We start from the raw sequence: 272,385 nt of genomic DNA on the forward strand, positions 1-272,385 counted from the left end.
TTCATACATACATCTACACATACATCTGTGTGCAAGGACACCAAATGTACAATTTAGATGTTTCCAATCACTTCTGTAGGTGAACTTACACATGCATAAAATACCAACAGGATTCCAGTCTTTGACTTTTTTTTTCTAGTCTGGTTCTGGTATTCCTCGTAGAAATAAATCTGTGAAAAGGGAAAGTAATTGTGCACATGTTCGGAAATTCTTGGCTGTGCAGAATTTGCAGACTTATGAGGGGAAAGGACTTCTAGTACATTAGAGAGCAATCAGTGGAAGATGCTCCCAGGAGGAGTGGGAATAAATTGTAATAGAACACAGGGTCTCCTTTTGAGAACTGTCTGAAGGATTTCATCAAAACGTAGAATTAACTTATGGCAACTCTAAGTTGAACTGTGCTTAAATTCTATTGGCCTTAATATCACTCCTTCAGTGTGCAGAACTATCATGGTCCTGCAGCTGTCCTACTTTCCCCCGTTACCTTGGCTCCCATTTTTATGCCATGAAGGCTGTCTGCATGGATATCCTTCTGGGCCACCAGGCATATTCATCATCACTGAGTGTCATGGGCCAGAATGGGGACATAGAGGAAGAGTCTGATGAGGAGGCTGAAGAAAGGACCCAGGCAAGTCTTCCAGACAGAGAACAGCCTGTAATCCCCCCCCCCCCCCCCGTTGCAGAGTAGCCTCAGGCAGCACTCCCCACTCAGACATCTCAGCCAGCTCATCTTGTTGCAATGCAGCTTCAGCCAGCAGGACAAAGGCAAGACTCGCCTGCTGATGAGGCAGAGGACACAGCTGAGGTCTCAAGTCCACAATCAAGGAGAAGGAGCAAAAGGGTACAGCAAAGGCACTCAGCCAGACTGCAGGCCAAGCAGCAACAGGGAAGCTCTAATTAGGACCAGTTGGTGCCACACCATTTAAGAGCTGAGTCTGCCTAAGGCTAGTGCTGAAAGCAACTTTTCTGTTTCTTGGCCAGCGTTCCTGTCCCTGATGCCTGTTTCCAGACTCCTGAACTTCATACCTTGGATTTCCTGGCTTCTTTAACCTTTGGACTATGCTGACCTTGATTCTTGTTGCCTTCCTCATCTTGGACAGCTTGACAAATACCTTTTTCTAACAGACTCCCACAGGCAAGGGCACTTTGTAGCTGCTGGTAATTTACTACCTCTGCCTGCACTGTCAGCTGATGGATCCCTCCAGCCAGTCTGTGTAGGTATTTCGTGAATCAGGACACTGTGGATCACTCATTTCTGAGGTCACAAAGAGACACCCAGTGATAGTCATATGCTGGACACATTGTTCTGACCTCAAAACAAGTGACTCATGGCAGCAGATGACATGTTCAGCAGTCCAATGGAGTGTCCATGTAAACAGCCACTGTAGTGTAGAACTGGAGGGCTCTAGACCTTCTCAGAAGATATAGAGCAACTGGTAAGTATATAAAATTAATGTTATCCATGTTGTGTCCCAGTTCTGGTGTCTGGCCAGCCCAGACATCATCTAGACTGACTACAGCAGAACCAAGAATTGGGCCATGTGTCATCCAAACAGGACAATACCAGAAGAGAGGTAGGGGAAACATACAAGTGAACATCTCAAAAAGACTTCTGACAACAGTGATCTTCCAGGTGGGTGGAGAAGAATGATGAGAAAGAGAAGTGAGTGTCAGGAAGGATGAAGAGGAAGAATGAGAAAAGGTAGAGATATTACCAATTTTAGCTCCAGCTCTTTCCTCAATTGATTTTTAGCTGTGGCTCAGCCCACAGTTGAGTTTTGGCTCTGGTTCCTCCCACTGTTGGTTTCACCCTATGCCCACCATTGAATTTCCAAGGAAAGGTGGCTGTTCACTATAAGGAGACTTTTCCCACCCCACAGGGAACAGATTACTGTCTAATTTGAAATGACGAGACCAGACACAAATGTGGGTTGAAATAGGACCACTTTATTTGAGGAATTAACTATTTAGAACTGTTTTTTTTTAAATACTTTCAAACTTGAGGGGAGCAACCTGATGTGGGAGCGGCTGTGGCAGGTGGTCTATCCCTCAGACCACCTCCTCAGCTTCCCCTGGGCGAAACACCTGAGCTCCGAGGATAACCCAATGACTGGGTTGTTCCCCGGCCAGCTCACATCTGGAATGCCAGCCTGAGATTTCCACAGTCAACTCGTCAGATTTGACTGAGGATTATATACCAGGTCAGCCCCAAGAAGGTCTCTTTTCCTCTCTCCTTACTCACAAGACCTAAAAAGGAAGTCTGTGGCCTGTTACAGACTGCCAAAATAAAGCTGCTTCGGGTCTCTTTGGAGGTATGCTGTTTAAATGATGCATGCATCCTAAGAATCCAGAAGCTGCACCAAAGCTGCACTCCAGTGCTTAGGAATGGAGTGTGGCTTTGGCACAGCCTCCAGACTCGTAGGACCCATGCATCGTTTAAACAGCATACCTCCAAAGAGACCCGAAGCAGCTTTATTTTGCCAGTCTGTAACAGGCCTAAGAGGCCTAACCTTCACACCAAGTGAGTGCCATAAGTGTTCACCAGACTACTACATCTTCCCCCATAACCACCAGTGACTGCCTATTTAAATCCACACATGAGCCAATTTCCTATGCCAAGAACAACAGTGTGAGGTTGGTGAAAAACCCTTAGAAAAAGAGGGGAAATTCTTACCTGGCCCATAAAGCGACCACCAAAGCCATACTGAAGTCGAGGCGGGAGGGTGGGACAACAATTCTTGGAAGAGGGAGAAGGGAGGGTGGAGCAGGCTTAAATAGCCTTAGCCCCGCCAATAACTGTTCCCCCGACATAGCACAATGCTCTATGTCCAATCAAGTTACTGGTCTCATTCAAATAGACCAGTAAACTCCCATCCCAGGCATACAGCCTGGGAACATGGATAAGTATAATTGTACCTTCTCTCACTTCAACTGCTAATTTAGTAATGCTAAAAGGATAGTCTTTATTATCAGTGATTGATGCTGTATGCAGTTACTTAATTGAATTGCCACAGACAGTGCCTTTTGGCTTTCATTTCCATTTCACCTCCGTATTTAGAGCTTTTTTTATTTATATACTTTATATCCTTTATATACTCATATATACAACCTACTACATAAGGATAAAACACCATGCTTTTTATCCAGTCTCTAGTCCACCACAACCTATGCCATGATAACAAGCTGTCCTGGCATTTCCCAACCTGGTAAATTACAGATGAGTTGCTTCCTAGCTCTCAATGGCTGTGATTCTATATGACTTACTTAGCTACATAACTACCCTAGTTATGTGTGTAAGTAGCATCTCTCAACCTAACCTCACTGCCACTCCCCACTTACTGGACAGGAGACATTATGAGTGAACGGAGTCTGCTCTTTTGTCAGTCCAGAAGCTGCTGACTAATGTTTCCATCTCCCTCCCACACCTGATGTCCTGAGTGATGGGGTCCTTGTCATAATTCCCGGTTTCACCAGAGGTTGCTCATGGGAGAGAGTGGGAACATCAATCACTTGCTTCACAAATCAATCACCTGCTTCACAAGAGGACAGACTCCTGTTGCTCACAGTGGCTGCTGACTGATAAGTGTGGATTGGGTGACTTTTATGATCCAGCATGGTGTAGCGTTTTGAGTGTTGAACTACAACCCTGGAGATGAGGGTTTGCTTCCCTGCTTGATCATAAAAACCTGCCTTAACCAGCCTTAGGCAGACACACACACTCAGCCTCAGAGGAGGTCAATGGCAACCCCCCTCTGAATAAACTGGCCAAGAAACCCCCATGATAGGTTCGCCTTAGGTTTGCGATAAGTCAAAAATGACTTGGAGGCAGACAACAAAAAAACAACAAATGACTAAACCAGATACAAGTGCCTTAAACTAGTGAACCAGTTGCAAATGCCTAACTTACATTATGCAATGGTAACTGAAATAGTAAATTCTAGTAATGTTCTTTAACAACATAGCCATACACTGCTGGATGGGAATGGTGAGGAAGGCTCTAAGTTGGTCTAAGTATTTTTGGAGACTGCTGATCTGATTCCCAGCATGCTGGACTTCAGTATTGCAGTTCTGACCTCTCCTTTAATATTGGTTCAAATGTCTGGTAGTGTCTTAATTTAATAACCTACCTTCCTTCTGGAATGGGACCTAAGACAGCTTACAAAAACAGACAAGAAAACAAGAAAAAGCTAAAAACCTGATAATAAGAGAGTGAGGACACAATGTAAAAAGTTATATTAAATTTTAAAAGGTATAAAATCATTGAGAAGCATAGCAATAAAGGCAAAAATAGAGTGCGCACACACCCCAGAAAAATTACTCCCTGCAGCCAATTAATCATTAAATGTTTGCTTGAATAGACAAGTTTTATCCTGCCAGAGAAAGGAGCATTCCACAGCCTGGGAGCAGCCATGGAAAAAATTCTCTCCTGTGTCCATACTGAATAGGCCTGTGAAGGTGGTGGAGTTGAGAAAAAGATTTCCATCAAGGATCTTATGAGCATACAGGGAGAAAATGATCTTTCAGATAGTCTGGACCTAAGCTGTATAGGGTTTTCAAAGACATAACCAGCCAACCATGCAGAACATTGCATAGTTTCATAAATTCCATGAGCAGCTTTAACAAACCAAAGTCTTCTTGTTATGTTATGTTATGTAGCACAACATAACTACATAAGGGTTACACAGAAGTTAATTAAGGTTGCCAAGAATAGCATTTTGCCCTCTGTTGTCCCCTCCATTTGCGGGCATGACAAAGCTCTTTCCAACACTCATCGATCCCATAAAACAGGCAGGGATCCAGTGAGGTCTCTTGACTCTGTCAGTTGACGTCCCAGTCAAAGATACAAGGACTGGCAAACATCAGAGCTGGAATGCTAAGGGGGAAAACCCATCTCCTACAGTTCTTGGTCAAAAAGAGCAATTAGACTTTCAACACTGCTGTATGAAATATATCTAGCTGTGAGAGGTTAATTGGAAACTCTCCCTCTTCCCGAATAACCAATGAAAAAAGGTCACAGCAAGTACAAGGGCATCATCTCTTTACTTCCTCTTTAGTTTAAATTTATTTTAAATATATCCTCCCCTTCAACCAAGATGAACTCCCTATGTGACTTACAATTAAATTTTGCACAGACATTGGCCTCCCATTGAATCCTATTATTCGTCTCAGTTAGAACACACCATTGACTCAGTGGGATTTATGTAAGGATTGACTCACCATGCAGTTATTGATTCAATGGGTCTACTCAAGTTGGGCTACCCAATGGGACAATATAATTAGGTCTGTGTTGATGTTTCTGCAGGTAAATTCTCCAGAGTGATGGTGATCAGAAAACATATTCATAAATAGCCGTGTTGACCATACAGCAAAATTCAACAAATGATAGCCTTTAGGGCTGAAGGATGGGGTATAAATACATAAATAAATAATAATAATACATTCCCAAATCCACAAAATAGCAATACCTGTACTGGGTCAACTAAAAATCATGAAATAAATCATGCAAGCTTTTGAAGCTCCCTCCACTGGCTTCTTCATCAAGCTAAGGTGTTGGAAATCATACAGGAGACGGGTAAAAATGACAGTGTTAGAGGCACAGACTTACATTTTGTCTTAAGATGTTTCTTTTGTTGTCAGTTAAAATGGTTTTGAGGGATAGCTACGTAGGTAGAAGCCACTCCAATCTTTGATCATGTGGGAACAGGGAAACAAAGAGCCATAAAATCCAGGTGCTAAATTCACAACTCAATTAGCAACAGAAAAAGTAACTTCCCTTGAGATCCAGGCTTTTTCAGTCCTATGTGAGGCTACCCACCCCTTTCTTAGGTAGGGAACACTGCATTTCTCAAGAAGCCTCTAAGTTTATACTGTTGCATCTGGAAAACTTTTAGGTTCTTTATAGGTAAAGCTTGCCAAATGTAGTCTCAATGAAAAATATTTACCTTTGTTGGAGACAGAAACCTCAGAGACCTAAGTTCCTAGTGATCCAAATTTCCTTCTAAAACTTGGGTAGGCACAACAGAAGCATATGTAGATCAGTACAGAGCTGGATACTCTTAAAATTGGCAGTCACAAAACCAGCTTTTTCATTTATCCATCTAGAGGATACAGAGGATAGTTCTGTCAATGACAATAAACTATGGCACCTAACTTATCCAGTTTCAGATACAATACATTTCTAGGTAGAGGTTACTGAGATTAAAGAAGAAAAGAAAACCATCAACAACAAGGGAGCTTCCTACAGACCATTGCAAGGCAAATGGTAAAAACTTGTGCTTTACCAGAATGTTTGACTCCATCTTCCAGCAGTCCCAGCAGCATGGTTAATGGTCAGGAATGAGGTAGTTAAACAATATCTGGAGGATCACAGGTTTAATTCCACTCCTTTGATCTAAATCAGGATTGGGAATCATACAATTCTCCACATGTTGTTACCTGTGCAAGAATGTATGAGAAGGAGATTGAGACAGGCAACATCAGCAATGCTGAAACCATTAGCAGCCAATCTAAAGAAACAAAGGATCTCTCTTATATCAGGGTTAGGAATCATGACATCCTCCAGAAATTGTGTGCTTGCTAATCCCATCAGCCTTATTTTACCTAGCAGTCAATGGACCCTACTTTTGTGGCCCCTGAACTCCCTAACCCATATTATTTTTTTAAAAAATCAGCATGATTTTGGGGCAACTTTTGTTCCCAAATCATGCTGAGAGCCCCCCAGCTCTTGAAAATAGACAAAAATACCCCCAGTGTCCCAAAAGCCTGTGTGCTCCCAATAGCTCTGTTTTCCTCTACAGTTCCTTCTAAAGGGGTGGCAAGACATGATGTGACATCATGTCCTGTTGCCATTTTGAGAGGGACTACAAGCAAGTTCTGACCACAGCAGAATAGAGTGGTACCTGTTACTTTGCTTGATCTAGAGACACTGTACTTCTCTTGATGCAGCCTAGAATCAGCATTGGTTCTTTGACCACAGCAGAGATCCTATGCTGAGGATGTGCAGCATAAATTTTTGGTTATGGAACTATGCATTGAGAGGGAGCGATCAGGCAGACCCAGCAACATCAGGGATTGCCTGAAGGAAGTGGCCCCTCCCTCCTTAACTGTCATCTTGGCCTCAGAGGGAGCGATCAGGCAGACCCAGCAACATCAGGGACTGCCTGAAGGAAGAGGCCCCTCCCTCCTCAACTGTCATCTCGGCCTCAGAGGGAGCGATCAGGCAGACACAGCAACATCAGGGACTGCCTGAAGGAAGTGGCCCCTCCCTCCTCAACTGTCATCTCGGCCTCAGAGGGAGCGATCAGGCAAACCCAGCTCCATCAGGGACAGCCTGAAGGAAGAGGCCCCTCCCTCCTCAACTGTCATCTTGGCCTCAGAGGGAGCGATCAGGCAGACCCAGCAACATCAGGGACAGCCTGAAGGAAGAGGCTCCTCCCTCTTGTAACTGTCATCTTGGCCTCAGAGGGAGCGATCAGGCAGACCTAGCAACATCAGGGACTGCCTGAAGGAAGAGGCCCCTCCCTCCTCAACTGTCATCTTGGCCTCAGAGGGAGCGATCAGGCAGACCCAGCAACATCAGGGACTGCCTGAAGGAAGAGGCCCCTCCCTCCTTAACTGTCATCTTGGCCTCAGAGGGAGCGATCAGGCAGACCCAGCAACATCAGGGACAGCCTGAAGGAAGAGGCTCCTCCCTCTTGTAACTGTCATCTTGGCCTCAGAGGGAGCGATCAGACAGACCCAGCAACATCAGGGACTGCCTGAAGGAAGTGGCCCCTCCCTCCTCAACTGTCATCTAGGCCTCAGAGGGAGCGATCAGGCAGACCCAGCAACATCAGGGACTGCCTGAAGGAAGTGGCCCCTCCCTCCTTAACTGTCATCTTGGCCTCAGAGGGAGCGATCAGGCAGACCCAGCAACATCAGGGACAGCCTAAAGGAAGAGGCCCCTCCCTCCTTTAACTGTCACCGTGTATTTTGTATTGTATTCTATTGCAATTTTTATTGTACACCGCTATGATCATTGTGGAATAGCGGTCTATAAATAAAACATATTATTATTATTGTGCTACAGAATGCTTGCACAAAATGGCAACACCACATGGCTTAATGTGCAACAAAACACACAGGCAAATGAGTAACTGGATGCCAACTGCTTGAGTCATGTACTAGGAGAAATGAGGGATAAATAAAATATAAATAATAACCAACTTTGCAACGAATGTTCAAGCGAATGTACAGTCACATGCATAAGTAAGGGATTCCTATTGGCACAGTGGCTAATGGTGCTACTCTATACTGCTCTGGTCAAGCCTCATCTGGAATACTGTGTACAGTTCTAGGCATCACAATTCAAAAAGGATGTTGACAAGCTGGGCCACCAAAATGGCGAAGGGTCTGGAAACCATGCCTTATAAGGAAAAACTGAGGGAGCTGTTTATTATTAGCCTGGTTAAGAGATGATATGATAGTCCTGTTTAACTTTTTGAAGGGGTGTCACAGTGAGGATGGAGCAAGCTTGTTTTCTGCTGCTCCATAGACTAGAACACAAAACAATGGATGCCAACTTCAGTAAAAGAGATTCCGGCTCAACATTAGGAGGAACTTCCTGAGAGTAAGAACTATTTGACAGTGGAACACAATCTCTCAGAGTGTGGTGGAGTCTCCTTCTTTGGAGGTCTTTAAGTAGACGCTGGATAGCCATGCTTTGATTGTGAGTTCCTGCATGGAAGAGGGTTGTGGTCTCTTCCAACTCTATGATTCTAATGCCAGTACTACAGCCACAATGTTGTGAGTTTGATAGGGCTCCAGGGTTAACTCAGCCTTCCATCCTTTTGTAGGTCAGTAAAATGAGTACCCAGCTTATTGGGGGTTATTGGCGTATAGATTATAAACCATTTATGCTTAGTTCACTATTAAGCAGTATACAGATCTAAATGCTATTGATAAAGGAATGCTACTGCCAGTTTAAGCAGGGACATATGGATACATATCAGCCTGGGATGTATGATGGCACCACATGCACAACTCACTTTCCATGAATGTGAAATGAATGAGGGTAATGCCTATCCGACAAAAACATCCAGCTTCTTTCACAGGGGAATTTACCCATGCATAAGATCATCAACATTAATTCAGACTAGAATGCCCTTGTTCCTGAATATTGGCCAAGCTGGTCAAGCCTGATGGGAGCTGCAGTCCAACATTACCTGCAGGACCACAGACAAAGCTAGAAATATTACTTTTAAAAACAATGACTATAATGGCATTCTTGGAGCACCCTTTACCAAGCAGTGATAGGATGATGCTCTTAAGTTTCCAAGTATTGTCTAACCACTGTTTGGTTATGAATGGCTTCACAGTGCTCTAATATTCATCCCATTTAAAAGTAACTTTCAAAACACTAGCCTAGGTTTCCCATCCCTAATCAAAAGCATTTATTTGTCAGTAAGCTTATTACAACATTCAAACCGGGCATGACAGTGGCAGGTGTATCTAGTGAAGACTGTAAGTAATGAAACGTAGAAGCTGAGAACTGTAAACTGTAGAAGAACTTTAGACAGAGGACACGGGGGATGTGGCAGGCTTTAAATATTTTCTTTTGCTGTCATGCTGGAGAAAAGAATCTATTAATATATGTCTAATAATAGTATTGTGCTTCTCTGTCCACCCTGGGAGATAGAGAAGTTACATCCATGTGTTATGTTGAATTGTGTAACACCACTTGTCTATATCTGCTTTTGAAAGACAAACCTGGCAGGAAAGTAACAAATGGGTTGCATATTAGCATCCGCTAATGTCTCAGAGTGGCATTGCATGTTGCTTTCCTCTTGTTTTCTTTCTTAATTTTTGTTGTTATTGTTGCTATTTGCAACAGAGAGCCAGGGTAGTGTAGTGGTTTGAGTGTTGGACTAGACTAGACATTGGGACATCATGGTTCGAATCTCTGCTCCACCATGGAAACCCACTGGGTGATCTTGAACAAGCCACACTCTCTCAATTTGAGAGGAAGGCAAAGGCAAACCTTCTCTGAATAAATACTGGCAAGAAAATCCCATGATAGATTTGCCTTAGAGCCATAATAATCAGGAATGACTTGAAGGAGCACAACCACATTTGCCATCAAGTGAACGTTGACTTATTGGTCCAGAATCGAGAGTAGAGGCGTCCAGAGCTTCCGTGGACTCAGTTGTACTGGATCATTTTGAGTCTGTTAGTACCGAGGATGTGGACAAGATCCTCAATAGTGTTAGGAAGACGACCTGCTCTCTCGATCTCTGCCCATCATGGCTGGCAGTTCAAGGAGGAACGGCGACAACTGAGATGTTGCGCCGTATTGTCAACTCATCTTTCAGGGAGGGCCGTTTTCCATCTAATCTTAAAATGGCCATCGTAAAACCTTTATTAAAAAAGCCCTCCCTTGACCCCCTAATTCGAAACAATTATCGGCCTGTGTCACTGCTGCCATTTTTAGGTAAGGTGATCGAGAGAGCGGTTGCCTTCCAGCTACAGAGGGTCTTGGAGGATACAGATTATCTGGACCCATTTCAAACCAGCTTCCGGGCGGGCTATGGGGTTGAGACTGCCATGGTCGCCTTAGTCGATGATCACCGTCTGGGCATGGACAGGGGTAGCGTGTCCCTGTTAGTGCTCTTGGGCATCTCTGCAGCCTTCGATACCATCGACCATGGTATCCTTCTGGATCGCCTGGGGGAGTTGGGTATCAGGGGCACTGCTCTGCAGTGGTTCTGTTCCTACCTCTCAGGCAGATTCCAGATGGTGGAGCTGGGGGACTGTCGCTCCGATAAGAGGGCCCTCACATCAGGGGTCCCTCAAGGAGCGATTCTGTCCCCTGTGCTATTCAACATTTACATGAAGCTGCTGGGAGAGATCATCCGGAGACACGGGGCGCGATGTTATCAATACGCTGATGACACTGAAATAGTCTTCTCTGTTTCTCTGACTGATGCAGTGACTAGGGATGGCATCTCTCCGCTCAATGCCTGTTTGGAGTTGGTAATGGGCTGGATGAGGGAAAATAGACTCAGCCTGAATCCAGAGAAAACGGAAGTACTTGTGATAGGCTCCCCCAGTCCCGGGAAGGAAATCTGTCCACCTGTCCTAAACGGGGTCACGCTCCCTGTGAAGGACACAGTTCGCAGTCTGGGGGTGCTTCTGGACTCGTCGCTTCACTTGACTTCTCAGGTGGATGCGACAATCAGAGGTGCCTGCTATCAGCTTCAGCTGATATGCCAGCTGCGACCCTACCTGGACCGGGGGGACCTTGAAACAGTGGTACACGCACTGGTAACCTCTCGACTTGATTTCTGTAATGCGCTCTACATGGGGCAACCCTTGTACCAAACCTGGAAGCTACAGTTGGTTCAGAATATGGCAGCAAGGCTGGTCACTGGTAGCTCCAGGGCCAGCCACATAACACCTACTTTGAAAGATCTGCATTGACTGCCTATTCGCTTCCGGGCGCAATACAAGGTGTTGGTCGCTACCTATAAAGCCCTAAATGGCTTGGGCCCAGAGTACTTGGGGGACCGCCTCTCCCCATATAATCCGCCCCGCACTCTCAGGTCAGGTGGGAGAAAACTCTTGAGAGTTCCTAAGATGAGATACGTTGCGACTGCACAAAGGGCTTTCTCTGCTGTTGCCCCGCAGTCTTGGAACTCTCTCCCTGATGAGCTCCGCTCAGCCCCCTCCCTTGAGTCTTTCAAGAAAAACCTTAAGACTCACCTATTTCGCCAAGCCTTCCCCCACATGTCCTGACTGCCATTCTCTCCTGTATACTGTGTGTAGACTGTGTGATTGTATTTTGGATTGTTCATTGATTTTAATTGCTTTTAATTACTAGGAATGAATGATGGATTTTAATGATGTTTTGTATTGGGGATTTATGCGATGTATCTTGTATTTTATCATATGATCACAGGAACGGCAGTATAAAAATAAAGATTCATTCATTCATTCATTCATTCATTCATTCATTCATTATGACAAACCTATGAATGAGACATCTCCAAGATTCCTGGTGATCAACTGTCCTGCTCTGGTCTTGCAAACTCAGAGCTGTGGTTTCTTTGACTGACTCAATCCACAGCTTCAGACCTCACTGGTAAGTAAATGCCATCAGGACCAAGATGTGGTAACATTGACGAAAAGATATCTCATCAGTATTCTCACAGGACTCTGGTGAGTGAGGATAAATGGTTCTAGCTTTAGGTTGCAGGTTATTGGTCATTTGATGAGAACCAGGGATTAACACAAGGCAGCTGTGGCTGGTTTTAACGTTAGGTGAGAAGGAGACAGGTTATAGATGATTGGTTGTGGAAAGAGAGAAGAGAGTTGGTATTTTGAGCACTGAGCAGGAGATGGGATACACTGAAGGATATAATGTTGAGTTTATTGGAAGCCCAGACAATGTGACTGGCCAACTGAAGTGAACTGTCACTTATTCTAGTTTGTTCTTGCATTTCTTTAAAAATAATTTGTGTGTGTGTGTGCAAACAGTTAAATTGCACAAGATTATGATAGCGACTATCATTTTGCAAGGACTTTTAAAATTCCAAATATCACTTTAATATAACTTTATTAGATTTATAGTATCGCATTAATTTACAAGATTACAAAATATACAAAAGTAAACAATATATCATTTACACCCGTTGTTTTTGGCGTCATTACTTCCTGTCTTGTTACCGAAAATAAATTTCTTTGTGTTGAAATCCTGATTTCTTACTGCTTCTTGCCTGTATACAATACACAATTTTTTTTTCTTTTTGAAAATGGGGAAGGAACGCGGAGGTCCCTACATATCTGGACCAAACCCAAAATACCCCAAATAAACTTACTCAAACAATTGTGTATATCTCTTTGATTTCTCCAACAATATCAAACCAAATAATCCCGTTTAGAACTATTATCACTTAATATAATATACCTGGGTTTTTTCCTTCTATTATATCTATTATATTTCCTTCATATAAAAAAATAAAATAAAATTCCAAATATCAGATGGGTTGTTTGCTTCTTTTATCAATGAACCCGTCTTTCTGTGTTTGACATGTGTACACTTTGTTTCATGGGGGGGGGGGGAGTAGTTTTACACAAAATCCATATCTTGGAGAGGTTGGAATGAACAAACTTGTAATGGACAGTTCTAATCTATTGCATATCATCAAAGTTTGTAGTTTGTTATTAATTCACTGGCATTATTTGATATTGGACTAGTCCGGAAATGAAAATTGAAAATTTGATGAAGCCAAGATGCGATGTGGAATGATTGGACCAACAACACTTTCAAAGATTTGAAATTCAATTAGGATGGATTATTTTCTTAAGCAGAGAGCACAGTTTATCCCCATGAAGGTCCAGTGGCCTCTACAGAGAGACCCTGCATTTCCATAGCCCTGATCCACATGCAGCACTAAAATGAGAGCTCACAAAATGTACTTTTTTGCAAATTATTTTTAATTTATTTTTACTATGACTTCCAGAATCTCCCAGCCTAAATGGCCATTCTAGAAACTGTAGTTTTAAAAATGGTGATGCACTAGAGCTTTCTGCGACTGGAGGCTTAGGCATGCTGTTCCTCTAAAGGGCAACTGTTTCAGGGGACAAGTGGATGCTTCATTATGATATTAGGACAGAGTTTCAGCTGAAACTCATGACTGGAAATTACTAGTGCTTGTGATTCTTAATTTTTCAAGGCCGTTGGGGAGGGAAGTTGAGTGTATTTGGAATAAAAGGGCTTGTGTGCTATATGTGTGCCTTTAAATCACCTATCAACTTAGTGTCCCTATCAATTTTATAGTTTTTTCTTAGGCAAGAAATACTCTGAGGTGGTTTTGCTAGTTCCTTACCTTGAAATATAGTCTACAACACCTGATATTCATTCATGGTCTCTTATCCAAGTACTAACTAGGGCTGACCCTGCATAGCCTCCAAGATCCAATGGGATCTGGTGCTTTTAGGGTATTAAGGCAAAATGGCTTACAATCTATTTAAGATCAATATAGGCTGGAATCCAGTTAGTATCATACTCATGATTAACTTGAGGGTGTGTGTGTGTGGGGGGGGGGGGGGGTTGGAAGAGGCACAAGAGATTATTCACTTGCTCCTTGAGCTCTATTTAAAAGCCCTTTCCAACCTGCAGAATTTCTCAAGACCTACTGTATCTGATGCTGCTGTGGGCCTTAGATGTCCAGAGAACTAAGAGGGGGAGGAGAAAGCATGAGAGAAGGGAACAGTCAGTAGAAACTGCCTCCAATTCTTGCTGGAGTTCTCCAGAAAGAAAGGAAGAAGATCTGCATTCCTCTCTTTTTGAAGAACCACAACAGGGATGGGAGGAAGTTCTTAGTGCTTAGTCATGTCTCCTTCTACCTCTCTCCATCTATTTAGTTAGCATAGCAACACTTAATGGGGATCTGGAAGATATGAATGTGTGGAGTCATACGCACAATGTAGGATCTCAGTCATGGTATTTTACTGTTACTGTAAACTGAATGAAAAAGAAAGTAGGTCATGTCGTGGGCAAAGGTGGACATATTGTTGCCTTTTAATGTCCTACTCCAACACATCTACTTTTTTGTTGCAATCTACATATGAATATTAAAAATTCATATCACATAGCCCTGAATCAGCAAATGCCACTCATGTGGTGCACCCATAGGAACACCAGCTCTACACATGGAAGGATGCATCTGCCACCAACTGTGCTCCTCCAATGCCTGGTCCCAGATCAGTGTTCTCTGGGTGTTAAACATGACGTCCCCATAAAGATTTCATGCCAGTAAACTGCTGGAGTGAAATAAACAACCACCAAGTGGAAAAGTAAGAAGCAGAGGAAAGGCTTGATTAAGGAACATGGAAGAGGTAATTCACCTCCAGAGCAAACAAGCCATGCTGGATTAAACAAGATTTATTAATAAAGTGCACTTTTATTGAAGCCGGGAAATTCTTAATTAAAGAAACCAAGGAGCATCCTATTTCAGTGCATAAACATGTGTTCCTTCCCTTGAAATATAGCCTACAACACCTGATATTCATCCATGGAGGCAATAGGATCGCTGCAGGGAGAAATAAAAAGCTGAGCCATTGTTCCCTCCCCAGTTTTCTCTTTTCTTTCAGGCCAAGATCTACGGAGGCAAAAGGTACTCACCAATTTCCTTGGCCTTAACAAGGAATGATGCCTTGACACACTGAGACATCTAGCTGAGGGTGGGGGAAAGAAAGAAACCAATCATTGTGAAATCCTTAACTTTTTTTTTTGGGGGGGGGAGTAGATGTTTGTGGGGAAAACATGGTCCAGCTTCTTCAACTGAGCAGAAGTAGTAGACTTTATGCTTATGGAGCTATGAGACAATTATGCACAAAACCACTTGGTTAGCAAAAATTTTTTAAAAAAGGACTTGCACATCAATTGTCTCTGCACATGTTCAGGAGGTGTCTTGCCTCTGGTTTTTTTAAAACAACAACAAAAAATCATCATATAATCATAGATTTGGAAGAGATCTCAAGGGCTATCCAGTTCAAACCCTTTCTGCCATGCAGGAAGACACCATCAAAGCACTCCCAACAGATGGTCATCCTCTTCTTAAAAATCTCCAAAGGAGATTCTACCACTCTCCAAGGCATTATATTCCACTTACAAACACTTGCAAACATTGGATCAACTATTGTCTTCCACACAGGTGTAGGGAAAGTGGGTTGAGCTTCAAAGGACTGAGAGTATTACGGCCATACCTAACTCACATGGCCTCCTCTAATATAGAATGACATTCCAGCAAACACTGCTTAGTTTTCTTTCAGTGAATATCTTTGATAGATTTTGCATTTCCATGAATGGCACCCTATTGCATTATGCATCTTTGCTGATGGCATTCAGAGCTTTAGCATTTTGTGCCACTATCCTTTAAGCACCTTTTGTATGGAGGCAGCTTTTGTCTCATCACATTGTTATCTAACAATAATAATAATAATAATAATTAAATTTATTTATATCCCGCCTCTCTCCAAAATGCAATCAGGGCAGCTTACAAGGTTAAAATATACAATCCAAAGCTTGCTTTGATATGTGATATTCAATGTTTTTAATTTGTTGCTTGCTTGTTTTATCTAATGCTATCTTGCATTATTATCTATTGTTTTATACATATTTTGTTATTATCCTGTGGAATGTAAATAAATATCCTGTAGAATAGAATAAATAAATAATAAATGAAATGTACGCCATTGGCAGGTTTCAATTTTATTGATTTTTTAATTGTACGTACAGCACTGTGTAAATCTACAGCACTATTTAGATAAAGTTCAATAATAATAATAATAATTGATGGTTAATGAGCATCCCTCATTTTGGACACAACCACTTCAAACCAGGAACATAGAGGTGCGGAAATGCTTTAAAAAATAGGCTAGGAGAAACAACAGTGCATCTAAGAGATGAGCCACTGTGATGACAGATAAATGATTGTTTGAAAAAAAAGGCAATTTATGTCTTATCTAAATAGGAAAGAAAACGATTCTGATGAGTCTTTTGTGGGTTTTTCGGGCTATGTGGCCATGTTCCAGAAAAGTTTCTTCCTGACGTTTCGCCAGCATCTGTGGCTGGGCCACAGATGCTGGCGAAACGTCAGGAAGAAACTTTTCTGGAACATGGCCAGCCCTAAAAACCCACAAAAAACTATGGATACCGGCCATGAAAGCTTTTGACTTTACATTAGATCCTCTAACCCTTGTGTGAAGAAAAAGAAAAAACAGGAGAAATAGTGCAATGGCTATTTAAGGCTGAGACTGTAGGAGGACTGAAAGAAACAAAAGGGGGAAACTGTGACACAAGAAAGACAAAACTGGGGAGGGGGGAAATCAGGTCAACATCAGTCCTCCTCAAATCAGGTGATCATGAAGTTTGAAGAATGAGAACACTGATATTAAGTCACAAAATACACTTAAAATTCAAACAGCACTGCAAGACATTCTTGCAAAATTTCAGAGGTCTTTTTCCCCCTATCTTTCTTTGTCGTTTGGTTGCCATTGCAGCAGTTGCTCTAGAGTAGACATAGAAAGAATATTCCCAAGCATTTATTTCCCAGTCACACAATGAAATTCCAGTTTATGGGGATCCTATGGAGTTTATCAGACAAGGGAAATTGGAAGTATAATCCAATGGCAATCTGAACGCAATCATGGGGTTTAACGTTACTGCGTGATAGACTGCCACATGCAAATTCAGGCAATGGCATGCTATTTTCTGGCAGTGGGAAGGCAATTCGTATTCACATAAATTCGCTGAACTAGCAAATTCACGTGAATGCATTCTGGCCCACTTTCTTTTCATTCGAAATTAAGAGAAATTCCTCACGTGTGATAAAGAATGAGAGACTTCTAATCCTGGTCACAACCTGCCTTGTTCAGATCTTGCAAACTCAAGACAGCTGTGATTTCTTGGATGAATCAATCCAACTGTACAGTGTTCTCTCTCTTTTTCTGTTGCCTTCCACTTTACCAAGCATCATTGTCTTTTGTAAATAAATGTGATCTATGGAAATAGCCAGTAAATCTACATCTAGCCACCATCCAGCATTATAATCTTTGTTGTTGTTATCTGTTGACCTTGACTTACAGTGATTCTATGAATGAAAGACCTCCAAAACTGCATTTGGACAGGAGAAATAATCTGTTTGAGACCACTTTAACTGCCATGGCTTAATGCTATGGAATCCTAGAATCTGTAGTTTTGTGATATATTTAGCCTTTTCTATTTCCATAGCACTGAGCCATCACAGTTAAAATGGTGTTAAACTGGATTATTTCTTTAGTGTGGATGCAGTCCAAGCAGCCTTATCCCTGTTTATCAGATCTTGCAGACTCAGAGCTTTGGCTTCTCTTATTGAGTCTATCCATCTGATATGTGGTCTCCCTCTTTTTCTACTGCCTTCTACCTTCCCAGACATTATGGTCTTTTCTGGTCAATCATGTTTGCTCATGATATGTCCAGAATATGACAGCCTCGGTTTAGTCATCTTGGCTTGTAGGGAGAATTCAGGCTTGATTTGCTCTAAGATTCATTCGTTTGTCTTTTAGCAGTCCGTGGTATCTGCAGAACTCTCCTCCAACACCACATTTCCAATGAGTTGATTTTCTTCCTGTCATCTTTCTTCATTGTCCAGCTTTCATAACCCTACATAGAAACTTTATCTTAGGGACTTCCTGACAGGAAAAAAAGAACACTTTGGGGGAAATATAATAGAGCACTGAAACTTGGAGGAAGTTTTCCGTCAGTATTTGAATGTTCCAAGGTGTTTCAGAGGATTATGTTACACAGATAAAAAAACAACAAACACATGATCCTGGAACCAACATAATTTTTATGGGTTTTTTCGAGCTATGTGGCCATGTTCTAGAAGAGTTTCTTCCTGATGTTTCACCAGCATCTGTGGCTGGCATCTTCAGAAAAACCAACATAATGCTTGCATAGTTTACTCTTATGTAATTAAGTGGTTGCAGTGTGCAGCCCTTCTGCTAAATATTGGCAATGTGCAACTGCATGTGCATGATATAATGTCCATATTCAGTATGGACTTAATTTGGAAATTATATAATGACTAACAAAGTGTAACCACATCCTAATGGAACCTATGCATACAAAACAAAAACAACAACAGGATATCATCCATTGTTTTGAGGGGAAGGGAACCATCATGCTTTTCTACACAATATAGTTCCTCAGAACACTTAGGTTTGCAGAAATATGGAGAGAATAACTGCAGAAATAGTCCTGTTTTCCATCAACAAAGAAATTATTGTTATTGTCTTTAAGGAGGCATTTGGTGACACCAGAGAGAGCTTTTAATGGGGAAGAGATGTAGGGTTTTTAAAATAATATACTTCATCTTGTTTTAAATACCTTTTAATGCTGTTTTAATTTGTATTTCTAAATTTATCTAATTGTATTTTAACATTTATAAATTTCAATTGTATAGTGTTTTTAAGGTGTTGTACATCATCCTGGGTCCCACACTAGGAAAAAGGAGGGATATAAATTAAGTAAATTAAACTAAAATAAATAAATCTTTGTATGAAATGTCTGAATAGTCCAGGATCTGCACCTCACTCCAAAGTAGTCAATTTAAGCTCCAGCTTGGCAGAGGGTTGAAACTTTTCATCAGCAGAGATCAAGAACAAAAGGAGCAAGAAGGAGCTGAGCAATTAATATTACAAAGCAGCACAGGCTAAGCCTGGCAAGAATAGATTTGTAATAACATTTCAATGACATCATCTTGAGTTAATGTTTGCTCTGGCAAGTAATGCTATTTAGACATATAGTGTGGCTATGTTCAGACTTGTCAACTTTCAGGCCTTTGCAAAATAATGAAAGGGGTGGGGGACCTGCTGAAAACAATCTGGAGAATAATAGAAAGAGGCTAACTAGAAGGCTGTGTGGGGAAAGTTCCCCAATAATGTTTGCCAGTTGTTCCTGTAGGAATTCCTGCAAATTCCACAAATATAGCCATTAAACTGGTTATGGATAGAGAAAATTATGGGAAAACTTTATCCTGATGAATTTTTTACCTGTTCCCCAATTTCCCAGCAGTTTTCTTAAACTATAAAAGAAGCTTCTGTGTTTTTACTTCATTCTCACAATGTTTTAGAGGTGTGGGATTTTTATACCAGCCTTAGCATGATCATGTGTCAAAGAGCGCAATGGTTTTTCATTTCCACTAGATGCTGCTCCATCTTTCTGCAACCTTCCCAATACTGAAGAACTGGGGTAGCGCTGTGCTATGATGTTTACACCTGGAATTAGGATTGCTAGATGTCACAGATCAACCTCACCTTGTCTTGTGAGCAGGAGGGAAGTTGGCCAAAATTAGTGTCTCCCCTCCTTTGCTGCAATTTAGGTGAGCTGAGGACTAAGGGAGAAGAAGAAGAAGAAGAAGAAGAAGAAGAGAGAAAATGGAACATTTTCAAAGGAGCTGAAAAAGTAGGCTGCCAGAGGATTAACTGAGACAGTTGGAAGGTATGCATATTTCATAAACGTTTGGAATCAGATCAGGCATGTATGCTGCACAACCAAGGATGAGTCTGCTCCACCAAAGAAAAACCCATATACAGTTTTGGAATGGAAAATGCCACAACTATTTATTGATTATTGCTGCAGTTAGTTGGCACGTGCATGGGATTGAATCCAGACATTGGCCAGCCAGCCTGCTACCCAATAAGACCAAATCTCTGGCCTCTGCTAGAGAATAGAAGTGGGACAATGCAAACTTGTCCGAATGGTAGTCCTCCCAGGCAAGAACCCCTGTGCCTTCCATTGAGTGGGGGTGCTGGATATGCAGCAAACTACAAATCCCAAGATTCCACAGGATGGTGCCATGCCATTTAAAGTGTTACCAAGCTGCTTTATTTCTGCAGTGTATTAATACCCTCTGTCTCTTGAAGTTTTCATTTTTCTTTTTCTCTCTCTTCCTTTGGCTAGTCCTGCAGGACATGCACTCCATCTTTCCCACATACACAGCCTCACATACATATGCACATATCTCCACAGATCCACATCCAAATTTCAAAGGTGATATGCATATTGTTTAGTTGTCATGACAACAATCTCTCTCAGCTGCTCTGCTTTGGGGTTAACCTTTTCCTTAAAAATGTAGAGAATCTTGCTTCCTTTGCTTACTTCACATATGCTAAAATGTCATCAATAGCAAAGTCTAAGTATATATTGCCAAGTGTTACATCTGTTACATAATAACATTTTATATAGCTCTTATCAACAACAAACCAAACCAAATTCTCACCCATCCCTCAATCTGAGGTCATCATTCCTCTACCACAGATTTCAACTGTCAGGTTTCAGTGTCCATATCATGACCAAATATAATAGTCCCATGGTGCAGTTCTGTATAAAGATCTGAAAGGTAGTCAGGTTGGTACATATCCTGTATTCTGTTGGTGTGGGCGGGTGGATATAGATGCATGCTTCATCCAGTTCAATAACTCCTTCCCCAGGCAACACATGCATAAAATTTCTATTCCTTTCCTTGTTTTTATGTGCCTTCAACTTGACTCCAGCTTATGATAATGCTATCATAGGGTTTTCTTGGCCACATTAATTCAGAGTTTTCTCACTGCCTTTTCACCATAGACTGAGAGAGGGTGACTTGCCCAAACTCACCAAGTGGATTTTCATGGCTGAATGAGTTTTTGAACCATGGTCTCCTGCAGTTCTAATCCAACACTCAGTGTACTCAGATCTTCCTCTTTTTCTTCATTGAGGCAAAATACTCTCTGATCTCAGCAGGTCCACCACTGCATACTTCAGGGGGTGGGTGTTTCAATGGGTTTCCTTCAAAATTGCATGAACAATAATTCAAGCCCCAGTCCAGATGAACCAGATGACCAAAACTGGATGGAAGTTCCTTTAGCTTGTTGTGGCCCAACCAGAGGGTACTCAATGACTTTAAAGAACAGATACCCCTTGGCAAATGCTTGAGGGAATTGAAAAGCAACAGGAGGGTCTCCAATTTCTGTAGCTGGTGGATGCGGTCAGGGATGGTGCTGATGTGGTTGTCGGCGGCATCTAAGAAGACCAAGTTCCACAACTGACAAAGAACTACTGGAAGCTCTGCCAGGCTGTTGTTAGCCAAATGGAGGCTGCGAAGTCTCTGGAGGCCTCCAATTTCCTCAGGCAGAGACGTTAAGCTGTTGTTACTGAGAGTAAGTCTTTCCAACTTGGTTAACAAGCCAATCTCAACAGGGACTTCTTTCAAGTTGTTGGAGTCCAGGTAGAGCAGGGTTAGGTTCCTCAAATGGCCAATTTCACAAGGGATGAGATCCAGCCTATACCTCAAGCAGCTCTCTCGTTCTGGGCTCATTTCTAAAACTTGCAATCCTTCTAGTGCAAAGAGCTGGCGAGGGACTGACATCAACTCCTTGCCTTCCAACTTGAGTTTTTTCCCACCTTCATGCTGAGGGTCACGTTCTAGCAGGTATTTCCACTGAAGATCCGAGCTGAGAGGTGGGAAAGTGCTGTAGGCTAGTTTCATTTTTCCAGTAGCAAGAACAGAGAAAAAAGGTCTCATTTCTCAATGTAAGCCTTTATTGTTGATTTTCATCACTTGAAACTCTGTCTGTCTGAGTTCTCCTCCTTGATCCTGCCCTCATAATATCAATGCACATACAGAAACTTTAGGTTGCTTGGCTACATCTGATTGGTAAACATGTCTCTAGAGAGCTAAAGTTCATCATCTTTAGTATAGCTTCTGACAGAAAGTACACAGCCAAGCCCTGAATGCTTTGTTGAAGTAAAATAAACTTCCATTTCACCCCCAGCCTGAAACTACTGTTCTGCTTTCTTCATTGTTTTCACCATGAGACACTGGTTGCTCACCTTTCACAATCTGTTTTGCCACAGGTCACAAGATAAGGCATAAGCCTTTCCCTGTATAAACAGGATGATGAGCCACAGGAATATCTGAAAAAAACTTTTGATTTTTGGAATATTTCGGATTTTGGAATTCTAGATAAGTAAGACTCAACCTGTATTTTACTATGCTGTACTGCTTTTAATGCAAATACATCTTAGTGTAAGAAGTTATGAGAGCGCAGATTTGGTAAAATGGACAATTTAAAGCACGAATAAATAAATATGACAGAAGATAAAACACAGACAAATTAACAGAATAGTCTTCCTAAACTGCACATTGGTGGCTTTGACTTTTGTGGATTTCAATATTTGCAGATTTCATTAATATGTTCCTTCTAGGAATTTCTAGGTCCTCCAGAACAGCTTTGCCAGAAGTTGACCATAGGGTCATGCTCTACTTCGAACCCCATCAAATGTAAAGGGCCCACTGTAATCTTTCCCAGGGCAACTGTAGCTCTGATGACTGTGGCAAGATAAATCCATTCTGAGTTTTAGTCCACAATTCTGAGGATCTATCCAAGGTGATAAACTTTGTTCCCAAGCCCCTGAACCCTATTCTCCAAATAGGGAGAGCACCTTGGATAGCTCTGTTTGAATCCGAATTAAATCCCAGAGTAAATTCACTGTCCCATAGACTGCCAGCTACCATTGCCAATAAGCTGGGCAGTGAGGGAAGAGGGAAGAGCTACAGAGGTTGCATAAACAGTGTCCAAAGTATATGCATAGTACATAGGATGGGGCATGTTTGCATGTTTCTCAATTTTGGGGCCTGTAAAGGTAAAGTTTGAAATAAACACACAGTTCCTCCTTGATCTTTTTTTGTCTCTATCAACTTTTCCTTCTTCTCTTGTCTTCCCTGTTTCAAATTTTAGACTGTAAGCTTTTTAGAGCACAACTCTGCCCTATTTATAAACTGTCTTGCCATTCATGAGAGTATATTCATTAATGTAGCAAAGTTTGTTCATTATTAAAGCAATGAAAAAGACTAAGGCAGAATTAAAACAGTTTGACACCACTTTAGCTGCCTTGACTCTATCATTCTGTGATATGTAATATGGTGAGATATTCAGTCTGCTGTGTCAGAGAGCTCTGGTGTCTCACCAAACTACAAATCCCAGGATTCTGTAGGATAGAGTCATGGCAGTTAAAGTGATGTCAAGCTGCCTAAATTCTGCAGTGAATATTTAAAAAGAGTGATCTTTTTAAAAATGCAAAAACTTTGTATTTCCTTGGAAAGCTGGTATTGAAAATGAAAATAAAAACAATGAAATAGGGTTTGACTTGACTAGATAACATCCAGATTCTGAAATTGATTTTTGCCATTTTCAGATCACAGTATTGGAAAAGTGGGTTGCATTATAGACTTGAGCTGCTGAACAATAATGGACAAATTAAATCCCTAATTTTCCTTGTGGAAAATTACCAGTGTGGCTTAAACACGTAGCCTGAAAGTAATCCTAGAAAGGAATAGTTTGAAGGACTTGTATTTACAATCAGAACAAAGGTGCAGCACAGACCACCTGCAGGCACTCATTTTAACTCTGGAGGGATGCCACAGCCGCTAGACCACATGACATCCCTCCGGAGTTAAAAGTAACTGTTTTTTCCAGGTTCTTTTCCCAGCGCCCTGGTGGATGGGATGCCGCCATTACTCCACCACCCAAAAGTACTAGGGCTTGGGACCGTGCAGGACGTCACATCCTGGTGGTGTATACCAGGCCCAAGACTTGGAACTTTTCATATTATATATGAAATAGGGCCACCATGGCATAATGGTTTGAGTGTTGGACTGCAACTGTGAAGACCAGGATTCAAGACCCAGCTTGGCTATGAAACCCACTGGGTGACGTTGGGCAAGTCACACTCTCTCAGCCTCAGGAGAAGCCAATGGCAAACCTCCTCTGAACAAATCTTGCCAGGAAAACCCTATGATAGATTGCTTTAGAATCACCTTAAGTCGGAAATGACTTAAAGGCACATAACAACAACAACAAGTAGATACAAATGTACTGGACAACTACATGGGAAATAATTTAATATGCTGTTAGAAAATGAAGCAGCAACTGCCTTTGTCAAATAGCACCACAAGACATGCTGCGAAAATAAACCGTTCACAAATGACAGCAGCAGAAACAATGCCAACAAAAACTGTCTTCTATTTTCAAAAGTGGGAGGCTGGGAGAGAACAATAATGCATCCAGCATGAAAAAGACAAAGCCACAAATCAAACGTCTTCAAATATTTTGGCAAAAGTCTTTATTTGCCAGCAAAATGCTTCAGGGATTTCTCCTTCAAAGGTGAAACAAAGCATCACACTTTTTTTTCCTTTTTCCTTTTGGAATACCATGTATTTGCTACAATCCCAATAATTTAGACACTTCATATTTATATTTTTAAAGGAAAGCACAGAAGGCATACAACACACATAGAAATAGCACCTTTTAAATATATATATATATATATATATAAATAATGCATATCTGTTGCACTAAAATGTAAACAGTGTTGCCTAAGAGTTTCACTGTTGAAATGATGGATTGTTGTGTGTAAATTGCTTTCAGCGTCCTCCCTGCCTAACCACAGCTGATGAAGATCGGGTTGAATCCATTGTACCTTACTGTTTCAGAACTTACAAAATTGAGATTGTTTTGCGGAGGAAAGAACAAATCATACCCAACTGTATGACTATCCCTGGACTAATTCTGACAAGGAACATTTTTATAAAAAAGATGACAATATGTGCTAAAAGGTATTTATGAGGCTTGCACAATTGTGCAACTAGGTGCACTCATACTTCAGTTTCAGAATGTTTGCTTTATATGCATAATGTCGCAGGTTCAGTCTCTGTTGCAGTTTCAGAACCCTCATTGTATTTAGTTACTTTCCCCAGTTACCTTTGAAAAAGTAATGTTTTACTTTCTTGTTATTCAAAGTAATTAAAATACATACTTTTGGATTATTTTTTTCCCAACGCACATCAGAATGCTAGAAGCCATTGGCCTATGGAACTTAACATAATTAAGTCCCTATAAAATGACTGGAAAATACAGTTATACTGCAAATATAGTGAAACTGTGTTATAAGTTTATAATACATTTAGAAGAGATACTCCTCAAGTTGTGAGAGACATCTGTTTGTCATAGCATGTGCTTTTCCACACCAGCATTTTGTGTGCTTTCTTTTGCCATGGTTCACTGGATCATAAACAGGGACTTAATTGGTAAGTCTCATTATTGAGACATACTTCTCCCATTGTTGGAGAGAAAGCTTGATATTGCCTTAATTTCTTATTTGACCCTTAGTTATGCCATGGATATTGCCAAAGTAGCTCAATATTTGTAATGAGTTGCTATCATGCTCTACTTTTGCATGTTTTTTAAAGAGTCTAAGGTCGTAGGACTGGGATTATTCTCTGCCTGAGGTCTTAATAAACTATGGCCATGTACATCAGACAATACTTGAACATATACAGAATTCTGCTTCTGCTTCAAAACTGAACTAGCAAAAAACAATGTTAGTGCTTTAGATTGTGTTTAAAAAAAGCAAAATTAAGGAAATAAAAAGGAAAGATTAAGGCAAGTGACACCCCGCTAATAAGTGCTTCAGCAAAATTCCTCCCCTTTAATTTCAGGAAGCTTTCAATTTGCCCACAGTCAACCACTGATGTTTCCAGCACATCCTCCATTTCCAACTAGTTGACCTCTTCAAGTCAACATTAGCCTTATTGCATGGCAGAAGAAAGCTGAGTCAGAGTCACACAGAGCTGATTTTCCCCTTGCCTCTCCGCATGATACCATAGCACTTCTGTTCTCTTCCTGAGGTAGATGGTTATAAAAGTGTGTCTTTTGAAGCAGCATGTTTAATATGGGTAAAAGAATGGCTTATTTTGAAAAATGAAAATCTACTACTACTAATAATAATAATATGTTTTATTTATATACCGCTATTCCAAAGATCATAGCGGTGAACAGCAAGTAAGCTAATTTGCCCCCAACAGTCTGGGTACTCACTTTAGCGACCTCGGAAGGATACAAGCCTGAGTCGAGCTTGGGCCCTTTTGCTGGTCTTGAACTCGCAACTAAATTTAGAAGGGGTAAATTTGAGATTTGGCTGTCACGCCTACTTGTTTTATGAAAAGATAAATGTCAACCAGGACTTTAACAATCATTTTGTAAGGTACCCTCTAATGAGAATATGGAAAAAATATAAAAAATGGATTTGTTCTAAAATCCCACTTTGGGTGTCTACTCAAGAAGCTTTTTTTAAATACAACTCAAAAAAAAGAAAGAAAGAAAGAAAGAAAGAAAGAAAGAAAGAAATGAATTGGCTAACTTATAAAGACATAACTCAATTAGAGGGTACTAGATATAGAATAAAAACATGTGAAGAACTTAATGAGCAATGCTATGATTTTACTTGGTTTCCCTACAGACAATTGAGAGAGCGTTTTCTTATGGATAATAAACAACCTGGGATAGGCCCAGCAGATTCAAAACTAGAGCAGGAATTAATGTCGGAAAGGAAATCTCCATTGGCAAGATTATATAAATGTATTCTTAAATATTATACAGAAGATGAATATATTAAAGACAACATGATTAGATGGTGTCAGAAGTTTGGGTTCAAAATTGAACTAGAACAATGGGAATTCACATGGAGAAAAAGATTAAGTTACACCTGCTGCCAAAATGTTAGAGAAAACTATTATAAGGTTTATTTCAGATGGTATCTAACGCCAGAAAAAAATGAGTAAAATGTTTAGCAACTGTAGTAATCAGTGTTGGAAATGTGGAAAGGAAAGGGGCTCGATTTACCATATGTGGTGGACATGTGAAAAAGCGAAGCAATTTTGGAAACTGATTATGTTTGAAATTAAAAAAGCAATATCCCTTTCTCTTAAATTCTCCCCAGAAATCTTTTTACTTAATATAATAGAGCAATCATTGGGGGAAAATATATGGTAAATTATTATTTTACATGTTATCGGCAGCACAAATAACTTATGCCCAGAAATGGAAGTCCAAAGGAATAGCAATGAAAGAGGATTGGATCTTCAAACTATTGGACATGATGGCCATGGATAAACTATCTAGAGGAGTCCAAAACGAGCCCCTGAGCACCTATGAAGAAGATTGGAATATTATAGAAGATTATTTTCAAAGACTGTGGGGGGAAAACGTATTTCCAAGTAATGTGCCAAATTAATGAGCACAATCTTTAATGTCCATAGACTCTGTCTAGCTGATAAATGTAATAGCGATATGATGTATTATCATTCTATGATATATGGAGTTATTTAATTAAAGCATTTTCTTAGCATTTAATTGGGAAATGAGGTCTATAGGATTTAGAAACAAGTAATATGTATAAAGAGAAATATGACGTGCTTATTAAATAGCAAATAACATAATAGACAAAGATTACGTCTATCAAGGTAGTTTGATAGCTAGGAAGTGGTATAAATGGAGTTGTGAATGAAGGAGTTTATGTTATGTCTTTTTATGTGAACTTTATGTAAGTTTTGTCTTATTATTTGTTATTTGTAGTTGGGTAGTAACTGTATTTGTAGTTATATTATGTTTTGAATTTTGAATGTGGAGGAATTTTATATATGTGTTTTAAAATTGAATTTAAAAATAAAGTAAAAGTGTGTCTTTTGTCACACTGGAAAAATCTATTTGGCAAAAGGCACCCTTTTGTGACCATTTCCCTCAGGAAGGAAAATGGAAGTGCTATGACAGCATGCGGAAAGGCAGGAAAGAAAACCACTTCTCTGCTGCTCTTTCCAGGCTTTCTTTTGTCATGCAATAAAGAGGTATGAGTCTATCCACAAGTTTCTCCTTGCTATATCTTGCAGATTAGTCATAAGATCATGATGTGAGGTCCGAAAGAGTGAACCTTCCCCCACCACCCAAAACATTTTTCCTGACAACTGAGAAATCTGGTTGGGAAGCACAACTTAAAAGTGAGCATTTTGCACAGTTTTCCCCTGATATTCACATGATTATTCTGCACAGAAATAACTGTGGGACCCTTTCCCACTATGCAGTTACAGCGTTATGATCCAGCATTAACTGCCAGAAGTCAATTTTATGAAGCGTTAGGATTTGTAGTTTTGGAGGATATTCAGAATTCTCTCCCAGAGAACTCTAGTGCTTCCCTAAACAAACCTCAGAATTACACAGGATGCACCTCTGGTCGTTAAATGTAATTTTAATTTTAAATAATTCAGTAAACAGTTAAGTAATTGTATTGTAATTGTTTGTTGCAAATGGGCCCAAGGTTTTCTTCTACAATTTGTTTTAGTTCATTGCAACTTCTTTTTTATTTATCTGCACAGATTGCTGCCTAGGCAGAGGAATTCTACAGAATACCTTGGGATATGTCAATATGGGGAAAATAATGTACAGGAATATTCATTTTCTCCCAGAGCAGGGAGAAAATTAATCAAATTATTTGTCATTGCTTGTGAGGATGAAATGGTTGGGGTTTATATCCCTGCATTGCAGAAAGCTGCATCTGGAGCCAATGGCTTTGTATATGAACCATAATGTGACCCTGACAAGTGAATTTTGCTGGTGTGGCAAATGGTGCTCCTTTTTCTTTCTACAAAACTGAATTATGGACATCCAGTTCTACAGAAACAAGAGTCAGTCCCCTAAACTGCATTCACACTGTAGAATTAATCCAGTTGGACACCACTTTAACTGCCATGGCTCATTGCTATGGAATTCTGGAATTTGTATTTTTGTGAGATATTTAACCTTCTCTGTCGGAGAGTTCTAGTACAACAACAAACTACATATCCCAAGATTCCACCTACTGAGCCATGACAGTTAAAGTGATGTCAAACTGCATTATTTCTACAGTGCACATGCAGCCCTAGTCTACATGAGATTCCGAAAAATATTTGCTAGATGCACAGCACAATGGAACACACACATAGGAAAACATGGGTAGGATGGCACTGCGAAAGGATTTTCTGATTAAAAATGAACTGTTTTAAAATGTTTCTGCCATACTGTGCTGGTAGGAATTGGGCCAAAGAAAAGGAGTAAGTGAACCAGGTTTACATTGACATATTTTACTTTAAAAGCAATTGCAACAATTTCCCCTTCTCTCTCTCTCTCTCTCTCTCTCTCTCTCTCTGTGTGTGTGTGTGTGTGTGTGTGTGAATGAATGAATGAATGAATGAATGAATGGGAGTGGTGGAATTCTGGATTAAAAGAAGAGTCAGTGTAGAATTTATAGTCACAGAACCAGTTCTGGAATAAGGAAAAGTGAAAAGGGAGTAGAGGAGCAGTAGCTATTGGGTGGAAATATACCTAACAGTTCCAGTTATCACTTTTTCTCCTGGCATCTCCCTTCACCATTAATTTTTCCCAAATGCAGTTTAGTGGTTTGAAAGCTGGTCTCCAGGGGCAGACCAGGGTTCAAATCCTTACTCAGCCATGGAAACCCATTGGGTGAACTTAGACAGGTCACACTCTCTCAACCCCAGAGGAAGACAAAGGCAAACACCGTTTGAATAAATCTTGGCAAGAAAGTCCATGATAGGTTCACCCTAGAGTTCACATAAGTCAGAAACAGCTTGGAGACAAACAACAACAAGGGCAGCCAGAGACATGTGTTGCTATTGTAAGATAAACAGCTGACCTGGAAAAGTGCACACAAAAAAAGTGTTAGAACAGAGCAATGGTGCAAAAATGCCCCTTCCTTTCTGCCGCCTTCCAATAGTTCTGTTCTTTGGAGACCTTGAGTATTCCTACTGGAACATCTAGCTTGGCCTTGAGAGACAAATAGTGCTGCTAGGTTTTGAAAATAATTATAAGGGACCATAAACATTCATGGCATGCGGACCATCAGAAAGTAACTGTTAGATTGCGTTCTACTGATATTCCAAATCATAGAATCGGAGAGTTAGAAGAGACTTCAAGGGCCATCCAGTCCAGCCCCCTGCCATGCAGATGTCAAAGCACCTATGACAGATGGCCATCCAGCCTCTGTTTAAAGACCTCCAAAGAAGGAGATTCCACCATATGCCAAGGAAGTGTGTTCCGCTGTTGAACAGGAAGTTCTTCCTAATATTTAGGTGGAATTGTCTTTTCCTGTAGCTTGCATCCATTGCTCCGTGTTCCATTCTCTGGAGCAGCAGAAAACAAGCTTGTTCCCTCTTCAGTATGACATCCCTTCAAATATTTAAATAAGGCTATCATATAATCTCTTACCCTTTTCTTCTCCAGGCAAAACATAGCCAGCTCCCTAAATCATTTCTCATAGGGTATGCTTTCCAAACAATTTCCCATTTTGTCCGCCCTCCTCTGGACACACTCCAGCTTGTCCACATCCTTTTGAATTGTGGTGCCCAGAACTGGACACAGTATTCTAGGTGAGGCCTGAACAAAGCAGAATAGAGTGGCACTATTACTTCCCTCAATCTGGGCAAAGAATTGCATTTGCTTTTTTAGCTGCAGCATCATACTGTTGACTCATGTTCCATTTGTGGTCTACCAGGACCCCTAGATCTCTTTCACATGTAGTCTTGTTAAACCAGCTGTCCCCCATCCTATAGCTGTGCATTTCATTGTTTCCCCTCCCGAAGTGTTGTACCTTACATTTCTCCCTGTTGAAGTTCATTTTGTTAGTTTTGGCCCAGCTTTCTAATCTATTAAGGTCATTGTGAATTTTGATCCTCTCCTCTGGGGTATTAGCTACTCCTCCTATGGAAGTATAGATTTCAGTTAAGTTAGCCGTGTGTTTCTCTGTCAAATGAACATATTGTCCCCACTCACAAACTGCATGATATAACCAGCCCTCCATATCCACTGATCTGCATCCATGGAATCAACCATCCAATGCTTGAAAATATTCCCCACTCCACCCCCCCCAAATCCCCCAAAGCAAATCTTGATTTTGCCATTTTATATAACAGATACCATTTTACTAATGCTAATGCATATGAGACATGAGAATCCACAGATTGTGGTATCCATGGGGGATCCTGGAACCAAACCCCAGCAGATACCAAGGGTCCACTGTACATATATTTTTGTTTTTATGTCTTATGTCTTTTCTGTCTTTCCAGCTCACACTGGAAAATACAGACACCCCCCCCCCCCATCTTGTTCAATCTTTATAAAAGGAAACACTTTCCAACCCTCAAATAGGGGACATCCCTTATGATAAGTGATGTATGTCAACCCAAGGGATAAAGCCAATTTTGCTTTCTTGTGCTAAGCTTAATTCTGTCCATATGTAGTTATACTTCATTGTCAGTATTTATATTGGGGGGGGGGGGACTCTCTCTTTTTTAAAGTCATTTAAAATTTGTCCCTGACATTACAGAACATAAAAACAACACAAAACAAAACAAAACAAAAAAGAAATGACTCATCACCTCTTAAAAGAATATCAATTAATAATTTCTTAATCATAACAAACTTGACCGACCGGCAGCATTGGATGGTTTTAATAGTCTAAAAGGCCTCTTGTAAAGAAACAAAAGCAAAACAGTTAGGTCTCCTAACGACTTCCATGTTTCATTCAAGTTTTCAGAAGGTCCATAAGAGGTCCACAGTTGGGTTTAAGGCCCCTTTACATTGCTGGGTCGAGCAGCTAGGCTTGCATAGTAAGCACACTGAGATGGGTCACATTGCCCATTGGCTCCCGGAGGACCTGCGGGCCCCATAAGTCCAGGCACACCTGCTTCACCTTGAGGGCCTTGTGCTCCTGGTACCCCATCTTTGCCATAGCCTGGTTCACCTGGGACACCTGCGGAAGAAAACATTATGGGTAAGGAGCATGGCACAAGGCTGATATTCTGAATATACATGATTGCACTAGGTTAGTGATTCCCAAAATTTAGTCCTCCAGATGTTTTGGACTTCAGCTCCCAGAATTCCTGACAGTTGGTCAACCTGGCTGTGGCTTCTTGAAGTCCAAAACACCTGGAGGACCAAAGTTTGGGAATCACTGCATTAGGTGGCCTCATCCACAGTATTTCCAAACAAGTTGTTGTCAAAAACCATTTGAAAACAAAATTAATCATGGCAGTGTAGACTATCATTCTTGGCAGTGTAATTTAAAAAAAAAAAAAACAATCTAGAAAATAAGCCTTTCCAAAAAAAATTTCAATCAAATGAAGAAAGAAGGAGGGACAGGAAATAAAGAAACAAAGGATTGGTTGAATAAGGGGCACCACAGATTAAATCCACTCCATATAGGAAAAAAAATCAGCCATTCCAAGATATTTCACTCTGTTGTTGTTGTCTTACTTGCCTCTCCCCATGGATCGAGGTGAGAACAGGGAACAACAATACATTAAAATACAACATATATCACTTAAAACCATAAAACATCAGTTTCAAAGAATATACAGCACACCCGTGTAATAAATGGGCATGCCATACATAGCTTTCAGCTTACGCTGAAAGCCGTGTGACATAGAGAAAATGGCATTGGTGCCTGCGCTGCACCGCATGCATGGGCTCAATTAGTTTCAATGGGGCTCAAGCACATGCAGAATTTGCTTTACACGGCGGGATCCGGAACGGATTCCCCCACATAAGACAAGGGTGCACTGTACAAAACTAATAGATATAAAACAATCAATTCATAGTTTAAAATTCATAATTTAACATCCATCTGGATAGGCCTGCCAAAAGAGTGGTCTTTAATGCTGCTTTCCATTCAGATAGCATATTCAGCTTTCAAAACTTTTCCAATAGGTTATTCCAGTGTAGGGGCAGATGAAAAAAAAGTTCTCTGGGTGAACGTTGCCAATTTATTCCTAACTGAATGGAGTGAATGACCCCCAGAGGACCTGAGTGTATGGGATAAATAATATTGGAGGAGGTGATCCCATGGGTAACCTGGACCCAATAATTTACTGCTTTAAAGGTAACAACCAACACTTTGTACCTTGAAGAAAGAATTATCTTTTGCAGACAGGAAAAAAAGAGGCAGACACAAAAGCTTGATTGAACTAGGACCACTATTGTTTATCAGCAGAGAGAAATTGAAGGGAGTAGCAACCTTTGTTGTTGTTGTGTCTTCAAGTCCCAAACTAACAATTTAGATCCTGTCAGATTAAGTCAAAAACCCCCAGCCTATCAAGAGAAGTGAAGCAACCATTCTACTTTTCTTCCCCAACCACACATAAGGTGTGAAGGGTGGTCTTTCAAAAAGCATCCTCTCCCAGTGCCTCACAGCTCTGGGTGGCTGGAAATGATGGGACATCAAGATTGAGCCATATCTTGCACAACAGTCCCATAGCCCTAGAACGCAGGTCTCTTCCTTGGCCAGTTTCTGCAAAGGAGTCTAGTGGAACACACTGACATGTCCCTAATCACCACCACTCAGATATCCCCATCAAATTGTGACCAAGACTGCATCTACACTGCAGAATTAATGCAGTTTGACACACCTTTAACTGCCATGGCTCAATGCTATGGAATGCTAGGATTTGTAGTTTGTTGAGGCACCAGAGCTTTCTGACAGAAGGTTGTTGTTTTCCTTATTTGTAAGGAACTGATTCTCCAAGTCTAAATTTCTATCTATTATGCCATGAAGAGTCACATTTCCTAAGAAAACATCCACTACTCACCTGGTATTCCTGGGGGACCTTTTTCACCCCGTTGACCAATGCCTGCATCTCCTTTTTCTCCTTTGTCTCCTCTTTCACCTGGTGGGGGAGATGCAACTGGGTTTGATTATCAGAATTTCAAGATCTTGCACAGAGCTGGCACATGACTCTTACAAAATATATTTGTTGTTGTTGTTAACCACTTTCGAGTCAATCTCAATCCATGGCGAGCCTGTGGATGAGATGTCTCCAAGACTCCCTGTCCTTCACTGTTCTGCTTAGTTCCTCCAAAATCATATCAAATATGACCTGCTTAATAGAGTCCATCCATCTAGCATGTGGCCTTCCTCTCCTCCTACTTCCCTCCACCATTCCTAGCATTATTGTTTTTTCCAGTGAGTTGCTCCTTCTCATGACGTATCTGAAGTACAACAGCCTATGTTTTATCAATGGAGCCCTGGTGGTGCAGTGGTTAAATGCCTGTAATGCAGCCATTCACTCAAAACCACAAGGTTGTGAGTTCAAGACCAGCAAAAGGGCCCAAGCTCAACTCAGGCTTGCATCCTTCCGAGGAGGGAGCTAAAATGAGTACCCAGACTGTTGGGGGCAAATTAGCTTACTTGCTAATTAGCTTACTTGCTGTTCACCGCTATGATCTTTGGAATAGCGGTATACAAATAAAACAAATTATTATTATTATTATTATTATTATTATTATTATTATCATCTTGGCTTCCAGGCAGATTTCTGACCTGATCTGCTCTGGGACCCATTTGTTTGTATTTTGTGTTATCCATGGAATCCTCAGCACTCTTTTCCAGCACCACATCATATGAACTGATTTTCTTCCTGTCTTGTTTCTTAAGTGACCAGCTCTCACATTCATACATGGTAATAGGGAATACAAAGGCTTGTATGATTCTAACTTTTGTGCTCAGTTGTATATCTTTGCATTTTAGGATCTTTTCTAGTTCTTTCATAACCGTTCTCCCCATTCTTAATCTTCTTCTGATTTCCTGGTTACAATCCTTGTTCCTGTCAATGTTTCTTTCGATTGTATTAATGATTCTATCAAAAATTCTATAACACTCACATTCTCCTTTAAAAACCCACCACTGTGTTCTATAAGTAGCTACACTCTTCTGAACTGTTCTTCGCTAATTCCTACTTATCTTTTTTCTGCTGATAACATATTCATAGACAGCATCAATTGAATCCTGTACATGTCTGCCCAGTCCGGTGGAACTAGTCTCATGTTCCTCTAAAAATATGACAGTAGCAACTGAAGCTGAAGATAGGACTGTGGATGTAGTCCTGCCCTAGTGCTCCTCATCAAATTTCCAATCTGGCCACATTTAGTAGAAAAGTCTTCAGGGGAATCCCTTTCATGTTCTTATGAATACAAGTAGCCTACCCAGGATTCCATGGAGAGTTCTATAAACTGCAAGGGAATGAAATTTTGCTTTTCAAAACAGCAAGCTTAGGAACTTGAGTTGACAGAATTGACATGCACTAGGACTAGTGTGTGAACAGCTTCCTAGTTTTAATTTTAACACATTTGGAAGAAATCATAAAGAGGTTGTGAGATCAAGTACTAGACCAGGAATGGCTGGGGCTCCCATGACAGTGGGATGATGAATCTATCCATCACTAACATCCTTCCTAACAGATTACTCCACATGCTGGAGAATGGATGGTTTCCCTCCTTACTTTCATGAGAAGCATGGGAAACAATTTTGGTCTTCATCAGAAAATGCTTAACATTTTCACAATACATCTGTGAGGATCCCCCCCCCCCCATGGAATTTACAGGATTTGTCAAGGATTTTCCATCAAATTCACATTACGATGGAAATATAAATACTTTGGGGCTACCATTCACTGTACAGTATATTCTGTACCTGCCAAGGAGATTCAAATGAATATGGCAAGATTTTGCTGAAAGCAGCATAATTTTTATTATGAAAATGCTATGGGGAACAGAGAAGAACCTAACTATTCACTAGGTTGCTGGTTTTAAAGACTGGTCTGGTTTTATAAGGTCAGCACCATGCTATTATTCCACACTCCATAAATTATCCATAATCTAAACAAGAGCCTCCCCCTCCCCCCCAAAAAGGGAGGAGGGAGCATTTTTCTAGATTACAGATCAATTTCTGCTCAATCATGTTTAAGGTTTCTCACCTTTCGGTCCCATTGGTCCTACAGGTCCTTCAGAACCTGGCTGTCCAGGTCTACCAGGTTCTCCTGGGGGTCCAGCTCTGCCTGGGGGACCTTCCTTTCCTGGTGATCCTGGAGGTCCTGGCCTACCTTGAGGTGCTTTGACATGTGCTGGTTGCATCTGACTCATGAGGTAAGGCAGCCTGGCTGCAGAAAAACAAACACACACACACACACACACAAATACAGAACATTATTATGTAGGTTGCAAACATAAAAGGGAACACTGGATCTGATTATAGATCCTTTTTGAAAGCATCTTTCTTTCCCTCAATTGTGTCAAGTATACTTAGTTTGAATTTATTTTGAGCTCATTGTCAGAACCTGATTTAATATTGTGTTTCTGCATCCTCTCCATTTACTGAAGCTCTCTGGGAACTGTGGCTATCCTCTTATTTTCTATAATCTGAGACCTCATTCCTCTATGTTTTAAACCAGTTTGCAACTTGGTATGAAGCTGTTCAAATGACCCTGGTTTGCACTTGAACCGAATTGCTGAAGTGTTTTGGAGGGGGGGGGGGCGAATGCTCTAGGCCCATTTAACCAGCAATCTTTTTTACACCAATTTTTTCCATGTCTTTTCTGATAAATTGATTCCACACAAATGTGAACCAGATGCAGGTCAGAAACAATTTCAAGAATCGATTTGAAGACTCAAATTGACAAATCGATTCAGCGTCAGTGTGAATGGGATGCAGATAGGAATGAATTTACTATGATGTGATAAGGGATCACTGGTGGGGAAGCAAAAATTAACAAATTAACTGTATTTGCCCACCCTTTGACCCTCCTCCTGCTCTCTTGGCCCAGTGAATGCAGTGACTGACAGAGGGGAAAAATATCGCTGAAAACGCTTCAAATTCATTTGTCAGTGTGAACTGCAAGTGGGTTATTTTCAGAGACTCCTAGAGGAAACAATTTAATAATAATAATAATAATAATAATAATAATAATAATTATATATATATATATATATATATATATATATATATATATATATAATCTCTCACTTCTCCCTGAGGATCGAGGTGGGAGTACAACAGTAAATTTAAAATTACAATTGAGTTAAAATTCATTTATATGACATAAAATTAAAAAAACAGAATAGATCAGTCCCATAAAAATTCCATATCAACATCTAACTTTTGACAGCTCTTTTGAACAATAAAGATGTTAAGACAACGGAAGAAGTTTGGTCACCTATAATTAAAATTTGTACCCAGAAGTTGGCTGAGAGATAGAAAGCAGAGACAGAAACATTAAAAAGCTTTTCTTTGACACTAAGATATTTCTAGGAAAAGGAAAAAGTATGGGGAAATATTGATATATTTTATGGAGTATATTACTTTAAATGATATGATCAATAGAATGTTTATGCTACATATATTAGGTTGGAGAATAAGACAAAATGCTGATTTATAGACAGGACCACCTACCAGGATGACTAGAGGAAGTAATTAAGTATAGATTAATAAGGATGATAATGCATAAGTAATGTAGAAATATATGTTGAATAGAGACTGGTAATGTAGATATATATTAAAATATAATATACATAAGGTTGGAGATGAAGAAAGACGGAATATGAAATATTGAAGATAATCTTAGATCTTGTTAGAATACAAAAAAATGTTCTTTTTCTTTATTTTTTAATTGTGATGGTGTGTGTGTATATATATGTGTGTGTGTGTGTGTGTGTGTGTGTGTGTGTGTGTATATATAGTTTTAAAAAGACAAGTGAATGAACATATATAACACATAGGAAGTTATCAGTATGCAAAGGGATGCACCTTTGAGACTAGCTATGCAAAAGAAGTTGTAGCATAAACATTCATAGAAGTGGTCTGCTTCCTCAGACGCATATTATAAAGGTCCTTCCTGGGCAACAGTTCACTCCATGCATCCTGATATTTCAGATTAAAATGGGATATGTCTCTGAATAGGAGGTTATGTTAGCCCTTTTGTGGGTGTCACCATAATAATTCTCACCATCAAGTTGTTTTCCTAGCTCTTCCTGGATAAGTCTTCGCAACGTTTCCATTGATGGAGAATCCCCCTGGAGGAGAAAGTGAGTACATATTTCAGTGCTCTTTTATGTAATGTCAGTGATCAAATGGTAGAACACGTTAGGGAGCAGAACAAATCATCTGGGGTCTGCTGTACTCTCTTCTTATAGCAATCCCAGGATAATTCCAGGCACTATTTTTTTTAAAAAAACAAAACACCATAAACAACAACAACAACAAAAACCCAATCAAACAAAATCTACAATGTTCTAATATTCTTCAGATACTATTTGCTTTCTAATATATTGCTAAATGTCGAGCTTCACTAATGAAATTGTCTGGTAGCAGCTTCAGGGCTCACAAAATGAAGTCCTTCAGCACTGCATAACTCTTTTTATAGACATGGTGATGGTGCCTAACTTAGATAGCTTCAAAGAGGGATTGCACATGTTTGTGCCACCCTGCTCTGTTCACCATGACAGATGTTTACATTCAGGGACAGGATATCTATGAAATAGTACCAGATGCTGGGGACAAAGAACAGGGACCATCACACTCATATTTTACTTGTGAAATTCCAGCTTAGCACTGATGAAGACAGAGCAGCAGACTAAGTGGAAGTTGCTCTACTCTGATAAAGAAACAAAGCTCTCATCCCTTATTTTAAAAATGACACCAGTTATGAGTCCTCTTTTTTTAACATCCAAGATCATGGCCAACTTGTGGTTGTCTCAAGATACTTTGGAGGGGAAGTAGTAAAATTACTTCGTGGCCATATTGAGCTTGAGTAACATCTAGGAACCACTTCCTATGTTTGTAGTCATTTTTACTCAGTTTTTATCTGTCTTAATTTCAGCTTAAAAAAAAACAAAATCAAGGCAAAACCATATATGCTACAATCCATTTTGCACTGATTCAAATAGAAAGAAGCCTATTCTTTCAATCCTCTCCTGAGTTCCCCAGTGCTTAAAATTGGTCCCCTTGTATCAAGGTGGACTGTATATGCGTGGGAAGCTTTTACATATATTATGCCTACAGCAGTTTCAGTTTGCAGAAAGCATTGGTAACCTTTCACAGTAAAAGATATAATTATTTCCCAACTGGCTGAAATAAGTGCAATTGCCTATCTCCTGGCATTCTCTGTGGCTAAAGATGTGCACACTAATACTCTGTGTGGGAGTGCATTTAAGCACAGGTACAGACATGAAAATAAATTCAATACATACATCATTGGCAGGGAGGCTTTTACACAGTGTGTGTTCTCTTTTTATGTTTTTAATTTTTGTATGTGTTATATAATTTTTATATAAATTTCAGAAAAATGATTTTAATTGTTTTCAAATTTTTATTGTAAAATTTTATAACTATTTTATCTATGAGCCAGTCCCTTTCTGGGAGAAGGGCAGCTTATAAATAAAATAAAATAAATAAAAAATACAGTAATGTAAAAAAAAAGTGACAAAGTTATACAGTTTTTTTGATGTTTACCCAGTTGCATGTGTTTAAATCCGGATCCAATTCTATCATTGAGATCCTACATGTGGGTTATGTTGCATAAATCTTTACATGTAGAGCAGTGATTCTCGAAGTTTGGTCTTCCAGGTATACTGGACTTCAACTCCCAGAAGCCTCAACCAGCTTGGCCAGAAGTCAGGAATTCTGGGAGCTGAAATCCAAAACACCTGGAGGACCAAAGTTTGGGAACCACTGATGTAGAGTTACACACTGATTGTGCTTTACAACCCTTATGATGATGGGTAATATTACACAACTGAACACATAACAGAATGCTTGTATGTATATACATCTCAGGTCCACACTTATCTGCATACATATCTACATATGAAATGGTTCCACAGGAGCAAGAACACCACACACATGACTTTGCCTCCACAATCTTGAATTTCTTGCACTGGACAAAAATGTCCAACCAATTCTATATGTAAGAAATTAACAGGATCCCGACATATCTATATTTACATGGTATTATGCTGTTTAGGTATTTGACAGAATTTGATTACTATGATTTGGTAACTACGATCATTCATATCTAACATGCAACAGTGTTTCACAGTTTAGATGTAGTTCATAGCTCATCTTCAGTGGAAAAACTATGTAACAAAATCTGTTGAAAAACACAGACCTTTTTTTTTAACCTTCCAAAATTCAATTTCTTTGGACTTACCCTAGGCCCTTGAAATCCAGGTTGTCCTGGAGGACCAGGGGGTCCAGTCTGCCCTGTATCTCCTGAAGGTCCCGGTGGACCCATCAATCCAGTGTGTCCTTTCCGACCTGGAAGTCCAGGTTCTCCAGGTGGGCCTTTTTCTCCTGCAGGTCCTTTTTCACCTTTTGTTCCAGGATCTCCCTGTAGGATAAAAGCAGCCTAATTAATGTATAAATTGGGGAAAGCATGGAACTGTCCTACTAGGCTGACTTCTTCCTTGTCTTTTCGCCAGCATGCAAGGGCTTTGCTGTTCAGGCAGGCTACTGGAATGTGAAGCTGATTGCTATAGAAGGAACTTTTAACTAGAGCAGTACAGGTACTGTCTCTTGTCCTCTTTTATTAGTGTTTTATAGTGTGTGTATGTGTGTTCAATTTAACATAAACTGAATAAAATTTATCAATTTGTTCTACTGTCTCTGCAAGGATGGGGGACCCCTTAAAGTGATCCACCCCAGGAGGCTTATGGATCTGGATGGATTCCTGATGGCAATGTGGAAGTTTCCTCCTGCATTGGTTGGTATGCTGTTGAAGCCCTAGTTGATCTCTGGAATGGAGAAATGACCAATGCAGTAGACAGAATCACTTAGAAGCTTTGAAAAGTGGCCTCCAAAGTGCAGCTAGGACATGGGATGCAGCTGGGTTGCACTCGCCCAGTAGAATCAGTGGCAAATTATGTGTGATAATTCCCACCTGCATCCCGCAATCCAGCTACTTTCCTGTTTGGGTGCAGTTGGGTTTTTTGTCCATGCGATAAGCTCCTTTGTAAGGGTAAGGCTGATACTTCCGATTAGTGCATTTCATCCCTATCTATCTGCCATGCCTTCCATGGTCAAGAGACTTCTGCTTCCTATGTCACTTGACAACATGGATCTGAGTTGTTTACAAGTCACTGTTGACTGTTAAACTGGGATGGAGGAGTATATACATTCAGATATACTCAGAAATGTCCAAATATTATAATATGTGTGCATATGTGTGTGCGTCTGAATGCATGTACACGTATGGCAGGAAATAGCTTGTCTTATTCTAAAGCAAATCCAATACAAAGGAATGCCCATCTCTTGCTATGGTAGACTTAGGGTTTTATTAAGGAAATGGCTACCCAAGCCACTCTTGGCATTTGTCAACTTTCCTTAAACCTCTTTGGCATGCTGGTTGTTCACTGATATTAAAGAAGCTTTCCAACTTACTCTGTCACCTTTGACTCCAAGTTCACCTGGTTTCCCTGGAGAGCCCTGCAAGGAAGGAAAGAGGGCAATGGAGAGCCAGTTATGAAATGAATTAATGGTAGGATGTTTATTCTTTGTAATCTTTATATATAATTTTAATATATAAAATACAGTGTGAAACAATATGTTGATACTGAACATATTAGAGAAAGCTGCCAAAGGTCTAAAATAGCTATTGTTGATACCAAACCAATTGTGATTAGCAGTCTCTGATTTCTTTTGTACAGCATCTCCCAGTTTGTAAAGAATGGCACATGTGAAATAAATGTTTGACAAAGTATATTCTTCTGCATGTTGCCACAAACATGTTTGAGGTCAGCTGATGGAGGATTGATGTCCAATCAGTTCCATTTTCAAAAATTCAAGTATTTCATGACTTTAAAAATCACATTGCAAAGTTTTTGTTGTGTTCACAATTTGTCCTAGTTTCACAACTGGAAGCTCAAATATATCATGACTGCCTAAACTATGTTTCAAGGATTTTGAGAGGGGTGTGTGTATGTCAAAATTTGCCCCAGTTTCACAACTGAAAATTCAAGTATATCATGATCTCAAATATATATTCCAAAATTGTTCTTGTTTCACAATTGTTTTCAAATATATTCCAGAAATTTTGTCTTTTCATAAATTGTCTCTGTTTCACAACTGAAAACCTAAATATGCTATGATATTTAAAATCAAGTTTCAGGAGTTTTTGAAGTATTCCCAATGACTTGTGGTCATTCTCTGTAAACAGAATATGAAGATCAAAGAAGGCAAGGCTGGTGAAATTTCAGACTTTAATGACAATTAATTTGAAGTTGATTCTTCCCTTCCCCAGTTATTTCTATTAAACATATATTATTTATATTACACAATCTGCTTGGATGAAGCTATTGAGAGGAACCTAATCTGCCCATTACTTTTTCCAGTACGGTCCCCATAGGTTTACATACAGTATATGCATATTTAACAAATATTATTATGGTAACTGAATTTTTAAGCATTAGTAAATTATGGACAATCCAGTGATAGGCATTAATGGGCAAGAAAAAGGCCTAGCCTCAAGAATTTCTATATTGGTAAGGAAAGTCTTCTGGCTTTCTTCTGAATGCACAAAACTATTTTGGCTCAGGAGAAACACAAACATTTTGTTTTTGTTTGCAAGTTATGCCTATGTGCTATCCTTGTTCAGCACCAGAGACAAGGTGAGGATGTAACAAAACATTCACCCTGATGTCTACTGAAACTCTGAATGTAGAGGAAAAAATGAGCTTTCGAGGATTGTGAAAAATGGGGCAAGGGAGAAGTTTTTGGAAGGAAACTGGGGAGATAATAGCTGTCAGAACAAGAGCTAATGATGGGACAAAACACTGAGAAAGGAGGACATTCTTGGAAGAAGAAAAATAGTTGATCAGTGGGAAATGTAGACAAATAATTGGTGGGTTGTGAAAAAGAATTGAATAGGAGGAAAGGCTGACTGGCTGGAGTTCCTTTAAGAAGGTGGGACAAAGGTCTTTAGAACATTTGCCAGAAGGTGGAGGTGTAAAGCTGTTTCCCCCTCTTCCTCTTTTTCCCTTGCACAGGTTCCAAAAGTAGAGGGCAAATTTATTAATGGTTCCCTATAATGACTAACACTATTCCACAATATTCCTGAGAAGATGAAGTATCTAACTCCAGGGAATTTTGTGTTCAATGAAAAGAGTTAAAATATCTCTGACACATGGTCTCTGTGTATGTGTGCTTGCATACACCTGTGTATTTGTTCTTGGCCTACAAATATGGCTGAAAAATGGGAAATCACAGCCCAATACTAGTCAGAGAATCTAATATGGAGAAGACTAGATGACTAACACAGTGAGCCTGCCATATTGGTGGGCTAATCATCTGCAGACTGGAAGTCTTGTGGATTGCCCTGCCACATATTAGCCAATGGTGACACATGCCCCTGAGCATGCACATGCCTCTGCATTTGACTAATATGGGGTTCAGTATATATATTTTTCCTATCCATGGGGGTCCCAGGGGGGGAAAACACCCATGGATAGGAAAGTAGAAAGTATTATGAAGTAGAATAAAACATTCACATAATAATATAGGCAAAATCACTGTTATGAAGTTGTAGGAGAGGATAATCACTGTACATTCCCATTATCCATAATAACAAGGGGGCCAGGGCCTTTCAGGGCCATGAATCTTCTGTGGGTTTTAGTCTAACTTTTAAAGGAGTTAGCTGAGCTCTAGAATCCCATGGTCAAAATAGCTTCGGCACTTTGGACAGCGCATTTTAAGTTTAGATTAACATTGAGAGTAGATTCAATAACCCATTGACATGGAAGCCACCTGGTACCATGGTATAATAACGTTTATTTTGTGGGTGTGTTTCTTCTTTTCAGTGAGAAACAGCTCTAGAGGAGATAATGCTATTACTGCTCTACATGCTGAAATGTACCATCACCAAAAGCTAAAGATATTTGAACACATACCTCTTTCCCTGGAGGGCCCTTTTCACCAGCTTCTCCCTTTGGAATAGAAAGCATGAAAAGAATTTAGCAACGCTGTCAGAAATGGTAACTCATATCCCAACTCTAGTCATTAAATTCCTCAGGACCTTTCCATCATGATTCTCATACAAGTCACACAAGTCAATGACTGACAGGTAAGACCACCAGTCCCGTGCTGGTTTGCTACTTACAGGGGGTCCACGTGGGCCAATGAATCCAGGAAGTCCTGGGCTGCCTGTTTCACCTTTACTTCCTTTTGGACCCTGAGAAGACAAACAGGAAAGAAATTCTACCCCATATTCTCAGCCATATCCCTAAGACCTCTTTTACACTGCACAATAGCACTTTAACTGCCATAGTGATGGCCTATAGAATCTTATGAATTGTTGTTTGGGGAGGCCATAGGGTTCTCTAGAAGAAAACTCTAAGAACCTTATGAAACTACAAAATCCAGTCTTGCAGTTAAAGTGGAATCAACGTGCTACAAGTGCCCTAAGAAAGTCTGCTTCAATAATGGCACTGACAATCAAGTTAATATTGATCTTTACAGTTAAAAATGTTCTCCTCCTCACTCCATCTTCCACTGTGCTACAATGCCAAGCTACTAACACAACATTAGTAAAAGCAAATATGAAGCAAAAAGTAAATTAGTAAAGGCAAATAAAAAGAGGAACTGCATATGCATTATCCTGATAGTTATCCAGCATACCAAAATTCCATGTATTATCAGGACTGAGTTGGAGAAGGACCCAGGGGATATATAAAAACCTCCCATTAAAGAAATGCAAGCTTTGTATGCCCTCCAGTTCTTCCCAACTTCTAATTAAAATCCAGGGTCATAGTTTCCATTCCTACCAAACCTCCCTCAAACCCAATGCCACCTTTGAACTGGTAATAAAATGTCTTTAGATAAACCTGTGGAAACCTGTGGCCTCAGGTGGTGCATTTGCTTGTCGGTTTAGGGGCTTCCTATTTAGTGTGCAAGAGATCCTGAAGCTGAATCCCAGACAAAATCTGCTCAGGGAAATGTTTGGTGGAAATATGATCACATCTTTAGAATTCATGCATTCTCATGTTTTAAATGAAGTATACTTTGCATGGATAAGTCTCCAGATTCAATCCTTGGCAGGCCCACGTGTGTCTGGGAAACACTCTTCTCTGAAATCCTGGAAGGTCAATGTATGTAATAAAGACCTAGATGTATGAAATAGCTTTCCAAACTTTTTCTTTTGTTGGAAAGTCCTGCACTATCAAGTGTATTCAGATCACTTCAGATGCATCCCCCTTCATGGCAGGTCTTTGGTATCTACAGGTAGGCCTAAAGATACTGAAGAGGAATGATAAATATGTTCCAGGCACCCTTAGTTAGACCACTTACTTATTACAACTGCCAATGTGGCAAAAAGAACATAGTTACAGAAACTGTCAATACTTGTATTAAGTGTTTCATGAAATAATAATGAATGATAGGTTTAGATGGTTTTCTGACAAATCTTTATTCTCAGTAGTTACCTTGTTCTGTTATCCTGAGATGTGAAAGTTTTATTTGCCACTTTCTTCTTAAAGATTTCATTTCTAAGAGTCTTATCCCTTGATAAGCCAAATAGTCCAGAATTCTATTAGTGACATACATAAATATAAGGATGTATTATATGTATGCAAATCTCTTTTTCGATGGAGCACAAGGTTCTGTTTTCTAGCCCCAGGCACAATGTCCAAAATGTTCCTCCCTCCACTGCTGATGCTTACCATGGGGAGGAAGTATCTGAGGAAGTTGACCAAGTCTATGGAAGCTTATGCTACAATGTCTTTTTCACAGTTAGTCTCAAAGGTGCTATAAGATTCCTTTGCATGTTGATATTCTCTCCATGTGGTAAGGAAGCATGGCTTGCAACTCACAGTCCATCCTGTCTATATATGTACATGTTTCTGACATACCAACAAATACAGTACTTACTGGGTTACCTGAAGGGCCAGTCTCTCCTGGTGGTCCTGGTGGCCCATTCTTGCCCTGAAAGAAAAGTATTAAAATAGCAATCAAAAAATTATTATAAAAAGGGCATTTTGAAATCACCCCAAAGGCCTCTGCTTCAGAAGAATGTTCACCCTTATTCCATAGAAATGATTCATTTTGAAATGGTTTGTTGACTTGCTTTTTTTTTCCAGTTACTTCGAATTTTTAAGTTGTAAGATTTAGGCCCCACAGTCAGACTCATTGGAATTTCCATCCTTTCCCCCCAGAATTCCTTTAGAGGAAAACTCACTGAAAGTCCTCTGAGTCCTCGTGGTCCTTGAGGGCCTGCAGGACCTGGATCTCCCTGAAAAACAAAAGGAACAATTTCAATACAACAGTAGAAGATAAAGCAGGCCCTTGTAGATTTTTGGGATTCAGCCTTGCTCTGAAAATAGGTAATACCACCAACGATCTGACTTACTGGTTTGAACTAAGGAGTAAGGCTTTAAATTACAATTGTCTTTTATCTTTGCATCTGAAAGCTTGGATAAATAAATAAATAAATAGTTACAATTCCATTATGTCTTCCTCTGATGAGCTCAAGGCAGTAATTATGGCTCGCTTCTCAACTTATCCTCCCAACGACAATTTTGTGAGGTTTATTCTTCCCAATTAATTTTCACCATCTCAGGCTGAGTGAGAGTAGCTCCCATGCAGAGAATTTCACAGCTCAACAGGGATGAGTGTCTGACTCTGCCAAGTCCCAAGCCAACATCATAACCATTACAGCACACTTAAATTAAGACATTTGGATGGCCAGACTGCAGCTTGCACAGTCAAACTGTCACGGAATTTTGCAAAGCTTCAGTAAATTGCCCTGGAGTGTTGTGGAGTCTCCCTCTTGGGGAGTCTTTAAACAGAAATTGGATGGGCAACTTTCAGGAATGCTTTATTTGTGCATTCCTGCATGGCAGAGGTTGGATTGGATGTCCTTTGTGGTCCCTTCCAATTCTATGATTCTTGTAAATTTCTAATTTACAAAGAACCTTGGGGGAAGTAGGTGGGATAAAAGAAACAAGACTAGGAAATGATGTAACACCATCCCTGGCACCATTCCCCTGATTATAAACTACTATCTGGAGCTGCTGTTCTGGGCCAGAGGATACACTACAATTTGATTCTTTTGGGGGTTTTCCCCCATAGAGGTTTAAATATGTAGAAGCTGCAGCCAGTTCATTTTTTGTTATTAACATATCAGTAAAAGAGAGAAAACCAAAGAGGAAGATAGGATTTCCATAACCGTACCAAGTAAGATATTTAACTCCAGACTTTGAAGATCAGTAAGACATCTAGTAACCACACTAGTATCTTTTTGTTGTCTTATGCATGCATAGTTTTTTTCTTCAGAAGCAGTTCAATATTTTTGTATAATGTGGAACTGCCACATTCAATTCAAGATTGTGTAAGCTTAGTTGTATTATGTAGTGTTCTTGTGCATGGATGGGTATGCACAATTGGTTGTGTGTTCAGTTGCATATTGGTGTTTTGATTGAGTTTGTGCAACACTGTCATCCAAGACAAGAGTTGGGCGACAGAATATGTTCCTTTGCACATGCATATTTATGTTATGCAACCTCACAACATAGGATCTCTTTCCATGTTTTCCCCCCATGATACGGACACCTTAAAAATGCTGTACCTTACCAAGACTGAAGGATATACATGGTGTATCTGTACTATAATTCCAGTGCATATATTGTTCCTTACCACCATCAGGTAAAGGCTTTCTTAGTGGCTGCTCCCTACTCTGGAACTCTGAATCTCATTGGTTGGTCTCATCTCATTGTTCTTGCATGGCAGGGGGTTGGATTGGATGGCCTTTGTGGTCTCTTCCAGCTGTATGATTCTATTCTATCTCTAGCAAAACCACCAAAGCAATTGCTGAACAGGGAGTCAACTCTGTTGCTTCTGCAACCTTTCAGAAGCAGGTAAAGATGTTTTTACGCCACCAGGCTTTCACATGACATGCATTCTGTTTGTTTTGTTTTTAAAGATTTTTTAACTTTAAATTTTAATAATGTAATGTTTTTTATTGTTTGAATTGTTTGAATTGTTTTTTAAACTTGTATTTTGCATGTTTTATAGTGCTTTAACTTGGACTGTTTTAGATTTGTTAGCTGCCTTGAGTCCCTGTATTGGGAAGGCAGGATATAAACATAACAGTAATAATAATAATAATAATAATAATAATAATAATAATAATATACTTTATTTGTATACCGCTCTTCAAGAACGATCAAAGCGGTACACAGAATCTTTAAAAAACACACATCATAAAAACACACATCATAATGTATCTATACAATTAAATACCAATAAAAACCAAGGCAGCGTATAAAACAAACACAAACATGGAATCTATTGATCGCAGTTAGCCATTTCTATCAGAGGAAACATTCTCTATAAAGAGTCCGGAGGATATGCTAACCGGAAGAGGTAGGTCTTTAAAGCCTTTTTGAAGGCATCCAATGTAGAATTCATCCGAAGCACATCTGGAAGTTTATTCCAGTATATTGGTGCAGCCGATGTAAATGCTCTCTGGTGAGTTGCTGCCAATCTCACCTTAGGATGTACTAGTAAATTTTTCCCTGATGTTCTGAAAGTGCGGGGTGGAGTATATGGGGAGAGGCGTTCCCTCAAGTAACTCAAGTAATAATCAACATGTAGGTGAATCCAATCAATTCAATGGGTCTGCTTTAGTTGGGACTACCAATATGATTCAGGCTCTTTTTATTAGTTGCCCTTTGGGAACTAATCTTTCTTGCTGTAGAAGAAAGGACTTTTAACTCAATTAATATAATTTTTATACTAATTTGTTTTAAAATTGTCTTTTTAAAAAAATTCACTAATCTGTCATTAATGTTTCACACATTTACATTTTTTACATTATTCTCCCAAAACTGAGATTCAAAGTAGTTTATAATTAAAAAGAACCATGCAATTAAAAACATAGAAAATGTGAATGTTGAAATAAAAATAGCATATCCACAGTATTAAAACTATTCAAACCTCTATTTAAAAGAATAAAAGGAAATGTTAAAAGATAAAAAGCTATTAAAAACATTACAATTTAAAACAAAACTTTCTGTTTAAAAGCCTGTTGGAATAAAAGGTTTTTGCCTGCTGATGAAAAATCAGCAAGGAGAGGGATAATCTGGCCTCCATGGGAAAGCAGTTCCAGAGTCTAGGGGCAGCCACCAAAAAGGCCCTCTCTTATGTCTCTACCAACTATGCTTGCGACTGTGATGGGACTGAGAGAAGAGCCTTTCCTAATGTTCTTGGGGCCTAGGCAGGCTCATACAGGGAGATGTATGTGAGATTACCACATTCACCCATGGTCATGCGTCTGCAGCCTGACTGCAACCCTGGCTTATTCCATGGCTTTTCAAAGATGGGATACAATATACAAAATCTCTGTATGAAAATCCACTGGAGAAGCCTGGTTTGTATATGGGCTGCAGATGGGCTGCAGATGTGTGACCAAAGGTGAATGCGGAAAGACCCATCTTTGACACTTAAATGTGCATGTATCCCGTTGGGAGAAAGACAGGATACAGCGTGTGCAATAATCCCCAAGGTCTATCAGATAGCCTGGATGCTAGCCATATAGGGTCATAACCCAGCACCAGAATTGTGCCCAGAAACAAACTATCAGATTTTACTTATTATATGTTTTAATTGTATTCATACTACTTTATTGTAATAGGAGCCCCGTTTGTGGATAGGAATCAAATCAAGTCATTCAGAAAAAATGGAAATAGAAAAAAAAATCTCCAATGTGAAGTCAAAGACTTTCATGGCTAGCATTTATAGTTTTTTGTGGGTTTTTTCAGGCTACGTGGCCATGTTCTAGAAGAGTTTATTCCTGATGTTTGACCAGCATCTGTGGCTGGCATCTTCAGAGAATGCTTGCCTGGAAACTACCATGTCAGGATGCACAGGGAAGCCATTGAAATCCACAAACACCTGGACAATTTCAACAGGAAAGAGGAAACCCTTAAAGTAAACAAGGTTTGGCTACCAGTCCTGAAAAATAGCAAGATGAAAACTCAACAAATGCAAATGAGAAATCTCCCAGGGTCTGGGGTTTCCCAGCAGACAATGAGCACTAATCAAGTAGACATTAATCCTCTTGTGCAGACCCTCACACCCTGAGGACTGCCATCAGCAACAAACAATACACAGGCAAATCACTCCTGCCTTCCCAGTTCACATAGTATATATACACCCAACTCCTTTCCAGGCAAGCATTCTCTGAAGATGCCAGCCACAGATGCTGGCGAAATGTCAGGGAGAGACTCTTCTAGAACATGGCCACATAGCCTGAAAAATCCACAAAAAAACTATAGAAAAAATGCTTGAGAGTAAGAGCTCCTCTGTTTCTTGGGTACCACTTACTTAAAATGTTTGGAATTAAGATTCTAGAAATTACTCCATTATTGGCTAGAATCATCTTGGTTAGTCCCAACTAGAGTAGATCCATTGAATCAACTGCTCTACAGTGAATTAACACACAAGGAAACCCTTTAAATCCAATATCAATATTCTAGTTGGGATTAACAATAATTACTTTGTTCTACATTTATTTTCTACCCTGTCTCCAACAATATTTTTCCTCACTGATCAACAAGTAGAGATTTTCTGGTGACCAAAAAATACACTTACATCTTTTCCAGATTGTCCCTCCCGGCCAGGGGTTCCTGGTTGGCCTGGTTCTCCCTGTAACAAACAGGAAGAAAATACAATTTAGAGCAATGGAAAACCTCACTGTTATGGATTCCTAATGGCCTAGCTCTGTGATTTGCAGTCCCATTGATAGGCTTTTATGATATGAATTGATGGATGGCTGTCGAGCTGCAAACTATTTCTATTAAATAGCTGACTTCCCAGTGCTGAAGGAATTCAAGTCATCAAAGAAAAGAGCAATTCTCCCCCCACCTGTTTCTCCCTCTCCACTGTATGGCTGAGGAAGACAGTTTAAGGACAGTATTCATAACTCCTGTAGAGTATATATACAAAATAGCATAAGTAACATGGTGGAAATCAAAAGGATGGACAGAATGACCACCTTGTAAGTAAATACCATTACTACAAGACCTATGTGTATTACTCACTCTTGAGCCAGGGGCCCCTGCATCTCCTCTGGGTCCCTTAAAACCCTGAAAGTAGAAATGGACATCAGTAAGGATACTTCTTCCAGTTATCCAGCAGTACAAATACAAGACTTCCAGTGTTGTCTAAGGGCTTTATCACATTGGCCTGCTCTCCCACAATAACTGAACTAGTTTAAGAAGTATATTGGTTTGGCATAATTAAGTATCACACTATCCCCCATGATAGCACTTTGGTAATCCATGGTTGTGTGATCTGTTTTCCACACTGCCAAATGCCACCTTCAGAAGGAAGCAGGGAAGATACTGGAGCTGCCAACTGCCTCCCGAAGCCAGCTGCTTTGTGAATCTGCACACAATATCTGGTTCTGAGAATGTGTTGGTGGCCACGATCACTGAGGAGCAAGGGGGAAAGGAGCAGAATCACACCCACTCACACCACATCACTGTATGAGAAGTAGAACTACAGCAGAAGTGACCCATTACATGAAAGTGGTAATGGAATAGTAGCTAGATTGAGAGCCTATTGATGGGTTTTGCCCTCCAATGAAAAGATGCACTACAGTAATGCATGTAATGCAAGGCAGCAGCAAGATGGACGTGATGTTGTATGATACTGGCTAAAGACACATTAATCCTGTTAAAACTCTGTGGTAAAGTCCTTGGGTGCAAACTGACACAATAGAGTCAGTCCTCAGTATCCACAGACTTGTCACCTGTGGATTTGAGTATCCGTGGATGACAAGCCCGTGTTATCCCCAATGGAAGTGAGTGCACATTGCTGTACTGCCAGTGTTGGCATGTGCATTCAGCAGCATCCCCATTAGGGACAATGGGACTACACTTGAAGTCCTGTTGTACTCTAATGGCAGTGTGACCACTTGCACATGGCACCACTGAGGACAAAGGGGGCTGTGCGTAATGCCAGCATGGCCATGTGTGTGCCTCATCATTGAAGTCCCATTGTCTCTAATGGTGGAGTAGCCACTTCCATGCACTGCCATTGGGGACAATGGAACTTGAGCATCTGTAAATTTTGGTATCCTTGGGGGGTATGGAATAGATCCCCCACAGATATCAAGAGCCAACTGTACCACCTCATTCCAGCTTTGCCAAACTGATTTTCCTTCTACACTTTCTTTCAATCTTTCTTTTGCTTTGTGTGTCTTGTCTTTTTAGTTTATAAGTCTGAAAGCATTGCCTGAGTCTGCCTGTCTGTATTTCTTAACTAATGTGAGCATTTTGGGAGACTGTATTTGTCTATAAAACTGGATAAGAAAAATCCCTTTGAGGAATGATTCTTCCTTTTTCATATATGAGTGTGTGCGAGAGCACCAGGGGTATACATAGTCAAGTATTTCATCCTCAAATACAAGGACAAATTATTACAGTGTTTATCTCATCTGTGGGAGAAAAAATGTTCCCCTGCAATATTCTTCCCATATTTAAACATCCCCAAGTATTACAAAGAAGTTATTCTGCAGAGAAAAACATGTGGATTTTTTCACAAACCAAAACACCTTGGGTTTTTTTGCAGAACAATTAAAACAACACAGAACAATTCAAACAATGTTTGAATACCAGGGGAAAATGCACAAAATTCTTGATGGTCTAGTTTTCTTCCCAGTAAAGATTTCTGACTGTTGGGCAACTCATTTTTCAATCTAGGAATTAATACCTATTAATAGTCTTTCTGTTCCTAGTGAACACATTTTTCTCTCTCTGTCGCTCTCTCTCTCTATAGATACTCCTGTAGTGTAGCTTCTGATTGTCTCCATTTACAGAGTTTGTCCTTCAGCAAATGTTTATATCATTTGTGTTGCAAGAAGTTCTATATTTCTTAACCAATACATCAGAAACGGGAATCTTTTGGTCCATGGGTGTTTTTGTTTGTTTGACCTTTTCAGTTCCTGGCCCTCAGAAGCTGCTCTGAAATACCCCAAATAAAAGCATTCATGAACAAATTGGCACTTTTGCTCTTGATAGCCTCCAGGTGTAGATATTTTGGCACTGAAAGAAAGTTAAGTTCCCCCTTGTGGTTCGCTTTGCTGTCCCTGCTTCTCTCAAAAAATACCCCACAAAAATAGTTCTTTAAGAAAAAGAAAGTATACATCTGTCCACTTCTGGGTATACAATTTCTAAATATGTTTTCTGGGACTAGTGAGAACTTCACTGGATCCTTGGAACTAAAAACTGGTCCTTGGGCCATAAAAACTGACCCATCCCTAACAAGTGGTCATTTTGTACTGGACAATAAAGAAATACACCCTCCCACATGTGATCTCACTGAACAGGGACAACACTTTTAATATGGCATGGTTGTCTTCAACAGAACCTACCGGTGGGCCCCTCCCTCCCTCTGGTCCTGGGAGTCCAGGTTCTCCTGGCTTGCCCTGAAGAAGGAAAGCACAGTTATTAGTCTGACAACAGGAAGTTCATTATATGTTTCCTCATTTGAAACCATTCACACAGTTAATTCAAGAACTAATTAATATATAAAGTGTATGTTACAGGTTGAGTCTCTCTTATCTAGAAGTCCAAAATATTCCAAAACCCAAAACTTTTTTCATTCCTGGCTGAGATGATGACACCTTTACTTTCTGATGATTCAGTGTTCTCAAACTTTGTTTCATGAACAAAATTATTAAAATATATAATGTACAAAATCACCTTTGGGCTATGTGTATAAAGGGTATATGAAACATAAATGAATTTTGTGTTCAGACCTGGATCCCATCTCCAAGATATCTCTTCATGTATGTATATGCAAATACAGGTATTGTACAATCCAAAGTCCAAAACACTTCTGGTCCCAGATACTTTGGAGAAAGGGGACTCATGTGTATGACAAATGACTCTGTAAAAGTTCATGGTTCAGACAGGAAACCTGACATATACTAAAATCTTGGAGTCTTTTTTCCACACTCCCAGATGTGAAGAGTTCTGATCGGTCTCTCCACACCTGGAATATTTAATGGAAGAAAAGACTGGAAGAATCTTTTGAGTGTAGTTCCACAGTTTCAATATTCAATGCTTCATTGTTTTATTAATAATTCATGTTGTTGTTATATGCTTTCAAGTCATTTCTGACTTATTGCGACCATAAGGTGAAACTATCATGGGGTTTTTTGACTAAAGATTCTAGACTTATACATGAGTATATACAGTAGATGTGCTGTATAGTAGCTAGCCCAAAGGAATGAATGTCAAATAATTGAAAACAGGATTATTAACTATAGTTAATAAGTGTTCCATGATGGTGATTATAAATCTTGGGCCACTTTTCAAGTCACAAAGTAAAGACCTACAGTAACAGTAGATAGATTTTTTTTTTCAACTCACAAAATAATGAAAGTTCTTTTATGACTAGGCATGCGAAAATTGTATAAAACCTGAACAGGAAAAGGGACCATCTCTCTGCTTCTGGCACAGAAACAGCTGTTTATCATTTTGAATATCTATGACCCCAAATGCCAGCAGCCTCTCTCTTACCAACATCCTTACCTCTGAGACAAAGGTTGTTGTATTTCTCCCATGAAGAGAAATGCACTCTACAATGATATTGCATAAAACAAGCAGTCACACATAGAAGCATGAATGTTATGTGAATGCTTTGTAACAGCACAGATTTCATGCAATTAGTTGCCTTGTGAATTACAGGGAACACAAGACAAATATAGTCAGCTTTTAGGTGATTATATAATATGTAAACTATATCTCCTTACTGGTTCTCCAGCTGGTCCTGGCTTGCCATCTTTGCCATCCTTCCCAGAGATACCCTAGGATTGAAACAAAGGTTCATGATATAGGAACTGTTTTCCAAACAGTTATCATAAACATGAAGAAGAGAAAAATTTGACCTATTATAAAGACTGTAGCACTATGGTTCTGCTTTAGCTGTCATGGCAACATCCTATGGAATCCTTGGATTTTCAGTTTTGAGGAGGAGATTTAGAATTCTCAGCCAGAGAGGTTTAGGATTTCACCAAACTACAGCCTCCAGATTCAACTGATTGAAACCATGGCTAATAATAATAATAATAATAATAATAATAATAGTTTATTTCTATCCCGCTTTTCCAATTCAGATCAAAGTGGCGTACAAATCCAGATAAAATTACAATAATCAATAAAACAGATAAAACAAGATATAAAACAGCATATAAAACTAATACTCGAGTAGCTGAGTAGGGGAATCCAGAAAAACATAGCCAGAGTTGTTACCAAATAGAGGGGGAATTATAGTGCTGTAACTGTGTTGTATGAAGAGAAATAGTGGAAGTTGCAGCCCAAAAACATCAGGAATTATTTCTACCGTAGCAGTAGAAAGTAAAGCTGAGCCCAACTCCTCACAACCACTTTACTACCAATTTCACTGTGGTGAGGCCAATAGTGGCAGGTAGCTTCCATGCCATTGGGGCAGTGAATTTTCTCCAGGTTTTAGATAGCTTTAAAGGATCTGACTGAAGTGCTAAACCTATTTAGGAAAAGAGTAGCTGGGATAGCTAATATTAAATTTCTGGAAGGGATGCATCACCCCATTGACATGGGAGCCACCAGTTGTGACTGGATGGCAGTGCTCTCCTAGGCATCTTGTGTCCGTCATGGGCATTTCTGTTATTTCTCATGGAAGTAGCCCCACACCAGCATGTGGTGATATGGTGTCATTCCCATGAGATTTATGGAGAATAAAAATGATATTCAGTGAACAAATCACGCAAGTGAATAAGTCACATGGGGGATGTGTTAGCACATTGTGAGCTCAGATCCAATTCAGAATAGAACCCTAACTCATGACCTGAAGTCTGTATAGACTCTAAGTTCCTTGACTAAGGAGTTTATCACATGGGAGGAATTTCTCTTAATTTTGAATGAAAAGAAAGTGGGGCCAGAACGCATTCACGTGAATTCGTTAGTGCAGCAAATTTATGTTAATTTGAATTGCATTCGAACTGACTTCCCATGGCCAAAAATAGCTTGCCATTGCCCGAAATTGTGTGTGATCATCTCTCACGCAAGAACATGAAACTCCATGGTTGCATTTGGATTGCCATTGGATTATACTTCCAATTTCCCTTGTCTGATAACATCCTAAGTAATGAAGTCCTTTGGGTTCCCCATGATTTCCAGATAATGTTTTTTATCAAATGGTTAAGAATACATGAATAAATGATTCATGCTCACCACAAGCCCTGGCAATCCTGGTGGCCCCTGAGGTCCTGGTGGCCCTTCTTTACCCTGCCAAAGAAAAACAGATGTGACAATGTTGATGAAACTTTTGAGACAAAATATCCCAATAGAAACAGCTAATCTTTCACATTTACAACAAGTACCGTTTTAGGCAATATATTCCAGATACAGTGAGAAAGTTTTTAAAAACAAAACAAGACGCCACTTCTCAGTACACCACTTGGGTCTCCTTGGGTTTATTTTACTTTTTACAGCCCACTGGGGTCCATTGACTATCCTAGTGGATATTTCAGCTGAAGTCCAAATTCTGGAATGCACTGGCCTGATTCTGTCCAATCTAGAATGGATCTAGATTGGATTGTATATGTCCAAATGGTCTCCAGAGGGCTTTTAAATCTCTTTGGAACATACTGCTGCTTCCTGCATCACTGTGGTGTAATGCAATGCAAGATAGAATGTGGTTTAATGGGGAAGGGCTGGGACGGAGTTGGAATGACAGCTTTAACTTTCTGTCCATGGCAAGAATTTCATTTGCTTTATCTGACACTTCCAATCAGAGTGTTTACAGGTTGGTTGTATTTCTGATGTCACTAATGGAATATATTCCCATTTCCAAACATTTTCTCCACCTCATTTTGTAGTTTAGGACCCAGTGAAGCCTGAGAGTGAGAGAGACTAGACAGACTGAGAAAATTACTGAGAGCCTCTCCTATGGCTCTGTAGACCGTAGAGGTGTACATCCTTGACTGTTTCTTCCTGGCATGATAAGATGAAGGAATGTTCTTTCCACTGTGGGAAAAGTGAATATCCCTCTGTAGTACTCTGCCCACATTTAAATGTTTCCAAATGTTGCAGATAAATGATTCTTCAAGAGAGAAAATTATTTTCTTATGCAAAAACATCATTTTCTATGAACCCTTAAAAAAACCTAGTTTCCTATACAATAAATCTAATTCTTTCTGGTCTATTATTCTTCCCAACAGGAGTTTTCAAAAAATGCTTTTTTGATGTGAAAATAAATAATTGCAAATATTATTTCCATTCCTAGAGTACCATCTCTTTGTTGTTAACTTAAGAATTCCTTTCCTCTGGAGAAAGAATTTGTGACATTTTCCCTCAATTTCCTTGAGATTATTTTAACTTAACCATTCAGGAGATATATGTGCATGCATTTGTCAGATAGAAGAGGAGTTTCCCCCTGCCCTGGTTTTTTTTGTCCCTTAGGCTTAATTTTTCAGCTACACACTAAAATCAAATAGCTGCCTCTATTCAACTAAAAGGGGCTGCCTTTCAGAATGTGAATGGAGTTATGAACCTGTGTGTTTTAATGGGAGCCTTGTCTTCAACTGTCTTGAATTCTATGGATAGTTTAATACCATTTAATTTCTAACTTTATGTACCTGTATATGTTTACTTTATTTATCAACTTTTTCAAACCATTTGAGTCCCAGTTTTTGGAGAAAAGGTAGAATATAAATGAATTAATAGTGGTGGTGATGATGATAATGATAAAAGAATAGAGGAGGGGGTGAGGAAGAAAAGAAAGAAAGAAAGAAAGAAAGAAAGAAAGAAAGAAAGAGATACAACACCAGAAACACCACCACCGCCGGTTAAAAAGCTACTTACTATTTCTCCAGGATTTCCTGGTGGTCCCATTGGTCCTGGGGAGCCCTCTGATCCCTAAAGAACAGGAAGGGGTGTATAATTATTTGCTTGTGTTACAATCTTAACAGCTAGGAATAACAGTTTTGTTGGATTCTTTTTAATCTTCATTTAGATTCATTATACAAAGAGAGAACTGTATAGAGACTCAGATTAATTTCTGAACATGCATTTTTGAAACCTAAATAGATATGACCTGTGATAACAACAGTCAGTAAATCTACACCTAACCATCATCCAACATTATAATCTTTGTTACTGTTAACTGTCATCAAGTCAACTTTGAAGCATGGTGACCCTATGAATGAGAGATCTCCAAGTCACCCTATCATCAATGTCAGATATTGCGGACACGAGGCTGTGGCTTCCTTGACTGAGTCTATCCACTTGGAATGTGGTCTTCTTCTCTACTGCATTATTGTATTTTCTAATTAGTCCTGTCTTCTCATGATATACATACAAAGTATGACCATTTCAGATTAGTTATCTTGGCATCTAACAAGAGTTCAGGTTTGATTTCCTCTAGGACCCATTTATTTCTCTCTTCAGCAGTTCATGGTATCCATAAAACCTTTCTCCAGCACCCATAGAACTTTTCTCCAGCATCATATTTCAAGTGGGTTGATTTTCTTCCTATCAGCTTGTTTCACGGTCTAGCTTTCAAAACCATACATAGAAATAGGAAATGGACAACCCTAACTTTAATATTCCATGAAATATATTTTCACTTCAGGATCTTGTCTCTTTATGCCATAGCTGCCTTTCTAACTCCTCACCTTCCTCTGATTTCTTGACTGCAGTCTCCATTCTGCTAAATGCCTGTGGTCATTATTTTTGTATTCTTAATGTTCAGCTGTAAACATTCCTGTGCATTTTTAACAACTTTCTTCAGTTCTATGTCATTGCTATTTTCTGCTAGTAGTGTGTCAACTGCTTATGTTAAATTGTTGGTGTTACTTCCTCCAGTTTTCATGCCTCTTTCCTTTGATGTCACTGGAAGGGGTTCCTAGTAATGTTCCAAAGATGAGATTAAAAAGGAGAGCCCCTGGTGATGTCACTAAGCTTTATACACTAAACAAGAACCACAAAATACACTACAGAACTTCAAAAAATCACAGCTACTCTAACAAATGAAGTACACATGTATGAACACACTTTTCATACTCAATGCCTGAGTACTTATATTTGGGAACCTTAATAAGGAATAAATGTTAAACCTTATTTAAACACATCCAATGTTTTGGCTATGTGAATGCATACTGTATCAATGAACTCCAGAACAGACAGAATGGGAATGTGGCTCTTCAGGAATTTTAAGTGGGAAGATTTTTCAATAAAGAGAGAATGGAATGATTAGACAAACCCTTACAGGTTTTTCCTTTGCCTGTTGAGGAAGGGAAAGAAGGGTGTGATGACAATGATCATAAATCATTCACCTTCCTGAGTTGGAAGGGCATTGGTGAAAATCCATGCACTCTTCCATTTCCATTCAGGAGATTCATGTGGCATGTTTCTTAAATGACATGAGTATAATAACATTTGCAAGTCACAACTATGATTCCTTTAAATGCAGTCAGCCTAACAAATTCAGACAGCCTGTCATGATGAGAAATTTAATTAGATACACATCTGAAGTCTGAGTGGCAGTAATTTATATGGCACAGAAAGGGATTTGGGGGAAAGAGTCTAAGAATAAGGTCAGGCCTCTAGCGATAAGACTTTTTTTACTTGCTTACTAGGGCTGAGTGTCACAGAGGCTGGGTTTGGCTCTATGTCTATCTGTGTATCTGTCAAACAAAACAGTTTCAAAACATCTTCATTGGCTATTTTGGTTTCATCTTCTTGTTAATCTGTATTAGGAATGGAATTATTTGGTAATTTCCTTCTGGAAAGAACCCCCATGTAATTTGAGTCATTGTCTTCCCACTGGAGAAAGTCTTCAAAACTACACACTTTTTGAAGATTATTTGCAGTTTGCAACTTCTTATGTGCAAAATGTGTGTGCATTCTTTCTTTTGCACATAAAACAGCAGTTTCTATGCAGAAAATAATAGCATGTTGCAGAAATATTTGTTTCTGTATAGAAAATAATGTTTTTGTACACACAAAAAGAAAACAAAATGGTTTTCAGAACACATAAGAAATCCATGCGTAAACTTTGGGAACAATAAGTCCCAAACTGTGGTTATTCTTCTCAGTCCAAGATTCTCGTTGACTGGGTTTCATAACATGCTTTCCATCTCTAATCTATGTTCTCTCTCCTGTGTGAAGTTCAAATTGAAATCATGATACTGAGTAAATTGTTGGAAACAAATGCAGAATCATAGATTATGATATTTTAACAACAATTAGGCTCTAGTGTATTTAGCTGTAGGTATTAGTGGGGTTTTGAGACTATATAATTAGATGGAGAAGGAACAATAAATTAGTGCAATAGAAGACTCTTTATAAAAAGCATCTTACAGGTGGACCTGGATTTCCAGGTGGACCCATGAAGCCAGGTATTCCAGGATGGCCCTGCAGAAGAAAACAAAAGAGTTTAGCATTTTTACTTCTTTAATACTAAAAAAGAAACAATATCTTTATGAAGAGACTTATAATGCTTGTTGGAAGTGTCAGCAACAACCAGGAACCTTTTACCATATGTGGCGGACATGTGATAAAGTGAAAAAGTTTAGTATCTTGATTCATAGACTGATTAAAGATAAAACTCCAATTGAAAGAGCTCTTTCAATTGGGACTGTTAGATTAACATGTTGAGACTGAATATGGGAGAATTATACAATATATGATTACAGCTGTGAGATTTTTATGCATGCAGAAATGGAAAGATTCCCAATGACAAAGTAATGGATATTGAACTTGATTGGTTTGGTTGAGATGTCTTAATTAGAGATAAATCTTTGAGCAGTTGGGAACCAGTAATTGCTTTCTTACAGGCACAAGAAGGGAATTTTTCAATTGTGGGATTTGAATATAGGTAGGATTAATACTTAAGATAAGAGATTGACAATAGAGGAAGTTAGACGTCATATCATGTAGAACCATTATTTGAAAAGGTGGAAGTCAGCATTGTTTTTTTTTTCACAGTTTTTACTTTTCTAGATTTAGTAGTGTGTAATTTTATGTTTATCTGTGTTTTGTATGTTTGCAATTATTATTATTATTATTATTATTATTATTATTATTATTTGTTTCCATTACATGTAGTTTTATAGTAGAAAAATTTACACTTGTTTTGTTGTTGTTGTTGTTGTTTATTTATATACCGCTATTCCAAAGATCATAGCGGTGAACAGCAAGTAAGCTAATTAGCAAGTGAGCTAATTTGCCCCCAACAGTCTGGGTACTCATTTTAGCGACCTCGGAAGGATGCAAGCCTGAGTCGAGGTTGGGCCCTTTTGCTGGTCTTGAACTCGCAACCTTGTGGTTTTGAGTAAATGGCTGCAGTACAGGCATTTAACCACTGCGCCACCAGGGCTCCTTTCAACATGTCACATTATTTGCCTCAAGAGGAGAAACAAATATAATCCAACTTGTGATTTTTCTACTGTGACAATCATTTCTGGGTAAATGAATATCGCCTTTGCATGTAAATGTTAAACTCCAAATACTACAAATGTGCATTTTGATCCACAGAGGAAGAAGAGAAATGTTTCCTCCTCACTGTCTCTTACCTGCTCACCCTTCAGTCCAACCTCACCAGATGACCCACGATCCCCTTTAGGACCCTAACAAGAAACAAAACCATTTAAATAATTTTCCTCAAAGACAAAGTTTTATTTAATGTATTTCTTATAACTGTCACCCCATTGTTTTCTAAAAGAGGTGGAAGCAGTCAAGTTTCACTGTGGCACGTTACAGACTGCCCAAAACGGGCAGTCTCGCGCCGCTGCCAGTTGCTCCGCGAGGGAGCCACAGCAGCCAAACCGTGCGGCCCCCTCACGGAGCAAAAAGAAGCCCCAAAATGGCGCTTCTTTCCGCAGCGCGGATATGACGCCATGAGGCGCCAATGGTGCACTGGCAGCATCATATGCGCTGTGTGACGCGCGGATGCAGCATGTCCGCTATGTACAGATGGTGCCCCCGTGTGGAACAGGCGCCACTATTTTGTACAGACTGGGTCCGTATTAGGGTTAGGGGCATCCGGAAGGGACGTCCCTTTCTAACTCTAGTACGGATCCAGTCCGTACTTTATGCCCATCTGTAACGGTCCTGTGTTTATCTCTTTATCTTTCCTTTCTGTTAGAGCAGACCTTGGTCAGTGATCACTTGATCAACCATCTTTCCCAGTAAAGGCATGTTGCCAACTTTCTTCAAGTGCAGCTTATTCTCTGCCTCTTTGAAAAAGCTAGTTCATTATTTTCACTCTGCCCTCATCTTTCTGAGGAAGAAAAATCATGTAAGCCTCTGAGGGCTAGTTATTTATTTATTTCTTCAACTATTTCTATCCTGCTCTAGATGCTATCATCTCTGGGTGGTGTCCATTACACTTACAAACTAATTTGAACAATATAAATCATTATAAAACAGAGGTGAAATCAATTTAAATCCATAATAAATTTGGATTAATTCAGCCAGGCCACAAAGGGTTTAATCAAAAGATATGTTTTTACTTAGTACTGGAATATCATCAATGCTGGCACCAATCAGATCTCTTAGAGGAGATTCACAATCAAGGTGCTAGAACCAAGAGCGCCCTCCTCCATGTCCTCCCAGACTAGTATAGTGCTACAGAAGAGTGAGGTAGTGCAACACAGAGGAGGACTCACCTTGCAGGCAAGTATATAGGGAGAAATACTTCATCAGGTATTAATGTCCCAAGCTGGTTTGAGTGTTATAACCAGCCCTATGGATTCAGATCAGGAGCATACTAGTACATGGTCATAGCTAGGATTCTCACAAGGTTCGCAGCATAGATACCTATTTCATGCTAGATGCTGCCTGACAATTCCTGATCCTGTAAATTGAGTAGAGAGCATACAATATGAACCAAGGCTAACCTGGAAATCAATCAAGTCCCCTGTTCAAATCTCACCTATGACATGAGCTGAGAAGCTAGCCTTAGGCATGACTGATGATAGTTAGGTTTAGCCCTAACTGGAGAATTCTAGAAATGGCCAGAAAAATCTCCATATCAGACACAGCCCCATCTCAACCTTTAGCATTTGCTGAGATTTAACCAAGCATATTGTAATGGTTTGAAAATGTCTCTTACAATAACTAGATCAGCTCCTTCTCTCAGACATATTTCCCTCAATGGGAATATTTTGTAATGCATGGAGTTGGGGAGAGTTTAGTGCAACATACAGAGTTCTTCTTTTTTTTCCTTTAGAATTTCCCTTTGGCACAAAGAAAACTTCCCTTTAGTAAGGCAGAGATTTTACTCTGGCATCCTATTTCAGATAATTAGAAAACAAACCTGACATCACAAAAAAGGGAATGTACCTTTGGACCTTCCAAACCTGGTGGGCCAGGGTGACCTCTGGGTCCAGCCTCCCCCTGAAAGACAAAGAAACAAGAAGGACGTGTAGCATGTTCTTTTGTAAATGAATATTTAAAAAGAAATCTCTAAATGTGGAGAACTAAATATTCTAGGCGAGTCTTCACTCTAGTATGCTATCTATTAAATCACGTGAAACTGGCATGTTAAATTAGCAATGAGGTACAACATTTGCCCCAGATTGTCTCAACAATTTTGCGGTCACCTAATCCATACAGGGCAGTCCAATATATGGGGGGGGGGGGGGGTAATAAAGGTTAAATTCATTAATCTTTATTTATTTAAATTATGAATTTTAAATTCATTACTGAACATTGTAACAAATGAGGGGAGGATTAATTTGAACTCATTATATTCAAGCTCTGGTGGGTAGTGTTGTTCCTCAATTCAAAATCAGTTTTGGTGCATCTGATACAATAGACTCAATCTATGAAAGCTTATGCTACCAGTTGCTTTCATTCTGGCTGCATGCACACAATAGAAACAGTGCAGTTTAACACTACCTTAGCTGGCATAGCTCCATCTGACAGAATCCTGGGATTTGTAGTTTTGTGAGGCACCAACAATCTTTGGCAGAGAAAGTTGAAGCCCTTGTAAAACCACAAGTCCCAAGATTCCATAGAATGGAGCTATAGCACTTAAAATGGTGTAAAACTGCATTGTTTCTTCAGTGCATATGCACCGCCAGTTAGTCTCCAAAACACTACAAGTCTTTTACATAGTGACTCGGACTACCTATGTCTTTGAATTCTATCACCAATGTGGGTATGAGTTTGTTTTCTTTCTTACCGTCTTTCCAACTGGGCCTTCAGTACCCAGTGGGCCTGGGAGGCCTCTATCACCTTTGAATCCAGGCATCCCAGGAAGCCCAGGAGGTCCAGGAGGACAGTCACTACAAACATCCTAGAAAGAGCAGAATCACCATTTCATTGCTATGACAGTCAGATATCTTTTTCAAGATTGTGCCTTGTGGAGTCACACGGAATGATCACCAATCTTTTCATGTTTGATGAGAAAGCATCTCTTATATTGAAAAACTGCTGTTGGGGAAATGATGGTCTAGAGTTGTAAGATTGACCTTTTGGGGGGGAAATGTTTAAAGAACAGAATTTTTCTGACGCTGTGTAGCTTCCAAGATCATATGTGATATGATACCTTCAGGGTACTGAGGCATCTGTAAAGTCTATTAAAGTCTATTAAAAAGATTAAGTTTAGGGCTAAGATTAAGTTTAGGGCTTTCTACTTAGCACCCAGTTGAGTGCTGCAGATGAGTTGTATGTAGCTCAGTACCTCCTCAGGGTGAGGAATTAAAGCTGCAAAATAGCAGATGTCCTCAACATAACTTTGCCCCCACCATCCTGCAAAAATCTGCAAAGATCAGTTAGCATAATAAGCAACCTGAACTCAAAAAAGCATAACAATTCATCATATTTTTGGTTGCTGAATCCCTGCCATAGATTTTTAATTCTTACTTATGCCATATCTACACTGTTTCAGATTTAAATTTTGAAACAGGATCAAATAAATCCTGGGCTGTACTTCTGTGAGTCTTCTGAAAAAATTTGGATGGGATCAATAGACTATTCATAGAACTATCATTCCCAAGTTGCTCTGAGGAAGGCTGCTAAGCAGAAATGTTCACATTAACCACATAAAATTGTTTATATATACATTTGGGTTGTGCATATGATATTATAATTTAAAAGTATAATTTTAATTTTGCTAGTTGTTTGTGTCACAACTATTACTATTACTTTCAGTGATATGTGGGAATTAGGATTTATAATTAACATTAGTACAAAAATATTACTATGGATGCAACCCTTCCTGTGGCTATACTCCTACTCCTAAGACAATCCTCCTTATAGTTCTGCACGCTGAATTCTTTTAGAAATATTCACCGACAGGCAGATTTTCTGTTAGCACCAGTAGGCCCTTGGGCATCCCAGAACAAATTCTTACCTTAACCAGTAGGCTGATATCACCAGGTGAAAGGAGGGGAGATGCACCCTGAAAGAAGACGGTGGGGAGATATGTTCTGATCATATTATTTCTAAAAAGCGGTTTCTGATAATCTGATATCAAAGGCAAAACCATGAAAGAGTCTGTGAAAAAGATTAGCCACATACTGACTGGAGTGTATGACTAATCCATTTAATTTTGTGGATTAAATATGTATTTGAGGGGACAAGATAACCACATCATCTTCCACACAGAAACAGCCCTGGTACAACTGATGCAACAGGAGACTGGATGATAAAGAAGTCGACGGTATAGCATTTTCTTAGTATTTTTGATATATTATGAATGAATGAATGAATGTTTATTTCTAGACCGCTATTCCTTAGAGATCATAGAGGTTTACAAAATTTAACATCAAAAGACAATAAAAAGTGAAAGCCCATAACCCGACAATAAAAAACCCACACGTACCACTTAAAAACAATACAACAATTCTAAAAACATTCTAAACAATCATTCAATATAAAAACCAATTAAAACACATTAAAACACATATGACAAATTAGCTGGATCAAATAAAATGCACAGAGAGAAAGGGATAACATCAAGGCACATGGGGGAAGGCTTGACGGAAGAAAAAGTTCTTCAGATTCTTCCTAAAAAGATCTAGAGAGGTTGCTGAGCGGAGCTCGTTGGGCAAAGAGTTCCAGGTCTGCGGGGCCACGATGGAGAATGCTCTTTGTGAAGAAGACACAAACCTTGCCTTGGGAACTCTTAATAGATGTTTTCCGCCCGATCTGAGAGTGCGGGGCGGCCTGTATGGGGAGAGGTGGTCCTCCAAGTACCCTGGGCCCAAGCCATTTAGGGCTTTATAGATCATTACCAACACCTTGTATTGCGCCCGGAAGTGACTAGGCAGCCAGTGAAGATCTGGCAGTATAGGTGTTATATGGCTGGTCCTGGAACATCCAGTGACCACTCTAGCTGCCATATTCTGAACCAATTGTAGCTTCCGAGTTTGGTACAAGGGTTGCCCCATGTAGAGCGCATTACAGAAATCCAACCGAGAAGTTACCAGAGCATGTACCACTGTTTCCAGGTCCCCCCGGCCCAGGTAGGGTCGCAGCTGGCGTATCAGCCGAAGCTGATAACAGGTGCTCCCGACCGTCGCATCCACCTGACATGTAAGGTGGAGCGACAAGTCCAGGAGCACCCCCAGACTCCGAACAGAGTCCTTCAAGGGGAGCGTGACCCCATTCAGGACCGGTGGACAAATATCCTTACCCGGGCCCAGGGAACCTATCACGAGTACTTCCGTTTTCTCTGGATTCATGCTGAGTCTGTTTTCCCTCATCCAGCCCATTACTGACTCCAGACAGGAATTAAGAGGAGAGATGCCATCCCTGGTCACTGCATCAGTCGGAGACACAGAGAAACATATTTGGGTGTCATCAGCGTACTGATAACACCACGCCCCATGCTTCCGGATGATCTCTCCCAGCGGCTTCATGTAAATGTTAAATAGCATGGGGGACAGAATCGCTCCCTGAGGGACACCAGATGTAAGGGCCCTCTTATCGGAGCGACAGTCCCCAAGCTGCACCATCTGGAATCTACCCAAGAGGTAGGAATGGAACCACTGGAGCGCAGTGCCCCCGATACCCAACTCTCCCAGGTGTTCCAGAAGGATACCATGGTCAATGGTATTGAAGGCCGCCGAGATGTCCAAGAGCACTAACAGGGACACGCTACTCCTGTCCATGCCCAGACGGTGATCATCGACTAAGGCGACCATGGCAGTCTCAACTTCAAAACCCGCCCGGAAACCAGTTTGAAATGGGTCCAGAAAATCTGTCTCATCCAAGACCCTTTGAAGCTGGAAGGCAACAGCCCTCTCTATCACCTTCCCTAAAAACGGCAGCAGCGAAACAGGCCAATAATTCTTCCGAATTAGGGGGTATAGGGAGGGCTTTTTTAGTAAAGGTTTTACTACAGCCGTTTTTAAGCTTGATGGAAACTGCCCTTCCCTAAAAGATGAATTAATAATCCGGCGTAACATCTCTGTTACAGCCGTTCCCCCCAGAGCTGCCAACCAAGAAGGACAGGGATCGAGAGAGCCCGTCGTCTTCCTAGCGCTACGAAGAATCTTGTCCACATCCTCGGTACTTACAGACTCAAGATGATCCAGTACAACAGGGTCCACGGAAGCTCTGGACACCTCTACTCTAGATTCTGAACTAATACTGGCGTCGAGATCAGTCCTTACCCGAGAGTTTTTATCCATGAAGAAGTTATTAAACTCATCACAGCAGGCTTTAGATGGTTCCAAAATAGGGTTCGGGGGGGGAGGCAGTTGAATAAGCTCCCTCACTACCCTGAAAAGCTCTGCTAGACGCGACTCCGCGGACGCAATACGTGCAGCATAGAACGAATTCTTAGCTGCACCTATTGCCACTCCATAGGCCTTCAAAAGAGAGTCTAGGAGTGCCTTGTTGGCTAAGTCCTGATGTCTTCGCCAGTCGCGCTCTAGTCGTCGCAGAACCCGCTTCCTCTCCCTGAGGTCTTCTGTATACCAGGGCTGTTTTTTGGAAGCAGGCCTGAGAGGACGCTTGGGAGCGATACTGTGTATAGCCCTGGAGAGCTCAGTATCCCAGATGTTAGTCAAGGCATCAACAGAATCGCCATCAGTTCCAACCATATACCCCCTAGGGCTTCTTGGAACCTTTTGGGTTCCATCAGCCTTTGAGGGTGGACCATCCTAATAGGTCCGCCACCCCCGGGAGGGATTTGAGTAGATGCCTTGAATTTAGCCTCGACCAGGAAATGGTCCGTCCATGACAAGGCGGAGATATTAGTTACCTCCACCCACGGAGACTCCATGTCCGTACAAAAGATGACATCAAGCGTATTACCGGCAGAATGCGTAGGCCCTGAAACCAATTGGGACAGGCCCATGGCAGTCATAGTAGCCATGAACTCCCGAGCCGCGCCAGTTGGACCATGGCCAGCCTCGAAGGGGATGTTGAGGTCCCCCAGGACAAGAAGCCTAGGGGACTTCAACACCAGCTCCGAGACTAGCTGCGTCAGCTCGGTCAGGGAGTCTGTTAGCACACGGGGTGGCCGGTAGAAAAACAGAATCCCTAAATTGTCCCTGGCCTTCAGGGTCAGGTAAATACACTCGATAAAGTCCAGTTGTCAGACATGGTTCCTGGTTAAGGAAAGGGTGTTCTTATGGATCAAGGCAACACCACCACCCCCACCCAACCTGGTCTGGTCCTTAACTGAGTACCCAGCAGGAAGGGCCTGTGCCCACACAGCTTCACTCTCAGGCCCAAGCCAGGTCTCAGTAATGCAAGCCAGGTCACAACTCTTATCATCTATAAGATCATATATAATGTGGGTCTTGTTCCTAACAGACCTGGCATTGCACAAGAGCAGAGACAGGGTTTGTGGTACAGTTGGACTGACCCTCAGATCTCTTTGGTTAGGAGAGTGGATGGAAGGGGAGATAGATATTACGCATCGATGTCGCCTTCCCTTCTGATATGATTCCACTCTCCTACCGCTATATCTCCCCCTGCCCCACACTACTCCAATAGGAGCCCTGCTTAACCCAGCATCACCTCCAGTCACCACATCAAGCTGAAGGCCCCCCCATGTCCATATAATCCCTTCCCAACAAAGCAAAAATACCACAGCAGAGGATGACTACCGCACAAGTCATTCCTCTGCTGCGGACACAGCTAATAAGATCCCACCCCTCTTGGCCCTCCTGCGATAATGCGCAGTTGCGCTGTTGCAGCAATGGACTCCGTTGGCAGCAACCTTGGGTTAATGTGCAGCTGCGCAGAGATGGAAAAGCCCAAGGAGCCGCTCTGGCAGCAGCAGCAACAACAAACAGTCCCTTGGGGCCTTGGAGGGGGGTGGGACGAAGGAGGTTCACGAGGGACTGGCTTTATGGCATGTCTCTGTCACTGACATGCCTCTCCCTGCCTTCCCCCAGGTGTTCCTCGGTTTCCCTCAGTCCTGGATGCAGCGCTGGGTGGATTCCATTGGCAGCAACCTTGGGTTAATGCGCAGCTGCGCAGAGATGGAAAAGCCCAAGGAGCAGCAACAACAAACAGTCCCTTGGGGCCTTGGAGGGGGTGATTGATTTGTTAGCACCTAGCCTGCCTAGCACAAAATTGTTGGCTCCTCATTGACATGAAAGCATATTGAGATCAAACAGGAAGGGTAAAAAGCAAGCATGGTGGCATACCGGCTTTCCTGGAGGCCCTCTTTCACCTGGATTTCCTGGTAAACCCTGCAGGCAAGACAGAGACAAAAGGAAGTGTAAGGCTGCTTCATTTCTACCATGTTGTTGCAATAAGAGGTCTTCGGATGTGACAAACAGGGATTCTCAACCCCAATGACAACATTGTAAACTTGTGTTCAGGGTGCATGAACTGCATTAGAAGTTCCATTAGCAACATTCAATATTCCACTTGGGATAGAAGGAGGATGTGGTTCCTCTAGAAAATACTGTGATATAATTGTTAATCAGTGCCAGCTTTAGGAAATATCACATGCCCATTCTTGTCAAAGATCCTCTTGGTTATGGCACCATCTTTATGGAATTCCTGGCCTCTGTAATAAATAATAATAATAATAATAATAATAATTATTATTATTATTATTATTATATCCCGCCTCTCTACAAAAGCAATCGGGGCAGCTAGATTTGCTAAACATTTTTGGTGATGAAGTTTCACCAGTTACTTCAGATACATCTCTTCCTTCAGGCCATCAGGTCCTTTGACATGAGGGAGGGGGGCGGACCACTGAGGCTTCTGCCACACTGCAAAATTAATACAGTTTGTCAATGCTTTAACTGCTATGGATCAATGCTATGGAATCTTGGGGTGTGAAGTTTGTTGCGGCACCAGAGCTCTATGACAGAGAAGGCTAAATTTCTCACAAAACTACAAATCCCAGAATGCCATAGCTTTGAGACATGGCAATTAAAGCAGTGTTAAACTGTATTAATTCTGCTGTGTAGATGCAGCCTGGGTCTTCTCTTTGTTGTAATAGCTTGGGTATATATTATTTTGCTATGGACTGGATTGGATTTTGTGTGCTCAATTTTTTTAAAAAAAATACTGATTTATTTTTAATTTTATATTTGAACTGCTTTGTTTATATATATTTTATGAAGATTGGTATACAAATTTAATAACAATCCTCAAAGAATCTCCATTGGCTTCTATTGAGTTGCCTAGCATATTTGAAGACAGTACAGTGAATGTTTTAAAGTCCTAAATAATTGTGGTTCATGTTCCTTTGAAGAGGTAACAGCCAGAAAGCAGATCTTGGGGTGATATATAGTTGGTCAACAAGACATTTGCGACTTCTAAAGGTTTAACAATAGCACAAATACCACCTGTTCCAATGATGAAAGCTTGCAGGTGAAGGAACCAGATATAAACCTTTGCATATGAAAGATCTTAGTTCTGGTACTCGAAATATAGAATCATAGAATCATAGAGTTGAAAAAGACCACAAGGGCCATCCAGTCCAATCCCCTACCATGCAGGAAATCACAATGAAAGCATCCCCAACAGATGGCCATCCAGCCTCTGCTTAAAGGTCTTTAAGGTCCTTAGAGGTCCTTAGAGGTCTTTAAGCAGAGGCTGGATGGCCATCTGTTGGGGGTGCTTTGATTTGGATTTCCTGCATGGGGTTGGACTGGATGGCCCTGTGGTCTCTTTCCAACTCTACGATTCTATGATTCTATGATTTTATGAAAGACCTCCAAGGAATGAGACTCCACCAAACTGCAAAGGAGTGTTTTCCACTGTCTAACAGCCCTTACTATCAGAAGATTCCTCCTAATGTTGACGTGCAATCTCTTTTCCTTTAGCTTGCATCCATTTATTTTCAGGCTGAGCATGTGCACAGATGGACATTGCTGTTTAATTTGAATTGTGCAGAAGATCCTTTTCTGAACTGTCATTTTTATCTGGCTTGACTTGATGGATCTTGAATTTATAGTAACAACAAACACGCATAGAAGGAAAACATGAAGTAGTCTTCAAGTCTGTCCATCTCAGCCTTAGAAAAGAAGGTCTTGTTTTGGCTTTCCTCCTTAATGCTAAAGCATTATAAAGTGCTAAAGTCCAACCTGCAAGCATTACTTCTGTTACCCTCCCCACCTATCAGTTCTGCATTTTTCTTTCTCCTACTTGCTGACTCCTTCAGTGGTCTCCTTTTGAAAGCTGGCTGAGCCCAGTTGGATTGGAATAGGAAGGGGAAACAAGAAGAAATTCATTTATTATTTCCTTTTATGTGTTTGTATGCTCCTACTGTTCCCTGCCCCCATCAACAGAAAAGGAAAAATAATATAGGCTCACTGGAGAATAGTATCCAGAAAGATGTGGGGGAAATGAGGTGTGCATGAAAAAGATTCCCTTGAAATTGGTCCTTTGGGAAAAACAAACCGGCAGTGGCTCAGTAGCATGAGGCAGCCCCAGAATTATAAGCAGCAATGATTTTAAAAAAGGGAGAAGGTTGGACTTTGAGGAGCGCAGTATTGGCAGCCACACTTACCAAAGCCCCTCAGGGAATACAAGTACTGTTCAGACTTTTGCCTGAGCTTGTGGGCAATAAAAACTGATGACATGACAGTGCTCATATGTCTTTCTTCATAACTTTCTGCACTGAGTATGAAGATTTCAAGAGGAATTTATAACTGCAGGCTCATTTACACCGGCCAGATCAGGCCAGGCTGCTCTTGGAGCATTCTTGCCCCAGAGCTTCCCATGATTTCCCCTGTTACCTCCATATAAATACTAAAATAAAATAAAATCATAAATTCATTATGATGAGCTTTTCTGAACATTACGTAACCAAATGTCCAGCAGGAAAATGAATAATAGTGCATATTCCTCCCATACCTATATATAACATGTTATTTTATACAAATCGTTTGGTAAGAAGGGGAAAAAGGAAAATGATTTTGTTTTGTGTTTTTCAACAGGGCACCTGATTGTAGCTGAAATCTATGTGGCCCTCCTTGGCCTCAAGGCTAAATTTCAGCTGATGTACATTCTAATGCAAGTGACAGTTTCAACAATTAATTTTCTAATATGTGAAACACAAGGGTAAACAGAATTACAGTGCGCCCTTGCCTTATGCAGGGGGTCCATCCCCCCCCTCGTAAGGCAAATAGTGTGTATGCTCGAGCCCCATTGAAAATAATGGGGCTTGTGCATGTTGCGCAGAGTGGTGCATGCGATGCATGCGTCATTGTTATTTCTGTTGTGTGGCTTTTAGCATAAGCTGAAAGCCATGTAAGAAGCGCCCGCGTATGATGCGAGCACATTGTACTACTATTATTATTATTTTGAGGTAAGATCAACCCCCTGAGCAAATTCTTGACCCACAGTGCTTTGCATCTGGTGAGGTTACCACACACCATTTCTTTCACTTACATCTTGTCCCGATTGTCCAGGTGGGCCTTGCATGCCTGGCAAACCACGGGGGCCCTGGTCAAAGAAGGAAATAGGTTAAGAAGTTCTATTGACTGTATTACACATTTTCATCACAACTTTGATATTTTCACTAATTTATGCCATACACTGTGCCTTCATTGCACCTCATTTGAACAGACCCTTCAGTCTCTGTTCTTTATTCTGCCTGATGGGGTAGAATTCCTATGAAGCTAATATTGTCCCATATTTCTCATAAGCACTCTGACAAAGTTGGGATGAAAATTAATTTATTGATTCATCCCAAGGAGAATATACTCATTGGCTCAGTTGTTGACTGCTGTGTCATTTAGTGGGCCTACTCTAGATGAGATCAATTGGATTCAAGTCACAGAGCTGTAAAATAATGGCACCTTGGCCATTATCTTGGGAAAAACCTGACTCCCTATGTCGCTGCCTTGAGTCCCTATGTTGGGGAAAAGGTGGGATATAAGAAAATAATAATAATAATAATAATAATAATAATAATAATAATAATAATAATCAACAGCTTTATGGACTCTCACTCCCACAATTAATTTTGTAGAATCAGAAATCTTATGTAATGTGAGCAGAGAGGTGCTTGTGTATAGGTTGAGTTTCAGTTATGAAAAATGCTTTGGACCAAAAGTTTGGGTTTTGGAATATTTGGATATCAGAATTCCTGATAAGGGAGACTCAACCTGGACCTAGTTGTGATAGGTCTTTATTTTTTCATTATTTTAAAAAAAAAATAATTAAAAAAAATCAGTTGAATATGATTTAAGTCTGTTCTGTAACTTTATTATCCTGAGGAAAAGTTGCCTTCATGTGTATGATATCTTTTTTTAATGTGATATCCTGCTTATAATAAAGATTTTCCTGTCAGAACTCCTCTTTCCATCTGTCCTTTAAGTGCCTATCACTTAGTTTATATTTGTAAGTTTTCATTTCTAATTGAGAAGCCTCTGAGTAGTCAGAGATTGGTTAATCTACCCAATAGATAACTTCTGCCCCCGTTGCTGAATTTTGCGGAGCCCCTGAAAAATGAAACAGTGGTGGCAACTACAGAAGAGATTTTAAAGAAATCTCTCAAGGATAGGAGGCAGGGGAGAATAACCACTAACACAGCTAATGAAGAAAATCCATTACTGCATCAAACTTGAGATCTAGCATTAAAAAGGTAGCATTAAAAAGAATTGACAGTATTTGAATTGAATTCAATGGATTGCCCCTATTTGAGAGCAAAAGAAAACAAATTTGTTACATCATCCTTCTGACAGAATTTCAGATATTTAAAGATGGCTATCTTATTTTCTCCTTGTCATCACTTTCCCAGGTGAAACACACTGACTCCTCTAACTTTTCCTCATAGGACTTGGACCCTAGGTATATCACTATCTTTGACAGCATCCCCTGATCATTTTCCAGTTGCCTACAATGTGGGTGATGTGGTAACCAGACGCATAGCTGAGCCACACAGTCACTAGGATCATGTATCTAGCCCCTTCAGCTGTTCAAAGACATGGATGAAAGTACTTATTTTAAAACCATCCCTGTGCACAGAAAACAAGGATGTCAATATGAATAAAAGGCCAGAATTCATATTTCTGGCATGACAGCTTTCTCTGTACAATAAGATTTTATAAGATGAATGAATGAATGAATAAAAAAAGAGACAAAGAGGCCATCTCAAGCCTTCAGCAAGATGTGGTTTTAAGAATAACAATCCTTTTCTGGCCAAAATCTTGGAAAAGATGGCAACTTAATTAGGAATGCTTTGGAAGGAAACAGACTGTCTACACCATTTTCACTTTTGCGTCAGCCATGGATTTGGTACTTAAATGGTTTATTCACCTTGAAAGATGACCTTTGTCAGGGAATAGACAGGTTACTGTGTCCATGTCCACAGAAGTCAATACTATTGATCATGATATATTACTGAATCGATTCTGTGGGTTGGATGCTGGAGACAAGGAGATTTGGTGACTCTATCTGCAGGGTCAGTTTCAGAAAATGGCACTGGGAATTTATTTACTAAATGGTGTGATATCTTACTGTTGGGATAATAGTGAATGGGATTTAGACCAAACTGTCTTCAAATGGAGATAACCCACTAGCTCTAATTCTCTTTATCATTTGAATGAGATGAAGCTGTGCAAATACTAAATCAGTATCTGCAGGCAGTAATGGGCTGGGACAAGAGACAATAAACGGAGGGTGAATCTGACAAGATAGAGATCCATAAAGTAGATGGTTGGATGACTGTGAATAGTAAGAACACATTGACTAGTATCAATATAAACCAAGATTTGTCAGCATATGTACAAACCCTAATATTTTGAACCACTTCCATTAGCAACCTATCCCTCTCCTGTGGATTCAATGTAACACGACTATTCGTTTTACTTCCTTGGAATAATGTACTTAGCCACAATTATTGTATGCAATCTCATATTGGTTCCTTCCACAATAGTCTTCTGCAGCATGACAAGATGGTATTATTTTGAAATGGAGAAAATCTTCATACATGAACAAATTGATGAAGTCAATATGTTTGCACTACTTTCACAATTTAATTCTCCCATAAGCTTCAAAAAAGTACATCTGATAAAACTTATATTTCACCAACACCATTAGCAAATAGACTGTTTTAAAAGAAAAAAGGGTTTTAGTGAGCTTTTATCATTTTTAATCATTTTTATGCTTTTATCATTTGCTTATAAATGCATATTTTAAGTTGGTTTAATTCTATAGACAGTCCAATGTTATTTTCAAGGCAACTTTCTGTATATTTTAGGTATATTGTATTTCTTTTTATCTTTAAACTCTCTTTGAGTCTCAGATCTGAGGAATAAAGTAATGAAATGAAATGCAAAACAATACAGGCAACAAAGCATCTAATGAGCTATTGTAAAACCTTCTTTCCTTCTCATTTTCCTACCACTAGCTGCATATAAATAGAAAGACATACTGTACCGTAGGCCCTTTATCTCCAGGTGGTCCAACAGGTCCCTGAAAAACCATAAATTAAAAGGTAAATTTTGTTTTACACTGACTATGGCTGAAAGAATGGATACTGGAAGTACAGCTGGGAATACAAGACAAAATGCATTTTACAACATTGAACAAACTTAAATATGTTTTCTTATGGATATTGCTTGCTACAGAAAACATTAGCTCTCCGGCAGCTCTCCCTAAACCACTAATATTTCTTTCCTCCTCCACACAAAACATCATATCAACTGGCCCAGAGAACCCCCATGAGACTGGACGGGGGGGGGGGGGGTAGCTAGTGTTATAATGCACGTGATGTGGCAATTCTTGGTCAGTTCATCACATCTTAATTTTTGGTTCCCACACTACATCCCAATACTACTTCATATGGTCATCTACTGACCTTGACTTTAGGCAACAGCCTTCCTCTTGCCTGAGGTTCTGAATTAAAAAGTGGCAAGTGGGACTATAAAGGTTCCATGGGCCCAATATTATGCAGTCCATAGGGGGTTGCAAGAAAAATATAGCCTCCACAACTCAACATCTTCTTACACTTAACTTATCTAAAGGAGGAGACTCTATTGCTGAAATTGTTTCCCTCATTTTCACATAATGTACTGGAAGTACTTGGTAATCAGCTTTTCCTGCATACATTAAAATGGTTAAGTTGACATAAGGAAGACATCAAGGGTCCACTGATACTCATACATCACAGGTTAGTGGCCAGTACTTACAGGTGGTCCAGCAAGTCCAATGCCTGGCACGCCTCTGTCTCCTGGCTGTCCTGGAACACCTGGAGAACCTCTATCTCCCTGATAAGGTGAATAGGAGAGAATAAAAAACCTAAGCATCTCTAATGTTATGCATCTATGTGAAAGATCTATGTGAAAGACCTAATGCCCAGGCCACTCCATTGTGACTTGTGTGACAGCTCCAACTTCTCTTTGTGCTTTATTTCAAATATGTATTGTTGAAAAAAAAATCATTACCTCCTTTAGAGATATGCTTATATAAACAGTAGCATGTGTATTTCATTTGCAAGTCATTATAGAAGTCATTCAAGGGAAGTGCTGGTAAGAAAAGGCAAACAAGTCTCTGAAAGAAAAGACTTGCGTTAAGAGCCGATACATTTTCAGCATAAATAAACACCAATATAGGCCTGGTACATATCTTTTGGAATGTCTGGGCTGGCGGTGGCCTATTTCCCTCTGGAGGGAAGCCGCAACTGTCAAACCGCGTGGCTTCCCTCCAGAGTAAAAAGAACCCGGTGTTTCCGATTTCTTTTTAAGGTGACATAAACACTGTGTGGCACCGTGCAGATGCTGTGCGGTGCTTACATCACAATGGCAGTGCCTGTGTACACGGGATGCCGCCATTAGTACACCACCACTCCATACTAGGGTTAGGGACCGTGCAGTTGGTGTGTGGTCCCTAACCCTAGTACTGCCGCCACCACACCCCTTTCGACCCATCTGTCTTGGGCCATAGTTTCCTCAGAACCATTGCAACTGAGCCTTGAGTTCATCAATACTAAACTGGTGAACTAGTTCCCCCTTTCCCCAAAGTGGCACCCAAAAGCAAGAGAGAGTGCTGTGTTGTGAACTTGTGAAATTATTTTCTGCATTAGGGATCCCATTTACTCAACCTATGAGAAAGCACAGCCACTTGTAACAGCCCTCTCTGCTGTCTTTTCACCAGATGTTGAGGAATTTCCTGTTTAAAGATGCCTTATGCCTTAACTGGCTAGGGTAGAGGAGCGTGAAATTAAGTGTTCTATATTTAATATGTATTTCATGTGTTTTAATGTTAATGCCTTAAAAGTACTACTTTAATTCAGTGGATGGTTTAATGCTTTCCTAATTTTTGACTTCATGTTGTTTTAGCTGTTTCGTTTTAAACTTCTACTGAAATCTACTTTTGGTTCCATTTGGGAGAATGGTGCGATAAAAAGTTTAAAATAAAATAAATAAATAAATAAATGCGCACAATTATTTTTACAATAGTATAGTGCCCCAACAGTATTTGAGTCATTATGTGCAACTAGAGTGGTGTCGGCAAGCACCAGGATATTGTGCAAGCAGCCCAGAGTATCCCGCCCCCAACATTCCCCATTACCCAGGGCATTCCAGAGTGATGCTGGGGGGGGCTGTTCACGTGTGTGTCCCACCATGCTGCCCACTGCCACCACCATAAGCTACTCCCTTTGAGGTCAGAACATGGTGCCCAGCATTAATCACATGACTGGGACCTTGGTTTGAACTCAGAGGGAGCATTTTGTATTGCCACTGCCACCGATGGGCAGCACAGCAAGAAGCATTGTAAACAGTTGCCTGGTGTTGCTTTGGAGGGCTCTGGACTTTATGGGAAAATCTGGAGCAAAAAGTGGCTTTAAGAAACGTTTTAAAGGGAGCTATACCATGAGTTTGGTGCTGAACAGGCTGTGTGTCATCTGGATAGTTTGCACCAGAACTGGGATTTGGCTCTGCATCATCCAGACTCATTGCCAGGAGGATGGGGGAGAAGCCATGTTATTTGGGTTATGCAGACATGGCTCTAGTGTGTTACCATGGCTAGTGACTGGGTGACAAGTGGACACTTTATCAAACCACTGTAAAATTATCAGTGACACACACTCAAGGCTGTTTCATGCTCTTTTAAAAAAGCACCTGCTATGGCTACATATCAAATAGAAAATATTCTGTGTTTTTTTTAAGGAGTGGGATTTAAATTATACTATTCTGCTGTATTTCAACTAAATTTGGTTTCAGCTCTAAAATAGAATTACTCAGATGTTCATTCTATTTGAGGGGGGGGGGGAAATAGTAAAGTAAGCCCTAAATCCCAAATGAAAGCTTGAAAAGGTTTAAAAAGTAAGTGTGTGTGTGTGTGTGTGTGTGTGTGTGTGAGAGAGAGAGAGAGAGAGAGAGAGAGAGAGAGAGTTCTTGTCTCAGTTTCGAGGATAGCAATCAGAATATAAGACTATCAATGCTTACCTTGGGTCCATAGGGTCCAGATAATCCTGGTGGTCCTCTTTCACCCTAGGAAGAGACAGATTTCTTAAATAAATTTATATTTTTCTACTAATTTGAGAAAACACAATAAATTACAAACAATGTGTTGCTGGTCTTCAGCAAAGGAAAACTGTATTTTCTACCATTTTCCGTTCCTATTAGGGATAGCTAAACCATCCCTTATATCCCAAGGAAGTTTATCTATGGGACTACAGTGTAAGGACTATGGGAACTTCTGGGTGAGGACTATGGTAGGCCAACATCTCTGCTTCATACTCAGAGGCAGAGAAAACTAAGCAGCAGAATAGCTGGTTGATTAGCAATAAATTTGCCAGGACAACTCTCTCTCGACAAGGAAGAGAGAGTAAGATTGCCCTTATGTGCTCAGGATTGCTACTCCATGCAAGGAAACACTGAGTTTGCAGTGGCTTGGAGTGGGTTTTGAGTAATAAGTGGAGCCCTGGTGTCACAGCGGTTAAATGCTGGTACTGCAGTCTGTCACAAACCACAAGGTTGTGAGTTCCATAAGGATGCCAGGGTCAAGACAGCCTGGCATCCTTCTGTAGGTTGCTAAAATGAGTACCTCTACGTAGGGAGTGCTTAGTTCATTGATACATGGTACAGAAATGTACTTGCTATCTTGCTATTGCTACTAAGGAGCCAAGGGAGACCCACCAAACTCAGGCTGCTTATGTGTTCCCAAAAAGGACAACAGACCTGGGAAATCCATACTTTCTTAAATCACCTTTGATGACTTAATTTCCAAATAAAGAGAGTTCTTCCAACTGTCAGTGAAGACAAAGTTCTAGTGAGTTGCCTTCTTTTGTAGATAAGATTGAAAGGGGGGGGGGGGGAGTCTTATTACAAGATTCTTGATAGAAAAAAAATCTTAACATGGCCTAAAAAGATTTATATCAGGTTGAGGGTTCAGCAGTTTTAAAAGATTTTAGATTTCTTATTTTTCCTTTGAAGGTGCCTTGAGAATACTGAATATAATTCAGCAAAGAAGGCAGTTCTTTGTGGGAACATGGGCAGCTGAGTTCATTATTTATTTGTTTATTTATGAACAATAAAAACATAAAATAAAACATATGCCATAACATAAGCATATAATATACCTAACTAACAAGTAGATTGTTGACTTTAAAAGGAAGTAGTATTGACTGAACACAGGGTAGCCAGCTTATTTCTGCATACAAAATGCAATTTTGTGTGTAGAAAATGTTGTTTTCTGTGCAAAACCATAATTTTTGTTGTTTTTGTTGTTGTTTCCACAAACTAAGTCTCAAAAAAGAACCAGCATGTTGTGGTGATCCTATGGTCACTTTGAAATCGGCTGTATATCCTGTGCAGAACAGAATATGCAGTGAATAATATTTTTTCTAATATTTTATACAGAACAACAAAATGTCAATTTTGAATAGAATAAACCTCAAACTGTGAAGAATCTTATCAGACTGAAATTTTTCACATCTGGGCTTTTTGTTACTTGAGGACCACATTCATCAACTGTCTTCAGAATATCTGTGAATATTCTTCCCAATCCTATTTGTGAGGCACCTATTTTAAAGGATTTAAAAAATATCTCCTGTTCAAAGAGACAAGGTATAGAGTAAGAGGATGATACATTATGAAATAATAAAAAAAAATTAAATGAAATTGGCATATTAGCTGAGACCTAAGAACTGCCTTGCTATGCACTGAGTTTGGGAATGAGACTCACCCTTTCTCCATCTCGACCCTTGCCAGTCACTCCAGGTTCTCCGACAGGTCCTGTCTCACCTCTAGGCCCAGGGATTCCTGGTTTCCCTTCCTTTCCAGGATCTCCCTGAAAAAGATATGAAAATCACTGGCATTAATCAGGAGAATTGAGAAACAATATATATGAGAGGTATTTTTTCTATCCAGCTGCCTTTTATTAGATCAGATTATTTCTCTATTTAGCCCTGGGGTGTTTACTCTAACTGGCAATGGTTATTTGGAATATTTGATCTACTTTCATGCCACTTGCAACTTTTAAGTGGAGCCTCAGCAAATGTACCTCGAGTCTTCTAGATGTAAAGCATATGTTGTGTCATTAATCTGTGACCTCTCCATAAAAGAACATTAACATTCTAATGAATGTATAATAACTAATCACCAACAGATAGGTAGATTCAATCTAAGTGACGTAATGGACCTCCCATACAGTACATAGTTGTGCTGACCCATCAACACAGCAACAGCAAGAAACTACAAAACTCATTTTGTACCTTTTCTCCTTTTAGCCCATCATTTCCTGGTCGGCCAGGATCACCAGGTATACCCTATAAAGATAACAAAAATGAACTATTAAAGTTTTTCTGTAGAACGTGATGGTACAAAATGAGGTTCATTAAAATGCATGAAAACATGGGTTCACAACTTCCATGTTTGCTTTTTAAAAAAATTCAGATAACAATTCTAGGAACTGGGAGTTCTAATAATGCAGTCTGCTTACAGAAAAGAAGATACATCACTACGAAATTGTGAAGAGAAATTTAAGGGATTCTGTTCCAAAGAAAACAATTCAATAAATTTTGAGGAAAGTTAGAAATTCAGTAAGTCAAAGCGTTTCCAAATAGGTTTATGGTCATAGAATCATAGAATCATTGAATCATAGAGTTGGAAGAGACAGCAAGGGCCATCCAGTCCAACCCCCTGCCATGCAGGAACTCTCAGTCAAAGCATCCCCAACAGATGGCCATCCAGCCTCTGCTTAAAGGTCTTTCAGGTCCTTATAGTCCTCCGAGGGAGTGTGTTCCAGTGTCGAACAACCCTTACTGTCAGGAAGTTCCTCCTAATATTGAGGTGGAATCTCTTTTCCTGCAGTTTGTACCCATTGCTCTGGCTCCTAGTCTCTGGAGCAGCAGAAAACAAGCTTGCTCCCTCCTCAATAAGACATCCCTTCAAATACTTAAACAGGGCTGTCACATAACCTCTTAATCTTCTCTTCTCCAGGCTAAACATCCCCAGCTCCCTCAGTCATTCCTCATAGGGCATGGTTTCCAGACCCTTCACCCTTTTAGTCGCCCTCCTTTGGACACGCTCCAATTTCAACATGCTAAGGTATCAACATGGTAAGGCAATAGCATGCTTACTACTGTTTGGCTGGTGATAATGATATCCACAATGTATGTACAAGTTGGCAGATGGCACACCCTTACATGTGACAATTCTGGGCCATCAGCAAAATTAAAACTGCCCTTGACTGCTTTCAGACAAGGCTTTGACTGTGAAATCACACTGTCTCACTCAAAGAAATTTATGAAGGATGTAGATAATATTTTATGAGGGATCTAGATGACACCAGCTATTGAATTTCTAACCCTCCCATGCTTTCCCACTATAGATGTGAATCTTTGTATAGCTCATTCTTTCATGTAAGAATGAAGAACTGCAAGTCTTTCTCTCTCTGCTTGAAATGTTCACAAGACATTATGTGTAATATTCAATGTGTGTATACACATACACACACACACTTATTACATTAGGAGATTGGGTTGGAAAAACTCAGAATTTTGCACAGCAAACACTGATTTTTGCTCAATGACATTTACACAAAAACCCAAAATGTGAAATTTCATGGTGGTTGGCCATCTTTTTTTTTTTAAAAAAAAAAAGGGGGGGAGGTTTCAATGTATTAAGGTGTCATTCTTATCAAGGATATGGACATTTGTGATTATTTTTTTTATTTCTATTCTCTTTCTATTCTATTTCCCATTGCTTCTTCCCTCCTTTTTCACACCAGGAATACAATTCCAATGAGCGAGGAAAAGATGTAATGACCTCACAGGACATTTCAATCATTTGTGTTATGACTCCTCCATTTACAAGCACTTTTTGTACCCCATAAATAACCACTTTCTCAGGCTATTATCAACATACCACATTTCCAGGAAGGCCTCGTGGGCCAGGAGGGCCTGCAGGTCCAGGAGCACCCTATTGAAACAAAGCAAACCCTTGTGTTGAATGAAAGTGTTGCACAGCTGAACCAAGACACCATTCTAGAACCAAATGTATCCATTCACAGGACACAACGTGTGCACCGGTTTGCAATGCCTTCCCATGTATTTTGGCACTGCATATACTACTCTTTTTCTGAAAATCTGAATTAGTGTTGCTGTTTACATCAGAAAGAAATGGCAGCAACAAAATTCCAGCCACTAATAATTACTTGGAAGTTAAAAACACTGAACTCTGAGCACTTACTTCAAACTAAAGAAGGTAGTAAAGTTCTGTTTCCTGCAATGCATTTAAGGTAACGTATTGTTTTACTCAAACTTGAAAAATGTAATGAATTTCAGAAAGACCTTTTACAGAGATGTACATCATGTACAGAAGGTTAGCACTGCAGTATGAAGAAAACTTGATGGGATTGCATTATGTTGCAATGAGCATGTGGGTTGGTCCTTAATATAAAATGTTTATACTTAATCCTACATTATTTTCTGTGGACCATTTACACACCTTTTACTCACTTTCACACCGCCCTTCCCACATGTGCAGGGCCAAAGCCCCAATCTGAGTATGGTCTGTCTTCACTTGAGAAGGCTAGTTCCACCACTGTTTCCATGCCATCCCTCCCTTAAATTATTTTTCGAAAAACTTACCACCAATGCTGGGTGGTTGTTTACATGCATGTCCCACTATGCTGCCTGGTACTGCTGGTGTACTTACTCCCCCTGAGATCACAGCAAGGCACCCAGCCATGTGCACTATGCTGGGCACCTTGTTTTCAACCTCAGAGGGAGTGACTTGCACCAGTCATGGTGGTGCCAGGGGTACAGTGGGACATGCATGTAGACAGCCACCTGGCATTACTCCAGGGTGCAGAGGTAATGGGGGGATTCAGGGCAGCTTGGGGGTCAGAATATTCTAAGAGTAGGCTAGAGTATTCTGGGCAGCATAGATCTGCCCAAATGTTCAGGAATAAATCAACATTTAAAAGAAATTAATTGTGCGAAAATTAATACAAGAAATACAGTAAATGTAATTTGGATAGCAGCCATTGTGTGCAGCTATGCATATCTGCTCAAAAGTTATTAATGGGCAGACTTCTCTGCAGTGTAGCATATATCCAATAAAACCAATCATTACACCTAACTGGAGTAAACCCGTTGAATTTGTAGCAATTGGTAAGTCAATATAAATGTACGTTTTATATCTTAGTGTGTCTACTTTAGTTAGGACTAACAACTGGATTTAGACTATACTTTCACTCACACTACTGAAAATGTTAATTTCTTTTTGTCAAGTGTTCCAATGTAGGAACAAATATGGGGGGAGCTGTTTCCCTGCATCCAAATTAACATGGCTTCTTTATTTAAATGATTTATTAGTCTTTGAATGGCATATGTACACAAAAACCTGATGACCTTTACTGAAATAAATAGGAGCTGTGCCCAGCACTTTTATGCCTCTACAGGATTCAAGTCCAAGAATGTCCCCGTTGGTGGGCCCATCGATTTCTTCAAAGAGGCCTTCTTCTGTATTGATTGTCTGACATCTGAATTTCATCTGGGTGCATGTTCCAAATGTCTCTTTCAGGGCAATTTGACTCCAAATCTCTGGGTGACTCAAAAAAAGCACAAAGCCCAGGGTCGCATGTGGAACAGTGCTTCTTACACTGTTGGGAAAAACAGTTCTTAAAGCAGACAGCAATTACTCACAGCCTCTCCTGGGACTCCAGGTGGTCCTATGGCTCCTTCTTGTCCTTTCAGACCCTTAAAAAACAGAGAAGAAACAGAGCTTCAGTCTGATGGGAGGATGAACCAAACAGAGAGATTCAGACTTCTAGGAAAAGAAACGTCTGCTCCCAAAGCAGGTGCCAGCTGCTGAAGCTATTCAGCACTTTAATGGCTACAGCAGGGCGGGGGAGTCCAATTCCTACTAATTCTGTTCACTAAGAAATAATAAAACCTCTTCATCATGCTGAGATGCACAAGACAGATGATTAAGGCCTCCTCATCAGAGCATTAATTCAGCCCTAATAATACCTCTCTGCAGGGTCCAGTTCTGACACAGAGAAGAAGCAGAATTTTCAAGAACATCAGTGCATTTTGTTCACTCATCTGCAGCAGCAAACCAAACTGAAATACAAACTTGTTTCAGCCTCTCAGGTCAAGATCATTAGCTCCAGGAAGTCTTGGGGAACACTGCTTTTTTTTGGGGGGGGGATGACTATCTCTCTGTGTCCCTTCCTCAATCTTCCATAGGGAGTTCTGGGTGGTACAGAAACCATTTAATCCTCCCCAGTAGTTATCCCAATGAATACAGTGGGCCATTTTTATCTCCTGAGGTTTGGTTATAGGACCCCTGTGGATACCGAAATCCATGGATACTCAAGTCCCATTAAATGCAATGGATGGTAAAATGGTGTCCCTTATATAAAATGGCAAAATCAAGATTTGCTTTTTGGAATGTATATATATTTTTGAATATTTTCAAGCCATGGGTGGAGATGTGGATACGGAGGACCAACTGTACTGTTCCTTCCATGCAGGGGTGTGTGGAGAGTGATCCTGACTTCTGTTTTCCTGCTGCTTTTATGAGTTGAAACAGTGTTCTTTGATAGAATGGCTGGGAGGAAGCTGAGGGATGAAGTTTTAGCCTTCCACACATCCATTCCAGTGAATGTGATGAAAACTGCTGAAGGGAAGTGAGAGGAGAACAAATTCCATGTTTGGGATCAAGAAAAAAAGAAATCCAGAATAAAAGCATTAATATTCTAATGCCTCTATACATATGGTGCAAGTATACTTGGAAAGTTGTGTATAACTCTTATCACTACATATTTTATAGAGCTGGAAAATGTTGAGAAAGCAGCTTCAAAAATGATCAAAGGGTTGGAACAAAGCTTGAGGAAAGGTTACAACACTTGGGACATCTTACTTGCTTACTTGCTGTTCACCGCTATGATCTTTGGAATAGCGGTATATAAATAAAACAAATTATTATTATTATTATTATTATTATTATTATTATTATCATCATCATCTTTAGTTTTTAAAAGGTATAACCAAGCTGTATTTAATGAAATGCTTTCCTCTCCTCTCTCAGTGGTAGAAACCAGCATCATCTAATCTAACAGTCAGGATGATAAAATCATTTACAGTATGTCTATGTTCTCAGTCTATGAAAGCCTATGTTACCAACTTCTCCCTCTTTCAATTAGTCTCGAAGTACTACAAAATCCTTTGGCATACTGATATTGCAGACTAATATGGATATGTGTCTGACTTCTACTATCACCTGGAGGTTTGAAGGGATGGAATTAGCTATTTTCAGAGGAAAAAGAAATTGTGGCTGGGTAGGGGAAAATGGGAGAAATAATGGATGTGAAGAGCACTTTGGGCATAAAAATGGCCTAGGAGGTTGTGTGTAGCCCATGAATTGCATTTTTCCAACCCTCCATTTATGTCTTACTTATGAGCTTTTTATAGGCATGTGGTGGGCTATTGTGTGAAGGGAATGTTTGAATAGATAGGCTGTTGGTCTAATCAAGGCATCTGACTCATATGTTCTTAAGACTAATCAAAATACAACTATGTTCAAATTATTGCTGTCAGGTGTGATCTGTCCCTGGCTCTGAAATTTCAGACTCTGTGCCTCATGAGGTCTTCTTGGGATGTCACAGCAGCCAGACACTGGTGATGTCACAAGCATGATGATATCATTAAGCATGACTTATTAAGGATCAATCATAGCCACACAAAGTAGTCATTCAAATAAAAAACAACAAGTCTAACAAAGGCACACACAATTTTCAAGAGAGTGCTCTCACCCTTACATTCTACCTTGTCCCGAGGATTGGAGAACGGGACACAGGCCCTGAGGCTTGTGAACACCCATTCAGTTAGGTTTGGTAAAGTCAGATGTGTAACATGATATCACTGTATTTATCATAATTATGCACATTCTATTCCACACAACTCTGCATAGCCCCCAGCTATTTCCCTGATTTTCCTCCATACAGCATTGGAAAAGAGGGCAATATATCAACTGCTTCAGTTTCAGCTGTATTTACTTACCTGCTGCCCTGCAAATCCAGGTGGTCCCTGTTTGCCTGGAATTCCTGATCCTCCCTATGAAAAGAGATGGAGAGACAATTATAAACTAAATGTTCTATGTGATATGTGGTTTAAACCTACAGCAAAATAGAGTATTATGAAGTTGTTGTTAACCATGAAATCAGCTTTGACTTACAAGTTCCTGTGGATGCAATATCTCTAATAACACTGCACATCCATAGCTATGCTTACATCTTGCAAACTCAAGACAACTGTGGCTTCCTTGACTGAAGACTAACAATGACACAGGAAAGATGACAGATCAACAACATTCATCACTAGAGAGATATCATTTTAGGAATCTCTCTACAAAGCCTCACCTCATCCCTTCTTCTGTTCAGATGATTGCTAAGTGTTCCTATCTCTAATATGTATAAGCGTCTATAACTGCACCAGACATTACCCTCTCATTCTGTAATCCCCAACACTTATAGCAAGCAAAGAAAGAAGTTTCTGATCATATGCTTACGGGTTCACCTCTTTCTCCTCGGTCACCTTTTTCACCTTTTGGCCCTTGTTCACCCTGTGGGGAAAAAGGATATAACAATTGGACCCATAGTAGTAATGTGTGAACATTGTATGGGATTAAACTGGGATGTGTAACTCTCAGGGTGTAGTACAGGGCAACATAGTGGCACAGAGGTCCTTGGAAAGCTACAAATTCACTACATCCCAATTTTTCCTTAATGCCTTCTCAGATGTGTGGCAGAGTAATTTAATCATACTTTAGGTCTCCTTGGACCATCTGATGCTTAGAAGAAGGATTTCTTCCAATTGGAAGTTACCAAGATGTTTATTTCTGGCTCACCTCCTGTTGCAATAAAAAGGCTTTTCCTGGGCCTAAAATGTAAACTTCATGCAACTCACTGGCCACACCCTTAACTGTTGAATGTGGCAGATGTAATAAATACTTGTATGCAATCCACCTTCTGCAACAGAATATAATAATCAGACCTGACCTGTCATTGAGCAGCATGTGCTAGGAGGCAATGTAGTAACCACTGCTTTTCCACTATCCCAATTTGCCAGAGACAATCCTGAACTGGTCTGTCATCCAATTTTTTTTCAGCTGCTTTTCAAATGTCCTGGTTTCTCTCTCTTTTTCCACTTTTCTCCTTTGTGTCCAGTTACGTTAATTGCTGCAAATTGAGTTCAAAGTTTAATAGTACTTTGCTCTCAATTAACTCAACAGAGGGAAAGGAGAGGAGGGTACAGAACTATGACCTACTCAGTAGACTCAGACAAAAGCAAATTGCTGTAGCCTCTTCTAGCTTGTGTGTCCTTCCTCATTAATAGCTCTTGCTATCTTGGCCACATTCTGATGTTGCTTGACCACATATGCCCCAGTTTTCATCTATGAAATGTTAGAGGTTATGCTAGTCAAGCTGGACATGGATGATGGGGTTTGTAATACCAGGTTCAGGAAAGCTGTAGCAAGGAGTACTAGAAAGGGCAAATTGTGGGAAAATTCATTAAGCAGGAATTTCTTAGGGGCCAGGTTCAGCATTCACAGTGGCAATGAGAAAGCTTACTCCCCTTTCACCACTTGGTTTGCCACTAACAGTGGAAATGGCTGTGTTGGTAATCTGGACACCACTTCGCATCATTACAGTATCCCAGGCCTATCATCATCCTGAGACATTGTGGGGCTATGGCGGAGAAAAGAAGACTAGGGACTGTCCCTATAAAATAAATCATTTTAGAATATTCAGATTAAAAGAAAGAGAGAGGAGAGAGAGCTGTATTGTGATGAATGTAACTGTCTAAACCAGCCCCATGAAAGACAGCAACTAGCATCACATGTGAAGAATCACTGCTGCCATCTGGTGATCCAGACATGGATGACAGGACTACATGAATGACTTTAATAATGGACTTCTTTCTTCAACTGGCTAGCACCAATTGCTCACTGGGGAAAATATTAATAAAGCTATTCCAAGCTTGCAATCCCTCCTTAACAACATTACAAAAAAGTACAATGTTACAGGTTAGTTACATTAACAACAAGGACAACCTTTAATGAGGATAAAGGCAAGTCAATGTCACCATGGAAACTGGGGATGCCAATTAATCTTGTGAAGCTTATTTGATGTTCCTTCAGCTGTTGGTACAGTTTGAACTGAATCTTCAGGTAGGTTGAAACCAACTGTGAAAAGTACACTGCCAATTTACTAAAAAAAGAAACTGAGGTGCCAGAAATATCTGGGCTTGTAAATCCAAGCAAAGAAAAAGCAGCTTTCCCTCTATAAACAGCACACAGATGAACCTTCAATAAATCTTACTCATCCTTCACAACTCGATGTGTTGGGTTCCATCAATAATCCTATGTCAATCAGGTAGTATGGAGTCAAATGGAGATACATTTAGGGGTGGGGTACTGACTCATTTTGTCATTCACTGCTAGGTCTAGGGAGAGAGGGCCCTGCGGCAGTCCAAACTGTTGTTGCTATTATTTGCTGTCATGTTGGTTTTGATTTATAGAAATGCTATCAATGAGAGACCTCCAAAAGACATACTCATTGACAGCCCTGCTAAGATCTTACATACTCAGGGCTTTTACTTCTTTGATTGAATCACTCTTCTGTAGAGTCATCTTTCCTATTTTTCTGCTAACTTCCACTTTTCCAAGCATTACCTTTTTTTCAGTGATGCATTGTTTTAACCATTTTGGCTCCTGGAGATAATTGAGATTTCATTTGCTTTTGGATCCATCTATCTTTTTGGCTAGTGAAGATATCTGTAGTAGTCATTCAGAAGTCATTGAAAAGATCCGAGCCCAGTTACTTGAACTAGAGAGCTTCCACTAGAATCCAAAGCCATAGTGCCTGTTGGCTACAATTTCAGTGGGACCAATAAATCCACTGTAGATTTTAGACTAAAGGAGTAATCCAAAGTGCTGAGCCTATTTAGGGCTAAGACTGAAAATTAGATTGATTTAACACACCACTGGTATTGAAATAAGTATTTCTGTCTGACCTCTAGGCTCTATTCTGTTTACCAGGGTAATCTCTACCATGGTAGTCTTAACATTTATACAAGACCAGACCAATCCAAAAACAATCCAGAGACCATGATATTGTGCACCCATGCATTTTAGTGACTAAACATCATACATGGTTCTTGCCAGTGTTACGTACCTTCAAGTTCACTGTGACTTATGTAACCCATAGATAGGTTTTTCTTAGCAAGATGTGTTCAGAGGTTTGTTATAGCCTTCCTCTTAGTCTGAAAGAGTTACCCAGGATCAGCCAGTGGTTTTCTATGGCCGATCAAGGATTTAAACCCTAGTATCCTGGAGTCCTAGTTCGACATTCAAACCACTATGCCATAATGGCTCTCCATACATTGTCAGATTTCCATTAATGTCAATTGGAGCTTCCATGCCAGTATAATTGGCAGCCATGGAGTTGCATTTTCTATCTCTTCTCTCCCCCCATCAGCAGCTATTTCTTGTGTTTTAAAAAAGACTAGTGTGATGACAATCCACATGTTTAATTGTGTCTGTAATTTTGTCCTATTGGTATGCCTTTAACCCAGGGAAGAAAACCTGTGACCTTCCAGATGCTGCTGGACTCCAGATTTCATCAGCTCTAGCCAGTATGGGCAGTGTTGAAGAATGTTGGGAGTCAAGGATTGCTTGATACCTAAGCTGGGTTTAATTTACCAGACTGACCACTGAGAGAGCAAATATTTAAACTTGGTACTTACAGGTATCCTAGGATGAGGCGTAACCAATGTGGTCTAGACAATAACAAATAAAAAAAGAAGGAAGATATGAGGAAATGTATACAATAACCCTTATATAATAATGGGAATAAATGGATATTAATTCACCATATTTGCTATCTACTAAATATATTATGCCCATCCACTTTATCTTCATTTAGTAAATATCCTTACTTTTCCTCTTTATGCTACTAGATAGATAGACAGATAGCTAAGATGGCAATTGGGTGTCTGGCAATTATCATAGCCTGTGATCAAAGATAGATTGTGTCCTGTGATCAAAGATAATTGCCAGACACTCAGTTCCTATGTTAGGGTTACACCTTTCATTTTGAAAATACTAGACAGACAGACAGACAGACAGACAGGTCCATGTATCTTCTATGCACATGACAATAAGAAATGAATACACTATATACCTTGAATCATATCCTGTGATCAACGATAACTGCCAGTCACCCAATTCCCATGTCAGCTTTGTCACAGGGAACAGGTTGGGGAAAGGCCTCAAATAATAGTAATAGTAATAATAGTAATAATAGTAATAATAATAATAATAATAAGGAGAGGGAAGAGGAGGGGGAGGAGGAGAATGAACATAGAAAAAGTGAAGTAAATTAAGCAGATCAAAACTCCACTTATAGTCCTATTTCACCATTATATCCCACTTCCTATACAAAATATCATTAGTAACAAAAACTAAACCAACAACCTTAATGTAAACAGGAAACATAAAAACCTAATGAAAATAAACAGTGTCAAAAACTGACGTTGATAACAGCAGGGAAGAAATATCATTAAAGGTCTGTAATCCTACACTCTCACAATCCCTTTATGAGGTTCTTAATAGAGAACTGGGGTTTTTTTTATTTGTTTTGCTTTTGGTTTTGTTTTGCAAAGGTTCCCAATACAAAGGAAAAATACTATCTGAAGTGACGGTTTTGATCACCTCTTGTTGAAGTGCGAACAAAATCCAGTTGTTTTTGCTATTTTCTCCTAACATTTGCAGGTTTCCACAGGGATGCATCTTTCAGATGGAAGCTTTTACAGCCAGACTACAAGGAAAACAAGGAGTAACTAGCCACCGGTAGGAAGAACTACAGTAAGTCCTCCACATTTGCTGGAGTTAGGGGAACAAGACCCCTATGAAAAGGGGAAAACCATAAATAAAGGGGGAAAAACATTTAATTTATTTAATTTTACCTGGGAGAACACCTCTCTAGGAATCTCTAGGTCCTCCAGCACAAGTCTGTGGTCAACATCACAGGACTGCACTGGAGGACCTACAAATGCCTAGAAAGGTATATCCTCCAGGTCCTCCAGCACAATCTCTAGTGGATGTTGACTCCAAAGTCAACATATTGGTGGGCCTAGAGATTCCTAGAAAGAACATATTAATCAAATCAGTGAATAATCAAATACACAAAAGTGAAAGCTGCAAATGTGGAGGGACAACTGTACTACTAATTCTAACTGTCCTTCAAATTATCCTGGCTCCATAGAGATATCAGCTGCTATTTGTGCCCCACTCTCAATAAAAAAGTGGAGAAAATTAAAGACACCAGTCAACAAGATAAATGCACTTTAGCCTTGCAAAACAATGGTTCTCCTTACCAAATGAATCACCACTACCATCACCATATCCAATTTGTACTAGATTTCAGTTACAGGTCACACCTTAGTACAAAATTGTAAATGATATGATACTTACTGTTCCCGGTAAGCCTGGTGGGCCAGGAGAGCCAGCATCACCCTAGAAAATGTTGTACAAGGAGTTTAAAGCTGAGAAATAGGTGCACATTATATCTTATGGAATCCAAGCAACAATTGATTGATTGAGCAAATGACCTCTCATTTTCTATCACAGCCTTCTAGGATTACATACAAGTAAAATCCATTGAATTGAAAATAAGTTAAGATTTAACTGATTAACAATAAAGTAACTGGACCATTTAACTAGTTAAAATAGGTTTAAAGGGTTAAATCAGTTTAAAACTACGCACATGTTCATTTTAAAATGAATGAATCAGGTTACAAAAGGCTTTAACAAAATGCCATTTGGTACCAGGATAAAGCTGATGTTGGTAGCAAGTTGGCCTCTGAGGACATACTCCAGCTGGAGCGCCACATCTGAGAAGACCCTAAACAAATATATCTGATAGGAGGTGCCATTCTGTGCAAAATTTAAATTGCTCACATTTTTCTTTGGATTTTTTTTAAGGCATACATTAAACATTCCCCCTTCCTTGTGGAACACATTGTACACTGGGAAATGGGTAGATTTCTAAGGCAAATTGTGTTCATTTTCATGTGGATTAGGTAAATCTGAGAAGGAAAACAAAATTTGATGGGGCAATTTTTTTTCCACCCATCACTATTTTGTGGACCCTGCATGTTATGGCTGGAATACTGTTAGTGGTATATACAAGTGAAAAGTCAACATATTCCTGCACCTATCTTTTTGTTATTGTTCATGTGTAGAATGTTATTAGATTATTATTATTATTAACCTTTATTTATAAAGCACTGTAAATTTACACAGCGCTGTACATACAATCTTTTTAATTGGACGGTTCCCTGCCCTAAGGCTTACAATCTAAAAAGACACTACACAAATGTTATTTTCTTCTTCTCTCCACAAAAACTAAAGTTCATCTGACTCACTGTTTTGCTGTGATAGCCCCCACAATGGCCATTCAGTAGTTTTGGAGAACCAATTGGCCTTGTCCCAACATCTAGATGCAGACTAATGACATCATCAGCTGAGACTGCCAAAAATCTCAGTTGATCCCAGAAGATGATGTCATTGATCTGTGTCTAACTATGGGACATAGCCATATACTTCTTTGTTTTCCCCTTCTTTCCACCAGCCACTTTCAACCTGGGAGCTGTAGTGGTTAAACAGTGAGTCCATGTGAGGTTAAGAGGAGAGATGTAGCATTGTTTCGCCTACAGAACATTTTACACGATGCTTTACCATACAGGATCTCAATCTATGAGTGTGTGTAAATAAGTGACCACACTATAGAATCCACTATTCTTTCAAATGTTGTCAAGACTCACCTTGTCACCTCTTTCTCCTTTGAAGCCAGGAAGGCCAGCTCTTCCTTTTTCACCCTGCAAGGTACAGAACAAACTTAGATGTTTGCATGACCATATCGGGCAGCACTCATGTGCACTGAATGTTTGTTGTCACACTATAAACATTTGATAGGAGGCAGTAAATCAACATGCAAGTGAAAGCATTTTTAAGGGCAGCACTGGCATAAAACTAAAAAAATCGGAACAATGAGCAAGCAATGACAAGCTTTAATACTTCCAAGCCAAATTTCAGTTGGAAAAGGACCAGCTTTATTCAACCTATTCTTTCACTGCTATTCTTTGAAGAGACACTGCTGTCCTTCCAGCTCTATCCAATCTAAGCCAACACTCCAAAATGCATACCTGATCTCCTTTTTCTCCTCTCAGCCCTGGCAAACCAGATGGGCCTGGAAGTCCAGCTTCACCCTAAGACAAGAAAAACAAGAGTGCAATGAGTTAAAAAATAATGTGTGCCTTCTCACAAATGTCAGCAGTCAACATTTCTTGCAAATACAATTTTCTGATTGAGGTTCTACAAAATGAGTATCTGGATGAGCTCTGTCCAGACATTCTGTTTGTGGTGTGGCAAGTGGTGGCTGTGTTTCCACTAAGGTAGTGAACCCACTCTAGGGTTTAGTCCCAACTGTACTTTTTGGGGAATAAGGTTCAGTGGGTTGGATAGCTCTTTCAAAGTCTGGACTTAAACCCATAGAAGGCTCACTAACCCATTGACATCCAAGTCTGCAACCTCTAATGGGTTACAGTAAGCAAGAGAAGAGTGGGAATGAGTATACTAACCCCATCCCCTCCTCATCCTTTCCCACTACCCTTTATACACAATGTACAATTTTCTGAGGAAGAGAGCCTCTTCTGTTCACCACATGATTTGGAAACCTGATTTTCTATGTGTCTTAGACAGCCTCCATGAGTAGAAGAGATTCATTTTCCTAAAGTCCCTCCTTCCATGGGACGACTGACAAAAAACAGTGGTGCTGGAGACAACATTTATACTGCCCCTCTTCATCTATTCATTTTTTCCTACAATCAGAATGATTGGTGTGAAAACATGTATAGATTCTATTAAAATTGCCAGACATATTGCTGAACTGGTTTTCAGACTTTCTTGCATCATGAAATGTCCACTCCAATCATCCTTCTAATGGTCACCATTTTGAATAGCTAAAACTTCATAGGGAAATTGGCTCTAATCTGCTGATGCTCTTCTAAATTGGTATAAATCTGACTCAGCAATACATACCCTCTCACCCATAATACCAGGTCGGCCAGGCTCTCCAATTTCACCCTGGAAAAATAAAAGCAATGTAAGTTTTACTGTGGATGACAGTGTCCAGTCAATTTACCTCTTAAAATGCTATACTACCAGGCCAGAAAGTACAGTCTAGCATTGGGGCACCTGTGGCCCAAAATCTGTGATTTTTTGTCCCCTGGATCATCCTTTTCCTGGACATAAAATGATGTCTGGGGGTGGCAATTCATTTTTACAAAGGTTGCAAGCCCCCTCTCCCAACATTATTTTTCAAAATCAGAAGTAGACTTGAAGTCCCTTCTGGGTTATTTTTTTATGGGAGTGGGGTTAAGCAGGCAATATGTCTGCTGAAAGGCTCAGGGATGTAACAATAGCATCCCACACCTAACACATTTGCCTACACTTGCTTTTAACCATTAAAGTTTAAAGGATGATCTCAGTGTAGTAAAAACTGACAGCTCCTCTTCATTTCTTCCATTCTCTGGTCACAGAACTTTCCATAAGACATGTAAACATTCAAAAGATGAAAGGAAACGGGACAGAGCCAAGCTGCACCTGAAGTTCAGTTTGACTTTGCATCTTTCTATTTTTCACACCACACAACTATAGCTTTATGATTTTGATTTAACTTCCATTCCATGGGGTTTGTAGTATGGTGATGCTCTGGTTGAAGATTCTAAATATGCCTCTCTAAACTGCATATTCCAGGCTTCCATAGGATGGAACCATGGCCATAGGTGTGAAATCATAGTACCATAATTTTCAGACTTATTATTCAGAAGATTTGAATCAAGAATTATCTAAATATTCTTTAAAAACTAATGTTAAAAAGACAAGAACTTTCAGCTTTATTGTTCATGCTAAGTGCTGTTAAATCATGGCAACAGGATTTGGACAGCAAGATATGAGTGCAACTATATCTCACATATCCCATGCCCAGTAATTGATACTGACTCTGATAATGGAATAGATGGTGGTGGCTGTTGTTATTTGCCATCAACTCAACTTTGATTTACAGAGACTATGAATGAGATAACCTTCAAAAGCCCCAGTTATTAACAGGCCTGCTCAGGTCTTACAAACTCAGGGCCATGGCTTCCATGTCCGAGTCTGTCCACTGGCAATGTTGTCTTCCTCTTTTCCTTCTACATTTCCCCTGCTTTGTCATCTTTACCAGTGAGTTATGTTTTCTCAGGATATATTGTAATAATAGCCTCAGTTTAATTGTGTTGGCCTCTAGTGAGAGAGCAGGCTTAATTTATTCTAGGGCTTATTTATTTGTTATTTTGGTGGCCAATGGTATCAGCAATATTCTCCTCCACAATAACATTTTAATGAGTTGAGATAGATAGATAGATGATAGATAGATGTCTTGATTGATTGACCAGTTTTCACATCTGTACATAGAATTCAGAAATAAAAGGTTGATTGTATAAAAAAAAGACCACCCCCCCCCCCTTTTCCTTTTTTTACCTTGAGGCCCATTTTACCAGGGAAACCATCTTCTCCTCTCTCTCCTGGCTCTCCCTGTGTGGAATTCAAACAAAAGTTAGCTAATGAGACACAGTTGCTATAATGAAGTTATAACAAAAAACTGTTGTTAATTGCCATCAAGTTGATGGCATGGTGACTCTATGAATGAACCACTTCTGGTGACTCTATGAATGAAAGACTTCAAATACATTATAATTAAATTGACTAGGGTCAGAATTGGATGTTTCAAGGAAAAATATTTCTCAACCCTATAAGTCTCTTGGAACTTATGTGGAAATGATATAGGTTTTCATGGGAAAGGTGTGGCCATAAAGGAGGGCTTGTAACCATTTCGGGAAGATGAGGAGAGAAGAATCTCTTAAATTGCTGAAAAATTAGTTTATAGGTCTTATGTTGATCCCTGCTAGTAACTCCAATGAGTCATTAGAATTTCCCCACAGATTGACTCACCATTTGTTAGATAATTTCATGGTCCACAATAGTTGTAGCTAACCAATAATATCTAGGGGCTGTAAAGACGAGGGCAGGATGCCGCCCCCTTTTGCCCTAGATTGGGAGCATGGCAACCGCACATCGCAGCCTCCGCAGGGAGCAGAAAGAAGCTACAAAAATGGCTTCTTTTTTGTATCCTGGGAAGGGTGTCATAGGTGCATTGGCACCATTTGGGCTCTGTATTGGAGTCATGAGATGATGCAACATGCCATCTAAAAGGGTGGTGCGATGGGGGTGGATTCACAGCATCCAGTGTGCAGACACTGTGCTGTGGCTCTGCCCACAGACTGACATGAAGTGCTGGTTTGTATCCCCCCAGGCTATTTTTTTTTTAACAGAACCATGCCAACATTATTTCAGTCACCAATGGGCTGTGGCCATATGGACTTTATTAGATTGTTCACAAATACAAATTTCAGGCTGTGCAGGCAACCCTCAAAACAGAGCATTTTAGCAATATGAATTCCTTTTTAAATTCTGCCACTTGCTGAGAGGACTACATAAACATTTCTTCAGTTTGGAAACTCTGAAAATACTGCTAGGCTACTCAAATAAAATCCAAAATCTACAAAGAAGTGATACAGTACTTTTATTGGCCAGCCAAAATGCACAAAGGACATAATGCAAGCTTTCAAAGCTCCACTGGCTTCTTCATCAGACAGTCTATGTTTTGTGCATTGTGGCTGGCCAATAAAGATATCACTCCTGTGTGGATTGTGGATTTTGTTTTATTTTGCTGTATGGCTAGCATGGCCACCCCTCAATAAATATTATAGGCTATTGTAACAGATTCCCCCCACCACTTCCACAAGCTGCATTTAAAAAAAAAGCATTTAGGAACAAAGAAACATAAGAAGCTGTCCTTAGTTTGAGTTAAACTGTCAATCTATTGATCCCAGAATTGTGTCAACTCTCCAAAGTCTCAGACAGGATCTGATATCAGCCCTGGCTGGAGGTCCTTGTTGTCCCAAGATGGCAATTCATTACATAGCTAACATGGTCTGACCCTGCTTCATTTAGAAAATCAGGAAAGGTTGGGTTAGTTCAGATAACTCTATGTTGATAGAATTTTGGGGCATGTAGTTTGCTGCACAATTGTCTTTCCTGACTATTAATCTTGCTTTCATTCTGTCACATATCCTGAGGATGCTATACTTCTCTGTGCTTCTTCTCAAATGTAGTGATGAGTAATTTCAGAAATTTTCTTCCCATCTTTAGGAAGTTTTCAGAAACCATAGAGTTTACAAATGACATTCGCAATTCAGGACTTATTCCGTGCAAAATAATACATGACAGTTTTGCACAGAAAAGAGCATTTTCTAAAAGGAAAATAATATTTCAATGCAGAAATATTAAATCCTGTGCATTTTCTGTGCAGTAATTAATACTTATGCATTGAAATATTATTTTTCCATGTCAGGAAGGGTGTTTCTGCTGCAGATCCCTTCCATGTGATTGGGGTGTCCTTCTGCCCTCTCTTCTCACTGGTCACATGATGGTCTATCCACAGAGCTTCTGCAGGTACAATAGTAATGGCAGTGGCTCTAGGGACAAGCCATCCCCTTCCCCAATCTGCTTAGTATGGTAAAAGGGGGATGATGTGGTGTCTGGTTTGTGAACAGCAAGCAAGCCTAAGTCATGCCTGATCCAGCTGTTTGCCTGCCACAAAACCATATGCTAACCCTGTGGCTTTGAGGAAAAACACCAGGGCTTCCAATGACTTTGCCAACTTCCGGGTAAAGTCAGGTTAACTGGGAAAGCACATGGTATTTCACTGGATGTCACCGTGCATCGTCCAAACAGACAGCACCAGCGTCAGGATGGGAACAGCGCCAGGATGGGAACACATGCAGACAAAGCCTTAACTGAATAACATCAGCAGTATTTTGCAAAATGATGATGCTACTTACTTTTGAACCAGGAAGTCCAGGTAAACCTTCCAGGCCAGGTTTTCCAGGTAAACCCTAAAGAAAAGGGTAACAAAACAAAACATACAGTCAGCCCTCCTTATCCACAGATTTTTTTATACATGGATTCAAACATCCATGGCTTGAAAATACTTTTTAAAATATACAAATTCCCATAGGCAAACCTTGATTTTGCCCTTTTATACAAAGGACACCATTTTACTATGCCATTGTGTTTAATGGGACTTGAGCCCTGGAACCAAACCCCAGTGGATACCAAGGGCCCATGGTACATATCAATTTTAAGACTGCAGTGCGCTTTGCTTTCTTCTTTCTAAATGGGAAGTTATTCTGTTAATTATTATTATTATTATTATTATTATTATTATTATTTATTTGTATTCCATTTTTTCACAAAGGAATCAAAGCAGATTCCAGCAATATAAATAAAACATCAAACAATTTAAAATTACAATTTAAAAACCCCCAAACCTAACCCCTCCTCCATCATAAAAACAGTGATCAACCCATAAAAAAAGATTAAACATCAAAAAATTTAAAACTGCCCAGTATGAATACACTAAAATTTTGGCCAGATTAGTCCTAGAAATTAGTCTTCCTCTAGAGGAGGGGGGAATTTGGGAGATGGTATCAATCAATTCTGATATCAGTATCAATATGGGGGGGGGGGGGGAGTCTAATGGATCTAACCTAGTCTGGAAAGGCCTGCCAGAAGAGATCTGTCTTAATAGCCTTTTTAAAGGCTTCCAAGGTGGTATTAAGGCAGATCTCGTCTGGCAGGTCATTCCAGAGCCTGGAGGTGGCAGATGAGAAGGTCCTCTAGGTCACCACAGAGAGTCCGGTCTTATTAGGTTGTAGCAGATTCTTCCCAGAAGACCGAAGTGTGCGGGGAGGATTGTATTAAAGTAGGCACTCCCACAAGTAGTCAGGGCCCAAGCTGTGTAGGGTTTTAAAGGTTAGAACCAACACCTTGTACCTTGCCCAGAAACTGATAGGCAGCCTGTGGAGAGATTTTAGTACCAGTGTAATATGAGCAGGTCTGGAAGTGTCCGTGACCAGCCTGGCTGCCATATTTTGTACCAACTGAAGTTTCTGAACTTGGCAGGAGGCTAGTCCCATGTAGAGTGCATTGCAGAAGTTGAGTTGAGAGGTGACCAGCACATGTACTGCATGTTCTGTTGCAGCAAGATGACGAACAAATTATGGCATAAGTTTTTGTGGCCACAGACCCTTCAGCAGATACCTGAAGTGCAACCAGAATATCAAATACACGGGTAGGAGAAGGTGAGGGAAGGTAGTGGGGATAGGAATGAGAAAAGAAATGACTGCCAAGATCCCATGTCAAAGAGGCAGAGCATATTAATTGGAGGCATGGTACTCAAGGTACAGAATTCCAGAGTACGTCCCACTGAATTCAAGTGGGATGCAGTTCTCATTAATATACTTAGGTTCACAGACCAGTTCTTTCACATCAATGAATCATTTGGTTCCATTACAGCAATTTTGCAGATGGCCACTAGACGTCAGGCATTCCAAAGAAAAGGTGTAAAGATTTTACTCATTTTTTTTACTTATGTAAAAACCTCAAACTTTTTACACAATACAGTTTTAATACCGCTTTACCTACATGACTACATACTATCGAATCCTGGGATTTCCAGTTTGGTGAGGTATTAGAGCTCTCTAGCAGAGAATTCTAAATTCATCATGGCATTACAAACTCCTGGATTCCACAGAATGGTGCTATATCAGTCATATCAAAGTATTATAACTGTATAGTGTGAAATAAATCTTTCTCTGAAGGGTTGCTATTGAGGAGAGATTATTTTGTTTGTTTGTTTGGTTCATTTCCATTTTGCATTAATGCAACCAGGAGTCCAGTGGGTCCCAAACTTTGGGATATATATATATATATTAAAAATGCTATATTTTGTTTTCTTGGATTTTAATTTTATTTCAAAAAATAATTTGCATGAACATTCATGTGCATTTCTTTTGCTAATTTCTCCTAATACATGCATTTCATAATGCAATTTTAAATGTATGCATTCCTAATATAGAAAGGGTTTTTTTAATCAAGTAATCTTCCTAATGTAATGCATTCTGATAATTATATAGACATAGGCATATTTATATTTTCCCTTATTATCCACATGCGTATACAAATTTTCCATCTCAGGATGCCATTGCAAAAACTTGGTGCATTTCAAAACAAGACAAGAGGCCAGTGGCTATGCCAGCTGGGGGTAAGTACTCCAAAAAAGTAACTTTTTCAAGTTGTGAAGATGAATGTGTTTCTATTTGTGGTTAGATCTGTAATTTCAGATCTATATAAGAATTTAAATGCATGATAATTTGAGTGGATTTGAAAGGTGTTTACAGACATTATTACGGATGGACAGATGTGAAGTCCACATAAGATCACACAGAGAAAATATTTCCATCATGGATCCATGCATAAGCTCATGAAGTACATGTAATCTTGTTACCTGTCAGGATTTTGTTGTTGTTGTTGTTGTTGTTAAAAAACTGGGTTTTTCAGCCAATGAGACTACTGAAGAGATGGTCTTTTGGCTTTAAAGGCTATTTCACTTTCCCACTCCAAAACATCAGGAAAAGGAGACAAAAATAGTCCGTATGTAACCCTTGTTGCACTGTATGACACAAGAGGTATATTGACTTCCTAGAGGGTTTCATACTGGCACATAGAAGACTCAACCAATGCTCTCTGTCCTAGAATCTGACCATTCTCATGCTACATCCACACTGCAGAAATAATCCAGTTTAACACCACTTTAACTGTCATGGCATAATGCTTTGGATTTCTGGGGTTTGTAGTTTGTCACACCAGAGGCTTCTGACAGAGGCTACATTTCTCATAAAACTACAATTCCCAGAATTCCACAGCACTGAGCCATGACAACTAAAGTGGTGTCAAGATGGATTATTTTTGCAATGCGTATGCAGCCTAGATCAAAATGAATGTCTCCATTTCAAAATAGGTTGATGCTCCATCCTTTTTGCTATGACTGTAGAAATGTCATTTGATCCATTCACACATTCACAGACAGACACAGCTCTTTCCTTAACCTCTTAAGTCTCTAACAAGGTGGGCTTGAATATTTTAACTCTGTAGTCCACATATCTCCAAGTCTACATTTCAAACCTTCAAGTGTTGTAAAGCACTTACAGGTGGTCCAGGCTGTCCGTTTCTTCCTATTTCTCCAGGTAACCCCTAGAAAGACAAACAACATTTCAGCTTTTGGCTTTAGCAGTATATGCTTCATAAATTTTTAAAGGGCTAGTGTAGCAGGCATTTAAAAAAAATGAAACTTTAAACTATTACATTTTGGACTCCAAGCTCAGAATCTCTAAGCCACTTTGATCCCAGTCAATTCTAGCTGGGGGATTCTGAGAGATGTACAAACAGCAATTTTTCCAAGGTATAGTTAAGACAATCCCTAGCTCCTGACTTCAAACCACATGGCTGCAAAAATAATTTCAGTTCTGTTTAAAAATAAAATAAAGGAGAAAGCAAGCATGACAGATTCACCCTTCCAGGCAGAAGGCTTTGAATGCATATTTCTCAAAGTTTGTTTCTGAATCCTTTGTAGTGCTGACAGCTCTCTTTCTACATAGATGCCTTATCATTTGGTAGGTGCTGGCTTTTCCAATAGTGGGATAATGAATCCTCTCTAAAATAGGTCCAAGTAATGTTTAGGAACATCACAGTTGCTTAAGTGTCTGTTTTCCTACCCCAATAATAATAATAATAATAATAATAATAATAATAATAATAATAATAATAATAATTCTTAGCCCACCTCTCCCCATGGTTGAGACAGGGTATAGAAAAGATTAAAATATCATTTGACACGTTTGACACTTAAATTAAAACACATAAACAAAGGATTAAAAGGACCATTAAACATTGAAATCATCCAATTCAAATATACCAATGTAAAATTCATAGTTTTAAATCAACTGGGTAGGCCTACTGGAAGAAATGGGTCTTTAATACTGTTTTAAATATAGACAGCATGTTTAGCTATCACATTTCTCCTGGAAGGTCATTCCATAGTCTAGGGGCAGTTAATGAAATGGGCAACAGTTGCTAGTCTAGTTTTGGCTGGTTGAAGTAGATGTCCTCCAGAAAACCTGAGTCTACAGAGTGAGGGGTTAAGGTGGAGGTGGAGGTGATCCTGTAGGCTTCCTGTATGGATCCTGTAGGTAATCTGAACCCAAACCATGCAGTGCTTTAAATGTAATAACCAACATGTTGTTCATTGACCTCAACAGCACATTGAACAGCACCCCAGATCTGCCACCCTAGGCATTTAAAAGGAAGCTTTAGGACTGTCTGCCATTGTGAGTATAACAACAGCATTTATGAAAGCATTTTTCTTACTGGAGAGCCAGCAGGACCAGCAGGACCAGCAACTCCAGGAGGACCTGGTGGACCCTGTGATGGAATGCACAAAAAGATAGGGACACATTAAAACTCATTAATTGCTTATTTGTTTCTTGATCCCACTCTCTCTCATCTTCTTTTGAAAGTTCTATGTTGTGAGGGAACATCTAGCAGTACAGCCTTCCTCTTTTGTCATCACTGGTAGGGAAACCTCTACCTGTTGAGTTTCTTCACTGAATGATAGCTGTTAGTACAGCACCATTCCCCTGTAGAAAAAAGTGGTGATCCCAATAATGCAGCACCCAAACACTTAGACATTTGTAAGGAATTACAAAAACTCAATGTTTCATATTAAGGAATCTACTGAGCACCTTGAAAATATTGTAATATGGGATCCAAAGCAGCTAATGTAACATGGGCAATGACATAATTTGCAAATAAACTTTATGGAATGTTGCTTTACAGTAACTGTCCAATAGAGGGAGCAAAATGACCAGAAATAAGAGGAAAGTTATTTAACACATAAAGTAAAAATGTCCAATGAAAGAGGAAAAATATTTTGGCTTTGAGACCTAAAATATGAGATATACTTGGAACAGGAGTATGATGCTGTTGCATAGATAGATAGATAGATAGATAGATAGATAGATAGATATCACTATCACTATAGATATCACTGCTAGACACTAATCCACATAATTAAAGTGTCAACTGCAAAAAAAAGACTCTAAATTCCATTGAACACAATGGGATAAGCAACAATAATTTGGTGCTGTTTTCTCTAGTAAGAATGTTGAAGTAAATGAGCCTGCACAGAGATATTTCTACTCACACACACCCAACCCTCTCCCATGCCAGCATTCTCTGAAGATGCCAGCTACAGATGCAGGTGAAACATCAGGAATAAACTCTTCTAGAAAATGGCCACATAGCCTGAAAAACTTCCAAAAAACTATGGATGCGAGCCATAAAAGCCTTCGACTTCACATTATATTAGAATAGTTTAGAATTGCACATCTTTTTAATTCCATTGCTCTGTACTAATTAATGCTCAGACAGTTAATGCCCAGAACCAACATGGAATGGTGGTTTAGATATTGGACTAGGACTCTGGAGACCAGGGTTCGATTTCTAGCTCAGTCATGAAGCCCATTGGGTGACCTTGAGCAAGTCACATGCTCTCAGCCTCAGGGGAAGGAAATGTCAAAACTCCTCTAGACAAATCTTGCCAAGAAAACCCCAATATAGGTTTGCTGTAGGGTCACCATAAGTCAGAAGTTGAGGGACAAGGCAGGAGAAGGATGTTGCCTAAAGCCAAGATGAGTAGATAACCCACACTACATCCCACTCATATGGTTATCTACTCACCTTGGCTTTAAGCAACACTTTTTCTCTTGCCTTGTCTTCCAACAGCCATAGTTAAAACCAAACTTGTCACCTTATCTCCGTACTCACAAAGTTTTGCATTTCTATGGACATTCTCACATAGAGATTGCTTATGTAGGTCTGTGCTTGGACTTTCCACTCTAACACATGCATCTGAGGAAGTAGATTCAAGTCTACGAAACTTCTCTCTTTCAGTTAGTCTCAAAGGTGCTACAAGATCCATTTGCATACTGGTTTTCCAGACTAACAGGGCTATGCCTTTGAATCCTGTGAATTTGTGTATGCAAAGAAATCTTCCTCAAACAGACCAAATCTATGCAAATAAATCTTCTTTGAGTAGACAAAATTTGCAAAAGCTTATGCTACAACTTCTTTCACACATTTCAGATCAAGGGTGCTACAAGATCCCTCTGCATACTGATATTCCAGGCTTGCAAGGCGATGTCTCTGAATTCTATGAATACGTCTGTCTTGAACTTTAACCCTTGCAGAGTTTCTAAATTATCTTTTACCTCACCAGAGAATTTGCATGGAGGTAACGGTTGGCCATTCGTCAGCTGTTTGGATGTTTATGCTAAAGAGAAACCTTGGCAAGTACAATAGCTACTGTCTGTTTAAATCAGTAATGTAATACTAGGAAAATTACAGCAAAATGCTAAATACTTGGCCATTATAGCACATAGGCCCAGTACAGCTGGCTGCTTTGCCATTTTAATCTTTTTAAGTGCTTGTTTTATGGTATCTCAAATGAGCCAAGTCCCAGGTTATTAAGCGAGGCGGCCTGAGGAAGTGAAGGCCAGCATTATTTTAGGAAATAAAATAGCTTCCTGATCTAAACAAAACAAAAACAAACAAGCAAAAAATCATTCAGAATTTCCCAGAGGCTATCTGACTGCTAAGCATGACTGGATTTCTGCATAGCCAATGCCTCTGGAGAGCATCCTAAGTTTTTGGCAGGAAGGCATGGAGCTGTTTGTTTAAATAAAATTTGTAAACTTGATAGGAGGCTACAAATCTGGGATTTCTTACATCATGATGAAAAGGTTTAATTTTCTTTGGTGTTGCTCTTGGACACAGTGCCCTGAATCAAGTAGTATGTGTACAAACACAGAAAGAAAGTCCATATCCTGCTTGCATATATATGCAGCAAGAAAATCAGGTTAATGGGACTTCTTCTATCTCTTTTCTCATGTAGATGAATTCTGTTTACAGAAAACAATAAATTGTTTTGTGATCCCTCGAGGATTCCTTCTTTCACTGCAGCATAAAACCCAATTCCCACATTGTTTGATGTTGCAGCCTAGAAAATGTATATGCCATAAATATGGCCCAGTGTTGTACAATCCCATTCATGCTTACTCAGAAGGCCTGGATTAAACAGCCCTTCCTCCTAAGTAAGTATGTATAAGATTGCAGCTTTACATTATTATCCATTGGTTATGATCCTTCATCAGTCTTGCATATGGAGTTATAAAGAGTATGCTCTGCAACCCTTGTGTTCACTGGCAATGCTGCACAACTGAAAGTGCAACCCAAACCCCAACAATCTGCAAATACATGTGCATCTCATGGAACTTTTATGTACATGTGAGCATAATGATATGACATCCTCAACTGCCTCCACAAGCTTGAACTGAATGCTCATGTTTCATACCCACCAAAAATATCAAAATAATTCCACTGGAGAATTTATACTTTGAATTTATTGAATTTAGTGTAGTGGTTTGAGCATTAGACTATGGCTGCTGCCATCCTACAGAATTAATGCAGTTTGATTCTATTTTAACTGTCATGGCATGGTGCAAAGGCGTCTTAGGATTTGTAGTTTGTTCTGGCACCAGAGCTCTCTGGGAGAGAATGCTAAATATTTCACAAAACTACAAATTCCAGAATTCCATAACATTGGGCCATGGCAGTGGTTCAATGCTATGGAATTCTGAGAACTGCAGTGATAACTTTAAAGCATCATTTTATCATCTCATGGAGTTCAGGGTCATTAAAGTCTTCTATTCGGGATGGCTATATATCATTTTCAGTATCAGAGGCAGTATGGGTGCATCTACAGGATAAAATTAATGCACTTTGAAACCATTTTAACTGCCATGGCTCCGTCCTACAGAATTCTAGGATAGCTTTGTGAGGCACCAGCACTCTTTGGCATAGAAGGTTAAAAACCTTGTAAAACAAGAAAATCCAGGATTTCATAGGCTGGAATTACAGCACTTTTAAAGGGGGGGGGGGGGGCAAACTGCATTATTTCTATAGTGTAGATCCACCCTATACACTCTCTATCAGTTATGAGGAATGTGAGATGGAGGCTATTGTTGCATGCATATCCTGCTGTTGTACATATCTTGTTAGCTACTACATGAAGAGAATGGATAGAATTAGCTTCCTTAGGAATGTGGTTCTATTTGAGGTGAGGGGGCTTTGTTCCTTTGGTGCATTAAGTTCATGGCTGGGAACCTTGTTCTAAGACCATCTTGTACCCAGAGCAGCATTGCCAGGCAGCTTTCAGGGAACGTGGATGAAAGGCAGTCACCCTTGTCACTGCAAGAAGAGCTGGAAACTGCACCAAAAGATGAGTTATTTAAATCCAGGTTCAGGGAGGGAGCCCTGAAGTGGATGTTGGTATTATGAAGACAGTATGAATCTGATTCGGAGTTCTGGCCCTGCATCATGTAAAGGGAACACAGTGAGTCCAGGGAAATTTGGGGGAGACAAGGCCTGGAATTGCTGAAATAGCCATCATGCATTACCCATTGCACAGTGGGACCATTGGTGAATATGCATTCAGTTCAGTGTGTTATACTTCAACTACTATGTAACTGCCTAAATGTAAATGTACATTATGTGACCATAATACAGAATCTTAATTGTAGTTGGATTGGAAAGGACTTTCGTCTGATCTAGCAATTTAAATGTCCAATTGGGAGTCAAGACAGTCTCAAAAAAGCAGGAGCCTATTAGGAAACTCTGTATTGTGCATACCAACTGTGTTTTGGATATCACAGTAGTAGGTCATTCATATCAAGGGGAAGACAGTAAACAAATGGCTTATGAGATACACCACATATAAAGAGCAGGAACACTTTACAAAGTTCTTCATGGGGATCTCTACAGTGAAATCAAGCTGCACATTATGACAGGGAGGCGTAAATAAAATGACATAGAACTGCGCTTATCTATAATGGAAAGAAATTGCTTCTTGATCTTCAATACAGCAAACAGTTTTATTAAAGTCTGGGTCCTATGCCCTTTGGATTTCAGTTCAGATTGCCAAGCAGTAAGTATTACTTACCAGAGGTCCTGCCAATCCATCAATTCCTGGGAGACCAAGCTCACCTTTCTTGCCCTAAATATGAAACAGAATGTGGAAAATTACTAACCACATCAAGAGAAGATGTGGATGCAAATCTTTATCTGACTGCTCCATATCAGAAAGCCTGAAGAGGAAGATTTTATGTCAGGGAGATTCCACAGCTTCAAGTACTCTTTACATTTCTATACAGTATTTTATCTACTGTCTACAGTGCATGATCAGTGTGGCCCAATGGTTTGAGACTTGGGCTTTGATTCCAGAAAATCAGAGTGTGAATCCACACTCAGACATTGAAACCCACTGAGTGATCTTGAGCAAGTCACACTCTCTTTGCTTCAGAGAAAGGCAAATGACACTCCTCCCAGCAAATAATTAATATATATATATATAGCCTAGAAAAATATGTGATAGGTTGGCCTCAATAATTTTTGCTCTCTACAGTCACCCCCAAACCAATATTTTGTTATTTACATCTCTGTTAGATGTTCATCTCATTCTGCCTTCCTTTTCCCTCACCATTGATCAGACAAAGTTGGAAAAAACAAAAACTTCAAAAAAATGTAACATTACAATTAGGGATGGATGAAAATTTTCTTCCTAATATAGGGAAATTGTTTTCATGCCAATGAGATGAACTACAGTTTAGGTAATCTTGTGAAATTGGAGCCATAATGTTCCCTCAGCATAGTTTATTAGATTTAATATGCAAATGAGGAAACAGATAGATTCAAAGAAATGTACCTTTCTACATGCAAATGCCTAATTTGTGATTGCTACCTGTGCAACAAAATATACTCTATGAAAACTGAATATTTTGTGTGTGTTTTTCATTGAAATACAAGTATGGCCACAACACTGTATTTAACTTCTTGTAGGTGAGATAGTAAGCTTACTTATTTTTGTTTTCAATAACATTTTTTATTAATGTCTAGAGACTCAAATCAAATTCACAACATATAAAATAATTGTTGCTATATATTTTCTTTTTCCTTGAATGTGACCAAAAATATTCTCCAGGTAATGCATCAATAGAAAGTGGGTGAATAGATGGACGGATAGATGGATGGATGGATGGACAGACGGACAGACAGACAATAGGTAGATAGACTGATGGAGTGAGATTTTTTTTTAAAGGGACAGATGCTACTTCCGCACTAAACAAATTATCAAGTTTAATGTATGGGGTACTCCACAGTGGCCAAATCAAGTGACTTCTAACTGCTCTAAAGGTAGGGTGTTTAGATGATGCACAAGGTGAAACTGAGTGAAAAGTGAAAGGAAGCCATGCTTCGGGACTAAAAATCAGAGGAAAAGGAAGTGTCTAGATCAAGGGAACGAATCATGCCACTCTATTCTTCTCTGGTCAGGCCCCGTGTGGACCATTGTTCTGGGCACCACAATTCAAAAGGATGTGAGGAGCGTGTCCAAAGGAGGGTGACTAAAATGGTGAACAGCCTGGAAATCATGGAGCTTATCATACAGGCCCTGGGGGATGAGATCAGAGCAGAATGGAAAGGGGGCGGGAAGGGAACGAAATGGGGAATCATACATATTACTGTATGGGAGAATGTCACCGATGCTGCTGGAAGTTCCCGATTTGTTCCTGATCCATCACACAGCAGCTGATTTTCAAGAATGATTGTGAACAGTTCTTGAAAATTGTGTGCTGTGGGACAGATGGGGAAAGAGATTCCACCTCAACATTAGGAGGAACTTCCTGACAGTAAGGGCTGTTCGACAGTGGAACAAACTCCCTTGGAGTGTAGTGGAGTCTCCCTCCTTGGAGGTCTTCAAACGGAGGCTGGATGGCCATCTGTTGGGGATGCTTTGATTTGGATTTCCTGCATGGCAGGGGGTTGGACTGGATGGCCCTTGCGGTCTCTTCCAACTCTATGATTTTATGATTGTATGTTTCTATGATTCTATGAATGGATCAGGAACTTCCAGCAGCATCAGTGGTATTCTCCCGTGTGATCTCCCCATTCCATTCCATTCCCATCACCTTCCATTCCGCCCCGATCCCATCCCCCAGGGCCTGTGAAATAAGCTCCTAAACCTTATGAGGAACAACTTGGGGAGCTGGGGATGTTTAGCCTGGAGAAGAGAAGGTTAAGAGGTGATATGATAGCCCTGTTTAAATATTTGAAGGGATGTCATATTGAAGAGGGAGGAAGCTTGTTTTCTGCTGCTCCAGAGAACAGGACTTGTAACAATGGATGCAAGCTGCAGGAAAAGAGATTCCACCTAAACATTAGGAGGAACTTCCTGATAGTAAGGGCTGTTCGACAGTGGAACACACTCCTTTGGAGTGTGGTGGAGTCTCCTATTTTGGAGGTCTTTAAACAGAGGCTGGATGGCCATCTGTCAGGGATGCTTTGATTGAGAGTTCCTGTATGGCAGGGGGTTGGACTGGATGGCCCTTGTGGTCTCTTCCAACTTTACAATTCTATGATTCTAAGCTAGGATACCCCAATGCAAAGGGAAAAATTTGTGTCATCACATTGGCGTATAAACAGCCTGGCACCAGTACGGGACTGCGGGAAAGCAAAAACATGATGGCCAATAATGCAATGGATGTAATTACAACATACACAAACCAGACAGTCCAACTTGGGGCGAGGGTGAAGAGGGTTAAAGACGACATGTAGGGGATATGGCCTCCATCATTGTGCTTTGCCAATAAATCACTCAGTACACCAATGCTCTGATGCCCTGTATTGGCAGAGCATCACACATGTGACTGTGTGGCCAATCATACCAATGGAAAGGCCTCTGGGCAGGAAGAAGGAAGTAATTGGAGTTTGCAGGCAGTGTGTTTGTGTGATGGTATGAATGCATGGTGGAGAGGTGACACATGGTGCAGACTGCCTGTGGGTGTTCACCTCTCCTTAGGAGCTGTCTTCTTAGGAGTTTTGATTTGCTTTCAGAAAACACAGAATCAAGCCACTTTTTCCTGCCTATCTGTTCTGGCCCTTTGTGCCCCCTTTAAATTGGGGATTCATAACCTCTTGTTCTTGGATCCAAAATAGTATATGGATAGGCTTCAGGATGATCCCCCCCCCCCTTTTCCAATTTCCATCTTGTTAACTTGGAAATTGTATTTATGGGCATTTTCAGGGTGTTATCAGATTGTCAAACAAATCAAACATTTGAACCATCTGTTATATTGGGAATGAATATTATCTTCCTTGGAATTAATGTGATCTATAATTTAAGGCCTAGACTATCAATCAAATGTTTGCTGTTAATGGAATAAATATGATGAATAGAAAGCCATATTTTCTTGCAGATGTGTTTCTAAATAAGAACCTGGAAGGCCTTCTGAACTAGAAGCCTTGTTTTAGCTTTGTGGCAAGCTGCCTTCAATCCCATGCCAGAAGAAAAGTAAATAATAAACACTATATCTATATATCTATCTGTATGATCAAACATTCACTCAGGATGGCATCTCCTTTCCAATAAAGACCAGTGAGATGTTGCAGAAAAGCCTGCATGGATCATTGTAAAATGGGCCAATCTCTGCGTTTCAGTTAAATGAAGTGAATCATATCCTATGCAAGATTGAAAATTTTATTGCTGTCAACTTCAAGCCAATTAAAAAAACAAAATGAAACAAAAGCAGGCAGTTTATATTAATGTATATGTTTCAACCATTATTATATCATACATTTCCTCATCCCCATTTTTCTTTTTCAGATTTTTACATTATCTTTTTTCATATATATATTCTCATATCTCCAATATTATAGTTGTTATGGCTTGCTATCATATAAGTAATTATGTCAAAAGGGAAAAGAATTGTGTAATTCTTTGCATATTTTGTAATGCATACATAAATATATGTCTAGAACCACCGATTTTTCCTAAGACATGCTCTCTTTTCCCCAAGCAATTTCCCCTTATACACTTTCTATTTGTATAGAAATATCATAATGAACTGTTTCCCCTAATGTATGTGTTTTTGACTCATTTATTGCTTAGAAAACTGTATAGCAAAATGACACAAAAATGTAAATTTCCATTTACAATTTGCATTTCAATCTTCTTATTGCTTCAAAAGGTGAAAATTATATAAATTTGTATGAAAATTCTGAATGAGACATCCCCCTCCCATCCAAATTAAAAGAAGAGAGCCAGTGTGCCATAATGGTTTCAGTGTTGGACTTCAACTCAGGAGAACAGTATTTGATTCTTAGCTCAGCCATAAAACCCTTTGCGTGACTTTGGGCTCCCTATCTTCTTTGGGCTAATGGATCAAGACAGCTAATGAAAGCCTCCGAAGGGAGCACATTCATTGCAGAAGTTTGCTTCCTCAAGATCCAAACGTCAGCCTTGATAGAAACTAACTGTCAGTCTTTGGGATCGGTTTGTTGGAAAGTTAACTTTTTTTGGCAAAGCTTGGAGTGTCACCATCTGTGCCGTTTGCTCGCTTTGCTTAAGGCATTTTTGTACAAGTTATGTTTCAAATGAATGACATGAGCTGGGGGGAAATTATATTCCCTTTGAAAAGGAATGTGTTGCTCTCATTGCAAGCAATTTTACCTGCTAGTCTTTGGTCTTGCTAGAGTGAAAAAGCAAGGAAAAAATAAACCTATCATTAAGTATAAATTTATATCCATTTGAGAGAGAATCAGTCTCATTTCTCAATGAGCATTTATTATCTCAGGGGTCATTACATCATTCCCTCCTTAGATACTTGGTACAGCTTTTATTACTATAACACAGTAGGATGATGCCATGATTAATGAGAATTTATATTTGAGTGATTGAAGAACAGCAATAAAAACAAATGATCCAGCTTGTATAATGGAGGAGAGGCTAAAAAGATGAACTCCAATCAAATGGTTGGATGCTCCAACAAAAAGGGAAGAAATGTCTTTTTCTATGCAGGGGAAAAATGATTCACTGAATTTTCAATTGAATCAGAAAACACTCAGTTTCTACAAAATTCCACAAATTTAATGTTAAATCCCCTCAACCCTTCTGGCATCAGAGTCATTATTATGGAATATTGATTATTTGATTATGCAACACATTTATCATCCAGTCACTGTGAACCCTGGATAGACTATATCTTAGCTACAGATGTAATTCTTCACTAAGTTTCTAATTTTAACAATGTTTTCTCCTGTTGTGAGAAAACCTTCAAAAACCACAGTATCCCAAGACTATTCTTAGTTTTGGACTTAACTGATACAGAATTTACACATGGTTATTTTGCAAACAGCATTTTCTGCACAGGAAACAGCATTTTATGTGCAGAAAGTGCTGTTTTCTGCTGAGAAAATATTGTTTTCTGTGTAAAATAACCATGTGTGAAATTTCCACAGAACAATTGATGATTCCATGATTCTAACTCCGAAATTGCAAAGATTCTAATCAGTCCAGGATTTTTCTCATCAGGGTTTTGCAATACCCGCAAAATAGGCTTTCCAACCATTTTGCAAATCTTTTTTAATACTCTTTCCATCCCTAATCCTGATTCTTTTTGGTCACATGTACAAAACCTAGATCCATGCCTGCAAATGTGTGGGCCTTTGAGACAGAGAGGGAGGAAAATACTTGAAAAGTGCAATGCATTTGAACTTGCAAAATTGACATTGGCCGGTTACAGACCGGCACTTGGGACGTCCGCAGGACGTCCCATTTTAAAAAAGGGGCGTCTCTTCTAGACGCCCCTGGCTCTAATACGGTCTCTGTCCGTACAATATGGTGCCGGCCGTTCCACACGGCCGGCGCCATCTTTACGTATCGGATGCTGTGCGTCCGAACGTGTTGCGGTGTCTGTGACGTCGCGAATGCACCCCTGGTGCCTCGCGACATCACAGAGGTGCCGCAAGAAGAAGCTCCATTTTGGAGCTTTTTTTTCGGTCTGTGCTGGAGCCGCGCGGTGTGGCTGCTGCGGCTCCCGCACAGAGCAAACGGCAGTGGCGGCAGACCGCCTCAAAGCGGCGGTCTATAACCCGCCATTGTGTTTACATAAGAATATATAATTCAGGGGGTAGGGGTAAGCTTTTGCAATACTACAACTGATTGTTACAACTTTAAAGACACACAGAGAGACACACATATGCACACATACTATTCTTATTCAGATACACTTTCTTTTCCTCATACTCTTATTCTGCTCATAGGTATTTGAATCTCTTGGGCTTTGACAGCAATCCTTTTCCAAGGAAACAATGACCACTTACATGCAGCATAACCCGATAGATTAACTTGGACAGATCATAGTCACAAAGAGCACTGGCTCTTTGGGTGCTGCCACTCGGCAGAATTAATGCAGTCTGACAATCTTTTTAGTGCCATAGCTCCATTTATAGAATCCTCAGATTTGTAGTTTGTTGTGGCACCAGAGCTTTCTGACAGAGAAGGCTTAATATCATCACAAAACCACACATCCCAGAATTTCATAGCAATGAACCATGGCAGTCAAGCAGCAGAGTACATGCAGCCACAGTCTTGATATAAACAAGCTTAAAAAGTTCCACCAGTACTTAACAACTGAGAGGTTAGGGAAGAGAACTCCAGCCATCAGAATGGGGGCAAATGTCCATCATATTATAAGTGGTTCTCTGGAAGTAAACAATATTTAGCCCAGGGTCTTGTTAAATTGTTGTGATATATGGAATTTGAACAGATTAACAGAAGTGTTGCTCACCCTTTGACCTTGCAATCCAGGAAGTCCTGGCTTGCCCTCTGGTCCTGGAGGTCCCTGCAAATAAGATGATATTTAATAATATCATTATTTTTTTTAAAAAAAGTTACCACATTCATAGATGAACATTCAGAACTGAAGCACATTAAGGGCTTTGTGTAGTCCCCTTAGTCAGTGTATGGTTCATGTAAGACCCCAGCCAAATGAATGATCCCAAAGGGTATGGGAAAAGTAAATTATAGTGCTCCCTCCACATTCACTAGGGTTTGGAATGAAGGAGTGAAGGACCCCCATGAATGTGGAAAAACTGCAAATAAAAAAATAACCTGTATTCTTTTTACCTCACAGAACAGCTGCCTAGCTATTTCCAGGTCCTCTGATGCAACTTTATGGTCAACATCTGACAGAAGTTGATCATTCACAAAGGCACTAAAGACGGATCTCTTCAGGCAGGCATACCCACCCGACCTTCTATAAAGAACTGACGAAAATCCCACTTCTGGTCATAATAATGTGTTTTAAATGATGTTTTATTATTTTTATTGTTGTGATTTAAATTTTAGTTGACTCACTGTTTTTATAATATGTATTTTAGATATTACTGTTACTGTATGGTTATTCTATGGTTGTAATCCCACCTTGATCCACTGGGAGAGGCAGGAAAATACAAATAAAATTATTATTATTATTATTATTATTATTATTATTATTATTAAAAAGCATGCAGGAGGACCTAGAAATTTCTAGAGAAGCATTTTCTCTAGGAACTTCTAGGCTCTACAGTACAATTTTATGGTCAACATCGGTCAGACTTGCACTGGAGGACCTTGAGATTCCAAGGGAGAACATATTAATCAAAACCTCAAATAATCAAATCTATATTAATCAAAACTGCAAATAATCAAATCCACAAAAGTCAAAGGTGCAAATGTGGAGGGCCAACTGTACTTACGGGGCTGCCTGGTGTTCCAGGAGGTCCTATTGCTCCTCGAGGGCCAGGAGCTCCCTGTAAATAAATGAAAATATTACTTATAATAATTATTATTATTTTTCTTATATCCCACCTTTCTCCCAATATAGAGACCCAAGGAGGCAATTACTCAATGCGATGTGTCATATTAAGAGGTAAAATATTGACTAGAGAACCAGCGTAGTATAGTGGTTTTGAGCACTGAACTATGACTTCAAAAAACAGGGTCTAGAAAAAGTGTTGGTTTTGCACAAAACTCTCATATTTTTAATGCAAAAGAAAGGAAACCATGCATGTGCATTTTTTCACATAATAATTTTGTGAAAAATTTCAAGACTTATGAATGCCAGTTGAAAACCACACAAAATTCTCACTACTGTACTATTGCTCCCAAATAGTTTTCTTAAATGTTGGAAAACTATTTTTTTAGCCAGGGAAGAAATAATGATAATTACTCTTTCCACTCTTAACATAATGACACCCCTCATGTAATTTACCATTATTTGTTCCAAACATTCAGGTAGATCCTATATCAAGTGTGAGAGATGGGAGGCCTGTAGGACACATGCAGCCTCCCAAGTTTTTCAACCCAAACAGTGCAACCCGCAAAGTCTCCCCAACAACAAAAATGGTCAATGTCGAGAGAAAGTTTTGCCCAGAAATGAATCAAAATTTAAATGTAGCCACCTACCCATTAAATCAAAACAAGTCTTCATGTTGGTCAAAATGGTACTTAGAGTAACACACAACATTGTTTCCAGTGTTGCAGAACAAAATGGTGCAGGCCATTGGGGCATGGGAAGAGAATTCCCCCCCCCCTCCATTCTCACACTTTTATCCACTTTGTATGTTTAAGCAGACAACGAACTGTGTCCAACTAAGCTTACTCTCAAAGGGTGAGCATAACACTGCAGCTAATGCAGTATTAGCCAATGGCATTCCTGTTTGTTGAATGTTGAACACACCCTTCAACTATTGTGGGCACAAAGCATGGGTAGATCTCAGCATAGGTCTACACTTGTCAGAATATTTTAGACTGCTCCTAGAGTATTTTGACCCCAAACAATAGGCAGGTGCCTTCCCAAATAGCTCCCATTCATCACCCACCGCTGCTGCTGGAATCGGAATGATTTCCAATTCACATCCATAGCAGCAGTACTGGCCAGCTCTCAGGGTCCATGAGTAAAAAAGGCAGCTATGATTGGTGGGTTATTTAAATGCTGGTTAGAGGGAGGAAGCACCAAATCGGGTGCAAGCATTGTGACAACAGTCCACACCTGATTTGGGGTTTTGGCCCTGCATCATGAAAACAGGATGCAGGAGCTGGGGGGGGGGGGGGAAGGGGGAATTGGGGTAAATCACACATGTAGATAAGCCCTAAGATATGCAGAGCACCAGTGCCATACGCAGGCTCACCATATGTGGACTTGAGGTCACATGGGCAGTGAGCCCTAAGAAGGTGAATGGGGTATGCACCCGCACCACATGGCATGCCACATACCACAGGGAGTTGCCTTATGCAGGGGGGTCCAGAATGCATCCTCCACATAAAGCAAGGCCGCACTGTATAGTTTGAATAAAACCAAGAACAGATAGATACAACAGGAGCAATGTGGAGTCACGTCTTCCCGCCCCCAGTCTCCGCTCTCCTTAGGTAATGAAAACAGACAATGCAATTTCATTTTGAACTTCTGATGCACTAGCAAGAAGTGAGTGGGTTGGATGAACGTAACCCTTGGATAAAAGCTATTATGGGGAAGATAAACAACTTGCCAGTATCTCCTTTGATTTAAAATAAAGTTTATTCACAGTGGAAAGCTTCTGAACCACTCAGTCCTGCCTTATTGCTTCTCTAGGTTTTGTTGAGCTTCACCATTGACTCTGAGAGATAAAAGTCAGAATTGCCACTGGTAAGATCAGTGTATGTCTTTTTTCTATTGTCATTGTCAGTAAACAACTACTTAGAAAAACTTTACCTGCTCTCCTTTTAAACCTTCAGTCTGCACCTAATAGAAAGAAGAGAAATATAAAATAAAGGCAAAAGGAAGAAAATTACATTGAGGTATGCTCATGTAAAGTCACAGAATACAAATTATGGACATAGCTGAAGATGAAGTGCATGGTTGTGATGAACCCAACCAAAGTGTGGTCTTATTCCAAACACAGGGGCAGCACTAAAACAATTGGGAAGTGACGAAACAGAGAACACGATACTCTTGCATCCCATGTACAGACCCTAACTTGTCTGACAGTTAAATTTTAGTCCAATGGGACAACACCTTATACCATGCCTGAGGCATCATTCTGCCTGACTATTCCACATAGACATATCTACAGAACAAGCCCATATCTGAAGAACTATATTGGAATTCCTTCACACTAGATTTGACAAACCATTCCAATACTGGTATTGCTTACCGCTGAACCAGGTTTTCCTGGAGGTCCTATTTCACCCTAAATGGGAAAACACACCAAAATAAAACAAATGAATGACTATAAGCATCTGCATTGGTTTTAGAAGCCTTTAAACTAGGCTGCCATTCAGTCTGAGATATGACTTCTACCACCTTGAGCTCTTCAATGTCCTACACACTGTCTCATTTCGGATGGATTCATTCATTTTTTCACTGTACAATTGGGCCTCCATATCCACGGATTATTTAGCCATGGATTTAACCATCCAAGGCTTGAAGTATTTTAAAAGATATACATTCCAAAAAAGCAAACCTTGATTTTGCAATTTTATCTAAGGGACATCCAGTATGACCCATCTCTGTCATGATGATATGATGAGATAATGTACAATAACGATTTGATGATATAATGCTGTAATAATATCCTGGTTTATTGTGAGGGGATATTAATCATGCCAGAATCTAAGACTGGTGATTTTATGCCTCTTCTTCCTGCAACAGATATGAGCTGTAAACTAGGGACACTTTTCTTCCTTTAGCGAGATTGAATGATGATACAAGAGAAAAAGGGAACATGAAAGGCAACTTTGATCTGGATCAAAGGCAATCAGGGTTGGATGAGGGGAACTTTTAACTTGTGGTTGAGGGAGAAATTTCCACTGGTGACACAAACCCTGGACGGGGGAACTCCTGTCTCAACTCCTGAAATAAAATCTTTTGTTTCAAACACACTAAGATGTTCTTCTGGTTGTTGGGAACTGAGGCTGCCACTCCTGATACATGCATGGATTTCGGTATCCATGGGGAAGGGGGGCTACATGTGTGTTCTGGAACCAAATGCCAGTGGATAACAAGGGTGCACTTTATTTACTAAATCCCACAGACCCTCCTTCACAGAATTCCAGGTTCTAACCAGACTTGTCCAGCTTCTCACTTCTGAGCTTCTAACTTTGGATGTTTTTCCTTTCCTACAAAACAATGTAGCTGAGTGGCATGATGTCTAAACAAGAAGATCTCTGAAGCAAACTTCACAGTACCTCCAAAATATTCTCTCCCTCCCTCCCTCCTCCCTCTCTTTCACACACACCACTTCCCCTTACCTTTTCTCCTCTGGGTCCCATGAGACCAGGTTGGCCTGGACTTCCTTTGATGCCCTGAAAACAGATTGAGCTGTTAAAATAGTGAGGTTATCATTTTCAGGGAAGAGGGGATCAACATTTGTTTAACTCTTGCTAAGAAAGCCAGCATGGTGCAGTGGTTTGCGCATCAAACTACAATTCTAGAGATCAGGGTTAGCTTCCCTGCTCAGCCATGGAAACCCACTGGGTGACTTTGGTTGAGTCACACATTCCCAACTTCAGAAAACAATGTGATAGGGTCACCTTAGGGTCACCATAAATTGAAAACAACTTGAAGGCACATAAAAAAAACCCACAAACAATTAAGACAAATTTCAAGAAAGTTGGTCAGCAGATTCCAATTCTTAAAAGTGGCTGAAAAGAGTGAACATGAAATAGATAGAATATATTTTGTAATATTTAATTTTGTTTCATGGGGTCTCCATTTTAGAGGTGCTCTTTTGATATCACTGATCTCTCCTTCCAAACCCCAGTGAAAATTTCCACTGAGGACAGCAGGGAAGGCAATGAAAATGAAAAACAAAATAGTATTGCCCTCAGCCATTTCAAGGATAATGCTCTTAAAATTACATTCTCAGTCTTTCCGATGGTGCCTGATGCTTCTCATTTCAATTGTTTAAAAAACGAAACAAAACAACACAAACAACAACCACGAATTAATGTAATTTATATCATGCTTTGGTTCTTATAACTCTTTTATGCAGAGGATGAATTTGAGAAAAAGCTCTCCACTTTTAAGGCCTTCTCGGTACACTTCTCTGCATTCTAGAAATTATTTTCTCTTTACATAGATTTGTCCACATACCTGTTTACCATCCACACCAGGTTTTCCAGGAAAACCATCAAGACCTGGTTCCCCCTGTCAAAAGAAACAGAAAAATGACATTCACTACTGGGCACCTTATTCTCTGAGGTGTATCTGTGAAAATTAAATAAGATTCTTACGAATACAATCCTGCAAAAGTCTACCCAGAGTAACACACACTTGGGAATAAGTATGTAAGTGCAATATGCATTTGCATGAATGGCTATGCTGAGCTGGGATGTGACCATATCTCACTTTGCCATAAGTCACCTCAAATTATTTAAAACCAGACCACAGGTGTATAAGCAGTTTCAATTGTTTAGCCTTCTTCATAATTGCTTCTGAGTCAGATTCATATTTGATTCCTTCATATTTGATTCCTGGTTGGGTACCTAGTACCCAACCAAGAGGCTAACATTTGATTTATTCTTTTGCCTCTAGCCCATTTGAATATCTCCTACTTTTTCCAAATAAGAACAGACTTAGTTGATTCACAAAATTCCAGTAAAAATAAAAAAATATTGTTATACATGTATGGTTATACTCTTGTGTATAACCACTCATTTCCTCATTGGGAAGAAAGCATGGCAATAAAGCAACCTCCTCCATGTTCCAGAAGTTGGAAACTATTTTGGGGGGTTAATATAGCTTCCAGAATATCCCCCAGCCATGTTTTGGGGGATTCTTGGAGTTGTAGTCCACAAAAGAAATGTTTTCAAGCTCTGCTCAATTCCCATGTAATTGCATATAGATATGAAAATATGCTTGTCATCTATGTAGTCTTAATATGATTTAAGCCATGGTTTAATATGATTGTTATTTCTAATTGCTATCTCTAAAAATATCTGAACTTAAAGGCACAGAAGAAGCAATAAATCCTCAACACAGAGGCTGAGATCCTAGATTCAGGTTGTGTAGCATAAATCTCTGTGTGCAGACCTAAGCATTAATTGTGCTACACAACCCATGTGCTGAAGTACAATGTTGCATAACTGAATCAAGAGGCTATACAGACCGGCACTATGAGCCAGCATTGGGGGGGACTTCAGGCCTGGCAACCATATGCCCCGACTCCACTCCCAAGGCGGCATCAGAATGGCCCCCTGACCACATGGCGGGCAGCATTGTGGCATTTCTGCAACACAGCATTTGCACATGCTGCACTGAAGAAATGCCAAAAAATGCCATGGCAATGACAAGGGTGCCCTTTTCCCAGCACCAAAAGAAGAGTTTTTGTGGGTTTTTCTGAAGATGCCAGCCACAGATGCTGGCGAAACATCAGGAAGAAACTTTTCTGGAACATGGCTACATAGCCCGAAAAACCCACAAAAAACTATGGATGCCAGCCATGAAAGCCTTCGACTTTACACTAAAAGAAAAGGTTTTCTGCTGCTCCTTTTTGCACTGGGAACCAGCCAGGTTGGGTGCATGTTGTGTGGTTGCCATGGCCCCAACCTTGCAAGCAAAGGGGCAGTGGCAAGTCGGTCCTTAGCTGCCATCTGTTTCACCCCTAAGACACCAAATATGAATGGAATACACAACCAAATATGCATGTCCATCCACATACAATTTGCTTCTGTGTGCAATGGCATCACCATGCACAACTCCACTTCTATGTCCTTGAACTGAATGTGGCTGTTTCATAAAAGTGTCCAACAGCTTCTGGAGGGAAACTTGTACAAGGATAAACCAACAAGATTCCAGCCAGTCTGCATAATTATTCTATGTGACTCTGTGACATTTAGAAGTTGAATCTTCTTGAGAAAATTGTTGTTTTAAACTTGAAAAGCTTAACAGACAATCCTTCATTGTCTGTGTTTTTAGTGCTAACAGTTTGAAGGAAAGAAGTTCAATGTTTCTGCTCAGAATACTTACAAATTATTTAAAACACACTGTCCATACCTTTTCTCCCTTGGGTCCCTTTTCTCCTCTTTCTCCCTGAAGACCCTAAAGCAGAGACAAATGATGAAACAATGAGTTGTACATTGTCCCCACTACCATCCTAAAGCAAAACATGGATGAGTCATTAATTTTTTAGTAACCTGCATTATGACTCATTATGTGATACGCACTGTGAAAGGGGAATACTGATTTAGGACGCTGTCTATTAAGTAGCTGTCTATCATATAACAATAATGTTATGCCTCAGAACAACCTTTGCATATGCTAATTGGTCTTACAATACTCATCAACCTGATCATCCAGAGGGACTCTGCTCTTTCCAGTGCCCCAAAAGAATGACTATAACAACGATAATGAGGCAGAGAAAAGTTGAATGACCTTCTCTACTTAAATGTATATTTCCAACTGTTCAAAAGTGAAAGATTTCAACAAGCCAAAACTTTCAGAGAGTAAACTTCTAACTAGAACAAAGGGATTCCATGTAAAAGTACCAATGCACCAATACAGATCAAATTCCAATAGACACTGCTGTAGTTTGTCCACTTGATATAGCTGTCACAGGAAATTTAATTTGTACCATCCTCATGTCATGGACATCTGTGTGGAATGTAACATCATCTACAGGGAGCAACAGTGTTGGAGAAAAATTGCACCACTGGGTGTTCTCCCCTTTGTCCCCTTTAAAACCCTAATTGGTTTGGGTCCATGTTATTCTGGGACTGCCTCCTCGCTTTTAATCTACTCCCTACACTCAGGTCCTCTGCGGGACATTTACCTCTACTGGCCAGAACTAGACTGTCAATTGTCACCCAGAAAACCTTTTCATCTGCCACCCTTAGACTGTGAAATGACCTGACATGAGAGATTTGACAGCTTAACATGCTGTCTGACTTTAAAATACTATAAAAGTCGATCTCTTCTGGTAGGCCTATCCAGTTTATTTTAAACAATGAATTTTAAATTGGCTGAATCAGAAAAGAGACTCTGCCTACATTAGCTTTACATTGGGGCTACCAATGAACCATTGCATGTGGATTCTCCATACAATTCCTCATAGGACTTGCTTGGGAATAAAAGTCAGAGCAGTGTAGTAGTTTGAGCCTTGGACTACAACTCTGAAGATCAGGATCCAAATCCTTGCTCAGCCATGGAAACCCACTAGGTGATCTTGGGCAAGTCATACTCTCTCAGTCTCAAAGAAAGGCAAAGCAAACCCCCTCTGAAACAATCTTGCCAGGAAAGCCTAGTTGTAGGTTCACCTTAGTGTTGCCAGAAGTTGGAAATGACTTGAAGGCACATAACAAGAACAATAACATGATAACTAATCACTGTAGCAAGACTTTGTCTCCTTCAAGGCCTTTATTCTTGTGTCTAGTGAATCACCTATTAGAGAAAGTGGCATATTCTAGCACAGGGTTGGGTATAGTGTGACCAGCAACTCCCATCTACACTAGACAGCATAGACAGTAGTGAGCTGAGCTGGGAGTTGAAGTCCATAATCTCCCTGTACAAGCCAGACCAAGTTTTAAGATCTGCAGAAGAAGGCTTGGTCTCAGTTCCATCTCAATCACTACCATATTTCATCACGATATGTGAGAGAGCCTTCTCAGTGGTTCCCAGGCTGTGGAACTCCATTCCACATGAATTCTAGGTGGCCTCATGCCCCTCTTTTTCTGACAGCAGATGATTCCTAAATCATGTGGGAGAAGAATGTTTTGAAAGTAGTGTTTTGTGATTTTAACTTTGTATATTAATTGCATGTAAACTATTTTTAGTGATGTACTTTTTAAATCAAGTTGTTTGTTCAGTAGCTTTTTAAATTTTGTAAATGTAGCTGAACCTTACTTTTTAACTATTGTAACTTGCTTTGGATCCCATACTGGGATAAAAATCCAACAACATATGAAAAATGCACCCGATCCACCTGTGTTCTCGTTTCTCTTTCTTTTCCTGCTTAGCCCCAGTAGTTGTGTGGATATTCAAGCTGCTTCAAAGGACTGGAGTTTTGATTTGCACAGGGAATTGCAGAACTGGAGATTCTGGAGGCTTAGCAGCTGCATTTTCATGTCCATAGGCCCTGCTTAGTTGTGCTTGTGTATGTTTGAAAATCAAACATCAACTTAATACTGAAGTAGAATTTTTCTTTTAAAAAATCATTAAATGTTTATAGTACACTGGGTAGATTGAATAAAGAAACAAAGTCATAACTTACAGGTGCTCCAACATAACCTTGGCGGCCAGGGGGACCTGGCTGACCATCTGTCCCCTAATCAAAAATGTAAAGAGAAAGAGAGATCAGAATCATGATGACTAGAGAAGCCAGAAGATGTGCATGACCTTTCTCACAATAACAAATCCCATTGTAATGGAAATTCTACTACAATGCAGACATCCAGGTCACACCTCTGCTCTAGAAAAAAAAAAGGAAATGTCTGCGTCTTAAAACTGGATGGAGATGCAGAAGGAAAGAGGGTATTTCTGTCAGTGGGATGGTTTGCTCTGGATTCTAGTCAAGTTTCATGAAGCTGTAAGAATCTGTTCAAACTTAAGCCAAAAGGGAACTTGAAATGTTAGTAAGTTAGTTCAGTTGGGGGTATTGATTTGAATCTTCTTGGTTTGTTGTTAGCTGCCTTTGAGTCACCCTCTACTCATGGTGACACTGGGTATAAGATGTTTCCAAGCCCTGCTATCTTCGACTGCTCTACTTAGGTCTTGCAGATTCAGGCCCAGTAGACCCACTAACTGAATTACATTGACCTGTGGGTTGATTCACCATTCAACAAATGATCTGATGGGCCTACTCCAATTGGGAGTATCCAATAGGACTCCAGACATAGTAATTTTGTTGCCTATGATGATATAGGGTAGGATATACCTTATATCCAAGAGGTGAACCTTATCATTTAGGTTCAGCACCTTGGAGAGCTCTTTTTATGGTTACAACCCAGAGTAGATTCTCCACCCCTTGAATAGGCACATCAGGTTAGTTTTCCCCACATCATCAATAAATGTGCCTTTTATTATATTATTTTATCTACTAAAATATCTCTGGTCCAACCTATATCCTATCATATATATATCATGTATTCTTTAGATTGTAAGCCTGAGGGTAGGGAAATGTCTAATTAACAGTTTGTAAGCTGTTCTGATAGCCTTTTGGCTGAAGAGCAGGGTATAAATTATTATTATTATTATTATTATTATTATTATATACAACAAAATTACAATGGCTGGATCCTGTTTGGGTACTTCCAACTAGATATTCTCAGCATTTCAAGATTATTTTCAGCCTAGTTTTGAATGTATTCTTTCAACCACAGCTTATTTGGTTGTTGAATATATATGGAACAGATGAGATAGGTATCAAGGCACCCTTCCAGAAAACATTCAGCAAAGGTGGTTTAGGAGATTAGCACACTCTCCTTTAACATGCCTTATCCCTGATGGGATAAAGACACATTTATTTTTAAAACAGGTTTTTTTTTTGCATTTGCCCATGGCTGGGCAAATTCATCCTGTATGCACCCCACATGCCAGCTGGGCTTATTCTGAGGTTTTTCAAGAACAGTATGTTGCCAAAAGATGTGTATTAGGAATTTTTGAGGGGGGATTAGAAAAGAAATCTGGTAAAATGCTTTTTTTTATTTGGTATCCTCAGCAAGAATAGTATTTGCCCCAAAATGGAAACATAAAAGCATCCCAAAGGAAGACGATTGGCTTAATAAACTATACAAAATGTTAGAATTGGGAAAACTTATTAACAGACTGAAAAATGAACTAAATAATAAGAGTGATATAGATTTAAAATTGTTAATAGATTACTTAGAGAGAAAAAATGGGTCCTTTGGCAGTTGTAGGGTTAAAAGACTAATAAAATTACATTAGTTTATAGGATGCTAGATAACCTTAAATAATTATAATTGACCAGTCTGGAGAGAGAGGGGACATGGATCGAAGAGGAGTCTAGTTGTAAATTCATGGATAAAGTAAAATGATTATCAGGATGATTTGGATTCAGAATATGGGTTTGGAGTACCACTGATCAGACTGTATTAGGAGGCCAATAAATATTTATAAATAGAGGAAGAGAGAAAAAGGAATGCATGAGTATAGCTGAATGTAGGGATATAGCTGAAAGTTGGGTGTTTCATGCATGGAATATGTTTGTTGATAGGGGAAAATTGATTGTTTGATTTGTTCTTTTTGTTTGTTATTGTGTGTTTTCTGTATGTGTGTTATTTGTTCACATATTTTACACACTCTCTCTCTCTCTCTCTCTCTCTCTATATATATATATATATATATATATATATATAGTATTTTTGTTTATTTTATGTCTATTTTGAAACTTAATAAAGCATGTTTAAAATTAAAAAAAAAAAGTACAGGATTTTCCTGTTCATGAAAAGGCACATGATAAGCCCGTCTGGCAACTAGGCTGTAAACGGGATGCATTCATTCGCTCATGGGTGAATGTGATAAAATCAATTTTAAAAATAAATGCACCTTTATCCTATTAGGGATAAGGCACATTAAAAGAAAATGAGTGAATCTCCTGTATTGAAAGGGAAGAGTGTTTGTTTTCGTCTTGCTTTTGGGAGAAAAAGTTGGAAACTGCTCCTGCTCCAATACTGAAATAGATAAATTCAAGGTATCACTCACCTTCAATCCAGGAGGCCCAGGGAGTCCAACTGCTCCAGGAAGACCTGGCTCTCCCTCAACAGAGAAGGCAAACAATGTTTTTTTATTCAAATATGTTTACTCTAGACATTTTACGCATCATTTAATGCTAAATTTAAATAGCCTGAATGATTTGCAAAGCAAGAGGAGCTAAACAGATATCACACGGAATAGTTACCCACAATATGACCTTAAATTGATATAAGAATGAAAAATATGAAAGCACAAGCACCACCAATAAGCAAATTCCAAAGGTCAAATTCCACAAAGAATGCTGTAGCAGAAATAAACACTAAATCCTATAACTGAAGACTGATAACAATATTCATAAGGAATGTTGTGGTGCTCATGTTTAATTGTGATTTCTCTTTTGCATTCATAAATTGGTGGTGTTGATTATTTGAAAATATTGCCATGACTTGCCTATCAGTTCGTACAGTGGGCCCTCGTTATCCGTGGAGATCCGTTCCAGACCCCCACACACACTGATACCAAAATCTGCATATGCTCAAGACCCATTGCACTCAATGGTGGTGTGGCCATGTGGCCATGCCACCATTGAGGACAATGGACCTTTGCCCCCACCCTCTCCCCAATGCCAGACTCACCATTTTCACTGTAGCAGGTAGCAGGGGCTACCTCTTTTTCCTCCTCTTCTCTGCCTCTTCCCTCTCTCCTCCTCCTCCTCCTCCTCCTCTTCCACCATCGCCACTGCCCCGGCTCTTTCTCCTCCTTCTCCTTCACTTCACTTGCCTTCCTCCTCTTCCTCCTTCACTTCCCTTACCTTCTCCACCTTTCTCCTTCTCCTCCCCCTCCTCTTCTCCACATCCTCCACTTTCTCCTGCTCCTCTTGCCCCCTCTGTTGTGCTGTCGCCACTCGTCATTCTTTTCCTTCCTTCTCCTGCTCCTCTTCTCTGCTGTTCCTCCTCATTTTCCTTCTTCCTTCTGCTCTCCACATCCTCCACTTTCTCCTCCTCCTCTTACCCCTCTCTGTTGCGCTGCCACCACTCATCCGCCTTTTCTTCATCCTCCTCCTCCTCCTTTCCTCCGCTCTCCCTCGTTCCCCTTCTTCCTCCTCCTCCTCATCCCTGCCATTTCCTCCTCCTCCTCCTCCTCTACCAATGCCACTACAATGCCCCCGTGGGCTTGCCATCCACATATGCTGAAATCTGTGGATGGCAAGTTCGCATATATGGATGGCAGACTGTATATGGAATTTTTTCCATATAATTTTTTTGCATAAATACATTGCTATATCAGTTTAAGATCATATTGTGGAATATATAACTTGTTGTATGAACAACTATTCCATGGTGGGATACAGACCGCCCAAAAAGGCCTCCAGACTGTGGCAGCCCCCAGACCGCAGGGCTTCCCCGCAGAGCAAAAAAGAACCTGCAAAAAACGGGTTCTTAATGCGGTGCATTTGTGATGCTGCAATGTGCCATTAGAAAAACGTTGGGACATGCAGATGCTAAGCCTCCGCCACATCAAAATGGCGGTGCCCGTGTGTACAGGGTGCCGCCATTTTGACGCCCCCGTCATGTGCTAGGGGTGAGGCCAATATGGGCGGTGCGCCCTCGGCCAACCCCTAGCATCTGACGGGGGCGCCACAAAGGCCCATCTAGATCGGGCCTATGTGACAGTCCTAATGGTCCATTCAGGTTATGAAACTCTGTTATTGTTCACATACTGAAACAGTGCTATGTATCTTTATTATTCTGATAATTTAACATAATAGAGCTATCTTATTATTGTATGAGGCACTCTGCCTCTATGCAAAATCTTTGCATATTTCACTTTCCAAATGGAAAAAAGCATTGTTGGTCATGCTCACTGATTATTGATCCTTACATGTTGCACTACATTCGTATTCATTGTATATCATAACTCTGCCAACAGATTTTTTTTTTTTGCTGCATTGATGTGATGTAGGATCTCACCCATCCTTTACTTGCTTGTAGTTGCCACTATAAGCTAGGAACACTTGCCCCTTCACCCCCACCACTACAATTATTCTGAGCCCATTCACTTCAGTCTCTCACACTGTATCCAGGCTCCTTTTATTTGGAATGAATGAGCATGGGGAAAGTGATTTCCCCCAGTGCCCCAGTGAATTCTCTAGTTTCCACATAAATCTCTAAGAGCATTGTAATGAATGGCACTACGCATTCTGCCTTTAAACATCCAAGAGCTCTTAATCCACATGAAGTCTGCCCGCTGCCTTGGCTCAAATACAACCCAGTTGAGGGTTTTTTTAACCTGCTGTCATTCATTTCAGTATCATTCAAAAGGGCAACATTAATCCCCAAGACACATTCCATTCAACACACATTGATTTGCAGCATCTGGCTTGCACTATAAGGAAAAAGGGATTACAAGGAAGGAAGATAAAAGCTTACAGTTGTTCCTTTGGTGCCATCTCTCCCTGGGATGCCAGGTGCACCAAGAAAGCCCTAAAATAATAAGAATTACCATAAGAGAATTAATAGGGAGCCATCATCAGCATAAAATTAACACTGGCTGCAAGCAGAAGCACATGAACAATATACATGGTAAGTCTAATTGCTTTCTTCCCTAGTGACATTAATTTGTGGCCTCAAAGGAAACTTGTTGCCCAACTTCACAATTTCTGATATTAAGTACACTGTTTATTACTTGTTAAATACAGCCAGAGTGATGGCTGAGATTGCCCTGGTGGCTTATCAAGGGATATTCTGCACCCTAATATGGCTAGATATAAAACAATCTGTTAAATTGCTGGGCATTTACACTTTTTGAAAGCAAGTAGAAGAATGAATCTTTCAGTTTGCTCCTTTGATTTGTGTGTGTGTGTGTGTGTGTGTGTGTGTGTGTGCGGAGAAGAAATAATATCAGGGCTTGCAGAGACGCTTTTCTATTAGCAGAGATGGTGATCTAATCTGCTACCCTGCCCCAGGCTTCTCCCTAAATTCACTGCAATCTTCACAGGAGCTGGAGTGGAGGTTACATTTCTCAGCAACAATACATTATTGTGAACTATATGAAAATATATATATATATATATATATATATATATATATATATTCAAAGCAGTGTGCACTGTTATATTTGTTTTGAATGGGCAAGTAGAACCTATAGATTTTTTTAAAAGACCCACTTCCTGGGGAACATGTGAACTGCTAAAACTGGTTTGTTAATATGAAATTCATGGTACTTTTGGACCCCTGAGACATGCCTATAGAGATATCAAAATTTACCAATACACAACTGGGTGCATTGATAATACATACACACAACCATGGCTCACTTGATAACTCCTCCAATCAAGATGAGTTGGAGTTCCCAACAGCTGATGATAGTAAGGGGTTCACTCTCCCTACAAATCTAGGATCCTTCTGGGGACTGGGTTCAAGGCTTCACCTATGCATAGTAACATCTCAACTCGGAAGTCAGAAGAAGAGATTGGGCCTTCTTTCAGGCTGTAAAAATGACATGGACTTGACTTGAACCTATCAAAGGAAGTGCTCCGCTATGAGAGTTGACTTCTTGAAAGTAGGGGCTTCTTCAGAAATGCCTAAATGTCTTCAGCTGAGTTCTGCATGGGAGTCCTACAGCCCAGCAATATAAGCCTTAATCTTATCACTCTAAGACTTCTGAAAGCAGTATACCTTAGGGTGAGATCTTGCACAAAGTCTTCCTTGCTCCCAAATGCTTAATTGGTGCTTAACCTTGGTCTATGTTTTGTTTTCACAGTGAAACGTTCCCAGATTATTTTCTATTTTGCCCTGGTACTGTGTTGATTTCAGACAGCCTAGCATTCCCTTTCTAACAATCTCCATATATACTGTTGTTGCCTGGGCTGACTTTGAGTAAATTTACATTACCATTATACTTCTTTAACTGTGAGGGTTCCATCCTGTGGACTCCTGGGATTTAGTAGTTTGGCAATTTAACTCCACATCACCTTGGCACCATAGTTCAGTGGAGTACAAAATTGCTTTCTAGCAGAGAATTCAAAGTGTCTCACAAATATCAGAATTCTGCAGGATGGAGCCATGCCAGTTGAAATGGTATTAAACAGCTATAAGTGTATGAATCAGATATTCTCTTATTGTCTTTAAAGATGTGGCATTTTGATTTGGCCCTAGAACACAGAACAATTGATGCAAGCTCTCGGAAAAAAGATTCCACCTCAACATTAGAAGGAACGTCCTGACAGTAAGAGCTGTTTGAAAATGGAACACACTCCCTCAGAGGGTGGTGGAGTCTCCTTCTTTGGAGGTCTTTAAAGAGAGGCTGGATGGCCATCTGTCAAGGATGCTTTGATTGTGATTTCCTGCATGGCAAGGGGTTGGACTCGATGACCCTTGTGGTCTCTTCCAACTCTATGATTCTATGAAAAGCCCTAGCTATCCAGGAATAGAAGCTCATTCACAAAACATAATTATAGCACTATGATCCCACTTTAATTTCCTTGGCAACATCCTATGTAATCTTGGGGTTTGTAATTTGGTGAGGCATTGGAGTGTTCTGGCTAAGAATTTTAATGCCCCTCTCTGCATTGTAAATCCCAGGATTCCATAGGATGGAACCACTATGGAATAATGTGGAACAGTGCTATAATTCTGTAATGAAAAAGGGCTCTACAACATACAACATACAGTGTGATGCAGAAGCTAAAAAGAACAATGCAATTTTAGGTTACATCAATAAAATATAGTGTCTAGATCAAGGGAAGTAATAGTCCCACTATATTCTGCTTTGGTCAGGCCCCACCTGGAATATTGTGTCCAGTTCTGGGCACCACAATTCAAAAAGGACATTGAGAAACTGGAGTGTGTCCAAAGGAGGGTGACTAAAATGGTGAGGGGCCTGGAAACCATATCCTATGAGGAATGGCCTAGGGAGCTGGGGATGTTTTAGCCTGGAGAAGAGAAGGTTAAGAGGTGATATGATATCCCTGTTTAAATACTTGAAGGGATGTCAAATTGAGGAGGGAGCAAGCTTGTTTTCTGCTATTCCAGAGACTAGGAGCCGGAGCAATGGATGCAAGCTACAGGAAAACAGAGTTCACCTCAACATTAGGAGGAACTTCCTGACAGTAAGAGCTGTTCGATTGTGGAACAAACTCCCTTGGAGTGTAGTGGAGTCTCCTTTCCTGGAGGTCTTCAAACAGAGGCTGGATGGCCATCTGTCAGGGATGCTTTGATTTAGATTTCCTGCATGGCAGGGGGTTGGACCGGATGGCCCTAGTGGTCTCTTCCAATTCTATGATTAATAATAACAATAACAACAACAACAACAATAATAATAATAATAATAATAATAATAATAATATGCTTTATTTATATATAGTGCTGTAGATTTGTACAGAGCCCTCCTCCAACCACCATCTTGAGGGGGCGAGAGGCCTGGCCTGGAAGACAAAGAGCCCTCCTCCAACCACCATCTTGAGGGGGAGAGAGGCCTGACCTGGAAGAAAAAGAGCCCTCCTCCAACCACCATCTTGAGGGGGAGAGAGGCCTTGCAATTTTTTTGTATTGTATTGCAATTTTACTGTACACCGCTATGATCATTGTGGAATAGCGGTCTATAAATAAAAATTATTATTATTACAGCGATGTACATACAAACAATAAAATAGATAAGAGTAAACCTGATTCTATGATTCTAATCATTCCATTAAAAAAAAACAGATTAGAAATAATATTTTCCTTAAAACTCAGGTTTGTAAGCACAGAAAGTTTTATATATATATCCAGCGATGTGATTCTCCCCATCTGCTCTCTGCAGCAATCAATCTCTGATATCTCTGCAGATATCATCTATATCTAGGAAAGGTTTCACAAAGGCTTAAGTACCTCTTTGTCAAGCTGATGATTTGCTGACAGTTTACAGTGCATTTTGTGCCATGTTGCTTCTAATGTTTTATGGTCCATCCTGCCATAACCATTGCAGCTGACCAATAAGTGCCTCATATGAATTACTTTGGAAACAGCATTCACAATCTCCAAGTACTGTTGTTACTGTCAGTGTAATCAGTCCACGGTGGGGTTGATGGGGGGAAAGAGACAAATATTTCTTCTGTAACTTTCTGAATATATTTTAAAGTTATTTTTACCTTTTCTCCTCTTTCTCCCATCAGCCCAGGTAATCCTTGGAATCCCCTTTCACCCTAGTGAACAACAAAAGAGAGAACAGGGGTGTTATATGAAATAAAACACTGTCTTGAAATAGAACAAAAAAAGTTTCAATCCACATGCACCACGTGGCAGACTTTGAACTGCAAGGACCGGGAACTGGACTACCTCTTGAAATCAAAAGAACAACCCTTAAGATTCCAGATCTTGCATTTTATGCTTGTACAATACATCACCATGGCCATAGAAGAAACATCTAGCAATAGCAATAGCAGCTTCATTTAGCCAAGAGCACAATAGGGATGGAAAAATATTCAAAAATATTTTATTTAAAATAATCAAAAACAGATTTTTTTTTTTTTTTTAGATGTTGAGAAACCCTGGTGTAGATGCATCCTTAGATGCAAGGAGAACAATTTTCTGATTTCACAATTTTCACACATGAAAATAAGACAAGTAAATACAACCAGCCCTTCATATCCACAGATTTTTATCCACAGATTCAAGCATCCACAGCATGAAAATATTAAAGAAATATATAAATTCCAAAAATCTAACCTTGATTTTGCCATTTCCTAAAAGAAACATCATTTTATTATGCCATTGTATTTAATGGAGTTCAAGCATCCATGGTTTTTGCTATCCATGGGGGGTCCTGGAACCAAACCATAGTGGATACAGAGGGCTCACTTTATTTACATTCCTAGCTTGGGCTGATGGAAGCTTTGGTCAAGCAACATCTGGGGAGCCTTTCATCCCTCAATTTTTTGTTTGTTTGTTTGTTTGTTTCAAAAACAGTAGGAAAATTCTGAATTCAAAAGGAAGATGCATGGTCACCCGTTACCAAAAATTTTCTAGTTTTCCAGATACTTCCGCTGAGCAAGCATCTTTGAATTCACTTTGCATTTGGCGCTGAAGTGACAATTTGGTGAAAATCTGAAAGAAAGGAGGCATTTCCTAATTATATTATGCAATGAAATGAGATGGGGTACTCTGATCTCCTCACATTATTGACTTGATTTCCTTTTGGGCTGTTACTTCTCCATTACTCCTTTGTCTTTTGTAAAACTGAAATGCAGAATGGAAACTTGGCCATCTACTCCAACCTTCTGCTCAGTTCAGAGAAACAAAACACATCAGCATTCAGGTATGTTAACAAGCCATATCATTCTTTTTACCTTCTCCATAAAACTAATGACAACTCTAGGGATCAATAATTTCTGGGATGATAATGGGAGGGGGATTAGCAACTGATTCTCCTCTACATCAAGGCAAAACAGAAGCCTTTAGGAGAGGCATGAAAAGAGTTGGATGTATCACGAAAGAAAGAAGAGTCAGTGAGTGACAGACAGTACTGGCAAAAACAACCTCCTGGGAGCTTTGGATAATACAGCTTTGTTACAGAGGCCATTAAAGGCTACAGGGAGGTAATTGGTCTTTCTTACGGTTGCCAGCTTCAGAATGGGGAAAGCCCCGTGGGCCGTTTGCAGCTGAGCTAATGGGGAAATGTTGGCACTGTCTGATAGCACTGACATAGAAAGAGATGCACCTGTTAACATTTCCTGAGCATTGAGTATTACTCTTCCTTTTGCCCCTTTCCAAAATTAGTATACTTTTTTCCCCATATTAACTATGTTTATCATTTGCTTCAGGATTGCACCACCATTTCATCAGTCTACAAACTGTGATCTGTAAAGTTTAGGTCTATGCTATCTGACAGATTAAAATTTATTAACAGCAGATGGGCCAGGATAGTCCAGGCTTGGCCCATGCTATCCTGGTCCAGGTCTCAGCCCGGATCAGTTTTTGGGAGGGTGAGGGGACAGGCAGGTGTTTAGATTCCTGCCTGCCCCACCACCACCACAGACATATTACCCCTACACACCCCTTACCTTACTCTGCCATTGCTGCTAGTGAGATGACCCTAGATTGACATGGAAACAGGGATTGGGCTGGATCCACCAGATTCGTGTCCAGGATCTGGGCCCAGGGCTAATGACCTGCGTCATCGAAATAGGACAACATGAAGCCGGGGGGACATGGACCTTTGGACCCATGCAGACAGCCCCACAAATGTTTGATCTGACATCAATCTCATGGCTCATTCCTGTGGAATCCTGGGATATGTAGTTTAGTAAAGACTTAATCTTCTCCAGTTTCCAACCTCCCCTATAATTTAGAGCATTAAAGCTGTATAGTAAATAATTCTAAATTCTTTATGAAAATGCAAGTCCCAGGATTCTATAGGATGGAGCATGTCAGCAAAAAAGTAATCGAAGCATTATGATTGTGTAGTGTGGTCACACCCTACATGAGCCTCCCCAAGCACTGAAATCCTCAGGAGACTCCTTTCTTTCAGACCCACCACCTTCACAGTCATGATTGGTGGGGATCCAAGAAAGGCCCTTCTTGGTGGCTGCCCCTAGTTTTTGTAAATCCTTTTCTAGAGAAGGTTGAATGGGCTTGTTTTTACAGTCCTTCTGTCATTGGGCAAATACTTTTTTGGATTCTTAAAGGCTCTTGAGAACTGGAGAAAGGGCTTTTAATGAAGACAACACAACTTTATATTGCTTAAATTGTATTGTATTTTTACTGTGTGCTCTTTTATCATATTAAAAATCAAGTTTTATCTATACATTTTGATTTTTTAAAATTTTGTTGGTAGTTTAATTCCACTTTAATATTGAAGGTCTGCTTTCTCTGCTTTATCTGTGTTGTGTTTCAATCTGCAAGCTTCCTAGAGTCCTTGTTTTAGGCAAAGACTGCTTATAAATAATGTCTGGTATCCTGGTCAGCCATTATACATATCATAAGCCAGACTCACAATATCCTAATTGCTGAAGATTCACAGTTCTGGTCATGGATTGGGATGCAGCATCACCTCTCTTTCTCTGCCCTGATCCAGACAAAAATTTCCCTATTGTTTGCACTCAAGAAAAAAAAAACCATTGGTTCCAGAGAACAGTTGCCTGGGAATACAAATCATACCTTCAGAGACATGTTTCTGTTGGACATGACAGGGACAGTAAGAATTAAATTTTCTCACTCATTTGGGCTGAGATTGCTACATCGTCTCCACAGATGCTATTTACATAACATAAAAGGCACATCAATTTGCATACGTCATACCAATTATGCATAACACAATTATGTCATGTCTGGTTTGCGTCTGACTTACACATAAGACCCTATTTACTGTAAGAAACAATGGAAGCCATAAATGGAGAGGAGGAGACTGATCAAGGATTTAGGTAGCCATATTGGTTCCTCAAGGAAACAATGGAGGACTATACTGCCCTTTTGCTTCCTACACTTGGGGGAAAATGATTTTGGCCTGTAATGCCTTCATATGTCCAGACCATACAGGCTTTGTCTGTATGGGCCAAAAGTTCTGTTGTCCCCTTTCTGGCATCATCCTGTTTGGATGCATGGTTCAAATCCTGGTTCTGGCATGCTCAGCACCAGAACCAGGGTATAGCACCCTTAAAATGAATTTGCAAAATTTACCTCTTACTCTGGATCTTCCGGGAAGACCCAGAGCCCTCCATTCCTATGCTAGAACAGCTGTCTGCATTAGCATCCCACTGAGTGGTGTGTCCACTACTGTCATTGGTCACTAATTCACAGAACAAGACACCCAGACATACAGATGATGTTGGACATTGCATTCATACTTCAGGAATGAGTGACCTGCAGCAACAGAGGACACACCAGGTTCCTGACCAGGACACACATGTAGATATCAGCCCAGGTAAAGAAACACTGGGTAATGTCACAGACGGGAAATCAGAGGATATCCAAGGCCAGGATACATCTTGCTCCCCATGAAGTATCCTGGCCAGTGAAGACAAAGCCTCAAAGGAAATGTTGCTACATTTTTGGCCCAGGAAAAGTCATCTCCCCCCTCCCACTCCAATAGAATAACTTCTTGTTGACTTTAAAATCACTTCTTGTGTATAAAAGGTGTCTCCTGACCCTGAAATGTGGCACAATTATGGCGATCATATTTTTTCTGGAGTGAGGGGGAAGCAGGGGATTCTAACACTCCAAGGTCCCATTATGGGACAATGTAAGTCTGCTAAACCTCAAAAGTTCTCCCTCAGTATTAAAAGAATATAACCATAGAACTGGAAGAGATCCACAAGAGGCATCCAGTCCAACCCCATCCCATGCAAGAAGACACAAGTAAAGCAGCCATGACAGATGGGCTCTGTTTCAAAACATGCAAAGGAAGAGACTTCACCATCCTTCGAGGAAGCATGTTCCACAATTGAACAACCCTTGCTGTCAGGAACTTCTTCCTAATTAAACTATCCTGTGAATATTAAAACCTTTACATATGTTGAATAATTGGTTATTAAGTGTGCTTTATGGTTTCCACTGATGATGAACATTTCTTCCAATTTTCAAGTTTCAAGATTCACATCTCTCTTCATTGGCCTGCAAAGTGCAATGGAGTTTGCAAATGTGCTGTGAACGTGACAGCAGTTTGCTGATGTTGCTGCAATAAATATTTATGATGAATTCTTGAAGCTGTGCCACAGACGCTGTACAAATCATTGCCCTCTTGAAACCCAGGTGCAAAAATCCATTAGCTTAATTAGATTAAAACCCTATTAATACCTTGGCAAAGATGGTGCTGAAGTGTGGAATGAATTTATACAATGGATAAGGCAATTCATCACACCTACAATAGTTTACCTTAGAATATTTATCAACATGAGTGGGAGGGGAAATCCCACTTAGCAACTGTACTTTATTTTAATTTAAGCAATTAAGTCATAAATATACTTTGTGAACCTCCATTTGTGAGATAAAGTGCAAGAGAAAATAAAATATACAAAATAGAGCTGTTTCCTATAAAAGGATGCAGCGATCCTTAAAGAACTGGGTGCATGGTGATACATATTTTGAGTGTAGAGCTGGAAAGAATGATGTGAAAGGGAAAGTATTTTCAAATAAATTATTCAAATTCTAATTTACTTGTTCTTTTTAAAATAAATAAATGCATAACTACTGATTAGAAACATATTTTTTCTGCAACTATGCATTGCTATTCTATATCTTTGAGTCACTTCTGACTTATGGTGATCCTAAGGCATATGAAATGTTAAAGGCAATAAAGGAAAGAAGAGTAGCAAGTCAAAAAGGTGATAGGAACAAGCTAAGAACCATGAACACAACAATACAATGGATAGTGTGTATAGATTTAAAAAACTACTACTATGACCATTGCAGAGAAATAGAAAACAATTAAAAAGGGTAAGAACGAGAGACTTATTCCTCTAGATTTGTAAAATCAAAGGAAAGTTCAAACCAAGGACTGAGATGCTCTATGACAATAAAAATAATGCAATTCAAGACCAGGAAGGAATAAAAAAACATTGGATACAACACACAGAAGAGCTATATAAAAGAGATGACAACATTAAGAACACACAGAACATAGGGCCATATGAAAATGAACCCCAAATTGTCCAGGAATGCTGCCAACACACACTCACACAGCTGATAAGAATCTGCTGGGCAAAAAGTAAACATGCTGAGCTGCCAAGAAGCAGTTCCTCAACAATACCAATTGACGTCCAATAGAATAAACCACTAGCCAGTCCAAAGTTCAGGATTACAGAAAGCAATACTACCAGTCCAGTCTGAGGTCAAGAGTGCCAGAGGGTTGGTCAAAGTGTCTGGTCCAAGATCAAGATTCAAAGGCAGTCAAAGGTCTAGGAAGCCAGGAGTCAGATCTAGCAGGGTTCGCTAATGAGAACAAATAGTCTCGGACAAGAGCACTCAGCATCCGCCAGGTGTCTTAGATCTACCTCCCTTATCATAGCTGCTAATTGCCTAATGAGCATTTCTCAGCAAGTCTCTTGGAACGCCCTTTCTGATCTCCTCTGGCTAAAGGAAGGAACCTCAATGCTCTGCTGCTCTATGTCTCCCAAGTCTGGCATTTCTATTGGGGCAAAGCTGGGCTGCTGAGCTCCAGGATCCACTGGAGGAGATCCCACAGAGCTCGGGTCTGGCTGAGCCAAATCCACTGGGGCTGGGAGAGCAGAGCTGGGACCTGACAGGGCAGAACTGGGGCCTGGCACAGCCTCAGTTTCCTCCTGCACCTGCGGAGCCGAGTCCTCCTCGTCATCCTCCGAGTTCTCCTCGTGGCTGGCCATGACACAAATTATATATTTAAAAAAAGCTAGATGAAATCTGCAATAAGTCACCAGGAACAGATGATATTGAGCTGCTGCAATCCACATTGACATAGTCAGCTGTAGTGCTAACTAACATATGTGAACAGATATGGAAAATAAAATGATGGCCAATAGACTGGAAATTATCAATATACATCCCCATCAACAAAAAGGAGACACAAAATTCTGCAGCAACTATAGGACCATAGCACTAATATCTCATGCAAGTGAAATTATGCTCAAATTTATATAGATAGATAGATAGATAGATAGATAGATAGATAGATAGATAGACTTCAACCATACATGGAGAGAGAAATCTATTCTCTCTATCCTGCTGAGTTTATTGACTCATTTTGCACTTTGAATATAGTTTGCAGCAACTTAAATAAGGACAAAGGGAGTAGTGCAAAGAGGAGTGAGTGTCTAGATCAAGGGAAGTAATAGTGCTACTCTATTCTGCTCTGGTCAGGCCCCACCTGGAATACTGTGTCCAGTTTTGGGCACCAAAATTTAAAAAGGATGTTGAGAAACTGCAGCGGGTCCAAAGGAGGGTAACTAAAATGGTGAAGGGTCTGGAAATCATGCCCTATGAGGAACGCCTTAGGGAGCTGGGGCTATTTAGCCTGGAGAAGAGAAGGTTAAGGGGTGATTTGATAGCCCTGTTTAAATACTTGAAGGGATGTCATATTGAGGTGGGAGATAACTTGTTTTCTGCTGCTCCAGATACTAGGACCTGGAGCAATGGATGCAAGCTCTAGGAAAAGAGATTCCATCTCAACATTAGGAGGAACTTCCTGACAGTAAGGGCTATTCAACAGTGGAACAAACTCCCTCAGAGTGTAGTGGAGTCTCCTTCTTTGGAGGTCTTTAAACAGAGGCTGGATGGCCATCTGTCAGAGATACTTTGATTGAGATTTTCTGCATGGTTGAGGGTTGGACTGGATGGCCCTTGGGGTCTCTTCCAACTCAAGGATTCTATGAAAAGCAGCTGAAAAAGTCAGACAACAGAGGATAATAAGGACTGTCCCTGTCAAACTGAGACAACTAGAAGGTATGAATTGTGGAGTGTTAAAATATGTCACAAATGCCAAATTTAAATGTTTTGCATATAAAAGTGTGAGATTAATGAGTTGTTATACATTCTTGTGTCAAAATTCATCAACAAGATTTAGGATTGTGGAGATTTTTTTTTTAGGGGGCAGTTAAATGTGCATCATAAAATTATATTTGAATCATGGGCATGGTTCCCATTTTAGCTGAAAAAGTTTTGCAGTTCAAGCCAGCCAGCAGATGCCAGTGTATCCTCATCGAAGGTTGTCTTCCAAACTGTTGAAACCAGAAAACAGAACAGTAGCAAACAGACATAAAGCAAAATTAAAACTGCAAGTAGTAAGCCTTGCGAGTCCTGTGGTGCAGAGAGATCGGCTGCTGGGTCACACAATTATGTGATCTTGTAACAATTATGTGCTCATTATTCTGGGTCAGTGAATAAAACCAAAACCCTGCAATTATGGTATCTGAAAGAAAAAATCCAACTAAACTTCAGTGTTCTTCTCTAAGCATGAAACCGTGGCTCCCGGGTATGGGGGTTCATATTCCAAAAACTGGAAGCCTAGAAAGGGGATTTTTTTCCTCATGTTACAATTTAATGTCAGAGAAATTTGCCTGTGTGTGACAAATGCAAGTTGAGAAAGAATGTGTGGGGAAAAACTAGCTCAGAAAAAGTTTTTTAAAATATTATGAAAGAAGTAACATTTGGTCATTGGTTACATAGGTCTTACATCAGTGCCAGAATATGGAGGCCCATACAACTTCCAGGTATCACAACCAGCATAGCAAATGGTGAGGACTGTTGGAAACTGCAGTCCAACAACATCTGGAGAAACTCAAGCCCCCCATCCTTGCCTTAGATGCATTGTAACTGGACAATTGCAACCTTTGGAAGGATGTTTCTACCTTTGAAATGGGTTTTGAACATGAAAGCAGTGGACTCAAGAGCTCTGTTGACCTGAGAGCCAGTGTAGTGTTTAGTGGTTTGAGTGTTGGACTAGATCTCCAGGAGATCTGGGTTGGAATCTCTGCTTGGACATTGAAACCAACTGGGTGACCTTGATCAAGTCACATTCTCTCAGCCTGAGAAACACACACAGAGAACAAATCTTGGCAAGAAAACTCCATGATAAATTTGCCTGAAGGTCACAATAAGTTGGAAATGACTTGAAGGAGCAAACAATAACCTTGTTGACCAGAACCTTATATCAGAAAACTGGAAAAGATTACTACAGCAGACTGGCTTTGTAGGTTTTGACCCATTCTTTGTTGACGCTATTATTTGCCATTAAACTGGCCTCCACTTATGGTGACCCCATGAATGAGAGACTTCCATAAGCACCATCATCAGCTTTCCTGCTAAGGCCTTCCAATTGCAGGGATGTGGTTCCCTTGATTGAATCAACCCACCTTGATTGAATCACTTCCTTTTCTTCTTTTTTTTTTTTACTTTCTTTTTCTTTCTTTTATTTTTTGCTGCCTTTTACTTTACCAAACATTATAGCTTTTTCCCCATTGAGTCATTTCATATTTTATTCTCCTTCTAAGCCTAATATTCTTCTTATGACTCTCCAACTTGGGGTCATAACCTCTACAGCCAGAGGTTGCAACCTGCCTCAGGTGGCACCATAATGTAGGATGAAGGCAGGCACTTTTGTTTGCAATACTGCAGATATTTTAAAGAGTTGATTTCAGGGAAAAGAAACAACTGGGCTATGCTTCAGGCAGACTGTTTTTCTTTGGAATAGCAGCATCCTTAAGCTGAAGGTCCTAAGTGGTTTGAGAATGTGGATGCATCTACACCTGAGAAATAACACCGTTTGACACCACTTGGTTCACTTGCTGTATCTCCATCCTATGGAATTCTGGCACTGGTGATTTTACAAGGTCTTTATAAATATTTTTTTTAAAAAAATTCTACCTCACTTTTTGTTAAAGCAATCAAAGCGGGTTCTCTGCCAAAGAGTGCTAGTCCCGCACAAATCTAATATCCCAGAATTCTATAGGATGGAGCCATGGTAGATAAAGTGGTGTGAAACTGCAGTATTTCTATAGTGTAGATGCATCCTGAGATATTTTGAAATCTTCAGTAGAACATCTTCTTCAAGTCCCACCAATGGGACTTTATTGGGATTAGTGTGCATTGTATTTGATTGATATGCAGGAACAATAGCAATTGCAATTGCTATTGCAAGTACATTTCTATACCGCTTATCAGTGCACTTAAGCAAGTAAACCTAAGTGGTTTACAATGTGTAAGCGAATTGCCCCCAACAAGCTGGGTATTCATTTTAGCAACCTCAGAAGGATGCAAGACTGAGCTGACCCTGAGCTGAGAGGACTTCTTCTCTGACCACACCCAGAATTTAAAGTGTCCTTTCAAGGGACCTCTCATCTTCCATAGTGGTCTTCCATTGCACAGCGGAGCCCTAATTTTTTTTTCTGCAAGCACTGACTATGCTGTTCTGCTAAACTGTATTTTGATATCTTTTGATCATGATCATGCTTCATCATCACAAGCATTAAAATGGAAAGCTCTGGAACAGTTGGGTTAAATTCACCAGTATAAAGCCCATGAGCTAACAGAGAGAATTTGTGAATCTCCCAGGGGTACAAGAGAAGAACCACTGGAAATACATGTCTCCTGTTTTCCTCTAAATCACTGTCCACTTTGTGTTGCTTTGGCTGGGCCTGACTGCAGCAGGTCAGAAGATGAGAAATTGGCAGAATAATTGCAAGCAATTTATTTAAGTATGTATCACTGCTGGTATTTCACTTGCTTCCTTTATGCCACAACATTTATATCTAGGGCTTGTCAATACAATGGGGGGGGGATTGAAATGCCCCTCCCCTCCAATCTAGTGTTATAAGGCCACATGACACTGGGCCTCATCTGCACCAAATGTGGGATATACTCCCTTAACACAGATTTTAAAAACTCACAGTTTTCTCTGGAGATTTGAGAAATTCTGGTGTTTCCTGAAGTATAGGCAATTGATCTGCCCTGGATTTGGGGCTGTGGATGGGAGGCAAGAGAGATCACTGCCTGGCAGATACTGCTGTCCAGAATGGTTACAAAAAAATTTTTTTTCCTCCTCAGCACTAGCTGAGGTTTCTTGTTCTGATATCAGAAACAAGGTGCCAGAATACAGTGGTGCCAAGGAGGAAAAAAAACTTTCTGAAACCATTCTGAGCTGGGAATTGGTCTGGGCACTGAAATAAATGACAGGTAAATGGCAGCAATCTGTCCTGGCTCTGATGCAAGAAGAGCAGTGGTGGTAGAAGTTGATGAACAAAAGAAAGTAGTGGCAGACCAAAGCAACATCTGGATTTAGGGATATATGGAGACAACTACCCAATGTTCCTATGGCAAAACAAGCAGTGGGTGGCTCTGGGCTGAATGCAAGGCAGAACAGTTTGGGGAGTTCATTCAGACTTTTGCCCCTAGTGCAAACAAGCTTCTAGCCACAATAGCACACTTACAAGTTACTCATTGACACCTCACTAGTGCTAGATGCCTGCTGTGTTAAATTTCCTTGAATGCAATGCCCTGAACATCTCTGCTTTTCTTTCTGGAAAAATCAAAAGAGAAACCCCCCCATGTTGTGTGTTGCTTATGTTGCCAGTGCGCCGCATAAAGAACCCGGAAACCGCCTATAATCTTCCTAGATTTGTGAATGAGAAGGTTTTTAAGGATTGGGAAAAAAACTCTTCTAAATTTCGTATGGAGAGGAAAAAGATCCAGAATTCATAAGAAGGTTCTAGTGAAACCTAAATCCTTAGGAGGTTGTGCATTGCCAGATTTTAAACTATACTACAGGGCTTGTTGTATGATGTGGATCCAAGACTGGATCAAATTAGAAAAAAGGAATTTATTACATCTCGAAGCATGTAACCTGAGATTCGGCTGGCACGCATACACTTGGTATAATAAAGATAAAATAAATAAAGACTTTCATAACCACTCCATTAGGAAAGCTTTACATCAGACATGGATAAAGATCAAAGAGAAATTTTACCTAAAGATACCCAATTGGGTTTCTCCGCAGGAGGCATTCTTGGGAAGATGGGAAGGAAATCCAAATTGGATAAGATATAGGGATTTAATTAAAGCAGAACATGATAATAGTACAAAGCTCATCTCAAGAGAGGACTTAAAAGAATCAGGAAAATGCATCAGTTGGTTTGGATATTTTCAGATTAGACAGAGATTTATGGAAGATCTACAAAAAGAAGATTTTGAAAAGGAATATAACAAGCTAGATAAAATTTTAGAAACAAGAGATAAAGGTAAAATTGCTAAATTATATAATCTGTTTTTAAATAGGGAAACAGAACATGAGGTTATATCCACTCATATGATAGCATGGGCTACAGAAATAGGTCATGAAATACCTCTTGAATATTGGGAAACTGTCTGGGAGAGAGCTAATAAATTTACAGAGTCACAAGAACTTAAAGAAAATGTTCTGAAGGTTACAAACAGGTGGTATTATACGCCAGTAAGATTGGCTAAAATATATAGGCTGAAAAATGACAAATGTTGGAAATGCCAAAATGAGAAGGGGACATATTTTCATATGTGGTGGGCTTGCCCAATGGTAAAAAGATACTGGTTAAAAATTCATAAAAACATCAAGAATATGCTGAAAATGGATTTCCCTTTTGCTCCGGAATTGTACCTGTTAAATATGACCTCAATGTTAAACCCTGCAAACAAGAGCAAACACTGGAGGATATTCATGAACTTGGTGACTTGTGCTAGAATTATATTAGCTAAGAATTGGAAGTCATCTCATGTGCCCACTGTTGACGAATGGCTTTTAAAGATTCTAGAAATTAAGGACTTGGATTGTGCTGCGGTATTATACAAAGAAAATACTACAGAAAAAAAAGATAGAGAGAGGGAATGGGACCCATTTCAGAGATATATACAAAGCAAATGGAATATAGATCTATGAGGAACAGACTATAAAGTAAGTAACTGTAAAGAAAGGGAGAGGGATTATTTAAGATATAGGTTAGTTGAAAGGTTTATCATTAAGCAAAAAGATTCATTTAAGACAAAACATTGATTAAGCATTGAAGGAAGAGATGGATCTTCAACAAAAGGAAGGGAGAAATGAAGATTTTAGTCATAACGTTAGGAAATTTCCACAGAAGCCTCGATGAATATACAAGGATGTAAAATTTGATGTAACAACTGGAAAGCTAATTTTTGTTTGGTTTCTTGTATGTTTATGAAAATAACAATTAAAAAAAAATAAAGAACCCGGAAACACCAGATTCTTTTTACTCCTGAGGGCTGGTGCGTGGTTTGGGAGCTGCACCGTCCCTCCAGAGTTAAGAGAGGTGGTCTGTATTGCCCCTTTATCAGATACTCAGAAGAAACTTCTGAAACATTTAAACAGAAAATAGAGCTTTCATTACAGCAAGCAAAATTTCTCTCTTTTTTGTCTAGAAAGTAGAAGAAAGACTCCTTCAAAGTAAAACAAATATCCACACCTGATGTTGGAGCAAAAAAACACATCAAAACACAACATTATACAGTAATTCAGCCAGAGGGAGGGTGAGAACAAGGCAATGTTACAGCTAAAGCTGAATGCTCTGCAGATCCAAAACCTCTTTGCAGTTTGAAGAGCTACCACTCAGTTCTTTTGCCAAGGAAATGGAAAACAGTAGGAGCACTTGGCACAAGTATGCCTGTGCTGATGCCAAGGTTGTCAGACCGACACCAACAAAATGTGACCAGCAGGTGCACACCTTCTCAAACTGCTGAGGGGCCAGAAATGCCAATTTTGCTGTTGAAGGATGGTCCCATGAGCCTGTCACTGGCAGGGAGACCAAAAGGACATGACAGGCAGCATGGAAATCACATCACTTGCTGGCTTTGCCCCCCTTGCTACCCAATGAAGGAAATTTTGTTTCAATTCAGCATCTGGTTCCTAGACAATACTTCATATTTTGTCTTTGACAAGCTTTGAGGTAATCTGATTAATCACCTGGTGTCTTGAAACAGTGGTCCTAATCCATCCACTACTTACAACCAGAGTAAACCCACTGAATCAGTTACTGAGTGATGAGTCAACAATTATATCCATTTTGAGGGAAAGATAGGATATACACATGCAATAAATAAATAAAACTTTAAAAAAATGCATGCTGTTGAGTCAATGGGACTACCTTAGCTGGAACTAGACTTTGGAGTGATTTCAAGAAAAAACACATAGTTCTTTTAAACCTTCAGGCAACAGATATCTGTGACGGAGTGGTACTGATTGCCTTGGTGTAAGCTAGTTGGCACCAGTTGGCAGTATTGACACTGGTTTCTCCTAGTTACGGGTACTTGGGAGACTGAATCCTCATACATTCCAATACAAATTGACCTAATCTTCATCTCCCATTGTAATGTGTTGACCAGAATTTAGTTAACCCGTGGCTTTTGAGCAACCCAAATAATCTTCCACACAAATAGTGTGTTTGGAAAAAAATATTAGAAAAATTATACTAAATGCCATGCTTTTTTTTTTAAGCCAATAAGTTTGGGATGGGTATAGAATGTAGTTATGGGTAAATGCAGTCAAAAGTGACATTAGCCAGGAAGAGTTGGATTGATCTATGCATTTTTCAACATGGCACTGTATTGTGCTTTTTAAAGCTTTGTCTTACACATTTCATATATCGTTTGTACACAATAAAGGATCCATCCAATATTTGCTTACACATATGATTGGTAGTTACTTACTAAGTAGTACTACAGAAAACATCATATTAGTTGGGCCTAAGAGTCTTAATTGGGAAGAAATTCACTTGCAGCCAATGGGGTTCATTGATAACAAATACATATATACATGATCAGGCTGACATTCTAGCCTTAGTCATGCTTCTTGATGGAAAGTCAGGATAAAAATTAAATTGCAACCTGAAAAAAATGGATTATAACTCTCAGAATGCAGAGACAGAATTTTTGTACAAAATTTGCCAATTTATCTAAGTCTTGAGTGTGACCATACCTTTTCTCCCTTTTCTCCTCGGCCAAATCCTCCTCCACCCTAGAAAAAGAAATGAATCCAGAGTTAACAACAGCCATATAATAATAATTGGCAAGAATTTAAAGGGTAAACTATGCCTCTTGACAGAACAGATATTTGAAGCAAACTTTTGTTTTAAAAAAACGCTAATATGATTTGGAAAGGATTACTCTGGAGAAGTGGTATAAAATATTTTAAATAAATAAGTAAAATATGCAATGAATCTCACTTGCAGATGGAGTGATTCGAAGGAACGTGGACCACCTTTAGGGGTCCAGAGTGTTCTTACAACTCTCCAAAGTAAAAGCCAAATGCAAATAAAATAAAATAAAAATAAATCAAAGTCTTCAGACTCAAGATCAAACAGAATTACTCTATTGGACATCAATAGCAAAACTGGATCTCATGGGTTTGTACTGTGAGGGTACATGGGAAATTCCCCTTTGGAAGTCGTATCCCCCAAAGCCTAAATCTCTTTGGGTCATAATGGGGCTTGCCAGACTGCCCTGAATGGACGGCCTGTAGCCACCCGTTTTTATGGTGCAAGGAGGCCGCACCACCCATCAGCGGGTTCTTTTTAGTCCAGGCACCGGGCGCCATTGTTGTGCCATTGGTGCACTCATGCACACCGATGACACATGCACGGCATGGCGACGTTTGGACGCTGCGCCATGCCTGCATCATCATGGCGGCCCCCATGTGTGCAAGGTAAGCCTGGGAGCGTGTGGACGCTTCATACTCCTAAGCCCTAAAATTGGCTCCAGACTGCCGCTTTCCGGCAGTCTGTACCAGGCCAGTGTTGCCAGATTTTCAAAATAGTAATAAGGGACCGTCAAAACTCATGATTTACAGAGTTAACCATCAGGGAGTAGCTATGAGAAAGTTTGAGCTCTACCTAAATACCAAATGAAAATATCGATTTTAGTTAAGTTAACCATGTGTTTCTCTGTACCATTAACATGTTTTTTCAGATGTACAGATAACACTCTTTGGAAGAGAAGGCTAAAGGCCTTGTAAAACTACAAATCTAAGGATTCCATAGAATGGAGCTAAGAAGTGTCAAATTCTATATTTCTATAGTGGAGATACACCCCAAGTCAAGTTGATCCAGTCACTTTCAAACCCATTACTTCTCATTCATAAGAAAGAAAAGGATTGAAGAAAAGAAACATGTAACTGGGCCCACTTTATTTTAATTATTTACAAAGAGAGCAGAGAAAGGTTTAACATCTTGTGCAATTAAACTGAGTCCAAGGCCACCACTGGGCCTCTGCTTCAAACATAGCTGAGTGACCCAAAAAGCCACATCAAACACCTTATAACTGTTCACTATGCTAAATTAGGGGAAATCTTTACATGTCAACCATCACAGAGTCAAGGCCCAATTCACAAAGTGTCAAGTTGTCCTGGGCTGATTCCAAATGTTGTCCACTTCTCCACCCCTGAGCCCTTATACCTGAAAGGAATCAGAAGTCAAAGAGGATGCATTCTCATTATCTGTTTTGTCTGACATAGCTATTATATTGACTATATGTTTATATTAGGATAGGAAGACAAAGTAATCCAGAGACTTTGAGCTTACCGGTTCTCCTTTTTCTCCCTTTGGGCCAGGAAGTCCAGTTGAGCCAACTTCTCCCTTGTCAAAAGGAAAAGGATGTTAACCCTCAAGAGCAGGATAAGATAAGTCTTGTCTATAGGGCTGGTCAGTATTTGTTTACTCATGCTTCATTTGCAGAAATATAGGAGAGGCTGAATGAGAACATCAAGGGAAGAGAAAGGTTATATGGGAAGAATTAATGCAGTGTTGACACCACTTTAACTTTCATGGCTCCATCCTATGGTTTTGTAGTTTGTCATGGCAGCAAAGCTCTCTGACAGAGCAGGCTAAATATCACAGAGAACTATAAATTCCAGATTTCCATAGCACTGAGCCATGGCAATTAAAGTGATGTCAAAATGCATTGATTCTGCAGCCAAGGGTACATGAACAGGAGAAGGGCTCCATGTTGTATAGAAACCTTTGCTCAATTTCTTCCCTGCATGTGGCACAAGCTGATACTGGGTGGTAGAGCTAGTTAGACCAATGTCATACCATGGCTAGAACTGTTAAAAAAGTAGTCCCTTGACATGAATGTCTATTCATAGCTGACTGTAGAGGGTAGTGTTCATCTCCATTACTAAGCCAAGGAGACAGTGTTGTCCGAGAACTGCTCTGGTGGTCATGTGGCCAGCTGTTACCTTCCCACTGAAGTGGTACCTATTTATGTACTTGCATTTGCATGCTTTCAAACCGTTAGGTTGGCAGAAGTTAGGACTAGTGACAGGAGGTCACCCCATCATGTAGCACTCAGGCCTCGAACTGCCAGCCTTCTGATTGCAAATAATCAGAATTGGCATCTTAACCACTAAGCTACATATCCCTGGTTAGCATGGACCAATTTTGCACTCATGGTGCTGATAAAACATATGTGAGGAAATAAAGTGAAAGCTATTTCTGATCTCTTGTCAGGTGATTTTGTGTATAACATACCTGCCAAATACAAATCCAGGGCTGGCCCTACCACTAGGCAAACTTAAGCAATTTTGCAGCCAAGGTGTATGAGTTTAGGACACATCGAATCTGTTTCATCTCAAAATATGTCACAAGAAAGGAAGAATGTGTTTCTCACATACAAGGATCCAGTTTTCCTTGGAATTATCCCAAGTGAACTGGATTGTTACCCAAAACATGACCTGGACTTCAAACCAAATTTTGTGGTCAGTGTGCATCCCTTTGAAAAAGTCATCAGACAGATCATCTGTTCTGTATGCTAAGCAGAGATCATTCATGTCCCAGGAACAAATTTAGGATAGCCTTAATAGAACCAACTTATAAAAGTATTGAAAAGCTCACTTTCAGTCCAAGCTTCTTTCTAAAGAACTGCATTTCACTTATCGTAAACTTGCTGTGCATTGTTATTTCTAGAATCATCTATGGGTCCTTATATTGTGGGGATGGTGGCCAATAAAATATATATCCTTTCTATTGTTGTTTCCTTCTTGCAGTAATTTCTCATGTCGTTCCACAAAAGGGCCCTCATCAGTTAAACTGTCACAGATTAAAATGGGAAGCTTCTATTTATAGAGCCACAGAAACACAGGACTTTGTGCTGTAGCTCAAAAGAGAAATGGGAACAAATATAGACAAAGGCATAGTTCTATACCATTTTGAATCCCCAAAGTATATCACTGCCCAAGTGGTTTTTTTAAAAAAATATTTTAAATTTTTAATTAATTAATTAATTTTGCCAACTCAACCAGTTCAAACATTTTAGGGCAGAACTATGTGCAAACAGGCCTTTGAGGGCAAGGAATTGGAGAGGGAGGACATTTCATCAAATTTCTACAGGAATGAAAAAATTATTTTAGTAAAGAAAATATTCATTACTATTATTGAAATGCAAGATAATGCATTGTCTAATGCTCATCAAACCTCTGCAAGAAAAACTGAGCAGCAACAAACATTCCTCACACTAGATGAAATTTTCCGAGGGCGGTTTCTACTCAAAGATATATGTTATACAGATAATGTGTTTCCTGCATAGGTTGAGATCCTATATCATGGTCCATGTGGTGTGTGTGTGTGTAGATATAGATATAGATATATAGATATAGATATATATGAATGCAGAGTTATGTGTTGATAGTGCCATGTGACCCTTGTGCTGAATAGCAAAACCTGCAGCACCAAATGTAAAACAGGATGCACAACTGGATGCACAAAGGAATTAATAACAGAAAGTGTATCTGTATGAGAAATGGCATCACATGCACAACTCAACTTCAGTGACTGTGAACTAAATAGAAATATAGTGCACTGGACAAAAATGTTAAACTGCTTCCATAAGGGAATTTATACTTGTACAAGACACCAACAAGATTCCAGCCAGTAAATTTTGTGTAGAAAATCCTGTACAAAAGTGCTGGAATCCTATTGGTTAGTCCTAACTAGGGTAGACCCACTGAATCAATTTTGCAGTGGTGAGCCAATGCCCAGGTAAATCCAGAGGACTCAGTAAGTGTACTATAGTTAGGCACACACTGTGCAGAAAAAAATTCCTGTATTTCTGTGTAGAACGTTTTCAAAAAGTTGACAAGGCAAGAAGCCCTCTTGAGAACTGTGCAGCAATTTCCATTCTTTCTTGCGGTATGGGAGCATTGAAAATATTCATCCTTGCATATGACAGTGAAGCATGATGAAAAAAGGACATCCTTATTTCACAGTGAAGTGAGTCTCTCTGTTTGCAAAATCAGCAACACAGTTCCTTTCATTCTTCTTCCTAATTTTTTTTTTTGGGGGGGGGTGGAGGGGTGGAGTTACTGCCAATATAAATGGAATCAGGAGCAACTGTGCTGCCAACCAGGGCACCATTTTGTACCCAAGACCCTGTTCTTATTGTTGTCCTGGGACACAGGGGTCTAGCAATATGGCTGCTATATAAAATGCTAGAAAATAGTCAGAGAAAATTATGTGAAGAGTCCCCCTCCTCTTCCTCCTTTGTTGGCCCTTTTAATCTAAAATTCACAGAGCAACCTTTTACTGGGGAAAAAAAAAGAGATTAAAGCCTCCAGATGCAACAAGTTAGATCACAGCACCTCCCTGTACTATTTAGAATTAAAAATACACTTCATTTAGAAGTGGAAGTAGGTTTCCAGCCCCAGTTATTGTTGTCATTTCATTTTTCAGTAGTCCATGTGGCTGCTGGAGGGTTCTGCCACAGCTGTCCACTATTGTTTTAGAGTTTTTGTTGCTTGGGTTCATTTCATCTCAACACATGTGGAGGAGAAATTAGTGCCTGACAGCATGAGTTAAACATAGATCTGGATGTTTGTGGATATTCTTTCAAGTTTGTGTATTATCATATTCATATATCCAAGCATTGGGGGGGGGATATATTATACATAATGTTACCCTGGGCTTGAACCCCCCTTCCAAATCACCCCTCTCATATTTGATATTAACTTAATATTAAAATTGACACTAAGGAGAGTGATCTATGGGTCACTTGGGATTGCCCTCACAGTGGATATCTGGCCCACTACCATGAGATCATCCAAAATATCAGCATAATCCCATTGGCTATGCAGGGTGATGATGAGATTCCAGCCATAGAAGATGGTGGTACTTGACAGACAGGGGACACTCTTGCAAGGGCTGGAGTTTCCCTTTTGTCTAAGGAAGTCAATCTCCCAAGAAATGTTACCTAAGATAAAATCTTTTATCTAAGATATCAACTTCTTATCTGAGACATGTAACACAATCATCAACACATCTACTCAAATTCCCATCTAATCTTCCTTCCTGAAAAACCATTTGGCAGAGAGCTAATCCATTCAGTCCTTAATTTCTGCCCTCAGGACACATTTTACAGTATAAATATTTGTGCCCACACAATTATTATTATTATTATTATTATTATTATTATTATTATTATTATTTTATTTCTATAGCGCTGTAAATGTATGCAGCACCGTACATACAGATAATCATTCAGTAAAAACATACAACCTGCCAATGGCGTACAATCTACAAAACACATATAAACAGTAGATAGTAATATAAAATAGAATTAGTTAAAAAACAGGAAACAATTAAAACATCAACATCCACTATGTAATCAAATATCAGATAAATATTCACACAGTGCCTGGGAACACTTCCCTGAACAAGAAAATCTTCAACTGATATGTAAAAGTGGTCAAAGAAGTGATGACCCATGTTCGTGGAGGAAGAAGGTTCCAGGAGTGAGGGACAGCAAGTAAAAAGAGATGAATCCGGAATGGGGCAGTGGAGATCCTAGGCTGGGACAGCAGACCTTGACTACTAGAATGGAGGGTAGCCCCTCACTCTAGTTTGTAAACAGGTCGACATGTTGTTGGTTTGACTAGGCTCCTCAATAAACTGGCCAACCCACTTGGCAAAGCAGCTATTGAGTCCATTTCTGTTCCAGACCTCTATTGAGTGGAATGAAGCCTTACAAACTGGTAAAGTATTACCATTAGCAAGGCCTTTCACTATTCACCTTTTACTGCCTTTGTTTCATTATCCCTTGTATGTGTGTGCATGGGTGTGAGTGCTTATGTGTGTGTGTTGCTTATTTCCTCAATAAATTACAAAACTAATTTAGAAATTGCCTCTGGAGTTCTGTGTGATTTGGAACTGTTGCTATCCCAAGGCCACTGTTGCCTGGGCCACAATATTTGAACTATTAAAATCCCCTGAAACATATTACATTGCGGGTGCCTTCCCAGGACCCAAGCCTTTTGGGTAACAATACCATAATGACCTCATGTATATTTAATTGCATTGAAGTACAGTATGCAAAGGGACCTTGTAGCACCTTTGACACTAACTGAGCAAAAGACATTGCATCATAATCTTTTGTAGATTGCTCTGATGCACTGAAGTACAGTATGCACATGTATTAAAATATCCAAGGCTTATTGTTTTCAAACTGGAGAAGAGAAACAGGACCAGGTAGGCATAAAATCAATGAAGATAAATGTGTTTTTACTCCCCCCCCCTTCCCAACAACATTAGAGCAGAATTAAATACAATGCTGTGCTTCTGATGGCATTCAAAATAGACCTAGAATATTCCTCCCCCCCCCCCCCCATTTATCTAGATGTTTCATTTTTGTTGGTTTTTTTTTCCATTAAAGAAAAAGAATCAGAAAGCTCTTTTCATTGTAAAACAACACTAACCTTTTGGCCTCTCAAACCTTCAAAACCCGGCAAGCCTCTTTCACCCTGAAGTAGGAAAATATATATATATATTAATCAATAAACCTTCACATTACTTATAGCATGTTAAAAACACTGTTTTATATCACCTTGGAGAAAATTCAGATTTTTCCTATTAGCATTTCATTCATCATCATTGTCTTTATAATACCTTCAGGCTCTGTTTCTACTTTGTGGTCAAGTGGTATATATCGGCAGACAATTTCTATGTTCATCAATCATCATCAGCAATTGCAAAATGAATACTAAATATCCCTACATTACTTTACTCACATGCTCATTACATTTCTCTTCTACCCCTTCTTTCAGCCCTTTCGCCACAATCATATTTGAATCTAATTTAATACATTCCAGATATTTTAGATTACAATGTCCATAAATGCAAACCAGCAGAGCCAAGCGTTCAGGGATTATAAGAGTTATGGGAAAACATGTGGAAAGCTCCCAGATTGTTAATTGTTAACTTGTCCTATACTGTGTGAATTGTTAATGTACTAGAAAGAATAGCATCCAGTCTATTATCAACCAAGAACTAATAATGCATTACTATGAATACTTATTGGATAGCAAGGCCTACTGAAGTACTTCTGCCCAATGGTAGGGCTGGCCCTGAAACTTTGTCTATACACTGTAACAATAATTAAGAAAAGAGCTATTGTTGTTCCAACCATGAATACGTTACAGTTAACTAAGTCCATAAGCCATTGGATCCTCAACAGCAAGGCAGTATCTACAGAAGCAGGTCTGAACTAGAAAACCAAGGTCCCTTCACAATGCACAGTTATAGTGCTGCAGTTCCAGCTGGAATCCTGGGATTCACTGTTTGATGCCAGAACAGTGACTCATCAGACAAAAAATCACATGATTCCACAATTTGTTACCAAGAAAGTTAAGGTGAAATCATAGAACTATAACTGTGTTGTGTAAAAGCCTAAAGCCAAACAACTGAGTCATGAAGATTCAACACAAGCCTTGGTTACGGCACAAGCACTTAGTATGAGAGATATATTTATAAATGTGAATATTAATGAGCAACTGCACAGAGTTGTCTTGGTGATAGATATGAGGAAAGGACTGTATAATACTTCACAAACAAAATAGTGCAATCTTCAACAAATTGCTTATTATTAATAATTATGTAGAAATCTTACAGCACATTCTGAGTTCTGTTGCAGGATAATATACCCCTGTGATTTAATCAGATTGAGGGCACGCCTGCACAACAGGTGTTGTTGCAAACTGATTGCAAATGTTGTGCCTGTGTATGCCCCCAACAGGTTGCTAGACATAACAAATTGTTATCAGGAATTATCCTTGCAAAAAGCAATGTGCAGGTACCATCTTCACATTGGCACAATTCTCCATGTACAGAGACATAAAGGAATCTCATGTGTAAGAGTATCTTGTGCAGTAAGAGAAAAGGAAGCTTACTATCAGATTATCTCCATTGTTAAGAACACCAGGAACCCAAGGCTTAAATGTTCAAACCACAGGTGATCTGGCAGCTAATGAAATTATTTTCAGTATAAAAGTCATCATAGTAATATTTTTATTAGTAGTATTAGTAGAAATAATTCTTAGAAAAAAGTAACTTCCATCTTCCTCCCACAGTATATTCAATTGCACACCTTTTCTCCTGCTGGACAAGAACAGTTGACAGTCTTGATGGGTCCAACCTGTTCGCTACCAGGAGTGGGAGTAACTACAGGAAGAGGAGGTTCCGTAATCACGGTCACTTGGCACTGTGTGCAAAACAGACCAGGATTAGTACACATCAGGAACATAATTTTTAATCACGATTTAATTACTTGCATTTTAACTAGCATTGAGCTGAAATGTATCCGTTCTTTGTTAACACTGAACCATCCCCTTCCACAATGTTTTTGTTTGTTTGTGTGTTCGTTTATGTATTTTATATACTGCCTTTCTCACATATGAGATTGAAAGCAACTTACCCTGCATATCAAAATAAAATAGCTGAAACAATATGCTGTACAGAAATTTTGAAAGCATTAAATGGGAATCCACTTTTTTAAAAACAAAAACAAAAACATTAAAATACTTAAAGTAAAACCTAATTTATGACATGGGAATCCACTTTAAATAGGAATCCACTTAAAACAACAACAACATTAAAACTGTTAAAATGAATTAACACCTAATTCATGACATGGAAGCCATGACGACAAATAACATACTAGTAATATTATGTAAGTGTTGCATTAGGACTCTGAAATACCATGACATTAAGAAACAACACACCAGTTGCACTACCCTAACATGTTAAAAGATGTACTAAAAAAAATGAAAGCAGAGAAGGAGGCAACTGAGCCTTACTCAGCAGAGAGTGCCAAAGACTGGGAGCAGCCACCAAGCAGGCTCTCTGCCAAGGCCTCACCAGATGTGCTTGTGGTTGTAGTGGGACCAAGAGAAAGTCTCCCCAACCATGTAATTGAGGGATCCCTCTACTTGCTCTTCACAAGTGCCCATTCTAACCTTAGGATAGGCAGCATATCCATGGAATTCCTGCAGGTGAGGAAGCAGTGGCAATGACTCCAGGGCAGGTCATCTCCTTTTCCTGCACTGCTCAGGTGTATGCCATAGCTCTTGGCATGTAAACGGCTGGCTTGGCCCAAATTGGGCCCCATCCGGTTGTTTGCATGCCAAAACCTGCATGCTCAACCCAGAGTTTCAGGGAAATACTGGGATTTCCTCCTGACTTTGCTGACTCTGGGGCAAGGTCGACTTGATGGGCAAACCTGCAGCATTTTCCTCAGTGCAACAGATGACACTGACTTTGGGGAGGGGATGGAAGTTTTTATCTGTGTGGACAAGACTTGTAAAATGTTCACTTATTCATTTGTATTACAGTCTATCTTAACTGCTCTCATTTCTCCTAGTGACAACAGCTGATTGATGATGCAACATTGTGATATAATTGTATGTTCCCTGGTTTCGCAGGAACAGCCATAAAGAAAGAAGCAAAACAATGGGAGAGAAGAGGCTAGCAAGCCATAAAAAGCCAGAGGGACCCCGACACTAAATAAGGTACCAGTAGTATTGAGTGTTGTATTAGGACTCACAGAGACCATGATATGAACTTCTGCTTGGCGATGGAAACCCACTGGGTGACTTTGGGCAAATCACAATCTCTTGTCTCAGAGAAAGACAAGAACAACCCCATTGGACAAATCTTGCCAAGAAAACCCCATGATGGTTTCACCTTAGGGTTGCTGTAAATTGGAAATGACTTGAAGGCACAGAACACTAGTCTAATTACAAACATTCAATAACCCCGCTGAACAAGATCACTGTAATATAACACCAGTGTTGGTTGCTTTGTATTGCATTTTATTATGAGAAGAGAAAAAAATTCTAGTCCATGATCATATTAATTAATGCACAGCTTCCTCAATAAATCTGAAACACAGAACAGAAAGCCCATATTATTTTGCATATTTCCATTCTGGATAGTGGGCTTCAAAGATTCTCTGCATGTGTGTACACTTACACACACACACACATCCACACATATTCACACCTGAAATACAAGCATAAATTGAAACTTACGGGTCCAGAAGGAATATCACAGCAGGTTTCCAGTTCAGCATGTCGTGAATCACAGTAGATAACCATCCGCTGAAGGTCAAACTAAAGAAAGAAGGAAATCATGAAAGTCAACTCCCAAGGATGGTTATTGGGTTTTCTTTTTTTATGCATCTGAAGTAAACTCATCTGGATGATGTATGATACAGGGTCAGTTCATATGTGACATTTATCCTAGACAGAGATTATGGGCAAAAAGAAAGAAAGAAAGAAAGAAATGTGCAAATGTATACTTTCTCTAGATATGCTGGGACACTGAACACATGTAGAAAGAATGTGGAAGGAATGTGGAGGATCAGAGTCAAGCTGAAGGATGTGACACTGGACTATTTGTGGAAACTGGGAATGGATGTGCATATCATGCAAAAGGAGCTGGGGAACAGGGCAAAGAAAATACATTAGTAATGTAATACTCACATGGATACCATTCCTTTGTGATACATGCCAAAACATTGAAAACAAACATAGAAAGTGTACCAATTATCTTCTTGTTTATACCTTTATTTTTTAATCATTTTAGTTCTAGTGCACTGCTTTGCCTGGATAGTTTGATATTTTCAAATTGGGTGAAACAGCAAGATTTTTTTCCCTAAATGCCTTTTCTCTTTAATGAATGGCAGGTTTATTTTCCAAAATGTAAGCTATCTAAGGGTCAAACTAAATATAACTCTAGTACAGTGGGTTCTTGGTATCTATTGGGATTGAATAAGTTTAGAGAGAACTTACAATTATTTTTGAACATTTCTAACCTTGGATGGTTGAATCCTTGCATACAGAATCCATGGGTATGGAGAGCCAACTGTATGTTATTAGGAACTGTCAGATTTCCTTTTAGAAATAGGTATGGTGGGCAATTTTAATTTGGACTACAGCATGCTGGAAAGCTGCACCCTCAGATTTACATGTCACTTTGCAGGGCTGTGGAGTAGTGCATGGGGGGCATTCTCTCCCCATTCCATACTGTAGACTTTTTCCAAGAGTCTTATGCACTTTTCATGAACTTCAGGAACAGAGCAGATTATAAGAGGGCAGGATTGTGAGTAGAGAGGATAGGATCTTCTCCTAAAGTTGCAAGCTTAATTCAGATCAGCAGGAGTGGGAATAAAGGTTGTTCTGCCTGCACTTCTCTGGCAATCAGACTTTCAATGCCTTTCCACCCATACTTCCTGTGGCAATATGTCATGTTTCAAGTGTAATTTCGATTTATTATTCTTCACTGTCACACCTTTGGCATGGGAATCCAGTGGTCCCTCCACATTCACTGGGGTAAGAGATTAAGGACCCCTCTGAATGTGGAGGGAAAATCAAATAAAAAAACCATTATTCTTTTTACCTGAGAGAACACCTTTCTAGGAATATTCAGGTCCTCCAGGGTAACTCTATGGTCAATATCTATCGGATATTGATCATGGAAGCATGCTGGAGGACCTACAAATGCCCAGAGAAGTGTTTTCTCTAGGAACCTCTGGGTTCTCCAGCACAACTCTATGGTAGAGTTGTACTGGAGGACCTAGAGATTCCTAGAAAGAACATATTAATCAAAACCACAAATAATCAAATCCACAAAAGTCAAAGCTGCAAATGTGGAGGGCCAATTGTAAATCAAGTTTTTGTAGTCACCAGTCCTATGTAATCAAGGAACATTGGAAGACACAAACACTAAAGGTCAGGCCCAGCTTAGGGGCTTCTGGACATGGCTCACTCCCATGAGGCATGGTACCTCACAATGTTTTTTGTGTTTATGGGGATATTACAGCTGCTCCTCCATGTTGACCTCTGGCAGGCAAATCAGGGACTGGTGCCCATTAGATGTCAGGTCAGTTATTTGATTGTTGGATCCAAGCTTCATGCCAGGTCTTCACTATCCAGCTATTAAAATTTACAGTTGTTGCCTTTTGATCTCCAATCAGCTCTTGTGTATATCTTTTCTGCTCATGCTAACACTTTACTAATAGACCCACAATGGGGTTGATGCTTCTCTCACTGTCTTCAATCCCTGTGAAAAATGTCGATTCCTAATAGAGTTTCTGGGGAGAAAACCTCACAAACATCTGAGATGAGGTTAGACTGGTTTTCTAAATATGTGCATCTCCTAAAATGTAACCAAATAATTGGTTGAAAGAGATACTCTCAGAAGACTGTTCTTTGTAAACAACATTAATGGACTAACAGTCCTAAAAAATAATTATGCAGATAAAAACAAATGTATATTCCACAGCTATATATTGCCAAATAATTGCAAAATATACATGGATGTCTCACTCTCTATGTGTATCCATCTAACTCATTCCATAATATTGTAGAAATATATTTTCCACAACAATATAACAATTTACAATACTGATTTTATGGCACAGCACATTCCATTTTCTTTGGAGATAAATTCACCTACAATATTGATACCTACATCAATTGGTACACTGTCATATAGGCGTTTGCCAATCACTGTCTTTCCCTGGATGTCAATGTTTTCCCGGTCTTCAATAGGCAATGTTTGAACCAATTTGCAGTCAATGTACAGGGAGACACTTTGGGACTGGATGCTCAAAGCAATTTTATGCCAGTTGCGGTCAAACAGGTCACTAACACGGCCATTTCTAAAGACCACTCTGACTGCATCCTTGGTGAGTCCAACAGCATTATACTCCAAGGCCTTATTTTCACCATCCAGTCGGATAGAGACCTTTAACAAGAGAAAGAAAGACATTGTAAATACAAAATTGCTTACTGTAAGGGTATCAAATTGGCGGAAGTGAGTCGTAAGTACTTCATAAGATATGTGCTAGACTAAACCAAAAGTCCACCCATTCTAACATCCTGTTTCTGTCAGTGGCCTACCAGCTGCTTCTGGGAGGACCACAAGCAGAGCATGATGGCAGTAGCACTCTTCCATTATTGCTCTCTAACAATTAATACTGATCAGCATACTGTTTTTGTGCAAATGAAAGTTCTATATACCTAAGAGAAAGGCAACAGCTAACCTTCTCAAATAAATCTTGTCCACAAAGAAAAAACTTATGGCAGGGTTGCCATAAGTCTGAGTCAAAGGCACATAACAAGAACAAGTTATCACATCACAGCTCTCATTACATCTTGGATCGCTGAACCACTGAAGAATGTTTAGCTCAGTAGTGTGGGTGGAGGGGTGTTATGGAAGTACAAAACATTCCCACAAAATTTTCTTGTGGCTCACTGTTGCTATTGTTTGATTTACTGTTGTCTATTCCATGCTCTTGATGTTAGCAAGAGAAATCCCATGATTCCTGGAAGGCAGAGACCATCCTTTTTTACTTTTTTTCTTTCCAAAAGAAAAAGTCCCTAGAGCAGTGGTATTCAGCCTTTGGCTCTCAACATGGTTTAGATATAAATTCCCAGAACTTCAAACAACAGGACCAGTCATCAGAAATTCTAGGAGGAACTGAAGTCCAAGGCATCTGGAAGACTGAAGACTGAGAACCACTGGCCTAGAGTGGAGTCAGGAGGCAATGCCCTCACACTGACTATGTTCCAAACAATGCTATGCCTACACATAACGCCACTGTAAATCATCATCACCATTATAAGCAGATGGGGGTGCAGTGCTTATTGACCTAATTTGTGGGAGTTCTGGTAGAAAAAGCAGAAGCTCAGGGTGCTATCCTGTTGGCAGTATGTTCATCAGGTTTGCTTTGTCCATAGTTAAAACAGGCGAGAGCAAGAGAAAGTCCAGAGGAATGGATTTAGCATTATCTGCTAACCCCTAGGATGAAGTGGTCTGCCTTCTCTCAACATATGAAAGGTGTTCAAATGGACATCCCTTATACTTCTGTCAGTCAATAAGTCAGTCATTCAGTTTAGCCATGCTCTTTAAGAGCATTTGGGGTGGTTACCCTTATGAAAATTGCATCAACCGTACCATTTCATAGGTTCATTTGTCAATCTGCAATATCAGTGAGAGGGACAGGTATATGTTGTCGTTACTTTTGAAAAATACTCATATTCTCACCCAGGACATTTTGCTGTCCAAATCAAACTCCAAATGGTGTCCCAACCACAACTAGTGCCAGTAGATTAGAAGGACTTACTGTATCATTCACATATCCTGCCTCCATCTACCCGCCCCACCTTCCTTGGTGCAACCCAAGTAGGATGTTTTAGATGACCAGTGGCAGAGCTTGGAAAGTTAGGGCCCGAACAGACAGGCCAAAATAAAGCTGCTTCAGGTCACTTTGCTGTTGAAATGATGTATGCTTCTTAAGAGGTCAGAAGCCACACCAAAGCTAAGGACTGGAGTGCAGCTTTGGTGAAGCTTCTGGCCTCTTAAGATGCCTATGACATTTAAGCAGCATACCTCCAAAGTGACCTGGAGCAGCTTTATTTTGGCCTGTCTGTTCGGTCCCTTAGTTCTAAAACCAATGGATACAAATACATTCTGAAGCCAATTATAACTGATTACTGGTACAGTAAGGCTTCAAGGTTCAGAACATCATCTTTCCACTGCTTAGTTATGGATGGCTTCAGAATTTAATTGGTCTGAATTTTATTGATTAGTCCCAGCTGGATTAGACCCATTAAATCAACAGTTGAAATATGAGTCAATGTGCAGGCAAATTCTGCTGATGCCATAGGTCTACTGTATTTGGTTGTGCAAACGGGATTCAGGCCACAACATTCATTGGTTTAAACGCAGCTTTACAAGCTTGTTCCACCCACACTTCACCTGCTCTATTTCAAAGGCTACTGTTATTGAGCAGAATGATCTATTGTTCCATTTCCTGCCTTTCATTAAACAACATGGAAAGGGCAATGGGAGGTTAACATAACTGTGCAGCAAATTGGAGCACATTATACACAGCTGTTCCCCAAAGGTCAAACAGAAAGGTCTACCTGAGGTATGCCATATTTGTCAATGATTTGCCAAATGTACCAGTCTTCTCGCCTGGAAGCCTTGCGGAACTTGAAAGTGGTCACAAAGGCATATTCATCAGGAAGGCCTTGTGGGAAGACATCTCTGGGCGAGGGGGGAGGAAGAAAAAAAAAGAGAAAAGCATTTTGGCTCTGCCCATTTGGATAGCACTTTTAAATGTGCCGAGGTGGCATAATGGACCCATTGTTCCCCACAGTACATGCAGGGACTGTCATCTTCCTTATTTCACATTTTGTTGAATGGGTAATGATTGAATTGGTTTTTCAGGTTCTGGAAGTACTACTGGTTTAAGCAGAGATGCCAACAACAAAACAAAAAAACGTAAACAGAGAAACCAGCAAGTAAATCTGGAATGGTTATATCATGGGCAGCAAAGCTGTAGAGTACCAAAATTTAAGAGATTGTAAAATACAATAATAGCATCCATTTATATTGGAATTAATTCTTCAAAAGACATTGACAAAGAAAAGAAGAAATGCCTCCCCACCAACACACATACACCTTTTGTCAATCCTGTGGTTGACTGCAGAATTGGAATGGAGGTAATGTCATAAAATTGTCAAGTCAGAAGAGACCCCAAAAACAATCTAGGCCAATGATTTCCAAATTCCAGCCATCCAGGTGTTTTGGACTTTGGCTTTCAGAATCCTACACCATTGGCCAAGATGACTGAGTCCAAAACATCTGAAGGACCAGACTTTGGGAATCATTGATCTAGGCCAACCTTCTGTCAATGGAGGAATCCATGCTAAAGCATCCCTAAGAGCAGTCCATCCAACCACTGCGTCAGTTCTTCTAATGATGGAGAATCTACTACCCTCTCAGAGAGTCTATTTCACCATTTAAAAGCAGTTACCACCAGGAACATCCTCCTAATTTGTTGTTAGTTTCTCAGGTAGTTCATGCAGCTGGACATTTTTTTTAAATCCCAAAGAACCTTAGATTCTCTCCTCATCAGAAAGGAAGAATTCCTTATTTCTTAAGGGCGAACAAGTGGATTTCCTACGAAGTGTTGCAATATAGTGTCCCAGATTCTAGCCAGGCAACCATTCATTCAGGCCCTCTTTCATGATACTCCACTCTACTTTCTCTCCCTCCTCCCATTCTTCTACATTTCTTAAACAGATAGGCAGCATTCCATATTAATTCCTGATCAAGTTTTGCATTGATTATGATAATTTTAGTGGGGAGGTTTAAGAATTCTTTAGGATTCCTTCCTAAAGATTTCTGTACTCAACAAACCTGGTAATCTCTCTGCTGCCACACTGTAGAATTAATGCAGTTTGGCCTCCCTTCAGCCACCATCTTGGGGGGAGAGAGGCAGGCTAGCTCCAACTGCCTGCCTGAAGAAGAAAAGCCCTTCCTTCAGCCACCATCTTGGGGGGAGAGAGGCAGGCAAGCTCCAACTGCCTGCCTGTAAGAAGAAAAGCCCTCCTTCCAACCACCATCTTGGGGAGAGAGAGGCCAGGGCCTGAAAAACTAAGAGCCCTCTTCCGACCACCATCTTGATGGGGAGAGAGGCCTGGCCTGAAAGACTAAGAGCCCTCTTCCGACCACCATCTTGAGGGGGAGAGAGGCCTAGCCTGAAAGACTAAGAGCCCTCTTCCGACCACCATTTTGAGGGGGAGAGAGGCCTGTTATGTTTGTTTGTTTGTTTTTTACTTTGTATTGTACTTCCTGTTGTACACCGCTTTGATCTAATTTGGAAAAGCGGTATATAAATAATATTAATTATTATTATTATTATTATTATTATTATTATTATCATCTGTCATGGCTCCATCCTATATAAATGTGGGATTTGTAGTTTGTTGTGGCACCAGAGATCTCTGATAGACAAGGCTAAATATCTTACAAAAATACAAATCCCAGAAATCCATAACATTAAGCTTTTGCAGTTCAAAGAGTGTCAAACTGCATCAGTTCTGCACTATAGATGCAGCCTCATTCACTCATTCTCTCTTTTATATACTGTATGTATAATGCCTTTTGCACTTAAAATTCACAACTGGAAAATGCATTCACTGTACCTGTATAGGAGAGCAACCAGAATGAGCTCAGAAGATGTAAAGTAAGGAATGGAAAGAAAATTAAAGCAAATAATACCTAGCAGCAGCAAATGTGTGGATACAGATTATGATGCTGACAACAGGAGCACTAAAATAAAACAAGTTAAATGGCCAAACAACAGCTCTAAAGTGGGGTGAAAGTTGGTGGACCCCCATCACCAAATTAGAGCTGAGCTTTACATCTGCATCTTGTTGCTGACTCCTTTTCTGTTTGGCAGTCCATCAAAACTCTGCAGCTACAGCTAATTCCTTGAAGACTTCTCCATTTATTGAGTGGAGCATTATTTTCTCCTTGATTTAAATCCCAACACTCACAGACCAGACCTCCACACTGCCTGCCAAATGGCATCAGAGCCTTGTCTCATGCCCTGCCTAGATCAACAATTGGGTGTTTTAAAACATCCTGTCTGGCACTTTGCTGTTACAGTGGCAGCTGGCACCACTGAGTGGAAAACAAGCCATTGAAAAAGATAGGTCCTGACCAAGCAGGAAATTGTAGTGGCTTCAAAGAACTAAGGATATATAGACACTCTTGTTGCAGCTTGCTGTAATGGGATTCCACTACTTCTTTTGGATTTCAAATAGGGTTGCCTTGTGAGCAGCATCCCAGCCCATGAGATTTCACCCAAGACCTAGAGATGGTCCCTTGAGAGGGGGAGGAGGAAAGGGAGGAATGGAGTAGGTGAATCCTTTGGAAAATCTACAGCAGGTGTTCCAAACCATTTTGAAGTAGAGCTAGCATTAATAATATGGGTATGTGCACATACACTTTTCAAGTCATTGCTCCTGCCCTGAGATTCCTTCTTCTCACCCCAAGGAATAGAGAAGAGGGGCCATACCCTGAAACTCAGGGCCAGATCCTGAGTTCTGGGGATTTCTAGAGCCAAGGGGCTCAAACACAAACAGGACTGATAAAATCACATCCCCTGGAACTGTCCTGATTTGGCAAGGATAGCTCTAACTAATCCTCTTTTGCCCCACTTTTTAAGCAGCTTTTAAAGTGCCCAGGTTTTTTATTCTCCTCCTCCCACTTTTTCCTTTTGTCCTGGCTTAATTTCATTGATGCAATTTGAGTTCAAAGTGCACTCAGTTAACTCAGCACAATGGAGGTGACAAGCAAGGAAGGTGCTGAATCTTGCCCTTCCCAGTAAGCTCAAGCAAAAGCAATCTGCTGCAACTTCTCCTAGCATATATGTTCTTTCTTTTTAATAACTGTTGTCCTCTTGGGCAAGTTAGAAGGAGAAAGCAATTACTCTGTTTTCTGCACAATGGGGAAGCTCCCAAGCCGCACATAAGAGCTGTGGATTCCATTGTCCTTCATTCCAAATATCTCCCGGACACTGAATTGTTCCATCAGGTCAAATCCTGTCAAAAAGGAAAGTGGAAAGATAGTGAGAAGGAGTGAGAAGGCAAAAATAAACAAGATGCTAAAACAGGTGTTGGAACTGCAGACGCCAGAAGTCCAGGCCAGCAGAAAAGAACTTCCCACAATGAGCCTAAATGTGTTAGTTCCAAATGGAGTAGACCTATTGAATGAGTGGAAACTTGGCAACATTTATGTAGGCCCATGGATTCATTGGTACTTCTTTATTTAATATAATGCAATGATTCAATAAACAACTGGCCTTAGGGCAAGGAATTTAAGTTAGTGTCTGGATTGTTTCTTCACATTCTGATTGTGATACAGTGACAGGCTATTACAGATGTGTTCCTGAAAAAGAGATTTTCAAAAAGGGTTAAAAGACTTTTTTTTCTATTTCTTTCTTTTTGAAAAAAAAACACATAGGTGTGGCAGTTATTTATTTACTTGTTAAAAATCTGGTTAATAATAGGGCAGAGCATGGAAAGGTTCTACTAGCTAAGTTCACTGTGGATTCCAGAAATTGCAATGCTACTTATTTCATTTCTGTTCCTCTACTGGAGCCAATGTGATATCATGGTTTAAGCTTTGGGACTATGATTCTGGAAACTAGAGTTCGAATCCCAGGTTGGCTCACTGGATAACTTTTAGCAAGTCACATGGTCTCAGCTTCAGAGGATGACAATAGCAACTCTCCTCTAAAGAAACTTGCCAAGAAATCACCATGATAGGTTCACCTTATGGTTGCTGTAAGTCTGAACTGACTTGAAGATAGGGACAATAAGAGAAACAGTGTGTGAGAGAGATCACTTTTAAGCACTTTTTGAGTTTATGACATAGAAGGATCTCACTTTAGAATTACATAGGTTACTGAACTGGATGGTAGCTGGATTCAATCATGTATCCAGAGCAACTGTTGTCCTAAAATGGAGCTGGGGATCCTGCAGACCCTCAGATGTTGACATCCTCCTCCTTCACAAATGTGGCAGGCCTGTGGAAGCTGTTGAAAATGGGAGTAAACTTGTATTGTTTAAAATTTGTTGTTAGCTGCCTTGAGTCCCAGTGTCAGGAGAAAGGCAGGATATAAATCATCATCATCATCATCATCATCATCATCATCATCATCATCATCATCATCATCATTGCTGGAAGGCTATCAATTCACCAGCCTCTTCCAAAGATCACTGAATATGCAAATAGGTTCCTATTTTATACAGGTTCAGCACCAACTATATTCAATGTTTTCTAAGGCTACCATTTCATAGTGAACAAATTCCATCCTATTCAACACAGTGGAAGGTGCTTTGGTTCTCTTCCAAATTTGTAATTGCATTTATAGGTAGGTCATGGTGATTGCCTTGCAGTTATTTCTTTGTTTCTTTTTCCCTTTTCTTTACTCTTTGCTCCATTTTCAACTAGGAGATGTAATAAGGCATTTATTGCTGCCCAATGCCCTATGGTTTCACCCCATGAAAGGTCGTAGGAACCACTTTAATGGATTTTTTATTTCTGACATATTGCCATTGTTCACCAACTGCACTTGGAGAACATGTTATTGTCAATATATTATTAAGCACTATTTTGAAAAATCCCTACTGGCCCCAGTTCAAAAGAGCAATATGCCTTGACTGTAGAACTGTAGGCAACATATATCAGGAGGAAATAGTTATTTGCTTGGTCTCCAAACCATGGTGTCATGAACAAAGAACTGGAGAAAGAGTTGGATTTGATGAGACCAAAAGCTTCACAGCTCATAGAAAAGTTAATTGGGTAAAGAGCTACTTCCAATTCATCAAGCAGAGAGAATCGGAAGGAGGCATTCATTGTAGGAATGGATACATTATAGACAAACGCATTAATCTAATTCAGTTCCATCAACAGTTGGAATTAGAAATGGGCATCCATAGTAACAAAGGCAACAAAACCCATCATGTGATTTTTAGCAATTTTTCTTCTATCAGGAAAAGGGAACAGTCCCTACATCCACCCCAAAGAAAAAGTATATGTTTTCAGAATGGTTAACTCTTAAAGTACTCTTTGGAGACATAGCCATGTTAGTCTGGAATATCAGTATGCAAAGGGATCTTGTAGCACCTTTGAGACTAACTGTGTAGGAGAAGTCATAGCATAAGCTTTCATAGGCTTGGCCTATGCATGGAGCGAATGATGCCCAGAAAGGTTTATGTATCTGAGGAAGTAGACTAAGGCTGCTGCTATTTTGCATATGTAAAAACAATAGTGATTTCTGATTGCATCAGTGAGCTAATGAATCCAGGGCTTCCTCCTCTGCTTCCTTTGTCTCAAGAACATATGAATTCTATTAACATAAACAAAGTTAAAGGCTCCATGACCAAAAGTTTACATCAGGGAGATAGAGTGCAATCCACTCACAGAGTTGCATGATGAATCAGTTGCAACACTGCACTACTAAATATTCAAATAAATGTGAAATGAATAATTGCAGTGTACAATGTACAATGCCCCATACACAATGCATGTATCTACAAGTGTCATGCAATGCACACTAGCATCACATGTGCAAGGGCATTGCATGGACAACTCCACTTCCCCAGCCTTCAACTGACTTCCAAATCAGGCAATACTAATACTAACACTATTGCTAATATTAATAATAATAACACCCTAAGTACCTCTCCCCGTGGCAGGGAAAAACAACAAATAAACAATGCAAAACATCAATTAAAATATGCAGCAGTTCAAAAGGACAAATAAGACATACATACTCTAATACAATCCACATTTAAAATTCATCATTTAAAAATCATCTGAATAAGCCTGCATGTTCAGCTGCTTCTGTAGGGGAACATGCACATAAACAAGTCACTACCAGGTGCCAGTCAACAGTTAAGATGACTGAATAGGAGCTCAAAGTATTTATTCAAAAGGAGCCTCACATAGAGGCTTATCTGATGGTTCTGCCATCCACCTTCAGATGCATGTTTTGCCAGGAAACATCACACCCTGCTCTGTGAAGCCATTGGTATGTTACAGAACCCTATTCTGCTTTACAAGGGAGATTAGCAAAGGAGACTTTGTGACTGAATGCTTCCAGCACAGAGTGCAAAACAAGGGCAGAATTAATGTCGATTGAAGGTGGTGGAACAATAAGGAGAGAACAGATGTGGGCAGGAGTACAGCTTGGCTTTAATGTGCCTCTCCTCTTTGAGGATCAACAGTCCACTTAGCCCTCTTCAAGATACATATAACACTGTGAGAATGTTATAATTAGGTAGTGAGTCACAGGCATCTTTGGAATCCCATCTCCTCCTTTGCCAACCACAGGCCAACAGAGAGAGGCTCAGGCAACGATCAGCAACAGCAGCCATCTCTGTTTGTAATTATAGGCTATTAGGTTTTGCAGATTGCTCCAGTATGATTGGGTGCAAGGCTCACACTGTCCCACAAAAGTTAAAAATAAGCAGAGAAGACTCATGGCAGGGAATTTACTTCCTTGTTTGTCTTCCTAGTGGAAAAGAGGAACTAAGACTCTATAAAAACCCTCTATTTTCTTTTATTTTCTTTTTTCCTATAAACCTATAGAACATATGGAGCATAAGCTGACCCACTTTAATATCTGTTTACAGTGAAACTGAGAAAATCAAAGGACAATCTACACTTTAAAGGAAATTCCTTTTCTTCCATGCTGTCTTTCAGTGACTATGGTGCTTTACAGAGCGCCCAAAATGGGTGCTCTGCTGGCGCCGCCGGTTGCTGCATCCGGGAACCACAGTGGTCAAACTGTGCGGTTTCTGGATGCACCAAAAAGAAGCCTCAAAAAGTGGCTTCTTTTTGGGCCCTGGAAGTGGCGCCGCAAGTGGCCAATGGCGCACTTGCCATGTCACTTATGTTGCAGGATGTGCGGACTCTATGCGTCCGCAACGTCAAGATGGCGACGCCCATGTAGAACGGGCACCGCCATTTTGTACATCCCCAGGGCGTACTAGGGTTAAGGGCGTGCGTAAAGCACACCCTTTCCTAACCCTAGTACGTCCTGGGGACGTACTTTACGCCCGTACAGAACGGGCCTATGACAAGGTGTTTTCACACACACACACACACACACACACACACACACACACACATATATAATTTCCTTTCTCCCAGAAAGGGATCCAATGTGGCTCACAAATAAAACCATTTTAAAACTTTGCAAGAAAAAGAAAAAAACAATGAAAATTAACTAGCTAAAAAAATGAAGTATAAAATGTACAGTGTGCCCACGTCATACATGGGCGCCTTTTACGCAGCTGAAAGATGTAAGTATCAATGGCTCACACGCTGCCACATGTCATGTACAAGCCCCATTATTTTCAATGGGGCTCAAGCATATGTGCTATTTGCCTTACGCAGAGGGGTCCAGAATGGATTCCCCATGTAAGCCAAGGGCCACTGCATAAACATGCACAAGTTAAAAACATAACTAATATATACACCCCTTATACATGTTTCAATTTTAATTTTGTTTTACTTTTAGTTTTCATTTTGAATTTTGTAAACAGTTGATATTGATTTATCTACTTGCAACCTGAGATTACATGATAAAATGGTGGGATAAAAATGTTTTGATAAATAAATAAATAAATAAATAAATAATGTATCCAAACTGGAACTGTTTTGCCGAACCCAGTGCTCTAATGACTATTCAACACTGCCCTTTCTGCCACATACTGACTCCAGATAATTTATTCCATTGTGGAAGAAATCATGACAGAAACATGGGGCACTATAGGATGTAGGAATATTTGATATCTATATTAGGTTCAGTGCAGCAAGGCAATATGAGCTTGTGCTAGAAAACAAGAGAAATTACATGAGATGCCCTTGTAAGGTTAAAAAAACCCATTACATTTATTGCCTCAGGAAATCTATCTTATGATAGCACAGGAGATAGCTCAAAGAAGTTGACCTAAATGTGATTAGAGGAGCCCTGAAAAGCTAGCAGCCATTGTTGGGGTTGGAGTCCTATGGATGCCCCATCCTAGAAAAAGTGAACTAAGGGACTGACTAACTTCTTGAGAGAAGGGGGAACTGACCTCTGCAAATAAGAAGGAAGCAAAAGCTTTAATACATAGAGGAAAGAAAGATGCAGAGACCTAAAAACAATGGGCAGACATTGAAGCTTACTTCATGCATGTTAATTCAGTTTATCTCTATCTGGTTTAAAATTTAGTTCAGGGGGCATCCTAATGTTATCAGATGGTTTTTACCACCGAATTTGCAGCCCAAATACAGCCCAGGTCCATCTGCACTTCCAGAGCTGCTCTTTGCAGCTCTTTATGGATCTGGGAGTTTTCCGAGTTAAGAAAATGGCCACCGGAGCAGTTCTGGAAGTGGGGATGGATCTGGGCTGTATTAGGGCAACAAATTCAGTGATAAAAACCATCTGATAGCATCAGGTTGCTGCCTGAATAAAATTTAAACTGGATAGAGGTAAGCTGAATTAACATGCATGCGATTATCACCATTATCTAGACTTTGATCCCTCACTAATCATTTTATACAAGTCTTGATGCCTGTTTGCTTCTAACACAGGGGTGGGTAAATGCACAGGGAATAGAAGTTGATTTTTGCCATTATTCCCACTTCCTGGTCAACAAATTGGTCTAATTTTCAGCCAATTTCAGTAATTTTCCACCATGATTTGGGGGTAGGTAAATGAAACCAGTGTGTTTGAGTATGCTTTGGAGATGTTTGGGGACTTTAAAAAAAAAAATGAGGTCTAGATGACACATATGGCCCACAGTTCACACTTTCAATCTAAGCAATTTAAAAAAAAAGGATTAATAACCGAATTAGCATTACTACACCAGTGTCCTTACATCCTAGTTGTTTAAATGTGATTTAATTTTCCTTTATTTCTTTACACTTTTGGTATTGTGAAGACATCCTGTTTGAAATTAATAACAGCAATAAGAACTGTATTACCAAAGAAAAGAAAAGAAAAGAAAAGAAAAGAAAAGAAAAGAAAAGAAAAGAAAAGAATGCACACACAAAAAAATCAGGCAAGAGCTATTTTCCATCACAATTCACCCGTTCCCAGCATTTCAGCCTGAGACACAACTCTCTTTTACTATGCTTGTTAAACTGTGATGGGAAGGCTGTGTGTATTGGATCGAAACCACCAGAATATGTGATAGGTGCCGAGAGATTCCTCCATGATGCTTTGTCATTAACACCACCAATTCAGATGTGATGTTATGAAGGCTCTATTTGTGTGCCATGATATTTATATATCTGCAATAAACCAATAATAAAAGAAACTTCTGAGAATACTGTTTCCATTTGCCTCCGCTTCATCTTAATTATTTTCTCCTTCTCTGGTAAACAGCAAGCTCCAGAAAATATTATACATTTCTTTACTTTACTACACTAACACTGCTCTCATCTTCAAAATTATACCTTTTCTCTACAGGGCTGTCCTTTGAGACTAAATAAAAGCCAAATTTAGGATCATTGTCTTCTCGCCAAATTCCCTCTGCTAAAACCCTTGTTTCCCCTAATCCCCTTTGTGTGTGTATGCGTGTGTGTATGTTCCTACATCTCAGCATTTTCCCCTTAGTTTATCTTGAGAAAGAAGAAACTCTAATACACTTACATTTTCATTTTGGGAATGAAAAATCTATTGAATTTGTGGCATACATGAAAAAAGAAATTGCGTGTAGAAAAGTGCCTCCAGGTGTCAAATAACCTGTGTTTGTGTGTTTATGAAGTCAAAACTTTGTGTACCTGAGGAACCAAACTTCTTCTACATTACACAGATATAGAATCATGGACTCATAGAATTGGAAGGAACCCCACAGACCATTGAGTCCAGCCCCCTGTTAAATGCAGGAATGTTAGCTCCATTCCAGCCTCTTTTTGAAGAAATCCAGAGAAGGTGACTCCACTATCATTCAAAGAAATTAGTTCTATTGTTGAATGGCTCTTATTGTCAAGAAGTGACTTTTAATGTTCAGTTGAAATCTACTGTCCTTTAACTAAGACATGGCCCTTCTGTCTGGAGTTGCAGAGAACAAGCCTGTACCCTCCTCTGTAATACTCCTTGGAATATTTAAAGTGCACAATCATGACATCCCTCATTCTTCTTTTCACCAGGTTGAACATGCCCAGCTCCTTCAAGCTTTTCCTCATAAGTGTTCTCCATACCACTTATTACGTTTGATGACTTTCTTTGAGCTTGTCTATGTGTCTGCATGTGTTGAGTGCCTTCAAGTCATTTCTGATGTATGACAACCCTGAGGTGAATCTATAACAGAGGTTTCTTGACAGAATTTGTTCCAAGAGGGCTTGTATTTGCCTTCCTCTGAGACTTAGGCCCAGTACAGACTGGTGCTTTGTACTGGCCTTGGCCCAAAATAGGGGTGAGCGGGGGCTGAGCACCTACATGCTCAGAAGCCCTACTGTGCACCCCAGGTGCCATCATGGTGTGCCCCTGTACCGACAGGGCATGCCATGATGACATCTGCATGGCGCAGCACCCAAACAGCAATGATGGACATCATCATTGGACACAAGCGCACCAATGGCATCCTGCGCATGGCCTAAGAAGAAACCGCAGGGAGCTGGTTCTTTTTAGAACTCCTGGAGGCCGTGCCATTTGGTTGGCGCAGTCTCCATCCAGGGCAGAAAAGGGCAGCATCTTGCCCCTCCTTTCTGCCAGTCTGTATCCCCCCCTAAGAGAGTGTGACTTGACCAAGGTGGATTTCCATGACTGAGTGTGGATTGAGACCCTGGTCTTCAGAGTCCAATCCTCAAACTGCTAGACCATGCTGGCTCTCAGCATCCACCCTAAAATGAGATATCCATAAGTGAAAACAGTACTCCAGATGAGACCTGACAAGTGCAGAATATAGTGGGACTATTACTTTCCCTGTCTGCAGGGACCAGAATACTCCAGGAGCAGTTGAAACTGCCCTGATGTCCCCTCTCCCATTACTTGGCACTCTAGAGTGACAGCAGGCAGATGTTTACACATGCATCCTACTGTGTCAGCCACAGTCATTGCTGTCACCAATATCACAGGTCACTTCCTTTGAGGCCAAAAACCAAGACTCCCAGCATCAGTCACATGGCTGTAGTTCATTCTGACCACAGAGGAATTGACTTGTGGTGGCAGGTGACATAGCAGAATGCATTTGTGTACAGCTGCCTGCTGTCACTCTGGAGGGCTCTGGCTCTTGTGGGAAGATCTGGAGCAAAAGGTGACTTTTTAAAATTTGGTTTGTCGGGGGGGGGGGATATAGGTTTAGTGTTCAGCTGGCCATCTGCCATAATTCTGAGGACATATCCTCCAACTAAACAAAAATCTGTTGATCTATACCACTTTATCCTCTGTGGAAAAAACAGATACTCAGTGGCACCACACAGTATTCTCACCTTTGCTTGAAACAGTTACTTTTTACTATTGTAAGAATGCACACACATCCCATTTTCCCCTTGGAAACAATGACTTTTTCTGATCTGACTCAGATGACATTTGCCATTTACTACAATCCCTGCTATGAAGGACAGACTTAGTTAAAGATATCCCGTATTATGACAGCATCTAATTTCAAACAGCATCCCATTACCTGGAATATCATCTGTTTCTCCATTGGTGTGTTTGAATCTATCTCCTTCCACATGGACACTTGGACACAGCACATCTGAGGAGAGAAAAAAGGAGTGCATTTCAGTTTAAAATCATATCATTATTTTGACCTTAATTGGAAAAGTGTGCTTGAATATATTACACTACCAAAGTCTGGACAGGGTAAAGTCAAAGTTAAGAACATTACATTTCTGCTAATTACATTTTAAAAAGAAAAATCTGAATAGATCAAACCAAAGACTTATTTAGTCCAGTGTTCTGTTCACACATTGACCTACAACATTTCTATGAGAATTCCACAAGCAGGACATGATGCAACTGGCCCCTCTTTTTCTACTCCTCAGCAACTGGTTTAGAAAGACATACAGTCTGTGACACTGAACATGATACATACCCAGTCCTCCATGAATTCATCTAACCCCCCCTTTAAAGCTGTTAAACTTGATAGCTTTGTGCTGTGTGAAGCACCAGTTCCTTTCATTATACTGGACAAAACTGAAGATCTTAGCCTTGAATGATTGTAAGATAACATTCTTGTAGCTTCTGCTATGGCCTTCCCCTCCCGATGTACAGTATGTGCAATTACAAGATAAAGTCTTGGGGTGACACCTTAGTGATACGTCTAGCAATGAAGCCATTGATTTGTAGTCCTGGTCTGGGTAACAATCTGTGACTTGTGTTGGCAATATCAGAAACTTTGACACTGTGCTGTGTTGTAACCATTTATTTGGTGATCAGTAGGGAACCCATAGGTATCTATTAATGGCTGTTAGAGGTAAAAGGTAAGTTGAACACTCTAGATTCAGAAAGACATGCTAGGAAGCAGACATTAAGGTACATGCTCTATTTATATTGTTTTTGTTGTGTACCTTCAAGTGATTTCTAACTTGTGGGAACCTTAAGGCAAACCTTTCATGAGGTTTTCTTGGACACATTTGTTCAGAGGGAGTTTGTCATTCTCTTCCTTTGAGGCTGAGATGGTGTGATTTGCTCAAAGTCACCCCCCCATCATCATCATCATCATCATCAAAGTGGGTATACATGGCTGGGGTGAGATTATCAAATCCTGGTATCCTGGAGTCATAGTTCAACATTCAAACCACCCACTATGCTATGTTAGCTCTGCTCCATACACAAGCTTTCTTTCATGTCTGTCTGGCCACTAACCTCAGCAAGAATGTTGAGCCAGCTAACATTTCATCTGATTAAGAAATACAAAATATTACATTTCTATTTTTTATTTGTTTTTTAAAAATGCATATTTTAACATACACACAATTTTCTATCTTTGTTCTCATTTCCCAGCAACCACAGAATCTTTATACTGTATTATTAAACCAACAGCTAGCTAATTTTACACTTTTAAACAAAAGTGACAGTGGCTGAAGAGCATCAATGAACGATGAAAGACAACACATGACATGTCCTAACTATGGAGCTGTATAGACTTCCCCTAAGGAGTGGTCTGCAGCCACCCCTTTTAGCATCAGATTGGGGCCATGGCAACTGCACACCGTAGCTGCATCTTGCCTTTCCATGGCACAAAAAGGAGCCCCCCAAAGCGGCTCCTTTCCACACCATGAAAAAGGTGCCATAGCCATCGGTGCCATGGCTTTTCAGTGCTCCTTTGATGCTGTGTCATATAGACACAGCATCAGAGGAGTGTCCACTGTGTACTGTGGTGCGTGATGTCACGCTGGCCTGGGGACTGAGTTGGAGCATGCATTGTATGGACACCACACCCCAGCTCTGCCCCTAGGCCAGCCTTAATGGCTGCTCTGTACAGCCTCTATGTGCTCATCTGTACTTTAAAGATTCTGCTTTATTTTCAGAAGTTTTAATGAATAATCTCTGAATAAAAACACATAAAGCACAAGCTAGTTTATTCCATTTCTTGATCAATCAGGTCATTTTTTTATGAGTGCACCAATCAAGTTCAAATGCAAAAGAAACCACATTCCATATTTATGGAATAATCCTAATCTGAACATTCTGAGGCAACTTTTTTTTATGGAAGCAGCTGGGAAAGTGTGGGATTTATAAATTAGATCAATTAATAAGTTTGGATGGAGAATTCTAGCTATTGTCAACATTACTATTACCCCACGGCAAATCTCTAAAAACTCTGTTATCCATGTTTCCATTTTGGTTAGCTCTGTATGCTCTGTCCATGTGAATTGTTATTTTTTGTGTGTGATAGCACTCTAAATTTTCCTAAATAAAACCTTCTTAATTCACATAAGACCTGCAATTCCCCTCAGTTTGTACTCGTAAAAACTGGCACACACATTCCAAAGATTACTGAAGCTTCTTGCAAAAGCGAATTCATCAAAATTTGAAGTAATACTGATAGTTGGTGGGGATCTCCCATTCCCCATCACCCGTTCTTTGGATTACACTATCCAAGCTGTGCATGAATATAACATATAGATGTCAATTTTGCTGACCTTTTTTCTTTTCTTTCTTTCTTTCTTTTTTTTGAAAGGAAAATAGTTATATGAATGTTCATATTTACATCCTAGGTTTCTTTTCCTCTTTTCCTCTGCTTTTTGTCTCTTTTTTAGTTTCAATATTTCTCCAAGTTTAGAGTGTAAGCAGCAATATAAAAGAATAATGAACAGACTATTCCAGTTCCACATTCTCAGCATCAACATTTTCCCATACCTCCTCCACACTCTTTATCATACCTGATGCTACGATCTCCAACAGAATCTATTGGGACAGATTTCTTTCTTTTATGCATTTCTCTTTTCTTAGCAAAGAGCCTTTGCTCAACAAAGATATATGCCAAGCAATAAAATCACAAGACAGATTCCAACAGCAAAGGTCGCTGGCTGCGGATATCCAGACATCAGGAAAGCCATTATAAAGTGGGCCAACTGGATGTTTGGAAGCAGCTGTTGATAAATCACTTCTATTATCAGAATAGCTCCAGGCGTTTCATTAGCATATGGGAAGCTTGTCACCAAATTATATCGTTATTGTGGGTGGTTGAATGCAGCTTCAGGCTGCATAACACAATGCTCTTGAAGCATTTCCTCAAATGGGAGAAAGAAATATACATGTGCCAACTTTGTCAACAAAAATTCCCAAAGTAGAAATATTTATTACTGTACTTGCTTGATAGGTTATGATATTCACATACATTGCTCTGTAGAAGGGTTACACAACCTTTTCCACTACATGGGCTGCAGTTTGTATTATCAAGGGGTGGGACACTTTTTCATACATGCATATGAACAAATGCACGTGCACACATGTCCTCTACTTCATCCACACCCTCATGCACTCCCATTCCCCAGCAATCTAGAGTGAAAACTCTGTTTATCAGCTTCTAACACTAGTACTTTTCAAAGAAGTAAGCATGTTAGTCTGTTGCAGAATAACAAGGGAAAAAAGAAGGGGGGAGGAGGGAAGAAGTAGAAAGAAATCTGCTTGTTTATTTATTTATTACTGCTTATTTATTTTCAGATGCAATATAGAGCGAGTAGTCACTCATTCTCCAATGGGATATGTGCCATCCCATATCAGCAATGCTGCTCTACATTCTACATTGGACAAACAGGACTTTCTCTGCACAAGAGGATTAATAGACACCATCATGACATTAGAAATTGCAATAACCAAAAAACAGCTTCAGAGCACTGCAGTCTTCCTGGACATACAATATGGGATTGCCAGGTCACTGTCCTTGAACAAAGAGATTACAAACAAAGGTTTAAAAACAAGCTGCTGAAATGAATTATATTTACAAATTCTGATACTTTATAATTGATGTCACTCTCTTGGATTTCCAGTGAGTCACTAGAGATTTTCAGGCTGATTCCAGTTCTCTTTTTCTGGTTGGGTGCAGCTTGGAGGTCTTCTGTCTCCATCCCCTTTCCAGTAAACAGCATTATACCCTGAATGCTAGGAGGGTGCCATGGGAAGGAGTTGGTTATGGCACAAAGTGTTATTGAATACCTTCTTCCACAATGTCCGAGCAAGGAAATGTGTGTGCATCACCCCAGGTTATGCATGACCCCAACATGATTCCAGCCACTAGTGAACAAGGAACACCTGTGTCTACTTCTGATATGTGGCCGGCCAGTGCCTTCAAGATATCTTGTAATATAGCTGACCTGTCAACAAAGAACTTTGCTTTGGGCAAGGAAACCACCCTATACTGAATTGTGGATTTTGGAGGTTTTCAGCCAAAAATAAATTTCCCAAACTCTTGCCAATCCCTTTTCCTGACCTCATCAGGACGGTGTGTGTGTGGGGGGGGGGGGTGGTGGTTGCATCCACACTGCAGAAATAATCCACTTTGACACCACTTTAACTGACATGGCTCAATACTATGGAATTATGGGAACTGTAGTTTGTTGTGGCACCGCAGTAGAGCTTTGAGACCCAATTTTGGGCGGAAAGAGGGAAACAGCAACAGCAGCAATAACAACAACAACAGAGGTAGTGTTTATAGACTATTACAAATATAAAGTGGATGGTAAGCAGGGGCACCAGTCAAATCAAAACTGTGTTAGGACCTCAAAGTTCTCTGCTCTCTGGGGGCAGGGGAGGCCAGGGAAATTTATCCCATGATGACATCATTTTACCAAATCTCATGAGCAATAGGAAAAAATCCCCAACAGTTTCTCTGTAGTGGGATTCAGTGATGGTGTTAGGACATTTTATTTCTGTTTTGATGTTTATGACAACAGCAATAATTGTACTGGAAACCTGCCCACCAATCTGAACCTCACGCACACACACACATGGTGCGCTGGATATAGCATCATTCTGGGGCTTTGTGGGAAGACACTGGCAGGTGCTGCATGAAAAACAAAGTGTGTGTGGGGGGGGGGGAGAAAATAGTCAGATACAATTTTGCAAATTGGACTTCTTATGGGGGTGAAAAAAAGAGGAAAATCAGAAATGTGCCTCCTGAGGGGAGGGATGGTTTGTGAAAAATGTTGCTTCCACACTAATACAAATCAATGCAATCTTAACTAACATGGGAAAAAATATGAGGCAGGTCCCCCCCCCTCTCTCTCTCTTGATGGATTACAGTTTCTTCTGCATTAGTTCCTAAATGTTCTTAGGATGTCTAGATGAGATCACCTTCAGAGCTTCCATGTGTTTTATGGGATTGTTTACAGCCATTTTCTTTGACCCTTTGCTGAAAGGCAATCTTTAGAATGGGATCTATCACCAAAGCAGACAACATACTTTTGGGATGACTCACCAACTGTGCTGGAGGAAGCCACAGAAAGGAGGCTAGGAATCCAGCACAAATAGCCAGAAAACATCATAAAATACCCCAAAATGAACACCAGCTCAACCCACTACTGACAGGCTCTTTCCTCCTTCTAACCTTCCAATTTTAGTTTCCTTCCAGTGTTTGCATCATTTTCCTCTAATAAGAACTTCATTTCCTAAGGGTTGTTCAAGACAGTTCGGGCTACCATGTTCCATATGGAACATGACTTGAGTCCCATTAAAGTCTAGCTCAGACACTGATTTGCATCCCTTTACAATGTAATTCAAGCTTTAAGTTTGGAAGCATGCTTGCATCACTTAGTCCAATATTCTCTGCAGAAAACATGAGACGTTAAGGAGGGGAAAATGCCTATCCAAATATCTAAGGTCACGTATGATGGCAACAGTTCCTTGGTGATCATCTCCAGGGTGCTTGCTGAACTAAACATCCCCATCACAGTTTGGGTAGAAACAAAGGCAAATACAAACACATGCATGCTGCATGCTTGAAGAAGGCATCTATTGGACTTTCAGTTTTCCCTTCTTAGTATCTCGTGATTTAAACTGGAAGTTTTATATTTCTCTGTTAAAATCCATACTGGCAAATTGTGACTACCAGAAACTGTGAAGAATCGAAGACTTCCTTGCTTATCACAGGACTGTTTACCAAGAGTGTAGCTATGGAAAGGGGAGACAAAATGGGGACATTGCCTCCCTCCATAATTATTCTATTCCCCCGCACCTGAAATTTCCCTTCAATCCCTATATTTCTAGCATTGCAGTAATTTGAAATGAAAATAAAAGTTAAGCCAAACATGTACCATTACAAAAAAACAAAAACAATAAAAATTAAGCATAATCATTGTTAAAAACAGTTGAAAATATATTTTAAAACCCGGCCATATAATGCTCCTCCCACAGACATATATAAGCGAAGACTCTGCTCACCGTTATTTTATTATTGTATTATTGTTTTTGATTTTATCGTTTGTAATTTTAATGGATAGAATTGTTTAATCTTTTTTAAGGGGGGATTGTATATATTGTATTTTTTAAAGGTTGTACGCCGCTTTGATTGTGGTAGCAAAAAGCAGGATATAAATTAAAGTTTATTTATTTATTTATTTATTTATTTATTATAAAACATAATTGAAAAGATTGGTGCCTTCAGGTACCCTACTTGAGGTAAAACAAGTAAGAAGCAGAAGGCCCGTTACAAACAGGCACCCTAGTACGCGAGGAGCGCATACTAGGGTTAGAAAGGGCTGTCCTTTCCGGACGCCCCCAACCCTAATACGCGCTCGGTGCATCCAAAATGTTGGCGCCCATTCTAGATGGGCACCACCATTATGACGTCACAAACGCACCGCCTCCAAATGGGGCGGCGCGGATGTGACATCTTTGCGCCGTGCGAGGGCGCATAGAGCGCCCTTTCTGCGGCGCACGAAAGAGCTCTGAAATGGAGCTCCTTCCGAGGTTTGCGTTGCTGGCACAGCCTTTAGACAGCTGCGCCAGCGACGCAAGGGAGAAAGGGGCCGCCACTGGGTGTCCTTGGGGCTTGAAGCCCCAAGGACACCTCTTTCCAGGCCGCGGGGAAGCGGCCTTTTGCCGCTTCCCCACTGCCTGGAAAGTGGCGGATCAGGGCCTCAGAGGCTGCCGTTCTTGCAGCTGAGGCCCTGATTGGTTTGTAACCTGCCAAACTATTCTGCTTGAATAGGACTTTCTAAATGAGAAAGGATTTTAAAATGAGAAAGGAAGAACAGCAGAAGGGAACATGGGGACTTGACAGACCATCCCAAAAGGGCAGGTTGGAGGCTCCCGTTTTTGATCCTGAGGGATGCCGCAGCAGCCAAATGGTGCGGCCTCCCTCTACACCAAAAAGAACCCACGAAAAGCACTTTCTTTTTGGTGAATGGGGCAGACGCGTATCGATGACGCATGTACAGCACAACAATGTGCAGACACTGCACCACATTTGCATCATGATGGTGGCCCCCCATATGGACAGGAGACCACCATGATGGCAGCGGCATTACGTACTAGTATTCGGGAGCCTGCAGTTGCTCTGCAGTCCTGAACCCTAGTTTTGGCTCCAGGGTGCCAGAAAGCAACCATTTGTACTGGGCTATAGTTACTATGATACACCAACATATAGCAATGAAGCTTTTGCATTGATTGGATCCAACAAACCTTTTGTTGTCTATACTGAGTCATAAAAAATATTAAATTTGGAGTTTCTGCACAGACACTTAGGTGGGAAGTAGTTCCTGATAACTGTGGAAGTGAGGTGGTGAGGAAAGGTGAAACATGAATCCTAAGTGGCCCAGTGTTACTTTTTATATTCCTGCATGTTTTGACTGAACTTTGCTACCTCAGACCAACTTAGCCCCACAACAATTGAGATTTCCTATCTAGGCAACAACAATGGATGTATTACATTTTAGGATTTTGGACATTTCTGGGGGAAAGTAGCAGTGGTGATGGTAGTAGTAGTAGTAGTAGTAGTAGTTAACTGCCTGGTGACCTGGTGAATGAGACATCTCTAAGACTCCCTATCCTCCACTGCACTACGTAGGCTCTGAAAGTTCAGACTCATGATGACCTCCTTGATTGAATGTACTCATCTGATGTGTGGTTTTCCTCTTTCTGCTGCCTTCTACCTTGAATGGTTGAATCCATGGGTGCAGAATCCATGGTTATGGAGAGCCAACTGTAGTAAGCAATGGCATTTAAAAATTGAGAAAAATGTCCACAGCAATGGAATATATTTAATTACAGCCTTACTCAACCCTAAATAAGTAGAGTAATATGGATCTTGATGCAGATGTCTTCACCCTTCATTACAATTACATACTACATAATAAGTCTAGTTTCCTAACTGTGTCATATTTTAATGAGGGTACAAATGTGTCACCATTGCCACACCTAAAAAGAAACCCTAAGATGCTGAAACTAAGACAGTTTACACAAAACTGCACCTAAATGGGACACATTTCTTTTCCATCCAACATGGATTGAAACTCCTAATGCCAAGAGAAACAAGCCAACACCCTCACTAGCCAGCACTGAATTAAGGAATTCAAGTTTGTTCTCCTCCCAGCTGGCCCTCAAAAGACCCAGCACCAAAACAGATTGAATAAAATGAAAGGTGATTAAAAACAAAAGATCAGAAACAGAGAGAGGTGGGGATGAGGCCATCCCCATGGGAACATATAGACCCCTAATACATTGGGCACTGAAGCCTGCAATATTCATCCCAAGATCTTGCACCCTTTAATTAACTGGAAGAATTGCTGATGTGCTTGGTTGGATTATTGTTCTTGTGTATGCCTTGAAGTAATTTCCAATTTATGGTGGCCCTAAGGCAACCCTATCATGTGGTTTTCTTGGAAAGATTTGTTCAGAAGAGGTCTACCATTGCCTTCCTCCAAAACTGAGAGTGTGTGACTTGTCCAAAATCACCCATTGGGTTTCCATGGCTGAGTGGGTTTCAAACCCTCGTCTCCAGAGTCATAATTCAACATTCAAACCACTGCACCATGCTGGCTGAATTATTAGGAGAAAGCAAATGATGCTGGAGAATGATGTGCTTTGTTGTCTGTGATGTTCCTCCTAGGTATAACTAGTACTTTCTCTCTAGTTTTTGCATGACAATTTCTCCATCGTCTGCCTGAGGAGCCACTTCAGGGATGACCCATTATTCAGTGGTAGAGTTTATGCTTTGTATGCAGAATGTTCAAGTTCAGTCAAGACAGCCCCAATTAAATGGATCTCTGATGGCATACAGCGATAGCTATGAATGCCCCAAGTAAATGGTCTGCTAGGTAGACAATGTTGTGCCAAATGAACGAATGTGGTGTATTTGCTACAAGAATAACAAACTCTGCTCAAGCACAGTAGTGAATTTCTACAGCTCCAGAGACTAGAACACAAAGCAATAGATTCATATAATCATAGAACCATGGAATCATAGGGCTGGTATACACCACCATAAAGCAGTGTGTTCCCAGTGATACTAGGTTTAGGGAGCACTCACCAAACGCACGCTCCCTAACCCTAGTATGTATGGGGGGTGCCATCATTATGTGGCACAGTCCACATGGTGTGCGTAACAATGATGTCAGGCATGCGCCACATCCAAATGGCACAGCACAAGTGTGACATGTCTGCGACACCCCAGGCCACTTACAGCGCCTTGTGACGGCATGGAAAACAACTCCAAAACGGAGCTCCTTTTGGGCCCCCGCATCGTTGGTGCTCAAGAGGAGAAAGGGATGTCCACCATGGCCCCTTTCTCCTCTGCATGAAGAGAAAGGGGCCAGATGCCCCTTTCTCCTCTTTAGCACCAGGGTGCCATTGGCACCTAAGGGACAAGGGCACCCCTTTTCCAGGCCAAACAAAAGCGGCATTTTGGTCTGGAAAAATGGTGGATTGGGACCACAGAGTTGCCAGTGAGGCTGCCCTGGCCCCAATCCAGCACCAAAAGGGGTGGGTGCAGGCTGTCCCTTTGGGGTGGTCTCTACCACACCATAGATACAGAAGAAACCGTCAGAATTATAGAGATAGAGGAAACCTTCTGCCTTGCAGGAACACACAATTAAAGCACTCCCTGCGACAGTCAGTCATCCAGCCTCTGTTTAAAAACCTCCAGACTCCACCACACTCCAGTCTAGCACATTCCACTGTTGAACAACTCTTACCATCAGAACTGTTCTTAATATTTAGACGGATTTTTTTCCCTATAGTTTGAATTGATCCTCAACATGACATCCTTTCATATCACCTCTTAATCTTTTCTTCCCCAGGCTAAACATACCCAGCTTCTTAAGCTGCCCCTCATAGGGCATGGTTTCCAAATCATTCACCATTTTGATCACCTTCTTTTGGACACACTCCAGCTTTTTAATATCTCTCTTGAATTGTAGTGCCCAGAACTGGACACATTATTCCCAGTGAGGACCAAAGCTGAATAAAGTGGCCCTTGATCTAGACACTAGAAGAGTTATAGAAGACACTAGAAGAGTTATGCAAAAGAAATGAGAAAATGATTGATACATGGAATGTGGAACCGTATGAAGACACCCCCCTCCCCCCCAAAAAAAATGAAGTAGAATCTACAATAAGAGAAATTGGGAAAAACAAATTCCCAGGAACAGATGATATTACAATTGAACTAAGTCAGTGCACAAATAGCTTTCAGAAACAACACACTTTTCAAATGTATTGTCACAGCTTCAGGTGGGGAATGCTTAAAGAACTCTTTGCTTCCTTTGAGAATGAAATTAATGAGGACTTGCATCCCTATTGTCTACATTAGATGTGCATTTTCAACAACATTTCAATCAAGATGATAACCCTGTGATTCCTACACTGTTCATCCACCTCAAAATGTTCTTGTCACCATCTTTGCCTGATAAAGAAACAAATGGACTACTGAAGCTAAAGTAAAGATACCTTTCCCATGGCCCAATAAAGGAATCATCACAATCTGTACTATACATTACACATATGATGAATAGCTGTAGAGGCCCATTCATTCTACACAGTGTTATGATATCATTGCCATTGCTATGAAACCTTGTAGTTTGTAGTTTGGGGAGTCACTAGAAAACTTTGGTTGAGAATGCTTAATACCTCACTCTAAATTGCAAATCCCATGGTTCTATAGGCTGAGGCCATGGCAAGTGAAATCATAACATTGTAATTGTATAATGTGAAAGGTCCCCCTTGTAAAAAGAACAAGCCCAAGCAAAATAAAACAAAACAGCATCCTTGATGCTCCTAAAAGTTAAACAAAACAGAGTCCAAACCTCAAATCAGTTTTAAGTAACAAAGCAAAACAACTAAGCTAATGTTAAATAAAGAAAGAAAGGAGGTATGAAAACATTCATGCTGGCCTAAAACTTGCTTGTGTTTTATGGCTGCTTCATCTGCTGCAAATTATAGGTAACAGACAAACAATTATGGTGACTGAGTGTCTTCTTATAAAATCAAAGCCTGTAAGTTTCACAGCTCAACCTCTTGTGTCTTTCAAACTGACTGCCAATCGGGCAGCACATCAATCAGTGCCAGCTGGAGCTCCGGTTTAAGTGCTATTTCCAGAGGCAAAATTAGAGGAGAGGCAGGCGGACAGCTGCTGTTCTCATTTGGCTTCTGCCTTCAGACCAGGTCCCAGGCGAAACTGAGCCCTAAACAAAAGGTTGGGATTAATGCTACAGTGCTTGGGGAGGAGACCAGATCTGCAGTATGCATCATTGACTGCAAGGATCAAACACCTCTGGATTTGAGCTCTCGTTCTAAAACAACTTGAAGACTTGGCAAATTAAAAATCAAATGAAAAGGTGCTTCACAGAGTTGGGTGAAATCAATCTGCCCCTGCTTCTTTTCTGACTTCTTAATTCATGTTCATCTGAACACCGGTTAGAAGAAGGCTTTAAAAATACCAATGGTCTGACACTTGTTGGGCTTTTAATTACTGAATGCCCCTCTTCAGCATTTCATAATAGCTTTCCCCTTTCTTTGTGGATTTTATTGGATGGTCTCCAGTTTGAGTTCTTTTTGTCATGCTGATGTGAAGCTCACTTTCTTATGTTTTACAGATACTGGTACAAATGAACCAACTGGCCAGAATGCTATTGTTTAGTCTCAACAGAGCATATTAGTTGAATCAATTGCTGAATGGCAAGTCTCTGTAAGATTCAGGCCTATCTATCTATCTATCTATCTATCTATCTATCTATCTATCTCTATAGTATTTGTGTGTGTGCGTGTGTGTGCGTGTGTGCATGTGCGTATGATTTTGTATATAAGTAATGCATGCATGTAATATATATTATATACAGTATATGAAACAGAATATGCAATACATATTAATATCCACTGGAGTCCCCCATTCTGTCTTGACAATGGTTTTATAAGAGCTTGAAAAAGTTACATCTTTGGACTAGTTCCAAGAATCTGCCCCACTAACATGGCCACTCCCACAATCTGGACATGATGGTGGGAAGGATTCTGGAACATGAAGCCCTTTGATCATCTAAACCATTTCATCAATCCCAATCATCTCCCATCCATCACTGAGACCAGAAGAAGAAGGAACATGATTGGAAACAAAGCAATAAACTCAGGAAAAAAATCAGGACTATACCTATTCCTGGTGAATCTACATTCATCTCTGACAATGGGGACATAGCCTACACACCATAAAGTGGAGAATGGCCATGTGGGGAGGCTTCTGGGGTTTTACAGTAACTTGTGGAGTGGAGCTTTGTATACTGCAGAGGGAGGAAGGGAATACCAGCACCCCCCCTCCCCCAGCATCTGAAAAAGTACATCCATAAGATGTAAACATGGCAGTTAAAGCATAATCATAGTGCTATAACTTTATAGTATGAATGGATCAGAGGACTGGGCAGCTGTTGTAGCCCCAAGGGCTAATTATTTGCCCCTGGGACCCTTCAGGACCCATGGGTGTTGGTTTTTTTGTTTGTTTGTTTTTGGAAAATAGATGTTTTCAGTATGAAAGGGCCTCCAAATTCTTCTTAGGACCCTCATTATCTTCCATTTCCTACCAATATTCTGCCAAAATCCCTCCCAATTATTTTGTCCAAATAGGCAGTTCTTATTTGCTGTCAAGTTGACTTCAAGGTATGGAAAACTTTTCTAGGAGACATCCACAAGAGCCCCAGTCATCAACTTTCCTGCTTAGGTCTTCCAGACTTTGTTGATTGAATCAAACTACCTGTGTTGTGCTCCTCCTCTTTTCCTACTGCCTTCTCCTTTACCTAGCATTATTGTCTTTTTCCAATGAGTCATGTCATCTCATGATATGGCCAATTACACCAGCTTCAGCTTAGTCATGTTGGCTTCTAATGAGAGTTCAGGCTTAATTTCCATCAAGATACATGCCTTTGTATTTTTATTTTTTTAGCTGTCCATAGTAACCATACAACTTTTCTCCAGCACCAATTTCCAAATGAGACTCAACAGAAAGTTATTTCTAAAATGGGTGAGCCCCCCTCCTCGTGTTAAGTTAATCAAGTTTTTCCCATCCATGTGCTATTTTCCCAACTGTTGCTCTGGAACTCTTTGCCAGGAAAAGCAGCACTTTTAAATGGTATGTGTCAGTCATAGCTGACAGGAAGTCCATGTGTTTTATACTTGGCTGTATGTTCTCAGTTACATAATGTCAAACCAAAATTGTCCCAAGCAGCTGCTGTTTTTCATCTCTAGCTTGATTTAATCTAGTAGAGTAAATTTGTCTTAGATGAAGAAGTACAGCAGGCCTTGGTATTCACTGTGGTTTGGTTCTAGGACCCCCTGTAGATATCAGAATCCATGCATGCTCAAGTCCCATTATATATAAGGCATAGTAAAATCGTGTCCCTTAAATGAAATAGCAAAATCAAGGTTTTCTTTTTGGAATGTTAAAAGAATATTTAAATGGCATGGATAATTGAATCCATGGATGCAAAATCAGTGGTTACAGAGGGCTAACTGTAGTGAGCAGTGGCACTTAAGAGGTCAAGGAAAACGTCCACCTCAATGGAATGTGTTTAATTCCAGCCCTACTCAATCCTAAAAAAGTAGATCTTTTTGGAGATGTCCGGGGATACACAGGGCCAACTCTAACTGTGGGGTTCCACGTTAGTGAACCAGTGAATCCCCCCAAGTTTTAGTCCTAACCTATTTCGGTTAGCACCTTGGCTGGCTCCTTTAAATTTGGGGCAACGATTCAGGACAGATTCACAGCTCTATTAACATGGAAGCTACTAGCTTCCAAGCCATTGTTACATATAGCTGCATGGTCTCCTCATGTTCTCAAGCATGCCCTCTTCATGTGGAGGACAGGCAACTGGTGATTTCATAAGTTCTTCACAATATGCAGTTTATTATCAAATAAGCAGAGTATAGGGCACACAGTAGATGCTTCTGAAAAGTACCAGGTATTCTGCCACACCTTAATGGCCATAAAGAGATGTTTCCGAGAATACTTTTAGTTCACTTTGTTTCTTCCAAACCAGAATCTAGAACACGAACCCTTGATGGTAAGAGCAGTTTGACAATAGGATAGACTTCCCCAGAACATAGTGGACTTTCCATCTTTAAACAGAGGTTGGATGGCCATATCTTAAGAGTGCTTTAGTTTGTATTCCAGTACAGAAGGTGGTTGGACTAAGTGGAAGTTGTAGTTCAAATTTTGTGATTCTTTGTCCACTGCATCATAAATATCCAGTTGTTTTCTACTGTTTTCTCTCACACACATCATGCATGCAGAGAAAATACACTATCTCCTCTCACATCTCTTTGTGCATCGCTTTTCCAATCTTCCAAGCCAATGACAGCTGGTGGTTTCCATGTCAGTAGGGAAAGAATCCACTCCAAATTTTAATCTGAATTTCACACCATGCAATTATAACATTGTTATTCTGCTTTAACCACCGTACTTCCATCCTCTGGAATCCTGCAGTTTGTAGTTTGGTGAGATACTAGATTGCTCTGTTTGAGAATTCTAGATATCTCTCCCTAGATAACAAACCCCAAGATTCAGTGGGATGTTGCAATAGAAGTTAAAGTGGAATTTAGTGATCTAATTGTGTCGTACGAATGGATGAATCTGACAGTTTGATTTTTTTCTCTCACCTTCTTTGTTTCTCTGGGTGCATCTACACTGCAGAAATAATGCAACTTGACACCACTTTAACTGCCATGACTCCATCCTATAAAATTCTGGGATTTGTAGTTTTGTGAGGCACCAGCATGCTTAGGCAGAGAAGTCTTAAGAACTTAAAAACTACAAATCCCAAGATTCTATAGGATGAAGCTGCAGCACCTAAAGTCATGTCAAACTGTATTATTTCTATGGTATAGTATAATACCCCCTCTCTCTACATACATACATACACGCATATAATATCAAGTCATGTTGATCCAATTTGGTAAATGCTTATCAAAATCAAACTGAAATTAAATCCTCAACTATCCCTCACTACCTTTCAGCAGTTTGTAATCAAACTGCTCGGATAATGATTTATGGGTCACTTAGTGAAAACAAAAGTACATAAAAGCATTCATATTTTCATCCATAAAATTTTGCACAGTTCTCTGTCTTGTAGTAGTTGAATACAAGATCTAAAACTGTTTCCTCTGCAGCTGAAAACCCTAGCCTTCTATATTAAGCTGGCATTATCTTTTCAAATTTACCTTAGCTTTCACAGCTTTCAAGAACAAGTACGGCTCCATCTATCAAAGACTCCTCTAGGAATGGTTTGTAATAAACGTGGAACACATGTAGCTGTCAGGCTTTACAAGAATAAACTATGGGTAGTTGCAAGAAAAATCTATGAGGACAAGAGTGATAGTTGAGAGACAGAGAGATTACAGATGGATTTCTCCCACCACCACCCATCATTATAATCCAGAATTCATGGTTTTAATAATAAAACAATCAGGATTGCTATGTTGCCTATAGACTATACTGTGATCACAGTTGGGTTTGCCAAGTCAACTACATCCTATTCATTCAGATTTTAGAGCTAAATCAAAAACCAGAGGGTAGGCCCTTGTGTTGACACAGAAGTGAGCCAGGCAAGGGTTGGGAGGGAGGCAGAATTACCTTCAACTCAACCAAATGTGGAAATGATCGGAAAGGTAATCTGGGTAAGTGGGCTGAGATTGGGTGTTTCCTTGGTAGAAATGCTAGATGGATAGCCTCCTTAATATCCTTCCATAGGCAGGTGAAGACATTTTGTTTGTTTGTTTCAGAAAGACTTTCATAACTGACTGCACTTGGGGAAAGGGCATTTCATAGCAGGCATTTGTTGCTTTTGAACGAATACATTTGCAAACTGTTCTACAATTCTATTAATAATTGAATTGCATTTTAAATTTTTGTAGATTTTTAGTTATGTGAACTTCTCCCTGTATTTTTGTAAGCTGTCTTGAGTCCCAGGACAGGTGGGTGGGAGAAGAAAATTAATGAATAAATGAGCTAGCATGGCATAGTGGTTTGTGTGATGGACTAGGACTCTGGAAGACCAGGTTTTGAATTTCTGCATGGCCATGGAAACCCACCAAGTGACCTCAGGCAAACCACGCTCTCTCAGCCTCACATGAAGGCTGAGATGTCTAAAGACATCTGGCCAAGAAAACCTTGTGATAAATTCACCTTAGAGTCACCATAATTTTTGAAAAAAATATAGGCACAAAACAAACAAACAAAAATAAATTAAAAACCCAACCTCTAAATAATCCCTAGATTTCAAACAGAATAGGAAGGATCCTTTTTAAAGTTACAGTAACCAGAAGCCAACATACAGCCTGGTCATGTTAGCCGAGAAAGTGTTTTTAAATTGTGGAGTTGAAGGCTTTGATGGCTGGCATCCATCGTTTTTTGTGGATTTTTCAGTCTGTGTGGTCATGTTCTAGAAGTGTTTATTCCTGATGTTTCTCCAGCATCTGTGCATTCTGTGAAGATGTCAGCCACAGATGCTGGCAAAACATCAGGAATAAACTTTTCTAGAACATGGTCACATAACCCGAAAAACCCACAAAAAAACTATGGTTTTAAATTGTTTTTAATTATATTGACAAATTAGATCATGAGTTAACATTTGTATGTTTTTAGTGACATGGACTTTTAATTTGCATTTGTTTTAATTTTTTAAAGCTGTCCAACATCCCAGAGCTGGGGGGAAAGGTAGCGTATAAATAAATAATATAACAACTGTAACAACAAATATGATACAAGTGCACTATTTAATTGCCACAGTTTGCACATATCAAATGTAGCAGCAAATTGTGGCTGCAAGCAGGAGCGTTCTTCCTGTTCTTATGTAGGCTTTGACATAGCATAATCCCAGAGCTGTTGCTTTTGCACAGCTTGACCTCCCTTGGTTTGGCAATGAAACCTGCGGTTTCAAAACCTCTGACAGGCCCCTAAATGAAATGAAGACAAATCACCTCCCAGGGATGTATGAGCAGGTCATGCCTCTGAAGCTGCTGGCACTTGGGGGTCAAGCCCAGACAGAATTCTCTGTGTGTCCTTCACTCAGCAAGAATCTTGACAGGTCAATGGCATGAAGAAAGGCTGATGATGATTTGGCCACAGAGGAAAAAGAAGAAGAAGAAGTGTGAATTCAGAGAGAGCCTGTGGGACAGATTTCAGAAGCCAGCATGCTCCGTGCATTAACACCTCTCCTGAGAGGGAGGCCTTGGAAATTGGTCAGAGGCCTCACTTGACTGAGCAATGTGTGTCACTTCTAGCTAACTCCCCTGGAAGCCTGATGCTTCCATTAGTTTAGCTTACACCTCCAGGAGAATCAAGCTGTAAGGCATGGCTGGGCACAGTGCAGCCCTCCAAGATATTGTTGAAGTGTTAAGTTCAACCATTTGTCACCATTCACTTCCATTAGCCCTAGCCAACATAAGTAATGGAGAGGAATGCTGGGAGATGTAATTCAGCAGGTTCTGGAGAGGCACACAGTTACCCCTAGTGAAAGGCTTTTTTCTGATGTAGAGCTTGGAAATGCTAATGCTTTTGAATATAATTCCCACAATTTAGGCTCCCAGATTTCAAGTCCTGGCCCCGAGTTTCAAGTTTTCATGGGCCATCCCCAGGTGGGAAATAAGGTGCACATTCTCCTCTTCTAGTGGGTACATTTTTAGGCAAAAGAAAAGGGCTGTGTGCAGTCCCAGCTCCGTCATGGAAATCCACTGGGTGATCTTGGGGAAGTCACACTATCTCAGAGGATGGCAATGGAAACTCCACTCTGAAGAAACATGCCAGAACAACCCTATGTTAGGTTCATCATATGCGCATGTGCTGCAACTTGCAAAGAATCTCCAGTGGGGGTTCTATGATTTTTCTTAGTTAGTGTCTTCCCTTCTATTTGTTGAGTTCCAGGGCTCATCCTTTGCTCTGCATCTATCTTCTGTGGCATGTCTGCACCGGGTGTCAGCTGGTACAGGGGAGGGGGGGACTTCAGCCTTCTGGGGGGGGTGACTTCCAGGGGGAAAGCCCAAGGCTAGCAATGGCAATCCCCTTTCTGATGAAACCTGCAAAGAAAACTCCATGGTACTTTCACTTTAGGGTCACCATAAGTCAGAAACAACTTGAAGGTGCCACACACACAAGCCACACTCTCTCACCCTGGGAGGATGGCAATAGAAACTCCCCTCTGATGAAGCTTGCTCCATGATAGTTTCACCTTAGGGTCGCCAGGAACTGGCGCTCGGAAGGGAGGGAGGGTATTCTGAGCCCATAAGTTGGAAATGACTTGGAGGCACACAATACCAACAACAACAAGCATAATGAAGCACAAAAGACACAGCACAAGAACAAGAACAAAGGGAACCAGCAGTCTGAGCATCTGACTCTGGAGACCAGGGCTCGGCCATGAAACCCACTGGGAAAGTCACACTCTCTCAGCCTCAGAGGAATGCAAAGGCAAACCTCTTCTGAAAAAATCTTGCCAAGAAAATCCCATGGATGGCCTCATTACACATCACTAAACTACAGTTCCCAGAATCCCATAGCATAGTAAGGTGCAGGCCTTCCAGCTGAAAGGCACAAATCTTCCACCCAGAAAGGATAGGACGTCTGCCCAGAAGGGTCGTGCACTGCCCCTCCTTGTGCAGACATACAACATTCAGATGAGTTTTTGTTGTTGTTGTTATGTTGCAGAGACAGAGTTTTGCATGTGGTGCCACTGCTCCTGCATATGTGCATTGCAGAGAGATGTTCCTAAGCATAGCTGTATGCGTGCACTGTTCAAATAGATGCACATTTTGTTGCACATTTGGTCTCTTGAATTCAGGTTCACAAAGTCCTCATTCAGTATAAGAGTTGTGTAGCACAATTAACATACAGTATCACTTTGTCTCTGGAGAGTTACACTGCACAAGCCCAGTGTTGGTTGTTGGTCATAATGTAGGGTGTGTGTGTGTGATAATCAGAAGAACTGAAGTAACAGAGCAAGATAGCAAAAGTGAAACTGAGATTATCCCAACAGTAATAATAGCCATTCATGGTTTGGACCTTACTTTGCTGTTCAGTACTTTGTCAATGTTAAGAAATGTTTAGTAAGAACACTGGTCAGAAGCCACACACTGGCCCTGGAGAATGAAAAAGACAAAGTGGGCACAGCAACAGCTGTCCAAGAAAAGACATCACCTTCTCTGTTTTGTCTCTCTCAGGACAAGAATGTCAGGTTTAAATGTCATGTCCTCCAGCTTATGTGGGATGACTGTGGCTTTGGGTTGTAAATCAGAGCCAGGTAACAAGCTGAACTCTGTCCCTTTTGCCTGGTGCCAACATTTGTCTAAGTAGACACTTGCATCCATCCATCTCCTCCTCCCTTCATTACTGCTCATAGTCCATCTAAGGTCAATTGTTCCTCTCTTTGTTAAGGCTGCACAGAAGGTGATTTTAAATGAGACAGTTTCGTCTTGCTCCTTACCAGACACTTCTGCACCCCAAAAGAATAATGCCATCAAAAGAATATAAGTAAATAATTGGAACTCTGAAGAACATCCACAGAATGTGAACAGCAATCGAGAGATTTCCTGAATACTGATGGCAACAAGCTTGACATTGTTGTTGCTGTTGCTGTTGCTGTTGTTGTTGTTAGCATCATTATCATTAGATTTATACAACCCCCCCCCCCCCACAAGTTTGGGACTCAAAGCAGTTTACAAATTCAAGTTATTGCAGTCTTCATCAAGATTACAGAAGATAAACCTGTATGAGTTGTTGGTTTGACCCAATGGATAGGGAAACCTTAAAGAAGGGGCTGTACTTATTCAGAAGGAAAGAGATGCAGAGATGGAGAGAAGGGGAACTACAATTTCCATAGATAAGAATTTTTATTTATATTATTTTATATATTTATTAGCCATCTTCCTTTCATTCCTGTAAGGCCTTGTCACCTTGAATTAGGTAATAGCCTTTTAATTTATAGATTCAAGAGTGGGAGGGAAAAATCCTTCGAGTGGAATTTGGATCCGGTATTTTGTATCTATTTTCTATTTTTATTTAGGGCTTTAAGGCTATATTTAATACCTTTAAACACTTGACATTGTCTGGTCATGACTATCCCAGTCTCAAAGATTTTGGGGACAAAACCAGAAACTTAACATTATGATGTTTTAAAATAAATGGGTCTTAAAATTTTATATGATCTTAAATTGGTTTTTATTGGTTTTAACTCTACAGATTGTTTATTTGTTTTAAATTAATACACACACATAATACATTATTATTATTATTATTATTATTATTATTATTATTACTTTTATTTATATTCTGCTTTTTCCCAAAGGAATCAAAGTGGATTCCAACAGTATAAATAAAACATCAAACAATTAAAAATTATATTTTAAAAACCCCAAGATCCCAACCCCCCAATCATAAAAACAATGTTCGACTCATACAAAGAGATTAAACACTGAAGAATTTAAAATTATCCAATAGGAATACATTAAAATTTCAGGCACATATATATGATGTTTTTATTTAGGGTTTATTTTTTAATTCTGTACTTTTTAACATATAATGCCAGTTGCCTTTTAGTACTACATGGGGCTAACCTTGTATCAAGTCCGGAAGCTTCAATTAGTACAAAATATGGCAGGCAGATTGGTCACTGGTGCATCCAGGTTTGACCATATAACACCTATCTTGAAAGATCTTCACTGGCTGCCCATTAGCTTCCGAGCGCAATACAAGGTGTTGGTCACTACCTATAAAGCCCTACATGGCTTGGGCCCGAGTTACTTGAGGGACCACATCTCCCCATATGATCCGCCCCGCACACTCAGAACATCTGGGAAGAACTTACTGGTAATTCCACCTTCCAAATATGTTGCCACATCCCAGATGGCCTTTTCAGTGGTGGCCCCACAGATGTGGAACGATCTACCTGAGGAGCTCTGTCTGACAACACCCCTAGAAACATTCAAAAAGAGGCTTAAAACTCTTCTTTTTTGTCAAGCCTTCCCCCCTGAAGAATGAAGTTATCTACCCTGTTGCCATCAGTTCCCTGCTTACCCTTGAAGGTGAATGACTGTGCTTAGAGTTCTGTAATTGTATGGTTTTAATTGTCTGTACACCGCTTTGATCTGTGGAAAAGCGGTATATAAATAAAATTTATTATTATTATTACTATTGTTGGAAAAACATAGGGTATAAATGAAATAAATAAATAGATAAATAAAAGCATTTTTGATGCAGCCCCACTGTCGCCCTGTAAAGTTAAACTCCGTTTATTAAATACCGACTTATACGCTTATTTGGTCTGCAAATAAATGTTCAAGTCCAAAAGTACCATTAAAACTGGTTCAGTTGGTCATGCAGCATAGAATTGTCATGAAACTTCAAGAGAGTTAACTAGAAAAGGAAATTTTAAAAGCCTCCAGCAGATGTCATTACAGCTTACAAATGCAATTTCTCAACAACATCAAAATCTGAGAGGTTGTTGTATCGGGGAGAATGACAATTCACAAAGTTAGGATTATACCACATTTAACACAAAAAATATTGCGGGGATAGTTCCAGCTATCCTGATTTGGCAGGGACAGTCCCAATTAGTCATCTGCCATCCTGCTTTTTCAGCTGCATTTTTTAATTTTAATTAGCATTGTGGCCTGTTCCAAAGTTTTAAAACACCTTGAAAGTCAGGGTGAGGGTCTGTTGATTTTAAATTTGGTTGTTTTTCAGAAGTCTTAAAGACGTTATCAGCTCTTCTTTGTAATCTGCTGTTCCCAGTTGTTCTCTCCTCCTCCCACTTTCCCTCTGAGTATAAAGTGTCAAAGTAGTTTTCACTCCATTAACTCAGTAGGAGGGGAGGGAGAAGAGGGACAGGGCTGAATAGTGCCCTCTCCAGTGGGTTCAGGCAAAAGCAAACTGTTGCCACCCCTCCAAACCTGTGTGTTCTCCTTATGAATAATTTTACCATAGTTTTTGTGGGTTTTTTGGGCTATGTGGCCATGTTCTAGAAGAGTTTATTCCCAACGTTTCACCTGCATCAGTGGCTGGCATCTTCTCTGAAGAATAAACTCTTCTAGAACATGGCCAGATAGCCCAAAAAAAAAAAAAAAACCCACAAAAAACTATGGATGCCTGCCATGGAAGCCTTTGACTTCACAACTTTTACCATTTTGGCAACACTTCAGTATTGTTCCACCACATGTGTCCTGGCTGCATCAATACCACTAATCCAGGATGAAACCACTTTATTTGTCTTGGCTCAATGTAGAGAAGTTCTGGGAATTGTAGTTTTGTGAGGCATATTACGTTTTCTCAGATAGCTCTGGTGCCACAACAAGCTGCAATTCCCAGAATTCCATAGCACTGAGCCATGGCAGTTAAAGTGGTGTCAACCTGGATTATTTCTGTAATGTGGATGCAGCCCCAGTTTTCTACTTGGAAATGTTGGAAGGAAAAGATGTTCCTGTTAATGAGAGCTCCTGTTCCAAGCCCTTGAAACTCAGGTATCTAATGTCTTGCCTGATATGCATACTATGGAGATCCCAGAACATGGAAGTTACTGATTTTCAAAAATGAAATATTAATAAGCCGGTGTATTTGGAACTTGAATTTCCAATGGAAGCACTAGAGATGGACTTCTATCTATAAATAGTATATAACATTGTTGTTGATATAGTTTGAGGCTAGGAACTGGGCACCCTCTCTTTACAGATGTGGACTTTGCAGACCCCTCTCATACAGTCCTTCCGTGGCAGTGAGTCTATTGTGGGGTCCCATCATCTATGGCTTCTCTCAGACAGGTAAAGCACAAGGTGCCCAACATTGACAGTTGCCCATCTTGAAAAAATGTAGATAAATTTGCTAGTTGTTTTTATACACACGCGCACACACACACACACACGGGTGTGTGTGTCTGAAAAATACATGCATACACATCATGTTATGAAGTTAAAGGGTCACAACATATAATCAACTGCAATCTGGTATGCTAATTGATAGTTTCCTTGGCTTTCCCCCTGCTCTCTGTTATTTTTATGTAGACCGTTCTTTGGAACACACAGTTTGCCATATGACGATGACACAGCAAAGCCATTCTCTAAGCATTTCAAAATCCATATATGCATTAGTATTATGTTCCAGATAGAGGGCATCTTCCATCTACCCTACCTGCCTGGGAAGGGGGTACTGCTATAATCACATTGGTAGCTCTTGAAGAAAGGAAAGAGGGATCCAGCTAAGAATTAAAGCCTTGTTCTTTCCATTGCTCAGGGGTTTCCATTACAAACTCTCCTTCTGTATTTAGAGTTAGCAAATCATTATAAGTTACTCATCTGCCCTTTACTATTTCTTGACTTTGATAAAAAGCTTCATTTATAGAAACCCAAAGTGGAATCTCTCTATTTATGTAGGATTTATATTTCTGCCATATTCTGAGGAGTGATCTTCTAACATAATGGTTCAAAAAATCTTTGTTAACTCTTGCTTTATTATAAAACATATATGCGTGCCAACCAAAGCAGTTGTCCACGCCTTCCAATTGTAAGAGCCTTCTATTTTTTTAACAAGATCCAGTCCTTAATCCATTGCAGACACGCTGCATGGAAATAGATCTTTAAGGACGGTAGACCCAAACCTCCTCTTTTAACATTGTCTAATAATGACTTAAATCTAATTCTTTCTTTTCCAGCCCAAATAAATCTTTGCAAGTCTTTCTGCCATTTTAAAAAAGGTTTATCATTAGTCAAGATAGGTATGGTCTGAAATAAAAATAATAACTTGGGCAATACATTCATTCTAACTGCAGCTATTCTGTCCAATAAAGATAGATGGAGTTTATCCCACTTTGCCATATCCAACTTAACGTCTCCCGAAACCTTCTCATAATTGTTTTTGAACAGTTCTGAGTTTTGGGCTGTAAAATTGATTCCTAAATATTTGATCTTTTTTCCACTTTAAATCCAGATTTATCTTGTAGCCTCTCTTGTTCCTTTTTTCTCAGATTCATTGGTAGTATTTTTTATTTTTCTTTATTAATCTGAAAACCTGTATGTTGACCATATTCTTTCAATTTGTAAAGCAGAGAATTGATACATTCCAGTGGGTCAGTTAAATAGATCACCACATCATCAGCGTATAATTTGAGTTTGTATTCTTGCTGTTTGATTCTCAAACCCTTGATCAGTTTGTCTTCCCTAATGCTGGTGTTTAAGATTTCCAAAGTAGTGATAAATAATAAGGGTGAAAATGGGCATCCCTGCCTTGTACCTCTCGTAATTGGTAGCTCTTTTGTTTTTTCTCCATTAATGATCAATCTTGCATTTTCTTTCCTATAGATTGCCCCTATCCAATTTAGAAAAGTATTTCCAAAAACATTTTTTTCAAAACTTCTGCCCCCAGACTTTGGAATGGAATCCCAGAGGAGACTCACCTCTTTACATCTTTAGAAATCTTTAAGAAGGTGGTAAAGACAGAGCTCTTCCACCGTGCTTATCCTCCTGACCTCCTATGAAGATCACTAGTATGGAATGAGACCAGCTGACCCCTTAATTGATTGATATTAATGTTTTTAGATTTTTATGTTTTTATTTTATTTTTATTTTTTACTGTGGTTTTAATGGTGTAATTTTAACCTTGTAATTTTAACTTTGTTGTGATCCCGCTTTGATCCATTGGAAGAGGTGGGAAGATAGAAATAAAAATTATTACTATTATTATTATTATTATTATTATGAAAACTCCAATTGATCTTATCAAATGCTTTTTCTGCATCTAGAAAAATTAAAGCTTACATGTTGAGGTCAAAGGCTTTCATGGCCAGCATCCATAGTTTTTCATGGGTTTTTCAAGCTTTTTTAAAGCATTCTTGCCTTTTTTAATGAGTCATGCCTCCTCATAATGTGGCCAAAATATGATTTTGTTGTCCTGATATTAGAATTAGAATTATAGAATTATAGTTATAGAGTTGGAAGAGACCTCAAGGACCATCATGTCCAGCCATGCAGGAAGACACAATCAAAGCACACACAATCTGACAGATGACCACCCAGCCTCTGTTTAAAAACTTCCATAGGAGGGAGACTCCACCACCCGCCAAGGCAGCCCATTCCATTGTTATCCAGCTCTTACTGTCAAGAAGACATTCTTCTTAATGTTGAGGTGGAATCTCTTTTCCTGGAGGTTCAATCCACTGCTCCTGGTCCTATTCTCTAGAACTGCAGAAAATAAATTTTCTCTGTCTCCAGTATGAAGCCCCTTCAAATATTAAACTATCACAACTCCTCTTAACCTTCTCTTGTCCAGCCTAAACATACCAAGCTCCCTAAGTTGCTATTCATAGGTCATAGTTTCCAGACTTTCCTCATTTTGGTTGCCCTCCTCTGGACACACTCCAGCTTCTCAACGTCCTTTTGGAATTGTAGTACCCAGAACTGAATGCAGTATTCCTGGTAAAGACTGGGCAAAGGAGAATATGGCAACTGAATGGCGATTAAAAACAACATCCATCAGCTTTCTAGCTTCCCCACCTTTTGACTTACCAAGAGATTGGGGTAGGTTGAAGGATAAGCCCTGGAAGGTTTGTGAGGGATCCTCTGCAGAACCTGCACAGCCTTTGCCTTCCCACAACAGAAAAGCAGAGCTTCCACCTCCAAGCACACTGCTCTCCTAATGGCTGTGGAAGAATGATGAAGGCAGATTCTAGGAAGAGTTCACATCTGATTTGTTCCAGGACCCATTTGTTTGTCTTTTTACCAGCCTAACATATCCACAGAATTCTTCTCCAACACCCCACCTCAAATGAGGTGGTTTTCTTTCTATCAGCTTTCTTTGCCATCCAACTTTCGCACCCATAAATAGTGACGGGATATGCAATGGCATGAAAAATCTTCACTTTAGTTTTCAGCTGTATATCTTTGAACTTTATGTCCTTGTCTGTTTCTTTCATAGCTACCCTTCCTGATTCTAGTCCTCTCCTGATTTCTTGATTGCAATTTTCATTCCAGTCAATGATTGTACCAAGATATGGGAAGTTGTCGTATGATGTATGCCCATCACTAGTCACTCACTGTTGGGCATCTGGAGCTGGTGGTAGTTGTCAAAAATGTCTGAGGGGGATCATGTCAGGAAAAGCTAAGGTATAATAATGAGGTCTATACATGCAATTTCTGACATGACTTTTATAAACACGTCTCCACAGAGTCTTTGCAGTGGAAGGGTTTTTTAAAAAAAAAAATCAGAGGATTTGAATAATTAATGCTTCATTGCATTCCATATCTGGAAAAGCCAGAAGTGATACTCAAAACAGTTGTTCTTCTTCAGCACCTCTCCAGCCCATATTGGTACTCAACTTAACTGGGCAGCTTTCCAGGCCACACTGACTGCCTGGCCCTCGACAGCCCAGTGAACAAAGTTTCCAGTTTGTCTTGTATTATCTCTACCAGAGCAAACGTTGCCTTTCTAATCATCTGTGCAGGATTATTGTTTCTATTATTTTTCCTGTTCCCAGGAGGCATCTGTCCCCTACATACAGCTGCTGAAATAATCAGAGGCACAGAGTTACATGTCTAGACTTGAGCACCATCCCACCCACAAGAGTCTGGATGGCAGAAAGGAATTCATCTGTGAGAGTCAAAACTGCAGAGGAAGTGACTTCCTCTGGAGGTCTGATTAAGAGAAACTGCAGAACTAAAAACTTCCATTAGAAGGCTGCAGTCCAATGGAAAACTGGTTTTGTCAAAGTATCAAAAACATGGGCAGATGGTAATGTCACAATTTATGTAGTTCATTCTCTGCAATATGCAACCTATCCAGCTAAGTGCAGCTCACCAGCCCAACCTGGGACTTTTGGATGGAGTTTGAGAGTTTTGTTTGGATTGGCCAACATAAAAGAAACAGGTGGTAGCAGTAACTGTACCACTTTGACTTCAGGGGACATCAACATGCTCAGTGCTCCTCTTTTAAAAACAAAACATGTTGTTAGGAAGAAAAGCTGCAAGGAGAAACTATTTATCCATTTCACTTAACTCTGGGGAAGCTGTTTCATTTCTAGAGCCATGGCTGCCAATAGTAATGGATTAGATTAGGGCAAGGAAATCAAAGATAAATCCAGAGAAGACAGAGATGCTCTTGATCATTTAAAATGCAAATCAGGGAATGGGGACACAGCCTGAAGATGGAGAGGAAAAAGTTCACCATGTCAATGTACTGTTGCATTCTGTCCTGAGTCTGAGATTTCAGTAGTGACGAGAATCATATTTGCATCATTAAAACTAGTGTACAAGATTTTCACATTCATGGGGATGCCTGATCTGGCCACAATGATAACATTCCATAGTTGTACCCTATTTATCCTCTGATGCAGGGACTGACATATTATGAAATTAATATTAGAAATGGGGATGGGATTGAAATGTTTTGTTTTTGTGTATTCCCATTCCTAATATCTAATGTCATACTATGTCATCAATACCCATCCGCACTCTATAGCGGGCAAACAGGCCAGTCTCTGCACCAGACATTAGGAATGGGAATACACAAAAACTGGTGGCAGAATATTTCAGTCTCCCTGGGCAACCCATGTCAGACCTCAAAAGAGTGGTCATTGAACAAAAGAACTACAAGGGCAGATTAGAAAGAGAAACAGCAGAATTGGAGTTCATCTAGAGACTGCAGTCCATCAGCAATGGATTGAACAAAGATAATGGCTTCCTGGCACACTACACACATTTCGACACTTTGTAACGGCATTCTCATGGGTGCGTCCTACATTCATCTGTTCTCTTCGCCTATAAGCTAGTTTCCAATGCCTTTCTTCACACATGACCATCATTAAAACTGGACCTGCCATTTCATTTCCAAACTCAAAGGATTTTGATTTTGAATTGACATTCTCACAAACCAAGGACATATATACGTCTGTCCTGCCTTTCCACTTCACTAAATATATCCAAGGAAGTAGACTTAAGTCTACAAAAGCTTATTCTGCAAACTTATTTGTTTCAGTTAGTCTCAAAGCTGCTACAAGATCTCTCTACATACAGACATGAAGTATAAGTGAATTATGTATATTTATTGCAACATTTCTTCCCACTTCTGTGTTCCTAGTCATCACCCAGACTGGAGGCTATTTCCAAAAATTTTGATTGCCTGAACATGAACATGACAACAGGGAACATGATTAGCTGAACTGAGTTCCCTTCCAGTGGAATGATGTATTCTGCCACATGGTCTGTGATATAGTGACACATCTGGCAAAGTGAAACCTTAGAATCTCAATTCATTCTCCAGTTTCCTGTCAATCCCTCAGGAATTTGCTAAAATGAGAAGGCATTTGTGAACATCAAAGCTGCTGGAGGGCTGAAATGGAATCTGGTAAAGGAAAAGCCATTTCGGGACTCATGAGACATACAAAAACTCCTTGGACAGCTCTGGCCTTGTGTGGGATTTTATGGCCTCAAGAATGGAATGGCATTGAGGGGGCACAGAAACATTCAAAATGAAAATAAAAGTCCACGATTTGTGAAACTGCAAAAACAGTGAAACTGGGTGAACTCATGTTTACAGAAGGAATAACCCTTAGAAAAGGGCACAGAATCATCAGAAAAAAGGAGAGCCCACTTTTGGATAAACTTTCTTCTGAAGAAACAAAACAACTGAAAGAGCTAAAAAAAATGTTCATCGGCTCTCCTTATCAGTCACTACTAATCTTTGCTTATTTCATTTCAGTGCTTTAAACCAGGTGATTTTACTATTGTTGCTGCTGCTACTGTTTTATCCATTTGTATCCTACCTTTCTCTGGACAATGAAATTCAAAGCAGTTAACGGCATATTTAACAATAAAGGTTAATGCAAAAACTTGCATAACAGTATAAATATAAAACATATGTTTGCACTTTTTTCTCCAATGAGACTTTCTGCAGCACTTTGGGATTATTTAAGGCAAACTTATTTTAAGTCACCCTCTTATGAGGCGTCAACCGGTGCAGTCCACATACCCTCCTCCCCTGAATAACACCGCTGCATGTCACCAGATTTCAATAGTGTGGTAAAATGCAGAAGACTCCATTCCCTTTTAAAATGAGTACTTCCACTTTAAAACCTCTGTGGTAGGTCCACACCTTGTTCTGAATCCATTCAGCATAAACTGGCTGAAAAGCAAGGTACATGCTCTAGCTGTACTCTGTTTTAAAACAGGGCAGAAGAATGGAAGGGCCAGATTCCATACTGAAGTGCTTTGTAGAAATGTCATTCTTTTCAATACATCATTCTTTCCTCACACCAGAATTTCAAAAGTTTTTTTTTTTCCTGTTGGAGAAAACTGAGAGGGTACTCTGCACAATGAACTGTCTTCCATCAGGGCTAGCCTGGAAGAAGAGACTCCTCCCTCCATAACTGTCATCTTCTGGCATATGAGGGAGTTGACCAGGCAGGCCCAGCTCCATCAGGGCTGGCCTGGAAGAAGAGACTCCTCCCTCCATAACTGTCATCCTCCAGCCTATGAGGGAGTTGACCAGGCAGGCCCAGCTCCATCAGGGTTGGCCTGGAAGAAGAGACTGCTCCCTCCATAACTGTCATCCTCCAGCCTATGAGGGAATTGACCAGGCAGGCCCAGCTCCATCAGGGCTGGCCTGGAAGAAGAGACTCCTCCCTCCATAACTGTCATCCTCCAGCCTATGAGGGAGTTGACCAGGCAGGCCCAGCTCCATCAGGGTTGGCCTGGAAGAAGAGACCTCTCCTTCCATAACTGTCATCTTCTGGCCTATGAGGGAGTTGACCAGGCAGGCCCAACTCCATCAGGGCTAGCTTGGAAGAAGAGACTCCTCCCTCCATAACTGCCATCCTCTGGCCTATGAGGGAGTTGACCAGGCAGGCTCAGCTCCACCAGGGCTAGCCTGAAGAAGAAGAGCCCTCTCTCCATTCCATCTGCCTTGGTCCAGGCCTCAGAGGGAGAGAAGAATGCTGGACCTGATCCTCTCCCCCTCCTCACCATTCCCTTCTCCTTTTGTGTCGTGTCTTTTTAGATTGTAAGCCTGAGGGCAGGGACCCGTCTGTTATAAGCTGCCTGGATTCCCAGTGATTGGGTGGCATATAAATAAATCCTATTATTATTATTATTATTATTATTATTATTATTATTATGTGCAAAAAACATCAGGTTTTAATGTGTGTAGGGTGTATTAAAATGCTGAGATGATCTTTATTATCTAAAAAACCTCAATGGCCTCATATAGGGAGCTGTAGAGGGGTTTTTTTTGGGGGGGGAGGCATTTTTTAACTTTACTGAAGAACTCTGCTGAAAGGGGAGCTGAAAGGAACTGCAATATTTTTAAAAAATTGATTCCTTTCAGTAGAAAAGAAGAAACTCCGTGTTTTCCATCCTTATAAAATCTGCCTGAGTTTTCAGGCAGTAACTTTCCACATAGCCCAGATACATCTAAATGCCCTTCAGTATTATCTATTTTTAAACACCTGTTCATAGACACATGCACAGACATGCACACACATACACACATTCCTTCAATTTTTAATTACATGCTATCATTTGACAGTTGGTGTTCCCTTAGTGGATGTGTACAGGGCATAAGAAACTCATATGTATTATGACAGTTTAGTTATTTATATCTATAGGCCAATAGGTATTGGGCTACTAGTTAGCCAATGAAGCCCATTTTCTAGAAACCTGAGATGTGTTTTCTTTTTCTCTTCTCAATTTTATTCGATGTTGTCCACTGTTCTTTTGTTATGTTTGGTGCAAGTGTGTGTGTATTCTCAAGGATTTCTGTGCAAATGGATTTTTCCACCAAAAAGAGTCCATAAAACTGCCTGCCCCACCCCCCCACCCCATGCCTAGTGCCCTTTCTTGCCCTACAGGAAGCCTTAATACATTGAGATATGTTGATTAATACGTTGAGGGACACCTGATTTAAGGAGACTACGAGTGAAAGGGATCTAGGAGTCCAAGTAGACCACAAGTTGAACATGAGTCAACAGTGTAATACAGCAGCCAAAAATATCAATGTGATTTTAGGCTGCATCAATAGAAGTATAGTGTCTAGATCAAGGGAAGTAATAGTGCCACTTTATTTGGCTTTGGTCAGGCCTCTCCTGGAATACTGTGTCCAGTTTCAGGCACCACAATACATAAAGGATGTTGACAAATTTGACCATGTCCAGAGTAGGGTGACCAAAGTGGTGAAGGGTCAGGAAACCATGCCTTATGAGGAAAGACTTAGGAAGCTGGGTATGTTTAGTCTGGAGAAGAGAAGGTTAAAAGGTGATATGATAGCCCCGTTTAAGTATTTGAGGATGGAGCAAGCCTTTTTTTCTGCTGCTTCAGAGAATAGGACTCAGAACAATGGATGCAAGCAACAGGAATGGAGATTCCACGTTAACACTAGGAGGAACTTCCTGAGAGTAAGAGCTGTTAGAGAGTGGGACACAGAAAGTGGTGGAGTCTCCTTCTTTGGAGGTCTTTAAACAGAGGCTGGTGGCCATCTGTCAGGGATGTTTGATTATGATTTCCTGCATGGCAGGGGGTTGGCCCTTATAGTTGCTTCTAACTCAGTGATTCTATGATTGTATGATTCTATGACATAAAGCTTTCTGACTGCATAATCCTGTCATAATCTCAAATTTATCACCCTTTTATTTCTCAGTGGGTCTTTGTGGTTCATACTTTCCATGGCAGTAGCAAGCATCCATGAGCCAATATGGTGAAGTGGTTTGAGCACTGGACTATGACTCTGGTGAACAGGGATGAAATCTCTACTTGGCCATGAACACCCACTGGGTGAGCTTGGGCAAAGTCACACACTCCCGGCCTCAGAGGAAGGCAAAGGCAAACCACCGCTGAACAAATCTTTCCAAGTGAATCCCCTAAAATAAAGGTAATGTGGTCCCTTGTCATGAATGTCTAGATAACCAACTGTAGGGGGTGGTGATTATCTCCATTACTAAGCCGAGGAGCTATAATTGCCTGAGGCCTGCTGTGGTGGTCATGTGGCCAGCATGACTACACCAAATGCTGTTACCTTCTCACTGAAGCAGTACCTCTTTATCTGCTTGCATTTGCATGCTCTTGAACTGCTGGTAGAAGTTGGGACTAATGACAGGAGCTCACCACATCATATGGCACTTAGGCCTTGAATTGCCAGACTTCCAATCTTCTAACCATCACAACTGGCATCTTAACCACTAAGCCACTGCATCCCTCAGCATTGCCCTAAGTTGGAAAAGATTTAAAGGCACACAACAACAAGTGAGCATGCTTTGAGTCCCACCCTGGGGAAAAGGTGGGCTATAAATAAAGTGATGAATGGATTCTTAAAACCAGCTATTGTGAAGGCCATGAGGGCCAATTGTAATTTCCATATCATCCTGACAGGGCAAAGATCCCCAAAATTGGCCAATGAGCAGCCAAACATATTGATCAGTTTCACCCACCCATTGAACCATTGAAGGGTCTTGTTTCTGCAGCATTTCCCTCTCCTGCTGCTGAATAAGCTGGAGGGCCTCCAGGGAGTTGGGCAGGGGGTCTGAGGCTTTCTACAAATCTTATGTCCTTTTAATCAGCTTCCATGTTTCAATTGTATTTATTTTTGCTTGACTGTTTACTGTTATTTGTCTTGCTTATGGAGCCCTGGTGGCGCAGTGGGTAAATGCCTGTACTGCAGCCATTCACTCAAAACCACAAGGTTGCGAGTTCAAGACTAGCAAAAGGGCCCAAGCTCGACTCAGGCTTGCATCCTTCCGAGGTCGCTAAAATGAGTACCCAGACTGTTGGGCGCAAATTAGCTTACTTGCTAATTAGCTTACTTGCTGTTCACCGCTATGATCTTTGAAATAGCGGTATATAAATAAAACAAAAAAACAAATTAAATTATTGCCTGCAATTTGGAAGAGGGACTTCTATCTTAATGACTTACATAATTAACTAAACCATGCACAGTCCATCAAATTAATTGTGCATGGTTTTATGGTGTGCAAAACCATAACTTTAAAATCTGGAGATTATCACACTGTCTGAAAGTATGAAATCTAACCTTTGGGTGTAACTTCAAGAGCTCTCAGGGGAACTTGGGACATGCGACCTGCAATTTTAGATAACATAAATAACCCATCCACTCCAAAACAAGCATTATGCTGTACCACAGAGAGGAGGAAGAAATATTCTTAGCTGGCCAGTTCAATCTAATCGACTTTAATTGCCATGTGTATGTAAACCACATGTTAAGCAAAACAAGGTCTGAGATTAGAAAGCACTGCAGGATGAATTCCAAAGGCTGTCTAAGGCTTATATATTACTAGTGGGGAGAAAGCAAGGAAGAAAGAACAAAGTCCTACATTCCCATCCCCTATGGATGGAAAGCTCATCCCCCCCCCCCCCAAAAAAAAACTGGCCAATGGAGTTCTTCAGTAAGCCATTATATTCAGGAGATTATCAGATGGGGAACGGGAGTGAAACTTGTTCTTATTCCATCCATGACACCAATTGTGTGAAAGACATTCTCACATGTCGCACCGACCCTGTCATTGACTTGTCAGTGAAGTGGAATTGCATTAGTGGGTTCTTCCATTAATACAAAATGAAGGGCAAGGACAGGACAATTCCACCTCACTGACTGGATAATGACAGGATCAGCACAACACCATATGAAAGTATTTCAGCCAATTGGTGTCATTGGCGCTTCCTGGATGGAAGAATGTCCAGATCAGTGTGATGTCATCTGAAAATCCTTCCCGTGATCACATGGGAAGGACAGGACAAGAACAGGACAAAGATGTCCCGTCCTCCATATGATGATCTCCTCAGTCTTCTAAAAATTAGCTTTCCAGGAACTTCACTCCTCCAGGAAAGCACATTATTGTAGGGCTAGCATTGCATGTCCTTTTACAGGTGGAAATGCATGGCACTCAAACATGGGAGCTACTTGGAATGAGTATGAAGATCATTGTCCTTTTCTCTTCCTAAAAGGACATTTGTGTATACTGAACTAAAAACTGACTTAACCAGAGGTGGGAATGTTGTCATATTATTCTAAACACACAGTGTTCAACTCTGTGTGGTTTTGTTTTTGTTATGTACCTCCAAGTATCATTGTTTGGATGTTATTGGATTTGCTATATGGCCAACACGGCTACCCCAGATGATTTTTAGATTTCAAGATACCATGTTTTAGCCATCACAGGGCAAGAGAGAGCCAGTGCACTGAAGCTTTGCTATCTGAGGCTTCTACCTCCAACAAAGGTAAAGCAATGCTTTACCGCTACACCACTTAAAGTTTTGTGATACAAAACATGAAGACTTCTTGAGAAATTCAGTGTTCTCTACCTACATAGGAGCATGTGGCTTCACAGAGGAAGGAGACATGTTGAATTTCCAAGGAAACATCTTCTTTGAATTGCAAATGGATATTAAATTTCCTTGAATTTGAAAAGCTACCAGTGACCACATGGCCAAATGGGGAGGTGCCAGCCTGAAGATAGCCCTCCCTACCATCTGAACTAAGATCAGAAACAGAAAATGCAGGCCTATGACTATCATCTTCAATTTCTTTCTCCTGTTTGCCAGATAAAGAAGCCAGTGTGACTTCAAAAGCTTGCAACATGTAATTGTGCATTTTGGCTGGCCCAATAAAGGTATCCATGTTTGGATGCTAAAGGAAGAAGTCTGTTTCATTTTTATTGATGTATAAGCTACTCTGTGAAACTTTTCAGGTATAAATATTTCACATCAACACAAGTTAATTGGTACAACGAGAATAAAGACATTATCACCTGAAAACAACAACACAGCAAGGATCATCATTTTGGGAAGTAGGCTACCTTCAAGATTAATTGTAGGATAAGAAACCATTTTGTGTTTACCATGAACAACTGGGGAAGGGTAGCACATAATAAAGCAGCTGTTGTTTAAGATACAGCTGCAGATACTAGTTAAAAAGTTAACAAAACTAATTTGGAAAATCACTCTAAACAGATATGATTTTTTTAAAAAAATAATTAGTCATACATTATCCTTCTGCTGTCATGAAAAGTCATCACTTACTCAAGATGGTTAAGTACAGTTTGGTATGTTGACAGACCCCAAGGGTAAAAATACCTTATAGTTACATACTGAATGCATGTGTCAACTCTTATGTGGTGTTTATCACCATGACATCTGTCATGGATTACAACACTGTGTGTTTCGATAGTTCACTCTGGATGTCTAACATTACTTTGTACAGATGTAGTAAGGACTCTGCTGGACAACGTACAAACAAATAACAATGCAGACAGTGGTATACATGAATGAAGAGGTTGTGAAAATAGCCCACTTTATGGGCAAAGGATGGAAACTCTTTTCTCTAGGTTTCTGAAGATCAAGAAAATAGAGGAGCCAAATCATTTCATTGAAAGAGAGATACTGTGACCAAAGTGCGGATTCTCTCTCACACATATACACAAACAATCATTTTCTCTTCCTTATAATTAAAATGAAGACCAAGTGTAGTTTTTCTTATCTTGAGTACACATAGACGTCTTCAAATATTTCATTTCTGTATTCAGGAATGAAAAATTTCAAATGTATTCTCCCTACTGGGTGAAATAACAGTGATTTTCTACATTTTTGATGATTTTTCACATTTCAGGACTTTTTAGTGGGTGAATTCCTCATTTGGACAACAATACTAGGACCAGGATATGTAAAAAAAAATGTTTCATAGACTTCTTTCTTGTCAAAGGCGCGTTACAGACCGCCCCTTTGGGGCAGCCTGTAGGCGCACCTTTCCCCGCCGGATCGGGTTCTCAGCGGCCAGAGCGGCAGCCGCTGAAGCCCCGATCCGCCGCTTTCTGGGCTGCGGGGAAGCGGCAAAAGGCCCCTTCCCCGCAGCCTGTAAAGGGGTGTCCTTGGGGCTTCAAGCCCCAAGGACACCCCGCGGCGGCGGGGTGAAGGAGAAAGGGGCCGTTTGGCCCCTTTCTCCTTTGGTCCGCTGGGCGCAGCCGTCTAAAGGCTGCACCCAGCGGACCAAACCAGGAAGGAGCTCCGAAACGGAGCTCCTTACGGGGTCGCAGAAAGGGTGCCCTAGGCGCCCTGCCACGACCCCAATACGTCACAACCGCGCCGCCTCGTTTGGAGGTGGCACGGTCGTCACATATTGATGGCGGTGGCCGTGTGGAACCCTAGTACGCGCTCCGCGCATACTTTTTAGCCCGTCTGTAACGGGCCAAAGATGCATAAAATTTGTGCATTTTACCTTGGAGTAAAACCTAACTGAAGACAGAAATATTAGTTTTCCACAAGGCTTGCCCCCAAATTCTATGTTTGACAAAATTCAAGATATGTTAAACTTGATTTAAAGTCTGCTCAGTTTGAGATGAAGAAAGGCTTAGCCAGTCATAGAACAGCCCAGGTGACTCTTAGTCTGCATTTGCAGTGTAGAAATAATCCATGTTGATAAACTGCCATGGCTCAGTGCTATAGAATTCTGGGAATTGCAGTTCTGAGAGACGAGAGAGCTCTGGTGCCAAATCAAACTACAAATCCCAGGATTCTGTAGCACTGAGCCATGGTAATTAGTCAATCTAGATTATTTCTGCAGTGCAGATGCAGCCTCAGACATGATAAAATTGCCATCCTAGTTGGAGCAGGGAGGCTGTACCAAAAAGGGCAGGGGGAAGCATGAATTCTCAGATCTCACTCACCATCCCTGATTTGGGGGCTAATCAGATGGTGCCTAAGGAGAGGCTTGCTACCACCCCTTTGCTTGCTGGGTTGGGGCCGTGGCAACTGCACCCCATGCCTCCAACCCAGCTGGTTCACAGTGCAAAAAGGGACAGCAGAATGCTGTTCTTTTAGTACTGGGAAAAGGGCACCCTTGCTGCCATGGTGGTGGGGTTTTTTGGCATTTCTTCAGCACAGCGTGTGCTGAAATGCCTCAACTCTGCCCACCATGTGGTCAGATGGGCTGCATGATGGCCGCTTTGGGGGTGGTGTCAGGGCATGAGGCGTGTGGTCACCACACCCCCACTCCACTCTGATGCTGGCTCATAGTACCGGTCTGTACAGCCTCTTAGTTATCCATCACAGATCCTTTCTTAGGAGAAAAAATGTCATATGTGCCTTAACTTCCAATGAAAAATCATTTAATGCCTCATAGTATCATTTTTTTAAATCATATGATGACTCTATAGAAAACATGAGAACATCACTCCTATAAAGACACTGTATGCTCAAGAAGACAGTGATATTGCAGTTTTTAAGCAGCCCTAACTCAGTTTCCCCATTTGCATCCTTCTGAAATCAAAGTACGTATGGTCAAATCTTCATTGTGGAGTTTTTAAAAAATGCTTGTGTCTCCTTCTTCCTATGCACCACCTGCTACATATACTTGGTAACCAGGGATTACCAAGAGATAACTGGGTTTGAAGTAGTTCTAACTACTTTAAACAATCATACTCTAAACCTGAGCTCAGGACAGGAGACTAATTATATCCTTGAATTAACTCTTACTTTTCTTAAGACTTTTTCCTTCACCCTAAATCTACAACAGTTGGCTTCAGCTCAGCAGATTCTTTTCTTAGCAAATATCTCTCTCCTGCCTCATCCACAGTCCCAACATCTGCCATACCCTCCTACCTCCGTTTTTCCCTGCAGTGTCACAGGAAAAAAAAGTGTGTGTGTGCATGAGAAGCTTTAATGCAGCTACAGGGTAAACCTCACACCCTGTTTTGTTGTGTTCCTTTGAGCCCAACCTGCATTTTCATCCCGTCCTTGTTTCATATCAGACTGTGAAATTATGTACATTGTTTCCTGCAGGGAACTTTTCACATATTTTAGTATGCATTTTCCCTAATATATAGCCTTTTTAATGCATTTTTGTATACATTTTCTCCCACAGCCTAAAGAGGTTTTGTGGACATTTTTTTCCACATAGATCTTTTGTTTGCTTGTCTTTAATTCCAAAGGGAATTCTGCTTACTGAGCTGTTTGATAGTGGAATAGACTGCCTTGGAGAGTGATGTACTGCCTTTTTAAGGTCTTTAAACAGAGACTGGATAGACCTCTGGTTGGACTGAAAATGCTTTAGTTATATATTTCCAGTTCACAGTGAATTGGAATAGATGGCCTTTGTGGTCTCTTCCAATTGCCCTTCTATGACAGAAACCTGAAAGATAAACTCCCTTTTTTCCCTAACAGTTTTATCATATTCAAAGATATAGCCATTTTAGTCTGGAAAATCAGTATGCAAAGGGATCATGTAGCACCTTTGTGACTAACTGAAAGAAAGGAGTTGGTAGTCTACAAAAACTCACGCTACTAACTTTGTTTTCAGCTAATCTCAAAATTGCTACAAAATCACTTTGTACAGAGTTTTAGTGATGAACTGGATATATATATATTTAAAGCAGTTAATATTTCCTTTTCTTTTGTCTGTTCTGAAGGTTGTTCTTCATCAATCTATGATGATAGCTGTAACTCTATGCGATGACTTATTTTGTGCAAATAGCAAGCATAAAATGAGGAAAAGTTCCCATGTAGTGATATTACAATTCTGTCACATATGAGGTACAGAGATGATTTAGAATTCTATCCAGTTGAAATGATGTCCTTCAGTTCAAGATCACAGTAACAGGCATAAAGATCCACTGACTTCAATCTGACTGTTGATTTAAATTCAGGATAACAGGGTGGCGCAATGAGTCGTATACATATTGAAACTGTTAGATAGAAATAATAAATATATACAGAGATTGCAATAAAATTACCAACCTGATATCTGTGAAGGACTTCCTAGTACCAAATACCTTTATATATTGCACATTGTTTTGCGACAAATAAGGGGTTTTCTTACTTACTCTCACAAAGCCTCCTCCTCAGCTTTCCACGAATCTTATCAATGGCATTGTAATCGGACACATGGAAGACATGGGCAGATTTAGGCTCAGATGCCATCTCATCCAGTTCTTCTTTAAGTGCCTCTCCAACACCCACAGCAAAGATCCTGATTCCTGCTTTATGTGCTGCAGTGGCTGGATCCAAGACGTAATCCTGGCTCCGACCATCAGTTAGAAGGATAGCTACTTTTTTGATAGCGCTGTCACTTGGCCTTCCACCAGCCTCTGCAGAAAAGCTGTATCTATTAATGTACCTCAAGGCATCACCCGTGTTTGTATTGCCTCCATAATATTTGATGTTCTTTGCAGCCTCCTTGATTTCTTCCCGAGTTTGGTATCTTCCAAGGTCAAACTCAGTGGTTGGTCTATCACTATAGCGGACGACACCAACGCGAGTTTTGTCTGGTCCAACCTCAAAGGTGTCTACTAAATTAGCTACCCATTGGCGAACCTTCTCAAAGTCCTCTTTGCCCACACTGGAGGAGGTATCCAAGATGAAGACGAGATCGTAGTGAACATTCTTACAACCTGCATGGGAAACATGAGCAGCTGTTGAGATATGGTAGAGGAAAGCAGTCACCAGCATCAGCAGCTCTAGATACATTTCTGTTCAGCATCCCGCCTTTTGAGGGAACTTCTTGCTAGCTGCCATCTCTCTTGTGTGCAGAACATGTTCCACCTTGGCGACCCATAGTGAGTCTGCTGTCAAAGTTTTAAAAGATCTAAAGTAGATTCAAACACAGTTTTTGCTTTATTATGCAAACCCGCTCTGTATGTTTGTGTTGTAGCTACTATGCCTTGGTTCAACCCTTTCGCCTACTCTGTCTGCATGTCTATGAGGCAACTATTTTCCTTTGAAATCTTAACAGACTGCTCTCTGTTCCCCCACCTTCCATTCCCCTTTGATACAACATGCTGTAAAAACCCTTGGCAGATCAAAAGTTGCCTGCCTTCAATGTGCCTTAGCTGACTCTAATCGCAAGCAATTGGCATTCCATGTTTTCACTTTAAAAGGCCATTATTATCTTTTATTTATTGTTTGCCTGAAGAAATGTTTTCCTTTTCAAGCATGAAAACTTTTACAGGATTTTTTCTTTAAAAGAAAACAAATCTAGAGTGTTGACAACAGAGTGATTCATTGAACTGGAGAACAAATTCCTTAGATAAAGATAATTCAGTTGTCATGAAACTCTTTCTCTAACTCTCCCATACACAAACACACACACACAAAAAGGGGGGAGACAAGTCAATGGGAAAAAAGCCAAGGACCACACCCCATGACAACATTTTGGGAGAACAACTTATCATCCTGAAATATAAGAGTCTTATATTTCAATGATTCCATTCAGAGAATGAATAATGATATAAAGCAAAGGTTACAAATTAGCTACTCAGATATTTATCACATATCATTCAATGAGGCCCAGCAGTGGTGGCACATTTCCCTAAATAAATGTTGATCATAACTAACATCACTTACAAAGAGGTTGGGGTCATAGATCCCTAGTGTTCCACAATCTTCTCTTGAAATGCCTCCCATCACATAAAGAAGTAAGTTCTAAGGTGTGCAAAATAGCAATTCCATTAGATCAGGGCAGCTTTCTGTAGGAATTGACAACATACCATAAATTTATGGCAGATGCATAGCTTCTGTGGAAGTAGACTAAGTCTATGAAAACTTATGCTACAATTTCTTTTGCAGTCCCAAAAGTGGGACTGGGTTGGCATATTTTACCTCAACACCACCTAAGGTTTTCCTGATGTAAAAGCATGAAGACTTCTTAAGAAATTCAGTGTCCTCTGCCTAACAAAGGGGCCTGTGGCCTCACAAAAGATGGAGACACACTGGATTGCCAAGAAGGTATCTTTTTGTGTGGCAAATGGATGTTAAATTTCCTGGACTTTGAGAATCACCCAGTAGCCACATAGCCAGAAGGAAGTGGTGCATACCTCTTGCACTAAGAAAAAATGCAAAATACAGGCTTATGACTAACATTTCAATTGTTTTCTCCTGTATGGTTTTAAACACCTTGCCTGATGAAGAAGCCAGTGGAGATGCAGAAGCTTGCAACATGTATATTGTGCATTTTGTTGTTCCAATAAAGGTATCACTGGTGGATTTTTTTAATATTACTGAAACTTCTTCTACAGAGAAAGACGGTGCAATGCCACCCCTTTCCTAGCTGGTTCAGGGCCACAGCAACATCATGCCACAGCACTGATCTGGCCTTTTGAGGGCCGCCATAGCTGCATTTCCACAGCTATACTCCTTTTTTCACCCTCAAAAGGGTACCATAGCTGCATTTCTGCAGCTATAAGGCACTCTTTTGGTGCTGCGTCATATGGACGCAGTGCCAGAGGAATGCCATGATGCCGCTCGCCATGTGGAGTAGCATGCGGCATCAGGAAGCCCGGGGGGGGGGGGCGGATTTGAGCATGTGTCATGAGGACGCTATGCCCCAACTCTGCCCTCATGCTGGCCCTAATGACTGGTGTGTACAGGGCCTAAGTCTCAAAAATACTACCAGATCCCTTTCCATTAAATTAAGAGAAGACTACTTAGCAACTGGCTACAAGGGCCACAAGTAGACTGTGGAGAAATGCTGCACTAAAGCAAATCTATGAGAAAGCAGAGTTCAGAGTTCAAGATCAGGACTATTAATGTGAATTTCAGGACCAAAGCCTAAGATCTAGGTGGCATAGGAGGTGGGATGTGGTAATCTCATTAAGCATGGCACATTAGGCATCAACCACAATTGCACAGAATGTGTCATTCAAATATAAAACTCCAAGTCTAACAAATGATGAAAGTACACACACACACTTTTCAAAGTACCACATTCATCCTGATATCCCTATCCTTACTCAAGGATAGACAACAGAAGAAAGGCCAGGGACTGAGATCTGGCAATCTGGCATGTGGTAGAAGTTCAAGCTTCCTATACAACAGTGCTCCAACTACTGACAGATCCTGTGCAACATTGCCCATTCACCCAACAAGGCTATAGTAAAAGTTATGTTGTCTTTGGTACTATGCCCCTGTTACATTTCTTTTGCAAATGATGTTTGCACTTACCTGCTCTTTGAGCCTGAGTGTTCTCTCCGCCCCACAGAAGTAGCAAAAGTATCAAGAGAGAAGGGATCTGATATCTTCTTGCAAGGAACATGACTCCCTCCTTCTCCAACAGAGTTTTCTCCTTTCTCCCCCTTCCACGGTGGGAGTTATTCTATAAATCCATGTCTAGGTAAAGAACCAAAAACAAAACAAAACAGAGAAATAAAGGGAATTCAAAGCAAGTATAAGGTTATGGTGTCACCTATCTATGGGGGCAGGAGAAGGACTTGGAAAAAATAGAGGAAATGGTTTCCCAACTGTACATTCTTTCTTATGGATAGTGCTTCCTCTCCCCTGTTTTCCTCGAGGGCCTGCAGACTGTACACAGACAAAGCTACACAGAGTTCACCAGTGTTTGAAAGAGCAGATTAAAAGGTCTTTGTTGCAGGCTCAGCCCCAGTTGTCAGAAGGGGGAAGATTACCACATTATTTAGGTTGAAATGAGTCCATCTTTGACAGTATGTTCAGAGCAGCAGACCGGAAATTATCCCCGGGGCTGGCCTCTCTTGCTTCCATGTTAGACTTGTGCCTTGTTGGGAGGCTTGTTTATGATAGTTCCTTCCGACCTGAATTGACCAAACATTGTGAAAAAGTTGCAGACTCATCCTACAGCTTTTGCCTAGCTGTGCTTATACCTGCTCAACTCTGGTTGTGCCATCCTGTGTAAGATGGTGTGCTTTCTACGAAAAGCAAAACAAAACCCCAAAACAACAAATCTCACTTCTTGTGCAAAGACAAGAGGTGAACTGGGGAAAGTGGAGCAGGCAGAAGGAGTTCAAAATCAGAAGGCCGTTCAAGCAGCAGCAAAACATATGGCACAAATTGCCCTGAGATATTTATTCTGACAAGGTAGGCTCATAACTATTCTAAATTTCTCAGGGCTTACAGAAACAGCTTGAAGTTGCTTTGAGGAAAGGCGGGGGGGGGGGGGGGAGTGACTGGATCATACTGACATGTACAAACCAGAGCTTGGAAAAGTTACTTTGTTGGGCTACGACTCTCAGAATATCCCAGTCAGCATGAACACTGGTAGCATTGTGAGGAAACCAGCCTTGGATCTATATACTGGGGCCTGTTACAGACTGCCAAAATAAAGCTGCTTCGGGTCTCTTTGGAGGTATGCTATTTAAATGATGCTAAGAGTCCAGAGGTTGCGCCAAAGCCACACTCCATTCCTAAGCACTGGAGTGCAGCTTTGGTGCAGCTTCCGGATTCTTAGGATGCATGCATCATTTAAACAGCATACCTCCAAAGAGACCCGAAGCAGCTTTATTTTGGCAGTCTGTAACAGGCCTGGGTCTACTGATGCTGCAGGAAGAAATATATAGTATGACCATCTATATGCAATTTAAAATGGTTTGGTCCATACTATCTAAATGTCCTGATTTGCCCTGGTTAATTCTCCACCATCCCACTCTCTTTAGCTGCTTTTAAAATGTCCCAGTTTCTCTCTTCCCTTCCGTCTTTCCCCCTTTGTCCTCAGCTTACGTTTATTGTTACAAACTGCGTAGTAATTCTAGTCTTCCAGTTGCTCAATTAAGTCATCAGAGGCTCAGGAAAAAGCAAACTGCTGCAGGCTCTCCTAGCTGGTGCATTCTTGCCATCTTGACCAGACTCTGGTGTTGCTTGGCCTGAAGTACTAGGTTTTCATTTTTGAAATGTTGGAGGGTATATCAGTCTTACGTTTTTCCCAGTTTTATGCTACAAGTAAAGACTGAGCTTAATTGTCCCATTTCCTTCCTAACTCCCAAGGGGGAAAACAGCCAGTAAAAATGTGATACAAGCTAACAACCGAAAGTATTGTAGTGCTTGGCAGCCTCATGCGTAAAACATTATGCTCCATATCCATGCCACAAGGCCTCAGTTTACACATAATAGCTTCTGTTTCTCCCATGTCCTGTTTGACTTCCTTGTTTAAATAGTTGCTGTAGAGGATTTGGGAGACAGAGCTTCCTCTGAGCCCAGCCCTTTCCGCCACTCTTTTCTCCATCTCCCTTCTGCCATTTGGGATGACAGAAGCATAATAGTGTCTGATGAATTTTCTCTTAATTCTGGTATGAATCTGTTTGCTTTGCATTCATTCATTTGCTTTATTTACACACACACACACACACACACACACACACACCATTTACAAGCAATAATCTGTATGTTATACTAGAACCACAGAATCTTAAAGTTTGGAAGGGACCACAAGGGCCATCTAGTCCATCCCTGCCATGCAGAAACACACAACTAAAGAACACCTGAAAGATACCCATCGAACTGCAACCATTCCAATGCTGAACTGCTCTTGCAGTAAAGAAGTTATGCTTAATATTAGGTGGACTCTCTTTTATTTTAGTTTTAATCCATTGGTTCATCTTCTGCTTTCTGAAGGAACCAAAAACATGTTTGTTCCATCTTCCACATGATATCACTGTTATATAGATGGCTTTGTTTTATACTGGCAATCCTAGAGCTCAGCCTGATAGGGACTTGAGTGGATCAGTCCCCGTGGATTATTTACATTTTTATCACTTAAGTGTAATATTTTATCTCAAAGTAAAAATATCTTAAATGTATTTTGGTTGGTGGTTTTCTGAGGGAAGGGGGGTAATTCCAACACAGGATTTGGATATATGAGATGGTAGATGGTCAGGTACCTTCTGATAGATGTATTAGTTAAGGAGGAATGAAGTGCAGAGCTAGGTCTCAGTTCTGGCAAGGAAAGACATGTCAGGCTGGAAAGCGTTCATGTTTCAAGGACATAAATTCATCCTGAAACTTTCCAAAACAGTATGACAGTTTAAAAAACAAAAGAAAGAATAGGTCTGCTTACAGACAGCTTCTCTTACTGGTGTATTTCAACTCCTTTCCAGCAGGTGTCCTAACAACACCATGAGAGCTAAAAACATTTCTGCAGTAAACTACATCTTTGCCAAAACGGAGTTCCAGTGCCTAATTTATGAAGACAATTCCTCATGCTTAATAATTTGGAAAATTTAATCCTGGTCCATCTTGTAATATCACAAGGCTGGATTCAATGTCAACCTAGTTGAAAGAGGAAGGCTATTAGAATAACTATCTACAATTCATAATATGCTTTTTCCTGCCACAGAAGCTAGACAATCCTGATGCAATTGAAAACAAGAATGTTGAAGACTTATTTTATAAGTGTAAAGAAGATGATAAGTGTGTGGGATGGGTGTTGCCGTGTGGTTTAGAAGTCTTTGCAAAATAGCACCATGTAAACTTACCCTAGTACTGTTATGATCAAAATAACCAGAAGCACTAAAGCAGCTATTTTAAAAATATGGGTAGCTGTGTTGGATATATAGCAAAGTACAGTATTATCCAAAATCCACAAGACAGTGATCCCTTTATTGGGACAACCAAAATGCACATTATACATGCTGCAAGCATTTGAAGCTCCACTGGCTTCTTCATCAGGCAAAGGTGTTAAAAATGATACCGGGGGGGGGGGGGGGGTTATAATGTTAGTCCTAGCCCCGCATTTGATCAGGATGTTGTAGCTGTAGTCCTTAGTTACTTCTAACAATAATGCCTGGTAAAGTTGGGGGCTGTGGGAAAAGAGGAAGACCATGTACCAGATTGATGGATGCAAACAGAGAGGCCAGGGCCATGAATCTGCAAGAGCTGAACAGGGTGGCGGAGGATAGGACAACTTGGAAATCTCTCATTCATAGAGCCGCCATAAGTCAAAATTCACTCGAAGACAGCTAACAACCACAACTAAGGCAGGGTATACACCGCCAGAAAGAGGCGCCTCCTCAGAGCCTCTCTTTGCTCCGCAGGAGCACCACAGCAACCAAATTGCACGGCGCTGCTGCAAAGCAAAAAAGGAGCACCTGGAAGCAGCTCCTTTTTGCGGCAGCACTGTGACACCGCAAAGCGCCAGAGATGGCACAGTGACGTTGCAGCCCCGTCACCAAATGCGGTGCAGCTGCGATGTCACCATTATGCACCGCGTCTTGTGGGCGTGCAGCAGCTGCAGCGCCCCTGTCATGTGCAAGGGTTGCCATGCGTGTGGGCGCTCTGCCCACCAGGCAACCCTCGCATGTGACGAGGGTTCCTCAAAGGCCTGTCTATTCTGGGCCAAAGATTAGAATTTTATCACTTATCTCATTATCCTGCTTGAAAAATTAGATTAGCATTGAGAGGTAATTCTTATCAGGCTTGTTTGTTAAATAGTTTTAATTCTACACCACCAGGACCAAATCAAGATATTTGGCTGAAGTGCAGGATAAGATGTGATCCACCAAAGGCAGCTCGAAATGGCTCTTATATAAGAGGAGAGGGCAGACCCTTGTCCTTCTCTTTAGGTGCACACAAAAGCAAACTCCTCTAGTTTCTCCTAACTTGTGTGTTCTTCCTTGAGGCCTTTTGCCACCTTGACCACACTCTGATGTTGCTTGGCCACAAGTGTAAAAAGTTGGAGGGTATGCACAAATCCTGACTCAGGAATGAGGTCTATGTTCCATAAACAGATGAGTCAAACAACAGATAAGCCCCAGGGTTGCTGAAGTCCTATTGAGTCCAGCCACACTCTTGAATCAAGTAAAATGAAATATGGACACAAAATGTGGTGAATGCCATTCCTGGTCAATGTATCCAACAGGATCTGAGATATAGCACATTAACAGTCTGTCTACAACTACAACAACCTCACCCTCAAAAATTATAAATGAGCCAAAATAGATATTCTTCACCATCTCTCTCTGGTCACTATCCTTAGTTCTCCTCCTGTTTTATGCTCCCACAGAGTCCTTTGCCTTAACAAGTAGTCACCTGGGACATTGTAATGTTAGCAATATATTGAGCCTTGTTTATTATTCTTATATGGCCTTGGGATAAATGTTAGATTAATCATCATCATCATCATCATCATCTTGTCCTTAGTTAATTTTATCTTCCTGGCCCTGAGGAAATATTACCGAACTTATCCCAGTGTACATTAAATTGTACTTTTTGTCATCTAGAGAAGCAGAAGAAGAAAATACAGAAGAAACCTAATATGGGGGGGAGGGGTTGTTCTCCTTTTTTGTTGTTGTTGTTATGCAGAACAATCCCATGCTCCCCAAAATATACTTAGATAGAACTCACATGCATTGATCTCTTGCGTATATAATCAGATACGATGGCTTTAGAAGAGCTATTAATGGTCCCCTGACAGAGCAGCAGCTCTGAAATTCCACAGCAAGGGCCAGCTGAGACTCAATATATTTTTGCCTGCTGCAGACAGACACATGGAGTCAGAGGGCTAAACCAAATGGAATGCCCCAGAGTGCAGTCCGTTGAGCTTTTTCATCCAGGGGAATGGAATAACACAACATTTTCATGCCTTTTATAAAGCTTCAATCTCTCCCTCTACTCACAAACAATGAAGCTATGGAAGAACTAGAATATTCCCATCACACTTCCCAAGCCAGTTCCCAAATTACTACCAGGCTTAAACAGGGGCTCATTTTAAACAACTGAATCATGCAGTCATCTTCTGCCATTTTTAAAAAATGCTATACAGAGAAAAAATAGAACTAGTCACTTTGACAAGAGATAAGACATGGCTGCTTCACCTGTCTGTGTATATTTGTCCACAGATTCGGCTTCCACAGATTCAACCATCCATGGCTTGAGAATATTTTTTAAAAATATATCCAAAAAAGCAAACATTGATTTTGTCATTCTATATAAGGGACACCATTTTACTACACCATTGTATATAATGGGATGAGCATCCACAGATTTTTGTATCCCTGGGGGATCCTGGAACCAAACCCTAACAGATACCATTTTTCAGGACACAGTTTGTTGTGTTAGGTCAAATATGTGCCATTTACTACTGGCATTATCAAGGTTTGACAGGGTTTTTAAAAAATATATTAAATTTGAAAATATGATTTTTCAATCATTTAGGCCGGCCTTCATAAAGGCTATTCTGCACATGATTGGGGAGGTGAGAAGATACAGAATGGGAGTGAGTTGGGCTTGTTTCCATGGAGGTGGGTACAAATGGGTACAGATGGTACCTTGAAAATAGGTGTTTTCCAAAAAAAAAAAAAAAAATCCAAATCTCTCCTTACCCCACAGAGAAATAAAAAGGATTTGAAAATGAAATACAAATATTTCACCCATGCTATATATATTCTGATGTATTTTTGTCCTTTAAAGTTTATACACACAGCCTACCAGAAAGCTAATATAAATTTGGTCCAGGGTATGTGAAACTGGAAGACAGTACTTTACCTGGACAAAACTCCCAGTCTGTACTTTCGCAAAACCAAATTACGAAGCTGCATTGCAACCATGTGTACCAATGGACTGTGTGAAAGATGCTCCTATGTGATTTAGAATAGTTTTAGTTATGCCAGTGTTCCTTTTTGGGAAGTTCAGTAATGTCGCTTAACCGATGACCATTGACTTCTGCATAATGCTGAGTTTCAAGAAAATTATATACTATGTCCATGGCCCCTTAGAATCACAGCTAATTCACACATATACAATACCTAATGCAACTCATAAACTCATAACTGGAAAAGGCTTAGTATGCCAACTACTCCAATTACCTGCTTAAACTGGAAGAGCTATAGTTCTAGCATTTCCAGCAAATGGTGAGTGCTGATACTTATCTGGACAATTGGCTCCATTGTTGAACTGCACTTGAAGACAAGACGTTCCTCTCTGTTCACTTGAATTCTGTCCTCCTATAACTTAAGTCCATTGGATGTAGTCTTCCAACTAATCCTCACTGCAGAAATAATGCAGTTTGACACCACTTAAACTGCTCTGGATCAGTGCTATGGAATTCTGAGATTTGTAGTTTTGTGAGCTTTGATGCCAGAAAAAGAATACAAATTCCAGGATTCCATAGCATTGAGCCATTGCTTTTAAAGCAATGTCAAACTGCATTATTTCTGCAGTGGGGATGCTGGCTTATTCACAAGAGGAGAATCTCACTGTCTACTTGTTTTCTTCATTCTTAGGGGATGAGGAGTAGAGTTAATGCATACCTTCTAAATTTCAGATTACAATAATCCTCACTGCATTGGGGATAGAAGAATGGCTAGTAAAACTGTATGAAATGATGGAAATGGACCTGTTACCAACAAAATTGAACTCAGATCAAAATAAAGGACTGAAAAAAGACTGTGAGAAAGTACTGATTTTTATGTATAACAAACGGGGTAAAGTGGCAACTATGGGAACTAATTTAGGCATTTAAACTTTAAAGAGCCCCAATCTAGGAAATTAAGAACAAGCAAATCACATCAGTCAAACCAGGATAGATAGCGATATTAGAAATAAATGATACTGTGGAGTAAAGACAAGGAACTTGGTTTGACTCTGGAAGTATAAGGTTGTTAAAATACCAAATAAAGCTAAATTTATGTTGACAAATGCTTCCCAGCCTTTGTGTTCAGTGGATAAGAAAAAATGGGAAAGAAAGATAGTGAGAAATAATATATATTATTTAAAGGTGTAAAACCTGTATGATATAAGCCTGAGGGGGTTAGAAAAAGGAATATCAGATAAAGTAGTACCACAGAAATAAGAAAATATAAAAAGAGTTAGAAATCAATCGGAACATGGTTGATCATAGGAAGGAGATGTAAAGATTATTATTTAAACTGTAATATTGGGGGAAGAGGTGGGGGAATGAAGGAAACTGTAATAGACAAATATGGAAAATTGTCAGAATCAACGAAGTTGGAAAATTTACCATTTTATATTATTTTAACATGCAATTTATTCCCTTGATGTACTTGAAATGAATATGTTAATAAATATTATTAAAAAGATAAATTTCAAAGATTACTAGACTATCGTTCTATAATATTCTGAAAAGATTCTCTTCCTGTTCCAGGTAAGTGAAACTGAATGACAACCTCAAAAGTATAATACATATTGAATCTACAGGTTCCGTGCATGATGAATTTCATGAAATACTTTTAGAAAGGAAAAGTTTAAGCAAATTGCCATGCACCTCTGAAAATATATTGACATTGAAAATGTGCCCCATTTTGGAGTCTGCTACTCATTTCTGGGGGGGGGGGTATGTGCAAAATAGTGTAACATTCTAAAAAATGTTCTTGTGTGCCTTCAAATTGTTTCTGATTTATGGTGACCCTAACATGAACTTATCATGGAGCTTTCTTGGCAAGATTTGTTCAGAGAGGGCTTGCCTTTGCCTTTCTCTGAGGCTGAGAGAGTGTGACTTGCCTAAGGTCACACAGTGATTTTCTATGGCTGAGTAGAGATTTGAACTCTGGTTTCCAGAGCCTGAAACTATTATACCATGTTGGCTGTCTTGAAAATGTGTACAGTTAAATAAACAGATACAAATATGTTTTGTATTGAAGGAAAAGTGCATGTAAAAATGTGGATTGTTGTTGTTGGGTCCTTCAAGTTATTTCTGACTTATGGTGATCCTTGGCAAATTCCTTCGGAGTGGGCTTGCCATTGCCATGCTCTGAGCCTGAGACAGTGTGACTTGCCCAGGGTCACCCAGAGGGTTTCATGGCCGAGAACAGATTTGAACTCTGTTAGCCAGAGTCATAGTCCAATGCTCAACCCACTGCATCATGCTGGCTGTCAAAATGTGTATATCAGGACAGGGGGAATTCCAAGTGAGTGTACAAAAAATGTGTTTGAATTGCTATGCAAGCGGGGCAAAATGACTCTCAACTGATTCAAAGGATGGGATGAGAATACTGTTAGGATTCAGAGTAAAACAATTGGGACTGACAATATTCTTCAATCAAAGTTTCCAAAATTCTTATTCCTTTCATGTAGATACTAAACTATGTAACTAAGGGGCAGTTTAGAGGAGCCAGCTTCATGCTTGCAGTATTCACAGGGAAGTTATTCTGGATGAAATCTAACCTAGTCTTTTTTAGTACAGTACAGGACTGTGTTAATAAAAGACCCAATGTGTCATGCCTTTTTATAGGGCTTAAACATACATCAGAAGAGGAAGGGGGTAAGAGGCCTAAATTGCTTGGGGTTATGAGGGAAGGTTAGCCATTTTCCTAGAATAAGCAAAACACAAGGAATGTTGGCTTCTATGGTGTTTGCAGTGCAGTTATTTTGCAACAGGTATATCCCATTGTAAAATTTCTTTTTAATCTTAAGAGGAAGTAAGTCTACAGAAGAGAGAAAGCAAGATGACAGTTCTGTATTTGCCAGAGTGAAAACTGGAGAAGGCTCCTGTCCCTTTACTGGTTATGTCAAAAAAGTTTTTAGCAGGTGCTGCTTCTTACCTGGTTGCATGACAAGCAACACCAAGTGAAATCCTCTCTTCTTTAAAACTATTAAAGGCACAGGAGCCCTCTGCAGTGTTCAACCTGGCAACTACAGAGGCTAGTTACGTGCAGGGTAACCAAAGTCCTTCACCGCAAAGGAACTGTAAAAATGTGAGACATTCAAGAAAAATGGAGGACATCACAAAATAAAAGCTCAAAATATTCATAAAAATGTAAATTCATGCTTTTAATCCTGCTCAAAATGGAGGAAATTCCTCCTGGACAGAAGGCTGAAATGTAAGACATGTCCTGGAAAAGGAGGATGTCTGGTCACCCTGGTCACCATGACATGTCTTTAAGATACATGTGTGCATATGCTATATGTACTCTGAGGTATCCCCCCCACCCCACCCCAAAGTTTATCCAAAGTAGAAAGCTAGTACTGTACAAGTTTGTAGCAGGGTGTGTGAAACAGGACAAAACCAAATTATTGACTTCCCTGATACACTGTGTTGGAACCACTGTGTTGTCATCTTTCAAGCATTTAATCTTTCATGCATGAAGATGTTCATTATTATTATTATTATTATTATTAACCTTTATTTATGAAGCGCTGTAAATTTACACAGCGCTGTACATACAATCTTTTTAGTTAGACGATTTCCTGCCCTCGGGCTTACAATCTAAAAAGACATGACACAGAAGGAGAAGGAAAAGGTGGTGGGGAAGGGGATGAGGTCCAGCAGTTCCTCTCTACCTCCAAGGCCTGGACCAAGGCAGGTGGACTGGAGGGAGGGCTTGGCTTCATAATGGATGGTTAATCTTCTTCCAGGGAAAATACATACTCGCAAGTAGGATAATACATATACAGTACATAGCAATACAGGAAATGGTTCGATAAACAGGCACCAAAAGAACATCAAATAGTAATGTAGTTTACATTAGTTTTACCTCTGCCACGCTCACGTTTTAGGGAAATCAATAATGTGGCTGAAAGTTACATCCTGGTGGTCATATATAGGAAATTTTGGATCTGTTTCTTTTCCTAGAGTTGGGGAGTGAGAATCAAGTAGCCCATGGGCCATATTTGACCCATTGAAGCCAACATGGCAGCCAAAAGAGACCTCCCAGAGCCCAAATCTCCCCCAAAAGCTCCAATCCAAAATAGACAATTATACATTTGACAGCTCTAGCGGGCATAATCATCCATTTTAATGATATTCTAGCTCTGCCACCATAATGGTACTCAAAATAATCTGTTTTGAAAACCGGAAATGGTTTTCAGCCACTTCAAGTTGCAAAAAGGGAAGGAGACAAATGTAGCCTATAGACATCCAGCATGGTGGAGAATGGGGCAGGCATCTTTCATGGTTGCCTGCTTCTGGACTAGTAGAATCAGGACTTTCTTCCATTGCTTCCTGCTACCATACCAAGTGGTGCAAAAAATCTGACCCCAAAGTTGTGAGCCCACAGTTGTGCTGCCACAGCAAGATGAAGATAGGAGAGAGAAAGCAATAATAGAATTAGAAGATATCACAAGGACCACCCAATCCAACCCTCTGCTAAGCAAAAATACACAAGCAAAGCATTCCCAACAGATGGCCATCCAGCCTCTGCTTAGAGACCTCCAAAGAAGGAGTCTCCACCACACTCTGAGGCAGCATCTTCCACTGTTGAACACCTCTAACTGTCAGGAAGTTCTTCCTAATGCTTAGGTGGAATCTCCTTTCTGGTAGTTTGAATCTATTGCTTCATATCCTACTCTGAAACAGCCGAAAACAAGCTTGTGCCAGCCACATTATGTCATGTCTTCAAATATTTAAACATGGCTATCATGTCAGTTCTTGGCCATGCTTAAATATTTGAATAAAGTCTAAATTCCACTAACAGAAGAAGCAGATCTAGAGAAATTAGACCACAGTGGATCTTGGTCAATAAATTCATGATTCCTCCATAATTTTGTTCTTGAGATTTTTCTCTGTAATGAATCTGTAAACAAGCAAAATTGACAGATGAATACATGTGGTCAGGCCTACATATCCACAGATTCTTTATCCATGGATTGGGCATCCACAGTGTGAAAATATTCAAAAATATATAAATTCAAAAAAGGAAAGCTTGATTTTGCCATTTCACATAAATGTGTGTGTGTTTGTGTGTGTTGCCGTTGTCACAATTGGCAGCTCACAGATATGTAATGTTACAGAATTCCATGCATCTGTAAATTGCCAATGACATACTGTCTGTATCCTGTGCATTGGCTCTCAGAAATATCAGAACAAAAACCAGTGAAGGAAGATAAAGGAGTCCATTGGATAAAAATGTCTGGGAAAAGCAAAATGCAGCTTGGGGAGGCAAATATGTGTTGAAATAGTGTTTAAAATTGGATAGCATCCTGAGAAGGCCCTTCCTTGTGTGTCACAAGGTTATTACTGATAATAAAAAGGAAACCATTGGTGTCTCTGGAATTTATAGAGAAGATACAAGCAGAAGGAGATTAAGAGAAGTGTCTGTGGCAAAGACTGTGTCAGAGACAGAGAAATGAGTCCCCTGAATTTTTTTTCACATTGAATTCTCAGTGTTTTTATTCCTGGATGAACAACATTCATAGGAGTCTTTCATGCTGGTATAGATGTAGAGGCTGACCCCTGTAGCACTTCAGCCAAAAGGAAGGTCAGTATAACTCATTCTCAGAGCAACCTCTCAGTCATCTACCTCCCTGAACTCTGTGCCTCTGGCAGGTGTTGATGAAAAAAACTGATCAATAGCCCTGACATTCAAGGGAAGGAATTCAAACCCTCCCTTTTATATGGTTTTGTCCATTTTCTGTTTTCTCCAGCCTCCCTTTCCCATTCTTTTAATTCTTTAAATAAACCTCAAAAGAAAAGACATTTTTGTGGGCCATAAAACATCTCCCTCCACAACATAAAGCCTGGTTAAACAATTCCCAGTAGTAAGGAACAGAAGCAGCAGATGAAACAACAAAAGGAGATAGAGGTGAACGCAGGTTCTTTGGGGTATGTTTCTTTTGAAACATAAATGACAAGGCACTGTGAAACTACTAGTGAGCTATTTCTGGAGTACCAGACTGCCTCATCTTGGAGTATGGAAAAGGAATGATCCAATTTTTTCATCTCTTAAATTGTTCAGAATTTACCATTGTAGCCTTACAGTTTGATAGAACTAAATCTACAAAATAACTGAAAGAATGACTCTTTCAACTTCACAGCAAACCTACAAAATGAAGAATTCTACTCCCACTTTGCAGACAGCCAGAGAAAAGGCCACCTAGGAAGGTGATGTATGAAATAGCATTTTGTACATAAGTCTGGCATTTCAAAATGAACACACATATAGGAATACACAATCAAAACACTCCTGACAGATGGCTATCCAGCCTCTGTTTGAATACTTCCAAAGAAGAAGATGCTACTGCTCTCTGAGGCAGTGTGTTCCACTATGAAAAAGCTCTTAGTGTCAGGAAGTTCTTCTTAATATTTAAGTGGAATCTCTTTTCCAGCAGTTTTAATCCATTGCTCCAGGTCCTAGTCTCTGAAGAAGTAGAAAATAAACTTGCTCCACCCTCAATATGACATTCCTTCAAATATTTAAACATGGATATATATTACCCCTTAATCTTCTCCAGGTGTAAACATACCCAGTTCTGCTTCTTATAGGGTATGGTTTCGAGACATTTCACCATTTTGGTCACCCTCCTGTGGACATGCTCCAGCCTATCAACATCTTTCTTGAATTGTGATGACCATAAATGAACATAATATTCCAGGTGATGTCTAACCAAAACAGAATAGAGTGCTATTATTACTTCCTGTAATCTAGATCCTATACTCCTATTGATGATCTGATTGGAATGGTCTGACTTCATGTACAGTATGGGCCATGAGAGGTAGGGAAAGTCATGTGGGGGCTGGGGCCTCCCTAGTTATTTCTAATTCATGCAAGGTGGTGTGACATATAATTTGAAAGATTTGGATATGGTGGAATACAAAAGATTACCTTTTGGAAATTTTGCCACAACTATATAAAACAAAATTGAGGATTTGCCTGTTGGTCTATTGTTCCCACTCCATGCATGAAGGGCTTGATGGAGTTTCACAGGATTTGGTGGGGATATTTGTGACACTCTGATCACATGTACGGTGTACATGAAATTCACTTGGGGGACAAGGGGTTCTCCAATGATTCCTCCCACACACACACACACACACACACACACTGATATAGAGCGGTATGTTTGCCAACTAACTGAGAAAGGCATGTTCTGTCAAGGGCTACAGAGACTGATGTGCAGTATGAGGAACATATGAGCTCCCAAAAATATGAAGATAAGATAACAGAGATAAATAGATAAGTATTTATCCTCCAAGGTTATGACCATTTCTTCAGCATGACTAATCTTCCCAAAAATTAACATTTGCAATTTTCAGGAGTGGAGGAAAAAAATTGCATACTGCCATCTAAATAAGCCTATAATAGAAACATTTCTGCATGTTTATGGTGCATTTTTTTCCCAAGAAGATACTCACTAAATGAAGCTGGCTTGGCTCACTCCCTGCTGTCTTCTGCCAGAAGAAGAAAAACCTTGGGGCTTCTGACAACTGACTAGTTGCCAAGTAAGGAGCTTTTACTGGGTGACTAGTGACGTATATTTTTAATTGATGTGGTTTTAAATTGCTTTTAATTTAGATGTTTCAATATTCATTATTATTGATGTTATGCTATTAAGGTGTTTTTATCTTGTGAGCCTCCTTGGGTCTCTTTTTGGGAGAAAGGCAGCATAAAAGTGAAATAAATAAATAAATAAAATTATTTGTTTAATTTTGTTTCAGTGGTGACTGAAATTCTACATTGGGGTTGCATACAGTAAATCTCCACATGCACAGTTATGTATCAGCAGTACCAAACAACCCCTGTGATGAATGACAATGTTGCACAGCTAAGGTTACCAGCAAATATACATCCATGCAGGAACAATATTCATCCTTGCCCAAATGGCACTACATGTACAACTTCTCCTTCAGTCTTGAACTGAAGGCAGATGTTCCGCACTGAGCAAAAATGTCCAACCATTTCTATAGATGAATATATGCATGCATATCACATCAGTAGGATTCAACCCTTTTTATCAATTTTGGTTGTTGTTGTTTTTTTGTACCTTTTTGATTAATGTTGATATGAGTTATGTTGAGCCCCAAGTTTTGCAGAAAGAAGTCAGTAGAGGTGTACATCAAAATGTTTTAAGTAATTTGATGTTGTGGAATAAGCCAGTTTCACAAATTTGGGACAAGATGCAGGAGTCTTGTTGTTGAGTGCCTTCAAGCTGTTTCTGACATGTGGTGACCCTATCACAAGGTTTTCTTAGCATGATTTGTGTAGAGGGGATTTGCCTTTGCCTTGCTTTGAGGCTGAAAGAGTGTGACTTTCTCAAGGTCACCCAGAGGGTTTCCATGGCTGAGGGGGGAATTGAACCTTGGTCTCTAGAGCCATAGTCCAGTGCTCAAACCACTAGACCACACTGGCTCTCTGGCCACCTCATATACAAAACAGACAGCCAATTATCACTTCGGGGGGAAATGAATATATATTGAGAGACAAAAAGAATTTCTTGACAGTAAGAGCTGTTTGACAGTGGAATGTGCCACCTCAGAATGTGCTGGATTCTCCCTTTTTGAAGGTTTTTAAACAGAGGCTGGATAGCCATCTGTTGGGGGTGCTCTGATGGTGTATTTCTGCATGGCAGAGGGTTGGATTGGATGTCCCTTGAGGTCTCTTCCAACTTTATGATTCTATTATTTTATCCCCTTACCATTTGAGAAAGCATTTTTCTTGTAAATATGTCATGTTCCTATCCCTATACCCAAGACTCAAACATTTTTAAGGCAACACATAGACATACAGAAACCAGGATGCTCTTGTATATCCTTACCTTCCATTGAGTTCATCTTGAAATTCTGAAGATGATTACTGTTGTTCTAGTAGTGGTTTATCATCCTCTCCCACAAAGTAAAGAGGGATTTTGAGTTGAGAGAATGTGGCTCATTTATAAGCAAGGTTTTTTTTAAGTAATCAAAAGAAGATCCCTTGCAACACTCCAGTGAAGTCTACAATAATTAATAATGTCTGTGTTTTCCTTGGACAACATCACTGTGTTTTCCTAAGTACAGTATCCTGAAAAATAAACTTTGTAAGCACATTTATGTCCCCTCCTGGGGATACACTTGATGCCACCATTCAGCTGTTAGTGATGTATTTCTCCTTGGCGTATGCTGTAGGGGTGTTGCTGGGGCAACACCCGTAATTCCTCCCTGGAATCTTGCCTTCTCCCCCACCCACCTTGAAAGCACCATATACAAAACCAAAAGTTGCAGCCAGTTCTCAAACTTGGATGAGATTAAGGGAGGATAAAAGGGATGACTCTCTCCTAGACTTTTCGCATGGCTTTCCCTTGAAGCAAGAGACAAGACCTGGGAACAGGGAAGTGAATTTGCAGTGGTCTTTGCAATCATTGTAATCTGTCTTCTCTATCTGGAAGAAAGTCCATCCTGCAGTCTTTCAATATTGAGTACTTTATTTATTTATTTATTTATTTATTTATTTATTTATTTAATTATTGCCTTTGTCCTGATACAGGGACTCAAGGAGGCAATAGTTCACCCTTATCTATAGAGGATACATTCCAAGCCCCCCAGTAGATGCCTGAAATCTTGGACAGTATCACCCACTATACTAGCAATGTTTTCAGATTGCAACTGACCACTGATAACTGAAACCAGAGAAAACAAAACTGCAAATAAGGGGAAATTAAATACAGTTGGCCCATCCCTTCCACGAGCTTGCCTTTCACACACTTGAGCTCATGCAGAAGGCAAGCCCTAATAGAAACAGTGGGTGGGAGCACGCCCTGTTGTCCTTAATGGGATTTGAACATACACTCAATCCCCCTTATGCAGGGGAGGGAGGTCCAGAACGGATCCCCCATGTGGGCCAACTGTAAGGTTTTGGACTGTAGCTGACTGTAAGTAACTAAAACAGCTGAAAGTGAAATTATACATGAAGGTGGACTACCATATGTGTATCTGAAGTTTAGGAACAGAATAGGAATTATGTTGCTGTATTTTGCAATGAACTGCCTGACAGTTGTCATCTATCTATCAGTCTCTATATCTGTCTGTCTGTCTATCTCTCTGGCGGGATACAGACGGGCAAAAAGGGGTGTATTCATGACGTCATGAAGGTAGAGCCTTCAGACGGCCCTTACCTGAATGCCGCCATGAACACGCCCCCCGCACGCCCCAAGCGGGAAGAAGCGGCATTAAAAAGGTGCTGCTTTTCTCCGCTTCTTTTTGATTTGCGGCGTACGTGCGCAGCTCCGTATGTAAGCAGCTGCACCGGTACGTCCCAATTGCTACGCCGCAAATATAAGTTGCCCGTTTAAAAGCTCCGTGTCAGCTGCGTCGCATAATGGGTCGGGGTCCGGGACATGCGTGGTTTGCAGTCAGGCTTTAATTGCAGCGTCCGCTGCCATGCAGCTGTGGAAGCTGCGGCACAGCTGCGGCGCATTTTAAGTCTCGTAACCCTAACCCTAGAGCCACTTGTGCGCATGCGTTGCTGGAACCGCGGGAAGTTGTAAGTTTTGCCGGCGGATGTTTTGGTTGTAGAAAGTGATAAGGGAAAGTTTGGAATTTAAAGTGACCCCCTACACACATTCCTGTGCCATTTTCACCTGGGAATGGGCACAGTTCAGCTGCTCCTGGCACAGCTGTGCGGCGGCTCCCCTTTGCCACCAGGCAGGATGGCTCAGCCATCCACCAGCACCCCGAAAAAAGGCAGGGGGACGTCTTGGTCTCATACTGAGACGGCTGACCTCATAGCTATATGGTCCCAGCCAAACATTTTGCAGAAACTGGAGCAGTCCTACCTGAATGCTGACACATATCGAGAAGTGGAAGAAGCCATGAGAGCTGCTGCACCAGTACACCAGAATTGCTACGCCGCTAATTTAAGTTGCCCATTTAAAAGCTCCGTGTCTGCTGCGTCGCATAATGAGTTGGGGTCTTGGAACATGCGCAGTTTGCAGTCAGGCTTTAATTGCAGCGTCCGCTGCCATGCAGGTGTGGAAGCTGCAGCACAGCTGCAGCGCATTTTAAGACTCCTAACCCTAACCCTAACCCTAACCCTAACCCTAGAGCAACATGTACGCATGCGCTGCTTGGAAAGTCTGGACTTTAAAGTGAGCCCCTACACACATTCCTGTGCCATTTTCACCTAACAATAAAAAAACCCTAAAACTGTAAATATTTACATATATACAAGGGAGGTGATGGGGGATGGCAGGGGGACAGCGGTGGCAGCGGAGACAGCTGTAGCTGTGCATTGCAGATTCAGCAAGAGCATGGGGACCAAAGGAGAGGAGGCATCCATGATGCTGGTGACACTGGCAAAGTGCAAGCGGGCAAGGATGCCAACACCAGCTGATCACCAGCTGGCAGGAGACCACCATTGTTCTTGGGCAGAGCGGGGGGGAAAAGTTTTAAAGGGGCCTGGGCGCTTTAAATGCGCACATAGGCTTTCTGCCGCCGCTGCTTAGCGCTGGAGATGCGCAGCTGCGCATCCTCCAGCCGGCAAAAGAAAAAAAAAAGCCGCGGTTTGAGCCGCCCGTGCGGAAGCTGCCCCTTTCTTTGCGGCGTCCTCCGAGGCGGCGGTATGGAAGCTCCGGGTCCGAAACGGACCCAGGTGAGGCGTCTTCACTGCCCCCCGTGTGGAAGCCCCGACACCTGAAGCACGCCCCCGGGGCGGGCCGTCTGGAAGCTCCGCATTGAGCTAAATACACCTCCAAGACGTCTTCTCCTGCCCGTCTGTATCCCGCCTCTGTCTGTCTATCTCCTGCCTTCCTCCCAGACTGGGACTCCAGGTGGCTTACAACAAGCAAATACACACACACACACACACACACACACACACACTAAAAGAACATATAATAATAATAATAATAATTTTTATTTATATCCCGCCTTTCCAATTGCATGATCAAGGCGGCTTACAAGACAAAAAACGATAAACGATAAATACAAGTAAAACATCACAATATAAAAAGTTTAAAAACATCATTACTAGGGGTAGGAATGGGAATCTATACAAATCACAATTCACTAGGGGCAAGAAAAAGACAATATATTGCACTAATCCGGGGTCGAAAAACAGAGGGCAAGGAGCAGAGAAAAAACACTATTACCTAAAGTGAAAAAGCCAACTGGAATAGATGCGTTTTTAATTGTTTCTTAAAAGAAACTAAAGATGCAGAGGAACGGAGCTCTACAGGGAGCTTATTCCACAATGAGGGGGTGGCGATAGTGAAAGCCCTCTGTGAGGTCCTCACCAAATGGGATTTAGGGACCTCTAACAAATTGGTCCCAGATGTTCTGAGTGTGCGGGGCGGATTGTATGGGGAGAGGCGGTCCTCCAAGTACCCTGGGCCCAAGCCATTTAGGGCTTTATAGGTCAAAACCAACACCTTGTATTGAGCTCGGAAGCGAATGGGTAGCCAGTGGAGATCTTTTAAAATAGGTGTTATGTGGTCTGTCCTGGAACTACCAGCGACCAGTCTGGCTGCCATATTCTGCACCAATTGAAGCTTCCGGGTTTGGTACAAGGGTTGCCCTATGTAGAGCGCATTGCAGAAATCCAATCGAGAGGTTACCAAAGCATGTACAACAGTTTCAAGGTCCCGACGGCCCAGGTAGGGGCGCAGCTGGCGTATCAGCCGAAGCTGATAACACGCACTCCTGATCGTCGCGTCCACCTGAGATGTCAGATGAAGCGACGAATCAAGGAGTACTCCCAAGCTGCGCACCGAGTCCCTCAAGGGGAGTGTGACCCCATTCAGGACAGGCTGACAAATCTCACCACCCGGAACCGAGGGACCTATCACCAGTACTTCCGTTTTCCCTGGATTCACACTGAGTTTATTCTCCCTCATCCAGCCCATTACCGACGCCAAGCAGGCATCTAGAGGAGAGATGCCATCCTTAGTTACTGCATCAGTCGGAGACACAGAGAAAATTATTTGGGTGTCATCAGCATACTGATAACACCGCGCCCCGTGTCTCCGGATGATCTCTCCCAGCGGTTTCATGTAGATGTTAAAAAGCATAGGGGATAAAATCGCTCCCTGAGGGACACCGGATGTAAGTGCCCTCTTATCGGAGCGACAATCCCCCAGCTCCACCATCTGGAATCTACCCGAGAGGTAGGACCGGAACCACTGCAAAGCAGTGCCCCCGATACCCAACTCCCCCAGGTGTTCCAGAAGGATACCATGGTCGATGGTATCGAAAGCCGCCGAGATGTCCAAGAGCACTAACAGGGACACGCTTCCCCTGTCCATGCTCAGACGGAGGTCATCAACTAAGGCGACCATGGCAGTCTCAACTCCATAGCCCGCCCGGAAGCCAGTTTGAAATGGGTCCAGAAAATCGGTGTCATCCAAGATCGATTGAAGCTGGAAGGCGACTGCTCTCTCGATCACCTTCCCCAAAAAAGGTAGCAGCGAGATGGGCCGATAGTTGTTATGAATCAGGGGGTCTAAGGAGGGTTTCTTGAGCAAGGGTTTAACCACTGCCACTTTCAATTTAGATGGAAACTGACCCTCTCTTAGAGAAGTATTAATGATGCGGTGCAACATAGTCAGCACCGCATCTCCCCCCTGAGCTGCCAACCATGAGGGACAGGGATCAAGAGAGCACGTCGTCTTCCTAACGCTTCGAAGGATCTTGTCCACTTCATCGGTACTAACAAACTCAAAGCGATCCAGTATAACTGGGGCCACGGATGCTTCAGACGCCTCTCTTACAGGACCTGCATAAATACTGGCGTCAAGATCAGCCCTGATCTGAGAGATTTTATCCACAAAGAAGTTATTAAAATCATCACAGCAGGCTTTAGATGGTACCAGAATAGGGCTCAGGGAGGGAGGGAGCTGAGTCAGCTCTCTCACAACCCTGAACAGCTCTGCTGGACGCGACTCTGCGGACGCAATACGTGCAGCATAGAACGAATTCTTAGCTGCACCTATTGCCACTCCATAGGCCTTCAAATGAGAGCGGAGGAGTGTCCTGTCAGATAAACGCTGATGTCTTCGCCAGTTACGCTCTAGTCGTTGCACAGCCCGCTTCCTTACTCTAAGATCTTCCGTATACCATGGTTGTTTATTAGGAGCAGGCCGGTAAGGACGCTTGGGAGCGACACTGTGTATAGCCCTGGACAGGTTGGTATCCCAGATATTAGCCAGGGCATCAACAGAATTGCCGTCAGAACCAGTCGCATATCCCTCTAGGGCTTCTTGGAACCTTTTGGGTTCCATCAGCCTTCGAGGGTGGACCATCCTAATGGGTCCGCCACCCCCGGGGGAGCTTGAGGTAGAAGCCTTGATTCGAGCCTCAACCAAGAAATGATCCGTCCATGACAAGGGAGAGATATTTGAGATCTCTACCCACGGAACCTCCATGTCCGTACTAAAGATCACATCAAGGGTATTACCAGCGCAATGCGTAGGCCCTGAGACTAGTTGAGACAGGCCCATGGCTGTCATGGTAGTCATGAACTCCCGAGCAGCACCTGTTGGAACTTCACTGGCCTCGAAAGGGATGTTGAGGTCTCCCAAGACAAGAAGTCTTGGGGACTCCAACACCAGTTCCGAGACCAGCTGTGTGAGCTCGGCCAGGGAGTCTGTTAGCGCACGGGGTGGCCTGTAGACCAACAGAATCCCCAGACTGTCTCTAGCCCTCAGGGACAGGTAAATACACTCGATGTGATCTGTTTTCCGGACTGGGATCCTGGTTAAGGAGAAGGTGTTTTTATGGACCAAGGCAACACCACCCCCCCGTCCACCTAACCTGATCTGGTCCTTAACTGAGAACCCGGCTGGGAGGGCCTGGGCCCACACTGCCTCGCCCTCAGGCCCAAGCCAGGTCTCAGTAATGCACGCCAGGTCACAGTTTTTGTCCTGCAAAAGATCATAAATGATGTGGGTCTTGCTCTTTATGGACCTGGCGTTGCATAGGAGGAGAGACAGGGTTTGTGGTACGACTGGGCTGAACCCCAGGCCTTTTTGGTTAGGAAAGTGGAAGGAAGGGGAGATAGATATTATGCATCGATCTCTCCTTCCATTTTGACATAAACCCACTTTCCTACCGCCATATCTCCCCTTGCCCGGCACAACCTCAATAGGGGCTCCAATTACACATGCATCCTCCATAACAGCTGGTATCTCACATCCCACGTCCACCCCCATACCTATTACTAACCACAATACCCCCAAACAGAGAAAAGCAAAAAACGTCATTCCCTAACAATAGAGCAAACCAAATTACAAAAGCCCCTACACACAACCAACAAGATTTTATCAAAACTGAAGATTCCCAATCTTCCCTCCCAAAGGATCCTGGCGCGATGTCACGAAGTCAGGGGGCGGACACCAACGTCTTCAAAAAAAAAAAAAAAAGGCAAAGTCCTCCCCACAGCTGAAAGCTCTCCTGCCCAGGTGTCAGGGGGCATACGTCGGCGTCCTTCGGGGCCCGGCAAGCAGGGATTTTATGGAGGAGAAGCTGCTCTCACCAGCTCCTCCCTCCCTCAGAGGCGCCGTTTGGGGGCAAGGCAAAGTCCTCCCCACAGCTGGAAGCTCTCCTGCCCAGGTGTCAGGGGGCATACGTCGGCGTCCTTCGGGGCCCGGCAAGCAGGGATTTTATGGAGGAGAAGCTGCTCTCACCAGCTCCTCCCTCCCTCAGAGGCGCCGTTTGGGGGCAAGGCAAAGTCCTCCCCACAGCTGGAAGCTCTCCTGCCCAGGTGTCAGGGGGCATACGTCGGCGTCCTTCGGGGCCCGGCAAGCAGGGATTTTATGGAGGAGAAGCTGCTCTCACCAGCTCCTCCCTCCCTCAGAGGCGCCGTTTGGGGGCAAGGCAAAGTCCTCCCCACAGCTGGAAGCTCTCCTGCCCAGGTGTCAGGGGGCATACGTCGGCGTCCTTCGGGGCCCGGCAAGCAGGGATTTTATGGAGGAGAAGCTGCTCTCACCAGCTCCTCCCTCCCTCAGAGGCGCCGTTTGGGGGCAAGGCAAAGTCCTCCCCACAGCTGGAAGCTCTCCTGCCCAGGTGTCAGGGGGCATACGTCGGCGTCCTTCGGGGCCCGGCAAGCAGGGATTTTATGGAGGAGAAGCTGCTCTCACCAGCTCCTCCCTCCCTCAGAGGCGCCGTTTGGGGGCAAGGCAAAGTCCTCCCCACAGCTGGAAGCTCTCCTGCCCAGGTGTCAGGGGGCATACGTCGGCGTCCTTCGGGGCCCGGCAAGCAGGGATTTTATGGAGGAGAAGCTGCTCTCACCAGCTCCTCCCTCCCTCAGAGGCGCCGTTTGGGGGCAAGGCAAAGTCCTCCCCACAGCTGGAAGCTCTCCTGCCCATTTGGGGCGGTCTGGATCCGCCCCTTTCCCCGGAGTATCGGGGCCTCAGCGGCCAGAACGGCAGCCGCTGAGGCCCCGATCCGCCGCTTTTCAGGCTGCGGGGAAGCAGCAAAACGCCGCTTCCCCGCAGCCTCAAAAGAGGTGTCCCTGGGGCTTCAAGCCCCAAGGACACCCCGTGGCGGTTGGGAGAAGAGAAAGGGGCCGCTTGGCCCCTTTCTCTTTTAGTCCGCTGGGCGCAGCCATCTGAAGACTGCGCCCAGTGGACTAAACCAGGAAGGAGCTCCGAAACGGAGCTCCTTCCTGCTCCATGTTCAGGGCGCACTAAGCGCCCTGGCGCGGAGCAAGGATGTCACGTCCGCGCCGCCCTGTCTAGAGGCGGCGCGGCCGTGACATCCTCATGGCGGCGGCCATATGGAAGGGCCGCCGCCGTTTAGTGCATGATGAGCATGCACTAGGGTTAGGGCGGTGCGGAAGCACCGCCCTTTTGTAACCCTAGTGCGTGCTCGTCACGCACTAAAGTGCTGTTCTGTAACCGGCCATAGATAAAAATATAAAAAAGTTGAGCTTACAACAGACTTAACTAACAGCAAAATCAAAACCATTTAAATATTATTTTGAAATGAAAGTTAAAAACAGCACAGCACCATAAAACCACTTCTCTTGTAAACAATCAATTCCCAAGGGCTTGCTGAAATAAAAAGATCTTAACCTGCCACCAAGAACACAGCAAAAAAGGAGCCATCCAAACTTCCCTACAGAGGGAGTTCCAAAATATGGGAGCAACCACAGAGAATTCTTATTTTACGTTCTCACCAACTGTGTCTGTGAAGATGGTTGGATAGAGAGAACTGCCTCCTTAAGATACAGTCCCTCAAATAGCATCATAGAGTTGGGAAAGACAACAAGGGTGGCTGCAGCTCGTTGGACTTGTTGAAGTTTCTGAACACTCTTCAAAAGCAGCCCCAGAAAAGAATACATTATAGTAATCCAGTCAGGATATAACTAAGGCATGTGTCCTAGGAACAAATTCACTAGCTTAAACTATGCAAATGTGCTGCTGGCCACCATACAAGCTTGAGATACCAGGTTCAGGGCTGAATGCAGGAGCACACCCAAGCTGCAAACGTACATTGTCAAGAGGAAATGTAACCCCATCCAACACAGGCTGAGTCCCTATTCCTTTCCTAAACCCCACCAAGACACTCAGAGATGATGGTAGAATCTTTCTGGCTAGTAACACTGTGGTACTTCAACATTAAAACTGCTTTGTCAGGAAATGTTATGGCCTTCATGGGAACAATGAGTATGTTGCAGCTGGTACTGTCCTCAGCTCATTCACTTGGTTTCCCCTGTTGTATTTAGTTTTTCATATTGGAGAGATGATCTCAATGTGAAAAAATATCTATGGTTCAATTTTTGTACAATGATCACTAGCCAGTGGGGTTTAGACATATTGAGGCCTGGAGCATTTGCAGGGGTAAGAGAGCTAATCGAAAAGGTGGTGGATCTAAATAGTGTCTTGATGGCTGTATAAGCTCACAAAATAATTTTATTGAAACTCTGGTTGACTTTAGAAAGGGGGAATGTCTTGCATGGTTGATCACAAGACTCCTGAGCACAATCTCCCACTGAGAATCAATAAATGTGCTTGATAAAACAAGTGGGATGGCAGCTAGGGTTTTTGGCAAAAAAACCCTGAAATTAATCTAACCTAACAGATAAAAAACTTGAAGAGCTAGTCCATGAATAATCTAGGGATGAAGAAATAAAATAAACATTATCAGCACTATTGCATTTCTAGAGCAGAGCTTTTCTGGATGATCAAAATCCAATTACATTGTGGTTCGGGGGGGGGGGGGGGGACATAGATCACGCAATACTCCATTACTAGGTTGTTCCTTTACAGTTGTGGTGGGACAATTGTCCAATTTAGAATGGCCACATTCAGTTCAAGGTTGTAGAAGCAGAGTTGTGCATGGTTGTGCATTTGCATTTGGTTGTGCATCAGTTCACATTCAGTGGTTTGGCTCAGTTATACATTGCCATTCATGGAAGGGTAGTGTGGCATCATTAAAGCGGAATGTATGCTATGAAACACCAGTGTAGGATCTCAGTATCTGAAAGACCATATTTTCCCATAAGAGTGTGCCTAGATTTAAGATTCTTCTGAGATACCATTCTTTGTCACTCACCCATTTGATAGAATCATTGGGAGGCCTTCTCAGTGACTCTTTCCAGGCTTCCAAGGGGACCTAGGTTAGCTCTATTTTTGATGCTGGAGAAAGTAGGGGGAATAAGGGTATAGCCTGCAACAAAAAATTTCTGCCCCCCTAAATTCTAGCATGGCAAAGAGGCAATGAAAACCAATAACACCTAGAACACTCATATGTGCTTTGTTCATATTTCCCTTGGTAAATGTGACTTTCTCTTTTCTTTGGTTAATTCAATGATCTTTCTAAACACTCAAGTGCAGTTTTCAGCTTTGGAACATGTAAGAAAATTTCATGGGGTGAATTCTTATGGGAGCCAATGCCTCTATTTATCCTCCCCTATAGCTATGTACAAGGGATATTATGATGTTCTAACACTGACTGGCAAGTCTATCATTATTCAGACAGGCTTTTTGGTCTTTAAGCTGGCAAGAAAGTTTGTTCAAATGGTGTTTTAAAAGTTGGGTGCTATTTATTTCTTAATTTTTATAGGACTTGTTTATGTTGTATTTATATATTTCAAAATGAATAAATAATGTCTTTCTGTATTTTATCTTGCTTTATTGTTGACTGCTTGGAGCAGTATTTATGGTGGAAAGATAGGATATATACATAATAAATAATTCCTAAATAAATAAATATGGTGGACCTGGGGCAGGGATCATTTCATTTGTCTTACATTTCATTTAAGGCAGAATGATTAATATAATTAAGATGTGACCATGATAAACCAAAATGGTTTCAGTGAAGAAAAAATGCAATCTTTATAAACCCTTGTAGAAAAAATAGATGTTGTTTTATATATATATATATTTTTAAAAAATCCCAACCATAGATAGATAGATATTCTACAGTCCCTCCAATGTAAGATGCTAGAGCAGTGGTTCCCAATCTTTGGTCTTCAGATCCCAGAATACAGACTGCTGGTCAAGCTGACTTGGGCTTCTGGGAGCTGAAGCCCAAAACACCTGGAAGACCAAAGTTTGTGAATTTGTGTGCTAAAGGTAGTACAACTGGATCTTAGAATCATATAAGTTTATTGCACAGGTTCCTGGAACAGGCCTTGCACGTTATGAAAGGGAGCGGGGTGGGAATGGGAGGTGGCATAGAATGCAGTTTACTGCACAGGAGAACGCCACCACTGCTGGAAGTTCCCATTCCATTCTGGATGCATTCCCCTGGGGCCAATTTTCAGGAATGCTTCTAAACAGTTCCTGAAAATCAGCCCCTGGGGAACGCATCTGGAGTGGAATGGGAACTTCCAGCATCGGCATTGGCATTCTCTTGTGCGGTAAACTGTGTTCTATGCCACCTCCCATTCCCATCATGCTCTCTTTCGTAATGCACCAGGCCCATTCCAGGGCCTGTGCAATAAACTTAATAGAATCATAGAACTGGAAGAGACCTCAAGGACCATCCACTCCAACCCCATGCCAAGTAGGAACACCAGTCAAAGCACTCCTAACAGATCATACAGATAGTCATCCAGGCTCTGTTTTAAAAATTCCAAAGAAAGAGTCTTCACCACACTCTGAGTAGCTTACTCCACTCTCAAAGAGCTCTGTCTGTCATGAAGTTCCTCCTGAGAGTTAGGTGGAATCTCTTTTCCTGTAGTTTGAATCCACTGTCCCTTGTCCTAGTCTCTAGAGCCATGCCCTGTTCAGACATGGAAACCCAGTGGCCTTGGGCATGATAGGTTTGCTTTAGGGTCTTCATAAGTCAGAAACAACTTGAAGTCACACAACAACAACAACAACAACAACAACTTACCCCTCCTCAAAACAGCTCAAATCCACTGCAAAATGCACAAGTCCTCCACATACCACAACCCCCCCTTAAAAAAAAGCAAAAATAAAAGTGATACAACACTACTTCCAGTCTTGTTAGGCATGCCACTGTGGTCAACTGTGAGAGTGCATGAGTTGAAAACTGGTACTCACTCCTTCCACAGTTCCCCACTCTTGGCCAAAGGGAACCACCCAGTGAGATTCCCAAAAGAGTGAAATTTTGAACCCAGGTTTCCCATTCCTAATGCAGCACTCTGGCCACTCTACCCCACTGGATCTCTAAATGAGGGTGGATATGTTGCTTCCTCTGTGATAATGAAAGATACTGGCTTGCTTCCAGTTCAAATCATGTTGCTCAGCCAAGCGGTATTTGGAATTACAGAAGGGGCAATTTGGATGCAGGAAATGTTTGGCAAAAGTGGTGTGTATGTAAGTGTAATTAAAAAGTAAACCCTGCCCTTTTAAAAGCATAGTTTGAAAATATCTTGTCCTCTACACCCATGCATTTCCTCTTAAGAGTATGTTAAGACATTCCACCTCAGACAACCCTAGTTCATTTTTCTTTCCCTCAAATCACCAATCCTCATCTCTTCTCTGACATATTTCATTTATACCCACACTTTCCCAGTCTGTTTTCCTAGACAGGAATGTACAAGTCAAACTTTAATTCAAACTGTCCAGATCTAAAATGTCAGGGAGGAGGAAAATGGCAGGGTGGAAATGCATAGTGGTGGAAAGTGCTAAGCACAGCATATTTGTTGTTGTTGTGTGCATTCAAATTGTTTCTGACTTATAGGGACCCTAAAGTGAATCTGTAATTTTCTTGGCAAGTTTCTTCAGTGGAGTCTTGCCATTGCCATCCTCTGAGGCTGAGAGAGAGTGACTTGCCCAGGGTCATCCAGTGGGTTTCTATGGCTGAGCAGGGATTCGAACTCTGGCCTCCAGAATCACAGTCCAGTGCTCAAACCACTACACCATGCAGTCTCTTTAGCACAGCACATAACATGCCCTATAAAGCCCCTGGCTGTTGGCCATAGCACCTCATTCTAGCAAGAACTTTCCTAAGAACCTGAAGTATATAATGAAATATTTCATTTCACACAGAAATAATCCAATTCTCGTAGGTCTATTTTGGTATGGTGTTCTTTTGTCTAACATCTGTCATTAAGTGGCCTGGTATGTGTTATTATGTGGTCTGTAATGCAGCTGCTCAGTTGGTGCAGGAAGTGCAAAACTCTGTCATTACACTGTAGCCCTTGTTTCCTTGCTGTATGGTTTCAGGTGCTGGAGACTTTCATAAATAGAAGTCTAGTCTAAAAGAGCAATTGGCCACCAACTTTGGACATGAAACAATGTGTAAATTTATGCAAATAGTCAGCCCACATGCCTTGATTGCTGCAAGAATATCCTGTGTTGAGAAATTTTTACACCACTAAATGGTACTGAGTGAATACTTGGGATGCCAAGTTCAACAGGTACAACTATATCCACCATGGAAAGGATATTCAAAAGTTGAAACAAGTTGTTCCAACTGGCATTACTGTAGCCTTTGAGGGAGAGAAGGGAGTGACAAATCCCCTCTGAACAAATATTGCAACGAAAACCCTGTGATAATTTTGCCTTGGGGTTGCCATAAGTGGGAAACAGCTTGAAGGCACATAAGAAACAACAACAATGAGGGAGAGAAGAGCAGTCACACACAGCTGCATCATTCCTGGGCCACAGAACTTCCTCCATGTTCCAACTGCCATTTCTGTGGCCTGTGAAGGGGAAGGAGAGAAGCCAGGAACAGCTGAACTTGCTACCCCATCCACTGTCCACTGTTCCCTTTTCCTTTTGTGTCATGCCATATTTAGACTGCAAGCTTGAGGGAATGGAACTGTCCAACTAACTAATTGTAAGATGGTCTTGGAAACTTTGTGGTTGAAGGGTGGGTTATAAATACTCTCATATATATATATATATATATATATATATATATATATATATATAAAATAAATAGTGGGAATCCTCATGTGCATAGATATGAGGGAAGGATGAAGGCATTAGTGAAAGGGTAAAGGTTTCCCCTTGACATGAATGTCTAGTCATAACTAAGGGTAGGGAATGGTGCTTGTATACATTACAAAGTCAAAGACCCATTGTTATCCGAAAATGACTCTGGTGGTCATGTGGTCAACCCTATGTTTGTCATCATGTGGTAGCTTACGACAAGCCACCACATCCCAATGAAGGCATTGCCACCCAAATAGTCTGCCCCCCCCCCCAGCTTCACCTTGATGGAGCCTTTGGGGGTGTGGAGAAGAGATTCAGAATTTTCCCATACACCTTGGCATACAGATGCAGATACCAGGCTACATAAATGTAAACCTAGAAAAAAAAAAGAATAAAAGAATCATACAGTTGGAAGAGACCACAAGAGTCATCCATTCCAATCCCCTGTCATGCAGGAATACACAAGAGAAACTGAAAGAAAGCAAAATCTTGAAAGCCAAATTTCTAGCTTTGTCTATACCCAGCCCTCTCTAACACTCCCATCCAAGCAAACGTAGCTTTCCAACAGGAGCACCAGTGATGTACTGCACACATTTCTTGTCACCAGTGATGTACTTCACACATTTGATAGCCATTACCAATTAAGAAAACATAGATGCAAAAGAACTGCCTTGGTGTGAATCACACTAAGCATAAAATGTTCACACTAGCTTGCCAGGAATTACAGCATCTTTTTGACTGTGCTGAAATGGGTAGAAGCTGCACTGTGTCTTTAACATAATTTTTAGAGGTGTTTAAAAACAACAACAAAGTACTGGAGAAGATCCTTATAGCTTATGGGAATATGGAGGATAAGATCCTTCTCTTCCCTTACTTCAGGCATAGGTAGGGTTGGCAGCAAATGCAGTCGGTGTCCTGCCAAAGCACTATCTACTTTGTTATTTGCATTTTAGAGTGGGCACACAGGAGTTCACAAGCAGCACCCATTAGAGATAACCATCCTTTCATTTTCAAAATATTATGCTCCCTGAGGCAAAGCCCAAATGCCTTCCTCACCTTCACCAGCTGCCAACAAACTAAAATATCTTGCCACACATAATTTATTATCTGAAGGCCTTTCATGCAAAAGATGGAATGAGCTTGTTTTTCTGCTACCAAGAGATTCAAACTACAGGAAAGAATATACTGTCTAAATACAAGGAAGAACTCCCTGATGGTAAAAGGTGTTCAGCAAGGGAATAGATGGCTTCAAGTGGTGGCATTCTCTTTCATTGGAGGTTAGATGGGCACCTGGATGTATCATCTGTAGATGCTTGCACTGGCTGGGAGTTAGATCAGATAACCCTAGACCTCTGTGGCTTTCTGGATGACCATCCAACTCTGATGCCCTACGAAGTAACCCAGTGTGAAAACTGGGTTGTTTCTGGGTCATTCATATTTGCACTGAGTGCCCTTGGTTCAATTTTTTTGGGGGGAGGGACTGGCAACCCCCCCCCCCCACTAAACCTGGTGTTTATGAGATGTGCAAAGTCTGCATTCCATTCAGGTTCTTATGGAAGCAGAGATGAACATGTGGTGCCATTGTGCATATCCATTCACATTCATAGCTGATGCATATCTGGTTATATTCCTTCAGTTATGTATTTGATTGTTCAAAGTTGTTCTTCAACACAAGAGTCACTCAGTACATTAATTTAACTCCACATAAGGAGATTAGTGCTACCTACCCAAATATAGGATCCCAGTTTATGTCATTTTTGCAATCCTACTTCCATTTGTTTTTTGAGAACTGAGGCATAAACCAAGAGAATTACAAAAATGAACAATCACTATCATTTTGTATTTTATTGCGTTTATAAAGGGACCCTAGTCTGGATGCATATTAAAAGTTAAGGTGGTGAAGAATTTGTAGAGGAAGGAGTTTCTGCAGGGATTCAGCAATAGCTGCATAATAATTCCCTCTACAAAAAATGATTAAAGGCAGAGGAGCCTTTTTCTATTCGGCATCTGGTACTATGAAGAGGTAAATTCTGGATCACCAAACTGTGATTCTGGTGACACTGGAGGCGCTTAAAAGTGGGATAGTTCTACTAAAAAGAAACACACACGGAGAAAGTGCAAACAAAAAAGAAAAAAAGAAAATGCACATAAGCTACTGTGGGCGGGGCTGGTGGCACTGGTTGCATGTTGTCCCTAAGGCTCCGCCTTCTGAAACTCCCACACATGGGCAACAAACTTACACCTCTAGTCTTGATGCCAACAGTAGCAGTTTAATTCTCCAACTTACCCAAAGTTCCCACCACCAACTCCAATCAGTGTTCCAACAATGTCCACAACTTAGAGTCCGGCCTTTAACCTTCAGGCCCAATACCTAATCCTTCCCCAAGCCCCTTCCTAGGTTAGGGAGTGTGAGGCGAGGCCTTCGGGACCCTGAATACTTCTCCAAGACCTCAACTTCTGCCTTTTCAACTTCTTTGGGTTCTGGCCCCGTCTCCCAGTGGCCCCCTTTGGGATCCCACCACTCGTCCTCCAAGTCCCGCAAACCTCTGGGGGACCACTCCTCCGCGTCGGAGTAAGAGAAGTCTCCTTCTTCTCGAGGGTTTTTCAGTAGCACCTCCTCATGAGGACCCTGTCTCCGGCTCTGCACGCGGTGTCGAAGCGACACAGGAACCCCGTCTCTCCCCGGGCTCCTCCGCACCTGCACTCTCCCTTCCTCGGCCGCGGCTGCCTGCCCAGCTCTTCGGCGTCCGACCCCCCTCCCCGCATGCCTTGGCTCTTCCTCTTTTATCTATCCTGCCTCTTGCCCTTCCCCCTCCGGTGACTCCGCCCCTGAGCCAATTCCCTCCACCCCTTCAGCCAATACCACCTGGTCTCCCTTAGCCTCCTCAGCTCTCTCAGCCACAGGTGGCTCCTCACTACAGATACAAAAGAAGATGGCAAAGGTCCTACATTGTCTTCATAAATATGATGACAGATCTCCATCCCTATAATTGCAACTGACAATGCCTGCCCACAGCCTATATTGACAGCTGACAGTGCCTTGACTGAAGTGTTTTTGTGGTGGTGAAGATTGTGGTACTGGGAAATGACATCTGCAATATGCACTCAGTTATGGAGTGCTTTGAAAAGAGGCAGCTGGAGACACCCCTTGGGATCCTGCCATAGCTGCTTGCCCCAAGGAACTTTGGGACCAGGAGCATGGTGTAGATGCCATTTCCCAATGACCCAGTCTGCAATGCCTCAGAAACACTTCAGTTAGGATGATGCCAGGCTGTGAAAGTAGATTTTGGGTGTCCCATTTGGTCATTCCTAACATAAACATGAATCCCCAGAAGTTGGAACATTGTAAGTCCATCTTATGATATTGTAACTGATGAACAGGATGCGAGTCAATGAGTGCAATCAGTTAAATGTATGTTTCTATATATTGCTACTCAGATGAACAAAAAACTACAAAGGAGGATTTCAATGAGAAATAGCTGAAATTAGAATATATCCACAAAATCTAATCCATCAACAGTGAGTTGAACAGAGAGAATGGCTTCCTAGCACTGAGTTATAACACGGTTATAACACTGTTTAACTCTCCAGCCTCACAAGGACACTCTTGATCAGTCTATCACATCTCCTTTCTGGTCCCCAGCCTGCACATACAACATTCCAAAACTCCCTTCACCATCCTTATGCTCATCCACTCAGCATGGCCTTAAGCATAATCTTTTCTCCTGCTTTTCTTCCTCCACAACCATCATTAAAACTGAACTTGTCATCTCATCACCATACTACAGGTTTCACATTTCTATGGCTATTTATATATTCTGATTTTAAAGGTCTTTCCTAGACAATGCTTCATTCCATGCATCTGAGGAAGCAGACCAAGTCTACAAAAGTTTATGCTACAATTTCTTTTGCACATTTAATATAAAATGCACTACAAAATTCCTTTGCATACTGATATTGCAGACTAACATGGTTATTTTTCTGAGTTATATATTACATTTTATAATTTATATTCCATTTTTCTTTCTGAACTGAGACTCAAGGATTACACCATAAGGGAGGAAAGAATTACAATGATATTTTGAATCCAAATGAAGCAGTGTTAATTTCACAAACTGAACAGATAAAGTATTTATCCATATAATTGGGTAGACTCTGCAAAAAGGCATGAAAACAGCTCTCAGAATTACTCTGCAGGAGGTTGTGTAATTAAACAAGAAGGCAGGCTAAGAAGGGAAATTACTAAATCAAGCATTAGGAAAGTTATGAAACATGAGATCCAAATGTAACATGTGTCCTCATTCCACTTTGTTCAGTGTCTAGCAATTTAATTAGTCCATATCTTTTAAGATGAAGACAAGGATGTACAGTGGGCCCTCCTTATCTGCAAATTTGAGCATCCACTGATGGCAAGCACTGCCATTGGGGACAAAAGTATCTTGCCCCCCTCTTCCATCCCTCCCTCCCTCCTCCTTCTCTCCACCCTTCTTCCTTCTCCCTTTCCCCTTTCCCCTTCCTCCTTTCTTACCCTCTTCCTTTTTGCCTTGGCTTGACTTTGGGGGCAGAGTCTGCCACCCAGTCAGCCAGGGCTGGGGCCAGGCCTTGAGTTTCAGAACCCCATCCCCAGGTCTAGCACCCAGGATGGAGCCTCTGGGCTTCAAAAGTCAAGCCCTGGCTCTGGTGTTGGCTCCCTCTAGCCCCAGAGACTCAAGTGTCAGAGCCCTGTTGGCAGAAGGGAGCCAGTGCCAGGGCTGGGGTTGAGAGACAGAGCCTCCCTCCAGAAATATCAAGCCAGAAATATCCCTAGAATCCAAGATGACAAGACTTAGACTGTCATACTTTGGACATATCATGAGAAGGAATTAATCATTGAAAAAGACAATAATGGTCCCATACAGACAGGCCAAAATAAAGCTGCTCTGGGTCACTTTGGAGGTATGCCATTTAAATGATGCATGCATCCTAAGAGGCCAGACGCCATGCCAAAGCAACGTTCTAGTCCTAAGGACTGGAGCGTAGCTTTGGCGGAGCTTCTGGCCTCTTAAGATGCTTGTGTCAGTTAAACAGCATACCTCCAAAGTGACCCAAAGCAGCTTTATTTTGGCCTGTCTGTACGGGCCTGATGTTAAGAAAGGTGGAGGGAAGTAGAAAGAGAGGAAGGCCACGTGCTAGATGAACGGACTTAATTAAAGAGACCATGAATATGAGTTTGCAGAAGCTGGACAGAGCAGTAGAGGACAGGGATCTACTGCCATGGATCAAGATTGACATAAAGGCAATTAACAACAACAAAATCTCATATGTGGAAATTCTATGGCCCTCTAAAGATTGTTGGATTTGAACCCCCATCTTTCCTTTCCACTGGCTATGTTGGCTATGATTGAGAGCGACAGAATAAAAAAAGAATCAGGCACATAGATTTCCCTCACTATAGTACCTAAAAGAAGGCAGAGAGACATGAGGACCTTTGGACTATCGTGATGTTTGAGACATTCAACTCCCATAAATGTTTAATGCTCACCATAATGGGTAGAGCAGATAAGAGTGTTAAGCTCAAAATATCTGGAGGCCCAGTAGTTTTCAAGTGTTTGGGTTGGGATTATGTTCCTGTCCTTCAGCAGTGCAGGATGATGCTTTTTAAAAATCATTTCACAATGTCATAACCTAACCAGTATCCTAACTAGAATGTTTTTAAAGAGGCTCAAATAAGAATGACACATTCTCCATAAATAATGGACAGGTAGCATAATTTCAAATTCTTATCATTAGGATCAAAATTCTCAGAAGGAAAAATTACCAAGTAGATAAGAGAGAGTTATTTTCAAATGCCTCACAAGTACAGATTTCAATCAAGCTTTCATTCATCTAGAGAGGATGTGTCATGACTGAATGGATGACACATGATGCAGTTTGACAATACTTTAACTGTCATGGTTCAGTGTTATGGAATCCTGGGATTTGTAATTTGGTTGGGCACCAGAGCTCTCTAACAGGGAAGAATAGCTCACAAAAAAACCCTTACAAATCTCAGAATTCCATAACATTGAGCTATGGCAGTTAAAGCAATGTCAAACTGCATTATTTCTGCAATGGAGATGCAGCCTAAAAGAGAATCCACGTCCCCCGAGCCACCATGGCCAGAAACACGTGTTTGCTGCCCTCTTGAATGAGGCCAGCAGCCAATGAGATGTGATGCTTCTTCACCGCATCAGGGAAAGGTTGGGGGTGGAGCTGAGGCTATTTAAGCCAGCACCACCCTTCCTTATCCCTCTTTGCAATTGTTGTCCCACCCTCCCACCTCGACTTCAGTGTGGCTGTGTTGGTCGCCTTAAGGGCTGGGTAGGAATTTTCTCCCCTTTCCAAGGATTTTTCGCCTACTTCACACTGTTGTTCGGGGACTTGGAAAACTGGCTTAGGTGTGGACCTAAATAGGCAGTCACTGGTTGTTGATCGGGGAGAATTAGTTGTCAGGTGAACACCTATGGCACCCGCTTGGGGTGAAGGTTAGGCCTCTTAAACTTTCTCTTTAGGTCTTGTGACTAAGGAGAGAGGGAAACTGACCTTCCTTAGGGCTGACCTGGGATATAACCCTCAATCAAGACCTGTGAGTTGAGTGAGGAAATCTCAGGTTGGCATTCCAGATGTGAGCTGGCCGGGGAGCAACCCAGTCATGGATTTTTCCATGGAGCTCAGGTGTTTTGCCCAGGGGAAGCTGAAGAGGAGGTCTGAGGAATAGACCACCTGCCACAGCTGCTCCTGCACCAGGTTGCTCCCTTACATTTTTACAAGGTTTCAAGAAGACAGTTAAATAGGTTAATTCAATAAAGTGGCCCATTTTACAACCCATATATGTGTCTGGTCTCATATTTCAAGTTGTACAGCAAAGCATAGCATCCTCAATGCAAGCCAGAACATAAGAATAAGTACAACAGACATTGGTAGTAACTCTTTGAAAGGCTTCACATGCCAACTACAAACATGAAATTCTATATTCTGGTATACCTTAAGAAATATTTTTCAAGAATATCTACCATGTCGATACAGATGTAGTTTTCTATCATTCAGCTGTATTGTTTATTTCTTTTTAACGTTTTGCCCTGGAAAATGAGGGAGACTGGTGAAAATATTGCAGTTATTTAAAAAAAAACTGTGGTAAAGAAATATTGTAAAAACATGTGGTTTTTATAGTTGCAGAGTATGGCAGGCTATGATGTAACAGCTATGAAGTTTGAATAACTATGCTAAACATTTGGGGTGAAGTAAAACAAAAAAAAAACTACTTTTATTGTTTCACACAAGCTCTGAATAGTTTTATAGAGTCTCCAGACTTGGTCACAGAAGTTCCTAAAGCTGGCTTCCATCTCATGAAGGTCTGTATAAGCAGCTGTTTAGGAAACTTCTTCTATTGTCTGCCTCTGCAGTTGGGAAGAGGATAATCAAAATGTGTCCGCAGAGAAAAAAAAATGCCGGAAAGCATAAAGGAAGCAATCTAAACACAGTTCTAAGGAAAGCTAAGAAGGGCTTGTTTCATTTGTTTATTCTTTGGAGATTGTTAAACAGATGCTGGATGGCCATCTGTCGGGGGTGCTTTCATTGTGTGCATGGCAGAATGGGGTTTGACTGCATGGCCTATGAGGTCTCCTCCAATTCTATGAATTTATGATTTGCTTTTCCCCCAAACTGGTTTAGATTGCTTGCTACAGTGTTGGTGCTTCAACCTCTAGATTCCCTGGGTTGGCTCAGGTGAATTTGGTGAATTTGGTCCCATGTGTGCACACTATTTGTGAGATGTTGCTCTACTACCTCTCCTAATATGAAAAGAGGGACTGAGGAAATGAAGATGTCACCTCTCTTCTCTCCTTCCAGTTTCTGTGTTACTCATATCTCTGCTCTAGAATCTTTCTCAGCTCTCCGGAACGGATATTGGGAATATAATTCTCCATTACATAATCAACAACTTTAGCAACTTTCTTCTCACTGCAAGAAAGTCTTCAAAAACTTTGCAGTCACACTATTTGCAGTTCAGGACTTATGTAGAAAATTCACATGTTGCATTCTTGTTCAGAAAACAAAATTTTCCACACAGGAAACAGCATTTTCTTTGCAGAAAATTATATCTGCAAAAATGATATTTCCCAAAATATCATGTTTCTGTGTAGAAAATGATGTAGTTTGATCAATGGAATAGAATAGGGGAAGTATGGTTAATGGAGAAACTGTCACCTCTTGAAACCTCCAGCCCATCACTTGTGGAACTGTAATGATGCACTCATTTCAGAACCCTTGAATCCTTGATAATATGCTAAATAACAAACCTAGTTCATATCTTATTATCATAGCTGTGCTGGCCAAATGGCTGTAATAAAGTTATTATTATTATTATCATAGGTTTGATTTTTTTAATAATGGTTGTTATCCATAATTCATTCTACATTGAAATTGATTTGCATCTATTGATTAAAGTGCCTTTGCTTCAGTCAACATCCACACAAATCTTACAATAAAAGTTTATTTTAAAAAAACAGATTGTTAAGATCAAAGCTCCTGCCTTGCTTACTAGCTATATATTTTGTAATACTGGATGATGGGATATGCTACCCAATTGGTGATGTTGGCTGGAAGCATTGCATACCTTTCGGGTCACTGGGTAAAGAGAGGAAATAACAGGCTGACAGCAACCAAGATAAATTCCATGAGAATGCTTTGTATAAGTGGAACAAGGAGGAATATTCTTCGGAAATGGAATGTTTTCAGTATTGGATGAATGGGATTTAAACCCATGGAAAACATTTGAGTTGCTATGTGCTTTTATTATTCCATGTAATTGGCAATGCTTCACTCCTGGCAACATTGGTATAGTGTGATCAAATCATTTTTCTGAATAAAGCATTCTAAACTTGCTAAGGCTTGTGTTTCTGAACCGGAGTTAGGTAGTACATGACACAAATATTGTTGTTTTCTGGATCCAGAATGCCCATGTCATCATCAAGTTTCCATGACACTTGAGTAATATATTTTTCAACCATTTTTCAAAGCAGTGACTTGTAGGCACATGACCAGGTCCAAACACATTGTTTGATGTGTACGCTGAAACTTTTGACATCCCTCCCAGGCATTGTATGTGGAGCTCCAAGTGACATGATTCAGAAATATTCCAGATCACAAGAATGACAGAAAATTGCTAGCATGATTTATTCTGGTAGCTCTGTGATCAAAATGGGGGTTTCCATTCTATATAGGTTTTTGCTCCATTTAACGAGGGGAACATGAGAAGGAAAAGTTTTAGAGCGATTAAAATTGTGATTAAAACAAGTGCCTCAAGGGGAAATATTACAGGGTGACTTTTTTTTTTCATTTAAAAGGCATGTCTACAAAACATTCCACCAGAAATGTGTGCTGAGTTTTCCAAGACATGCTGAATGAAAAGCCACAAATATCTTTTGAGATATGACTGGCTTCCTTGCTTCAAAGGCTAGCTCCAACATGTAGCACAGAAATGTCTGCCCCACAGTCTTAGCAACAGGAGTTGAAATGGAATTTGTTTGCACATATTTGCTAACATATGGACACAGTGAAAGCTGACCTGGAATTAGGCCTATCTCCCCCCAATATGATTGTTGCATCCCTGGTACAGAGCAGATAAAGATAGCATAAAGTGATGTTGGGTTCTGCTCTTGTCTCTGGATACAGATGTCACAAGAACAGAGCTGGGTGCTCCTATGTGTTCCTTCTCATCCAATGAGGTGGTTTTGAGAGGGGATAGCTATGGCTGAAAGTTGCAGTTGGGAACGAGAGAGAGAAGACAGATAGTTGTGTTCCACCTAATGGAGCCTTATGGGTTCTCATCCTGCTTGAGCATTGAAATAACTGGAGCGCTATACTTGTTTCAATCTGGGTCTCTAAAATGATAAACCTGCCCCTTCTGAAAGTGTCAAACTCCCAAACTCCCATAATCAGGAAATATCCACCCATAAAGTCACAGTAGTGGTGGGATTCATATTTAGCTTGCTGTACCGTCTTAAACCCATCACTACATCCAGGCACTGATTAGGAACATGAATAACCTCTCCTGATACAAATATTAAACATCAGGGATAGGCACAGTACAAGGCTCCAAGTGTGCCAATGAAAAATTCCTATGAGCTGTAGACATTATGGCCAAGAAAACTGAGAATTGCAGTTCAATAAGATCGGGAGGATTCCCATCTGCCCATCCTTTTGCATGACACCACCACCTTAGTGATACTTTGTTGTGTGACTTCAAGTTATTTATGACTTATGGCTGCCCTAAGACAAATCCATCATGGGGTTTTCTTGGCAAGTTTCTTCAGAGGGGTTGCCTCTGAGGTTGAAGATGTGAATTGCCAAAGTCACCCAATGGATTTCCATGGCTGAACTGGGATTTGAACCCTGGAGTCCAAAGTTATTGCCCAACACTCAAACCTCTACACTATGCTGGCTGTTCCTAATGATACTACCTCTGGCCACATGACACCTGTATTAAGAGTAGGACTAGCATAATATAACAATAATCATACACAATACAATAATATTGTGCTAAATAGGGCTAGCATAATAATACCAAAAATATAGGCTGTTACCACTCTGGGCACATGGACAAGTGTGTTGCCCACCAACAATAAGACTACCCAGTAACATGTCAATATTAAGAGAAGTTATTTTAGTTTCTCACTGCAGATAAAACATTTGATAAAGGTTGCATCTCCCTTACCCAGACTTCTGAAATCCAAAATATTCCAGAATCCAAAATGATCCATATGGGTAGTTGAGATAGTAATGCCTTTGTTTTCTGATGGTTCAGTGTACACAAACTTTAGTTTTTTGTCAGTTTTTGGGGCTATGTGGCCATGTTCTAGAAGAGTTTGTTCCTGTCCTTTGGCCACATGCCCTGAAAAACCCACAAAAAACTATGGATACCGGCCATGAAAGCCTTCAACTTACACAAACTTTGTTTCATGCACAAAATTATTTAAAACGTTGTCTATAAAATTACCTATGGGCTATGTGCATAAGTTGTATATGAAACTTGGGTCCCATTTCCAAGATATCTTATTACAAACATGGAAATATTCAAAAATTCCACCACCCACACACCAAAATATGCAAAATCCTTAACACTTCTGGTGCCAAGCATTTCATTGTAGTAGAAAATAATCTCCCTACTGTAGTGGTAACATCTACATAAAGAGCTGGGACTTCCCATTTTAGCCTACTATTCTTACATACACTTTGAAACCAAAGAAGGGAACATATTAGATGGTAGCTGAGTGATCATAGCAATGCCATGGTTTAAGTATAGCCTAGTTTTTTAAAATGTGGATGCTAAGAATTTATATGTACAAATGAGTACTGTTTTAGGTCATTTTTAAAACTAAAAACATGTATTTCAAATACATTACACATTAGCTTCATTAAATTAGTGATACTACTTGATACCAGAGCTGGAATGCCCATATGCAATGTTATATATTTATTCCTTAGCTATTAGAGTTGCCAGATGAAATAAGAGACAAGATTTCTTCAAAGGAGGTTTGCCATTGCCTTCCCTGAGGCTGAGAGCATGTGACTTGCCCAAGGTCACCCAGTGAGTTTCATGGCCAAGCTTGGAATTGAACCCTGGTCTCGAGAGTTCTAATCCAACACTCAAACCACTATGCCGCATTACTCCAGAGTAAATGGATCACATATCCTTTAACTTAGCAATTATTTCCTGAGTTATCAATGTTTTATCTTAAATAATCAAAGTCCACTGAAAACCACCAGAGAGAGAGATTACTAGCCTTTGCTTCTGGGATTTCATCTCTCAGATACAGATCTAGGAGTTTATCACATGCACTTTTCAGCCCAATCCAGGCACGGGATGACATCGGGCTGGAACAGGGGGAAATGGATTGTATCGCACATCAAATTGCTGCTGCACTGCTGCCCGACCATCACTCGTTCCTCAGCCATGCTCTGCTGGGTGATTTTGGTACTATGGAAAGCTCCCATGGTACCAAAATCACTGGGAGAAGTGCAGCTGGGGGACAGGTGCTGGACAGGCAGCAGCACAGCAGCAATTTCATGTGCAATAAAATCAGTTTTCCTCCGTTCCAGCCTGATCCCTTCCAATGCCTGGATTGGGCTGAAAAGTGCATGCAAAAAAGTACCTAGTGGCACAGGTTGAACAAAAGTACTTCATGCTCATTGGTCTCAAGTGAGTTACTTAAACTCACCAAGTTAGCAGCAGCTTGGGGAGATATTGCTTCCCTAGACATTAAAAAATAACAACTAGCTAATAGGAGCAGCCTTGAGATTTTTAAATAATATCATCCCTGGCATTGCAACACTGCTCTTACCTGTTTAGAGAATCCAGCTCAGAGAGTCCAGTTACTCCTGGAGAGGCGAGTCCCAACAACGCTTGGCTGAAATGCACTTGCAGCCAGAACAAAAGCTGGCTCTCCAAAATTGAACAGCAAACCAAAAGCAAGCCAAACCCAGCAGGATGTTTTGTAGAACTTTAACATGAAAAAGGAGGAGGGGAGAAACCTCTCTCCATCCCACTCCTAAGTGCCTGAAAGGGACACTGCTTTTAAGTATTTGAAAGAAACTGAGCAAAAGAGAGAAAAGTACAGGGAGAGATCAAATACCTAAACTCCTAAGATTCCACAGCAGTTACCAAAGCAAAGAAATGATGTGCCCCTGTAGCTTAGACTGAGGCTAACTTTGGAAGGATGGAAAGCACAAGACCAGGAAGAGGTTTGGGAGGGGTCTGGCCTCTGGAGGGGGAATGAGGGTGTGTGTAATGTAAAATCAAGAAACTTTAATTAGAAGAGGGAGTGAGGACAGAGACAGGTAGGCTGTAATCCTAAAAATACTTCCTGGGAGGTAAACCATTTTCAATGCAGTATATTTCCTACTGAATATGGTGTATTTTCCATTGAATGAATGCAGTGGGATTTATGTCTGAGCAAATAAGAGGGTAGTTATGAAAAGTGAGAGCTTTCCCCCAAATAAGAATTCAGACCCCTGATGAAATTTTACTTCTTTCCCTAAATTTCTAGTGTTGAAGGAGTGAACCTTGAATTCTAGAAAGCTAGAATTTTATATTGACTTTGGGGCTGTACAGTTGGGCGGAGGGATGCCGCCCCTTTTTGCCCCATATTGGGGCCACAGCAACCGCACACCACGGCCACCGCAGGGAGCAAAAAGAAGTAGTGAAAAGCGGGTTCTTTTTGCATCTTGGAAGGGGCGTTATAGGCGTGGTGGTGCACTCTTCTAATGCCCCTTCTGCACTGTGCCATTTCGGTGCTGTACCAGAGGTGTGTCATCATGGCATGCACCGTCTAGAAGGGTGTGTGCCAAATTGATGCCCAAGCAGTGCCATTAGGGCTTGGAGTATGCAGATGCTCAGCTGTCACCCCGCCCAAAGGCCAGCACAAAGTGCCGGCCTGTATAGCACCTTTGTTCACATATCCTTGGTGACTTAGACTGCATACACACTGTAGAAATAAAGTAGTTTGACACACCTTAACTTCCATAGTGTGATGCTATGGAATTCTGGGATTTGTAGTTTGGTGGGGCAACAGCGCTCTTTGACAGAGAAGGCTAAATATCTCACAAAACTACAAAGCCTCTTATTTCTGCATTAACTTTCAATGGCACAACAGTCTTTGTTTAAAACAAATGTTTCTGGATTCTGTACCACACATAAAATCTCCAATCTCCATTCCTTTTTCTTTCTGCTATATGCATGCATGTTACCTGGTTTGTTTTCTGTTGGAGTCTTGCCACTACAGCAACTTGCAAGATTCTTTAAAAGATTTCTGACAATTCACAATCCCAGAGGTCCGTGCTTTTTAAAAATATATAAATTTATTCTGCAGATATCCACTCTTTCTTTTAATAGACCAACTAAATGTTGCCCAGGTACTTACAAGATGCAATTTGATGCTTGCATAGAAATCAGCAAAAACATTACATAAATTGACAATACCAGACTTCACTGAACCAAAAACTCCATGATGTCACAGAAAAAGGGAGAACGATGAATGACATACCCATTTGCAAGACTACAGAATAACAATACTGTAGCACTTAAGCAATCTGCACCTGTGTGAGCACATGAATGAAGCAGCATTGATAGTCATTCAGGATGTGAGGTTGATCTGGCTGTGACATTTCTCACCCCATTGATCACCAGGGTTGATTTGACTGAGCTGGCTGGCTAGGCGAGTGTCCCCTTCCTCCCTCACCGCTCCATGTGCATCCCTCCCAAAGCTGCGCGCTTGGTGGAAGAGGACAACCATCCCAGGTAGAAGGAGTGTACCGTTCTTCAGTCAAGGGTATACAATAGCTGCACTCCCCTGCAAGAACCTCCAAACAAGCTCAAGGTAGTCATTCACAGGCATCTATCATTAATGCAAAAATGCATGATCATAATGGTCTAACAATGGATTGTCAATGAATAAGTGACATCATGTGTAAAGTGGAAAAATAATTTGTTGCAAATCCACTATATTTTCATAACTAATACCTCATGCCATAATCTCCTCACTCAGGGAGGTCACAAGCCTGAATCTGCAAGACCTAAACAGAGCAGGGGAGGATAGGAGGTCCTGGAGTTGTCTCATCCACAGGTAGCCATTGGTCAGGGCCTTCTGAAGGCAGTTAACAACAAACCTGTCCCATGCTCCTGTGCAGGAAGAGTTAGACTGAGTGCTGGTGTTGGATCTGTTTTTCTGTGAGCTATTATAGCACTGGGAAAATAGTGAGTGAGTACCTCTGATAAAAGTCTCTCTCCCTACTTGCCAACTCCCGCATAATAAATCAGAGGGCATATAGAACCAGATCACTTAGTTCAACAACTAAGGGCCCAAACAGACAGGGCAAAATAAAGCTGTTTCAGGTCACTTTGCAGGCATGCTGTTTAAATGACACACACATCTTAAGAGGCCAGAAGCTGCGCCAAAGCTGTGTTCCAGTCCTTAGGACTGGAGCTCGGCTTTAGCTCAGCTTCTGGCCTCTTAGGACACATGTGCCATTTAAACAGCACACTTCCAAACTGGCTGAAAGCAGCTTTATTTTAGCCTGTCTGTTCAGGCCCTAAGTCATTGGTGTGGGTATAAATGAGTTTCCATGCCCAGTTGAAAATCGCACCCATCCCCCATTTTTTAAAACTAATTCACTTTATAGAAATTTGTACATGGGTTTGAATTGCCTTAAACCCTTTTAAAACACATTTTAAAGGGTCTTGCTTAACTTGTTATGCAGTTTCATATGTTTTTAGTCACTGGAATTCATTCTTTTTAAAAACTCTTTTCAATTGGTTGAGTTGATTTTATTGTACACTGAGATATTTGTACATAGAGAGAGGTAGAAGTATGTAATTAATTAAATAAATATTTAAATTAAACACAAATAAAATATACCTCCTCCACAAGGGTCTGTAAAACTGCCAGATCAGCGTAAACTATTGAGGTACACCTCATGTACCAATATCGCTGCCCTAGATTTTCTGCTGCTCTAGAGAAAACACTGCATCTGCTCTGCAGAAATAATGCAGTTTGACACCACTTTAATTGCCATGGCTCAATGCTATGAAATTCTGGGAATTATAGTTTATTATGGCATCAGAGCTCTCTGATAGAGAAAGCTAAATGTCTCACAAAACTACAGTTCCCAGAATTTCATAGCACTGAGCCTTGGCAATTAGAGTAGTGTCAAACTGCATTATTTAGGCAGCGCAGATACAACCTAGAACATATACCAATGGATTTATATTGCAAGAGAAGACACTTAATCTAAATGTTAGGAAAAATTTCTTTACTGTAAGACAAGGGACTAATAGACTGTCTCAGCGGATGGTGGAATCTCCTTCTTTGGAGACCTTTAAACAAAGGTTAGATGGGTAATTTTTTCAGAATTCTTTGTTGGATTACAGAGGGTTAGACTAAATGGCCCTTGAGACCCCTCTCAATTCTAAGATTCCATGAAAAAAAACAAATGTTTGAGCATCCTCATGGTGCCAACTTTAGGAAAGTATGACTCCATCTAAAACAGTTGGGAACCATCTTCCCAAGCAAATGAATAATCCACCAGTTAGCTGGAAAAGATCTGTTTGCTACTTTGAGAGAAGGAATTTATTAGTTTTGGCTTGACTAGGACAAAAATGTGTGTGGGGGGGAGCAGTAATGAAAAGAAGAGTTGGTGTAAGAGGAAAGGGGGAAATGGTATGCTTAAGTGAAAAAAAATGGGTTTTACTATTAAAGGAAACTATCAAGGGAATGGAGGGAAGAAACAGAGACTGACAGCTCCTGGGCCAATTTTAGCCCACTTGGCCAAGTATTTTGTTCTCTTTATAGCTACTTCTGAAATAACTCACTGTAGGGTGGGAAGAGGGGATGGAGAGAAAGATGACACTAGCAAGAAGACAGTAAACCTTCCCTCCACCCAGCTTTGGAGAGATGAACTCAGGTACTCTGAGATGGATCTTATGCTAAAATAAGGAGCCTAGGGGAAGGCAGCGCATGTCCAGTACAATCTGGATACAAAGAGAAGGAGAATAAATTTGATTTTGAGATGAGTAGACTTTTACCAAACTGCCTTCTATCTTGCAGTCTAAATTAAAGGGTTCGTGGCAAGGATATTTTGGGAGGCAGCTCAGCTGTGGCTTGGTGGCTGGAGTCACTCCACCCTTACATAAAAATCCCAGGTTCTTATTTTTGTACAGGCCCACTGGGCAGTACTGATCCTAGCCATCTATTATGAGGCACGAAAATCTCAGCTGGTGCTGAATGTTTGTCGACAAGATTTCTACAAGCAGAATGGAGATTCAACATGTTTTATGGCACTAGCTAAAGCCTGGACCTGCCAAAAGAATGGTCTTTTGAGTATGTCTGCTCCTGGTATTGAGTTTATCTTGCTCAGCTGAAATAGCTAAATATACTTGCACCAAGAATATATACTACACTACTACATCTTGTAAATATTTACTAAGTGACAACAAGAAGTTTTACATAAGGCCCTCTTGCATCCATAAATGCATGATGAGGGGAGAGAGATTTTGCCCACTAGTTACACCTGTTGGCACATATGCCAGCCATACTCACATTAGCCATGTGTTTGGTGTCAATATGAAGTAGGGATGTAATTCGTTGCAAATTTTCTTTTTCAAAAAAGTAACGAATAATTTAAGCAATCTTCTTCCCTTTGCAAAAAAAAAAAGCACCTTCGGTTTTTAAAGACTATTCACAAACCTTTCTCTGCAAAATTGGCTGGTGCCAGGTATCACCTCATACCACATGAACAGCATTTTCTGCACAGGAAACATTTTCCATTCACAAAGGTTGCTGTTTTCTCAGGAATGTGTGAACTTTGTCCAGTTATGAGCACTCACAAATGCCCCCCTCATCGTGGGGAAAGAACATCTTGAAGCACTTAGATAACCCATAGCAAAATGGTCCATTGCCATGCAGGGATATAATTCTTCACTCAACGGTTTCTTCTCAAAGGTAGCAATGAGTAGTATCAGCAGTTTTCTTCCAGCTGCCAGAAAACTGTTTAAAACCACACAGTTGTCAAAGGCTATTCACAATTTGTGTCGCTCTTAACCCATAGCGACCCTGCTGTTGAGACACCCTTACATAAAAATCCCAGGTTCTTATTTTTGTACAGGCCCACTGGGCAGCACTAATCATTGCCATCTATTATGAGGTACAAAAATGTCAGCTGGTCCTGAATGTTTGTCAACAAGATTTCTACAAGCGGCTCCTCCAAACTCATACTCATGATCTCTTTAGTAGTCCATGTCTCTAGAGCAGCAGAAAAAAAACTTGCTCCTTCTGGAATATGCTGTTTGTGGCACAGAAAATGCTGATTTCTGCACAATATAATCTTGAGAGGGTTTTTTTTCCCCACTAAATAAATCCCAAATTGATAATTACCGAAATTAACACATTTGTGGACATATCCCTTTGAAACATCCATTTATTTCTTAAGTATACATTTCCCTTGAGATTTAATATTTGGGAAGCAATTTCCTGAAAAATCTGTTGTGCTCCTGAATCTATCTGGAAGGAATGGTTAATAGAACCCTGAGCAATGAATATACACAAGGCTGCTTATCATTGGATCATGAGATCAAACATTTGTGACATCATCTCCACAGAATTGGGTGATGAATATTGGGAAACCATTAAAATGTGTTAAACAAAGTGACATTTTGAGGTTCTGTTTATATTTGTAAAAAGATTGGATTGAGTAGGAGTATGCATTATCTAGATTCATTTTCTCCAAGCAAATCTTTTGTGCTTTGGAGTTCGTATTCTTTGTTTACTTTCATCCAACCAAATGGATTAATCATTTTATATCTCCTTTAATCACCTATTAACTCTTATTCAGAATTCCCAAATCAGAAATACTCCAAACCCCAAATTTGGCCACTTGCATTGCTGAAATAGTGACACTTTTGCTTTCTGATGGTTCAGTGTCCACAAACTTTGTTTCATGCACAAAATTATTTAAAATATTGTGTATAAAAATTCCTTCAGGCTATGTGTCTAGGATGTATACAGAACATGAATAAATTTCATGTTTAGAGTTGGATCCCTCCCATCTACAAGATATCTCATTATGGATATGCTAACATTCCAAAATATAGAACAAAATCCAAAATCTAAAACACTTCTGACCCTAAGCATTTCAGATAATGAACTTTATTATTAACATTTAATTGTTAGCATAAACTTTATAGGGTTTGTTTTCTTTCTTTGCTTCTTTGCCTTAATTGATAATCTCAGAATTTTCAATTCTGGAAAAGAAAACAATGCACAGGAAGGAAGGAAGGAAGGAAGGAAGGAAGGAAGGAAGGAAGGAAGGGGCATGCAAGCAAGTGCTGGCCAAATTGAGTTTAATGTCTGCCCAATGCCATTGGGACTGCCATCAAGAGACAGAGCCCTCCCTCTATGGCAGCTGTCATCTTGCAGCCTGGAGTCTTGCAGCAGTCTTGGAGCACCATGTAATTCATGGTCTGAATTACATCCAATCTCTATTTCCATTTAATGAGAAGGAAAAATAGCAGCCCCTTCCAGGATTTGACAGTTGCTAGGTGTGTGTTGAACAGACTGCAAGCATTCTGCATCTCATTTAAAAAGTGATGTGCACATGCATAAACTATACAGTGAGCCTTTGTTATCTGCCGGGGTTTGGTTCCAGGACCTCCTGTGGCTACCAAAATCCATGGATGTTCAAGAACCATTAAATACAATGACTTAGTAAAATGGCACCCTTTATATAACATGGCAAAATCAAGGATTGGTTTTTTTGGAAATTTTGTTTTTTGGGAGAAGGAATATTTTCAAGTTATGGATGGTTGAATTTGTGGATGCAGAATCCATGGATACTGAGGGTAAACTGTACTTAAATACGCACATAAGGTACTAATAGGATGCTGGCTGTTCTTGCAATTGCAATGTTGTAAGCTGTGTGAGAATCCTTGGTCCTGCAGATCAAAGCTAGTCAATAGAAACCTCATTTTGCTGGTAAGAATCCTCTGAGCTGTTCTAGAAGATGACAAGACTATGGCTTTGACTACCCACCAAAAGAATCAAGTTCCGCAGAATGGAAACAACCAGCAAAGTTCTCTTCCCAAAATAAAATGATTTGGGGAAAATGGCATTGAAATTCTTCTGCCAGCAACACACTTTACTCCACTGTTTTGATGAACGATGACACTGATTGTATAATGTATTTGCTTTCTCCATTTGTTCATCTTGCCCTCAGCCGGTGTGAAAATTATTATGACAATCAACGTGATTGACTGAGTTGTTTAAATTTTAGGAGAAGAAAATGCACTTCTGTTCTGACTGATATAGTCAGTGAGTCCACTAGTAGAGTGAGGATTCTAGTCCAAGCCTATTATCTACTGAAGAAATCCTATTAAGTCCTTGGTAAGTGAACACATTTCTAGCATAAATGATGCTCACAATGCCAACTATAAAGAAAAAAATCGTGCAAAAAGGCTGCAACAGAATCCCAAAAGAGCAATTTACAAAGCATAACAGGAGATTAGCATTGCCTTCTCCAGAATGCTCTAGTCTTAAAAGCCCTGACAAAACATCCAAAGATTTTAAAACTACTGGAAACTCCTGAGGGACAGTAGAACTCCTTGGGAGCTGAGCTGACCATGATAGGGAGGGCATTAAGGGCAATTTCTACAGGCAAATACCACCATCTAGTGGATGCCCAATGGCATTACAATCAATTGTATACTCTTTCCTCCTCCTCCTCCTCCTCCTCCTCCTCCACCTTTTCTTACCTTTTTCCCCCAATCCAGGACTCAAGCTGATTTCCAACAGTTAAATCAAACATAGGTCTTAGCATGCAAAACTTAAAAAGCAATTAAACTATAAAAAAGTAGAATTATGACAGAAACCATTAAAAGATATTGGATAAAAATACACAGCACATTTTACAAGGCCCCAAAAAATCAGTCCTCAAAGCCCTCCTCAAATAAAGAGGTCTTCACATGGATGTGGAAAGATAGAAAGGAGAGTGTCAGTCTAATCGCTGTTCCATCCATTTATCACATTTCCAGTTAACGTCTGATTCCAGTATACTTCTATTCCTACATAATCCAAAATTACAATTCAAAACCTGCAAAAAATCTAGTTTCTTCTTTATCTTGTATATACCTCAAAATGGATTCCACTCTTCTACAAACTTTGATTTTCACTTCAGTAGCATAGTTAATTTCTCTGTCTCTCTGAATTCAAATATTTTTACAAGCCATTTCTGAATTGATGGCATTTCTGTACTCTTCCACATTGTTGCATACAAAGTTCTCACTATCATAATAAAGTATTGTAGCAATTATTCATGGGAGGAAAAAGAAAAATGTGTAGCAAAACATGCTGATTACATAATAGAAAATGGAATCACATCATCTACTCTATAAGAAAGTGCTAGACTATGCCTTAGAGTTTACATCTATTAAGTGTATGGGGAATGGGGGAAGCAATTTTCTCTACACTCAAAAAGTTGCTTAAGTAGAGGGAAAGGGTTGTGCCCATGGCTGATGGGAAATCAGCTAATAAATGAACAGGGGGGGGAATCTGTGCCATCTGTGCCCCACCTTTGCTAAACCAAGGAAGGGAAAAATATTCCCTTTGTACTCTCTGTAACAAGTTAGGAGTCAAATGAAATGAAACATTTCTTTTGTTTCCAAAGATTCTGGAGTTATGGAAGGAAGCACCTTAATCTGATCTGCTACCTCTTGGACTTAGAAAAAGGTAAGACATTCTCCATTTTTTAAAATCTCATTGCCAAGTTCTGCACCATACAGATGCTACACACACCTTCTTTCTATATTTTTGAACATTTTCTCAAAAATCTATATTTCCTGCAAACTTACCTGTTAGTCTTTATCCCAACAATGATCTCGCTATCTAAAGGCATTTTGTCAAATTAATCCTGTGCTTCTGTCTGTTTTTCAAATTGGTATTACCCTCCCTCTTTCTCTCACTCTCTTATATTTACCACTTCAGATAGACCTGACAAATGTAATCTCAGAGCCATGGGTAATAATCTTTGAAAACCACAGAAGCACAGAAGTCCCAGCAGACTGGAAGAGGGCAAACATTGTCCCCATCTTCAAAAGGGGAAAAAAGAGGGTCCCAACAATTATCATCCAGTTAGTCTGACATCAATACAAGGAAAGATTCTAGAGCAGATCATTAAACAGACATTCTGTGAACATTTAGAAGGGAATGCCACAATCACAAAAAGTCAACATGGGTTTCTGAAAAACAAGTCTTGCTAGATTAATCTGACCCCTTTTTCTGATAAAATTACCAGCTTGGTAGATGAAGGGAACACTGGATATTGCATACTTTGATTTCAGTAGGGCCTTTGACAAGGTCTCCCATGATATTCTTCCAAACAATCTAGTAAAATGTGGGCTAGGCAAGGCAACCGTTACGTGGATTTGTAATTGACTGACTAGCCACACCCAAAGGCTGCTTAGCAATGGCTCCTCTTTATCCTGGAGAGAAGTGACCAGTGGGGTCCCATAGGATTCTGTCCTGGGCCCAGTGCTATTCAATATCTTTATCCATTACTTAGATGAAAGAATAGGGGGAATGCTTATCAAATTTGCAGATGACACCAAATTAGGGGGAGTAGCTAATACCCCTGAGGACAGGATCAAAATTCAAAATGATCCGAATAGATTAGAAAACAGGGCCAAAACTAACAAAATGAATTCCAGTACAGAGAAGTGTAAGGTACTGCACTTGGAGCAAAAAGAAAGGAAGAAAGAAAGGAAGAAAGGAAGGAAGGTAGGAAGGAAGGAAGGAAGGAAGGAAGGAAGGAAGGAAGTAAATGAAATGGGGAAAACCTGGCTTAACAAGACTACTTGTGAAAGGGATCTAGGAGTCCTAGTAGGCCACATTTTGAATGTGAGTCAACAGTGTGGTACAGCACCTAAAAAGGCCAATGCAATTTAAGGCTGCATCAATATAAGTATGGGTGTTTAGATCAAAGGAAGTAATAGTGGTGGTCTATTCTGCTTTGATCAGTCCCGGGCATCACAGTTCAAAAAGGGTGTTGACAAGCTGGAATATGTCCGGAGAAAGGAAGCCAAAATGGTGAAGGATCTGGAAACTATGACCTATGAGGAGTGACTTAGGGAGTTGGGGATGTTCAGCCTGGAGAAGAGAAGGTTAAGGGGTGACATGATATCCCTGTTTAAATACTCTAAGGGATGTCATATTGAGGAGGGAGCAAGCTTGTTTTCTTCTGCTCCAGAGAATAGGACCCAGAAAAATGGATGCATGCTACAAGAAAAGAGATGCCACTTCAATATTAGGAGGAACGTCTTGACAGTAAGGGCTGTTTGACAGTGGAACACACTCCCTCAAAGTGTAGTGGAGTCTCCTTCCTTGGCGGTCTCGAAACAAAGGCTGGGTGGCCAAATGTCAGGAATGCTTTGATTATGAGTTTCTGTATGGCAGAATGGGGTTGGACTGGATGGCTCTCGTGGTCACTTCCAACTCTATGGTTCTATGTTTCTATGATTTGAGAAGATTCTATTTCTTTTAATGAATGTAGTCCAATACAGAATCAATATAATTTAATAAGTGGAGGAGGAAAATCTTTGACTGATTGGATGGACTACTTACTGTTTTTTCTTTACTTTACTTTACTCTTTGCTCTTTATTTTGGATGTTTCTGATCAATAGATCCATAGTGGATTAACCATATTTCTCTCCTAGGTGAACCCAGGAAAATTTATATTTGTGAGCATTTCAGACATCATAGAAACCCAGGACATTAATTAAACTTCCCAGATACTTTGAAGGGAGCTGAAAGTAGAGATGTAATTCTTCACTAATTTCTTCTTGAAAATAACAATGAGCAATTTTCACACAATTTTCGAAGGGTCATTGCAATTCAGGACTCATTTGGCACAAAATTCATACACTGCATTTTTAGGACAGAAAACAAATCTGCATGCAAATAATATTTCAACACAGAAGTATTAATTCCTGTGCAGAAAATGCAGCCCTCTGTGGAGAAACTGCTGTTTACAATGTAAATCAACCATCTGTGAGTATGACAGAATAATTCCCTATTATAGCATTTCTGCAATGATATATTTTCTACACATACAACACTGCTTCTTTTTTTAAGCTGTTGATGCTTGAACCTGTGGATAAAGAACTGATGGGTACAGAGGGCCAACTATATTTTGATTTTATCATCATCTAGACTGAATTTGTGTAGATTCTCCATAGTCATTACTTTTGTCTTGTTTATATTCAGCAACAAGCCTCCCTTTGAAAGAATCACTCCATTTTATGTTTCATATTAGGATCATGATGATTTAGGAGATGGGAAAATATTTAGTCAAAAGATAGCAAAAGGTGATGTGGGTTTTTTTGTTTTTGTTTTGCTTTCACATGGAGATAGGTGGTTAAGCACGTTGCTTGAAAGAGACACAGAGATCAGCCTTCCTTATAAGGTACTTTTAAAATGGGACTTCACAGGAAAGGCAAGACGATAGTAGAAACCATGAAACATTTCACTTTCCTGGAAGCAGAGAACTTGAATGCCAAAGGTTCATATTTACTGTATATGCTCTGAACTATATTATGCTTAATTTATAAGCTACCTTGACTCTCAAACATTTTGGGGGAAAGGCAGGGTATAAATAAAGGATAGACTGGATCGTCCTTGTGGTCTTTTCCCATCTCTGTTATTCTATAAATGAGGATTATGATTTCAGTGGATGATGAAGATGATGATGATGATGATGATGATGATGATGATGATGATGATGATGTAAAAATCCTATGTGTCTCTAAGATTCAAACAGGTAAAATAATTATGACATAATATGGCAAACTGTTGAGAAAAAGAAAACGGAGGCGGGTTACAGACCGCCCATATCGGGGCCTCAGTGGTTGGAACGGCAGCCGCTGAGGCCCTGATCCACCGCTATTCAGGCTGCGGGGAAGCAGCAAAACGCCGCTTCCCTGCAGCCTGAAAAGGGGTGTCCCTGGGGCTTCAAGCCCCAAAGACACCCCGCGGCAACGGGGAGGAGGAGAAAGGGGCCGCTTGGCCCCTTTCTCCTTTAGTCCGCTGGGCGCAGCCGTGTGAAGGCTGCACCCAGCGGACCAAACAAGGAAGGAGCTCCGAAATGGAGCTCCTTCCTGCTCCGCACTAAGGGCGCACTAGGCGCCCTGGCGCAGAGCGAGGACGCCACTTCCGTGCCGCCCCATATAGAGGCGGCGCGGTCATGACGTCCTCATGGCGGCGGCCGTGTGGAACGGCCGCCACCATTTTGTGCACGCTCTGCACGTCCTAGGGTTGGGGGCGTCCGGAAAGGACGTCCCTTTTTAACCCCAGCACGCGCAGAGCGCGTACTAAAGTGCCCGTCTGTAACGGGCCTAAGATTATACATGTGGCAATCCCAAGATTGTGGGGTAGTGGTTTGAGTGCTCAACTATGACTCTGGAGACCAGGATTCAGTTCTCAGTAAAGTCATGAAACTTACTGGGTGACTTTGGGCAAGTCACATGCTCTCAGCCTCAGAAAAAGGCAATAGCAAACCTCCTGTGAACTAATCCTGCCAGAAAAGCCCCATGATAAGTTCATCTTAGGATCACCATAAGTTGGAAATTACTTGAAGGCACACAACAACAATAAAAATCACAATTTCAGGGAATGGCAGAATAAAAAACAAAAAGAAGTGTAATGTTATCAAATGTTGAGATCTACAAATTGAGAGTCAGTGCCTCTGGGAAAAGAAAACAACTGTAGTTCTAGTGGTGATAGGTGACCAGGATCAATTCCAAATGGGCTGAGAAAACATCTGATTGCCATTGCCATTGATAAGCTCACAATAGCACAGTTACAGAAAAGAGACACTGCTTAGAATATACCACATTACACAATGGTAATTCAATGATTCCTAGATTCATTGTGAAAGTTAAATGTACTGGTTGTCCAAACCTCCAGTCAATGAGATCTTTTTTTGAGCTGTAGATATAATATTTTTTACGCAAGGGTTCCCTGACATCTGTTCTGCCAAAGTAAAGAGTCTGAGAAAGGCTGGCATAGGTGCTCTGTTACATGTGTGTTATTCGAAAGCCACTGTATGAAAATTTCCATTTCTTTGTGTGTATCCTTAAACTATCCCTGGGATGAAAGGTTAATCTATCTTGTTGGTGGGGAGGAAGCATAGCTGTTTCATCATAGTAAGTTTATGACACAAAAGAAGGTTGGGAATCAAGTAAATCTACCACGCTATATAAATAAGGTATAATAATAATAATAATAATAATAATAATAACAGTTGTTGTTTGACTACAGTTCTCAACAGCTATAGCTAAAGGAGCCAGTGAGGTTTGCTGGGAATTTCAGTCCAATACTATCAGAAGGTGTGAGTGGGGCGTTCACACCCTGCAACATATTGGCTCCATGTGTGTTCGGAACAAACTCTAGTTCCCAGTTCACAAACTCACAAACACATTTCACAGATGTTTCAAACTTTACTTAACATAAGCCACAAGTCCCGACACCCCAAACAAAATCTTCAGTTGAAGGCATTCTCCAGTTACTTCACTGAGATTCCTCCTCGAACTCTTCCACCCAGCTGAAGCACTTCTCCAGGATTTCCACTTCCCTCTTGTTACAGCTCTGCCCAGTCAACCTTCTCCTCACCCTCCTCTCCCTGACTACAGAAGGTCTACCTGGTTCCTATTTCTGATATCAGTAATGGATCCATGATGGATTGATGATAACAGGTTCATAATGCCAGACTGCCAGGAAAACAATAGTAGCAAGGTTTGTTCAGCTCCATAACAATTAAAGTAAGGTGCACTCATCACTGTTTTTGTTTTAGCTGTATCACCGTCACCGTCATATTTCATAGAGTCATAGAATCATGTAGTTGGAAGATACCACAAGGGCCATCCAATCCAACCTCCTGCCATGCAGGAATACACAGTCAAAGCACTTCTGACAGATGGCTATCTAACCTCTGTTTAAAAACTTCCAAAGAAGGAGACTCCACCACTTTCCAAGGCAGTGTACAATGGTAAGTTCTTACTAATGGTAATAGCTGACTGATAGTGAAACACACAATGGAAGTTTATGGCATAAATTATTACATGACAGAAGTCTCTCCTCCTACATTCAGTGATTATTACAATCACATCTGATAAACAGACTTCTCGTGTCACTTGCATTCAGATTAATTCAGGATAAGGAGTAAGAGGGGTTGGAGTGAAAGATATCTACATCTTGCAGTAGCTAAATTTTTACATTTTTCTTCGGAACTGGGGTGGGGGAAACCAA

General features: G+C 40.6%; 2 protein-coding genes across 2 annotated transcripts; both read right to left on the reverse strand.

The window, feature by feature from the left end:
• Positions 1 to 20,382: 20,382 nt before the first annotated feature.
• Positions 20,383 to 22,052, reverse strand: LOC149317673 (uncharacterized). The gene has a single exon (XM_089518961.1). The coding sequence runs from the start codon at positions 22,050 to 22,052 to the stop codon at positions 21,255 to 21,257; it is 798 nt and encodes a 265-aa protein (XP_089375087.1). The 3' UTR covers positions 20,383 to 21,254.
• A 9,851-nt stretch (positions 22,053 to 31,903) lies between these two features.
• COL22A1 (collagen type XXII alpha 1 chain) lies at positions 31,904 to 216,877 on the reverse strand. Its single transcript, XM_089518399.1, has 63 exons — positions 216,787 to 216,877; positions 213,672 to 214,238; positions 174,587 to 174,661; positions 165,889 to 166,000; positions 162,527 to 162,650; positions 160,068 to 160,343; positions 157,625 to 157,705; positions 155,683 to 155,796; positions 154,016 to 154,060; positions 148,850 to 148,907; positions 147,254 to 147,285; positions 129,280 to 129,333; positions 126,860 to 126,913; positions 124,410 to 124,463; positions 122,198 to 122,242; positions 120,296 to 120,349; positions 119,437 to 119,505; positions 118,356 to 118,391; positions 117,914 to 117,943; positions 115,920 to 115,973; positions 114,971 to 115,024; positions 108,289 to 108,342; positions 103,599 to 103,652; positions 102,381 to 102,425; positions 99,173 to 99,226; positions 96,750 to 96,803; positions 95,268 to 95,312; positions 94,373 to 94,435; positions 93,992 to 94,045; positions 92,640 to 92,681; positions 90,911 to 90,943; positions 87,672 to 87,725; positions 87,164 to 87,217; positions 84,803 to 84,856; positions 83,019 to 83,072; positions 81,365 to 81,418; positions 80,836 to 80,940; positions 79,095 to 79,139; positions 76,836 to 76,913; positions 76,084 to 76,119; positions 73,090 to 73,143; positions 69,879 to 69,923; positions 65,621 to 65,668; positions 64,448 to 64,561; positions 63,604 to 63,657; positions 61,833 to 61,886; positions 60,619 to 60,672; positions 58,120 to 58,173; positions 56,488 to 56,541; positions 55,029 to 55,082; positions 53,643 to 53,696; positions 51,307 to 51,351; positions 50,858 to 50,911; positions 46,443 to 46,496; positions 46,136 to 46,189; positions 44,370 to 44,441; positions 44,161 to 44,196; positions 41,657 to 41,701; positions 40,428 to 40,607; positions 38,226 to 38,292; positions 36,201 to 36,383; positions 34,038 to 34,115; positions 31,904 to 32,203 (listed from the first exon to the last, which is right to left on the reverse strand). The coding sequence occupies exons 1-63, from the start codon at positions 216,875 to 216,877 to the stop codon at positions 32,016 to 32,018; spliced, it is 4,806 nt and encodes a 1,601-aa protein (XP_089374525.1). The 3' UTR covers positions 31,904 to 32,015.
• Positions 216,878 to 272,385: the final 55,508 nt, after the last annotated feature.

Source organism: Sceloporus occidentalis, unplaced genomic scaffold, assembly GCF_023333645.1.
Source record: "Sceloporus occidentalis isolate IW3139 unplaced genomic scaffold, rSceOcc1.0.p SCAF_3, whole genome shotgun sequence".
Taxonomy (NCBI): domain Eukaryota; kingdom Metazoa; phylum Chordata; class Lepidosauria; order Squamata; family Phrynosomatidae; genus Sceloporus; species Sceloporus occidentalis.

What these genes read in the sequence shown, in the direction of transcription:
- LOC149317673 (XM_089518961.1), bottom strand. Translation starts at nt 22,052, where the DNA reads ATGAAACTAGCCTACAGCACTTTCCCACCTCTCAGCTCGGATCTTCAG.
- COL22A1 (XM_089518399.1), bottom strand. Translation starts at nt 216,877, where the DNA reads ATGTTCCTTGCAAGAAGATATCAGATCCCTTCTCTCTTGATACTTTTG. An exon ending in CTGGTCCTGCTGGCTCTCCA is followed by an intron (nt 102,426 to 103,598) that starts GTAAGAAAAATG and finishes TTGTCTTTCTAG; the next exon opens with GGGTTACCTGGAGAAATAGG. An exon ending in CTGGACTTCCTGGTTCAAAA is followed by an intron (nt 96,804 to 99,172) that starts GTAAGTAGCATC and finishes AATTCCACACAG; the next exon opens with GGAGAGCCAGGAGAGAGAGG.